The following is a 288358-nucleotide window of genomic DNA, read 5'->3' on the forward strand; positions in this document are numbered from 1 at the left end:
ATCGTCAAAATAATAAAAAAGAAGCCATGCTGTCAGATCTCAAATAATGCAAAGAAAACAAGATCATATTCATTAAGAAACAACAATACTAATGTTTTAACTCCGGAAGAGTTCAGAAATCAATATTTGGTGGAATAACGATGACTTTTAATCCCAGCTTTCATGCGTCTTGGCATGCTTTCCACTAGTCTTTTACACTGCTTTTGGGTGACCTTATGCTACTCCTAGCACAAAAATGTAAGCAGTTCTCCTTTGTTTGATGGCTTGTGGCTATCCATCTTCCTCTTGATTACATTTCTGAGGTTTTCAATGGGGTTCAGGTCTGGAGATTTTGGCTGGCCATGACAGGGTCTTGATGTGCTGCTCCTTCATCCACATATTGATTGACATAGCTGGGTGGCATGGCGCATTGTCCTGCTGGAAAAAACTGTCCTCAGTGTTGAGGAACATTGCCTGAAGATAGTCAAGTCATATAGATAGCTGCCTAGTACATTTAGTCTGATGGACATTTTCATCGTTCTTCTCTGTTTCTACCATCTGATTAAAATTAGTTCTATGGCAAATAAAAGAATATTTTTGCCTTCAATTATGTCTGAATAACCCCTACAGATATCAAACAGTTCATAAGGATTTCATCTCCTTCCCACACTGTAAACTAAAACTATGCCTTCAACAGATCTAGATGATTTTGTACAGAAAATAACAATTGTAGGATTTATTTGCATGCTTCATGTAGTCTATAGAAAGTAGTAAAGCTGCTACAACATTATGTGGGTTGTCTGAACAAAATATTTACTGTTAATATGTCCTACTAGCCTCTGCCCCGACTTCGTCTGCGTGTTGTTGGTGTCGATGATCCGCCTATATTCAGCAAATTGCTACCATCGCTGGTTTGTCTGCTCCAGCGTTTCAGCAGCTCTCAAGCTGTCCTGCTGTTTGACTTGTTCCTCACGTCGTGCCTATGATATCTCAGCAGCTGGCTGGAACTCCATATAATGAGCACATTGTTGGCATTGATGATCCACATGCTCCGGCATTTCTGCAGTTCTCAAGCTGGCCTGCCGCTGAACTTGTTCCTCACACCGTGCCTGTGATTGTTCTGGCATCTCAGCAGCTGGCTGGAATGCCATATAAGGGTGCATTCACTCTACGGAACGCCAGCGTGTATCACAGCCGTACACGCCGGCGTTACAGCAGGGCTGCCGGACACTTCCCTTTCATTTCTATGGGAGCCGGCATGCGAGCGCTCCCCATAGAAATGAATGGACTGCTTTTTTCCATTCATTTCTATGGGGAGCGCTCGCATGCCGGCTCCCATAGAAATGAATGGGAAGTGTCCGGCAGCCCTGCTGTAACGCCGGCGTGTACGGCTGTGATACACGCTGGCGTTCCGTAGTGTGAATGCACCCTAATGATCGAAATGTGGCTTTGATGATCCGCCTGCTCCGGTGTTTCAGCAGCTGTCAAGTTGACCTGCCACTGAACTCGTTCCTCGTGCTGTTCCTATGATTGTTCCGGCATCTCAGCAGCTCGCTGAGAAGCCATATAAAGAGTGTGTTGTTGGCTTCGATGATCCACATGCTCCGGCGTTTTGGCAGCTCTCAAGCTGGCCTGTCGCTGAACTTGTTCCTCACACCATGCCTGTGATTGTTCCAGCATCTCAGCAGCTCGCTGAGATGCCATATAATGAGTGTGTTGTTGGCGTCGATGATTCCCCCCCCCCCCCACTCAGCTCCGCTTGAGGAGAAGTCTGTTGATGTCTGGCTACCTTCATAGCTCTCGTTGTTTTAGAATTTTGTGACAAATTAGATTGTCTCTGTCTCTTTTCTGGCATGTTTAAAATTGGCAAACTGCCAATTAGGATTAAAGGTGTTTTCCCATCCAGTGTGTCAGCACACTGCATGGTGCATATTTAATAATATGCAAATGCATGTACACAATGATCTCAGGGTTAGCTGTGTGTTTACATAAAGAGATAACGACCAGGCTTTATCAGTAATCTCAGATAAGCTGCTGTCGAGCAGTTTAATATGGTATATGAACATAAATTCATAACAGTCATGAAGCCATGTCATATACCAGGATAAAAAGTATCCTATGTGTTAATCGAGGTTACAAATTATCTATGTGCCAAATTTCATCCAAATCCATTCAACCGTTTTTGCGTGATCGAGGAACAAACATCCAAACACACAAAAATCCAAACATTCAAACTTACAAACGTTTATAACATTAGTAGGATTATGGGATGCCATGTAGAGGCCATTGAAGGATTCTACCATTGGGAAGCTATTCTAATAGCTAGAGATCTGAAAAATGCACAGTCCTGTCACATTAATGTGACCACCTGTCAAAATCCAGAATAACCACCTTTCGCAGAGCGGACCGCTGTGAGACGTGCAGGAAGAGAGGGGATGTTGTGATGATGTTGAGCCATGCCGACTTCAGTGCCGTGGCCAGCTGTGCTGTGCTAGGTTACGCGGTTGAGCATCCATGGTGCGAACAACCCGATCGAGGTGGTCCCACAGATTCTCGATTGAGTTCAAGTCTGGGGAATTTGCTGGCCAAGGGAGTACGGTAAACTCATCCTGGTGCTCCTCAACTCACACACGTACACGTTCATGGTTGTCAACATTGGTACAGGTTCCAAATAAAGTGAAGTCACAAGCTAAGGCCCTTGCAGATGACCATGAGCGAGCTCCATATGCTATCAGTGTTTTTCACTGATAGCACACTGATCCATTCTTTTGCATGTGCACATGCACACGACCATGTTTTTCACAGATCAGTGTGCAGGCTGAGAGTCCGTGCCGCATAATATAGAACAAGTCCTATTCTGTTCAGTTTTTGTGGAAGGGACTCGCCCATAGAAACCTAGGACTGCACACTGATGTAGTCAATGTGTCATCAGTGTGCCATCTGTTTTCACAGACAAGCTAGGGATATCATTAAATGTCTTCTGTGGGGAGTTTTTTATGGTGGATCCACAAACTAGGATCACACACTGATGGCACGCTGAAGACACTGTCCGTTTTTGTGGACCTACTTCACTGATGCTGCAGAAACACTGAAAGCACACTGAACACAAACTTAAGACACTCTGTCTACAAAAACTGAAGACTAGGTACTAGTTTGCGGACCTCAAAATAACCACGGTTATTTGAATCTAGCTAGCCTAAGTTTCAGTTCACATCTGCGCTTGTCACTCGGAGATTCTGTTCCCCTCTCCCCTTTTCAGATGGAAACTACATAGATCCCATTAAAGTCTATGGGAACCATGGGTTTCCTAAGGTAACAACTTTTTTATGCAGATTAGATTTCCATTTGGGGAGTCGCCAAGCGGACCCCTGAATGGAAACCCATGTGCAGATGTGAACCAAGCCTAAAGTGAAGGAAAAGGAAAGAATATCAGCAGAGGTCCTCAGTACCAACACAATGCTGTTCAGTTCAAGAGATATGTCTACACTCCCAAGTCCTTAATATACGCGCCTAAAGCAAAAGACTCCAATGCTTAATTATTACTTAAAATGACTTTATATATTTCAGTGAAATGATTAATAAAGTGGATCTATTAGTTTATGAGCATGTCTCTTTGTAACTTTCTTGTGGCCTTCCAAGGCTTTAAAAACATTCCAGAGAACTTAATTCAGCAGATTGTTAACTTTTTATGTGTAACACTTCATAGCTTCACTGACTGGTTAATCTAATATAAGTAAGTATTCACATCTGACCAGCATCTGTTAGAAAGCGTTGGATCATCTTCTGGATTTCATTTCTACTTGCATACTGAACATGTCTTAACATCATGGACTCTTCAACTGATGATTTATTCAATGCTTTCATTTCATGGTGTTTTAATCGCAATGATGGGTCTTCTTTCTAGCTTTGAGATTCGAAAGCTCATTCCATTTCTGAAAAATATCTTTTAATTTCATTTTTCAACATTTTATTTTTATGCCAGGTATATTGGAAACAAAACCAAATAGAACAATACAGAAAGTTTTATATGTTTACATAGGGAAAAATGGGAAATATACAGGGATTTCTTATACTTCTCCCTTCTGTTCATTCCTGGCGTTGGCTCAAAAAAACACAATCGGCACAAACTGCAGCAAAACAAAGCAGCTTTTCTACAATATGAGGCCTTAGCCTGAATATCCTTAATATCACAGAGCAGTAGACTATATTTCCCAGTAGCACCACATACCTTAATGTAGTTCAAAATACATTCCTAGAATTATCAAAAACCACAATCCTGCAGAAAATACCCTTCCAGCATCGTCACACAAATACCTCAGTGCAGTACAAAATACCAATGATACACAGAAACCACAGTGCTGCAAAAAAAACTTCCCCAGAAGTGTCACACATATCACAATACTGCACAAAATACCTCCCCAGAAGCATTACACATATTGTTAGTGGTGTTTCTGCCAGCATTTTTTATTTTATCGTTTTGGTGTTTACTATTTTTTACATCCTATAGAGAAGGCTTTAGGGAAAACAATGCAATAATCCCAATATCCAGAGCAAGTTGAATTTAAAAAAAAAAAAAAAAAAAGCCACTGTCAAAAAACTCTCCAATCTATAATAGTTTGCGTATAGTGCATTTTGGGTGCTTGGCATTATTGCCCACAGCATATATACACAGCACGTGATCCTTAATAGGTTAAAGTAACTGGTTATAGGATGCCAAATGTCTTCCAAAAATGCTATGTGTCAAGCCAACTCTGAGATGGTTACAACTTTTTGAATAATGGGGCACGTTTATCAAGAATGACTATCGTTTTGTATTGCAGTCTTAATAAAGGCCTCAATCGAAGTAAGGCACAACAGGATTACCAAGATCTCTGCACCAGAATGGAAGTCTGTTCCACTCAGGACCTGGCATAGAATTTCTATATAATTGACGTGAGTTCTACTCCGTTTCACAAAAGTGGTGAGTGAGGCTCGCGGATATGTGCGATAACTTAGCTTCCATTTTATGCATGGCTCTTTAGTGCACAAATGATGCAATAAATCCCCCTTTCTGAGGGCGGGTTCACATCTACGCCGCTCTCCGGTTCAGCTGATCCGGCCAGTTTCCGTCTTTTGCCCCGCAAAACTGGACAGGAGATGGAAACCTTTCAAACACATTTACTTGAATGGGTTTGCAGAGGTGACCGCCCCTGTGTGTCTTCTTCCTGTCAGTGAGGAAACCGTTTTTTTTAGCCAGACACAAAGTCCTGCATGTCTGACTTTGTGTCTGGCTAAAAAAAAACAGTTTCCCCGCTGAAAGGCAGAAGACGCACATGGGCGGTCACCTCTGCAAACCCATTCAAGTGAATGGGTTTGAAAGCTGACTGCTGGGTTTTCGTCTCCTGTCCAGTTTCGCAGGGCAGAAGACGGAAACCGGCCAGATTGGCTAAACCGGAGACCAGGCGCAGATGTGAACTCGCCCTCAGAAAGGGGGATTTATTGCATCATTGGTGCACTAAAGAGCCATGCTGCAATTGGAGGCTACATTATCGCACATGTACAACAGAAAACTGCCGTAGATGCATTGGTAAATTTCCCCCATTATCTTATTTCAACCACTTGAACAAATTGTAATAACTATTGTTCAACAGTTCCTCTACATATTCATTGTGCGAGTATTACATATTATCACCCAACCCACAGACAAAAAAAGGATATTTAATTTCAACTGTATGCGTGACATTTCTATAAGTATTAGCTTATTGTGCCGAGATATAGAATATGTTGACTCATATTTGTAGGCTTACATAAAATGGGACGGAGTTTATGTAACTGGTTACAGGATTCGAAACCTGCTCCAAAATGCTTTGTGTCAAACCAACCCTAAGATGGTTACAACTTGTCTAATTTCTACCGCTTGAACAAACAAATTCTGTGTGCAAGTTTTACATATTACATATTGTCACCTAACCTGCTGACAAAAATAGAACCTTATATTTCAACTGAATGGTAGAACTTTCTATAAATTGTAGAATATTAGTCATTGAATATGATTCAAGTTAAATATTTGCAGGATTTTATAAAATGGGACTGAATTGCTTCAAGGCGTTTGATACTTCCCTTGATAAGTGTGAAAGTTGAAGGGTGAACTTGATATATTGCTGTTTATTCTAGGTAGGCGCTTTGTTAGCTTTTGTCTCCTTATAGTAAAAACACACAAACAATTTTTTAAAATCAAAAACAGGAATGGTTTGAAAAGATGGGGACAAGTATAATCTCTCTTTGAAGGTTCTTACCTTTTATGATCCACACATGGTTCTTAATACTAATGCAGGAGGGATAACAATTTTTTTCTGGCTTAAACACCCCAATTCCAATCTCTTCCATAATTTTTCAGCTTAAACTAGGGCGAGTTCAAATACAAGGCTAGTTATACACATGAGCTTTTGGACAGCCGTGATGTGGCCATCCATCAATTCAATGATGGGGTCATTCGTATGAATGGTCTCACCATCAACATTAAGGGCTTAATCACAATAGTTAAAAACGTCCATCGAATGGTCATTTTAGCATTCATTTCACATATACTAATGTCAATGTATCTATTCACATGTCCATTTTTTGACTGACCACTCTAACAGCCATCAAAAACCCTGACATGCTTTATCCTTGTCCGTTTTCACAGATACACATGCCCAATAGATATCAATGGATCCATTTGACAATTTACATCCATTTTATGGCTATTAAAAGCTGATCAAGAGGGTTGGGTAAAAAAAAAAATTAGAAATGCCAATAAAATTAATCTTTTATTTTTTTACTCAGTTAAGAGCTAATGTAAAACAGATGACACTTGGGAAAAAACAGATCAGAACGGATACAAAATGGCTTTTAAAAACAGATCTGTCAAAAATGTCACTGTCATGTGGATAAGGGACTAACAATTGAACAAAATCACAATGAATTGAGTGTGAGCAAGTTGTCTGGTGATTGTTTCTAAGTAGCTAATTGTGTCATTAATGATATTTTCAGGTGACCACTGGCAAAAAATATCCACAGCAGTCTATCATCTTCTGTTGGCCAAAGCAACATATGCCATTTTTATGTACAATCCTAGGCTGAAATGAAAGCCATTTTGGCCACCAAAAATCTAATAAGTATGGCCAGCTTTAGGTTGCATCTAAAGTTGAGTCATTTACGAGAAGTTCTGGATCTATAGTGACCACTAGGTGAAAGGAACAACTCGTTTGTGTTAGGACGGTCCGGGGCCTCCGCTGTGCTGCGCGGTGGTGCCTAACCCAGTCCCTGTCCAGCGCCAGAGTGTTGGCCTGTTCCAGCGCTGGGGTAGGCCGGAAGCCTCCGCTTGAGTGTGTGCGGAGGTTCTGTTTTCCCCCTAATGCTGGAAGCAGCACTTCCAGGGTCAGGAAGATCAGCAGCGGGCCTGAGGCTATTTAGGCCTCATTTTGGTTTCGCCCCGTCACTGGTTATTCGTTTTCCCCGCGGTATCCACTCCCTAGCAACAAGCCTCTCTTGCTACCCTGTCACCTGTTTCCTGCCTCCTGTCCCTGCTTTTGGATTCCTGGTTTGTTTGACCTGGCTTACTTTACAGACCTCTTCTCCATGATCCTGAATTGGCACCTTCCTGACCTCCTGTGTATGACCTTTGGCTTCCACCTGACCTCTCTTTTGGATCCTGATTTGGCTACTCCATTGACCTCCTGTGTATCACTCGGCTTTCCTGACTTCGCTTCTGCCTCTGACTACTGCTACCACATAACCTCCAGTTATCGACCTGGCTTGCTTGACCACCGATTTGCTCCTCGGGTATCTGCGTGTATTCCCTGGATTTCCCTCGTGCTCATCTACTACTCCCTGCCTTCTTGGACTTCACTCTAAAGTTAGTGTCTGGGTCCTTCTGGGTCCTCTTACTTGGGGTTCGCTGGGTGTGCGTCACTTTCTGGGCAGTTGCAGATCTGGGCCTCGGACTATTACCAAGTCCAAATCCACCATCAGGAGCTCTGATGAAGAACTCCGGGGCCTGGTTCCGCTCCGGTTAGGAGAGCAAAGCACACCCAGGACTGTTTTTACCTCAGCGCTTGGGGATTCTAGTTGCCCAGATCTTATTGAGTTATCTGTTGCATCAGGTTCCTAACAGTATGTCTCTGCCCATTATCCCAGATTCATTTCCATGCTCTGTAATGTAAATAAGCCAAGAAATGCCTTTGTCTTTTTTTGTTGTAAAGTTTCTCTGTAAAATTATGTTTTGACCTTATGTCCCTCCTGGTTTGAGAATTTTAATCCCTCTAAGTATTAGTCTTTTGAGTCATTACTCCCAAACTGGATATCTGAGGATTATTTGGAAATTGAAAAATTCAAGTGAAGACATGGTCTGCAACACTCCAGGGTCTTTTAAAACTTCAAACTTTTTATTCCATCGTAGTTAAAAAGATAGCGACAATACAGAAAACAACAGTGGCAGTAGGAAAAAACATATAGGTGCAATAAAAACACACTCTAACGCATTTCGGGGTAGAAGTTCCCCTTAATCATAGCTGCCAGATTTGGAGTCGGGAAGGAATTTTTTCCCCTGAAATAGCGCAATTGGCATGAGCCTCATGGGGTTTTTTGCCTTCCCCTGGATCAACACTGTAGGGATTGTAGGGTTATAGGTTGGACTTGATGGACTAATGTCTTTATCCAACCTCATCTACTATGTAACTATAATAATTGACTTAATTTCTTCCTTTCCCAAATTTCAAACTTACTCTAATGCCCTGGGAAACAGATTGTCACCAAACTTCATCAACATTGTTTGTATGTGAGGTCTCATTTCTTTTGGTAGGTAGGTCACATTGCCCAGGTCAAATGAAATTCAGGTTATCACATTTACACATGACGGTTGGATTTTGATATAGGTTTTTTTGTGTTTTTTTTCTCCAATGCCTAAAGTGGATCCTAAAGGATGGGAAAGTATGAAGGAAAGATATTTTCTCTTCTTGTAGCCACTCCAAAGAAGACTTCAATAAAAGGAAACATACGTTGTATTCATAACGGTTCTAATAGTATCTCATGAGAAACAAACTGAGCAACAAGGAGGATATGTTTTTACTATTTACAGCCTGTATTTTGATGTACTGCCCATAATACATTTCACATGTAAGAATTTTCAATCAGACTTTGAAGCCTTTAACCAATAAATACTTAAAATGTTTTCAGCATCTGTTAAGTTATTGTATTGGCCTAAGGCTAAATATTAAATCTAAACTCCATATTCCGATAGTGGAATAACTTCTATCCATCCTTCCATTAATTAATGTATTAGCCACGTACTATAAGTATTATTATTAGCTCCATATTAATGTTCTTTTTTTTATAAAGGGGTAGCCCAGTCTTTTTTTTTTTTTTTTTCCAGCAAAATCATTGTATAATGAAAAGAAATGCTTCCGTGTTTCTCAATGGTTTTCAACACACAACCTTCTTTTTACTATATTCTGTCCTGTAATTGTGTAACTAGGCCCAATGTCTTTAATTTCACAGAAGTCTCCCTTCTTACATAGCCATTTTCTAAGGCTGAGTTCAGATGGAGTTTTTTGGTCAGGATTTTGACGAGGAATCCTGGGCCTAATCCAGAGCGGAGTGCCGCGACTGGATGCCAAAAAAAACCCCTATTTTTGTAAGTTTTTCTAATATTTCCTAGACCTCTTAAGATAATTTTTAAACATAAATGTACTATAACTACATCCATACATAATTATATGTGAGGGCACACCTAAGGAACAGGAAACAGGAACTTCACTTAATTGCAGAGCAAAATGGGAAAAACACCCAGGATCAGAAATTTCTTCAATTCCAGCCATTAGAGCTTATATACATCTAAATCTGAACATGGGAAAGACCCTTCCACAACATACCTGTACACTATGCTGTTAGAAGGGGTTAAGATGTTGCACAATATTAGAAAAAAAATTGTTGGTCTCTTCCAAAAACTGCACCACGCCTGTCCACGGGTTGTGTGTTATTAAAGCCCAGCTCTGTTCAGACCAGACAGACAGGTGAACAGTCTTTGGTTCTAGAAGGTATTCCAGGTGGTATAAAGAAAATACACAATGTCTCTGCCTGGCAAATAATTGTATTTCGTCACACTTCACTATGGTTTATGAGCACCATCTTATCTCTATTAGTTCACTACTGTCATTACAGTATTATCCATGACCTGATCTTACTCACAAAGTTGTAATGTATCATCATTAGAGATGAGTGAGTAGTACTTGATTGAGTAGGTATTCGATCGAATACTACGGTATTCGAAATACTCGTACTCGATCGAGTACCACTCGCTGTTCGAATGTAAAAGTTCGATGCAGAACAAGCATTGATTGGCCGAATGCTATACAGTCGGCCAATCAACGCTGGTTCTTCTCCTACCTTTAGAAGTCTTCTCCGTGCAGCTTCCCCGCGGCATCTTCCGGCTCTTCATTCACTCTGCCAGGCATCGGGCCTGGGCAGAGCCGACTGCGCATGTCCACTTGTAGTGCGGGCATGCGCAGTCAGCTCTGCCCAGGCCCGATGCTGGAAGACGCTGCGGGGACGCTACAAGGAGAAGACTGCTCGGAGGATCCAGCCTGACCCTCACTCGTGGACTTGGTAAGTATAATTTGATCGAACGTTGCCTACCCCTAAAACGAGCATTTTCCCCCCATAGACTATAATAGGGTTCGATATTCGATTCGAGTAGTCGAATATTGAGCGGCTACTCGAAACGAATATCGAACCTCGAACATTTTACTGTTCGCTCATCTCTAATCATCCTGTATCTAGAACTAGCAATCAGGAGCAAAATTGTGATCTTTTTGTTATGCTCATGTATTTAGTGTACAATGGCTTCCTTATGGTTTATTCATATATTAAGGGAATGATGTATTTTCTGTGACTTTTCAAAAATGTTATTCAAAATTACTGCAAAAAATGTAGCATGACTATAACGCTTACATTTACATTGCACAGATACATTGTTGAAAATATAAACCACAAACCCACAAATAATCAGTTTTCCAGCAGATGTCCTTAAATCATGAGGAATATATACTGTATATTAGAAAATGACATAAGGCTGGATAACCACTTTTAATTTAACACAAGGCTCCTCCATCCTCATGTGTTTCTCTCACTGGGGATTTAGTATCTTGAAGTTTATAATCCCAGTTTCTTGCAGCTCAGACTACTGTACCATGCAGATAATATGCAGTCAGTGATCAGGAATATACCTTTACATATTGTATAGGCACCTGGGACATAGTGCATGAAGGGATTACCATCACATAGAGAATAATAGTTTTCTCATCCATAATTAACCTGTTCTATGCCATCACTACATTAATCATGCTGTATGTTATACAATTATAGAATATAAAAATTATAAATATTAGTTTTTTTCATGTACCTTATGTTTTCCAGTTTTATGTATTATCCTGATCTATTTATTATTGACATAAATGTGTGTATTATTATTTCCATATTTCCGTGATGTTATACTGTGCTATAACCCCTTCCCGACATTCGCCGTAATAGTACGGCGCTGCTGGGAAGGGCTTCCCGCAAACCGCCATACTATTACTGCGGATGCATGGTGCGCACACAGAAACTGTGTGCGCACCATGCACAGCGGGTGTCAGCCGTAATACACGGCTGACAATGCCCCGTAACACCCGCGGTCGGAACCGGGTCCGATCGCGGGTGTTAACCCCTGAGATGCCGGTGATCAACATGACCGCCGGCACCTCCGGGGTTACAGTGTCATATGGTGCCGATCGGCACCCCCCCGCGCCGGTTTCGGGGGGTGCCGGTGTTCGTAGGGGGCAGCCCGGGGTCTGATCAGTGACCCTGGGTCTACCCCTTCACTTACCCCCTCCTCGCGCCTGGCCGATCCTGCCGTAAATGAAGCTGTCAGCCTGTGCGTCTACACAGGCTGACAGCTTCCTATACACTGCAATACACGTGTAACACGTGTATTGCAGCGTATCTCTATTGAAGCAGTGATCAGCCGATCACTGCTTCAATCCCCCATGGGGACATTAAAAAAAAGTTGGACAAAAGTAAAAATAAAAAAGTTTAAATAAGTTTAAAATAAATTATAAATAAATAAAGCCCCAAAAATCCCTTTTTCCCCATATAAAATGTTTTATTATGTAAAATAAAGAAAAATAGAAAAAAACATTACATATTTGGTATCGCCGCGTCCGTAATAACCTGAACAATAAAATTAAAACATTATTTAACCCGAACGGCGAATGTCGTAAAAAAAAAAGAAGTAGAGAACCGCACAAAATAATGATTATTCACCACCTTTCCCTTACAAAATGTTCAATAAAAAGTAATCAAATGGTCAGATGAAAACCAAAATGGTACCAATAAAAAGAAGAGGTCTTCCCGCAAAAAATAAGCCCTCAACCAGCTCTGTCTAGTGAAAAATAAAAACGTTATGCCTTTCAGAAGATGGCGATGCAAAAACAATAGATTTTTTTCCCTGAATTGAATTCTATTATGCACAAATAGCAACGCATTAAAAAATCATATAAATGAGGTATCGCCGTAAGCGTACCGACCCGCAGAATAAAGGTAACATGTTACTTATGCTGTACGCTGCACGGGAAAAAAAAAATGCTAAAAAGCAATGCCAGAATTGATGTTTCCTTTTACATCCCACCCAGAAAGTGTTAATAAAATGTAGTCAATAAGTTACAGGCCCCAAAATGGTGGCATTGAAGAGTACATCTAATACCGCAAACACCAAGCCCTCATATGGCCACATTGCCAGAAAATAAAAATAAAAATCTACCTTGTACAATGTGAAGACAAAAACCCCAAAAGTCGCCAAATCATTAGGACATAAGTGGCTGCGACTAGAAGGAAATGTGTAAGCGGTGCGAGCGTTTTCAGGGGACCCCCCATATTTAGAGCTTATGAGAGATAATACACCAGCGCTGATCCCCCAGAATGCCCCTCTTCCCCGTCCGTGTCATAGGAGCTCGTGGGAAAATAGAATGGGATTTGGTGTGCCCAATTTACTCCGCACAGCTTACACATTCACTTCGGGGTTACTAATGCTCACTACATCACTTGATAAATTCTTTGAGGGGTGCGGTTTTCAAAATGGGATCACTTTCTAGAGGTTTCCACTGTTTTGACTCCTCAAGGGCTTTGTAAATGCGACATGGTTCCTGAAACTGATCACAGCCAGATCTGCCCTCTAAAAGCTCTTTGGCACACCTTCCCTTCTGCGTCTCGCTGTGCGTCCATATATTAGTTTACACCCACAAGTGGGGTACTATGGTAGTCGGGAGAACTTGCCTAACAAATTGTGGGATGCGTTTTCTCCTTTAACCCCTTGTGAATGTGCAAATTCTAGGGCTAAACGAAAATATTAGTAAAATAAATTCAAATTTGAAAATTTCACCTCCATTTTGTATTAATTCCTGTTAAGCACTTATAGGGTTAAATTACTAGGTATATGTTGTTTTGGCTTATTTAAGGGGTGCAGTTTTGAAAATGGGGTGATTTATGGGGGGCTTTAATACAAGGGTCTTTCAAAACGCTTTCATAACTGGATTAGGCCCTTTAAAAAATGGGTTTTGGAAATTTCTTGAAAATTTTGAATATTGTTGTTTCACTTGTAAATCTTATAATGTCCGTAAAAATTAAAAGGGCACCTAAAGTTTGATGCCGACATAAAGCAGAGATCTGGGACATGAGATTTATGATATAATTTTGGCGGTCTGACTATCTGTATGTAATGCACATCATTTCAAACTTTATAAAATGCATATTTTTCAAAATTTCCACCAAATTTCCAATTTTTTCATAATTAAACACAAAACATATCAACCAAAATTTACCACTAACATGAAGTACAATGTGTTACGAAAAAACAATCTTAAAATCACTTTGGTAAGTTAAAGCGTTCCAAAGTTATTGCCACATAAAGTGACACATGTCAGTTTTGAAAAATCGAGCTTGGTCAGGAAGTCAAAAAGTGCCATCGGCGGGAAGGGGATAATGTGCGCTGTCGCATCACTCTTCATTATAACGCATTACCCTAGTATTGCGAGTCCCTGTGACTATGAGTATTGTACCGTAACATCACTTCATACAATGCCCCTATTCTAGGATTTCATAGTGTTTATTATCCATATTCTTTGATCACGATTACTGTGACGTCATTTTGCACTCTGTGATGAACATGGATGCCCAAGTTGGCCTTAAAGGGAATCTCTCACCATTTTACCATTTTTAAATTTATAGTGAAACTAGCTGGTACCCGCGACTTCGTCTGCGGTGATTGTAGAAGTGGGTATATACAGGTGCGGGTAAGGTTTTCTTACTGTGTATAAGGTATGGGATATAAAATGTAACTGTGTATCTTGTTTTTGCTGTAATTCTGAGAGCACGAGACTTTTGTGTTGAATGTAATTTGTATTTCAGCCGCTATACGGTGTTGGTATAAACTGTACATAGTGTCTTTGGGACAGAGGTATTTCAGGTTAATATACTTCGAAAATACGACATTGTATGAGTTGTTATTTTGCGCCAGTACATGTAAGTTTTGGGCACAGGATACTCTTGAGCAAGCAACATAAAGTCTGGCCCTGTCCATGACAGTTTAGTAACTCCATGCGCCTCTTAGTAATAGCAATTAACCCCATCATGTCCCTCACATTAACCCCTGTGTAAGAGTTACTGATAGAGATGAGCGAGTACTGTTGGGATCAGCCGATCCGAACAGCACGCTCGCATAGAAATGAATGGACGTAGCCGGCACGCGGGGGGTTAAGCGCGCTGGCTACGTCCAAGCGGAAGTACCAGGTGCATCCATTCATTTCTATGGAGCGTGCTGTTCGGATCGGCTGATCCCCACAGTACTCGCTCATCTCTAGTTACTGATATCTGAGAGACTTGGAGGTAATAATTAAGTATCTTCATTACTGAGGTCTTTTATTAGTCCCTCCATATGTCTGACATATTAGTAACCTTTATATGAGGCACACAGGGGTTAATATGAGGGACATGATGGGGTTTATTCCTATTAATGTGAGGCACACGGAGTTACTAACACTAAACTAATAACCCCATGCCTGACATTAATGAGAATAGGAAGTAAAGGAAGGGAGCTGTGTGTTTCTTCCTTTCAGTTTGCTAGCAGCTTCGGCAGGAGCTATCACTATAGCAGGCAGAGACTTGAGCGATTAAGCTCCACCCCCTGGGTTTCCTGCACATCTCGCAAAGGGGAGTGTCCTTATGCCTCAGCTCTAGCAGAGACTTCATTTAACTCTTGCAGGTCCTGTGCTGCTGGCGTGCCAGTGAAATATGGCAGGAGTGCCACCCTTGGCACGTGTGCCAGGGGTTGCTGACCTCTGCTGTAGAGGGTAATATGAATTTTGTGGCTTGTTATGGTCCAAAGTGTGTGAGATTGCAGAGATAGTGATGTGAGTTTGGGTTTTGTGGGGGTCCTGGGAAAAACGTATGTACGCTATTGTGACAAAAAGTAGCCTATTGCGCAATTGAGTGTAGTGACTATGTTTGTGGAAAATTTCAGCCAAATCGGTGGAGCGGTTTTTGCATGATTGACCGCCAAACATCCGAACATCCAAAGTCACAAACCCACAAACTCACAAACATTTCACATTTATAATATTAATAGGATATAAGGCTGCATTCACACAACAGGGAATAATGGTCATGTTCTGTTCTTTTGTTTTTTTTAAAAAAAAAAAATATATATTAATTTCAATGTAAGTGAATGGAGGCTATTCAAATGACCGTTATTTTGATATTGGTTTATTGATTTATTGATTTGGTATTTTTGGCCATTTTCACGGATCCTTCCATATACTGAAATGTGTGGGGGATCTGGAAAAATGGGAGCCCTTGGGGTAAGACAGCTGTGAAATATCGATGTTTTCCAAAGCCATTTTGCACTTCTTTCATGTAAATCTATCCTGACTTTTTGTCTGATGTCTTCAATTTATGATTGTAGATTTTCTTTATTCTATTTTCTGTACATGATTATAGGGGCTGCCATGTTGTCGCTGCTTCTCCTCTGTTCTGTTAGTAGCAATTTAGTTGTATATTTTACAGCAGTCTAAGGCCATAGGCAGCAGTAGACTGGATGCATCTCATTGATGCCAATGGGAGAGTTTTCTAGACTTACTCTTTGCAATGAGAGGGAGTAGATAAGCTGTGATATCATGTACTGTCAATGATGACTGCAAAAATGGGTCAGTAATGTTATCTATAGAAGTGTAATATTTTATTGTAATCATGTCTGCCTTGTCTGTGATGTAAAAGAGGTGACTGCTGCAAAGAAAATCGCAAGTGCCTGTCTATTATTAGGCTTAGTAGATACAGTGAAAATTGCACGATTTAGTGCTTTCTTCAAATATAGATAGTGGCTTGGAAAATTTTAAAAAATTATCATAAAATTTTTAAAATATGTTTATAAAATAGATCTGGTGACACGTTACTTTTAACATTCCTCTGACCTATAAGATGATACCAATACTGTAAATTACATGTGGAGTTGGGAGACAACATAACAACTTTTTAATTGGAACTTTATGAAAATAAATGTCAGAATTCGCCATTGGGTAATGGAAAATGCAGTCCAATCTTCTAGCAGATTCCAAAAACTCTGGGGCACTGTGTAAAATGTAAAGAAAATAAGAATGCAATGATTTGTAAATCTCATATGGCCATATTTTATTCACAATAGAACATAGATTACATATCAGTAGTTGAAAGACATTTTTCCATTTCATTTGAAAAAATTAAGCCATTCAGAAATTGATGATGGCAACATATCTCAAAGAAGCTCGGGCAGAGCCATGTCTACCATTATAACGCTTCTTCTTTCTACAACAGTGTGTAAACATCTATGAAATGAGGAGACCAACGGCTGGCGATTTGGGAGAGGAATGTTGTCCCATTCTTATGAGATGTAGGATTCGAGCTGCTCAGCAGTCCTGGGTCGTCTTTGCTGGATTTTTCATTTCATAATGAGCCAAATATTTGCTATTGGTGAAAGGTCTGGACTGCAGACAATCCATTTCAGCATCTGGACTTTTCTTCTGCGAAGCCATGCTGTCGGGATGAATGCACTATGTGGTTTAGCATTGTCTTGCTGAAATATGCAAGTTCCTTGAAAGAAATTTTGTCTGAATGGGAGTATATGTTTTTTCTAAAACCTATACTGTTCAGCATTGATGTTGCCTTTTAAGATGTGTAAGCAGCCCATGCTATAGACACTAATGCAACCCCATACTGTCAGATACAACATTTTAAACTGTGCGCTGATAACAAGCTGTAAGGTTCATTTCTCCTGTCTACAGGACACAGCATCTGTGGTTTCTGTAAAGAATTGCAAATTTGAATTCATCTGAGCACATAATAGTTTTTCATTTGCCTCAGTCTATTGTAAATGAGTTTTGGTCCAGAAAAGACGGTGTTTCTTTATTTTATTTTGTGGCTTCTTTTTTTATCTGATACAGCTTTAACTTGCAGTTGTGGATTGCATAGTGAAAAGTGTTCATAGAAAATAAATTCTGGAAGTATTCCTGAGCCCATGCTCTCATTTGTATTAGTGTTTCCTAACTGTTTTTAATGAATTGCCACCTCAGGGCTCATAGAACATGAATATATACTATTGGCTTTCACCCGTTACTTGGGCATGTGGCTTTCTCCATATTTTGATTGCATTTCCTACATCTACAGTACAAAATATAAAGTCTCTGTTTTTCTGAAAATGTTCTAATCCTTTTAGATGCAGATTTTCACAGTTTGGAGAACCCCGACTATCATTGCGTCTAAGAGACTATGCTTCCCTAGCATGCTCTTTCATATTTAGTCATGTGACTTAGTTCAAAGCTGATCCACCAACAGTTTTTTTTTTTTATCACAACCACTTTACTTTCTGAGCCTTTTGTTAAATCTAGCCAACTTTTTTTTTAGATGTGTTGCTGCCATCGATTTCTAAATTAGTTATTTAAAAAAAAAATTAAAAAAATGAAATGGAAAAATGTGTAACGTTCTGATATGCGTTCTGTATAAAATTGTGAATAAAATATTTGTATAAAATATTAGATATCCAAATCATTGCATTTCTGTTTTTTTTTTGTTTTGTTTTTACATATCATATAGCTCCCAACTTATTATTTATCCGTTTATCTGAAATCCAACCCCCTAGGGTTCAAGACCCCTAGGGGGTCTAATACATAAAATATAAAAACAAGCAAAAACAAATATATATAAAAAAAATTAAAATTAAAATCACCATATACTTAAATAATGTGAAACACATACACATTAGGTATATCTGTGTCTGAAAATTACTGGTCTATAAAAATATTTTTCTGCTACGTTGAACTGGGAAAAAAAAAATTTTGGTCTCTGGTTAAAATTTTAATTGAAAGTGATCAAGGCAATAGACATTCCCCTAAAAAGACCCTACACCTTGCTCCTCAAAAAAGTACATCCCTGTACACAGAAATATAAAAAAAAAAATTGCAACTTTTAATTTATTTATTTTATTTTTTTTTTTGCAAAGTTTTGAATTTTTGTTAAGGTGTTAAAATGTAAATAAAACTATATAGATTTGGTATCCACAGAATTATAGCGAAACATAGAATACAGGTGATATGTCATTTTGGCTGCACAGTGAATACTGTAAATAAGAACCCCATAGAAATTCCCCTTCTCTCCAATTCCATTCTGAAAATTTTCCAGTTTCCCAGTACATTGTGCAGAATAATAAATGGTCCCATTATGAAAACCAATTTGTCCTGCAGACATTAAGCCCTCATATGGCTCTGTGAAAATAAAAAATAAAAAAAAGTTATGGCGTATGGATGGTGGTGAGTCAAAAACAAAAATCGAAATCACTGATAGGAGCACCTTCTTGACTTTTAGCAGAGAAAGAGCAGAGATTTTAATAAACGACAATTTCTAATGAATCCTTTCCCCAATTAAACAATATACTGATCTCCTCAGCTGATCCGGCTTTATAGCATGCTGCCAGCAGACAAGTGACAAGTTCCCTTTAAATACTGTTGTTTAGATCTCCTCTGGGACTCTGCTTTAATCTGTGGCCGCTCTATATGATCTAAGAGAACATGAATGACTTGTACTGTATGGCACAGCTGGATAGCTCACTAGGCTGTGGTGTTTGCAGAATAACACAATAGTTATATACACCAACAGATTTGCTTCTGTTTGTCACGAAGACTGTGAATAAATAATGTGTTGCATTTAAGATTGATGAAGCCCTAGGCAATGTAACTTAAACTGCATTAGAAAGTGTAAATGCTGCTTCTATACTACACAAGAACAGCCATTTTTCATTTTCGTGTTTGTTTTTTTAACTCCATGCCTTCCAAAAGTCATAACTTTGTCGTTTTCTCCGTTTACATAGTCATATGAGATCTTTTTTCCTGCGTGACAATTTATTTAGTAAATCCCTGGTATCTGCAGTTTCACTTAACTGCAGTTAGGCGCAGGGGGTTATGCAAGACTTTATACAAATAACCTACCCATTCGATAAGTCATTAATATAAAATCGTTGGGTGTCCCTGAACTGATCAACTGTTCTCTGAGCAGTGTACAGAGCCAGAAGCAGGTGACTGTACATTGTGCAGTGACTGGGCATGTAAGAGCATGGCACGGTCACTACATACTACACTGAGTCATCTGCTTTTGGCTCTGTACATTATGCAGAATAGCATTTGCTGCTATCTGTGGCTTCCAGTATCCACGGTAGGCTTGGAACCTATTCCCTGTGGGTATCCTGGGTCTTACTTTAATTGAAAATGGTAATTTTTATTTATTTTTTTTATGTAGATTGTGAGCCCAATATAAGGCTCTCAAAGTACATTTTTTCCCTATCAGTATGTCTTTGGAGTATGGGAGGAAATCCACACAAACAAGGGGAGAACATACAAACTCCTTGCAGATATTGTCCTTGGCAGGATTCAAACCCAGTACTTCAGTGCTGCAAAGCAGCAGTGCTTACCACTGACCCACCATATTGCCCCTATTTTTAAATGTTCTTTAAAGGGGCTCTCTCACTGGGAAAAGTCATTTTTAACTAAGCACATACCTGCATATCCTTTAGAAAGGCTATTCCACACATACCTTTTCTATGTAAATCACCTCGGTAGTTTTTGACTGAGACCGTTTTTAGTGATATATTCTCTGCTATGTGTGTGCCAGCAGGGAGATGAGTCAGAAGCAGCAGCCTGTGCTGTACACACACACAAAGGATGTACACACAGCAGAGGATGCTCACAGACACTTCTGGGGTGCACGCTGGAGACTAATTAGCATGTGAGTAAAATGGGCTCATTCAAAAACTACTGAAAAAAAGCGAAACAAAACATCTTACATTCCCCAAAATGGTGAAAGCTGTAAACACAAAAGCTGTAAGGAAATGGCTATACAGCTTTTTTTTTTATTTGTTAACTTCTACCCCATTCTGAATGTTATACAGCTACTCAGTACATTTTAAAGGGGCTCTACCATTGGGAAAAGTCATTTTTGATTAAGCACATACTTGTATAGCCTTTAGAAAGGCTATTCCACACATACCTTTTGTATGTAAATTGCCTCAGTGGTTTCTGAATAAGTCCGTTTTTATTTATATGCTATTTAGCCTCCACTTTACACTCCGGAAGTGTCTGTGAGCACCCTCTGCTATTCTCTATGTGTGTGAGAGCAGATAGGATGCTGTGCTGATGACTCATCTCTCTGCTCTCATACACATAGAGCAGTCTGTGCTCACAGACACTTCTGGTGCACAGAGGAGGCAATTAGCATATGAATAAAAAAACCTGACTCCTTCAAAAACTACTGAGGTGACTTACATACAAAAGGTATGTGTGAAATAGCCTTTCTAAAGGCTATGCAAGTATGTGCTTAGTTAAAAAGGACACATTCGAATAATAGAGCCCCTTTAAATTGGGGCCAAAATTAACCCGTCATTCTACAGAATGAATTATGTTACCAATTCAGGTAGGGTTCACACTACTGCGGGATTCCATTATGAAGGTGTCGTTTAAGAAACAAAAAACGGACACCTATCATAACAGACATTAACTGACACTAACTGATGCTAAGGGCTCGTTCACATCTGCGCGCTGGTCTCTGTTTTGCAGGTTTCCGTTTCATGCCCAGATCTGGACGGAAACTTGCAGTCAGTTTTCAAACCCATTCATTTGAATGGATTTGGAAAGTGTCCGGCCGTGAGAGCCTGTGAGCGTTTTGTGGTCTCTGTGGTGACACTGTTTTTTTTTAACCGGACACAAAGTAGAACATGCAGGACTTTGTGTCTGGTTAAAAAAAAACGGTTTCGCCACGGATAGTACAAAACGCTCACAGGTGCTCACGGCTGGATGCAATCTGCTAAAAAAAACGGACACATTAATATCAGTTATCATCAGTTAGTGTGTAACGTCTCTGCCGGTTCGGGTCACTGTGCCACCCTCTGCTCACATGTTGCGGTGCAGGAGGCATGTGCAGTTTCATTCCTTGCTTTGAGTTTTGGTTGATAGCTATTATAGATGAGCGAGTAGTACTCGATCGAGTAGGTATTCGATCGAATACTACGGTATTCGAAATACTCATACTCGATCGAGTACTACTAGCTGTTTGAAGTTAAGATTCGATGCAGAACCAGCGTTGATTGGTAGAATGCTATACATTGCCAATCAGCGCTGGTTCTTCTCTTACCTTTAGAAGTCGTCTCCCTGCACAGCGTCCCGCGTCCTCTTCCGGCTCTGAATTCACTCTGCCAGGCATCGGGCCTGGGCAGAGCCGACTGCGCATGTCCGCTTGTAGTGCGGGCATGCACAGTCGGCTCTGCCCAGGCCCGATGCCTAGCAGAGTGAATTCAAGGCCGGAAGAGGACGCGGGGACGCTGCGCAGGGAGAAGAATCCAGCCCAACCCTCACTCATGGACTTGGTAAGTAGAATTTGATTGAATGTTGCGTACCCCTGAAACGAGCATTTCCCCCTCATAGACTATAATGGGGTTCGAAACCCGTTTGAACAGTCGAACAGTGTGCGGCTGTTCGAATCGGATTTCGAACCCCGAACATTTTAGTGTTCGCTCATCTCTAATAGCTATCAGTTACTGTCTGTTAGAAGTTCATTGCCCATAGACTTCAATGTTAAAAAAAAATAACAGACACTAGCTGTCTGTTTTTTCAAACGGACAGAAAAGTCCTGCATGTAGGATTTTTTTTGCCCACTCGAAAAAACTGACATTGGTTTAAATGGACACAAGAAAAAATTCCATGGAAATTTCAAACGGACCAGCTAGTGTCCATTGCTAAAATCTTGTAACAGACAATAGCCACAGACACTGCTGACGGAATCCAACAGTAGTGTGAACGTCCCCTTAACTCCTCACCGCTATTATTATGTACAAGCCCCTTTCAATGAATGATTCATTTACGCAAAATAAGTGGCATCCATGTCCATAATGTTGGCTCTGTCTTTTTGTTATGTTATGTCACTCTGCCAAATCAGTATCCCTACGCTATGCTGAGGATGGCCCAATAGGCCGAAACAGCGCTGTCCATAGCTGGGAATCTGTTCCTTTTGGGACAGAAATACTGATTTGGCAATTAAATCCACATTATGATTAAAAGACTTTATAACTGAGTCGTTCATGACGTTAAGGATGCCGCCCTCTATAGGGTGGTGTACAGAGTGCACTGTTCTCCTAATTCCATCCTGGAGAATAGATTTGCATATTTTTGTTATGTAGAAATATCATTTCTACCAAAAATATTGGTTTCAGGTTAATGATGTTGGACTGTTTATTTATTTATTTATTTTTTTAACACTACTCTACATCTAAAAGAAGGAATGTTTCTTCGTCACCATACAAGAGTGTTCTTTACTGTTACAGTAGTGAGGCTGTTAACAGGATGGATATATATTATTTTTTAACATGTATCATAATGTCTATAAACTGTAATATAATAACTTCACAAGTATATTTTATTTACATGTTTTTTTCATTTCTGGAAATTCCTGGATGCTGAGCCAGTTTTTTAATAAGTGGAGCAATACACATGGGTGTGTTCTTCCTGTGTATATTGCAAATATGCAGCATGTCCTACTTTTGGCTGCATAGAGCCTTTGTTCTTCCAACCTTTGTATATGGAATATGATAAGATTTGTGTTAATTGGTGCATATGTCCATATCTGCAGCTGTGTTATTTGCTTATGTAACCGCCAAATAATTTAACACATATTATATTGCCAGCCTAGATTGTATTGTCTATCAAAGACAATGTTGTCTGAAATAAAGAGATTCAATTGATACAATATTGGTGCATACTTTAAGTGTTCACAATCATTCAAGATGGTAAATTTTCATTGTAAGTGAAAAATAAAGGGGAAACATAATGGCCCAGATGTAGTCATAGAGAATTACACCTTGCACATATCTAAAAGTATGCGCCAAATTGGTACATTTAAGGTATGATTTGAACAACAAATCTACACTAGCAAATGACCTCTGGAGATGTGCAAGCATTATTAAGAGGCAGATAATACTTCTAAAGCATCTTGTGAACTACCAGACTGGTGTAGTCTTAATTGCCTTCCTTACTTCATACCGCCGTTGCATTGCAGAGATATTCAGAGCTCTATAGATATAGATCTATACATAAATATATGTATATGAACTGAAAAGGCTTTAGGGGGTATGTAATCTGCAGTTTGTGCACTTCGGTCAGCACTGCAGACTACCTCCCCTAATTTCCTCCAAGGTACATCCACTGCTGACTTTCCAACAGTGTCCATCAAGTGCAGTATGTTTCAGGGTATATTCTGGTGCTATCAGGGATGCACAGTACTGTGCTTGCCGAAGACTTTCGGAAAGCCAAGAGAGCTGTCCTTCATTCAGGGTTGGATGGACCTTGGAGGGAATTAGGGCCAGTGACCAAAGCCAAAACTGCAAACTACACACTCCTAAAGCACTTAAAGAATAACTGGACCATTATACCAAATAAGCCCTTTTACCATTTATATCATCCCTATTTTCTCATAGATTGTAAGCTCTTATTCATTGTTACACCGTAACGTCTGTTATTGTAACTTTCATTTGTAAAGTTCTGCTGAATATGATGCAGTTATATTAATATAAATTATTATTATTTTACAGAGTCTCTAGTTTGACAAACAGACAACTCACATGGTTCTCTACTAACAACATTACTATATAGTACCTCTAAAGCACCACTCATCTTTAAAAGGATTCTACCACTAAAACACATTTTTTTCTAGTTAACACGTCGGAATAGCCTTTAAAAAGGCTATTCGTCTCCTACCTTTGGAAGTGCTCTCCGCCGCGCCGTTCGTTCAAAATACCGGTTTGTACTGGTATGTTAATTAGATCTCTCGCAGCGATGGGGGCGTCCCCATTGCAGCTCGAAAACAGACCGCAGCGCCGCCTCTATGGTCTTTGGTATCCTCCCCTTCCTTCTTCAGCGTCCTGTCGGACACCTGCGCAGTACGCTCTGTTCGGCGAAGATTGCCGAACGCACTGCGCATGTGCGAAATTGCGGTGCCCGCACTATGGTTGGGACCGCAATTTCGCGCATGCGCAGTACGTTCGGCAATCTTCGCCGAACAGAGCGTACTGCGCAGGCGTCTGACAGGACGCTGAAGAAGGAAGGGGAGGATACCAAAGACCATAGAGGCGGCGCTGCGGTCTGTTTTCAAGCTGCAATGGGGACGCCCCCATCGCTGCGAGAGATCTAATTAGCATACCAGTACAAACCGGTTCGATCGAATACGACTATTCGATCGAACACTCGTATCGGTCAAATACCACGTGGAAAAATTCCAGAACTTGGAAGATCCAAGGTGTCGAACTTTGGTTTCCATGGAAACTGGAACAACATTCCCGTTTTTCCCATAGACTATAATAGGATTCGATATTCGAACGAATACTACTCGCTCATCTCTACTAAAGATGTAACCAATTTTGTATTTGAAGCATCGTTCAAGGAAAAAGCTTATAATATTACTTCACACTCATAGCAGAATTCTACTGAATTTCTAATTTAAACAACAGAAACAACTTTTAATAAATATATGGAACAAAGGACAACTGTAAACTCCAAGTATTAGATTAACAGTGTGTTAATCTCTTCTTTACAGATATGATATACAATGTATACAATCTAACATTCTGGAAATGTAAGAACCAACGTTTATTACTTAAATTATTTGTGCAATTTCTTTGCTATTTCAATAGATGATAATGGAATATAGAAAGTAGAAAAATCACTGAAGGCATCACATATTCTTTAAAGTTAAGTCTCACTTCACATGCATCTGGATTCTTATAAACTATGAGATAATCGTGAAATGTATCTGTTAAAGGAACTAGCCAGAGCATCAGTAACCAAGAAATGTTCTTTGAATAATGTAGGAAAAGTCTATGCCAAACATGTGAGCAGTCTGCTAACATTATCATGGGTAAACTAAAGCCATCTGCATATACTCTTATCTTTCTAACTGTATTGTATTATATGACAGCGTTATAAATAGTTTGTTATATAAGGTCAAAATTCCTTGCCTTGGCACATACCCAATAAAAGCAGAAATGTATTAATTTTAGTTTATAAAACAACAGTTTAATATTTTATGTAATCAGATTCCAATAAATAAGGGCATCCATTGACCAAGCCTGAAAAGAATATCCAAATTATTTACTAAATGAATCCAAAAGACAGTCATCTGATCCCTCTGAGCCAATAAGCTAACCTTTCGCGTTCTCATACATGTGCAGTATTACATACTACTAGAAAGCGGACAGTGTGATGAATTCCCAGTATGTGGCCCTTTGCTGGAGATATCAGTGCTATTAAATTTGGCACCAATGTCTCCCCACTGTCAGAAAGACGGGCCTTACAACTCAGCCTCATTGTACTCTTCCACAAACTTCTACTGTCAGGGAGGAGAATTCCTCACAGCCCAGTGATGATACTAGGCTTTTTGACAGTAGGGAGATATCGGTAATGAAATTAATGGCACCAATATCTTTAACACTGGGGTGCATTCTGGCAAAGCCTTTCTAGCGGTATATACCTCCACACATGTATAATGACATGAAAGGTTTCGCTAAGTTTTGAATGTAGTGCTCAATCTCAGACAGTCCCCCAGGTTGGGTACAGCTCAAGGTCAAGAGTTTTAAACAATTCAAAGTTGAATTCGCCTCAAAATCCTGACCAAATAGACGGCTTCGATTGAAATCAATGGGAGCCGGTCAGTTCTTTTTTCTGGGAGCCGTTTGTTTCGGCTCCCGGAAAAAAGAAGTGACATGCTCATTCTTCATGCGGATTCGCCTCATGAAGACACTGCCTCCTCCCGTCTAGGCCCATTCTTTGGGCCTAATCCGGAGCGGAGTGCGCGACTGGATGTTGGTGCACTGCACCGGTATTCAGAAGTGGCTACCCATATTTTGGACCGGAAACTGAGGCGGCTTCAGTTTCTGGACCAAAAGACCCCATGTGAACTCAGCCTTAATGGGTTTGATTCCCACAAAATACGGTAGGGGTATAGGTTGGACTTGATGGATGATGTTTTTTTCCAATCTTATAAACTATGTTGGCCTAAATTGTGTTGTTTTTGCAGTGAGTACCAGGATTTCTACAATCTCCATTCAGATACATGAGACTGCCACAATTTCTGCAACATATCTATTTTCCCTTAAAGGTAAGTTTGCCATCAAGTGATATTTTTACAGGGTCTGTATTGAAAGATAATCACTGGTCAACAAATTTTCAAAAGTTGTTTGTTTCTGAAATGAAATGAGTAATTCCCTAATGATTTTTATGTGCTGAATTCAAATATCACAAGGAAAACTGTCAATTGGCTCTAGTTTCTATGATATCAAAGAGTTCTCATTTTACTGTTTTGTGAATTGTATAGAATGTGATACATATTTATTACTTCTGCAATAATAGAGGTGCAAGTTTACTGTTCTTAAAATTTTGGAAATATGTTCTTAGGAAACTTAGTTATATCTAAAATCAACTAATTTATAGTCATATCTAAGAATTTTTTACAAATGAAGTATGTTTATTGAACTTTGGAACGTAGATCCTTATTGAATTGCTATTCGGCTCCTTTACTCACGTCTCTTGTATTCAGACATGGGATTGTCTCTGATAATTGTCCAGCAGTAGTCTGCAAGCATTGATGGGTTCCATTTACCCTGATATCTCTTTTCCATAGTCGCAATTTCCTAATGAAATCGTTCACCATGTTCATCGCTCACCGCTCCACAGTTTGGTGCAAAGAAGTCTAGATGAGAGTGTAAGAAATGAATCTTTAAAGACATGTTACATCCCAGGGTTTTATATGCCTTCAGGAGATTTTCAACCAACTCTTCATAATTATCTGCTTTGGTGTTTCTCAGGAAATTAGTCACGACTAACTTGAATGCTTCCCATGCAGTCTTTTCTTTGCCACGCAGCAAATGGTAAAACTCGTCATCTTGAAGAAGCTTACGAATCTGAGGACCAATAAAGACTCCTGCTTTTATCTTCGCCTCACTCAACCTTGGAAACTTACAGAGGAGATATTTGAATGCCTCTTCATTTCTATCCATTGCCTTTACAAAATTCTTCATAAGACCAAGCTTGATATGTAAAGGAGGTAACAGAATCTTTCCTGCTTGAACAAGTGCTGGATGCATAACATTTTTAGTCCCTGGCTGCAGTGACTTTCTGAGTGGCCAGTCTCTTTTCTTGTAGTGTTCTGATCTTGCACGACTGTCCCACTCACATAGGAAGCAGCAGTACTTGGTGTATCCTCCACTGTAGACCAAGCACTAGCGCTACCACCTTCAAGTCACCACAGAGGCACCACAGATATTGATCATAGTTTATGCATCTCAAGAGCGCTTTCATGTTGTTATAGGTTTCCTTCATGTGAACAGCATAACCAATTGGAACTGATGGTAGTGCATTGCCATTGTGAAGTAAGACAGCTTTAAGACTTAGCTTTGATTAATCGATAAATAGCCTCCACTCATCGGGGTTATAGCTGATTTTGAGAGCATCCATTAAACCACAAACGTTATTGCATACAACAAGATCACCCTCCATGAAGAAGAATTGGACAAGAGACTGTTGACAGTTCCTAAAGAAAGAAATTCGAACATCATCTGCCAACAGATTCCACTGTTGAAGTCTGGAACCTAAGAGCTCGGCCTTACTCTTGGGCAGGTCTAGATCTCTAACTAGATCGTTAAGTTCACTTTGCGATATAAGGTGCGGTTCAGTGGAGAGTGATGCAGGAAAGTCTGGATCTAACGAGGTAGATGGTTCATGACAAACTCCTTCTTCTTCCTTGTCAGTGGAATCAAGCGAGAATGATTCTGGAGCATTTGGAACTGGCAATTCTTCAGAATGAGCTACTGGGCGGCGTATCGCAGATGGAATATTCGGATACTGTAAAGTCCACTTCTTTCTTTTTGAAATTCCTTTCCCAATTGGAGGCACCTTGCAGAAGTAGCAATTGTCACTATGGTCAGATGGCTCTCTCTAGACCATTGGCACTGCAAACGGCATAGACTATCTCTTCCCGTTCAACCACTGTCTGAGATTTGAAGAACATGTATTACAGCATATGTGTGGAGCCCAACTCTTGTCCTGGTCGCCTATTTTGCAGCCAAAATACAGGTGGTAGGCTTTCTTAACCATAGGAGTCAGACTTCGCTTCTGTGACGCAAACGTCACTTCGCCACATATATAGCAGAAATTATCTGCTTTGTTACGGCAAGTCCGAGGCATCGCTGAACATCTATAGACTGAACGATAGGCCTATAAGCCGAACTAAGATGTATAAGATGTCTCCTCCCAGTCTCTTTCACTAGCAGCCTAACTTTATCAACAATAACAACCTCACTAGACAAATGCTTATACATGCAATCACAGCAGTAGTTGTCGCATACAATAACTATATTCCAACAAATATGCCAGTGGATGATGCAATACTGATGATGCCAACTTTTCTCAGTATTGTATTACAGGCTGTCAGAAATATAAAATGCACGTCTATATCATGAAAAGTAAAGCCAATTTTTAAATTTTAGCATCAATTTCAATCTCAGCACCCCAAAATTAGTTAAGAACAACTGGTTTGATGCCCGAAACATTTTGGCTGTAGACCAGTGTAATAGAATTACAGTGCTAGAACAAAGATCATAGCTATGAATTAGCTACAAGGGTTAATAATGAGATAAAGTCAGTGGTAACTGAAGGCTTTTTTTTTTTTTTTTTTTGCGAAGTGGGTTAAGTTCAGAGGCTGCTGCATATATGCAATCTGACCGAATAGGTACATTAACAAGCCACAACCGGTATACTGCCAAAGCCTATGTTAATCGGTGCATTTTGTGTTTTTAGATATAATTCATTTCCAGATGTTTCCCTCTGAAACAAGGACACGGCGGATTATTTATTTTACATGTTTTGTTGTAACAGCTGAACAAAAAACGGTCTCTATGTGTTACTGAGTGATAGAGCAGAATATAACTGGCTCTCAACATCAGCAGATGCAGCTTTTTATCAGCACTCATTTATCCACCTAAGATCTCTTTCCAAGTAACTTATTCTATATCCAAAAACCTCTCAAGAAAGAAAAAGCAATGACAGGTAATTTGCAACCAAATCTTTAACTTTTAAATAGGACGTAAGTCGAGACAAAAGAAAAAGTTTCCTGAATTTTAGTAACATTACCTTAAGGCTATGGCCCCACGTTGCGGAAACACAGATTTTGTTGTATTTTTTTGACCAAAGCCAAGAATGGCAACAAAAGGAATAGAAAATATATAGGAAGTTCTTACCTTCTGCTCAATCCACACCTGGCTTTGGCTCAAAAAACCACAACAAAATCTGCAACAAAAAAAGCTGCATTTCCGCAACATGGGGCCTCAGCCTAAAGCAAGGATAAAAGATTTTTCTGCAAATATTCAGCACCTGACAGTTTATGAAATGGACCCTCTGACTAGAGAGATACTTTCATTTTTTTTTCCTTTTTGTCCAGTTAGTTTCATGAGTGGTGCTGGTATCCATAGACAGGAAAACCCACATTACCCATAATAAAAAAAATAAATTAATTAATAACAGATATACTAAAGCAAACCCATGTCTAAAATAAATGTGCAGGTAGACACAAACAGAGGGATGGAGACAAAGGAACCATAATAGACATGGCAGAGGTATAGTTAGGAGAGGGGTGTTTGGACCATGTGTTCCTGGTTCTGCGGGTGTATAGGTTACCGACAAGACCCTCCAAACATTCTAATGGAGTTCTGCCTTGTTCATTTCTACTCCACATTGTATAAAGGAAGTGGTCACATCACTCCACACCATAACACAATAATAAACATATTATGTCATTAACAGCCACTTCTAAACCATTTCAAGGTGTTGGAATGAATCCTAATAGAAACAATAGTCATTCTTGTAATCCCTGCTTTATTTCAGACTGAAAACAGAATGCTAACTCAGTACATTCCTTGGCGTATTGCTCAGTCAAATATGAGAAGAAACTGTATACCAACATAAGAGTTTATTGATGGTTCTAAAATGTATAGAAATTCCATCTAAAATGTTGGCCAAAAGTATTGGCACCCCTGCAATTCTGTCAGATAATACTCATTTTCTTCCAGAAAATGATTGCAATCACAAATTCTTTGGTATTGTTATCTTCATTTAATTTGTCTTCAATGGAAAACCACAAAAAGAATTATCAAAAAGCCAAATTGGATATAATTCCACACCAAACATAAAAAGGGGTGGATAAAAGTATTGGCACTGTTTGAAAAATCATGTGATGCTTCTCTAATTTGTGTAATTAACAGCACCTGTTACTTACCTGAGGTACCTAACAGGTGGTGGCAATCAGCGCCGCACCTCCCATGAGGCGACCTGAAGCGACCGCTTCAGGCGGCGCTATGCCGGGGCCCCGGGAGGGCGGCATTTTTACTGACCTAAGCCAGTCCAGGACAAGCTGTCCTGGACTGGCTTAGTGTCACCGAGCGGTGGATTGGGGCGGCCCTGCTGAACGCAGCGCTGCTCCAGCGGCCGCCCCTCACGCTCAGGCAGAGAGCAGGTCCTCTCCCTGCCTGCTCAATGCCTGCTAAGGGCCCCTTCACACGATGTAAGTGCTCGGCTCATTCTGAGCCGTACACGCCAGTGCTTCTAAACGGTTCCCATTCACTTCAATGGGAACGCGCGTGAAGCTCCCATTGAAGTGAATGGGAACTGTTTAGAAGCACTGGCGTGTACGGCCCAGAATGCGCCGAGCGCTTACATCGTGTGAAGGGGCCCGCCGCTCGCTCCGCTCGTCCCTGCTCCCTCCACTCGTCCCCGCCCCTTTCCGATCGCCCCCCCCCCCTGCTCCGCCCCCTCCGCTCCGCTTTCTGGGGGCTTTCTGATGGCCGCCTCAGGCGGCACAAAGCCTACCTTCACCCCTGGTGGCAATAAGTAAATCGCACTTGCAGCCAATTGAAATGGATTAAAGTTGACTCAACCTGTGTCCTTGTGTGTACCACATTGAGCATGGAGAAAAGAAAGAAGACCAAAGAACTGTCTGAAGACTTGAGAAGCAAAATTGTGAGGAAACATGAGCAATCTAAAGGCTACAAGTCCATTTCCAAAAACCTGAATATTCCTGTGTCTACCGTGCGCAGTGTCATCAAGAAGTTTAAAGCCCCTGGCACTGTGGCTAACCTCCCTAGATGTGGACGGAAAAGAAAAATTGACGAGAGATTTCAACGCAAGATTGTGCGGATGGTGGATAAAGAACCTCGACTAACATCCAAATAAGTTCAAGCTGCCCTGCAGTCCGAGGGTACAACAGTGTCAACCCGTACTGTCCGTCGGCATCTGAATGAAAAGGGACTGTATGGTAGGATACCCAGGAAGACCCCACTTCTTACCCAGAGACATAAAAAAGCTAGGCTGGAGTTTGCCAAAACTTACCTGAGAAAGCCAAAAACATTTTAGAAGAATGTTCTCTGGTCAGATGAGACAAAAGTAGAGCTTTTTGGGAAAAGGCATCAACATAGAGTTTACAGGAAAAAAAAAGAGGCCTTCAAAGAAAAGAACACGGTCCCTACAGTCAAACATGGCGGAGGTTCCCTGATGTTTTGGGGTTGCTTTGCTGCCTCTGGCACTGGACTGCTTGACCGTGTGCATGGCATTATGAAGTCTGAAGACTACCAACACATTTTGCAGCATAATGTAGGGCCCAGTGTGAGAAAGCTGGGTCTCCCTCAGAGGTCATGGGTCTTCCAGCAGGACAATGACCCAAAACACACTTCAAAAAGCACTAGAAAATGGTTTGAGAGAAAGCACTGGAGACTTCTAAAGTGGCCAGCAATGAGTCCAGACCTGAATCCCATAGAACACTGTGGAGAGATCTCAAAATGGCAGTTTGGAGAAGGCACCCTTCGAATCTCAGGGACCTGGGGCAGTTTGCCAAAGAAGAATGGTCTAAAATTCCAGCAGAGCATTGTAAGAAACTCATTGATGGTTACCGGAAGCGGTTGTTCGCAGTTATTATGTCTAAAGGTTGTGCTACCAACTATTAGGCTGAGGGTGCCAATACTTTTGTCTGGACCATTTTTGGAGTTTTGTGTAAAATGATCAATGATTTTTTTTTTTCATTCTCTTTTGTGTTTTTTCATTGCAAGCAAAATAAATGAAGATATTAATACCAAAGAGTTTGTGCTTGCAATCATTTTCTGAAAGAAACCGAGTATTATCTGACAGAATTGTAGGGGGGCCAATACTTTTGGCCAACACTGTAGAATCCTAAACTTATGATATTTTCCTATTGGCTTCAGTATACAGTAATATTCCATAGTCAGGTCTATCAGGCGATTTTCTTTCTGAAGAAGAAGGTAAATGGAAGCAAAAAGAAAACCAGTCTTGATTCTGACATTACTTCATATAATGCCCAACAAATCCATGGCCTTATGGATGCAACATGCTTTATTTTAACTCCAGTTGTAACAACTAATGTGTGTCTGGACCACAGCACTGGAAAGTACTTTCTTTATATATTTTATTTGAATGATCTACTCCCAAAGATGATGATTTATGATAGTCTACTGTAATAAGAAAATTAAAGGAGGTGTCCATGATTTGAAAAATAAGGCTGCTTTCTTATAAAATGTCACCACATGTTCACAGATTGTGTGTGGTATTGCAGCTCAGTTCTAGTCATATAAATCAAGTGATGCTGCAATATCATGCACACATATGTGGATATATGTGGATGGGGTTGGTTTTGGAAGAAAATTATTTTTTTTGAAATCCTGGAAAATAGCTTTAGACCCGGGCCTTACAGGGCATAAACGTCACGATTTTGCACGCGGTGGAAACGCCACAGGAAAAATCATGCCATTTTACAGACAGGGCAAAGTGGATGGGATTCTAGCGAATCCCATTCCCATTATGTGGTAAAAACCACGGTGCGGACACACCGCGATTTCCAAAAACGGTGCAGTTTTGGAAATTGAAGCATGTCAATTATACCTACGGAAACGCCGATGGTTTCCCCATAGGTATAATTGAAACAGAAAGTTTCTGTCTATAAAGCGCTGCGGGAAGAAGAGCGATGCGTTGCCACTGTGGTTTTTCGCGCAAAGTGGGACCTTAGCCTTAGGCTAACACCCTATGTAGCAGGCCACAGCAAAAAAGTGCTGAAAGTCCGCAGAGGTTAGTAGTGCATGTTTAGTTTTTACCATTACATCCACCATTGTATTTAATGCATTATCTTGGTATCTTTGTGGTTTTTCACCCATCCATTGTGTATACAATTATTTTATACAGTATTTATGTCCCAACATATATTTTTAACATGGTTGTGTATTTTTTTTGTATAATATACTGGGTAAGTTAGGCAAAGCACAGAGAAACTAAAATGGCCATTTTCTGAAAATTGATCTGAATATGCCATAGACAACAGCAGCACTACAGGTTACAGCCTATATATAGTGTCTTCAGCACCGATGTCCTGCAGTCCTCCTTTGCTAAGTGCCATCCCCTGTTATGTGTACAGCCTCCTGTTCTTTTTTTTTTTTTTTTTTTTTAAATGTAGATTGTGAGCCCCACATAGGGCTCACAATGTACATTTTTTCCCCCTATCAGTATGTCTTTTTGGAATATGGGATGGAAATCCATGCAAACACAGGGAGAACATACAAACTCCTTGCAGATGGTTTTTTGCCCTTGGCGGGATTTGAACACCAGGACCCAGCGCTGCAAGGCTGCAGTGCTAACCACTGAGCCACCATGTGGCCCCATACAGCCTCCTGTTCTGACTATGACTATGCTTAACCCTTAAAGGGGTTGGCCACTTTCAGACCAATATTGACAAACAAATGTACAATAGAAAGATATACAATTTTCCAATATACTTTCTGTATCAATTCCTCTCGGTTTTCTAGATCTCTGCTTGCTGTCATTCATTCTGTTACTTCTAGAGGCTAAAACTCTGACCATGGTCATGTGATTTACGGTCCATGGTCATGTGATTTACGGTCCATGGTCATGTGATGAGTACACAGGTGCCACTCGTTACAGTGACAGCACAGTATTCAGACATCTGCCTGGTAATCAGCTGTGCACCTGTGTGCTCATCACATGACCATGGACCGTAAATCACATGACCATGGTCAGAGTTTTATCCTCTAGAAGTAACAGAATGAATGACAACAAGCAGAGATCTAGAAAATCGTGAGGAATTGATAAAGAAAGTATATTGGAAAATTGTATATCTTTCTATTGTACATTTGTTTGTCAATATTGGTCTGAAAGTGGCCAACCCCTTTAAGTACTATCATGGTGTCTATCATACACCTTCCAATCTTTGTTCTCCCACAATTCCGCATTCCAGTATCTGATCAGAAGCTCCACCCACATACCTTTCAACCAATAGAAACAGAGCGTGTGGTGTTGATTTGGTGATTTGTTCAGTGCTTTGTTAGTTATGATGACATGAAGACCTGCCGGTGCCTCAGAGAAACACGATAGTAAGTATGTAACTTTTTTTTTTTTTTAATCATTATGGACATGCTGCATAACTAATTAACTCATCTAATCAATTATTGTGTTTCTACTTCTACATTAGAAACTGTTGAATTCTGCACCATAATGAATATACAACCTAAACAAGCCAGAAATGACTTTTGTACAAAATTTTTGCTTTTTATAATGAAAAGCCAAAGCAAATTATATTGTAAAGTTTCTATATGAATGTAGGACGTCTAAGAGCAAAATAGAGAATTTTTTTAAAACTCGAAAAAGGGGGTCAGTAGAGGAATCCCACAGACACCTTGATAGTACTTATGTGAGAAATCCTGACAATAGTATCTAAGGGTTAGGTTCTATCATGTCCCCTTATGGTGGATCATGTGACCAGCCCATCAGTCAGTGGCCACTATTGATTTACCCTGCACATGGCAATGCACAGTAGCTAGATTATTTTGCCTGTGCAATGTAAATCAAAAAGAGGCCAGTGATGGACAAGCTGGTCACATGAACCTCCATCAGAGGCCATGATCGAACCAAAGCATAGTACAGTTAGAACAGTGCGTGGTATTCAGCAAAGGAGGACAGCGGGACATAGCAGCTGTACACACTATATTGTACTGTAAACTGTGCTGTAGTGCTATTTACAGCACATTTCGATAAATCTCCAGAAATAGTCAACCCCATTAAATAAAAAGAATCATATCCCACTATATCACCATTTAGAATAAGACACTGAAAGACTGCTCAGCACCTGTGCAAACAAGAGATCCTCTTTTCAGAGCAGAATAACACAGCTGAGGCATGCTAGAGATCAAATCCAAGACAACTTTAGAATGAAATAAGGAAATATTCTCTCCACTACAAGTACAGACAATGGTATAACAAAATTCCAACCGTCAAGTGATTTCCTTATCCAACATAAAAATAAATGTCATATTTCTCGCTCTTAGACTTATGTCTTCACTTCTGATTTACTAACTTTCCAAACTGTAGTTCAAAAGATGGATTCTTGTTATTTATAACATTAAATCCCTATTCCAGAGTGTTGCAACAATCTCTAGCCCTGTACTAATGTGAAGTGAATGGTGCAGGCACCCACTGGGTGCATTATTCAGGTTATAACTTAGTACAGTACCCAGCTCGTCACATGATGTGCGAATCTGCAGATCAGTCTGCCCATCATCGGGGGGAGGTCACTTTTTCTTTTAGGCCTAAGAAGCCTGCATGTTACACTCCCATAGACTGAAAAATAAAATAAATACAGAGACTTCCAGCTGGTATATGAATTGGCAGGGCAGTCTGCTGAACACATGACCAGCCAGGAACTTGTGAAGGTGTATAAAGTGTACAATGCCCCCAGTGCGTGTCCGCTTCATTCACTGAACGTATTTCCAGTGCAACATGTTCTTATTTATATTTAAGCCCCCCTTTCCTTACACCACCATGCACACATTTCTGGATGGTTCCTGCTTGGGGTTTGAGGAAAGTGCATTACAGTTTACCCTGAGCAGGATATGTTAAGGGAGACTGCAGAGAAGGCATTGATTCTGATACATAAAATCATGTCAGAATCAGCGCTGCAAAACAGAATCCTATTGACCTCAATGGGTTCCGTTTAGCGCGCGTAACACATTGAAATCAATGGGAGGCTTTTTAACCCATTGATTTCAATGTGTTACGCTTGCTAAATGGAACCCATTGAAGTCAATGGGATTGTTTTGCAGTGCTGATTCTGACACAAGTTTACGTGTCAGAATCAACGCCGTGTTACATCGTGTGAATGCACCCTAAATGATTCTAACTCTTGCTCATACACACGTGGGCAAAATTGTTGGTATGGTTTAACCCTTTCCCGACATCCGCCATAATAGTACGGCGCATGCAAGGTGTGTAACTATGGCGGCCGCTCGCAGTAGACAACTGGCGCTAATGTCTCCGATCGGTCCCCGGACCAATTGGAGGCATTAACTCCATCGGCGGCGCGGTGAAAGGCGCCGGAGGCGCCATTTTCCCGGCGGTGCATGGGCGCCGCCATTTTGCCAGTGATCGCTGGCGCCTGGAGCAAGCTCCAGGTTCAACGTTATGTTTCCATGACAGTCGGGAGCCTTGTAAAATCTCCCCGGCCGGTCTGCATTCACTTTCTTTTGCAGGCTGGTATATGCAGCCTGCATAAGAAATGATGTTTTTTTGCAATTTTTTTTTGTTTTCGAGGTGTGAAATGTTCACTAAACCTCAATTCTGGGATCTGAATTTTAATGTTTTTGTAGAATAAATAATTCATTAATTTTAATTTTAGAGGTTGTAATGGATGTGGGGATATCAATTATGTGTTTATTTTTTTCATTACCAAGGGGGAAAATTACCTAGACTTGTTGAATGTGCTGAAGATATTAGGGAAGTTATTTCTGCAGCTCCCTCAGTAACCTTTAGACAGGGTAGGAATATTGGTGACAGGATTACACACAGTCACCTGGAGCCAATAGCAAATGAGAATTGGCTTAGCTCTGGACGCCCGAAAGGGACCTTTAAATGTGGGTCATGCCGTGCCTGTGGGTATATTAAGAGGGGACAGGAGGTGATGACCTTTGCGGTAAATAAAAAGTTCATGATACACGATTTCGTGAATTGCCGGACGGAAGGGGTTATTTATGTTATCTCATGCCCGTGTAATATGAACTATGTTGGCAAAACTAAACGCCAATTCAGGAGACGCATCCTCGAACATGTGGGGGATGTGGAAAGAGGGACAGAGACACCGGTGGCATCGCATATTAGAGAGGCACACGGAGGTGATGTTTTTTGTTTAAGGTTCCAGGCTATTGAACGTGTCAAAAAATCCACCAGGAGAGGGGATTGGGAGAACCTCATACTGCGGAGAGAAACGCAGTGGATTTTTAGATTTAACAGCATGAGTCCTTATGGACTCAATGAGGCTCTCACGTTTACTCCCTTCATCTAGTACGATACAGACTAACTGTTTCATAGGGATTAGTATATAATCTGGCGTTGCAATACTTGTTGTTAACACTGTAACTCAATAGCAGTGACGAGATACACAGAAATTTCGTTTTTAATCATATTTATTAAAAGCTACGTTTTATTTTCACTTGAGTATACCCCTGTGCTGAAAAACTATTGATTTTGGATATACTAGCCCTTGGATACAATGTGCTGAAGGTTAACCATACAATGTGTCGGCTACAAAGACCCTTTGTCAAGCTGCTGCTCAAGCAAAGGCACAGAGGTGTGATTTATTATTACTGTCCTAAATAGTACTTGTACATATACTACAAATAATAATTGACCATCTAGTAGATTACCGTACTTATAAATAAATGGGCTTTGTCAGAAATGGACGATGATTGAAAAATGGCGCCACCAGCCAGGGCCGGCGTCAGCGCACGGCATAGTCGGGCAAGTGCCGGGGCCCACAGAGCCTCTGGGGGCCCCCCGGCACTTGCCTGTCACAATTTCAGCTCATCGGCGTCCGTCCGCCGATGAGCTGAAATACATACGCGATGCAGGAGCTGTGAGATCAGCTCCTGCTTTAAAGCTCCGGCCCCGGCTTGCGTGTGTAGGCGCGATGACGTCATCACGCTTACACACGCAAGCCGGGCCGGAGCTAAACAGGAGCTGATCTCACAGCTCCTGCATCGCGTATGTGATTGGAGGGAGAGAGAGAGGAGCGTCGGGGGAACGAGGGAAGGTGAGTGATGTAAGTGTTTGTTTTGTATTACATTACATATTAAGGTGAAACATAATGAAGGGCCCCATGAAACTGGGGGGCAAATGAAGGGGAGGGGGGGAACGGCATGACACTGGGGAAGATGAATGGGGTGGGGAGAGAACGGCATGAAACTGGGGACAGAGATGGAGGGGGCCCAAAGAAACTGGGGGGCAAATGAAGGGGAGGGGGGAACAGCATGACACTGGGGCAGATGGAGGGGGGGGAGAACAGCATGACACTGGGGCAGATGGAGGGGGGGAGAACAGCATGACACTGGGGCAGATGGAGGGGGGGAGAACAGCATGACACTGGGGCAGATGGAGGGGGTGGGGAGAGAACGGCATGGAACTGGGGACAGAGATGGAGGGGGCCCAATGAAACTGAAGGGGCAAATGAAGGGGAGGGGGGGAACGGCATGACACTGGGGAAGGGGGTGGGGAGAGAACGGCATGAAACTGGGGACAGAGATGGAGGGGGCCCAATGAAACTGAAGGGGCAAATGAAGGGGAGGGGGGGGGAACGGCATGACACTGGGGCAGAGACGGGGGACATTAAACTGTGGGCAGATGAAGGGGGAGAACGTGATGAAACTGGGGACAGAGATGGAGGGGGGACATGAAACTGGGGACAGAGGAAGGGTGTATATGAAACTGGGGGAGAGATGGAGGGGGCATATAATTTACGGGTGACTGTAGGAGGATTATACTGTGTGGGAGCACATAATAAATGAATGAGAATGGGTGGAATCAACATAAAAGTGGGTGGAACTAAATTTGCCGCGGCGCGCAGAGCGCGCCGCACATTTTGCCCCTCTTTCTACTCTTTAAAAGATTGGGAGGTATGGCGTTGGTGACGCCACACTCCTGCATGACGTCACTCGCTTCATCTGCAACGCACAGTGTCTCGACTCCCCCACCTCCTTTACAAGGGGGCCCACTGAGGCTCTGTCGCCCAAGGGCCCATAAAAACCTGGAGCCGGCCCTGCCACCAGCACAATGTATCTGCTTTAGCTATCCCTGAACGGTTGAGTTTGCATGGATGGATCCCACAGAATGACTCTCTCTTGTGCATCTGGAATGTACTTCTTTTGATAACAATATTAAGTAGCAGATCAAAACCATTTAAGCTTTCGATCTGTGTAGCAAGTTTTCAGCTCATTGAAAGGTCAACCTCATCTTCCAAATTAAAAAAAGGCTTGTTCACTTTAGTCTTGGAAAAATAAATTGGACCAATTTCTCATATTCCCAATGCACTTTTTTCCTTATAAACATTCAGTGGGCAGATAAAATGCTTGTATTGTTCCATGAGAAGTCATTGGAACAGTGTTTATATTAAAAACAAAAGATGGGTCTCTCTCTCCAACCTCTTTTACTCATTCTGAAAGTATTTATAACAGTTGCTTCCTCTTTTGTACTTTTCCCTCATTGTAAGCCATTTATTTATTGGAAGAGGTTTGTGAAATTATCAAGATGCTGTAATGAAACCGTCTTTAGATTTAGAGTGGAAAATGTCAAGAAAGTGTTAGGATCCAATGAAACTTTCTATGTGTGAATGTAATAACAATGATATAAGTGATTATATAATATTAGAGCAAAAGGATATGTCTATTGAAAGAAGGCTCTAGTACTCTGTTGTGCCATCTCTACTCTGGATACTAGATGAAATACAATTGGGCATGGAGACATACAAGTTCCATATATTATCCTGTAAACCAAAAGAAAAAGACAGCACCGTGAAGGCACCTAGTGCATTACCATAGATATGCACTTAGCAAACAACAAAATAGTGCTCACCTTAGGGGATTGTGATTGTCACAACTCCCTTAAAACCGTATATACCAGTATGTGTCAACCTACTATATCAGGCATTCGCTGGATTTTTTGAATACGCAAGTACAAAATCCGGTGCTTACCAGAGGTATTGATATGAACAGTCCTTTAGTATGACTGCTTCCTACAATAATAATAATAATTAATAATACATTTTATTTATATAGCGCCAACATATTCCGCAGCGCTGTACAATTAGTAGGTTTCAAATACAGACAGAAAGATACATTACAAGAAAAGTCGTTTCACACAATGGGACTGAGGGCTCTGCTCGCAAGAGCTTACAATCTATGAGGTAGAGGGGGTGACACAAGAGGTAGCAGGGGCGGCATTGCTTATACAGTGGTCAGACAATTTTGTAATAGAGGTGATTGTCATTACACAAACATAAAACTTTGAGCCGTCACCAGTCGTGTCCTTTAACATGTGGATGTTGCCTGGACATATAGAGTTAGCCTGAAATGGCATCATATGATGTGGGGTAATGTGGGAGCTGGAATAGAGGAGGGTTAAATTTTGGGGATTCTAATGATGGTACGGAAGGGTTTACATTAAGAATTGTGATAGGCCTGTCTGAAAAGATGTGTCTTTAATTTGCGATTGAAGATGTAGAAATTGGGAGTTAATCTGATTGTCCGGGGTAGAGCATTCCAGAGAAGTGGTGCAGCTCGGGAGAAGTCTTGTATACGCGCGTGGGAGGTTCTGATAATAGAGGATGTAAGTGTTAGGTCATTGAGTGAACGGATTGGGCGGTAGACAGAGAAGAGGGAGGATATGTATGGAGGTGCAGCATTATGGAGAGTCTTGTGGATGAGGGTGATAACTTTATATTTTATTCTATATTGAATAGGCAGCCAATGTAGCAACTGGCACAGACCAGAGGCATCGCTGTAGCGTCTAGACTGATAGATGAGCCTGGCCGCTGCATTCAGAATAGATTGTAGAGGGGATAGTTTAGTAAGGGGAAGACCGATTAGTAAGGAGTTACAGTAGTCAAGGTGAGAATGAATCAGAGAGACAATAAGTGTCTTTAATGTATCTCTGGTAAGGAAAGGGTGTATTCTGGAGATGTTTTTGAGGTGGAGGTGATATGAGCGTGCAAGTGCTTCAATATGGGGAGTGAAGGAAAAGTCTGCGTCAAACATGACCCCGAGGCAGCGGGCATACTGCCTAGGAGTTATAGTAAGACCTGAGACCGCAATGGATATATCAGGGACAGATCTGTTAGATGGTGGAAACAGTAGTAGTTCAGTCTTAGAGAGATTTAGTTTCAGATAGAGCGAGGACATGATATTTGAGACAGCAGAAAGACAGTTGCTGGTGTTCTGTATTAGTGCAGGGGTGATGTCACGGGAAGATGTGTATAATTGGGTGTCATCAGCATAAAGATGGTACCGGAAGCGAAATCTGGTGATGGTTTGTCCAATGGGGGCTGTGTAGAGAGAGAAAAGCAGGGGGCCTAGGCCCGAGCCCTGAGGAACCCCAACAGCAAGGAAAGGAGGGGAAGAAACAGAGCCTGCAAATGATACACTAAAGTGCGGTCTGAGAGATAAGAGGAGAACCAGGAGAGCGCAGTGTCCTTGAGGCCGACTGAGCAGGGCATAGTGAGGAGGAGTTAATGGTTAACAGTATCAAAAGCTGCAGAGAGGTCCCGAAGAATAAGAAGAAAGAAGTCACCACTAGATTTAGCCATTAGGAGATCATTGGAGACTTTTGTGAGGGCTGTTTCAGTAGAGTGCAGAGCATGGAAACCATATTTTAAGGGGTCAAGCAGAGAGTTAGCAGAGAGGATTAAACGAGAATAGACCAGGCGTTCCAAGATTTTAGAGATGAAGGGGAGGTTAGAGACGGGTCGATAGTTAGAAGCACAGGACGGGTCCAGGGAGGGTTTTTTCAACAGCAGGGTTATAACAGCATGCTTGAAGGAGGATGGGAAGATTCCAGAAGAGAGAGAGAGGTTAAATATTTTAGTAAGGTAAATCGTGACAGCAGGCGACAGAGATTGGAGAAGGTGTGAGGGGAAGGGGTCACTACTAGAGATGAGCGAACAGCGTTCGATCGAGTACATGTTTGATCAGATATCAGGCTGTTCGAGATGTTCGATTCGAGTCGAACACCAGGTGGCAAACTCAATAAAAATTTAATTCCCCTCCCACCTTCCCTGGCGCTTTTTTTGCATCAATAACTGCGCAGGGGAGGTGGGACAGGAACTACGACAAAGGAGGCATCGAAAAAAAATCGGAAAAAGTAATTGGCTGGCTAATTCAAGTGACCTCCAATTTATACAAACAGTGGATTTAATATCCGGTTCATATGAGACTGTGAACTATGCGACTGTGAGACAGGGATAGATGTACAGGCAGGGTTAGCTAGGGATTACCTTTATTTAGGTGGGAATGTCATTCACACAGCTCTTTGGGGCTCTATCTGGTCAGGATCCCTGTCAGCTTGCGATATGCGCGAGCTGACTTTTTCCCATAGGAATGCATTGACCAGCGTTGATTGGCCAAATGCCATACAGAGTACAGCATTCAGCCAATCAACACTGGTTCTGCCGGAGGCTCGTCTGTGAGGAGGCAGAGTCTAAGATCGGACCAGAATGGAAACCGCTGTGGACCGATCTTAGACTCCGCCTCTTCCAGCAGAACCAGCGTTGATTGGCTGAATGCTGTACTCTGTATGGTATTCGGCCAATCAATGCTGACCAATGCATTCCTATGCCGAGATGTAGCAGTGATGGCCGTGCACTCAACACTGCTACACTGGAGATGAAGCAGAGCTGAGTGTGCGCTGAACCCTGCTGCACACTCAGCTCTGCTGAGATGCAGCAGAGCTGAGTGTGCAGTAGGGTTCAGCGCACACTCAGCTCTGCTACATCTCTGATGCAGCATAGCTGAGTGTGCAGCAGGGTTCAACGCATCTCTGATGCAGCAGAGCTGAGTGTGCAGCAAGGTTCAGCGGTTCTCCGGTGCTGTCAAGGTCTCATACATGGGGTGGGATTTATTCTCCCACATGAAGCTCACCATGGACAGTATCCTTCTGTCACCCACCACCTGTACTGGGTCCAGGGGGCTCCCCAGGACAGAGTCAGCCTGTGTAGTCTATTTCTGACTTGTGATGTATACAGCTAGCTGTCAGGATTTGAGTTGTTTATAAAATGGTTGTGTGTTTTTGAGCGGTGTTCGTCTGGGGATTTGAGCCAGTGTCCTGTGGTTCTCTGGTCGATTCTCTTGGCCACTGAGCTGTTGGGATAGTGGTTGGGTATCTGCCACAGTGTCTACTTGAGCTTGCTTTGTGTCTCGGTGGATGCGAGCTTCAGGTGTGTGTAATTGTCGTCAACCTATCAGGTCTTTCCGTGGTCTGTATTAGGGTGACAGCTGGCTTTAGTTTTCGCTGTTTTTCATGGTTACCAACTAGGATTTTTGGCCCAGTCTAGAAGGAGAGTTTAGTTGGAGTTGTACTGTTTCTGGAGCTGAATTGAAAGTGGTGCGAGTTTTGTTCTGTGTGAGAGTCTGCTTTGCCCTCATACATTCCTACTCAACCCCTGTCCTGCATTTCTTGCTGCTTGTCACTGTTTGGTATTAGTGAGTTTCTGTTTTGGGTTTCAGGTTTGCCTCTGTCCTGTGATACCCTTTCCTCACTACTCCATTCTTCCTCTCCTCAATTCCTCTCCTGTGTTTAGTGGTTGTGCTGCACCTGTTAGTTCTCCAGTACGTTCCACCCTAGCTTGTACTGTTTGCAGCTGCACTTATACTTTCACTTGGAGGTGACCGTCTCTAGTTTCCCAGTCCCTAGCCTCTTTCAGCTCTCATCCTACCTGGCTGTTAGTTCTTTGTGTTTAGAGAGCCAGTAGTTGTTGGGGCTGAGCTTAGCTCAGGAACAGCTGAACAACACCCTCAGACAGGGCCTAGTCAGTCGTTGTAGCGCTAGGGACAGCTGTCCTACCCAGTTTCCCTAGTAGTGCTAGCACCATTCAGTACCATGGTTGTCGGGCATTGACACAACTGTGATAGTAGCACAATAACATGTGCCTTGGTAGGTAATAAGGTCTCATGCTCACAGCTAATAGTTCAATATCCATGGCTGCCTGGGCACAACATTGTGTGACTAAAGGTATCAGAAGAATACTTCATAAGATTAATTCTTTAATGTAAAAAAAATAATCATAAGGACTAAATAAGCATACACAATCACTCCTTACATCCATAACGAAAAAGGATAATTTCTTTATCACCTTGTTATTAAATACTTGGGAAGAAAAACACAAAGAAAGAGTTTGTTAAAGTATTGCAGAGGATTGTCAGTAAAAGCCTCAATAACAAAGTAATAAGTGTGGCACTGTGTACTTTCCCTCCAGCACACGGCTATGAAATCTGCGTCATAGTTTCTGCTGCCGACAGTAGAAATCCCACCCACATTCAGGTAAATGTTACAGACCGCACAACACTAAGAAGTACAAAAGAAAGGACGACTTCAGCTGCCAAGTTATTGTTTTCTGTTCACACTCAAATCTAATGAATCACTTCTTACCAGATCTATCAGCTTTCTGTTGGAGTTTTCAGTATATCTACTGGCAAAAACAAGTATGTCCTTTTTCTTTTATGCAAAAACATGGTAACCCTTGATGGAAAAATAAGAATATTGGTAGTAAAAGAGGATTATAGTACACCATGATACATTAGACATGTTATAATCCGTGTGTACAACTTTAATGAAATCCAATTTACATAAACCTATACTGCCCATTTATTGTAGTAGTCCAAGTCTCATTTACTATACATTACCTGTACGTGAACCTATAGACTTTCTTTGATTCTATCATCAGTTAGGTATTCAGTGACAGGTTCAGATAGTTTACGAAGGTTGCATCTACATAATGTCTTTTGAGAAATAATCTATTTAACTCCTATTGGCACTGGTATGTGGCTGGAACATCTGACACTTAGACATCTTCTAAAGTCATTCCAGCACTTGTACTAATCCCAACCAGGCTTGAGTTTTACTAAGTGTGTCTGTATGTAGAGACAGCTTTGATGTTCATGTGTTACTTTTACAGCAAGGTTAAACTGCTCTCTATGAAACGGTCTCTAGAGGGTGTTGGGGGTGAGCACCAGGGTGATGGCCACCGATTCTCCACTGTCACAGGAAATACCAAGCTGTGCTTTGAATACTGTGGAGACAAAAAGTGCAATATATGAAGTCAAAGTTCAGCTATCAGAAACGCCAAAAAATTTCTTTGTAAGGCCTTTTCCTAAAAATTAAAGTATAAATGTGGGCAAGATGTGGTCCTTGAAAAAACAGCACTGGCAGCACAAAGATATTATCAGAGTCCCTTCAGTGATCTCCATGGACCCATGCATACCTGATGGATTCAAAATATTGGGTTAAAGTGGCATTCACACTATGTGCAGACTATGATCCTTTGATTCAGAGGGTCCAAGTTTCCATGTATAAATAGAGCAGGATAATAATAGAACTGCCTAAGATAGAGTACACTGCTTGACTATACCTGGCAGTCCTACTCTACTGATGGGGGGTTACGGCGCATGCGCAGTAGCATGCTGCTTCTACTACGGCTACTGCGCAGGCGCCCAGGCCATTTTTTTTTTTATCAATGTCAGTTCGCAAGCGCCGGAGGAAGACGGGACCCAAGGACATTGGAGGAAGAGGAGGCGTGGATGAAGAAGATGACACACCCTGAATGCCTGCCCATCGTGCACGATGCGTAAGTAGATCACATTCTTTTTTAGGGTATTATTTTAAAACTGGGGGGTAGTTTAATATAACTTTAGCGGTGCCTGAATAGCCTTTTTAAAGGCTATTCACGCATATGTGGGGCTCTATCAGTATGATTTTGCTGATAGAGCCCCTTTAACCAGCACAGAGCACTGAAAGTTCAATGAGCACAGTCTGCTGTGTGTAAACAGGGGGAGGCTGCTGCTTATGGTGACTCATCAGCCTTCCCTGGCTCTCACCTCTCCCCTGTTTACACACAGCAGGCAGTGCTCAGTGAACTTCCGGTGCTCTATGCTGGTTAATTAGCATATCAATTCAAAAATGGCTGAGAGGATTAACAAACAAAAGGTATGTCTGGAGTAGCCTTTCTAAAGGCTATGCATGTATATGCTCAGATAAAAATCACTAGAGCCAATGATAGAATCCATTTAATGATGTGCCTCAGGATTCTATGGTATCCATTTAAAACAATCAGGCATACTGTATCAGTCATGGCTCCATTACAAATGAAAGCCTTGCGTCTACTGTGAGCAAAGACTTATTTGTATCATTGCATTCGGGTGTATTACACAGGTAGGACCTATAGGGGTTTAAATGTAGCATTTGTTATATATGTGAGGAATATAATAACTCTGAAATGGCTAAAAAATAATCTATAAATGGGATACGTCACACAAAAAAGGGAATTTAGAGATTATTGGGTCCAGGTTGATCTGTTTTATTTTAAGCAGAAAAGCTTAAAACGTTGCAAAACAAAACAGATTTTCCAAACAAAAATAGACATTACCATATTAAACATATTATAAAACACATATAAAAATAAACAAAAAATCATTGAGGAAATAAAATCTACCCATTGTGCAGTCATTGCTGAAGTCCAGATTTATGAAGAGCGGTTAAAAAGCTGCTTGATAATGTTCCAAGTTAGTCCACAAAAGAAGCTTTTTTAGTTCAACTTCAAGGACATTTCCAAAACAAAAAGGGAATATTTACTCATTATCACTATGACTATATGTTATTTAATTGCATGTACCTTGCGGTTTTTACTAAATCACCTTTAAGCTATTAAGTGTAATTAACTTAATAAAAAGACATTAAATGTTGTACCTGCTGTTCTTCACAGCAGAAACGCGTCAGGCTGGGCGGTGGACTAATAGTGTGTGTGACATTATAGTTGGCACTATGCGTGCATGTTGGAGATATTAGACATTAGTTATGGGGGTGTAATGTAGGTCCTCAAGGTACTGGCTAGCTAGGGATCCAGGTGGGTCTTTTACTGGCCTATAAGCTAGTGTTGTGCATGTGTGTAGTCTATACTTGATTTTTGAGTGTGTACTCAAATGTGTGTTGAGCCTTGAGCTAAATACTAAAATACTTGCCAAGTGACAATACTCCTGGAGCTGAGAAGAGGTAGCCATGTTATAATCACCAACCCTGTGTGCCACGTTTTGAGCAAGATAGGATATATCGTCACTGCGGCTCAAGGAGCAACAATACATCTGGGGTTGAGAGGGTTCAGTCAGTAAGGGTGGGTTCACATCTGCGTCCGGTCTTCGTTTGCAGGTTTCCGTCTTGTGCCCGAGAAACTGGACAGGAGATGGAAGCTGGCAGTCAGTTTCAAACCACCCGCCCGTGAGCGTCTTCTGCCTCTCCGCGGTGAAACCATTTTTTTTTTTAACCGGACACAAAGTGAGACATGCTGGACTTTGTATCCGGTTAAAAAAAAAAAATGATTTCGCTGCGGAGACCAGAAGGCACTCACAGGCGGACACTGGCTGCCGGGTTTCCATCTCCTGTCCAGTTTCTCGGGCAGAAGACGGAAACCCACAAAGCGGAGACCGGGTGCAGATGTGAACCTGCCCTTATTAATCACCAGATTATACACCCCCCCCTGCCCATTGTCTAATTCTCTAGATGGCCTCCATCAGATACAAAGCGCTCATATGATTTTAGAATAGCTTTTTAGGAAATTTAGATGTGGAGATAACGAAAATGAATGATTTCACACATCGAATATTTGTGAAGTGAAATTTAGCAATGAACAGTCATTGTAGCCCACCAAGGACACACAGTCATTGCCCAGTTGACCATGTATGAAATTTTTGTTTGATAAACGGCGGATCTTTCATTGTGATGAACGATCTTTCTATAAAAAAGGCTTCCATAAAGTCCATTCGCCCTTCACCTGGTTTAACTTAAAACGTTTGGCTAGACTAACAACTATAATGGCCTAAAATCTGTATGGTTGTGCAGAGTAAATGACTGTTCACCATCAACCTACTTCTGTCTAAGACTATGTTCACATCTGTTTTAAAGTCTCCAAGGAGAATGCATCTAGGCGAGTCTAAAATCGCCAGACAATATAAGCCTGGAAGTCCGACTTTTTTTGAGCGCCGTTTTTCAGTTTTAACCCTTTAACGGCACAAGGTAATTTGTATGGTAATCCAGACTTTTATTTTTTCATATTTCCTTCCCTGACTTCCAAAATTGTAACTTTTTTTTATTTTTTGTCGATATACGTAAGTGAGGGTTTATTCTTTGTGTGATGAGTTGTACTTTCACTTGGCACATTTTGGGGTACATACGATGTTTTGATTAACCTTTGTAAGAGGTTTTTTTTTGTTTTGTTTTTTTTGGGGGGGGGGCTATATTTAACCCACAATTACATAATTTTTTGCATTTTGTTTTTACGGCATTCTCCCTGCATTAAAAATGACATGACAGCTTTGTCTAGTGGGTCATTACTATTATGGGGATACCATATTTATTGCTTATGTTTTACCGCTTCGTTCTTTTTTTTAAAAAAAAACGTCACTTTTTGAAAATGAATTATTTTCCTAGGGTCACTGTATTCTGATGCCTATAACTTTTTTTTTTACTACAGTTTTGTTGATTGAGATATAGGTCAAGTCTCTTTATTTGCAGGACAAGTTGTACTTTTTATTGGTACTAATATTTGATATGTGACTTTGATCACTTTTAAATGCTGTTTTGGGGAAAGTGAAGTAACACAGCCGAGTGCTAGAGGTAATGCCGCAGATATAGCTCCTGTGTTTGTGGCAATATGGAAGTGTACTATGATGTCAACTATACACTCAGTGTGACATAATATTACACAGAGCAAGATGGGGTTAAAGGGCGGACACCTAATGAATCCCATGATAGTGGGGCTTTGTACGTCACCACTGTTGTAGCAATCCACCTATCTGTTGTTTTGGTACTCTGTGAACTTAGCTTCATCTGTCTGACCTCCTCAAGGCCAGGTTCACACGGGGTTTTTTGGCCTGGAACGAGTCCAGTCGCGCACTCTACTTCGAATTAGGCCCAAATGAATGGGCCTAGTCTGGAGGAGAGAGTGTCTTCAGGTGGATTCACAAGGCGACTCCGCTTGAAGAATGAGCATGTCTGTTCTTTTTTCCGGGAGCCGGAGCAAACCACTCCCACAAAAAAGAACTGACCGGCTGAGCTGTCTTTTTGGTCAGGATTTTGAGGATGATACGGCCTCAAAATTCTAACCAAAATACCCAGTGTGAACTCAGCCTTAGACTGAGGCTTATGGAATGTGAGTGCTTTCTGCTGCAGATTTTGCTGTGCTTTTTATCTTTTTAGCCAAAGCTAGGAGTCGATTTAGCAGAAGAAAGAAGTATAAGTGGACAGCGTTACATCATAAACAATTGGAAAAGCAAGAGAACAAAGACATGAAGTATTTATTTCTGGGGATGAGCTTTATAAAATCACAGAAAAAAAATCCATATCACACTCAGTCAGTCTTGACACAAACTTCCGAATTTCCAAATGTTTATTTATGAATAAATACTGTGTAGAATTACCTTTATATCATACACAAGAAAAAAAAACCAAAACTTAAAAATAGAAATCAGCTCTCCAGACATGTTTAGCATTTGTTTGTCCCCAAAAATACAATTTTGAAGAACCTTTTTTATTCCTAAAAATTTAGGAGTTAATTGACAATTAGGCCCCTTGTCCAAGGGGGTGTATTTATACTCGATTAGTACTTAGAGGGCTAGACTCTGTAGGGGGACACGCCTCCTTGACAAGGGGAATGTTAACACCCAGCTGTCAATTTATTCATAAACAGTCAAGAGAAATAACAGAGAACCAGCACTGCACGAAGGTATAAGAAACAATGGCCCCAGAAATGTAAATTTATAGGGAATACAAGTATTTGCTAAAACAGACATGTCAGGACAGGTGATAGACCCTGTTTAGGTAATGGTAAGAAAATGGCTATGCCCTGCTTCACTGATCAATAAAAGGGTCTGAGGAGAACTTGTAAGTCAGGCGTTAATATTGCTTGCCTGGAAAGGTAGACACTAAACAAAACCGAAAAACTGACCTGTCAGACTACTTAGTGATCAAACTTTAATTCACGCGGCATCCAGCCACAACAGGTCCTGTCACTAGAGGTGGCCATGAGTCATCTTCATTTTTACTCATTTGGATGGGGGGCATCCTGCTTGTATTTAGGCATCTGTAGTTCAGGTGTAACTCCTGATCCAAACCTACAGTACCACAGATAAGTACAGTGTTTTCAAGGGTAAGATAGGTTCAGCGGGAAGTAGAAAGAGCAATAGAAATATAAATGGTAAGGTCCAGGGGTCACACATACTTGCAGCGAGATGGTAGTTAACTCGCTGTGGGGTACAGCAGCAGCATAGTCTATGAGATTTTACCAAATCTCACTCATGTGCTATGAGAAAACATCTCAGAAAAAACTGGTTTTCTGATGCATTTATTAACAGCACCCAAAACGTCTGAATACATCCTTAATGATCGGAACAACAAGTAGGAACATCAAATGTCATTTGTAGTAAGAGATGTTTTCACCCTCTGACAATAATGGTTTAATCCTTAAAAAAACAAGAGCTGCCTAGAATTGTGCTTTAACAAGAACCTGGCTAGACTGTGCCTCTCACTATGTACTCTGACTATCTGTGATCTGGTTAAGCTCTATCAGCAAAATCATGCTAATAGAGCCCAACATATGTGTGAATAGCCTTTAAAAAGGCTATTCAGGCACCGTAAATGTTATAAAAAACCCCAGTCCCATTTTTAAATAAAAGCATTAAAACATATATGCTAATCGTACCTGAACGCGCACCATGGGCGGGGATGCACGGTGCGACGTCAGCTTTGGGCACGCCTGCCTCTTCTGTCTTCTTGTAGTGATGCCCTCTGGTTCCCTGTATTCAAATCCCGCGCCTGCGTAGTAGCACTTCCCTCCGCACTACTGCGCAGGCTCACTTGCCAGTCCCCGTAGAACTACATGAGCGTACTGCACGCTCGCGAACTTCCATTAAGTAAAATGGCGAGTGAGCCTGCGCAGTAGTGCTCCGGAGAGAAGCGCTACTACGCAGGCGAGGGATTTGAAGACCTCAAGCTGGAAGAAGACCAATAGGAAGCCGGCAGAAGAGACGGGACCAGAGGGCGTCACTCCAAGAAGAAAGAAGAGGTAGGCGTGCCCGAAGATGATGCGGCATCGTGCATCACCGCCCCGATGCACGTTCGGTAAGATTTGCATATATGTTTTTATGCTTTTATTTTAAAACTGGACGGGGGATTAAAATTACATTTACGGTGCCTGAATAGCCTTTTTAAAGGCTATTCACGCATATGTGGGCTCTATTAGCATAATTTTGCTGATAGAGCCCCTTTAAAGGGGTTGTCCCATCTCAAGGAGCCTATATCTACTGCTAGCTTATGTGGATTCAAGACTTCCTAAATACATTGCTTCAGCAAAACTGCTTTGTTTGGTCGCTATCTGAAATTATTCACTTTATTGTTTACACTGAGTTTCCATAACCACGGACCTGGGGATGGTCTTATCTCTCCGCCCAGGACAAGTGACGTAGCTCCCTGCTCTCAGGAGGGAGGGGGAGCCGAGTGCTCAGAGCAGCTTGTATTTCAGGAGCTCTTTATCTCCAGCTCTTCCAGTTATCAGATCTGCTAATTGAATTTTGTTGAGATATGGAGTCCGTTACCTCTGTATGTAAATACAGACCTAAAACAGAGTTTATTGCAAGCGGACTCTTGGTCCTGTAGCATGTAAGTTTAGGATTCTCATCACCTATCAAATCCAGCTCTGCTACATCAGCTTCATATTGTGCATCTTCTACTGATACTGTGCTAATTTATTTACAACAGTCCCTCATTACTGACTGTAAACATGTACTGCCATGAAGAGAGAGCAGAGTAAGTGAAACCCCGCCCACCAACGCACAGAGAACCAGGAAGTGAACAGAGCTTACACCCAGCAGGTTGGTGAACAGGCGAGTTGGGAATACCCCTTTAAAGCTTCATTTACATGACAAGGGTTTTTTTTAATGAAAAACCATGAGAAAAAAAATGTGTGTTTTTTCCAATGAGTTTTTCAACTGTGTTACAAAAATGCATTGTGTGTATGGAGTCTAAGGTCAGATAACGTCACTGCTGACCGCAATAACAGCTTTAAACACAAATACTCAATACGTAATCGTCATCCCAGACAAGCAATAAAGAATGAACATAATAAAATGAATTGATTCTGTTAAAACACACCTTAAAACAAAACATATCAATAGCCTTGAAGCCTGTGGTTCATAGATCAGTGCGACAGCCCTGCTGTAAAGCCCCGTTGCGTAGTCGTACACATTTCATGTGTACATTTATATTAGTAAACTGATGATATTAATGAGAAAAAGTATAGAAAAACAAAACAATTTTTTTTATCAAATACAAAAAGTATACCGTGCTTCCATAATGTATAATATAAAAGTGAATTTGGAGTAGAGCAGGTATCCTGCAGTGTCGTTCAGTAGTGTTGAATACCTACACAGTTATTTGCTTAATTTGCTTTCATGTTCACCCAGATGTGCTCACGGCTCTGCAGTGTATAATACATGAAAAATAAAGTTTTCGCACACGCCCTATTTCAGTCTGACAGATGTTTTTCAGCTTGTTCTCCACTTAGCATACGCTCTATCTCATCTAAGTGCTTCAAAGCAGCCACTCTTTTATTTTCAATGTCTTTGATTTCTTTTGTGGATTTTTGCTTTACTTTGTCACCATTTTTCTCTTGTTGACTTTTAGTCTTTACTTGTTCTTTGTTTTTTCTTTTTGTGGCTGTATTCGTTTTTGGTATATCTTTTTCTTCTTTCAATTTTTCAAACGGAGTTTTTTTTTTGCCTTTCATGTCATTCTCCTGTCCTTCGGGCAATGACTGGCCACCTGCTGGTGGAATAGTACGCCCAGCAGCATTGAGTGCCAGAATTTTACTGCGCACTATGCTGAGATGTCGCTGAATATACTCCTCGTGAGGGGCTAAGGCCAGCGTTTCTACAAGGCACCTCTCGGCTCTCAAAAGATCTCGCTCTTCAAAATAAACCACACAAAGGTTATGTTTTCCCTGTACGTTATTGGGATCCATTTCTAGAATTTTTTCAAAACATTTCTTGGCTCCTTGAGTGTCTTTCTTCTGATTCATAAGGATGTCTCCTTTCAGAATAAGGCCTTTAATATGGTCGGGGTAATACCTTAGAAGCTCCTCCAAAACTGGTAAAGCATCTAATTCCCTAGCTGTTTGGGAGTAGAGAAGGGCCAGATTAAAAAGGGCACTTCGGAAACCATGCTGTAACTGTATTGCTTTTTTCATCCACTTTTCAGCTTCTAAATCCTTCTTCTCATCCATGGCCAACATCCCCAAATTAAAATACCCATTTGCGTCATGTGGCTCTTCCTCAATGTAAGTTAAAAGCCTTTTTTTAGCTTCTGGTCGTAGTCTAGGATTGCCTTTAAGAAAAAAAAAAAGCAATGAACAATATGGCATAAATGTGAGGTCAAGGGAGGTACGGTTGAACTCTCATAGAGTGTAACCCAAAAATCAGCCAATGGCGCTCACAACATCTTCAGACCACACTCAGGTAGATATACCATGCAATGTTTATTGATAACACGTATCGAGGTTTTAGTGCACAAAGACAACACCTCTTCATCAGATCAGGTTAGCAGTTTGTCTCCACTTTTGGCCTCCACACAGTCAGTGTTTGTAGCTCAGGTTCCACCATCAGAGGCCAGGCTTCTGCTGGTGGAACCTGAGCTACAAACACTGACTGTGTGGAGGCCAAAAGTGGAGACAAACTGCTAACCTGATCTGATGAAGAGGTGGTGTCTTTGTGCACTAAAACCTCGATACGTGTTCTCAATAAACATTGCATGGTATATCTACCTGAGTGTGGTCTGAAGACGTTGTGAGCGCCATCGGCTGATTTTTGGGTTACACCCCATCAGGGTTCAACTGTACCTCCCTTGTCTTCATAAACAGCCATTTCCTCCTGGAAAGCTGTTCACATCCAAAGGTGGTGACCCATCATCCGGACCAAAGTCACTCCCTCACAAATTTCCATTTACAAGAACTACTATTTCAGGGAAGCCATTGGGACTTATGAGGACAAGTCACCAGACCCTTCCTGCAAAAAAATCTCAATCTCCAGGAGGCGCAACTGCGCTTCTTTTTTTTTTCCATTCCTCTAAGACCACAATAAACGTGATGTAGAATTTGATCATGAGCAGAGGATATCTGTGGTCCACATTACACTGTATAACAATTTTACAGTTGATTTATAATATACTACTAAACAAATGGTAGCTGAAAGAGGTATTCTTATGTCAGGCTTTCATGAGGTGGCCAGAAGTATGGAAACAGTCATGGGGTCTGTTTTACACTGTTTTTGTAACTTGTATTCCATTATGTGAACGGTCTCCTTGACCGTTTCCACTTTGGCCATCTTAGGCAGAGAGGTATTCCAATTTCAACAATGAAAAGGTTGAGATAGGGAACACCCCTTTAAAAATCAGAGTCTGAGAAATGAAGTAGATTATTGGATGTCTTTTGTATGTTAGAATAACTGAAGAAAAAAATAACTGGTCTCAGCTGTCTACTAACTTATGCTGTAAGTGGCTTCATTTGGGAACTATACGGCTGATGGTACACACACCAGTTTGGACTACAAGAGGCTCTTTGCTTTCTTTTCCTTCAGCTTTCCACACTAGTGTCGAGTATGTGAAGTCATTAAAGGGATCCTATCATCAAAATGACATTTTTTCTGACAAACGCATAGGAATACCCTTAAAAAAAAAAAAAAAGGCTATTTGCCTTCCTTTGGATGTCTTCTCCGTGCTGCCGTTCGGTAGAAATCCAGGTTTTCTTCGGTATGCAAATTAGTTCTCTCACACTGGTGGTCACAGCGCTCATTTTTTTGGGCTACGAGCATAAGTGGCCACAAAAAAATGACCGTGGGAATGTGCAGTTGGCTCTACCCGAGGCCTGATGGCAGAGCCGATTGCACATGCATAGGAGTTTGAACCCAGTGTCTGAAGAAGATGCGGAGAGAGGCCGTTCCAGACAAAGATGCAGGCAGCGCTGGAGATTTCTCTTGCAGCATTGGGGACTCCCCCAATGCTGTTTGAGCACTAGGGAACTGCCCCCAGTGCTGCGAGAGAACTCATTTTCATACTGAAGAAAACCGGGATTTCTACCAAACGGCGGCGCGGAGAAGACATCTAAAGGTAGGAGAAGACTAGCCTATCTTAAGGCTATTCCTACGTGTTAGTCAGAAAAAAAAGGGTATCCAATGATAGGATCCCTTTAAGTAAATAAAATCTGGCTGCTACCTTTATGAAGGTAGCTTTATGAAGGTAGCAGCCGCAACGCTTTTCTTTTGAGAACTACAGTCAGAGGAGAAACCTACCTGATTCTTGCATGAGTAGAGCAGAATTAAACAGTGCGAGCTTATGCCGACGATTCAGCTCAAGTGCCTGATTAAAGTTCCTCAAGGCTTCATTTGGATCCTTCAGTTCAATGTAAACGATTGCAAGATTGTACCACAAGTCCGCATTCATCCCATCAAGTTCCAAAGCTCTAAGATATGCTTCTTTAGCTTCTAAAGGTTTATTCATTTTCAAAAGCAATTCTCCCCTATATAAAATAAAAATCAAAGGCCAACTTTCGTAAACTGTTTCAAAAACAGAAAATACACAAATCTCGGTATAAAATGCCATTGGCATGCATAGTGATGGTAATATTACCTAGTACACGTGTCCCAAAAATAAATTGCAAGCCCACAATATCCTTGCTGCCACTTTACTACTATATGATCCACTACTACCCCCACCTCCTACGGCCTCCTTTCCACTACACTTGAAGATTGCACCAATGCAGCAGATAGATTCCTCAATTCACGTAGAGAGTCGATGTATCTTTACATGTTCACTGTATTGCAGACATAAATAGCAAAAAACTGTACAACACCTAAAAATAGAGTCCCGCAATATTAAGGATCGATTAGTTTATATCTGTTATGAAGCTGTATGCAAGTGTCAGAAGTAAAGATTAAAGCAAACACCCCAATACCTGCTAATGTATGCTTGCTTGAAGTCTGGTCTCATACTTATGGCTTGTCTGTATAACTGATCAGCCTCTTCAAGTCGTGACTCATTTGCCCGGATCAAGTTTGCAAGATTTATGTAAACATTTAGATGATTCGGTGCAACACGAGCAGCGTATCTCTTTCCAGGAATAACCTTATAAAGAGGAAGAGAAACAAAGTCGCTACTGGCAATTCTTACTAAATGAAAAGGACAGCTGCAAAAAGTTCTGTAGTTCTACAAACAGAAAGTACATGCAAAGAAATAAGATTCTTTAGAGAGGACCTTCATGGTTTGGGCACAGGCAGTTCTATATACTGCTGGAAAGCCAACAGTGCGCTGAATTCATCGCACTGTCGGCTTTCCCGATCTGTGCCCCGGGTAAAGAGCTATCGGTCCCGGTACCGTAGCTCTTCACAGTCAGAAGGGCATTTCTGACACTCTGTCAGGAACGTCCTTCTGTACAAGCAGCGCCAATAGCGCTGTGCTCTGAGACCGGGGAGGAACGCCCCCTCCCCTCATGTTAATACTCGTCTATGGACAAGTACTGTGAGCAGAGGGAGGGGGCGTTCCTCCCCACTCACACTGTACAGCAGAAGGACGTTGCTGACAGAGTGTCAGAAATGCCCTTCTGACTGTAAAGTGCTACGGTACCAGGACTGATAGCTCTTCATCCGGGGCACAGATAGGGAAAGCTGACTGCGTTGAATTCAGCGCACTGTCAGCTTTCCAGCAGTATATAGAACTGCCTGTGCCCCAAACCATGAAAGGTCCTCTTTAACCCTTTTCAGCCGTAGCCATTTTTGCTTTTCTTTTTTACTCCACTCCTTCAAAATGCAATATATTTTTTTCATTTCTCCATTCACAGAGCTGTATATAAGTGTATTTTTTTGCAGGAAAAATTGTTCTAATAATGGATCCATTTAATAATCTGTATGTGCTGAAAGTGGAAATAAAATTCAGAATGGGGCAGATTTGCACCTTTTCCAATGGGTTTTGGTTTCACAGTGTTCATAATGCAGCCTAAACTACATGCTACCAAACCTGTTCCTCCAAAAATTCGCTCTACCCTAAAAATAAGCCTAAGCTTGATTTTGCAAGGTTTTTGGAGTAGGCTTAAAATATAAGACCCACCCCAAATCGCTTCCAGTGATACATAATGTGACATGATGTCACCTAGATGGAGAATAGGCATGCTGTAGCTCCCAACTGTCCTGGACAGGTGCCCTGCTACTTCCTGCCACAGCAGGGCAAAATCCATTCACCCACTCCAAAATCCCGAGTCTGCCTTACCATGCTGTAGGCTCAGCTACCTACATGACCAGACCCCAGGTGCCAATCCTGCTCACTCCCAAAGACGCAGCCTCCCACTTAGCATAAAGGAGAGGCGATAGAGGGGCCACACAAAGTGTATAGAGAGAAGTGTATGTACAGTAGTCTGAGAAGCTGAGTGGAGGACACCAGGTATTTTATCTACACATTCATTGGGAAATTTTTATTGTGAACAAATTCAAGGATATTTTAATGGCATGTGGTTATCTGGCTTACACTGGACAGCCAGTTTACAATTTAAATTCAGTAATACATTTGCTTAGGGCAGACTATAGATAAGCTTTCAAAACTGCACTTTTTTTTTATAACTCTTCTACATTTATTTTGTCAGCCACAGACAACTGACAGAGGTGGTGAGTTATTTAGAAAGATACAGAAAAAAGGCCATTTTGTGGAAAATAAAGGGCAAAGTTTCACTTTGATTGAAGTATCCTGTTTTGAGGCTTCTGCTACACTGAATCCACAGGGAACACAGTATTCGAACACATACAAACCAGACATTCATAAAAACACATAATTGCATAATAACTAGAGTTTGCCAAGTCATTGTGTTAGAACGGAGACTTCATATTGCACTGAGCAGTTACTGGTAAATGCTCCAGCCTCCAGGCCGTTCATAGACATATAAGCTGGTGAAGACTATATACCTCGATGCTATAGCTGTACATGCATGTCAGAGGGAGGAATCAGGCTGTCTGCCAGTGAAAGGCTTATGGAAAGTGCCATTATCCAGGTTAATAAATAGTCTTAAAGTTCGTCCTGCATATTTAACCCAGTTAAAACAGTTGTAACGGAATAGAAAATATAGTGTACAGTATGAAAGTGTATATCCTTTGATTCTATAATAAATGTATCGCCTATGTAGATGTTTACATGGATTAAAGGGGTTTTCCGGACAAAATTTTTTATGTTTTTTTTTTTTTAAAGTGTCTTAGTGCTATTAATGGGTTAATAAATGTAACCATATACTTTTTAGCATGTTTGAAGTGATTTCTGGGTGTCTCTGGGAGCTCCTGGTGACTCCTGCTTTTGTTTACATCCTTCAGCTTCCTGCAATGCAACTTCCTTACTAACCCCTCATCTTTCCCCCCTCCCATACACCCATTCCCTGTCTCTTTAGCTATCCTGTCCTTCCCTACCTACTCAGCCCAACCCCACGACCCATATAACATTGAGGCAGCTCCCCCTCCTGTACTGTGTCAGCTCTTCTCCTCCAGTGATGAGTCACATCTTCTGTACATAGGTGGACGAGTAGTAGAGGAGATCTACTGGCAGCAGTGCGCGTACACTGCTTGGAGAAGAGCACAGACCCTGTCAGTACAGAGGGAGAAGCTGTCTTGCCGGAAGAAGCCATGGATGATAAGTATGAGTGGATTGGGGGGAGTAGTAGTGACTATCCATTTCCGGAAATGGGGAAACAGATCTTCACAGGATAATCAGAAAATGCCCCTGGTGCAGCCACACGACTGTCCCAGGGATATGGGTAAATATTAGAGATGAGCGAACAGTGTTCTATCGAACTCATGTTCGATCGGATATTAGGCTGTTCGGCATGTTCGAATCGAATCGAACACCGCGTGGTAAAGTGCGCCATTACTCGATTCCCCTCCCACATTCCCTGGCGCCTTTTTTGCTCCAATAACAGCGCAGGGTAGGTGGGACAGGAACTACGACACCGGTGACGTTGAAAAAAGTAGGCAAAACCCATTGGCTGCCGAAAACATGTGACCTCTAATTTAAAAGAACAGCGCCGCCCAGCTTCGCGTCATTCTGAGCTTGCAATTCACCGAGGACGGAGGTTTCCGTCCAGTTAGCTAGGGGTTAGATTCTGGGTAGGCAGGGACAGGCTAGGATAGGAAGGAGAAGACAACCAACAGCTCTTATAAGAGCTAAATTCCAGGGAGAAGCTTGTCAGTGTAACGTGGCACTGACGGGCTCAATCGCCGCAACCCAGCTTTCCCAGGATCCTGAATGGAATACACTGTCAGTGTATTCCCGTATACCCGATATATACCCCCGATACCCGTTCCAACGGTGTGCCCCCCCACCTTCACCCCAGAAATACCCTGCAAGTCCCCTAGCAATAGGATTGGGGCTATATACACCCACTATTTTTGCTACTGCCATATAGTGCCATTGTCTCACTGGGAATTCAAAGAATATATTGGGCTTATATATAACTTCAATTCCAGGGAGAAGCTTGTCAGTGTAACGTGGCACTGACGGGCTCAATCGCCGCAACCCAGCTTTCCCAGGATCCTGAATGGAACACACTGACAGTGTATTCCCGTATACCCCATATATACACCCCAAATCCCCGTTCCAACGGTGTGCCCCCCCACCTTCACCTCAGAAATACCCTGCAAGTCCCCTAGCAATAGAATTGGGGCTATATACACCCACAATTTTTGCTACTGGTATATAGTGCCATTGTCTGACTGGGAATTCAAAGAATATATTGGGGTTATGTGCACCCACAATTTTTAATACTGGTATACAGTGCCATTGTCTGACTGGGAATTCAAAGAATATATGGGGGTTACGTGCACCCACAATTTTTGCTACTGCTATACAGTTCCATTGTCTCACTGGGAATTCAAAGAATATATGGGGGTTATGTGCACCCACAATTTTTAATACTGGTATACAGTGCCATTGTCTGACTGGGAATTCAAAGAATATATGGGGGTTACGTGCACCCACAATTTTTAATACTGCTATACAGTTCCATTGTCTCACTGGGAATTCAAAGAATATATGGGGGTTATGTGCACCCACAATTTTTAATACTGGTATACAGTGCCATTGTCTGACTGGGAATTCAAAGAATATATGGGGGTTATGTGCACCCACAATTTTTAATACTGGTATACAGTGCCATTGTCTCACTGGGAATTCAAAGAATATATTGGGGTTATGTGCACCCACAATTTTTACTACTGGTATATAGTGCCATTGTCTGACTGGGAATTCAAAGAATATATGGGGGTTATGTGCACCCACAATTTTTAATACTGGTATACAGTGCCATTGTCTGACTGGGAATTCAAAGAATATATGGGGGTTACGTGCACCCACAATTTTTGCTACTGCTATACAGTTCCATTGTCTCACTGGGAATTCAAAGAATATATGGGGGTTATGTGCACCCACAATTTTTAATACTGGTATACAGTGCCATTGTCTGACTGGGAATTCAAAGAATATATGGGGGTTATGTGCACCCACAATTTTTACTACTGGTATACAGTGCCATTGTCTGACTGGGAATTCAAAGAATATATTGGGGTGACGTGCACCCACAATTTTTGCTACTGCTATACAGTACCATTGTCTCACTGGGAATTCAAAGAATATATGGGGGTTATGTGCACCCACAATTTTTAATACTGGTATACAGTGCCATTGTCTGACTGGGAATTCAAAGAATATATTGGGGTTATGTGCACCCACAATTTTTAATACTGGTATATAGTGCCATTGTCTGACTGGGAATTCAAAGAATATATGGGGGTTATGTGCACCCACAATTTTTAATACTGGTATACAGTGCCATTGTCTGACTGGGAATTCAAAGAATATATTGGGGTTATGTGCACCCACAATTTTTACTACTGGTATACAGTGCCATTGTCTCACTGGGAATTCAAAGAATATATTGGGGTTATGTGCACCCACAATTTTTACTACTGGTATATAGTGCCATTGTCTGACTGGGAATTCAAAGAATATATGGGGGCTACGTGCACCCACAATTTTTGCTACTGCTATACAGTTCCATTGTCTCACTGGGAATTCAAAGAATATATGGGGGTTATGTGCACCCACAATTTTTAATACTGGTATATAGTGCCATTGTCTGACTGGGAATTCAAAGAATATATGGGGGTTACGTGCACCCACAATTTTTGCTACTGCTATACAGTTCCATTGTCTCACTGGGAATTCAAAGAATATATGGGGGTTATGTGCACCCACAATTTTTAATACTGGTATACAGTGCCATTGTCTGACTGGGAATTCAAAGAATATATGGGGGTTATGTGCACCCACAATTTTTACTACTGGTATACAGTGCCATTGTCTGACTGGGAATTCAAAGAATATATTGGGGTGACGTGCACCCACAATTTTTGCTACTGCTATACAGTGCCATTGTCTCACTGGGAATTCAAAGAATATATGGGGGTTATGTGCACCCACAATTTTTAATACTGGTATACAGTGCCATTGTCTGACTGGGAATTCAAAGAATATATGGGGGTTATGTGCACCCACAATTTTTAATACTGGTATACAGTGCCATTGTCTGACTGGGAATTCAAAGAATATATGGGGGTTACGTGCACCCACAATTTTTGCTACTGCTATACAGTTCCATTGTCTCACTGGGAATTCAAAGAATATATGGGGGTTATGTGCACCCACAATTTTTAATACTGGTATACAGTGCCATTGTCTGACTGGGAATTCAAAGAATATATTGGGGTTATGTGCACCCACAATTTTTACTACTGGTATACAGTGCCATTGTCTCACTGGGAATTCAAAGAATATATTGGGGTTATGTGCACCCACAATTTTTACTACTGGTATATAGTGCCATTGTCTGACTGGGAATTCAAAGAATATATGGGGGTTACGTGCACCCACAATTTTTGCTACTGCTATACAGTTCCATTGTCTCACTGGGAATTCAAAGAATATATGGGGGTTATGTGCACCCACAATTTTTAATACTGGTATACAGTGCCATTGTCTGACTGGGAATTCAAAGAATATATGGGGGTTATGTGCACCCACAATTTTTAATACTGGTATATAGTGCCATTGTCTGACTGGGAATTCAAAGAATATATGGGGGTTATGTGCACCCACAATTTTTAATACTGGTATACAGTGCCATTGTCTGACTGGGAATTCAAAGAATATATGGGGGTTATGTGCACCCACAATTTTTACTACTGGTATACAGTGCCATTGTCTGACTGGGAATTCAAAGAATATATTGGGGTTATGTGCACCCACAATTTTTAATACTGGTATACAGTGCCATTGTCTGACTGGGAATTCAAAGAATATATTGGGGTTATGTGCACCCACAATTTTTAATACTGGTATATAGTGCCATTGTCTGACTGGGAATTCAAAGAATATATGGGGGTTATGTGCACCCACAATTTTTAATACTGGTATACAGTGCCATTGTCTGACTGGGAATTCAAAGAATATATGGGGGTTACGTGCACCCACAATTTTTGCTACTGCTATACAGTTCCATTGTCTCACTGGGAATTCAAAGAATATATGGGGGTTATGTGCACCCACAATTTTTAATACTGGTATACAGTGCCATTGTCTCACTGGGAATTCCACAAATAATTTGGGGATTCATTCACCCTACATCTCAGGCTCTTGCCATATTCACCCAGGTTGTCAGTGCTGCACCAGCTCGTTCCCAGACAGCTCGGCCCGAAAAACACGTTACCTATATAGAGGATTTGGACAATGAAGACAACATGTTCTAAATCTAATGTCTGCACCTTCTCCAGAATTAAAATAAAGGCAGCGTTTAACTTTCAAATAGCACTGCACAAAGGAAGAGCTTATCAGCTTGTCTCATGACATGCTACTGAAAAGTTTCATTTGTGTATCTTAATGTAAATATAGTTGTATAAGCTTTTTGGGTTTTAGGCACTGCCAAGTTATTTATTACCACCCGCTCCCTTATAATGATGATGACGCCAAAGTCACTGTGGGTGTTCAGAGCTCACAGCTTTGGGTGACATTTGTCTTGCTCTCTGTCGGTACCAGCTGTCTTTTTGGATACCGTAAAGTTATGTTGACTTTATTAACAGCTATAGAAGCTTTAGCCAGGTTGTGACGGTGTGTAACCCTAACAACACTAAGTGGGATACACATTAATAGTCAGTCTATGTACGCTAAACGTATCACTGAAGTAATTTTTTTTCCCTCTCCCCTAATATAAGAAAGGAACAGACATTAGACCTAGACCGGGGTTCGAGGCTTGAAAAAATCCAGTATTATTTGTTCTTCATGATGTGAAATATGTGTTGAAAAGCAACCCAAGATGAAGTCAGCCATGTGTGCCAGTGTGTTACTTGGCATGCCTTTGCTGGCCCCAACTGTAAGGGTCACTCTCCATTTCCTCCATTTTCCACTCCCCTTCACACCATTTGTGGTGAAGCAATGGGATGCACTGAAGTGCACCCTCTAGCCTCGTGTGGGATAGGGACATCAGATGCCACTCCAACCCCCTCGTCTTCCTCCGCCAGCCAACGGTGCGAAGATGAGAGGAGTGTGCTCTGAATGTTTTCTGCCTAGCAGAGGCTAGTTCTCACTTACGAAAATGGTCCCACTTTGACCTGTATATCAGGCACAATGGTGTAGGTTTCAAAGAAACATGGCACCAACAAGTTGGAAAACGTGGGCCATGCGTGGACCGTGTTTGAGTCTGGCAAGCTCCAGATCTGCTACCAGGTTCCAGCCATTATCACAGGCGCAAAAATGCCAGGCCCCAGGTGTAGCAGGGAAAAAAAAATGCCATCTCAGCCAGGATGGCATCCCTGACCTCGGAGGCACTGTGCTGTCTGTCCCCCAAGCTGATCAGTTTCAGCACGGCCTGCTGACATCTCCCCATGCCAGTGTTACAGTGTTTTCCGCTAGTAGCTGGGGTGGAGGTTGCAGCTTCGTAGGGTTTCAGTCTACTCCTGCCATGAATTTTGGCCTGGGAGAGGAGATAGGCCACCCCAGTTTGCACCCGGGGAACAGACTCCACCACATTCACCCTGCCTGTCATTAAAGATAAGCACTGCAGCATCCCTGACCACAGGCGCTTGTCCATGTGTCGGTGGTCAAGTGGACCTTGCAGCAAAGCGCAGAGCTCTGGGCCCGACTGATGTTATGGGACACATGCAGGCGCAAGGCAGAGACAGCACACCAAGAGAAGTAGTAACGGCTAGGCCCAGCATAGGGAGGTGCCCCAGCTGCCATCTGCTGACGGAAGGCCTGGGTCTCCAGAAGCATAAACAAACACCAACATCTCCAGGGCCAGCAGTTTATCGATGAGGCTGTTAAAGGCTTGGGCATGGGGGTGGGTTGTGTTGTACTTCTGCCTGCAATGAAAAGCTTGGGAAATGTGGAGTGGCTGGGAAGAGGCGCATGATGGTGCAGGCCAAAAGGGCGCATGAGGGTGAACTCCCCAATGTGTCAGAGATAGGTGTGTAGGTGTCCTTGCATCATATACTTGCACCATATTTGGCTTTGGAAGTTAATTTTGTGCCAAAAAGTGGTTAAGACAGTGATCCCTCAGCTACTCCCGTTACACTGTCTATTGAAGTTACCATCTGTGGAAGTGGACCACCATTTCTAAGATCCCAAAGGAAGCAGGCAAGAGATGTGCAGTTCAGAAAAAAAGATGAGAAAATAAGTGTAGGCTGTAGAGCACAGAGGGATCGGAGAGGACAGAGCTGGTGTCGGCCAGGTATTCCCACAACATGCGCCTATACTTGTCCCTCCTGGTGACACTAGGCCCCTGAGTGGCAGTAATTTGTCCAGGGGGGCCATTAACGTGTTCCAGACCTAGGAATAAGTCTTCCAACAGGGTAGAGTTTTGCATGCCTTTGCTTCTACCCACTGTTTTTGCTGCTTAGCTTCCCTCCACATCTACACTGCTTTCACCCCTAAACATCACCCCAGTTTATGCCTTTGCTTCTACCCTTTTTTTTTGTTGAATTAGCTTCCCTCCACATCTACACTGCTTTAGCCCCTAAACATCACCCCAGTTTATGCCTTTGCTTCTACCCTTTTTTTTCTGTTGAATTAGCTTCCCTCCACATCTACACTGCTTTAGCCCCTAAACATCACCCCAGTTTATGCCTTTGCTTCTACCCAGGATTTTTGTTGATTTAGCTTCCCTCTACATCTACACTGCTTTAGCCCCTAGACATCACCCCTGTCCATGTGGGGTCGGTGGCCTCGTCATCCACCAACTCCTCTTCCAATTGCGCACTGCCCCCTTACTGCAAACCGCACATGACCACAGCTTGCCTTGATGGCAACTGTGTCTCATGATCCCCACTTAGGTCCAGACAAGTCGGTGGCGGGTCCAAAACCCCAAAATTGGAAGGAAATGGCAGATGCTGCAGTATTTCTAACACCTGTTCCTGGTGCTCGGGCCTGGTCTGTGTTGTACCCTGCACCCTGCTTAACGCATCTGCCATATCCGAAGTTGTGCTGAGCGCATGCTAATGTTTCGTGTCCAGTGCAATGGATGGGATGGGATTTCACATAAGTCTGCCACCCATGGCCACTCATGGTTGAGCAACTGAGGGAGTTGACTTTGACGAACCCGAGGGTTTTGGAGTTGGAACTACATCAAAGGTCTGTGCTGCTCACACACTCTGCTCAACACATGATATGTTTAGTGCCAGCAGTGTGGAGACGTCGCACAACAGCCGTTGTTCCAGCAGGTACAGGCGTTGTAGGAGTGCATAGAGGCTAGCAGCGGCAACTATACACTTTAAAAACTATCCGCACAAGCGCCACACTTTCACCAGTAGCTCAGGAACATTGGGGTACCTTTTTCAAAAGATTAGCAGCAATGAGTTAAAAACGTGGCCCAGGCATGGAATATGTTGCAGGCTGCCAAGCTACAGAGCCAATCCCAGGTTACGGCCATTATCACACATGACAACATGCCTGGGCCCAGGTGCAGTGGCAAAAACCACATTGCCGTCTCATCGAGGATGGCATGACTCACTTTGTAGGCAGTGTGCTGTCTGGCCCCCAAGCTGATGAGCTTCAGCACGGCCCGCTGACGTCTCCCCACACCAGTGTTGCAGCGTTTCCAGCTCGTAGCTGGGGTCAATTTAACAGCGGAGGAGGGTGGTGTTTCAGCCCTCCTCCCAGGAATGTTGTGTGGGGAGACAAGTCAGGCCACCACATTTTGCGACCCGGTCCACGCCTCAACTACATTCAACCACTGTGCCCAAATTGAAAGGTAGCATCCCTGTCCGCATGCACTTGTCCATTCGTAACTGGTCACATGGAACTTTAGGGCTAAGCGCTGAATTTAGGGACCGCCTCATGTTTGGGGGAAAGTGCTGGTGTGGACGGCACAGTGCGGTGGCGCAGTAGACACTCTGCCCAAAAAGGGCAGAGTGTCCCCCAGCCGGGATTCCAACATCTCCTGGGCCAGATTTCTTGAGATGAGGCCGTTGAAGCCTTGGGCATGTGGGTGGGTTGCGCTGTACTTTAGCATGAAATGAAAGGCTTGGGAGATGGGGAGTTGCTGGGAAGAGGCGCATGATGGCGCGGGCAAAAGGAGAAATGGCAGGAAAAGGTGAGGATAAGGGTGAACTCCCCAAAGTGTCAGAGGCAGATGTGGAGGTGTCCTGGCTCCTGGTCTGGACTGCAGCGCCAGCCCTGTCAACAGTGGAAGAGGCAGTGGCCGCCAGGCCAAACGACGATTATCCTGCGCTTGCTCTCACCCACTGAGCCCAGGGCTTGCCTTCCAAATGATGGCACCCGCAAGAGGTGGTGAGATTCCTCTCCGCAGATCTCCAAACCATCTTGGACTTGCAAATTGCACTAAATTTGTCATGTAACTGACATGTATATGATGAGTCTATCCATTGTCTGTTCATTTTGGTGAAAGTCAGCCTGTCAGCTGACAGACAGCTGTGCTTGTCAGTGATGATGTCACCGGCTGCTTGTACCCCCAGTTTTTGCTGCTTAGCTTGCCTCCACATCCACACTGCTTTTGCCCCTACACATCACCCCTATCCATGCCTGTGCCTCTAGCCATAAGTCTGCCACCCATGGAAACTCATGGTGCAGAAAGTGAGGGAGCTGACTCTGAGGAACCCTTGGGTTTTGTAGCTGGTACTCCATCAAAGGTCTCTGCTGCTCACACACCCTGCTGAACATACGGTATCTAGGGTTAGAGCGTGTGGTGACCTCGCACAACAGTAGGTGCTTCAGGCAGATGTAGGCCTTGCTGGAGTGTATTGCGGCTAGCTCCAGGTACTGTAGACTTGGGAAAGTGGGTGTCCAAGTGCCGCACTTTCACCCTTAGCTCAGCTAATTTGGGGTATGTTTTTAAAAATCATTGCACCACTACATTGAACATGTGGGCCAGGCATGGAACGTGTTGGAGGCTGGCAAGCTCCAGAGCCCTCCAACAAGCTAAAAAACCTGGCCCCAGGGGCAGCGGGGATAAACAAATTGCCATCTCATCCAGGATGGCATCCCTGACCTCAGAGGCAGTGTGCTGTCCGTCTCCCAAGCTGATGAGCTTCAGCCCAGCCTGCTGACGTCTCCCCACACCAGTGTTGCAGCGTTTTCAGCTCGTAGCTGGGGTAAATCTAACAGCGGAGGAGGAGGAGGGTGGTGTTTCAGCCCTCCTCCCAGGAATGTTTTGTGGGGAAACAAGTCAGGAAAATTCTTGAAACGGGAGAGTTTTGCATCTTTGCCCTTGCTGCCTATGGACATCCCTTTGCCTCTAGCCACCATTTTCCCTGCTTTGCTTGCCTCCACATCCACACTGCTTTTGCCCCTAGACATCACCCCAGTCCATGCCTTAGCTTGTACCCCCAGTTTTTCCTGCTTAGCTTGCCTCCACATCCACACTGCTTTTGCCCCTAGACATCACCCCAGTCCATGCCTTAGCTTGTACCCCCAGTTTTTCCTGCTTAGCTTGCCTCCACATCCACACTGCTTTTGCCCCTAGACATCACCCCAGTCCATGCCTTAGCTTGTACCCCCAGTTTTTCCTGCTTAGCTTGCCTCCACATCCACACTGCTTTTGCCCCTAGACATCACCCCAGTCCATGCCTTAGCTTGTACCCCCAGTTTTTCCTGCTTAGCTTGCCTCCACATCCACACTGCTTTTGCCCCTAGACATCACCCCAGTCCATGCCTTAGCTTGTACCCCCAGTTTTTCCTGCTTAGCTTGCCTCCACATCCACACTGCTTTTGCCCCTAGACATCACCCCAGTCCATGCCTTAGCTTGTACCCCCAGTTTTTCCTGCTTAGCTTGCCTCCACATCCACACTGCTTTTGCCCCTAGACATCATCCCTATCCATGCCTCTTCCCCTAGCCATAACTCTGCCACCCCTGGAAACTCATGGTGCAGAAACTTTGGTTGCTGACTTTGAGGAACCCTTGGGTTTTGTAGATGGAACTCCATCAAAGGTCTGTGCAGCTCACACACCCTGCTCAAGATATGGTATTGTAGGGTTTCAGCGTGTGTGAATGACGGACAACAGCCTGTGTTTGGACAGATGTAGGCCTTGCTAGAGTGTTTTTAGGCTAGCAGCGACTCCTGTGCACTTGCAAAAGTGGGCGCACAAGCGCCGCATTTTCAACAGTAGCTTCGGTACATTTGGGTATGTTTTTAAAAAACTTTGCACCACTAGGTTAGACGTGGGCCAAACATGGAACGTGTTGGAGGCTGGCAAGCTCCAGAGCCGCTACCAGGTTCCAGCCATTATCACAGGCGTAAAAATGCCAGGCCCCAGGTGTAGCAGGGAAAAAAAAATGCCATCTCAGCCAGGATGGCATCCCTGACCTCGGAGGCACTGTGCTGTCTGTCCCCCAAGCTGATGAGCTTCAGCACCGCCTGCTGACGTCTCCCCACACCAGTGTTTTAGCGTTTGCCGCTAGTAGCTGTGGTGGAGGTTGCAGCGTCGTAGGGTTTCAGTCTACTCCTGCCATGAATTTTGGCCTGGGAGAGGAGATAGGCCACCCCAGTTTGCACCCGGGGAACAGACTCCACCACATTCACCCTGCCTGTCATTAAAGATAAGCACTGCAGCATCCCTGACCACAGGCGCTTGTCCAAGTGTCGGTGGTCAAGTGGACCTTGCAGCAAAGCGCGGAACTAAGGGCCCACCTGATGTTGAGTGACACGTGCTGGTGCAAGGCGGGGACGCCACACCGGGAGAAGTTGAGACGGCTAGGGACGGCATAGTGAGGTGCCACAGTTGCCATCAGGTCCGGGAAGGCGGGAGTTTCAACAAGCCGGAACGACAACCTCTCCTGGGCCAGCAGTTTAGCGATGTTGGCGTTCTAGGCTTGCGTGGGTGGGTGGTTAGCGGTGTATTTCTGCCGGCGCTCCAATGTCTGAGAGATGGTGGGTTGTTGTAAAGAAGCGCCTGATGGTGCCTTTGATGGTGCAGGAGAAGGAGATAAGACAGAAACAGGGGAGGATGAGGGAGAAGTCAACAAAGTGGCGGAGGCAGATGAAGTGATGTCCTGGCTCGTCCTCTGGAGTGCATCGCCAGCACTGTGAGCAGAGGCAGTGGCATGAACGGCGGGCGACGTTTGTCCTGCCGTTGCTGCCTGCCACTGATTCCATTGCTTGGATTCCAAATGACGGTGCATTGAAGTGGTGGACAGGTTGCTCTTCTCAGGGCCCCTACTCGATTTCGAGAGGCAAATTGTGTAGACGACACTATATCTGTCCTCGGCGCATTCCTTGAAAAAACTCTACACCTTCAAGAAACGTGCCCTCGATGGGGGAGTTTTTCTGGGCTGGGTACAAAAGGGAACATCTTCGGACATTCCGGGTCTGGCCTGGCTTCGGCAAAGCAGCTGACCTCTGCCTCTGGACATGTCTCTGCCTCTAGCTACCCTTTTTGGTGCTGCACCTGCCTCAACATCCACACTACTTTCCCAGCTTGACATCTGCCTTGTCCAGGTGGGGTCGGTGTCCTCGTCGTCCACCACCTCCTCTTCCAACTCCTGTCTCGCCTCCTCCTCCTGCACAATGCGCATGTCAACTGGCTGCCCTGACAGCAACTGCGTCTCATCGTCGTCGATGAGGGTGGGTTGCTGGTCATCCGCCACCAAATCGACCGGAGATGGAATGGAGGAGACTCTAGTGTTTGAGCATCTGGACACAGATACTCGTCTGTTAGGTCCGTGGAATCGCGAAATGGAGGGGCAGGTTGCGGTACAGTCAAAGGAAGGGAGAACAGCTCTGGGGAGCAGGGACAGTTGGGGTTATTGTTCTGGGAAGATTGGGAATTTTGGGTGGAAGGAGGACAAGACTGTTGGGTAAGAGGAGGTAGAGGCTGACTGGCTGGTGGACAATGTGCTTTAAGCGTTATCCGACAGCCATTGCAAGACCTGTTCCTGGTTCTCGGGCCTACTAATCTTTGTACCATTCAGCCTAGTTAATGTGGAACTTTTGTGCAAAGCGCAGAACTTAGGGCCCGCCTGATGTTAAGGGACACACGCTGGTACAAGGCTCAACTCACCCTAAGTGCCAAAAACACTGCTGGTGCAAGGCTCTACTCATGCCAAGGGCCTCAATCTCTGCTGGTAGCTCAGCTTAAGGTCATGTAACTTTGTTTGGAAGGGCTCATGTTAAGGGCTAGAAAAGTGAATTTTGGAAGGTCTTACCACATCACACACACACACACACACACACACACACACACACACACACACACACAAAATGACAGTTAAGGGTGAGGGCTTTTGGAATTCCCATTGCATATTCCATTTGTGGTTGTCATGGGGAACGTGATTTAAAGGGGTGGTTGTTACTGTTTGTTGAGCTTAAATTGGGGTTTGTGTCCATCCATTTGGGGAGTAAAGAAGGTTTCCAGGTATTTTCCCACTTTGATAGAGGTTTTTTTGAATGTGGAAAGTGTGTAGTTGTTAGGCTGTGATGTTGGGGTAATAGAGGGTCTTTGGTGTGTTAGATGCCCCCAGACATGCTTCCCCTGCTGTCCCAGTGTCATTCCAGAGGTGTTGGCATCATTTCCTGGGGTGTCATAGTGGACTTGGTGACCCTCCAGACACGGATTTGGGTTTCCCCCTTAACGAGTATCTGTTCCCCATAGACTATAATGGGGTTCGAAACCCGTTCGAACACACGAACATTGAGCGGCTGTTCAAATCGAATTTCGAACCTCGAACATTTTAGTGTTCGCTCATCTCTAGTAAATATATATATATTTTTTTTATTACTAACGTTATTTAGAAAGTAGGAGTGTGTTAGTGTAGGCTTTTCAAATTATCCCGGACAACCCCTTTAATCCCATCTGCCAAACACGCTAAAACGCACTGGTGATCACAGTCACACACGCTCAACCAACACTGCCAGACACACCTTTTCAGCATAAATTGGCTTCCAGCTAATGTGTATGGGATTATCTGGTGGTACTTCAGACCTTCTTAGGCCACTATGACTGTTTAATGTCTTTGGCTATCATCCGTCAAAAGATGAGAGCAAGAGATATTAAAATGACAGATGCAGACTGAACCCCTTATGGTACGTCAATATTAAAAAAAACAAAAAAACAATAGAAGCTTTCTTTCATCATGTTTTTTACTTTACTGATAGAAGAAAAAGTTGTGTATGCAGGACTTTTTCTTCTGTTACAAAAGTATACAAATATGACAGAAAACAGCATCAGGGCCAGATCACACTAGAGTTTGGGGACTCTGTAAGTAGAACTTTTCTCTACACTGATTTCAGATGGAAAGCGGGTGGACCTTATTACAGTCTAAAGGGTCTGCAGATAACTGCTTTCTCAGCAGATAGGGTTTCCGTTTTTCGGGTCCCCAGGCAGACCCAAAGAACGTAAACCCAAACACTGGTGTAGACCTAGTACAAGATCCTTGGCTTAAATCAGAGTCAATGGGAACATCAGTGTCTATTACTCTGCTACTCTGTTGCTGTCATTCGACAGCAATGGACATTAACAGACATTAATAACAGTAGTGTTATTGTAGTGGCTGCTGGTAATATCTGTAAATAATGAAAATGTACATAGTGTATCTACCTGTGGCATAAGGGATTTTGCAATTAAATACGATTCCTCAGCTTCTTTGCTTCTGTTGAGATTCTTGTATGTTCTTCCAACATTCATATGAGCACCAATGTCATCTGAAAGACAAAACATATGTCTTTGCAGCTATACGTCTGTCTGGAAATAAAAAGATCCTGTATTACGAGGAGGTGACAGCTATATATATATATATATATATATATATATATATATATATATATATATATATATATATAGTTAAAGTTTCTGCAGGCTGCAATATTTGAGACACACATCCTGAGTTGTGAAGTCAGAGCAGTGAGGTGTGTACGCTTTGTGGCTGCTATAAGGATTGGAGCTGTTTAGAACTTGCTGTGGGTTGTAGTTTCACATCACTTGAGAACAGTGCATGCTGGGAAGTTTAGTTTTACAACAGCTGAAGTGCCATAGGTTTCTGATTCCTGGAATATAGACACCTTTAAGGGTCAGTTCACACAGCAGAAAATGAAGAGGAAATTACTTTTTATATTCCGCCTGCAGCTTTTTTTGTGCAGCTATCTGCGACAGGATGCCAATGCAGTGCATCATCATTCAGTCGTGGCATCCCGAACGTGATTAGGCCCGGATGAATGGGCCTAATCAAGAGGGAGTCATGATTTGCGGACGTCACGGAATCTGCCTGAAGATACGTCATGTTGCTTTTTTTCCCCCCCACCAGCTGAAAAAAAAAAAAAAAAAAAACGCTAACGGGAAAAAAAAAAAACTGGTAGTGACTCCCATTGAAGTGCATTAGAGGTGGCTTTTTAGGCGGATTCCGCCTGCAATAAAAACTCCATGTGAACTGATGCTTAAAGGTATGTTCACACAGACTTTTTTGAAGGCTCAAAATAAGCCTCCCACTCATTTCAATGGGAGTCAGTGGCAGATTTTTTCCTCTAGCTGATTTTTTCAGCTAGAATAAAAATAAATTAAAAACAACATGGCCTATCTTTAGGCAGATTGCGTGTCGCAAAAAAGGGGACATGCAAAAAGGGCATCAAAAACTTCGAGTTTTTTTTTCTAAAGTGAACTTGCCAAGTCCATATGTTGTGCTGCAGCAAAAAACACAACAAAAAAAAAAAATACGTAAAAAACCCCTACTGCATTGTGTGAAAAAAAGGCTTCCTAATTTTTGAAGCAGATTTTTTTTCAGCCTGCAAAAAACCCTGCGTGAACACATCCTAACCGAGTGACAGAACCTTGTGTACACTACATAACACTATCTTGCCTTATGTCGGTCTATTCTTGGTTAGTACTTACAGCTCTGCTGCAGAAATTGCTGCTCTGTAAATGGAAACACTGTGCAGTCTAAAGTTGCACAATCAGCATGTAGCGTTTTGACCCAATTAATTACACTTAATCTAATATTTAAATATGAGTTTAGAACACGGCTTTGATATGTAGACAGTGAGACAGTAACCTATGCTATAGTCTATAGTTCAAACACTACTTTATATATGTTCCAAAGAACCCCAACTGAGGCCAAAAACAACACCTCAATCCCATAAATTGTAACTGACTAAACATAAAGAACAAAGTATTTTCAGCAAGTCAGCACTCTCCGATAAGAGCTAGATATTTTTTGTAGCATTACAGTTAAAACATCAACATGCCCTTAGTTCAGCGCATCTGTCATTTGAGGGTCTTTAGTTCACAACCAACAGCCACAATTTATACAAAACCACAAGCTTGGAAATACTGCTGCTCCCTGTGTGTTTGCTTTGGGCACCCAGAATACATCTAGCGGTTTTATTTATTGGTCAACAGTTACAGGCTAAACTGAAGTCAGTCTAACACAGGACATCAAAGCCTCAAGACACTAACGGTTATTACTTCTAATCCAGTGGTTCTTAACCAGGGTTTGATTGAACCCTAGGCCCTATGCACGGTTCATTTTGTGTACCAGCAATAAAACATATACTTATGTCTTGAATTTGGAAAAAAATCATATTTGATTTATCACTAAAGAAGGATTCGGTGAGTGTGCATATGAAACTGGTGGGTTTGGTACCTCAAACAAGGTTAAGAACCACTGATCTAATGCAAATAATTTTTTAAATTTCTAGCTAAAATCTTATTTCTAAATCTGAACAGATTCAGCTAAACAGCAATAAGCAGATTACCAAATATACCGCCAGAATTTTTAGATTATGTAGTATTTTGTAACAGGTAGGGATATGAAATTAATGAAACTGATCTGAATTAATCATTTAAAAAAAAACTGGAATTCTGATGTTCACTAGAGATGAGTGAGTAGTATTCGATCGAATACCTCGCTCCCATAGGAATGCGTGTAAAAGTGGCTGAACACCAAGGGGTTAAAGCGCTTGTCTCTAATGTTCACCAGACTCATGAAATTGCACTTAGACCTGCCATAGAGTCTGATATATTCCGTGCAGGCTCTGCCCTCTCTGCTGAAAACTATGATCAACACTTTCTTCACGACAGCAAGCAGATAGGTGGTAGGGGAAAACTGTATTAAATATATCTAGTGACTCCCTGTGTCAGCTCACATAAAAGTTTTTTTTTAAATTTCTTCAAGCAAGAGTATAAGAATCGAGCCTAAAATAGAGAATCACTTATAACCTTGGAAAAAAGATAAGTCAGGGCAAATTCACACCTGCGCCAGGTCTCCGCTTTCAGGTTTCCGTCTCCTGTCCAGTTTCTCGGGCAGACGGAGACGGAAACTGGCAGTCAGTTTTCAAACCCATTCACTTGAAAGGGTTTGCAAAGTGAGCGTCCGTGAGCGTCTTCTGCCTCTTTGCAGCAAAACCGTTTTTTTTTTTGTTTTTTTTAATCGGACACAAAGTCGGACATGCAGGACTTTGTGTCTGGTTAAAAAAAAAAAAAAACAGTTTCACCATGGAGACCAGAAGACGCTCATGGGCGGAAACTGACTGCCGTGTTTCCGTCGTCTGTCCAGTTTCTCAGGCAGAAGACGGAAACCCACAAAGGGGAGATTGGGCGCAGGTGTGAACTGGCCCTTTACCAGGCCATTTGTTTCCAGTGCCCAAAGCTCTGATCTTCTGATTGGATGCCCCACGACTGATGTCAATTGTGGACCTCCTTAGATATATGGTGACCTGGTCACTGCTGAGGCCAGCCAGTCATGAGCCATTTATGAAGAGGTCACAGAATTGGCCTATGATTGGCTAGAGCGCTGACCTGATACAACAGCTGCCATCCTTCACGGGGCTTGTAAACAAAAGAATAGAGCTTCCGACACCGAAAACCGAAAGGGATAATATTTCTTATTATGTTACTTTCCCTTTGTTCAGCTTAAATAAATTCTTTTTACAGAAAAAAAACCCTTTAAATTTAAATATTAATAAAATAAAGACCATGTTCACACATGAATGTTATTTAGGCTCGTTTATATCCTGTTTAGGATTTTGTCATCCGTCTACATATCATCTGCCAAGTAATACACATTCTTAGTACTGAGGGATGATAATGAACGCGGGATCTCACTTCCACAAACAGCACCACACCGTCTCAAAGCAGCCATTTTTATTCTTACTTTGGCACACTGGTGTGACCATGTATTCCATGGTTGGCCACTCTTTTTATAGAGCACTGAGTCACCTTACAGCTCTTTACTGGTGACTTTATAAAGATGGACCTGAAACACTCAGGAGGAATAAAAATGAATTTTCTCTTCATACCCTGATCTCATAAGTTCCTTTTCTACAGGATTTATGGCCTTAAAAAATGATCCATTAGAACATGTTTTTCAACAGTTCCAGATGGATGTCAGTGACTTTTTTTTAGGTTGACATCATATATTAGCCCGGTGGACTACAGTGAGGAAGGGAATCATGACACAAGTGTGCCAGAGTAATAGTGGCAGTGTTGCCGCAATCTCTATCTGGATAGACTGTGGTGCTCTGTGGGATAGTTCTACAATCTGTGAAACAATGTAAGGAAACCTCGGCACACACTTTCAAATCAGTTGCAAGATCAAGGATGAATTTTTATTAAGTGAATGAACAGTAGACGTCCATGTGTGAACATCCACCAAGAGCTCTCCCTGCAACACAAGCTCCTCTTTCCCTCTGGCCAAATTATGCATGATGGTGGTCCGCCAGACAAACGTTGCAGCAACTTTTGCCCACTTTTTTGTGTTACTTTACACATGGCCTTTTTTTGTTTGTTCATTTAATAAAAACATACTTTTTACCTTGCAACTCAATTGAAGGTCTGGGTTGTGGTTTCATTACACAAGTGTGACAGAGGCTGTCCCAAGTATTTTTCAGTATCCTGGTAAAAACTCCAAAATGTGAGCACAGCTTAAAGACATTAGCATAGTAACCTATAATGATTCATAGAGGGGTACGATGCAAAAAAACAAAACACAAAAAATAGATTACCTGGCTGTACATGTGTAGCTTGCTTAAAGAACCTCAAGGCTTTTGCGTAATTCTTTTCATTCTCTAGAGCATGGCCAACATTATTCCAAAGTTTAGCATTGTTTTTATTCACCTGTTAAAAAAAATTAAAAAAGGCTTTTTAACATATTCTCTGTTGAGAAACAATATGTTTACTTACGTTGCAGACAGATATGTTCACACTAGGTGTTTCAGTGGGTTTTAGGGCTATTTCACATGTGAAAACCGCGTGTCGGTCAGACCTGTCAGACCGGGTCCGGCCGTGAGCGCCAGGGAGCGTTTTGGGCGCTCTGCGGCGAAACCGTTTTTATTTTTTTAACCGGACACAAAGTCCTGCATGTCCGACATTGTGTCTGGTAAAAAACCCCCCAAAAAACGGTTTCACCGCGGAGAGCCCAAAATGCTCACAGGTGCTCACGGCCGGACACTTTCAAACACATTCATTTGAATAGGTTTGAAAAATACCTGCAGGTTTCGGTCTCATGCCCAGTTTCAGGCAGGAAACGGGAACCTGAGAGCGGAGACCCCGGGCGCAGATGTGAACGAGCCCTTAGGAGTACAAAGAGGCAGCATGTTATTATTATGACTGCTGGGGCACGAATAAGGAGCACAAATAAGCAATCAATATTTTCAGCATGGAGAGGGGGGAGCAGTAGGATAAAGACTTGATGTGCAGAACCAAATCATGGCTGCAGGAAGTCTTACGAGAAGTCTTGACCTGCGACAGCAATATGTATATAGTGAGTGTGAGTGCCTTGTGTCCTACATCTTCAAGGCTCTGGTTTTCCTCTCTGTTTGTACCAGTCAAGATAGATATACAGATGAAGCAGAGTTAACCCAAACTGCAATTGGTAATATCTTATCACATAAAACAACATCTGTACTTGATAGAGGTTTTGTGTGAACTGAATTGTTGAATTTGGGTTAATAAAAGTCCATTACTTCACCATTTTTGTGTTCTGCCCTTGTTTCTATTTGTTATATTGCTGGTTGGTCGCTGTCTAACTTAAGGGAGCTGCACCCAGATTTTTCCATTTTGGCCATTTGTGCTGCTGTTTTCTCTCGTGTGTGTGTGTGTGCGTATATATATATATATATATATATATATATATATATATATATATATATATATATATATATAATGACATTATTCTGCACAAAACGTTATTCAATTTATCTGTTTGCTTAAGCCAAAACAGACATTTGGACACTAGTAAAGAATCTAACAGTAACCATTACCAGCCATTAGCGTCTGCTGGGTGTTGCTAGTAAAATCAGTTTCTAGGAAATGTGAGCGGATGAACTATATGAATTACTAAAATTACCATGGGGCCAGCTATTTTTGTCCTTGGTGCAACAACATACTTCAGAATAGCCAGAATAATACACTACCTTCAAAGCAGACATAAACAAAGTATATTCAGATTCCCAGTCCCAGTTCCTGTTGAAGGTTTTTACGGCATGAGTGAAGAGCACTAAAGCTAAAAATATCCAGGATAGCTTTCTTAATCCGCTGCTACAATTAACAAAGGCAGAAAAGACAAAGAAATGTTAAACATTCAATACTTCTATAACATGCAAATCTTTACTTTTTTTGTGCTGTGACGTTGAAACCATCACACAAACACGAAATAAAGAAGAAAGATGCATCTATTTCACAGTCGTGTGAATGAAAGAAATCTATGGGAATGAAGCAATCCGGAACACAATCCAGTCATTAACATTAGTAAATGGAGTCTTCTCAGTTCCAGCTTCTAGAGAACAGTCCAAGTGTCTGCAAGTCACAATCAATCTTCAATCTTGACGGAGATAGAAATATGAAAGAATAGCTGGTATTCATATTACAAATAACAATACCAATATATCAACCACCCTGGGTAGAAAGGCATGCACATTGCATTCCTCCATCACCACATAGTTTACCAGAGGCCCAACAGCAAGAACAACATGCCACAAAACCTATGGCCCAACTAGTGTGAAAGCCAATAATTTTATGCAATTATAATCATGTTGGTTCAAAACATAGTTACTGTATTTGTGAAACTTTCTCCTTCAAGAAGGTGAATAAACCCTTATCTATGAAAAGAGATTGCCGGGCTTAAAGGAGAACGTCTACCATCTAGTATATATGGGAAGTCCCTTCCCCGACCAGGCTTCTGGATTGCAGCATTCCCTACCCTTTTCCTATTAGGTGGAATAAAACCACACCAGGGTTATCTGACAGCAGCTTAGTATTCTGAGCAGTCTCTTCTACTGGTTTCAAAGCTCAAATTTCCCGGCATTCCTTGCTGGCACTCTATCTGCACAGATGATGTCTTATAGGCTGAATATTGCAGCATTTATAGCAAATCATGTACAGCAAATGTGGTGTAAGAAAATTACTTAAGTTTATTAGTGGTAATTGTACTTTTGGTGGCGCTCAACTCCTCACCCATAAAGGCCAATGGTCGCACAATGGTACAGGTGATACCTTGTTCTATTGACCTCAATGGGATATTGGAAATCTCAAGACTGTGTAGTTACCGTGGTGGTTTTGAGAACAAGTAATGCAGCTCTGGAGTATAACAGAGGCGGCAAATTAGGTTAAGCACAGGGCAGTGCGTTGTACATACAAAGTAGGGGGGGGGGGGTCACTGAATGGCTGGATTGTCATTGGTTTCTATGGGCAACTAAGAGTTTTTCATAGACTGTATAATAAATATGCCCTACTCAGAAGCCCTAGGACATAAATATTAGATTGGTGGGGAGGTCGATCAGACAATTTATATCCCAGGGCTTCTTCATTGCGCTGTACATTCAGATGGAGATGGATGGATTGACGTAAACAATGAAGAGGTCCATTGCTAACAGGAGCACGTAGTCCCTTTAAACAGCTAAATGGTGGGGTTGCCCAAAACTGGACCTCACTGATCTAATATATTTACATACGCCATGAATTTTAATGGGGTTTTCCAGGACTAGGATATTACTTACCTGAATAGCAACTCGGCCACATTCATTTGAATGGGACGGAGCTGCAGCATGGTCACGTGACCAATTGAAGTGATGTCAAAGGCTTGAGAAGTGGCCGTGGAGCTCATGCAAGCACTGAAGGCAGGATTCCAGGGTGTTGGACATTTGGTGCATAAGTCAATATTGACTACAGCTGGCTCCATGAAACATTTCATTTTCATGAAGAAATGCTCAGAAGTTCATCTGCAGATAGTTGGGTACACTTCAAGATCACTATGTAGTAACACATAGATGATAATGGTCTATAGCCACAAAGCTTATACATGAACCAGTAAAGCATTTTGATAGTAAAGGTGAGGTTATATACACCGAGAAGTCATTAAGTGTTTGGAAATTACAGAAAAACAACAAGCAGATTCTCTTTCCCAGTTTCCAAACTTTTTGCATAAGAGACATTGTTAAAAGCAATGGGATCATTATTAGAAGAAAACGTTTAATGGAAAGCATTACCAAAATGTCCTGCATGTCTAAACAGCGGTTGCCACGAGAAAGGATGAATGTACAGGAAAGGAAACTGGGATAAAATCACATTGATGCGGATGGTAAAGCATAACCTTAGCGCAGATAATGCAGGCGCTGCTTACGCTACTCTTCTCCTCTCAGCCAAATTAATTTTTAATCAAAAAAGGAAATGAGTTTATGCTCTCCATATAGTTATGATACAAAACAGACAGGATGCAATAGCGTTCAGAGCAAATTACATCCACATAACTGATTTATATTAATTAACATTAGAAACTTCTATGGACAAAACTCGACAAATTGAATTTGGAGCTCCTTGTAAGACAGCTGGCCTGGACAAGACAGAACTTCCCTGATATAATGAAGACATTTTAGCCTCTTCACCCAATGACCGGTCATTTCTCAACATAAATCTTTATCATTTATTCGCTAAGTAACCACAGTCATGCAACTGGTCGCTGACTCATGCCTCCTTACATTGTGACATGGAAACCATAGTGCATATACATCTAATGAATTCAGGACATCAGGGCCTCATGTAGGAAAACCACAGCAGGAAAAAGTGGAGCAAGTGTCCTAAAAATCTAATTCCAAATTTATATTTTTAAAGGCGTTTTTCCACAAAGAATATGTATCCCTTATATACAGAGTAGAAGATAACTATTTGGTCACTCGAAATCCAACCTCTGCAACCCCCACCAGGTAAGAAAACGAGGGTCTCCATGCTTTCAGAGTGAAGGGAGTGCTGATGCATATGCCCCATTCACTTCTTTAGGACTGCCAGAGTTATCCATTATCAGTATAGTGGGATAAATGTCATCAATACGCTAGGGCTACACAGTGACTTTGGCAGCACCTCCCATCGTGCGACCTAATATCACTGTGTTGCCCTGCGGCTCCTCAGAAAGGTTTCCTGGGCTAAAAATATTAAAATGAGGAAAGGTCAACAAAATCAAATAGGAAAGAACATAATTCTGTTCTCTGTGCAGTGACTAAAACTAGTCAATGGTATCTGCAGTAACTAGGTTTGGCCACTACACAGAGATCAGAGCCATCTGCTTCCTGCTCCATTTTCTGTATACCATCTGATGGGTGGGGGTAGGGAGGTCCCTGGTGTCGATCTGATATTGATGACCTATTCGTAGGACAGATCATTGATATTTTTAGCCCAGAAAGCCCCTTTAACTGAGAATGCTGCAAATACAACTTCTAGCCGCGAAAATTGGAGCACTGTTGCACTCACCCCACTACCAGGGGTTGCAACGAGACTCCATTCACTTACACTGGTAAAGGAGTCCCAGGGCAACACAATCTTTGGTCATGCAACAGAAATTACTGTGCCCACAGTATTAAAGAAAGTCTATCACCAGAACCTAGCATATCAAACCAGCACTGCAGGTAGACTGCTTGAGGTGTTTCCCCCTTGTGAATACGTGCCTCCAGTGCAGAGATATTGCTGAGGCCCAGTTCACATCTGCGCACGGGTTTCTGTTTGGGAAGTCCACAATTCGCATAAAAAAGCGGTTACCTTAGGAAACCCGTGGACTCCATAGACTATAACTGTTTTCCACTCGGGTGCTACACGAAAAACGCGGAGACAAAAGTGCTGTTATATAGGTAGGGTCACTTAAATCATACAATGTTATGTTTTCTATCAGCTGGGCTGGGTTGACATGCTGGGCTATGATGACACAATCCCTTTAATGGAGGCAACACTGGAGTATTACAGTGAAACATTCAGAAAATTCCTACCTTTTACTTGATAATTTCTTCCAGCCATGGGCTACAAGGATGCAGAATCCCATACTTGGTACATATAGCACTCTCTCTGCGACTACAAATCCAACAGGGAAGAATAGGTTTGAGGCAGGTATGAAAGGCAGCACCATTAGGCACAGTCCCTGAGAGAAATGGAGCAAGGACATAAAACTGTAAATTCTTACTTATGTTAAAAGCAGACATTATAGATATTACATGAACCACAGAACAAACTGGCATGTAAAATAATTTACCAGACTCTAAACCTTTGAACTGCCTAACAAGGCAAATAAAACTGCTTAGTTAGCAAGTTACAAAATCAAGTGCTGCTTGAAAACTCTCCAGCGACTGCCGGTCTTCTTCTCCACCTCTTCTCTCGCGCTCCTCTTCTCTTCTTCAAAAAGCACCGACTGGGCATGTCTGTTGGCCATTTCTCTTGTGGCCTCTCCCGTTCGGCGGGAAGAGAAGAGGCGGAGAAGAAGACAGGCAGTCGCTGGAGAGTTTTCAAGCAGCACTGGGAACGCCCCCAGTACTGTGAGAGAACTCATTTGCATAAGGAAGAAAGAAGATATTTCTAAGGAATGGTGGTGCGGATCAGAATAATAAAGGTAAGAGAAGAATAGCCTTTCTTAAGGCTATTCCTATGTGTATTTAGTTTAAAAAGGGATTCTAGTGATAGAATCCCTTTAATCTCTTGCACACAATGTGGAAACATAGCAGAATGGTGAGCATTTTCAGTATATAATTCATAGGGAAGGAATAAACGCAGTCAAAACTCAATAAATCACACTATGCATTTTTTAGCTGTGTTTTGCTACGTGGGGCCTTAACCTTAGATTCATTTATCTGAAGCTAAAGAAGGTGTACTCTAATAAATTAGGCACATTTCCTGCCAAACACTCTTCACACTTGTGCAAGGTTATTAATAAATGAGGACCATTGGGGCACATTTATTAAGACTGGCAAACCAGTCTCCAACTGAAAACTACTGCAATGAATTGTGCATAATTTATAAAGAAGCCCACGCTTCTGGTGCTGTCCTTAAGAGTGCTCACAAAAGGCATTGTTTTTTGCACCATTTTTTTGTACTGAAATATTGCTCCAAAGTGCTGGCCAGTAAGTGACTTCCTTCCATCTCAACTTGTTATCCACTGTCTGCTGTGACATGAAGTCTGTCTCTAGCAGCATAGACACAAAGACAGATTACAGGAAGTGGTGGTAATGGCAGGACTTTGCTTGTATAGTCACAAGAACTGCGCTCTGTTTGTGTAAGCTGTCCTTTCTCTTCAGGTTGCATAGTATTGCCTGGAATAGTAATGCTTTGCTGCCCCCCCTCCCCCCAGCTACACTATGCTGGCTTTATATGGAGCCACAACTGTATTGTGACTATACAACAATGCAGCAAAGCTATGCACAAGAGCTGTGGCTGCATTGTCTAACAGTCTCCACACATGAAATACTATATACAGTATAATATAAATATCAATATTTGTACGGTATACAGCATTACATATGTGGGGACCATGAGACAATGCAGCCAACGCTCTGTGTATAGCTTTGCTGCATTGTCTTATAGTTCCCACACAAGTGATGCTATAGACAGTAGTGATTGTAATCTCAGTACAATGTACAAGGATTGACTTGACACTTGGTCTTTCAGGCTGAACATCTGGGACATACAGGACAGTTTTGGCTACAGTTAGAGCCAACATAATGTAGTTGGTTAAGAAGGAATGAGAGGGAGCAGAAATCACAAGACTGGGACTATAACGTAAATATAGTGTGTTTCATATAGCTTAGAGCCGTGATGGCAAACCTATGGCACGTGTGCCAGAGGTGGCACTCAGAGCCCTCTCTGTGGAACAGATTATACTGTGTGGAGCATATTGTACTGTGTTGGCCCATTGTGGAGCAGATTGGACTGTGTCAGGGCCAATTCCCTATTTATATCACACAGTATCTGTTTTATAGCAGGGTGATATTATTACAGGTCATAATAACATTGCACGGTCACTATAAAACAGATCTGTGTGATGTAAATAGTGAACAATAAATGTTCAAAATTATACCAAATGTAGTACAAAGTTGTTTGTATCATTAAAATATGTGTAACACCCCAGTCACTCTACCGTATTTTGCTGTTCCAATACTGCCCACAATTGTGGACCACACAGTATTAAGGTTATTACTTTGTGATAGATTAGTGGGTTTCGGGTTGCAGTTTGGGCCCTCTATCTCTAAAAGGTTCTCCATCACTGGCTTAGAGCAACAGTCCTGTAAACATGGAACGATACATTCAATTCATATTACTCAGTAAAACATGCTTACCATGAGCACAGTTTTGGATGAATCACCTGAATATCGTATGCTGTAGACCACCAAGTTTCCCAGAAAACAAAAGAATAACACTGTTGCCAAATTCCTCACATCCAAGAAACTTTCAACCAGAGGAATTGTTCCCATTGTCCAGTCGCAGCAGAGTTCAGATGGATTTAACAGGAGCCAGGCATTTACAGGCAGGAGGTAATTGAATGTCAGCTGCCTTGCAGGTGTTGTGCTGACAGCAGCAGGGTTATCAAACCTGGCAAGGAGAAAAAACTAATAAGAATTTTCAGATTTCTAAGTGTAAGTCATAATGGATGCTTTCATTTGTCTTTATTACACTCATCGGGAAGGCAAACACAATTAAGACTCATTTATGTATTGGTAAACGGCATTGCTTTATGCACGCTTTTCTTAAATGATAGAAAACGGAAAACAACAGATCAATAAATCGTTTGAGGCAGGAACAATTACCTTTCTGCATGATTGGGGTAGATTTACTAACACTGTCTAAAAGTAAGACATTGCAAAATTAGACAGTCGTAAACTGCACCAGATTTATTACAGTGTCTAAGACTGGATGATATATCGGTCACATTATTAGACTGTCTAGTCTAACTTTCAACCTCCTATTGGCTGGATTAGTTTATGCCAGAAAAATTTGGTACAGGCCAGAATAGCCTAAAACGCGTTATAGGTGTGGGAGAAGGCATATTAGGTTTCTGGCTCAAATTACACCAAAACTCTAGTGCGTTTTGCTTAGTAAATGTCCAACACTATGTTTTTAACCTAGAGTGTTATTCTCATAAACAGTCCGCTGAATTCAGCGCCCTATCGGCTTTCCCGTTCCTCACTGCTCAGTGTTATCACTGTACGATAAGGAATGCCCCCTCTGACAGTACAGTGCTATGGACTCTACTGTGAAGTGAAGAGCTACAGTAACAGCACCAACAGCTCTTCACCAGGGGCACATAACAAGAAAGTCGATAGTGCGTACTGACAGCTTTCTAGCGGTATATAAAACTGCATGTGCCTGAGGACCTCAAAGGTCCTCTTTAATATGCTTCATTAACTTTAGGGTACTTATCCCTAAAGCTCAGGCACTCATATATATGAACATTTCTACAAATTTGTAAGAGTAAGAACAGGCAATGCAATGAGAGCGATGTCTGAGGCCCTGCCCACCCGCAGTTTCACCCACAACATAGTTTGGTGACTGGCCATTGCTTTGAATGAGACAGTGAATGTCATGTACTTTGCTACCATCCTCTTACACAGGGGTGCCCAATACGTCGATCGCGATCTAACGGTCGATCGCAATGGACGTATGGGTCGATCGCGGGATGCAGCCAGGGATCCCCGGTGTCTGCTTGTTCACAGTAGACTCTCAGCCTGCACTGTTAACAAACACTCCGGACACTTGCAGGCCAGGCAGCAGCAGCTCCGTGGGATGACGCGCTCCCTGCTCTTAGGGCTGGAGGGGGCCGGGGTGCTGCTTGTTCACAGCACAGGTTGAGAGTCATCTACGGACACTGGCAGGCGGGGCTGCCGCAGCCCCAGCCTGCCAGTGTCCAGAGATAACTCTCAGCCTGCGCTGTGAACAAGGAGACACCGGGGATCCCTGGACAGCCACAGAACGCCGCTGTCTCCTGCTCTCACGCTCCGTGATGGCTCCGCCCACAGTCCCACCCTGGTCCCGCCCACAAGAAGTGGGTAGTAGATCTTTAAACTTGGGCATGTTACAAAGTAGCTCACATGCTGACAAAGTGTGAGCACCCCTGCTCTTACATGTTCGGGTGTTAGTTTGAAGGGGTGTATGGACAGTTTAGTAACAGTATATCAAGAAAGACAGACTTGAAGATGCAACCAGGATTGCAGTTATGTCTGTATTACAGACTGAAACATTATAGCCAACTATATTTACTAAAATAAATGTATTTTACTCCCTGCATTACAAATTAATAAAGGTGTATAAAATGCCAGTCTGACATATTTTCTCCCATGTGTTGGAGTGAAACCGACAACCAAATAGATGCTTCTCTCACCTGGTGAAGACTGGTAGCTGTGACTGGATGACTTGTACACGAATTACAACAAGCAAGAAGGTGCTGAACATCAACACGACAAGTTTTAGCAATGTCTGAAGCAAGGAGTATGGTATGTTGCCTTTACCCAACAGTATCTGAACACCTGTGTCCCATAACACTGGTAGGGTATACTGAAATTGAAAAAAAAAACAAAAACATTAAAACGTGTATAGTGCAAAGAATGTATTTAGTTCAACAGAACAGTAACAAATGTTTTTAAAAAAACACAGTAAATAGGTGATAGAAATGTGACGGTTTGGACCACAGGAGTGGCCAGTTTAGGTGCCCCATGTTATTTCTTTGTTATAACAATTCCCCAGTAACAAATAATTAAGGGAGTTTTCCTCTGAAAATCTACTGTAACTGGCAGTGTCTATCTGACCTGCAGCACCACCACTGGGCAGTACAGCATAACAAGGTACCATATGAGCTTATGGGCTGCTCATCTAATGTACAAATCTATCGTGACCTCCAGAAATAGGTGCTCTGTAAGGCTACGATCACACCATTGTTATTTAATGTCCATTGTGCTTATTTGTCACAAGATGAGAACAATGGGCTTTAAAGGACAGATGCAGACGGACCCTCTCCATCAGACGTACGTCTGCATTCACCCCCATGTAAATGGAAGATTTCTTCAGTCATATTTTTCGTCCATTAAAAAAGTAAACAAACACGACATAAAAAACTCGCAATAACCACTGAGTGAACATGCCCTGACTGCTCTGATGGTCATGAAAGGATTTGAAAACCAACGGAGAATATGGAAACGTGCAGTGCAGACATTTCCCAAAGACTTTACTAAGGAATGACTATGCGCTTCACAGGGAGAAGTTGAACAACCACTGCTGGAAATGCCATAGAGGTCTGTTAAGAGGAACTCTCTTTCAGCCTATGTAAAACAAGTAACGTTGCGAAGACACTTGACTTATCTTGTACTAATTTGGAGTTACAAACCATATCATGGCCCAGAGCATTAACACCGACTGTAGATGTCCCTGCACATTAGATGAATGTGGCCTGAACCTTCAATTTTAGTATCTTTAGCCAATCTGGATGGTAGTATCTTGACTCTTGCCTAATGACATAAGTCATGGGACAAAGGAGCGGGCTGTTTGATTTCAACATGCCCCATCCTTTGTTCTTACAGAAGATAAGCCACCATTGGTGGTGTTTGGCAGCAGTTTATTTCTCTCTATCTTATCCTAGGCGTATGACCACTATAAACTTTAATACACACAGTATAAGTCAGTATAAGTAATAAAAACAATGATGATGACATACCTATGTGTGATAGCGATATAATGTTAACCAAAATTAAACATAGAATTTTAGCACTTGCTGGTACATGGTGTAAGTTCTAATACAGCATACTGTGCGGCTATTCAGAACAATACTGCACTAACAGAGAAGGAGGAGGAGGACTCTCACCATGGTTCTGATCTCCGTAAACATCTCCCAGTGAGAACTTTTGTTACACACACACATTTGTATAAGATTTCACATTTCTTGCCATTTATAAATAAATAAAATCAATCCTTCTTACCCCTTGAGCAATAAAGACTTCATAGACACAACAAATACCAACAACAGTAATCCCTTGCTCTTTGCACAGAGTTGCAACCGCAACGAGGAACACAGCAGCAGCAATAGGAGTCCACACTAAGAAAACAGAAGGAATGATAAAGTTTCACGATCCATGCCAGGCTAAAGAAAGAATATGCTGCGTAAACATAGGCATAAATCCCAATTACGGATACTGTCCATGAACTTCCTCTAAAGCAAAAAATGACTTTGATCTCAAAATGGGACAATCTGAACATGTATTAAAAATCTTACAATTATGTTCATTAAAATGTGTACAAAATGTTTCAGTCTCAACACGTTTTTCAGCAAAGACAAGTGTACACAACAGTCTGGAAAAATTTAATTAAACGGGCTCTATCATTGGAAAAAGTCATTTTTAACTAAGCACATCCTTGCATAGCCTTTAGAAAGGCTATTCCACACCTACCTTTTGTATGTAAATTACTACCTCAGTGGCTTTTGAATGAGCCCATTTTTATTCGTATCTAATTAGCTAATCAATGGGTCTCCTTTTAACAAACGTAAAAACGGATTGATGTCCTGGTTACGTCTGTTCAAAATGGATCAGTGGGTTGGCTCAAAACCCCCCCAAAACAAATGAAAATCATTAAAAACTAATGCAAAGCAGCCATCAAAAGAAGACGCTTCCCTCTGCACAGTGTTCAGACCGTTATATCCAGGATTCACATGGACCAGGTTTCATGGGTGAATCTAGACTAATGCATCTACAATGAAATAGAAAGCATCTCTGCAAACACGCGCCATAAACAGCTGCTATAGTTTTAGGTTTATAGCTGCTATACAGACCTGTATATCTCCATGATAACAGACAAACCTCATATAACCAGGTCCTACAATCATATTCCCTTCTGTTCACTACTTCTGCCTAATATGTATGTTAAGGAAAAAGTGCGGCACACGTGGAAGGGAAAAAGGCTGAAAGCTACAGTGATGCTTTGAGGTCTATTACCATGGAAATGGATAGGTTTGCATAGTGGCTGCACTTTCAAAAAAAAAAAGAAATTTGTGATGAAAACATTTGCAAAATGACTTTTCTAATCTTAAAACAAAATGACTTTTGTCAAACTGCTGTGTGAACTCAGAGGTGAATGTAAAATGTGGACAAGACCAAAAGCACTGCAAATGTTTTCAGAAAACTAATAAAATAAGTGGATTTAAACAATAGGTTAGTTTCCGACAATAGACCCTCTATAAATATCCTATAATTAAACTGGGATTTTCCCGACACTTAGCATTCCTCAGCCCACGAGCCGAATAATACTACATAATGCATGCCATTATGGGGTCAAGATCATACGGTCTGTGGTGTCTAAATGACAGTACGCACCCCTGGGGGACTTATAAGTTTACAACTGTGGCTCTGGGCAGTAGGGACTCCTCTGTGGACGAAGATATTGTCAGATCGGGCGGGGGGGATGGTGCGGTGAAGCATACAGACTAGATGTTGTTGAATGTGACAGAAACATTTTTGTTTCAATTTTATAGGCTTTCCAAATAGATCCTAATACTGTAATACAGCGTAACATTTTATTGGATGGAAACGCTCTTAAAAATGATTGTGCCATGCCAAAAAACACATCCGTTCATCAAGCTCAGAACATTCTGTATATTCCTTTCTGCCGCATGAGCCGTTCATTATGACGTCTCTTGTCTCTTCTATTCTACACTACACCGTGGATTCAAGATCTTAAGAGTGAATCAGCCAGGCAACATGATTCTGCATTTAAAAAAAAGAAAATGCAGGAAAAATATAAAATCCAGGAAAACAGACTGCCAAAATACAAATGCCAAGTGCGTATTAACAGACATATTACTATAACATTTGGTGTGATACTTCTGGCTATGTATGGTGCCAGTTATTCAGACTAAACGTCACATCACATAAAAACAAAACAAATACATTTTTTACCTATAGAATTGTCTGGACCCTTGGATTTGGTATAGGATAAAAAAGCAGCCAGCAAGAAAATAGAGGATAGAAGTTCTGCTCTGCCAACAACGCCTGTAACCTGTAGAGATATAACATGATAACCTTAGCAATTTTACAAGGGTAAAATCTATTTTGAAGCTGAAGTCGGTGACATTTACCAGGATTTAACTCCTGTATCTAGAGCAGGTTTCACACTGAAAACCAAAGCAGAATCTGCAGAAATAATTCACATACTAAGGATGTGAAATCCACAGGGCAGATTTCTTTCCAGTGTGTGCATAGGACTTGTTTATATTCCACACACTTCATTGATACTTTAAAGAGGATGTCTGGGAAGTTAAAATTACTTTAATTCATCCAGTGCACTCTTGATGATAGACTCGGGGGTTTCGATCTGGTTCCGATCCCCAGGTCACATGATCAAAACCAGCTCCTGACCCGCTCTACCCCCTCTCTACTGATTTCCCAGGTAATTATATGTAATCAATGTAAATTAAGGTAATTTTTAACTCCTCAGACAACCCAAAGCTGATTAACTTCCAGTGGTGAATTTGCAACATGCAGCGCAGCCCTAAAGGGGTATTCCAACTAATAACACTGCTCTACTCACTTCTATGGCACCAGTCCTGACAACCAAATCTAGGGATTGGAGATCGATTTAAAAAAAAAAAAAAAAGAAGAAAAAAAAAAAAAAGAAAAGTGTATGTGCTCAGTTCACACTACCGTCAGTGTCCGACAGCTAGTGTCCACTCCTAGAGTCCGTTCAAAATCTCGCACGGACATTAGGAGCTGTGTCCGTGACACTTTTCATTCATTTAAATGGCGATCGGGTGCGTTCTTTTGCACTTCGTGCCTGTCCTTAGCTGTCCGTTTGTAAAGATGTCTGACTTTTCAAGCAGACAGAAAAAAACCTACATGTCGGGTTTTTCTGTCCGCTTGAAAAGTCGGACATCTTTACAAACGGACAGCTAAGGACAGGCACGAAGTGCAAAAGAACGCACCCGATCACCATTTAAATTAATGAAAAGTGTCACGGACACAGCTAGTGTCCGCTCCTAATGTCCGTGCTAGATTTTGAACAGACACTAGGAGCGGACACTACCTGTCGGACACTGACGGTAGTGTGAACGCTCCCTAAGTGGTGCTCAGTAAGTACCAAACGTACAGAGTTTCTAAGTAGTTGTACTATACAATAGTAATACAATGCTGTAAACACAATCTTCTTAGTATATAGACTATAAGGAATAGTCCAAATGATATATCTATGATGAGTAAAATCCTGACTTGCCTATAAACATAGCCCGAGTGTGCATGTACAGGAAACTAGATATGAGCTGCTACTAGATTGCTCTTGCAGCACTTACCAGGAAGGGGAGCAAACAATTAGCATGCTAAAAGTCATCATACGGGATCCTTCTTTACACATTACACTGTTGGTCAGTGCAGATGAAATTGTGAAATACTGTATATGGTTAGGTTTGCATGTATCACTGGATAGTTATGCATTGTAGTTGCTGATGGTCAGGGATAAAATCACTTTGCTACTGGGACTGTGCACAGGAAACATTTAACATAATTGATAAAGTAAGGTATTTCGTGAACCCTTGTCAGCTCAAACTGGGCAAATCCAGATTTTAATTGAAGGAAGATGCAGTTACACAAGCAGTGCCAGAACCACATGCTGAACAGATGAAGTGATGTAGAGATTATATCTGTGTCTGAGCAACCAGAGTATTGTCACCACTCATATAACATAGTAAGAAATATGCTGCAGACATCACCTATATCAATGAACAACTTCATGTAGCACCAGAGCCTTGTCCTAGGACAAAGCGGAGGCCTCTCTCACAGTTTTAGGATCTGTTAGGGGATCTGACTTAATTGTTAATGAGAGTTCACACTGGTCACTTTAAGCAGGTCTATCGGCTCCCTCTGCTGGTGAATTTAGTGACTGAACAAGCATTTGGAGTAAATACAGTAACTGCCTGTTCTATGTCATTTCACTGTAAAAGGCTCTCAGAAAAACTACTTGTAGGCTGCAAACCGTGTGCAAGCAGCATTGTGTAGTCTTAGCAAAGTGGATGAGATTATTCTAACTCTCATCCCCATGTTTATGAACAATTCCACCACGGAAAATGCAGCATATAACACTTGTATGCTTGTGAAGAGGCTGCGTATCTGCTGAGGTTTTTCCCCATACAGTAAGGCTCTGTTCACATCTGCATTTGGGCCATTACGTTCACCTCTTCACATGCAAAATGTGCAGAGAAAAGTCCTGTAAGCAGCACTTTTCTCTCCGCATTATTAGTGCGGAAACCACATGGACCACGTTATAATCTATGGGGTCTGTGGGTTTCCTGAGGTAACCACTTTTTTATGCGGATAATGTTTTCGTTTGGAGAGGTCCCCAAGCCGACTCTCCGAACAGAAACCGAACACAGATGTGAACCAGGCCTAACATGGGAAGCAAGAATACCTTAAAAAACACTGGTAGTCATTTATATTGCATTCATTGGAGAAACCATGTCAATTCCACATTGAACACGTCAGTATATTTTATTCTGTGTTACTGCAGTGTCCCAGTCCATTGTATCCTTACCATTACAATAGGGGAAACACATTTTGCAAGACTAACTTTTTTTTTTTGCAAACATTATAGATAAAGAATAGAGTTCTGTCAGAAAAGTAACACATGTAGCGTGGAGACGCCAATAACCAGCTGCAGAGAAACTCTGCCTCAGGGTAGGGAGATTAGAACAGCATATTTGACTCGGAAATCCAATATGATCGGAGAAGAAATCCAGGACAGCATACATATAAAAAAACCAGAAGATTACTGTTAATGCAATAAGATCGCATACAGCAGAACTGCTACAAGAGTGAACGAACGAACGCACAAGCACTTATTCTGGATACGGTTTTATCGTGGTAACAAAAACATCTGGCTTAAAGAGGACCTTTCACCACTTTTGGGCACATGCAGTGTTATATACTGCTGGAAAGCTGACAGTGCGCTGAATTCAGCGCACTGTCGGCTTTCCCGATCCGTGCCCGGTGTAAAGAGCTTACGGTGCCGGTACCGTAGTGCTCTATGGTCAGAAGGGCGTTTCTGACCATTAGCCAGGAACGTCCTTCTGCCTCGCGGCGCCAATCGCGCCGTGCTGTGGAGCGGGGAGGAACGCCCCCTCCCTCTGCTCACACAGCTCGTCCATAGACGAGCATTATCAGGAGAGGGAGGGGGCGTTCCTCCCCGCTCCACAGTACAGCGCGATAGGCGCCGCGAGGCAGAAGGACGTTCCTGGCTAATGGTCAGAAACGCCCTTCTGACCATAGGGCACTACGGTACCGGCACCGTAAGCTCTTTACACCGGGCACGGATCGGGAAAGCTGACAGTGCGCTGAATTCAGCGCACTGTCAGCTTTCCAGCAGTATATAACACTGCATGTGCCCAAAAGTGGTGAAAGGTCCTCTTTAATGGACATATGCTGCACTAGATTCAGCCTTTGATGTTTTACTCTGTCAACAACCCTCCGAGAGAAATAGAGGCATAGACAAAAAAAGATGTTCAGGTTGTGAAGAATACATACATACCAAATATGAACACCATCCTATTAGAATGTGTACAAAAAGCAGCCAAAACCTCAGGAATGCAAACAGTCTTGTAAAAAAAGCGCAGTCTATAAGAGGACCTTTCACCATATCTGGGCACAGGCAGTGTTATATACTGCCAGAAAGCTGACAGTGCGCTGAATTCAGCGCACTGTCGGCTTTCCCGATCCGTGCCCGGTGTAAAGCGCTATCGGTCCCGGTACCGTAGCGCTTTACAGTCAGAAGGGCGTTTCTGACCGTTAGCCAGGAACGTCCTTCTGCCTCGCGGCGCCAATCGCGCTGTGCTGTGGAGCCGGGAGGAACTCCCCCTCCCTCTCCTGATAATGCTAGTCTACGGACAAGCTGTGTGAGCAGAGGGAGGGGGCGTTCCTCCCCGCTCCACAGCACAGTGCGATTGGCGCCGCGAGGCAGAAGGACGTTCCTGGCTAATGGTCAGAAACGCCCTTCTGACCATAGAAGAGCTACGGTACCGGACCGTAAGCTCTTCACACCGGGCACAGATCGGGAAAGCCGACAGTGCGCTGAATTCAGCGCACTGTCAGCTTTCTGGCAGTATATAGAACTGCCTGTGCCCAAAAGTGGTGAAAGGTCCTCTTTAAGGTGATCGTGCCCCTTCAATAGCTAGCTACTGAATTCTTGTTCAGCCAACAGCTGTTCCCTCCATACACATGTATGCACGGGTCGGCAGATCAACTACACTGAAAAGACCAATGTTTAAATCCAATTTCCCAGTCGTCCTTTACCCCTCCACCCCAACATGTGCTGTTTAGGTAGAGTCAGGACACTCTTTATACTCATAGAATTATAGAGTAGTACCATTTTGGGGCTAAAACAACAAAAACCTGAAGAACGCAAATTCTACCCAACCAACAAACTACTGACAAGAACATGTCCATCTCATGTATTCCTCATACTTACGGCCTCAGTATGTATTGGATGCACAGCATAAAGCAAGGCAGCAACCATGCTGGTTCGGTTGTCCAGGAAAAGTTTACAAACTTTCAGGAAAATCACACACACCACAGCATGGAGGATAAGATTAAGAAGATGGTAAGAAACTGCGTTGAGTTCACTGAACAGATAGTTTAATCGAAACGTCAAGACTGTAAGAGGTCGATAGGATTTATGACTCCTCTCCTAAAAAAACAGAAAGGAAGACATCATTATATGGTTCAAAGCTATATAGACTTAGTAAAATCAGCACATACTACAGACAGATACATATACCTGAGGCTAAGGCCCCGCGTTCCGGAAATACAGCTTTTTTTGTTGTTGCAGATTTTGCGGTGTTTTTCTGAGGCAACGCCAAGAATGGCTACAAAAGGTATGAGGAATATATAGGAAGTTCTTATACTTCTCTCTTCTGCTCAAACCACTCCTGGCTTTGACTCAAAAAACTGCAGCAAAATCTGCAAAAAAAAAAAAAAAAAAAAAAAGCTGCGTTTTCGCAATGCAGAGCCTCAGCCTTATGCTGTATTCACATGTCCTCATTGTATGCATGTATGAAGCCTACAATAATCATGGGCAGCCCTCCACCTTACTTTTTTGTGGTAAGTGTGCTGTCCTTGGTTTATCAGTTTTTCACCTGCATGAGGAACAGAACTTTTTTTTTTTCTTTTTCTCCATTTACATATACTTTCAATGTCTCTGGGCTGATGAGAAATGAATGACACAGTGATACCATCTGTTTATTTCAATGAATACATTGAAACAAATGGATTCATACGCCGTCTGTATCACACACCCACAGACATGTAATTATTATCATATAAGACGCAACTGAAATGGGGAGTAGCCAAACTGTAAATGACAATGACATTTCTATATGTAAGAAACAGTTTCAAGGCAAAATGTTACAAGGAGTAAATCACCACACTAGACAATTCTCAAATATCTTTTCTTATGTGCTGTTCTACTCTTAGCCTATATTCATATGACAGTGATAATCACCTGTGTGATGGCATTTTTTATTTTGATCTTTTATGACTGTCACACAGCTGCATTAAATTCTCTGAATGTGAATGGGGTCTATTCATATGACAAATTTGAAGGTCCGTTTTAGCATCAAGATACGCTCAGGACAACATGTCTATAGCAAGCTGTGCCTAGGGTCTAAGAATATGTGATTAGGTTTGAGGGCACTAAACCACTAGCAATACGTGGCTTTCTTAAAGAGGACCTTTCACCTCCAGAGGCACGAGGTGTAATACACCCCTAGAAAGCCGACAGTGCGCTGAATTCAGTGCACTAACGGCTTTCTCGTTCTGTGCCCCCAGTGAAGAGCTATCAGTGCCGGTACCGTAGCTCTTCACTGTCAGAAGGGTGTTTCAGACAGTCAGTCACGAACGCCCTTCTTCACAGCAGCGTCTGTTGCGCTGTACTGTGAGAGGGGATGTTGCTTACCGCCCAACGATGACGTTGAGTGGTGAAGAACGTCCCCCAGTACTCGTCTATGGATGAGCACTGTCAGGAGGGGAAGAGGCGTTCCTCATCGCTCTCACAGTACAGCGCTATAGGCGCTACCGTGAAGAAGGGCATTCCTGACTGACTGTCAGAAACCCCTTTCTGACATTGAAGAGCTACGGTACCAACATCTATAGCTCTTCACCAGGGCCACAGAACTTGAAAGTCAATAGTGAGCTGACAGCGCACTGTCAGCTTTCTAGCGGCATATAAAACCGCATGTGTCCCAGGAGGTGAAAGGTCCTCTTTAAGATGCCCTCGTCAAAAGAATTTGTTTCAATAACGTAGTGAAAGGTGGGGTGAGTATACAATACTGTATTGTAAACGGATGATCATACGCTGGCATATGTTTTTTTACACCTGTTATACAGATCTACTAAACAAATGTAAAAAACACGATCAAAAGATTAGCAGCAGATAGCTCCCTCTCCATAGCCTCATGTAAGTAACAGCAAGTAAAGAGGAAAACAGTCTGATAAATGAAAAATAAAATTAGAATTGGAGGTAGACTTTAATGCACTTTTAGCATGTTTAACTCTTTTACATAAACTAGTTTATGTAATATTGAATGCTCTCACAATGCATAAGCATACTCCTCTCCAAAAACACAAAGGGTATTAAAAGACTATCGGACTCAGCATTTGTTAGAAACCAGATATGTTTAGCCAAATGAACAATCCCCACATTAACATCTGAAGTTGCTTTGTAAAGATCAGAGGTTATGAGAACGAGGTCCTGCCTAATTCCTTCATGAAACTTCTGGCTGGAAATGGCTGCCAATGTGAGCTTACAACTTGGAGGTCTATTACGTGTACACCCTAATGGAATATAGTGGTGATCTCTCTCATTTACATTTCAGAAACAATGAAAGCCATTAAATCGTTGGATAATTTCCATTATGATGATAATTTGTGGCAAAAACACAGGAAAATGTTTTATTCATTCTTCAGTAGAACTCCCAGTTCCATTTAGGATTTAGATGTGTCTATTGTGCAGGAAGGGTGTTAGGTTTACTTCTAACTGACTAGGTCATGTAAGGCCTTATTCACACATCAGTGTTTGTAAGTATCTGTGAAAACAGAACAAGTGCAAAACTTAACCATCACACTCTGCAGCCTCCAGTCCTGGCTTCTAAAGCACTGAAATATAAAGAAGACCTAATAGACAGTAAGAATTGTTCCAACATCTTTCACTACATATGATGAAATGACCGCCAGAGGAAGGCATCTGTCATGTTTTTATTTCACAACCATTTTCTATGGATTTTCAGAGTTGCGTTTGTATCAAAAATCAAATTTATTGCTTGTGGTCAACAAAATCCCAAGCAGGGGGACCTGCATGTGTATGTCTTCAAATTCATACAAAAATATCTGTACAAACTTTCCCCAAAAATGTCAAAAATATTAAAGGCAACATGCTCTGTCCAATACCATACTACAGAGCAAGGATACTCAGCTACTCAGAGGAACATTAGTGCTCTCCACATAGTATAATACCCCATGAGTTACCACCACATGTTATAATTTACTATTGGTGCTCCCTCTACGTGGTACAATTCTCCATTACTGCCCCTCACCACACTGTTAGGCACTTTTTAACAGTTTGTGTGCCTCAAACAATGCGTGGGTAGGCTTGCAGAAAAGGGGGCTTAATATGATAAGTCATGAGCCAGAAATCGCAGCAAAGTGTTAAAAGTTGTGTTAAAGTTACAGTCATTGTACCAAATTTTTGTCCGAAACTAAGCCAGACAAACACCTTGAAAAATCTGGTGCAATTGAGGAATGTCCTGCCTAACCTTGTAAGTCCAAAAGTTAGACAGTTTTAGTTTATAAGCCCCAGTATGTTCACTGTACTCCAAACTATCTCCTACAATAGCGGCAACAGGGACTGGAAAATGTTACTGATGTCTGCTGCTGCTATTATAGTTTATCAGGACTTAGGATAGATAGGGAACCTTCGGCTCTCCAGCTGTTCAAAAACTACAACTCCCAGCATGCATACTTGCTCTGCTGTTCTTGGAACTCCCATGGAAGTGAATGGAGCATGTTGGGAGTTGTAGGTTCACAGCAGCTGGAGAGACGAAGGTTCCCTACCCCTGGCTTAGGAGATATCGGTCAGGAGATTCACTCGCTGTCATAACAAGGCCAGAAGGCAGCAGTTTGGATTCTGACTGCAATCCACCTGTAGAGCATCGCTGCTATAAAGGAACTCTCCCCTAGAAAAATATAGCAGGGAATTTTAATACATGCGAGGTGACACACAGCACCTTGGCCGAACAGCGGCCGTGAATTAAAAACATGGGTGGTACACAGAGGACACGCGGATGTCACCCGTGTGCTGCCCGTGCTTTCGCGGCCCCTTTCATTAAATGAATAGGAGCCACAAAGGCAGGGCTACAAAATCAGAAAGGAATAGGACATGTTCCACATTTTGCAGCCTGCATACGTGAATGTGTGATACAAGGTCATGTATATGGGTCGATAGTAATGAATGGGTCAGTGTGCTATCCGGGAAAAACACGGATAGCACACTGATCTCGGCCACGTTCGTCTGCTAGGCGTCTCTGCCTCCCAAGAAACTCTAATGTGAATGAGATGTAAAGGTCTAAATATGGTGAAAACCATGAGGTTGCCATCCACAATTCCCTTCAAACTAGGAATTTTATTACTAACCTCAGACATTGGCGTCCCCCAGAAGTCATTTTGGAAGAGCTTCTTTATGGGTGTTGAAGGATGTAAATCTTTATTATCCAGAATTGCAGACACATCATCAAAGACAAATCCACAGAAGACACTGTTCCAATAGCATAATACAACAATACATGACAAGATTCCAACTTCTTTTACAGTAACGTCAGCCATTTTCTTGAAGTCTTTTTTTTGAGACCTAAGTCACTAAAATAAAAGTAGATTAATGTCACCTATTAACATTTTCAGTTCAATATTCTAGGAAATTATTGAAAATAATTCAAGGTTGGGTTTTAGGTTGGGGACACCAGAGATAAAAAAAAAGACTGGTCCTCACCATAATATCATAAGATTACAGTATTAGAAAAACATATTTTTAGTAGAGGACACAGTATACTAGAAACTTGCAGAAATTTACAGACTTAGCAGACCTCTGTGTTGGTAAAGCAGCATGAAGGGCGTTTAAAAAGTCACTGTTAAGGGGGCGTTCACACTACTGTCGGTGTCTGACAGGTAGTGTCCGCTCAAAATCTGGCGCAGACACTAGCTGTGTCCGTGATACCTGTCATTCATTTAAATGGGAATCGGGTGCGTGCCTGTCCTTCCCTGTCCGCAAGTGAAGATGTCCGACTTCTCAAGTGGACAGAAGAACCCTACATGTCGGGTTTTTCTGTCCACTTGAGAAGTCGGACATCTTCACTTGCGGACAGGGAAGGAAAGGCGCGGAGTGCAAAAGAACGCACCCGATGCCCATTCAAGTGAATGACAGGTGTCACGGACACAGCTAGTGTCCGCGCCTAATTTTGAGCGGACACTACCTGTCGGACACCGACGGTAGTGTGAACTCTCCCTAAGCCGGGGCCCCATGTAGCATTTCAGCCGTGGTATTTTAGTCACTGCAAAGGGGATGGGATTCTGGCACGTTGGAGAAAACCATCTGTAAGCGGAACGCTTGTACTTTTGAAAATTGTTAATGAAAGCAGAAAGTCCACAGAGGAAAATTCCTCCTCCTCACGGTAGCATCTATTGCGCTGTACTGTGAGAGGGGGGCGTTCCTTATTGCCCAGCAATGACACTGAACTGTGAGGAACACCCCCCCTCCTACTCCTGACAGTATTCGTCCATAGACAAGTATTAGGTGGCGTTCCTCACCGCTCAGCGTCATTGCATTGACTGAACATATTGACAAGCAGTAAGCTTATGAAAACACACGGACCCCATAGACTATAATGGGGTCCAAGACCTTGGAATATGCAGAGAAAAATACTTCATGAACTACTTATATCTCCGCATGACTCGTGCAGACACCGTCTATGGACAAGCACTGTGAGCAGAAGGAAGGGGTGTTCCTCCCCGCGCACTGTACAGCACTATTGGCGCTGCTGTATAGAAGGACGTTCCTGAATGACTGTCAGGAACGCCCTTCTGACTGTAAAGTGCTACGGTACCGGGACCGATAGCGCTTTACCTGGAGCACAGGATTTCCAGCAGTATATAGAACTGCCTGTGCCCAATCTGATGAATGGTCCTCTTTAATGAACCTATTCACACTATCATTGTTTTAATGGGCTATGTGAACAATTGGAGAAAAAAAAATAGAAGTGGCTATTTCTCGGGCCGAGCTGACAGGCCCAGTGCAGGGTTCTATCATGTGAATGCAGCCCTACAGAAAGGGGTCAGTGGGGGTGAGTAAATAGCAGCCATGATCTGATATTTTTAGGGATTCTGCTCCTGTTTCTTACCGTATCTCTTCCTTACACTAGGTTCACACTAGCGTTCGGCCTTCAGCTCTTAGAGTCCGCTTGGGGAACCCGAAAAATGTAAACCACTTAAAAAGCAGTTACCTGTGGAAACCTGCAGAGCCCATACACTATAATGGGGTCCACTGGGTTTCTGCCCAGAAGTTTCTACTTGCAGGACTTTTCTCAGCATTTCTCAAGCGTATTCGGGGATGGAAACCCTGAGTGGAGTTTAAATGCTGGTGTGAATGCAGGCTTACAGATCCAGGCCATGGTTTTCCTCAGTATGGATAGGGATAGCTTCACTAGTAACTTAAGTTATTTTCTGTCTAACAGGGAACTTGTCCTAAACTTCAGAGACAAGGAATGAGCCCACTGCCATCCTGCACAGCTGCCCATATGCCCCAGGTGCTGCCCAGGTCAGGCGGCATAGGGATAACATGCACGTATCACTTACTAGCTTCTCACTGGGGTATGCCTGCGCTATATGAAGCCTCGTCCTGTAGATGGCCGCTCTTCACACTGCTCACTTCTCTCATACACCAGGGCTTCAATGGGCTTGCCTCCGAGCACTGCGAGCCGCCATGACAGAGAAGTAAGGCAGCTCCACCTCCAGGCTTCAAACTCCCGGATATTACTTCATGGAGCTGGATGGGAAGTGGCGGGCACAGGGGGCATCTCTACTGCCCGAACGTACTATTAGCGCCACGACTTGCTAAACCTCACCTTGTATGGGTGTAGCACAAACATATAGAAATATACAATAGAAATAACATATCAGTCACTTCCAGGGGGAATGGCTATGCAATCCATAACGAGGCGTGACACGCAGGTCGTCACCGTTAGCACGTAGCGGAGGGATCCACTCTGGACAGTGCGCTGTTTAATGCCGTATCCTAGCAACGAGCCTTAGGCTTCAGCTTTCCCGGCTTCCTCTTCGGTGACGCGCCAGGGCTGTATTGATAACATTGGAAGGCTCCGTGCCCAATGCGTATTGGGGGAGTTATGTGAATTATCCGAGCAGAGCCCCTGAACTATGGCAGCCAGCACTCACTGTCTAGGTGGTCACCTGTAACATCATGGAGGACTAACGTGGCACAGCGCGCGATATATACAGCTCTTCTTCACTGCATATAGCGGGCTGTATTGGTGAGTTCGTGGGCCGGGGATTAGGATTATTACACTGCAGATGCCAGGGAGATGGGGGGGGGGGGGGCTTTGTCTTTATGGGATCTTCAATGGGGTTTGTAAAAAGACATTACCTGTGTGGCTGGGCATTGCTAGGTGGCAGCCATAGCTCAGTGACTGCTGTACCTGGCATTGTATGGCATCTCATGCCATAGACCGCCTGTAAGGGGAATGATGTGTGACTGGGCATTACTAGGTGGCATCCATAGCTCAGTGACTGCTGTACCTGACATTGTATGGCATCTCCTCATGTCATAGACCGCCTGTAAGGGGAGTGATGTGTGACTGGGCATTGCTAGGTGGCAGCCATAGCTCAGTGACTGCTGTACCTGGCATTGTATGGCATCTCATGCCATAGACCGCCTGTAAGGGGAGTGATGTGTGACTGGGCATTGCTAGGTGGCATCCATAGCTCAGTGACTGCTGTACCTGGCATTGTATGGCATCTCATGCCATAGACCGCCTGTAAGGGGAGTGATGTGTGACTGGGCATTACTAGGTGGCATCCATAGCTCAGTGACTGCTGTACCTGGCATTGTATGGCATCTCCTCATGTCATAGACAGCCTGTAAGGGGAGTGATGTGTGACTGGGCATTACTAGGTGGCATCCATAGCTCAGTGACTGCTGTACCTGACATTGTATGGCATCTCCTCATGTCATAGACCGCCTGTAAGGGGAGTGATGTGTGACTGGGCATTGCTAGGTGGCAGCCATAGCTCAGTGACTGCTGTACCTGGCATTGTATGGCATCTCCTCATGTCATAGACAGCCTGTAAGGGGAGTGATGTGTGACTGGGCATTACTAGGTGGCATCCATAGCTCAGTGACTGCTGTACCTGACATTGTATGGCATCTCCTCATGTCATAGACCGCCTGTAAGGGGAGTGATGTGTGACTGGGCATTGCTAGGTGGCAGCCATAGCTCAGTGACTGCTGTACCTGGCATTGTATGGCATCTCATGCCATAGACCGCCTGTAAGGGGAGTGATGTGTGACTGGGCATTGCTAGGTGGCATCCATAGCTCAGTGACTGCTGTACCTGGCATTGTATGGCATCTCATGCCATAGACCGCCTGTAAGGGGAGTGATGTGTGACTGGGCATTACTAGGTGGCATCCATAGCTCAGTGACTGCTGTACCTGGCATTGTATGGCATCTCCTCATGTCATAGACAGCCTGTAAGGGGAGTGATGTGTGACTGGGCATTACTAGGTGGCATCCATAGCTCAGTGACTGCTGTACCTGACATTGTATGGCATCTCCTCATGTCATAGACCGCCTGTAAGGGGAGTGATGTGTGACTGGGCATTGCTAGGTGGCAGCCATAGCTCAGTGACTGCTGTACCTGGCATTGTATGGCATCTCCTCATGTCATAGACAGCCTGTAAGGGGAGTGATGTGTGACTGGGCATTACTAGGTGGCATCCATAGCTCAGTGACTGCTGTACCTGACATTGTATGGCATCTCCTCATGTCATAGACCGCCTGTAAGGGGAGTGATGTGTGACTGGGCATTGCTAGGTGGCAGCCATAGCTCAGTGACTGCTGTACCTGGCATTGTATGGCATCTCCTCATGTCATAGACAGCCTGTAAGGGGAGTGATGTGTGACTGGGCATTACTAGGTGGCATCCATAGCTCAGTGACTGCTGTACCTGACATTGTATGGCATCTCATGCCATAGACCGCCTGTAAGGGGAGTGATGTGTGACTGGGCATTACTAGGTGGCATCCATAGCTCAGTGACTGCTGTACCTGACATTGTATGGCATCTCATGCCATAGACCGCCTGTAAGGGGAGTGATGTGTGACTGGGCATTACTAGGTGGCAGCCATAGCTCAGTGACTGCTGTACCTGACATTGTATGGCATCTCATGCCATAGACCGCCTGTAAGGGGAGTGATGTGTGACTGGGCATTACTAGGTGGCAGCCATAGCTCAGTGACTGCTGTACCTGGCATTGTATGGCATCTCCTCATGTCATAGACCGCCTGTAAGGGGAGTGATGTGTGACTGGGCATTACTAGGTGGCATCCATAGCTCAGTGACTGCTGTACCTGACATTGTATGGCATCTCCTCATGTCATAGACCGCCTGTAAGGGGAGTGATGTGTGACTGGGCATTACTAGGTGGCATCCATAGCTCAGTGACTGCTGTACCTGGCATTGTATGGCATCTCCTCATGTCATAGACAGCCTGTAAGGGGAATGATGTGTGACTGGGCATTACTAGGTGGCATCCATAGCTCAGTGACTGCTGTACCTGGCATTGAATGGCATCTCCTCATGTCATAGACAGCCTGTAAGGGGAATGATGTGTGACTGGGCATTACTAGGTGGCATCCATAGCTCAGTGACTGCTGTACCTGGCATTGAATGGCATCTCCTCATGTCATAGACAGCCTGTAAGGGGAGTGATGTGTGACTGGGCATTACTAGGTGGCATCCATAGCTCAGTGACTGCTGTACCTGGCATTGTATGGCATCTCCTCATGTCATAGACAGCCTGTAAGGGGAATGATGTGTGACTGGGCATTACTAGGTGGCATCCATAGCTCAGTGACTGCTGTACCTGGCATTGAATGGCATCTCCTCATGTCATAGACAGCCTGTAAGGGGAATGATGTGTGACTGGGCATTACTAGGTGGCATCCATAGCTCAGTGACTGCTGTACCTGGCATTGAATGGCATCTCCTCATGTCATAGACAGCCTGTAAGGGGAGTGATGTGTGACTGGGCATTACTAGGTGGCATCCATAGCTCAGTGGCACTGCTGTACCTGACATTGTATGGCATCTCATGCCATAGACCGCCTGTAAGGGGAGTGATGTGTGACTGGGCATTACTAGGTGGCATCCATAGCTCAGTGACTGCTGTACCTGGCATTGTATGGCATCTCCTCATGTCATAGACCGCCTGTAAGGGGAGTGATGTGTGACTGGGCATTGCTAGGTGGCAGCCATAGCTCAGTGACTGCTCTACCTGGCATTGTATGGCATCTCCTCATGTCATAGACAGCCTGTAAGGGGAATGATGTGTGACTGGGCATTACTAGGTGGCATCCATAGCTCAGTGACTGCTGTACCTGGCATTGTATGGCATCTCCTCATGTCATAGACAGCCTGTAAGGGGAATGATGTGTGACTGGGCATTACTAGGTGGCATCCATAGCTCAGTGACTGCTGTACCTGGCATTGTATGGCATCTCCTCATGTCATAGACAGCCTGTAAGGGGAGTGATGTGTGACTGGGCATTGCTAGGTGGCAGCCATAGCTCAGTGACTGCTGTACCTGGCATTGAATGGCATCTCCTCATGCCATAGACCGCCTGTAAGGGGAGTGATGTGTGATTGGGCATTGCTAGGTGGCAGCCATAGCTCAGTGACTGCTCTACCTGGCATTGAATGGCATCTCCTCATGTCATAGACAGCCTGTAAGGGGAATGATGTGTGACTGGGCATTACTAGGTGGCATCCATAGCTCAGTGGCACTGCTGTACCTGACATTGTATGGCATCTCATGCCATAGACCGCCTGTAAGGGGAGTGATGTGTGACTGGGCATTACTAGGTGGCATCCATAGCTCAGTGGCACTGCTGTACCTGACATTGTATGGCATCTCATGCCATAGACCGCCTGTAAGGGGAGTGATGTGTGACTGGGCATTACTAGGTGGCATCCATAGCTCAGTGACTGCTGTACCTGGCATTGTATGGCATCTCATGCCATAGACCGCCTGTAAGGGGAGTGATGTGTGACTGGGCATTACTAGGTGGCATCCATAGCTCAGTGACTGCTGTACCTGGCATTGTATGGCATCTCCTCATGTCATAGACAGCCTGTAAGGGGAATGATGTGTGACTGGGCATTACTAGGTGGCATCCATAGCTCAGTGGCACTGCTGTACCTGACATTGTATGGCATCTCATGCCATAGACCGCCTGTAAGGGGAGTGATGTGTGACTGGGCATTACTAGGTGGCATCTATAGCTCAGTGGCACTGCTGTACCTGACATTGTATGGCATCTCATGCCATAGATCGCCTGTAAGGGGAGTGATGTGTGACTGGGCATTACTAGGTGGCATCCATAGCTCAGTGACTGCTGTACCTGGCATTGTATGGCATCTCCTCATGTCATAGACAGCCTGTAAGGGGAGTGATGTGTGACTGGGCATTGCTAGGTGGCAGCCATAGCTCAGTGACTTCTGTACCTGGCATTGAATGGCATCTCCTCATGCCATAGACCGCCTGTAAGGGGAGTGATGTGTGACTGGGCATTGCTAGGTGGCAGCCATAGCTCAGTGACTGCTCTACCTGGCATTGAATGGCATCTCCTCATGTCATAGACAGCCTGTAAGGGGAATGATGTGTGACTGGGCATTACTAGGTGGCATCCATAGCTCAGTGGCACTGCTGTACCTGACATTGTATGGCATCTCATGCCATAGACCGCCTGTAAGGGGAGTGATGTGTGACTGGGCATTACTAGGTGGCATCCATAGCTCAGTGGCACTGCTGTACCTGACATTGTATGGCATCTCATGCCATAGACCGCCTGTAAGGGGAGTGATGTGTGACTGGGCATTACTAGGTGGCATCCATAGCTCAGTGACTGCTGTACCTGGCATTGTATGGCATCTCATGCCATAGACCACCTGTAAGGGGAGTGATGTGTGACTGGGCATTACTAGGTGGCATCCATAGCTCAGTGACTGCTGTACCTGGCATTGTATGGCATCTCCTCATGTCATAGACAGCCTGTAAGGGGAATGATGTGTGACTGGGCATTACTAGGTGGCATCCATAGCTCAGTGGCACTGCTGTACCTGACATTGTATGGCATCTCATGCCATAGACCGCCTGTAAGGGGAGTGATGTGTGACTGGGCATTACTAGGTGGCATCCATAGCTCAGTGACTGCTCTACCTGGCATTGAATGGCATCTCCTCATGTCATAGACAGCCAGTGCCCAAGTACCTATAAGGGGAGTGATGTGTGACTGGGCATTACTAGGTGGCATCCATAGCTCAGTGACACTGCTGTACCTGACATTGTATGGCATCTCTTCATGCCATAGACAGCCAGCGTACACCTACCTCCCCTTCCCCGATTTCTTGGATGATGGTTAGATAAGAGTGTCATTCTGTTCCCTGTACAGTGTACTGAGATGCTGGAAAAGAATAATGATGAAACAACAATGCTGCATCGCCATTTTCTTATTGGGTTTGTTTTTACGACTTCCATTGAGCAGTAAACATGACATGTAAGCTTGGTGTTATCACAGTTACACCAGCTTTAGTTTCATGTTTTAATACCTTTACCGAATCTTAGAAATTCTGTCACCCATAACTATTTGTATTTCAGTGTACACAGCTGTTTTTTTTTGTTTTTTTTTTATTTTGATTTTCTTAAAAAAAAAACCAACCAAGTTTTTAATTTTTTTTTTAAAGCAAATCCCCTTAGGGAGCCTTCACACGGAGTAAATGTGCGTGTATTTTTGCAAAATACACATGTAAAAATAAGACTCCCATTGACTTCAATGACATTTTACAGGCGTATTTGTACAGGCGTATTTTTACACATGTAAAAAATATCATTGAAGTCAATGGGAGTCTTATTTTTACACATGTATTTTGCAAAAATACACATGTGTTTACTCCGTGTGAAGGCTCCCTAAGGCTGCAATACTACTGTGTTGCAGTTTCTGACAAATTCCCTATGTAACTACTGAAGCCTGGTACAGGCAGGCTTCAATAGCTACTTTACTATGGCAGGCCTGGGATCCTTCAGAAGGCCTCCAGCTGCCATTGTAACAGGATGATTCTTGCATTTGTGCCACGGGAGGTGGCTAATGGACATGAAAGTGAACCCACTGCTACCCATGGTCTCTGATTCCCTTCTTCCTCCTTCCCTTCTTGTATCTTCCTTTCTTTGTATCTTGTCAATTTTTCTTCTTTGCATTGGTTGTTCTTGCAGCTTTGTATTGCAACTTTGTTTTTATTGCTCTAATATGTGTTTTACCCGCCATCTCCAGCTCTGGCAGTAATCTTTACCCTGGTTTGTTTGTTTACTGTTTATTTGAAAATTTCAATAAAAATCACAATTTAAAAAAAAAAAAAAAAAAAGTGTACCCACTTGGCCATGGTATTTGTGATTAAATCTCATGATAACCGTCAACTGTGATCATGGACACTGGTGCCAGATGCCTGCTTTGTGAAACAGTAGAGACCTGGTGGATACTGCACTCTTTCTGTTTCTAAGCAGGTGCCATATTCGTATCTCTTGTGGTGATATGCCATCTTCTGTCTTTCTAACCGTTACAATTGATGATGTTCTGAAAGTGGACGCAAGGTTGGAATGAAAGGACTGCAGCACTTTACAGTGTTCTGAAGCTCCCTTATACGCGTACTATTCTGCAGCTATGGAGCTTTATTTTATTCTACAGTGGGTACAGAAAGTATTCAGACCGCTTTAAATGTTTCACTCTTTGCTTCATTGCAGCCATTTGCTAAAAGCAAAAAAGTTCATTTTATTTCTCATTAATGTACCCCATATTTTGAAAATTTATTAAAAAAGAAAAACTGCAATATCACATGATCATAAGAATTCAGACCCTTTGCTCAGTATTGAGTATTTGCCCCCTTTTGAGCTAGTACAGCCACGGGTCTTCTTGGGAATGATGCAACAAATTTTTCATATCTGGATTTGGGGATCCTTTGCCATTTTTCTTTGCAGATCCTCTCCAGTTCCATCAGGTTGGATGGTTAATGTTGGTGGACAGCCATTTTCTGGTCTCTCCAGAGATGCTCAATTGGGTTTAGATCAGGGCTCTGGCTAGGTGAGTTAAGAATGGTCACAGAATTGTTCCGAAGCCACTCCTTTGTTATTTTAGCTGTGCGCTTAGTATGATTGTCTTGTTGGAAAGTGAACCTTTGGCCCAGTCTGAGGTCCAGAGCACTCTGGAAGAGGTTTTCTTCCAGGATATCTCTGTACCGGTACTCGGCCACATTCATCTTTCCTTCAATTGCAACCAATCATCCTGTCCCTGCATCTGAAAAACACGCCCATAGCATGATGCTGCCACCACCATGTTTCACTGTTGGGATTGTATTGGGCAGGTGATGAGCAGTGCCTGGTATTCTCCACACATTCTGCTTAGAATTAACTCCAAAAAGTTCAATCTTCATCTTATCAGACCAGAGAATCTTATTCCTCATAGTCTGGGAGTCCTTCTTGTGTTTTTTGGCAAACTCTATGCGGGCTTTCATATGTCTTGCACTGAGGAGATGCTTCCTTCGGGCCACTCTGCAATAAAACCCCGGCTGGTGGAGGGCTGCAGTGATAGTTGACTGTGTGGAACAATGAAACAAAGAGTGAAAAATTTAAAGGAGTCTGAATACTTTCTGTACCCACTGTATATATAAATGTGAGATAATGACATTTTTCAGCGTTCTTTTGCTAAAATGCTCATGGTTACAGTGCCGTTAAAATATAAAAAATCCCAATTACTTGTCATAGATACTAGCCTTTCAAGATGGCTCCAGCTTTAGATTGGGGAAAGCTGATGAAGGTCAATCCGGATGTGCTTCCCACTCAAGAAAAGTTAGCAGAGAAAATGTTGAAGACCTTGTCACAGGTAAGTGCTTTCTTTTCTACCCAATATTTTAAATGTCTTATCAAGATTCTCTGTAGAGGTAATAAGTTACATGACCACCCACAGTGGGGATATCCTGTGACCATTGACCATTGACTGTTGGGGTTGGACAGGGTTTTAGGCGCATGTTGTTAGTCACCCTGCATCCTCTATGTGTGCATCTATTCTAAATGTTGGGCATTTCATTTATTTTGTGTTCTCACAGGTGAACAGCAGTGATTTAAATGGCGAAAGCAATGAAAATTTGGTCCAGCTTTTCCGAATCACACAGTCTCTAATGAAGGTTTGAAGAAACTGTTATCACAAGTGATTGTATTAAAATATACCGTTACTGTTTCATGTCAGGCCTCTTATTGCCTTTAACTGTGTTGTCAGGAAATTAACATCTACCAAATGGAAGTAAAATTCAATAAAAGATTTGTAGAAATCTCATCCCCATTTCTACTACTGTACAGCACACAAGATTAGTCGCCAGTGTGATAGTTAACCTACTAAGAGCACTGTCCATGTGTCCGCAGCCTTAAAGTGTTTTTAGCTTCAGGTTAAAGAGAACCTTTCACATCCTCGGGCACATGCGGTTTTATATACAGCTAGAAAGCCGACAGTGTGTTGAATTCAGTGCACGGTCGGCTTTCCCGTTGTGTGCCCCGGGGCTGGAGATATTGGCCACCAATGTCTGTCCACTGTCAAAGGGGCGTTCCTGACAGTGTATCTGGACCGTGAGGAAGGCCCTTCCTGACTGTATTACTCGTAAATAGCCTTGTACTGACAGAGAGGTTGTTCCTTACTTCCCAGCTATGACGCTAAGCTGTGAGGAATGTTCACCCTGTCTGTACTCGTCCATAGACTAGTACTGGGAGGCGATCTTCACAACATAGTGTCATCGCTGGGTGGTAAGGAAAGACCCCTCTGACCGTACAGGGCTATGGACGAGTACTTTCAGGAGGGAGGTTCTTCACAGCCCAGCTAGACTGTCAGGAACGTCATTCTGACAGTGAGCAGATATCTGTAACGCCACCGATATCTGAAGCCCCGGGGTACATAACGGAAAAACTGACATTCGGCTTTCTAGCAGTGTATAAAACCGCATGTGCCTGAGGACATGAAAAATCCTCTTTAAAAGAACTCAATCACTGTATACATGATAAATTTGTTTAAACGTTCTAATAGTCAGCAGAATAAGTACAATCTCTTTTTCTATGGTTTTAAGTGTCAACCTTTAGGTTTCTAGAGTTTCAGCTTTAATATGCCACCAGGATCACAGTTCCACCTCCAACCTCAGCTTCCACTTGTATGCCGCATGAGTCAATGCAATACAGAAGCCGTTCATTATATGCTGTCAACTTAAATTATTTCAGTTCTGGATTTCTCAGAAAGCAGTCCAAATTTGTAGTAAAGTATGTTACAAAATGTATGGTTTAAACATGCTTAAACAGGTCTTAGTATGCGGCTAAGATGTAAGCCAAGCCAGACACTCGTCTGCAGACAGCTCTTTCAGAGTAATTGCCCTTTATCAGTGGAGAGAAGAGCAGTGGTTTGGCTGGATGAGAGGTCTTTGTTTCTTTTTACAGAGAGTGCTTTTGAGGGCATACAGAGTCTTTAACACCTTCCAACTCACTAGCATACTATTATGGCCCACTGAACATATAGTTAACACTCAGTGCCGTAATAACACAATGCTGTTCTACAGCAGGCACAGGAGCTCTACATTCTACATGGCTTTCAGGAACCTAGGACTAACTGACAAAGGTGAAAAACGCTCAGACCCTGGAAGTTTAACCCCTTCAGATACAATAGATCAATAGTGTTCACAGTATCTGGGTGGTCAGAGGGAGTTTCTATCCTTTTTGCGTTTTTTTGTAGGACACAAAAAGATAGTATACCATACTTTTGTGTCAATACAAAAAAGTGATAGAAACGGATCCGTTTTTTTTTTTTTTTTTTAACTTTGATGTTTATGTAAACAGATCCATCCATCCATTTGCTTCCTGTTTTTGCATCCATTAAACGGATGTCAAAAAGGTGGCCTGAATAGAGCCTAAGTCTGTACTATGCAAAAAATGTTATTTATCCCATATGGTGAACGTTGTATTAAAAAAAAAAATACTGCAGTGCACATATTAATATTTTTTGGTCACCTTGCCTCCCTCAAGCCATAAAAAGTGGTCAAAAAGCTATACATACTAGAAAATGGTGCTAGTCAAAACTCCAACTTGACATGTTACAAAAGAGGCCTTATGTAGTTCTGTCAACAAATTTTTTTTTTATCAAAGTCAGAATATGGTGACCCCCTAGCAAATAGATTAATTTCACAAAATAGTGTTTTATTGGTTAGTAGTGGTCCAACTTAATAAAAGCTATATAAAAATGGTATTGCTGTAATCGTAATGACCTACTGGGCTACACAAAAAATTTCGACATTGTAGGTTTGTTTACAGGTTACCCACCTGAAAATATTAATAAAATCTAATCAAACATTGTATGTACCCCAAAGCCCATATATGGCCATATCGACAGAAAAATAAAGAATTAGTGAATTTTTGAAGGCAGTGATGAAAAATATAAAAAAGTCACTGATCCAAACTACATCCAAGCTACCCTGTTAATAGCACTTTTCTTAAGGCCGACCTATACTCTCTTGCAAATGGTGAAGAATTGAAACTTTTATAAAATACCTATGCAAAAGTTGTGTATTCTAATTTTATATGAGTTTTGAGCTTGCCTCTAATATGCATAATTAGTTACGAGGTTTGTAGTTTTATTATAACAAGGTATCAGACTTTTTATTTCTTAATCTTTCCTTTTCTTGTAGATAAAATCTCAGGAGGTTGAGTTTGTGTTAGAAGAAGCTGGGAAAGCAGCAGAAGAACAAGTGAAGAGCGGTAAATAGCCATGAAACCTGTTTGTGGTTTATAATAGCTAAAGGCAAAAAAGTTATTGTGCACAACCAATCCATTTACGAAAATGTTCACTTCTTCTGACCATATGGTAGTTACAGTATTTGCTTCTCATTTAATGTCTTTACTGTATTCTTTCATTTTTTATTAAAATAATTCCGTTTGTATTAAAGGATTGGGACAGACTATAGTTGTAGCAGACCCTCATTTTTGAGAAAGATTCAGGTTTCCAGTTCCTATCAGAAGTTGGCCTTGCTTGTATGATAATGGTACAAAGTAAGTGTTGCAAAGACGCAAGCTTAACAACGTTGATCACTCTTGTGCCTTTGCGTCACAACGGTATGTACCGCTTAGGGGTCGTTCACACGGGGCAAGAGGTGGTGGATTCTGACGTTGAATCTACCTCAGAATCAGCCCCCTCACAATAGAGGTCTATGTAGACAGCTAGGTTACTTTTTTCCGTGAGCGATATGTTCCGGCTCACGGTAAAAAAAAAGCGAGCTGCCATTTCTTCAGGTGGATTTTGCGGCTGAGTCAGCCCCGGCGTCCGCCTCGCAATAGCACCCTCTGGACTAGCCACATTCATTTGGGCCTACTCTGGAGCAGGAAGCCGCAACTGCTTTAGCAGTCCCAGATTTTATTCAGGAGCCTGGAAAATGAACAAGACTATTTGAAGAGACCCCAGAGTATAATAGCAGTTCTGGTTTGGACATGTTTGCTGTGTCTGTATTTAATCCTATTATGTTTTACTTTTTTTTAAATAGAAAACCAGTTAAGAAATAAAATAAAGCAACTGGAAAATGAAATTGAGGTAAGCTTTGCAGTTCATGCAATAATGTTGCATATTGTTTGTTTTTCTCTTTTTATTGTTTCTTATTTTACATACTAGCCAAGACATGACCTAGTTAAAGGGCTTTTCCATGGCTATAGTATTGATGACTAGAGATGAGCGAACACTGTTCGGGTCCGCCGATCCGAACAGCACGCTCCCATAGAAATGAATGGAAGCACCTGGCACGCAGACTTTGCCGGCGGCCGGCCGCTTAACCCCCCGCGTGCCGGTCGCTTCCATTCATTTCTATGGGAGCGTGCTGTTCGGATCGGCGGACCCGAACAGTGTTCGCTCATCTCTATTGATGACTTCCTTAGGATAGACTATGAGTATTTGATTGGTGAAGTCAGCTTGCAGTGCGCTTCCTGCTTGCAGGCCAGTGACCACCATTCTTCACTAATCTAATCAGTATGACCTATCCTAAGGACAGTTTATCAGTACCATAGTCCTGGAGATATTAAGAAAGCATATCCATTACATTTTTTACGGTTGAAGGATATTAGTTTTATAAATGTGTTATAAATTAATGGGAGCTGATACATTATTTATGTAATACATTGTGCTAGAAAAGTTGATTAAAGGATTTGTCTGGGCACTTTGTGTGGTAATATTTTTATGAAAATTGACAGACAGTCTGAGTTTTCATGAAAAATTGAAATATGTACAGGGGCTTCCTAGGCACTCTGTTCTAATACTGTATAAGCTTTCTTACATAGTGTCTTATTGTTTTTTTTTCTGCGGCTAGTAATCACATTATAACTGATACACAGTTTACATTCCTGTCTGAGGCTGTTGGCATGTACAATAAAGATCAGACTGCTCCTTTCCCTATCCATTACTGATACTGATCTACCATACTGCCAGGATTAACTATACCATTTCGAGAAAAGTCCAGGTGACCATTATATAGGAGATCCAGGAACACTGGACTGCAGATGCATGCAACCAGCAGCTAAAACACAAAAAATCCCAATCTATGCGCACAGTCGGTAAAGCTGCTGTATGTGAATAATATCCCATTTGTAACCACATAAGCAGCCAGAAATAGATGCAAGAACAGAGAAGACTTTTTTTTTTTTTTTTTACAATATAAGCTGTGAGATTTGCAGGATCCTCAGTCTTTTGCACCCAGTAACAGTTTGCAGACATGTTTGTGAGCACAATCGCCCTCTCCTCCTGCAGAGAAAAAGACTGATCTCTACACTGACTGAGATAAGCAAGATGGAATGGAATGTATCTAGGGACAGGCATTCTTAGTAACAAAAGAGTGAACAGTAAAATAGCTAGAAGTGAGACATCTAGTGACAGGAACGTTAGAGATTTTTTAGGGGGCAGAAAGCAGCCACATTTTTCACTAAAGTACATTACGTTTTTGTCCAGAATCGCATGTTCTATGAAAAGAGACTAAGCTAAAAGTAAAAGTAAAAAGTTTAGTGATCTTTTAAAACATAAGAAAGTCTTCCTGCTTCATATATATTAACAGATGCAAAATACCTAAATTCCTTCAGGCGGGTGAAGGGAGTACAGCAAAGGGCCTGACGCTATGCAGTGACAACTCCCCCCCCGTAACGATACGTACTAAGACAGCTGTCAGTCACTGATAGGACCACCTCCTTGACTTTATAACAAAGAGCAGAGATTATGTTGAATAAAATGTAAATTGCACTAAGTCTTTCCCTAAGAGCCTATTCATCAATCTTCTCTGCATCTTTTGCTCTGTAACATGATTCCTGCAGTTTTGTCATGTTGTTTATATTCGTGTCAGTGGAAACTGACACCGAATCAGTCTGTGACCATTCTCTGTGACAGCCAATGTCCGTTGCAGTCATCCTATGATGAAACACAGCAACTGACTTTAGTAACGATAGTGTGACCTCCCCCTTAGCAACCCTCTAGTTGAGTTGGTTCCAGAGAAAATCCAAACACAAATACAAAATGTTCACCACACATCCCCAACACAATAGCAATAAATAAATAAATAAAATAGGAGTTACACGTCAAGAAATTCTACCTACCTTGTTTGGGTGACCTCATTGACTGTATTGTGATCCGTTGAGTTTCTTTTATAGTAGCTGGCATTTTGTTAGACAATATAATACATGCATTCTGCACTATTTTGGTTCTGATTTTTAATGTAATCTGGCACAGAAATGTACTCTATGTACTGTGCTCTTTAGCCAGATATTGTGACATTATTTGTCTTTTAGACTCTGAACATCATTAATGTTTCTCCCTACACCACAGTCCTGCATGCAGGGTTCTTCTGTCCACTTGAGAAGTCGGACATCTTCACTTGCAGACAGGGAAGGACGGGCACGGAGTGCAAAAGAACGCACCCGATGCCCATTGAAATGAATGACAGGTGTCACGTACACAGCTAGTGTCCGCTCCTAATGTCCGTGACAGATTTTGAGCGGACACTACATGTCGGACACCGACGGTAGTGTGAACGCTCCCTAGTACTGTAATTAAATCCATAAATATAAAATTCTACAAAAGTGTCTGGATAAATGTTTATTCTTTTTCCAAACATAGGGCTGCTCTTTTTTTCTTTACACATTTTTACTTCTGGTTTCCACATTTCCCATATGCTAATGTACGCCCCCCATGGCTTTTTATTTAATGCAGATGGCACAGCTGTCCACGGGTTCCAGAGACTCACGCTTTTTACGAGAAGAAATTCGTCAACTAGAGGAACAGATTGGTCAGAGAGAACGTGAACTGAAAGACACAAGAAAAGAGCTGGAAAAGGAGAAAGACGTGAATGAACGTGTGAGTGTCATGTTTAGCACTGAGCCAGCAATTGCCCAATGTGCCTTTGGACACTGTAACTCCCCCATTTTAGAATGGCAGAACTAATTAATTTTATATAAATCATCATCTTGTCACTTTTTCAAAAATGGTTACCACATCAAAAAAAAAAAAAAAAAAAAGTCAGTTTCTCTATAAGGATCTTTTCACACTACATCTGCCTCCATCTGGCTGGTATATTGTACATCAAGCTTATGTGTGCCTTTCAGTTGCATGTGTTTTTCTTAGTGGAAATCTAAAGCTACATTTACACGACCATGATAATTGGCCATTTGACGGCTGTTTATTCAATGACTGAAACCGTTGAATTAAATTCACTACATGTGAGTGTGGGCAATTTTTTTTTTTTTTTTTTTAAGCTGTCCCTAAACACTGATTTTAATGATTGCTGAGCTGCAGTAATGGCACCTGGCCTCTAAACAGAGAAGCGGCTCCACGCAGCTAATTGGTCGGGGTGGGGCGGATGTTGAAAACCCACTGATATGGTATTAATGGCCTAGTCTGAGCATAGGCCATAAAAAGCTTAAAGGGGCTCTATCATTGGGAAAAGTCATTTTTCACTAAGCACATATTTGCATAGCTTTTAGAAAGGCTATTCCACACATACATTTTGTATTTAAATCCCCTCAGTAGTTTTGGAATGAGCCCATTTTTATTCATGTGCTAATTAGCTTCCAGTGCACTCAGGAAGTTTCATTGACCACCCTCTCTGCTGTGTGTGAGCGCATGGAGGAGGAGTCAGCAGCAGCCTGTGCTGTACGCATAGCAGACAGTGCTAGCTGAGAACTTCCTGTGCACACTGGAAGCTAATTAGCATATGAATAAAAACAGGCTCATTCAAAAACTATTGAGGTGATTTACATACAAAAGATACAAAAGGTAGGTGTGGAATAGCCTTTCTAAAGGCTATGCGAGGATGTGCTTAGTTAAAAATGACTTTGCGCAATCATAGAGCCCCTTTAATCCCTTAGACAACCCCTTTAAGTGTGTTTTAACCCCTGAACTACACAGGTGTCCAAGTTGATAAACTTCAGCAAATCTATTTCTATGCAGCTGCCAATCACTCTCAGGATGAAGGGGGAGACTTTAAGCTTTACGTCTGTCCCCTGCTGTTTGAACAGCTATCTTGAAACAGACTATACAAGTGGTCCAGTTTCAGGAGATACTGTACCTTTGAGAGATTTCATTATATCATCTTATTATCGATTTATTCAGGACTTAAAGGACAAATGAAATTTTTTTTTCAAATCTTTATTTCTGACTTTAAAGGTGTTATCTGGTTTCTACTATTGATGTTCTATGCTTAGGGTAAGTCATAGTTACATAGTTAGTATGGTGACCAGGGGATGGGAAAGGGCATCACTATTAGATATTTTAGGGTCCAACTCCTGGCACCCCTGTAGATCAGGTGTTCCTGGAAAGTGCTGCTCCTGGTAATATTTACATTCTGTGAGCCGCACTGCTCAGTTGCCGTACAAACCGTAGTGACAAGTTTTGATAAAGTAGTGCTTTCCTTCAAAGGGGGGAGCGCTTCAGTACCAAAACCTACAGTACTACAGTTTACTTGACGAGTAAGCAGTGTGGCTCCTGAATGTACACCTTCCTGGGATCCGTGCTGTCCTGGTACAGCTGATCTGCAGTGGTTTTCACATCCTGGACCATGCAGGTTTAATATTGATGGCCTATCCTAAGGATAGTTCATCAATAGTAGAAACCGGTTAACATCTCTAAATGGTGTATGTTCTTGAACCTTTATTTAAAGGTTGTGGTGCTTTCAGGCTACTAGTATTGCATATATTTTCTTACTGTATGTACTGAATGATGTCAAGGTGTCTCATGGTGTTAAATCGACAACAGTATGCCGTGTTGATATTGTTTTTGTTCTTGTTTAATGACAATGATAGTAAAAAAATGCATACTGATATGATAACCAATGTAGTTATCAATTTCCTATCACTACTGTCATGTAAAGTTATATATACTCATGTACCTGTATTTATATATTTTAGCTTGCACTCCGAAATGAAGAAACTGATAATGAAAACAGTAAACTACGACGGGAGGTATATCCATCCATTTATCTATCAATAGTTATAACCTGTATATAGACAGTGATTAATAATTCATGTTTTTTTCTTATAATACTCTGTTTCGCTTTCCTCTGTTATTCTTCCTGGGCATCTACCGTATAATAAATTGACAACTTGGTGTTACCATTTTCCCTGCATATTCTTATTCTGTTATCAAAGATTGGTCAGTGTCAAGAACACCCCTCCCCTTCAAACTTATGACAATTTTTTCACCAATTTTTAGGAAGCATAACAGAGGAATGGCACAACACAAAATTATGAAAAACAATGCACCAAAATGTTGACAATTTTTAGCATTACAGTAGGTGACATCAGTAGTGTAACCTTCTTTATCTGTAGGTTTTCTAGTCAGTTGTGTCTAGTGTATAATAGATATGCCTTATATTAAATGCATATAAGTCTCTCACATTCTCTATAATCTCCATATGTAAAATTATCTGCATTTCACTACATTTATATTACATTTACATACTGTGGAGTATATGAAATATATTTTAGTTTTGTTTTCACCGTTATGTATCATTGCTCTACTGCCTTCCTTATTCCTCTCTATCATTTCTGTCTTGTTTTTTATGTCTAATATTTTGCGTTACTTTTCCTTTTTACTATTTCTTAATTTTGGAGAATAAAACACTTAAGAAAAAGGTGAGGTGTGTTGCTCTTTTTAGACCCAGTGTTACCAAATGTGTTCATAAAGTAGATTAGAAACTGTTTTTATTTTTGGGAACTAATGTCCTGTTTCTGCTGGGAAACAGAATGAACAACTGCGACAAGATGTAATAGACTACCAAAGGCAGATTGACTCCCAGAGAGAATCTCTGATCTCACGAGGAGAGGGGCAGGACTACAAGACTGTCATTTCAAAAAAGAACATGGAGCTTGTACAATATCTGGATGAAATTCAGGTAATGTAAACCTTGTATTCTAGAGTTATTCTTGTGTATATACATATTTTTTAATAATAAACAAGAAAAAAAAGTTAAACAAATCTTCAAAAAAACAACAACAAATAAAATCAGTCCTGACGCAGCAGGATCCCTTGGGTATATTTTCATCCATTTATTAGAGGTGACCCAGACTTCATCCTGTGTAGAAATTTAACCTTCAGAACTTAATTTTTATCTGGCGGTTTGATTGCTTTTTAAGTTTAATAAGCCTGTCATGTCATGGCCTCCCTGCAAATATTCTCAACCCCCTCCTGTCCACCTTAAACTGTGCTGCTCGCTTAATACACCTCGCCCCCCGTTCTTCATCGGTCGTCCCACTTTGCCAATCCTTTCACTGGTTACCCGTTGCCGAGTGAATAGAGTTAAAGGGGTATTCCCATCTGCATAATTATTTTTAAATTTGTAGATAATTAAAAGTTAAACATTTTTGCAAATATAAGTAATTAAAAATTCTGCAGAGTTTTAAAGATTTTCTCTAACTTTCTTAGTGGTGACAGTCTGTTGTCTTGATCGGTTGCCAATGGTTACGACCACCAATGCAGAAACTTTCTAAGGTCAGAAAATCAGCCATGATGTCCTTATAGTGGCCAGGATATTTTCTGATACATGTAGTGTCCCTGCCTGATAAACCAGCTACAATAAGAAAATCATAGCTGGGTTCCTGACAAGTCCCAGACCATAGAAAGTTTCTGCATTAGTGGTCGTATCTATTGGCAACCGATCAAGATAAAAGACTGTCACCACTAAGATGGTTGGAGAAAATCTTTAAAACGTTGCAGAATTTTTAATTACTTACCGTATTTTTCGGACTATAAGACGCACTGGACTATAAGATGCACCCAGGTTTTAGAGGAGAAAAATAGGGAAAAAAAATTTTCAGGCAAAAAATGGTAAAATATTTAATATATGGGAGTTGTAGTTTTGGAACAGCTGCAAGGCCACATTGACAGGTGACCCTGCAGCTGTACGGGGATGTATAGGGCGTTTTTTTTGTGGGGCCAGGTGTAGACCGGGCATTTTCAGACACAGGGATACCTAATGTATATGTTTCACAGTAATGTTATACTTTTATATGTATTCTAGGGAAAGGAGGTGAACTTTTATTTATTTTATTTTTTATTATATTTTTTTTAAGTGTTTTTTTTTTTTTTTTTTTTTACTATTTTATTATCCCCCGCCTAGGGGGCTTGAACCTGCAATCATTTGATTGCAAGTCCCATAGACGGCAATACAAGTGTATTGCCGTCTATGGGAGATTCTATACATTACTATCGCGGAGGGTCATAGACCAGCCGCGATAGTAATATATATCTATGACAAGCCTCGGAGCCTTCATTAGGCTCCCGGCTGTCATCGGAACAGGTCGGCTCCTGCGGCCTCGCCGTGCAGGAGCCGGCCTGCATCACTAAAGGTATGGGGCCGGGGGGGGGGGGGGGGGCTAACTAACTGTCGGGACCTGCGGAGGAGCAGTGGGTTTGCAGCATGGCCATGCTACTGCCACCGCTGGTTTTCTTCAGCGGCAGTAGCGCGGCAATCTGCAGGCCCCGGCAACTAAGACAGTCCCCGGCATCTGCTGTAATAGACCGGCGGATGCCGGGGAGTGTCTTAGCTGCCGGGCCTGCAGATTGTCACACTCCTGCCGCTGAAGAAAACCAGCGGTGGCAGTAGCGCGGCAATCTGCAGGCCCCGGCAGCTAAGACACTCCCCGGCATCCGCCGGTCTATTACAGCAGATGCCGGGGACTGTCTTAGCTGCCGGGGCCTGCGGATTGCCGCGCTACTGCCGCTGAAGAAAACCAGCGGTGGCAGTAGCGCGGCCATGCTGCAAACCCACATTCAGACTATAAGACGCACCCTCATTTTCCTTCGAAATTTGGGGGGAAAAAGTGCGTCTTATAGTCCGAAAAATATGGTATATTTGCAAAAATGTTTAACTTTTAATTATCTACAAATATAGATCTGATTATGTACATGGTAATACCCCTTTAAATATACTAACACTAACATACAAAGCCATCCACAACTTGTTCCCTCCATATATCTCAGACCTAATCTTCCGCTACCTGCCCACACGTAACCTCAGATCCTCCAATGACTTCCTACTCTGCTCTACTCTCATCCGCTCTTCACACAATCGTCTCCAGGATTTCTCCCGTGCATCCCCCATACTCTGGAACTCCTTACCAAGACACATAAGACTGACCCCCATAATCACAGGCTTCAAGAAGGCCCTGAAGACTCCCCTATTCAGGAAGGCCTACAACCTTCAATAACGCTACTGTCATCACACCACCATCTGAACAGTCTCTGCCCTCACCTTCTTTCTCTATCCCTCTTCCCTCATGGACTGTAAGCCCATGCGGGCAGGGCCCTCTATCCCACTGTGCCAGTCGGTCACTGTTAGAATTATATTTGCTTTGTATATTTTATGTACCGTATGTAAACCCTCAAATGTAAAGCACCATGGAATTAATGGTGCTATATAAATAATATTAAAGAGGACCTTTCATCAGATTGGGCACAGGCAGTTCTATATACTGCTGGAAAGCTGACAGTGCAGCTTTCCCGATCTGTGCCCTAGGTAAAGCTCTATCAGTCCCGGTACCGTAGCGCTTTACAGTCAGAAGGGCGTTTCTGACACTTAGCCAGGGACGCCCTTCTGCCCAGCAGTGCCTATCGCGCTGTACTGTGGAGCGGGGAGGAACTCCCCCCTCCCTCTCCTGATAATACTCGTCTATGGACGAGCTGTGTGAGCAGAGGGAGGGAGCGTTCCTCCCCGTTCACACTGTACAGCGTGATAGGCGCTGCTGGGCAGATGGGCGTCCCTGGCTAACTGTCAGAAATGCCCTTCTGACTATAAAGCGCTATGGAACAGGGACCGATAGCACTTTACACCAGGCACAGATCGGGAAAGCTGACAGTGCGCTGAATTCAGCGCACTGTTAGCTTTCCAGCAGTATATAGAACTGCCTTTGCCCAATCTGATGAAAGGTCCTCTTTAAATAAATAGTGCCTTCCTAGTGATATTGTAATGGACTTGTGCCTAAGGATAGCAGCCAGTCTAAGCACAACGATGTTACGCATGAGCTGTAGTTTGAACCAGTGACATGAAGTGTGCTTTAAAGTACTTCAGACTTGCATTGCGGCTTAGAATACCAAACCGCTAAGGGTGGGTTCGCATCTGCGCCCCGGTCTCCGTTTTGTAGGTTTCCATTTCCTGCCCGAAACTGGAGAGGAGACAGAAAACTGCAGTCATTTTTCAAACCCATTCATTTGAATGGGTTTGGAAAGTGTCCGGCTGTGAGCGCCTGTGAGCGTTTTGTGCTCTCCGTGGCGAAACCATTTTTTTAACCGGACACAAAGTGGGACATGCAGGACTTTGTGTCTGGTTAGAAAAAAACGGTTTCACTGCGGAGAACACAAAACGCTCACAGGCACTCACAGCCGGACACGGTCTGCCAGGTTTCCGTCTTCTGTCGGCAGAAGATGGAAACCTAAAAACGGAGATTGGGCACAGGTGTGGACCCGTCCTAACTGTAGTTGCTGATCCTAACTGGGCCCTAATAGAGCATATTGTAGCTAAGAAGTTGGCAGAGAATTAATAGCCAGTAACAATTGTGGCCTTAAATATATATTTTTTAGAACTCGACTGAAATTTCATATAGGAACATATAGTTATACCATATATACATTTGTGATCATACAGAGCTTGAGTGAAGCTAATGAGAGATTGGAAGCCCAGAATCAGGAAATGACAAAGAATCTAGAAGAATCTGTCCAGGAAATGGAGAAAATGACTGATGAGTACAGCAAAATGAAGCTTATGGTACAGCATAGTGACAGTGCCATGGACCAACTAAGGAAGGAGAAAGAGCACTATAGACTTCAGGTATGTCATTCACGTCTTGGAGGATGTAATTTTTCTGTATGTTACTTTACTTTTGCACATGTTATGTTACTTTTGCACATTGGAGGATTCATAGTTTTTAGACACTGTATACTTTACAAATTAAGGAAAAAAGAAAGGTTGTAATAAAACATGAGTTATTGTATTTAATTTTAAAGAGGCCCTTTTATGTTCTCTAGCACAGGACGTGGTCCTTACCATTAGAAAGCTGTCTGTGGGCTGAATTGAGTTCACTTTCAGTCTTGTTCATAGGTGCCCCTGTTGCAAAGCTATAGGTGCCATTAGTTTAGGTGCCCAATCTCATTGCTGAATGGTGGAGCATGGCTCCCTGACAGTACACTTGGTCTATTCTTGTACTGTGAAGGGGTATTTTCAACCATACAGTACTGACGCTGAACTGTAAGGCTGGCCCCCTTGATAGTACAGGGATATTGGTAGCCAAACCTAACGGCACCACTATCTTTGCAACAGTGAAGAATACCAGCAAAACTGAAAGTATGCTGTATTCAGTGCAAGAACAGCTTTCTAGTGGTATATACACTGTTTTACTGTCTTAGAGGACATGTTCTATAAATTCGCTAGTGATAGGTTAAAAGGGTTTTTAAGCCCCAAATAGAATTTTAATACTGATAAACTAACCTGTGGGTAGGTCATCAGTATGTGATCAGATTCCAACATCCAGATCACACACAGATTCTCTGTCTTAGAAGCCTCCCAGTGCTGGAAGCTGCTAGAAAATGTTGGTGTGGGAAGCGCTGCAGTTACCTGGAACCAACGCTATCTATTCCATGGTCTAGGCTGCTGTTCCGCTCCTGTTACTTGAATAGCAGAGGCCCTGAATATGCCACCCATCCATTCGCAGCTTCTAGTACCCTGAAGCTTCTAAAACAGATGATCTGTGTGGAGTCTAGGTGTCAGACCCCGACACATCACATACTGATGATCTAATTGTTAATATAAAAATTTGATTTGGGGCTTTACAACCCCTTTAACATCCTGTATATTTATCCTTTGTGAAATATGCTCATTAAAAGAAAATCTCCATATTGAAAATGTAACCCAGTTGGTAGCAGGTTATAGAGCAAAATTAGCTTAGCAGGTTCATATATCGTTTTGTAGAAATAAGTAAAATAGTAAAACTAGTAATTAATTTAATTCTGTGGTTTTGTCAATGATTGTAAGCCATGTTTATACATACAGTCATACAAAAGAAGGATGGCAGTCATTAAAAAGGACCATTCACTGGACTCCTAAGCCCAAAATGAGCTCCGACTAAAGGCTTATTCACACAAATAACACATGAAAAATTGCTCTGTTATGCTAGTTTTTAAAACAATGATGGGTGTATTCAAACTTCACTTCATTCAATGGATCATGAATATGGGCCTTCAAAAATAGGACAGGTTCTATCTCTGGCTATTTTTCACATATAGATGCAAGGCATTGACGCTTGCGTGAATAAGCCCTTAAAGGGGTTGTCCCATCTCAAGGATCCTATCTATACTGGTAGCTTATGTAAATTGAAGACTTTTCCTAAATATATTGCTTTAGAAATTCTGCTTTGTTTGCCTGCTATATGAGCTTATTTCTTCCATTGTTTACACAACGTTGCTATAACCACGGACCTGGGAGATAGGACAAGTGAGGTCACTTAGTACAATCCGTGGACAATCCGTGCAGCTAATTGCAGTTTGCTGATAAAGCACAGTCTGTTAACTCTCTATGTAAACACACAGATAACACTCTGTCTGTTATGTACAAGAATCTGCATATTATCTCATCTGTATAAGGGTTCATTCACACAGAGTTTTTTGGTGAGGATTTTGGGACTGAAGCCATGACAGAATCCACGTGGAAAAAATGTCTCCCCATAAAGTTCTATGGCTTCTGCTAGCAGAAAAAAAGCTTCCTTCAGGCGGATTCCGCCTGCAAAAACCAACTCAGTCAACAAGAAGCGGAAAATCAACGTTGCGGATTTGGGCGTGGAATTTGCAAAAACCACGTGGAAAAACTGCTAGCGGTTTTTTCAACGTCCATACACTGTGCTGGAGGAAAAAAACATTTCCTAATTCCTGAACCAGATTTTTTCTTCACCAAAATCCTTGCCAAAAAACTCAGTGTGAATGGACCCTAAGAGTTGTGAGACTACTCCTGCCCTTTTAGCAACAGGGAGGGGAGGGAGGAGAATACTGGAAGTATTGCACGCAGCCTGGAGAAAGACTGAGATGGGAGAACCCCTTTAAATAAGCACTGGCCCCATTAGAAAGGTAAGAGCAGTGCCGCACCTCCCATAAGGCGACCTGAAGCGACCGCTTCAGGCGGCGCTATGCCAGGCCCCCGGGGAGGGCGATATTTTTGCTGACCTAAGCCAGTCCAGGACAAGCTGTGCTGGACTGGCTTAGCATCACCGTCTCGGCAGCCCGGCATGGGAAGCGAGTGGTGGATTGGGGAGGCCCTGTGGACACAGCGCTGCTCCACTGGCCTCCCCTCACGCTCAGGCAGAGAACAGGTCCTCTCCCTGCCTGCTCTCTGCCTGCTAACGCCGTCTCGTCCACTCTGCCCCGCCCCCTCTGCTCCGCCCCCTCCTCCTGGGGGGAAGGGGGGCAGCTTTCTGTCGTCCGCCGCAGGCGGCATAAAAGCTAGGTTCACCCCTGGGTAAGAGTATGTAAATTGTAGTGCAGGTAATCTTCTTATCAGTGGTTATAATTGTGAGTTTTCTGATTCATTATGGTCCTAGGCCGAGTCACACAACCAGCAAACAGACTTAACAATTGATGCAACATCTCAGTTTCTGCAATCATTAGAGAAACTGACATCTTGTTCACACATAAAATGCTGGATAATCGTAATGTTGGTCACATGACACAGCTGAGGACCAGAAGGGAGTGGAAAATCCACAAGTTCACTTCCTAGTAATAAGATTACCTTCAATGCAATTTACATCATGTTTCTTTCTAATGGGTCAGAGGATATAAAAAATTGTGGAAACACTTGAAATTTAATATATGATGGGTTATCCTAAATCTTTTCTCACAAGTCTTTCTCATTGGACTGCATTATCAACTTCAGGCTTCTGGTCAAGTTGTACTTTTAGCATGACTGAGCATACGAAAACTCGCTTATCTCCAGATCTGAGAACCTTTAAGAAATCTATAACCTATATTTTATCAACCAAACTTGGCTGCTCAGAGTAGTCAATAGATAGTTAGTTGCCTGTTCATCCTTATGTTTATTTGTATCTGATACATTGCATTTTGTTACCTCTTATTTAGGTTACAGAGCTGACCGAACAGTTAAAAGCAAAGAACGAAGAAGATGATCCAGTTATGGTAGCCGTAAATATGAAAGTAGAGGAATGGAAGGTACGGACAGATACTGTTTTCAGTGATTACAAGACCCGTACTTTTTCTGTTTGTATACTGACTACTTTACTCATAGGAGATTTTGGCATCCAAAGATGAAGAGATAATGGAGTATCAACAAATGGTGCACAACCTAAGAGAAAAATTGAAAATTGCTGAGTTGGATGCAGATAAGAGCAGCGTGTTAGCTCTGCAGCAGGTGAGGCCCCCCAGGAACGAATCATTCTCATTTTGTTTTACTGTATTTTTAATAGTGGATTTCAACTTATTTTTTGTATGGAAGGGTTTGCAAGAGAGGGATAACCATATCAAGATGTTGACTGAACAATTGGAACAGCACACTAAAGACATGGAATCGCATATGCTTCATATTGCAGACCTAAAACAGCAATTGCAGACAGAAAAAGGTATATTTATAGAAACATATCCTTTGTTCTCATGGGGGATAACCCTCTGCCACAGGGGTCAAGCAGCACCTTATTCTCCTCTTACCAAAACTGATGATATAACCAGCGTGAGTTACATTGGTACAATGGCTTGGAATGTAAATGCATGTTGAAAATCATATTTAAAGAATTCATTGCAATATAAAATGATTAAACTATGAAGATAACAGCAAGTGGCAAGTAATAATTCTCATCTACATTTCTTCTAACCTGTTTACTTTAGGTGACTTAAGTCACACACAGCGTAATCGGGCTGAAAGGCTTGAAGCAGTGGTGCAGCTCACAGAGCAAAGGCTCAGGGAAGCCGAGCGTGTTGCAGAATTGGCTGAGAATGATGCACGGCAGAAAGATAAAGACCTGATTGATGCTCTTAAAAGAATGAAAGAGTATGAAATGGTAAGTAGAGGTTCTGTGTGATATAAAATAAGCAATACTTTCTCCTTTTTCTCCTGGCGATCCTGCTTCAGCACTCCCGCTACTGACTACTGACATGACCGTCCTGAGATGGTTACTATGAGACTGATGTGTCCAGTGTCTGACAATGGGAGTGCCAGTGCTGTATCGCTGGGAGAAAGAAGTAGTAGATGGTCCCTTTAAAGTGTACGCTCTCCTTTTTAATAGAATTGTATAAATTACATTAAGAATAAATCTACACACAAAATTCAGAAACAAAAAGTTAGATATGTATATACTTTCACAATATAATAAGTCTTCATTCTTTACAGGGAGTTTATGGTCTGGAGGATGCAGTTGCTGAAATTAAAGAACTCAAGACACATCTAAAAATAAGGGATCGTGAAATTCAGACATTTACTACAGATATTAATAAACTAGAACTGAAAATAAATGATATTCTTGATGAAAATGAAGATCTTCGGGAACGTCTAGGTAATTTTTTTTTACTTCTTTCATATCATAGAGCTTACAAGATTAAACATCTAGTAAGAGTTGGTGGGGAGAATTCTGTTTTAGCAGGTGATCGTATGATGTTGTTTCAGAATACAGTCAAGCCTATTATATGTTTATCTGGTTTGGTAAACCCTTTTTCAAATACCTGACTGTTGAATTCTGAGCCACTAGGGGTCCCACATCATAGGCCTTAGGCCATAAGCCTGAGCAGAGTGACTAGAAAGTCTTATTCTTTTATGGAAGATCCAACAAATTTACAGGAGTGCAACAAACACGGCTTGTTTCTTCTGATTTTTTTTTTTTTGGATGAAAACAGACATGATTTTCTTATAGTGAACAACCCTTTTAAAGTTCACATACAGACAGTGCTGCTTCCCTTTAAAGCATCAATCCTATTTTATATCTTGCATAATAGGACTTGATCCCAAAACTGTGATTGATCTTACTGAATTTAAAAATGTGAAGGCCCTCAAACAGCAGCAATACAGATCCGAAAACCAAGTTCTTCTAAAAGAGGTAAGATTTATCCTTATACTTCACTTATGTTGTCAGTCTTTACTGATTTTGCATGCTTGGACAAAATTGGGATGTTATCATTTATTTATAGTTTTGGATGGGGAGTATATTTTATTATCTACCTCTAGTCTATAATCATTGGACTACTGGAGAGTATGTCATGTCAAGTAAAAGGGAATATATTGCATAACAGTCAAAAAGGTCAGTACTATAGTACTAAAAAGGTCTCTTGTATACAGTAATGTTCAGACTATAAAACACACCTGACTGTAGAACACACAATCAGATTTCAACAGAAAATCGCAAAATAAAAAATAATAATAATAATACTAATTAAAGCTAATTAATGATAGTCTAAGGAAGTTTAGTGGTTAACTGTTAAGTTCATAGTTGTGTCCAGGGAATTGACTGAAAGGGAGTCTGTCAGTAATAGTTAATTATAAACCTAATCCCAGTACCTTGTGTGTGCTTGGGGGCGGGTGCAGGGCTGCTGTAACCATAGGGCCAACGGTCCACTTACACCAGTCCCTATGGTAGCGGATGCCCCGTTGGCACAGGATAGGTCATCAGTATGTGATATTTGAGGGTTCACCACTCGAATACTGCACAGTTATGGAGTCTGTCTGTATACCTTGATGTTGAATACGATTATCTCTAGTGTGAATCATACAATTGACATCATTTCCATGTCTGGTCTAGATAGATATAAATTTATGGACTGTGCTAGTAAAGTTTATATTGTAACAAAATAGATTGAGCAACTAGAAGAAGAAAGAATTGAACTGAAAAAACAAGTTCGCAAGTTGGCTCATGAGAAAGGAAAAGAATCTGCAACTCTTGGTAAGATTAAACATTTTATGTATCAGTGTGTTAGCTTTATTCTTGTGTGTCTTTTTTTATCTACGGTACTTTTATTTTAAATGTAATATGGCTTGCGTTAGGTTCACACTAGCCTTCGGGTTTCCGTTCCCGAGTGGATCCAAAAGACGAAAACCCTATTTGCTTAAGAGGTTACTTGCGAACCATCAGGTTTTCATCCGGTTTCCGCCCAAAATTGAGAGAAAAGGCCTGTTTGCATATTTTAAGGGGAAAGGAGTGTCTAAATAGTCACCCAACGCAGATGTGAACGTAGCCTTAAAGAGGACCTTTCACCACTTTTGGGCATAGGCAGTGTTATATACTGCTGGAAAGCTGACAGTGCGCTGAATTCAGCGCACTGTCGGCTTTCCCGATCCGTGCCCGGTGTAAAGAGCTTACGGTGCCGGTACCGTAGTGCTCTATGGTCAGAAGGGCGTTTCTGACCATTAGCCAGGAACGTCCTTCTGCCTCGCGGCGCCTATCGCGCTGTGCTGTGGAGCGGGGAGGAACGCCCCCTCCCTCTGCTCACACAGCTTGTCCATAGACGAGCATTATCAGGAGAGGGAGGAGGCGTTCCTCCCCGCTCCACAGTACAGCGCGATAGGCGCCGCGAGGCAGAAGGACGTTCCTGGCTAATGGTCAGAAACGCCCTTCAGACTGTAAAGAGCTATGGTACCGGCACCGTAAGCTCTTTACACCGGGCACGGATTGGGAAAGCCGACAGTGCGCTGAATTCAGCGCACCGTCGGCTTTCTGGCAGTATATAACACTGCATGTGCCCAAAAGTGGTGAAAGGTCCTCTTTAAAGAGGACCTTTCATCAGATTGGGCACAGGCAGTTCTATATACTGCTGGAAAGCTGACAGTGCACTGAATTCAGCGCACTGTCGGCTTTCCCAATCTGTGCCCGGGTAAAGCGCTATCGGTGCAGGTACCATAGCTCTTTACAGTCTGAAGGGCGTTTCTGACACTTAGCCAGGGATGCCCTTCTGCCCAGCATCGCCTATCGCGCTGTACTGTGGAGCGGGGAGGAACTCCCCCCTCCCTGTCCTGATAATACTCGTCTATGGACGAGCTGTGTGAGCAGAGGGAGGGAGCGTTCCTCCCCGTTCACACTGTACAGCGCGATAGGCACTGCTGGGCAGAATGGCGTCCCTGGCTAAGTGTCAGAAACGCCCTTCTGACTGTAAAGCACTACGGTACCGGGACCGATAGCGCTTTACCCGGGGCACAGATCGGGAAAGCCGACAGTGCGCTGAATTCAGCGCACTTTCAGCTTTCTAGCAGTATATAGAACTGTCTGTGCCCAATCTGATGAAAGGTCCTCTTTAATCATATATTTTGTATTCTGTGAATTTCCAGCATCAACTTTGTGTCTAGAATAGTTACCCAAATTTTCAGTGTGTGTATTCTGGATTATACTGTGACCCACTATTGTGGTTATGAGTAGACAATGGTGTAAACATGGCACATCTTTGGAACAGTGTGGTGAATCTAGTTTGGCATAAAATTTTTCAACTTGACTGTGGATTTTATGAAAAAGGGGGCATGGTTTAAATGCACCAAAATTGTGTCATAAAATTCTGGCTCAGAACAAACCACCTAAAGGGTAGTGTAAATGTAGACTCAACGGTCTATAGATAAACCAGATTTCTCATCCAGCATCAGTTACTGTGGTGAATTTAGTGTATTTTAAGACTGCATGTCTAAGATTGTACTGTTTAACTATTAGAAAATCTGTGTTTGTATGTATAGCAGAGATGTATGCAAATATGTGTCATATCTACTTGGCATACAGTTTTGCAGGATGCCCTTTGTCAGGGATAGGCGTCACACCCACAGATATTTCCACTTACTGTATACCACTTCTGGGGATATCCGTTCACTGTACACACACACACACACACACACACACACACACTCACACTAGACCCAGATGCAATCATAAAAAGGAATCCTGTTTCCACACTCCTTTCCAGCTCGCCCGTCAACACTAGGCAACACAGGAATTAAGCACCCATTTACACTCATAGGTCCACACAAAGCTGACATGAGGGAGAACCCAGGATAGCACATAGAAATGGCCCACATTCATGTGCGAGGCCTTAAACAGGCTGCACTGATACATTGGAGTGAACGCCTCTTCGACATTGACCACATCAGTTAAAACAAATAGTTTCCATCCATACAGTACAAATTATTTCATCACACCTTTTATATTGAAAATGTAATTGTAGATACCATTGAAAAGCATGCCTACAGACGCCTACATTATCAGCACACATTCTAAAGTCCCAAAAAAATCATTAAGCATATCTATTCTGCATTTATTATTATGGTTAAACATCGCATCATAATGGACAGGATCTGGTTGTCATGATAATGCCACACTTGTTTTGGGGTGATTTTCAGAAGTTATCCATTATGGCACTGTTGCATTGATTAATTTGATCAACTGCTTTAAGAAGACACATATAGTTTAGAATTAGATAAATTAAATAACTGGATATGTATTTTGTAAATGACGTTGTCTTTGGCTTCCAGGGTTAACAGCAGATGACTTGTTCTTGAATCGGGGTGCTCTCACAGAAATAACACCAAAACAGAAAAGTTCCAGTTTGATGTTGGTGGAAGGTACAGAAAAAATTAGGGGAAAGGTAAGTAGAATGGGTACGTGTTTGTTTGACTGTTGGTAAAATAATCGCAAATATGACTAAAGATTTTCAGTGGCATGTAGAATTTTGACTGTGTCTATAGTAACTGCTTGTTATCTATTTATTTCGCCTGCACTGAGCCATCCGAGTGATTTCAGTCGTCTTCTGAGGCACACCGATGCATCCCAATACAGTATTAAGTATACAGGCATAAACAGTATACATTGTTTTCTCATTTGTAACACTACATCTCTCTGGAACCACTTTTACTGACAGCATTGACTATGATTGGTACCTCAAAAATACAATGACTGTTTTTATGGTCTACCCCATCCACATCCCTATTACAGGGATGCAAGGAAGGTGAAACTTTAATTATAAATAAATAAATCATACAGTCCTGTCCCTGGCTCTCCGGTGTTCACCTCTGTCCATTCGGACGCATTAATATTTATTAGTTTTTAGTGAAATAATAAGTATAAATTCATTAAACTACCCGTATATACTTGAGTATAAGCTGACCCAAATATAAGCCTAGGCCCCTAATTTTACCACAAAAAAACTGGGAAAACCTATTGACTCGAGTATAAGCCTAGTCATAAGTTGCAGCTCTTCAATTTGGCCCAGACACACGGCCGCAAAAGCAACAGCATCTATGTGTACGCTCCCATTGAAATGTAATAGTCCATAATTTTATCCACCATTACAGATAAAAAGTCTGGTCATGTGCATTACAGTTTATTAACTCCATATGCCTCATAGTAATAGTAGTTAACCCCGTCATGTCCCTCACATTAACGCCCTGTGTGCCTCACATTAGGGTTACTGATATGTGAGAAACATGGAGGTAATAATTATTACATTAAACATTATTAAGGCACTTTATTATTACCTCCATATGTCTCACATATTAGTAACCCTTATATGGGGCACACAGGGGTTAATGTGAGGGACATGATGGGTTTAACTGCTATTAATATGAGGCACATGGAGTTACTAAAACTAAATAATAACCCCAAATACCTGACATTAATAGGCAGAGTAACCCCAGCAGGTACCTGTGTGTTTTACCTTTACTTTGTTCACTTGAGCCTCCTCTCCTCTGCAGGATGCAGGCACAGCAATAGGAGCCTCCCGGGCTTTCATCTCTCTGGCTAGAGAATGGGGGAGTGTCTTATATCATTACTGTAGCACTAAAGGACACTCCCCCTTCGTTTAATTTATGCAGGTCCTTGAAGGTTCTGTGCTCCGTACCTCATTTTGCCAATTGGTTAAGGAACCGATCGGGGCCCCTGACCAATGCATTTGTATTAACAAAATGAGGATTAATAGTTGTGGCTCGGGACCCTGCCTCGAGTATACGCGAGGGGGGCTTTTTCAGCATAAAAACTGTGCTGAAGAAGTCGGCTTATACTGAAGTATATACGGTAATTTTCCTGAGACGTTTAAATTGTGAAGAGAACAAGAATCCAATGATTTGGAAATCTCATATAACCATATTTTATTCTCAATACAACATAGAAGACATATCAGAAGTTGATAGTTAGACTTTTGTCCATTTTATTTGAAAAAAAAAAATAGAAACTGATGGCAGCAACACATCTCAAAAACGTTGGGGCAGGGTTAACAGCTGGAAAAGTAAGTGGTAGTAGATAATTAAATTTTAAATAAAAGCAAAATTTATAGAAAATTGCCACATTTGTATTTCATATTACAATGTAATAAATGTATTATTATTTTTTTAATGTTTCTCGACAGAAAAAAACCTCATGTTTCAAGGGCTCTTCACATAATGTAGAAGCTTCAAATGTATCTGAGGTCTGTCTAGATGTATTTCAGAATAGAAAAGCCTTAGGATCCTTAGCAACAGAAATTTCAGAGATGATTGACTGTTGCTTAAATGACGTACATACAAATGAAAATTTCCATTCTACAAGGCATGATATGAGGCATTCAGTTTCATCAAAGAATGAAGAGACCAGGCCTAGACTCTACAATAGGGACTCTGTAAAGAAGAGTGTGTTCTGCACTGGTAGGCTTGTGGCAGACAGACATGGAAGTGTTTTACCACCTGTTGGTGTGATGTCAAGTGAGAATAGACAGATAGAAAAATCTAAGGAAGTTACAGATGGATCAGCTGTAGACAGAAGGCAGTCATCCTCTAGCCAGAAACGAGAAAGAGAGAGTGTTGATATCTATAATGTGCACAGTCCAACTTTTCAAGCAAAACAGGAAAAAAATCAGTGCAGTTCAAGATATCGACTATATAGGGAAAATTCGGAGGTGAAAATTAATGAACTTCCAAGTACTCTGATCCAAAAAAACTCTACAGAGTTGTTGAACACTCCTGACTTTGCAAACCAGAACTGTGCTGCCTATTTCCATCAGCCAGTCAGTTATGAAGAACAAGGGGAAGTCATTTACATGGCAGATTCATGGCACGATGACTTTAAGCCAAGTCTTTTAGATCCTGTCAAGTCTCATTTAGAAGAGTTAAGCACTGAACTTGCCAATTTGAGGAATAAGCTCATTAAAGCTCAACTTTGTTAGCTGCACTTCTGTTCTCTGAGTTTTTTTTATTTTACAAAGTACATTTATTAACCACTTCAGTGCCGGGCCAATTTCTGGTCCAGGACCAGACACATTTTCGGTTTATTTTGTATGTGCAGTTTTGAGGGCTGTAACATTTGTCTCATACGTCTCATTCAACTTTATTTTTGTTTTTATTTGTGCATTTGTTTTAAAAAAAATTTTTTATATCCAGGAAAATATAAACAAAATAAAAGGGAAATTATGTCTGGTTTTCACTTTTCTTTTTTTTTTTTTTTTTTTCATTTAATAACACAAAGTGCTACTGAAAAACTTTATGAAATAGTTTTTCCACTCCATTACGGTAATTTTTATTTTGTATGGTGTCGTCGGGAGTGGGGCCTTTAATAACAGCGTTTTATTGGCGTATTATTTTATTTACATTTTTTTAAAACTTTTTTATTCATTTTTTTTATATTTTTTTTTTTCAGATTGTGTCCCCATAAGTTCATAAGAGATCTTTGGGGACATCTGATCACTTTTTTCTTTGTTAGGGAGGCTGATTTCCCCTATAACTGGGAATGGTACATTTAGCCCTAGTTGCAGCAGGAATACAGCCTCCTGCATGCTACTATACACCTTACTAGAGCTTATCTGGGTCTTGTAGGACCCATCAGCTCTTGCAAGACACTATGCCTGGTGGTTCACATGACCGCCGGGTCAGAGGGTGGCTGTATCATGGCAGCACGCATAGCTGTGTATACAGCGCTCATTGAGCACTGTATACACAGTGATTGAGAAGGCAGGGGAGGTAATAAACCATCCCTGCCTTCTGTCTGGGAGCTCCGGCTGAAGTTACAGCCGGCTCCCAGTATCAGCAGCTGCACGATCTCATGCAGCTGCCGTGTTCTGCTTGGATGTACCGGTACGTCCTGTCAGAACACGGCAACTACCTTCCAGATGTTTATACTCTGTGGGCGGCCCGGAAGTGGTTAAAGGGAACCTACCACCATGATAATATATATAATATATTTTAATTTATTTTATTTATATTATATATTTATATTTATAGTTACTTATTTATATATTTGCACTTAGCTCAGTTTGCAGTTATAGAAGGCAGGTTTCCAGTTAGTGACAGGACTGCCTATCTTATCAGACTCAGATACTGGTTCTGATAATAGACAAAGCAGATCAATTGATAAATGTAAGTTGTACTGAATCTTTTCTTACAAAACTAAGTATCAATCTGCTTGGCTCCTCCAGCTCTATAGCTGAAAAATGTATACCTATTTTTACATTGTAGAAATTTGTGGCAGTTAGCCTAGGCTGTGGACTGACCAACCGCAATTGATATGGAGTGCAAAAGGAAAAAATGGGGGGCACTCACTCAAATGTGGACTGACCGACCGCAATGTTTAGCATAAATTATTGGTCAGCCCACTATTTTAGGGCTTCTCAATATATATATTATATTTTTTTTTTTTCTTTTTAAACTCTGGACTCACCAGTCTCTCTGTTGTGATGCTGGGGTCTAACCGGCAAATACGTACTACCACGTAGTGCCAACACCTAATACCCTCACCAGTGCAACCAAATATCACAGTACAGCACACATACTATGCATAGCTATGCCAAATACTTCCCCAGTAGCACCACATACCAGCGTCTATGGAGAAAATCTCTCCCTAAAAGTGTAATATATCCCACTAATTTATTGCAAAGTGCCAACATGACAAGTTAACCTTTTACTACTGAGGTTTTATTTTTAGTAAAAACAACTCGTACTTTAACATCTTTTGTTTTCTAAGAAAAACACAATAAGGCCCCATTCACACCACTGTAGCCATGTTTGCAGGCCGCATTTGGTCCGAAACATGAAATATTCAATATTTTTGCAGTGTGAAATACCAGAACAAAAGTGACATGTGCACAGCTCCATTGAAATAAATGCGTCCATTACTGCAGTCAGTTATAGACCTGTAAAATACGGTTGTGTGAATGGGGTGTCACAGAGCTTCCAGTGATTCAAACCACAGGCCCCTCACACACTACAATATGTTCCATAGTGTCCCCCACACAGTACAATCTTTTCTAGAATGGCCCCCTCACAGTACAATATGTTCCACAGTGGCCCTCACACAATAAAATCTGTTCTACAATGGCCCTAAAACAGTACAAGCTGTTCTACAGTAGCCCCCTACACAGAATATGCCCAACAGTGACCCTTACACAGTACAATATGCCATACAGTGGCCCCCAAACAGTACAGTCTATTCCACAGTGGCCCCCACACAGTACAATCTGTTTCACAGTGGGCACACACAGAGTATAATATGCTCCACACTGGTCCCCAAAAAGTATAAAATGCTCCCAAGAAGCCCTCCTTGAGCCATTTCATGTGAACCCCATGAAATTCATTTCACCATCCAAGTAGAGGTGAGTAAAAGTAACACCAAACGTGTGCTATAGCTTTGCCACCACACCTCGAAACTGTGATTACTCTAGACTGAATTTGTGAATTGATTTTTTTTGGCCCCTTCTCACACAACATTGCATATGTATGCGTTGACATAAGCATCAAAATGAATGCTTGTGGAGACTCCTAGAAATGCATACAAATGTTGCTGTGCTAAGTGGCAGAGTAGCCTGCATGCTAGGATCCTGTGACATGTTTTGTACATCATCTATATGCTACATAGTTACTTTCGCACCATGATTTAGATTATTCTGTGGTTCCTATCACTCCATTATGAGGTGAGCGCTATTGTTTATGTCGGTGTTTAGATACTTTTCACAGTGTGCCTTGCAAATGATATTTTGAAGGAAAGTAAAAACAGTTAGTGGCCCAATGTCAGACTCAAAAGTCTATTTTGTCCTTTATGGTAAGGATTAACTGTATCTATATTACTTACATGATGACTTTTTGTGGACGTTAGTATTACTTACTAGTTTTCCATAGCATTATGGTCTCCATTTACATTGGTTTCATTTGACAATGCTTGTCTCAGTACCAATTAATATGGTATCTTGAGGGACCGCTGTATATAAAACAGAGGTTCAGTGGAAAATCATTATGTAGAAATGTATTTGCAGTTACAGCAAGGCTACAGCAAGCATAAACTACAAACAGGTGATCAACTATTGAACTAAAAGCTATCAGGTAAATTGTACAAGCCTTTGAGGACAAGGAGACACGGTGCACGGTGATGCTTCTAGCCATACACTGTTGAGCCACAGCTTTAAAGGGGTTGTCATACAAAGACATAGTCTGTTGATATTTCTTATACGGGTATAAAAAAAAAACATTGTACAGGGTTGTCATCCATTTACGACACCATGCTATGAATCAGAACGGAGAGGCATTCTCTGTAAGTAACTCCAGTAGTGTCTGACTTTGGCTTTCCTCATCCTACTAATAATATACTCATACTACTAATATTATAAGTGTGAAAGTTTGTGTGTTTGGATGTTTGTGAGTTTGGATGTTTGTTCCTCAATCACGCTAAAACGCCTGGACGGATTTGCGTGCAATTTTCCACAAACATAGTTTTCCCTTAGGATTGAGTCACAGGCTACTTTTGGTGCCACTAAACAACATGGCTTCCTAGCAGGAGACTCACAAAAGCAGGACTCCTAGCCCCAGATATAGACTCACACACACTGCCTGGCATTTCCTGCCTCAACCTGCCTGCACACTCCTTACTGTCACCTCAGGAGTAGCCCTCACTCTACTCACTCACATTTACATATAGCTTTCCACTATATAACACATCACATTGTCTGACACAATACAACACATCACATTGTCTGTATCACGACATACACAATACAACACATCACATTGTCTGACACAATACAACACATCACATTGTCTGTATCACGACATACACAATACAACACATCACATTGTCTGTATCACGACATACTCAGTATAACACATCACATCACATTTGCTAGCCCACCAAACTTTTTAAAGCACTTTTACAGTTTCACACGTCTGTGTCCGCCCAATTCTCAAATCACCGCAGACGAAGTCGCGGGTAAAAGCTAGTATTACATAAATGGTTATTCTTCAACCACTGATGGCGAAGTACTTTACTAGCTGTGCTGTGCTAGAGGTGCATAGAAATATTTGCTGATTTCCCCTGCACCTGCATTTTTAATGGGGTTGTATCTGATGAGACACCACTTTATCCACTTAACTTAAGCGTCCAAAACTACATTGATCAATAAGTAATGGTAATTGATATGCCGTCGCATACTTTAGGTGGAAAGTGAATTACTCTAGTTATTAGGTGGCTGCTTCTTAAACCCATGTACATATGTTTTGCTTGTATGGGAGACAGATCCACACCTTACAGTTTTCTAAAACTATGCTTTATTTTAAGAATGAACATTTGTCAAGGCAATTGAATGACAAGGACAGAGAGCTGGAGCGAAGTAGAACCGTTGTGGCTGAATTAAAGTCTAAATGTAAGTAATCTTGTAGTTCTCCAATAATGCGCAGTGTGATTACTGTAGGAGCAAACATTTTGTGAAAACAATGTTATGGATTTATATATCTTCATGTGTACTATACCATCAGACAGAATACATTTAATATGCCACCTATGCCTGTCCTCAAAATTATATAGGGGCAGATTGATTATGCTTTGTATGCCAGTTTTTTGGCGTACAAGGTATAAAAAGTTGCAATTTTTTTTGCTCAAAATGTGGTTTTGCACAAAGAAATTATGTCTTTTTAAAATCTACGTGGTCTTTGCCGCTGTTCTGAAAAGGTGGAGTGGGGAAAGTATGCAGGGAATGAGGCCATTGGCTCCATTAATGTTCCTCATTAGAACCAGAAATCTGGTATAAGTGATGGGGGAAAATTGTATACCAGCTCTTGTACGTTTCCACTGAGGCGCATAGTCCGGTGGAGAGTGCACCCAGTTATATATGAGGTGCACCATCCACCGGTTCTGGGGCTATGAAGACTGAAATCAGAAGCATCAGTCATCATACTCTTCTCCATACTACCAAAGAGTGCCTTCTACTCTAATGGATTTGTACAGGCGAAAACTTTATTTTGTAATTAGGCTGGGTGAAAAAAAATAAATACTCTCCTGTCCCAGTGCTCTGGTGTCTCCCAGCACAGTCTGGTTCTGCAACTCGTTGCCTGGACAACCTCTTTAAAGAGATTCCATCATTGAAATCACATTTTTTCTCGGATTACGCACACAGGAATAGCCTTAAGAAAGATTATTCTTCTCCTACGTTTAGATGTCTTCGCCGCACCGCCATTCGTTAGAAATCCCAGTTTTCGTCTGTATGTGAATGAGTTCTCCAATGTTGTGAGAGAACTCTCCAGCGCCACCTCCATCTTCTTCAGGAACGGTCTCTCTGCGCGTCTTCTTCCGGAGCTGGGTTCAAACTTCTAGGCCTCGGGCAGAGCCGACTGCGCATGCCCGTGGCCACAAGAAAATGGCAACTTACTGTGTAAGTGACCATTTTTCTTGTACAGTCTGCTCTGCCCGAGGCCTTGAAGTTTTGGCCTTTCCCCATCCACCAATCTGCAATAGAAGATATTATGACAGTGCTTGTGAAGTTTATATGATCACTTCTCTCGAAATTGATTTATTCACAGTAAAAGACCTCTCTGAAGAAAATAAGCAATTACAGCAAGGAATGGGAGAAATCTTACAAGCCATTAAGGATTCGCAAAAAGACTCCAGTTTTAGAGCGAATGAAGCAACTCTAGCCATCCCTAGCCTGGAGAGACTGGTTCATGTGAGTTAATATGACAAATTACAAGCTATAAGTATAGTGCTTTGTCTACATCTGAACGTTATACTTTGAGAGACTGAAGAAACTGAAAGATTGATGATTTGCTGAAGACATCTTAAGGTTGTCATAGACAACATGATTAAGTTTTTCATAACTGACATTTTGTGAAGTTGGTTACCTATAATTTCTAGGTTTAATCCACAGTTTAAAGGTTTTGTCTAGCAGAAAGAATACTTGAGAATGGTGCGTAAGAGCAAAATAATGAGGTACCTTGCCAATCCTCTGTTGCTCCACTGACCCCATTAATCTCTGTTTCTCTGTTCCTTCTCAGTACACCGGGAATGTCATCCAGCCAGTCACTGGCCACATCGGTGGTCACCTCAACCAGTGATTGACGAAATTTCATTTCTTGTGTGTCAAAGGAGAAGGGAGTAGAGTCCAATAGAGAATGTATGGAGCGTTGGAATCCGGGGGGGGGGGGGGTGTATCACTTATTATTTCCCACCATTCTCAGTCTGTTTTCAGATATTTTAATAAGCCAGATAAACCCTTTTAATGATATAAGTACTTCGGCTATCTAAACTTTTACATAGATAGAATGCAGATTATTGAATGTGTAATCAATCTTTCTAGGCCTTTGAGACCAAGAATGCTAGCGGCATATTTGATGTCAGCGTTCATCTTAAAGCCCAAGTTGATCAACTCACTGGTAGAAATGAGGAGTTAAGACAAGAGCTGAAAGGATCAAGGAAAGAAGCAGCAAATCTTTCAAGTCTATTGGCTACAGCTAATGAGAAGGTATGTGCTGATGTGTACCAAGGGATGTGTAACTAAAGTAGTTGGAATGATTTAACACTCTAGTGACTGCTGATACGCTTTTTTACAGTGGTCAATAAGGAGCTTTTTTTCTGATGTATATTCCTATTTTACAGCATATGTATCAGAGCTCTTAAAGCAAGGGCTGAGTATTTATAGCTTGACACTTCACTTGGTGCAGATTCTGAGCATTTAATCTCTTATATTCCACACTCCATAGTGACTGCAGCATTTAAATGGTTTTGGAGGGATTTGGCTCTCTGTCAGGTATCCAGCAACCCTGAAAATGTCATCACAGGGTGCCGATGCCATTAATTGACATCCACGTGAACTAGTGAAGACCCCGCAGGCCTGCCTAGACCAGTGATGGCAAACGTTTTTGAGACTGAGTGCCCAAACTGCAACCCAACACAGCAATATAACCTTAAAACTCTGTGAATCCACAATTGCGGACCCACAAATTACACTAGTATGAATGGAGCTTTACAGAGCTTGTACTGAAAGGTAAAGGTCTCTGCATTTGGTACTTTTGAACAGTTAATGTTCATTATTTACATCACTCAGGATCTGTTTTATAGTGATCGTAAAATGATATTACAGCCTGTACTAATATCACATCTGCTATAAAACAGATACTGTGTGATATAAATAGGGAGGGGACTCCACACATTACAATCTGCCCCACAGTGGCCCCCACACAGTACAATCTGCCCTACAGTGGCCCCCACACAGTACACTCTGCTCTGCAGTGGCCCAAAAGGATTATATACTCCAGAGTTTCCCCCCTCCCCACACAGTATTAAATTCTCCACAGTAACCCCCCTCCCCACACAGTATTAAATGCTCCACAGTAGCCCCCCCTCCCCACACAGTATTAAATGCTCCACAGTAGTCCCCCTTCCCACACAGTATCAAATGTTCCATAGTAGTCCCCTTACCACACAGGATGAAATGGTCCACAGTAGTCCCCCTCCCACACAGTACACACACAAATATACTTACCTGAAGAGCCGCCAGGTGTCCTTCTCCTGTTGACTGCGAGCGCTGATGACTTACATCATCACTCCTGCGCCGGCGCAGAGATCTCACACTGCAGTCACAAGAGAAATTTTGTTTTCTAAAAAGTTGTATGCTATATGGTTGTAATTTCTCATATTCTTTCTTAGATTTCACGCCTTGAAAATGAAGTCACACTTCTTCGTCAGTCTGAAGGGGCAAACATTGTGTTCAAAGCTGTAAACCTACCTGAAGGAATGTCTCTGTCCAGCACCAACCTCATAAATTCTATAAATGAGTATCTCTTGCATCTTCTACAGGTACAATATTCTGGAACTGTCATTTAGCATGCTTTGCTTTATCATTAAAGGGAATCTGTCACCAGTAATAATCAAAATAGGATATTCCCTCCTAAAAGTGCATTAGGGATGTGCAGAAAACAAGCAACCCTAAAAAAATATAAAATATTACCATGAGATCCAAGGGGTTATGTATGCTCGAGAGACCTGGCCTTACATCCAACCATTAAACCTATTTTATATGGGTTTTGAGATCACTTTTGGTCATTTTTCGTGGAACTCCTATTTATGTTTGTTTTTTTTACCTTCTTTTTAATTATCATTAATTAAAAATAGACTTTTAACGTCCCTATAATTTAGAAGTGACTATCCTATTTTGATTATTATTTGTGCTCTGGGCACGCATATTTAGCAACAGTTCTTACTTTTTTGTTGAGTCTGTCACCAGAACCCAGCATATCAATGCAGATATATAGGTTAGTCACCTAAATCAAACTTGTGAGTCCTTGCCCCTGTTACCGAAATATCATTTTGGCAACATGCAAATTCACTTTTTGAAGCCACAACAAAAAGCCATTGTTGCTCCAAATAGCTCATTTGCATATTGGCAAGTTTAAAAACTGCAGTATCTCAATAACGAAGGCTCCAATTTACAAGGGGTAAACACAGTTTGATTTGGGTAACCCTAACCTATCTATTTGTAGGACTGGGTTACTATGCTGTGATTTGGTAGACTTTCTATAAAGGGGTTGTCCAAGCAAAAATGGACAACCACTTTAACTTTTAATTCAGCTGGGCACATTGAAAAAAAAAAAAAATCATACTCTCCTGTCCCCGATGCTCTGGTGTCCTCCTGGTGCGTTTTGGTCCTTCTGCTGAACGGGTCTCTTCCGGAGTTCCTCTGAAGCTGATGATTGGCCTCAGCGGTCGCTTGATGTATGTTTCAGGTCACTTTATCCTTTTAAGGGAAAAATCCAGTCAAAATTGTGCTGCTGTATTGTCTTGGGTATGTGTTGGTGAAATTTTGAAAGGAGTTATCTCACGATGGCTCTTCATCTTAACCACTTCAGTACCGGGCCAATTTGTGGTCCAGGACCAGACACATTTTAGGTTTATTATGTATGTGCGGTTTTGAGGTCTGTAAAATTTTTCTCGTATGTCTTAGTCAACTAATTTTTGCGTCTTTTTTCGGGGACACATAGGGCTTTATTTTTATGTTATTTTTATTTTCAAATGTGTTTTAAATTTTTTTTATATCCAGGAAAATATAAACAAAATAGGAGGGAAATTGTGTCTGGTTTTCGATTTATAATTTTTTTTTTTTATTTAATAACACAAAGTGTCACTGAAAAACTTTATAGTTTTTCCTCTTTGTTACGGTAATTTTTATTTTGTATGGTGTCGTCGGGGGTGGGGCTATAACCTTTAATAACGGCGTTTTATTAGCGTATTATTTATTTATTTTTTATTATTATTTTATTTACATTTTTTAAAAACTTTATTATATTTTTATTTTATTTTTTTCCCAGATTGTGTCCCCATAATGTGATAAGAGACCTTTGGGGACATCTGATCACTTTTTTTTTTTGTACTTCAGGCTGAGTTCTCCTATAACTGGGGCTGCTACATTTAACCTCAGTTACAGGAGAAATACAGACTCCTGCACACTGTATACACAGTATACAGAGCTGATCTGGGGTCCTGTAGGACCCAGCAGCTCTGGCAGGACACTGCTCCCAGCGAATCACGTGTCTGCCGGGTCAGAGGGCAGCTGAATTATGGCTGCGTCCATAGCTGTGTATACAGTGCTCATTGAGCGCTGTATACACAGCGATCGAGATAGTAGAGGAGGTAATAAATCTGCCCTGCTATCTCACTGGGAGCTCCGGCTGAAGTTACAGCCGGCTCCTAGTGAAAGCAGCTACATCTCCGTGCAGTAAAAAAAAACAAACAAACAAAAAAAACACACTGTATCATAGTGCAGGGCAGTAGTAAGAGCAGGACAAAAAGCAGTCAACATCCTGACAGGGCTCAGATTATATTGGAGTTCTTCCTGTCAGATTGGACAAATAGGAAAGGACGGGGAGCAACACACATTGAAGACAGAAGAGAGTGATCTGAGCATACATGTTCACCTTGCAAATCTATATAGTTTGTGGATCTACCTAGGAGAACCAATTCAGAGTGAGTGCACCATTAGTTATGAATTGGCAGAGAACTTGCTATCTATGCATTTGGCACAGTTGGAATCTTTCCTGTAGCATCTATCGTCCCTGAGTAATCAATGTTTTGATGCCTGATATGCCATCTAGGCTCTGTACTGTCAGGAGGTTGGTGTCAGGCAGGAGCAGACAAGGGGAGTCTGAGCTCTGACACTGGCTGCCTCACACTGGAGATCTGAACCACACCGCAAAGCTTAAATAGCACTAAAACGAACTGTGCTTGTTACTGAGGAAAGGTGGGAACTAGAGACAAAATTCCAGCTGTGCTGGAATCAGTGGAGCATCACCTATTAATAGTTGCTAAGAACTTTAATTGATGGAGGTGGCGAAAGTTCTTCTTTAAGTTCACTTTGATCATTGCAATAATTTAATACTGTGATACTCTGCATTTTTATCCCTTTATTTCAGGAAGTAGAGTCTAAAGAAAAGTCACTTGTGAAATCGGAAGAAGCACTAGAAGAATACAAGAGAAAATTTGCAGTGATGCGTCACCAGCAGGGGCTAATCTATACAGAATATCAGAGGTAGCGTGAATATACAACAGATTAAAGGGATTGTCCATGATAACCCATTTTTGGTAAGAAGGCCGGGGAAAGTGAAAAAAACAAACAAACAAAAAAAAACAACATACTCCTTGGTGCTCCAGTGTCTCACACCGCTATCCAGTCCTTCTTCTCTGGCGCCTTCTTTTGGTGGAAGTCCCCACCACGTATGAGGCCAAACGGTGGCCTAAGGAAAGGACATAGGACTTCACAGGTGCCATATGTGAGTGATGTTCCAGTATGTGATCAGTGATAGTCACATATGGCAGGACTTCTGCTAAAACAAGACTCTGAATAGGCAGGACCAGACCTCTGTGAGAGACGCTGGAGAATCGGGGACAGGTGAGTGTTTTTGGTTTTTTTTACCTTCCACGGGCTCGTTACCAATAACGGTGTAATCCTGGACAAACCTTTTAAGTCTTTTTTAGTATTATATGTTCATACATCCTATCACTGCAGCATTTAAAGTCATGTTGTAGGTTTTGTGTTTGAGAACCCCGCAAACGGAAACCTATACACATTAAAAAGCGGTTACCTAAAGGAAACCCACAGACTCCATAGACTATAATGGGGCCCGTGTGGTTTCCACACCGTTTACGCAAAAAGCATGTGGAGAGAAAAGTGCTGCTTGCAGGACTTTTCTCTTCATATGTTTTGTGTGGAAACCACACGGACATCATTATAGTCTATGGGGTCCGTGGGTTTCCTTTAGATAACCGCTTTTTAATACGTATATGTTTCCTTTCAGGGAAGGGGGGGTTCCCAAGTGGACTCCCCGAACGGAAACCCGAACACAGATGTGAATCGGGCCTGAGTTTTGAGATACATGAAATACAGACATGGTACTATATGTTTTAAGCATGTTTGTTTTCATATATGTACAGTGAAAGAGAATCTTGGCAGGTGGAGATAAAAAGACTGAAGGAAGAAATTTCAAAACTGGAATGTGAAAAAGAACAAGACACCGTACAAGTAAAGGAATACGCTGTAAGTCCTACCCCTTGCTACTAATGTGGTTTGTGAAAAAAGAGAAAGTATCACTTTTTCTTTTTAGGAATGTGCAAAAAATCCTGTACATTGTCCCACTGTGTGTGGGAAAATCCTCTGTTTATTTTATTAGTCAAATCAAATGATTGTAGAAATTATGTATTTTTTGTTTGTTAGATTTGTAGTATGAGGCCTACATTCAATAATACTGTGTTGATTCTTTTTTTCAATTTTAATATGGGTGTTGGGGGTATAAAAAAATATGACAAATTATTAAATTACATAAATCTCCACAATGCGCAGTAAAAAGTACTGAAAGTAGATGTAATGCAATTCCCTCTATTATGCACTGCAGAATTTGCTAGAAGCACTCAAGATGGAACCAGATGAAATTAAAAAACTGCTGGCAGAAAACTCCAGAAAAATGACTGTTCTGCGGGTAAATGAGAAGTCACTGACCAGGAGGTACACCACATTATTAGAAATGGAACAACATTTACGGAAAGAGAATGACAAACTGAAGAGCGAAATATCTGATATGGAGGCTGCAGTGAGGGAAAGAATTGACTATCTCCACAGATATAAGGTAGTGGAGCGAATTACATTCATTTTACTAGTTCCTATTCAGATCTCTTTTTATTTGTATGATTTTCTCTCTTGCATTTTAACCAGTTTACTGACCTGTACACAAACCTTCGTACGACGTTTAGTATATGGATATATCTCTCTATCTTATAAAAATGAATTTTTGTCTGTCTGTCTGTCTTTCTGTCTGTCTGTCTGTCCGTCTGTCTGTCTGTCTGTACTCTAATGCGAACCAAACGACTGGACCGATCTTCACCAAATTTGGTACAGACATACTTCTGATATCAGGGAAGGTTTAAGACGAGACTCCAACTCGCTCGGACATACCGTTGCTGAGATACAGCATTCCAAACACAGTGCCCCCCCTTAGCCAATACAAACCTGCAAGTCTTTCACTCATATTCCAACTGCAATACACACGGTCACTCCACATGCACAATACAACACTGATATCCAAACTGAGATACACACATCAGAGGATTAGATACACGGGTCTGCACACAGTCCCACACACCAGAGGATTAAATATGTATTTCTGCACACAGTTCCACACACTGAAGGATTTGATACGTGCATTTGCACACGGTTTCACATGCCGAAGGATTAGATACAGGCGTCTACACACAGTTCCACACTCCAGAGGATTAGATACGTGCGTCTGCACACATTTGTACACGCCATAGGATTAGATACACGCGTCTGCACACAGTTCCACATTCCAGAGGATTAGATATGCGCGTCTGCACACAGTTCCACATTCCAGAGGATTAGATACCCGCATCTGCACACAGTTGTACATGCCATAGGATTAGATACACGCGTCTGCACACAGTACCACATGCAGTAGGATTAGATACGTGCGTCTACACATAGTTCCACACGCCAAAGGATTAGATATGCACGTCTGCACACAGTACCACACGGGGGAGGATTAGATACGCGCGTCTACACACAGTACCACATGCCATAGGATTAGATACGCGCATCTGCACACAGTACCACATGCCGGGGGATTGGATACACGCGTCTACACACAGTTCCACACGCCGTAGGATTAGATACGTGCCTCTTCACACAATACCACACAGGGGAGGATTAGATACATGAGTCTTCACACAGTTGTACACGCCATAGGATTAGATACGCGCATCTACACACAGTACCACATGCCACAGAATTAGATACACGCGTCTACACACAGTTCCACACTCCAGAAGATTAGATACGTGCGTCTGCACATAGTTGTACACGCCATAGGATTAGATACACGCGTCTGCACACAGTACCACATACAGTAGGATTAGATACGTGCGTCTACACAAAGTTCCTCACGCCGAAGGATTAGATACACGCCTCTTCACACAATACCACACAGGGGAGGATTAGATACGTGTGTGTGCACACAGTACCACACTTTGGAGGATTAGATACATGCCTCTGCACACAGTACCACAAGCCAGAGAATTAGATACGCGTCTCAGCACACAGTATCACACGGGGGAGGATTAGATATGCGCATCTGCACACAGTACCACACGGGGGAGGATTAGATACGCGCGTCTACACACAGTACCACATGCCATAGGATTAGATACGCGCATCTGCACACAGTACCACATGCCGGGGGATTGGATACGCGCATCTACACACAGTTCCACACGCCGTAGGATTAGATACGCACTTCTTCACACAATACCATACAGGGGAGGATTAGATACACGTGTCTTCACACAGTTGTACACGCCATAGGATTAGATACACGGGTCTGCACACAGTTCCACACACCAGAGGATTAAATATGCACTTCTGCACACAGTACCACATGCCATAGGATTAGATACGTGCGCCTGCACACGGTTCCACATGCCGAAGCATTAGATACAGGCATCTACACACAGTTCCACACTCCAGAGCATTAGATACACAGATCAGCACACAGTATCACACGCCAGAGGATTAGATACACGGGTCTCCACACAGTCCCACACACCAGAGGATTAAATACGCATTTCTGCACACAGTTCCACACACTGAAGGATTTGATACACGCGTCTGCACACGGTTCCACATGCCGAAGGATTAGATACAGGCGTCTACACACAGTTCCACACTCCAGAGCATTAGATACGTGCGTCTGCACACATTTGTACATGCCATAGGATTAGATACACGCGTCTGCACAGAGTACCACATGCCGTAGGATTAGATACACGCGTCTACACATAGTTCCACACACACCAAAGGATTAGATACGCGCCTCTTCACACAATACCACACAGGGGAGGATTAGATACGTGTGTGCACACAGTACCACACTTTGGAGGATTAGATACATGTCTCTGCACACAGTACCACAAGCCAGAGAATTAGATACGCGTCTCAGCACACAGTATCACACAGGGGAGGATTAGATACGCGTGTTTACACACAGTACCACACGGGGGAGGATTAGATACGCGCGTCTACACACAGTACCACATGCCATAGGATTAGATATGCGCATCTGCACACAGTACCACATGCCGGGGGATTGGATACACGCCTCTACACACAGTTCCACACGCCGTAGGATTAAATACGCGCCTCTTCACACAATACCACACAGGGGAGGATTAGATACATGTGTCTTCACACAGTTGTACACGCCATAGGATTAGATACACGCGTCTGCACACAGTACCACATGCCGTAGGATTAGATACGTGCGTCTACACACAGTACCACATGCCTTAGGATTAGATACACGCGTCTGCACACAGTACCACATGCCGTAGGATAAGATACGCGCGTCTACACACAGTTCCACACACCGTAGGATTAGATACGCGCCTCTTCACACAATACCATACAGGGGAGGATTAAATACGTGCGTCTGCACACAGTACCACACGCCAGAGGATAAGATAAGCGCGTCTGCACACAGTACCAAATTCCGTAGGATTAGATACGCACGTCTGCACACAGTACCACATGCCGTAGGATTAGATACCCACGTCTACACACAGTTCCACATGCCGTAGGATTAGATACGTGCCTCTTCACACAATACCACACAGGGGAGGATTAGATACACGTGTCTTCACACAGTTGTACACGCCATAGGATTAGATACACGCATCTGCACACAGTACCGCACGCCAGAGTCATTAGATATGCGCGTCTGCACACAGTTTCACTTACTGGAGGATTAGATACGTGCCTCTTCACACAATACCACATGGGGAGGATTAGATATGTGCATCTGCACACAGTACCACACCAACAAGGATTGGATACTTGCATCTAAACACAGTACTACACGGGGAAGGATTAGATACAGCTTTACTCCAGGTATCCATAAACTGATCACAGGTTTTTCACTGACATCCAAAATGAGATACACATAATCACATGACGCTTATGGACATACACACAAACCACATACAAAATACACCAGTGCAAAATTGGACAATTCTTATGGGGCCACTACACAAACATAAAATGTAATATACCCGTGCAAAGCCGGGTCCTCCCTCTAGTTTAATATATTTCTTGTGTACATTGTGAATGACTTGATAGGTCCTGTGGATTTATTGATGGTGGAGCTAATATGTATGATTCCATATACATTGTGTGATGTACAGTGAATACCATTTTTTTATTCAGGGTGGTATATATAAGAAATTACTTCACCATAGAGAGGAATAAGCTGAGATATACCTTTCTGTATGTTTGTCAGTTTTTAAAAAAAAATAAAAAATTCATACGGAAAGGCAAAATAGTTATTGCAAAACCTTTGAAAATGACTGCAGAAAATTTCCACCCACAATGTAAAAAATGCCTTAATAAAAATGATCAAATATTAGAACCAAAGGCTGGAATCTATTATTTTACATGAAGGAGAATTCCCATCTCAGCCTTATCCTGGATGAGATTGAAATTCTTATCTCTATGGCTACATGTGGTGACTGAGATTATAGAAACAACTGAGTGGACTGCTTGGCTATTTCTGTACTCTCTTGGTGGATGCAGAGATGGCTAGTCTTATCTCGCCCTTAAAAGATTGAACCAGGAATATCCCTTTAAGGAAAACAGTAGTTTTTAGCTGCTGTTAAATCATACAATCTGTTTGGCTGTTTCCGTAGTCCCGAGGGTAATTTGTTTTTATAGATCCCAAATAGACTTAAGTTTATAGATCCGTGAAAAGGGCCCGTTATATGACAGGTTCTATTTTTTTTTCCCAGGTCCCTCTCAGGGGCCATTAAAACAATGATCATGTGAATAGATCCATTTATCTCTATGGGGTCATGTGCTGGCCATTAATACAACAGCTAGCACATGTCTGGAGAGTCCTGTCATGTGAATAAGCACTTAGAGGGTTGAAGGAGTAATACAGGTCCTATAATTAAAGGGCTTTTCCCATGTCACTGTTTCATCAGTCTGGCTGCAGTCTCCTCTTCTCACTTCCTGTATTCCAACCCCCTCCCCTCTCTCTTCCTGAATGGGACACTGATACTTATACAGATCAGATAATATGAAGATGCTGGTACAGAATGGACTCCGTGTTATCTATGTGTTTACATAGAGAGATAACAGACTCCGCTATATCAAGAGACTGCAATTAACTGAATGGATTGTCCTGCTGGCACTGGCACTAAGTGATGTCTCTTATCCTATCTCACAGGTCCGTGGTTATAGCACACTATGTAAACAATGTGAGGATTAAGTTCTCATAGCAGGCAAACAAAGCAGGATTTCTAAAGCAATATATTTAGGAAAAGTCTTCAATTTACATAAGCTACCAGTATAGATAGGATCCTTGAGATGGGACAACCCCTTTAATGACCTATCCTTAAGATACTTTCACACGACCGTGTTTCGGTCATATCTTGGTCGTGATAGACTCCAAGCATTATCGTTACCTATGATGCCAGGAGTCCTTGTGAAATACTGTCACATTCTATAATCATTATGGGACACTATTTCATGGGGAGAAAGGGACTTCCAGCATTGTATATGTATATATGAATGTTTAATTTAGGCCTTTCATGGGGAGTTATTATCTTTTCTCTTTTTTTTTTTTGTTACATAGGATATTGCTGCTTTTAAAGTGACATCTCTACAAAAAGCTTTGGATGACTCTGTTCCTTTATCAGAGCTAGAAATTGCCAACAAGCAATATAATGATCTTACTGCCAAGTACAGGGACATGCTGCAGAAGGATAATTTGCTTGTACAGAGGACCGCTAACTTAGAGCACTTAGAGGTATATCATATGAATGTGCTGTGAAAAAGTAAAAGAATGCTGTTGATTTCTGTAATAACCTTGACTGTATAGTGATTTTGCTCAAAACACTTGAAATTTAAAAAACGTTACATAAGCTACATAAGCTAGCTAAGAGTTTTTCCCCTACAGAATAGTTTGCTGCCATATTTTGTACTTAAAAAGGGAAAAAAAACACAACTGCCAAATACTAGTCAATATATAACTGCCCCCCCCCCATGTATTGCAGATCTACAATGTAGGTTTCCATTGAAATCAGTGAGAGGTGGATTTAAATGCAGAATATGGCTGAATCCGTATGCAAAAATACTCTGTATCATCGTACCCATGAAGTCCTACTTATTTCCCCTATAAAATCTAAATATTATGTATTTCACTGTGTGGCGTCCAACTTGTTCTAAAACTGCTATGGTATAAAAAATTCAGTGTAGTTCTCTAAATACCCATGACTTCCAGCAAGCAGTGGGTTAAAGTTGAATAAATAAGTGTACTTTTTGAACAAGTTTGTTTTTCTTATGTAAATAATACTAGAAAATGTTCTCTATTATCTGTTCTGCTTGTAAACAGCATGAAAATGCTTCACTGAAATCACAGATCACTTCTTATATGAAAGAACTAGAAATTGCGAAAGAAAAACTCTATACCCTCGAGCAAGCCTGGGAACACATTGGTGCATTAGGTATGTACTGTTTATATTGAGGTTGTCATTATTACATCATTATTTATTTTCTTTATATTTTCTTTGTGTTCCTGATGTACAAAGTCTTGGTTTTCTTACGGTGCATTTACATATTCAGTTTTGATGCCAAAACCAGGTACAGACCATAGTGGGACCAAAAGTATAAATACTGCCCTATTGTTATAGTCCTACTGCTGCATGTGTTTTTTTTTTTTCTTCTTTCAAATCCACTCCCGGTTTTTGTTCAAAGAAGACCTTTCACCATCTCCACCAATTTAAGGTCTTAGCATCTGTTTGTAGGCACATCTCCACTTATTCCACTGCTCCTGAGCAACACCGCCATCCTGACAGTACCAAGTCTAAATAGGATATCAGGCACCAAAACTAACAGCATTGATTGCTCTGGAATGGTGGGGGCTAGAGAAAAAATTGCACCTGTGCCAAAATCCAGTGTATCAGCTCCTATTAAATGATGTAAACAGCTGTACTTGTTTGCACGTGGTGAACGGTCCACTGCATCATTAATGTGTAAATGAACCCTGAACTCTCACAGTTCTTGCAGTGCTTTAAAAAAAAAATAAAAATCAAACAATCTCCTTCCAGATGTTCTTCAGGATCAGATATGTTGGACATAATGACCAGTGTCATATGTAATAAATCATGGGGGCACAAGTGCAACGTGCAGCAATTTCCGCCACACTTACAGTCATGCCCCCTACTCTACCTCACAGTCCTGTGATAGGCTGTAAGACAGTTGCCACAAGCAGGAACTCCCCCTCCCCTCTCTGTAATACAAAAAGATAATTTAAAAAAATGTATTGCCAATTTTTCTTTATTTATTAAACCCAGAAGGTGAACCATGTCCGTTTTTTGTTATCTGTTTTTATTTTCTGATTCTATATTCTTTTATTTCTGTTTCTGTACGTGGTTTGGGGGTTTTCTATCTCACCAGAGCTTCAACTCTACTCTGTTAATAATATTAAGTGATTGTTTTACAGCAGTTTCATCATGGCCATCAGTAGCAATAGACCGGAGCCAATTCACTAAGTTATATGGGAGAGTTTTGTAGACATGCTTCGCATGGAAAGTGGTGGTGGGCGGGGAAGGGGGGAGGTAGATAATGGTATATATCTTACTGTCCGTAGTGACCATCGATATTAGATATAAGATAAGATAATTCTTTAATAGTCCCACAATGGGGAAATTTCAGTGATACAGTTTCATAGATGGTACAGTAGTATATAACAAGCGAGAAACACATACAAGCTCATGGCAGATAGAGAAATCCTAGCAATCATAGCAACTAAAAAGGAAAGAAACAGACACACTGCAGGATCATTTAGTTCTCTGTGCGGTTTGATGTTAATAATACAGCCGAATGTGGTTGGAGGACACGAGGAGGGGGGTCACAGCATGTAGATATAACAAGCAGAAAACATTTTTGCAGAGGTGGGGGACATATGCAGCTATCATGATAACATGTGGCAGTTCCTTTTGGTAGGTGGTGAGATCTCCTGCTCACAGCTGATAGTTTGGTATCTTGCATCAACACTATTGTTCATTAACCACAAAAAATGCCCCAAATGTCCTTCATCACAAGCCCTCCTCCTCCTCCTCCTCCTTTCTTCTTACCACTGTGTTCTACTGCCCAGAGAGGTCTGAAGCCATCCAGGTAGACTGGGTGCTGCTCTCTTGCCAAGCTTCCGTAACTCATGGGGTAGGTGGGTGATGGTAGGTTCCCAGGTTGTAACAGAGTCCCACGTGTCCACAGTAATAGAAAGAAATACCAGTCAGCTGTAGGCATCTTCACACATCAGCAATAGACGCCAAAAATCATCTCCTTGAAAGAAGAAGTCCGCATTTCCATGTAGGTTTCTCCTCCATGCCGCATGCTGTCCTTAGCTCCTGGGGGGATGGTAACAGGCACATGTGTACACACAGGAAACCAGCTGAACCAGGTCTTGAGTCATTGTCCATGCTTTACAATAGAAACAAAATACTCCACAGGGTCTTCCATTAGATTTATAGTTGCTAATTCATAGTGCTAGTTTGCTTGGTTACAGTATTCTTGAAGATACAGAGAAAAAGAGTGAGAAAGGAAAGATAAAGGTTGCTCCCAGCTTGGAGCCCTGTATCGAGGCAGCCACTAAGGGCGCCGGAGGACCAACATCCAGGACCCCCACAGATCACCTGTATCAAGACAGCTTGGCTTTCACTAATGTTTACATATTACTGGCTATTCAATCTGTAGAGGTGAGTGTATTTACTGCAGAGCTATCCCATTGAAGTGTATGGTGCAGTGCTGCAGTACCTACACTCACCACTACAGTTTGTATGCCAAGTGAGAAGCGCAGCTTTGCTGTTATTAAAGGGGCTCTATCATTGGGAAAAGTCATTTTTAACTAAGCACATCCTTGCATAACCTTTAGAAAGGCTATTCCACACCTACCTTTAGTATGTAAATAGCCTCAGTGGTTTTTGAATAAGCCTGTTTTTATTGATATGCTAATTAGCCTCTCGGTGCATCCTCTGCCTATTCTTTCCTATGTATGTGTATAGCACAGGCTGCTGCTGATGATGACTTCCTGCTTCCTGTTTACGCACACAGATAGGAAAGAATAGTAGAGAGACAGTGCTGCTGGGAACTTCCTGTGCTGGCTGGAAGCTAATTAGCATATCAATAAAAAAGGGCTCATTCAAAAACTGCTGAGGCAATTTACATACAAAAGGTAGGTGTGGAATAGCATTTCTAAAGGCTATGCAAGTATGTGCTTAGTTAAAAATGACTTTTCCCAATGATAGAGCCCCCTTAATCACTTTTTGGTTTAGTGTCAAACTTTTTAAGCTCTCTTGCCCATTCCACTTTCCATTTTCCAATGTATTAATGATCATGTTTATGCATTCCAAGATATTGATATAGGTGTTGATAGATGTTCTTTGCTACTCTAGGAGGTAACTCTGCCATGGACAAAGCCACCAAAGCCATAACAAATAATGAAATAGTTTCCATTTCAAAAAAGATAACAATGCTGGAAATGAAAGAGCTAAATGAGAGGCAAAGAGCGGAGCATTCCCAGAACATGTATGAACATTTACGAATCACATTGAAACAAGTAGAGGAACGAAATTTTGAACTTGAGTCTAAGTTTGCTGAGGCAAGTATGAAAGCTATACTACTTGTATATGCGGTGTGGCACTTCCAGTCAGTCTTTTTCACTGTGATTTTTATTGACTTTGCATTGTGTTTAGTACAGTATGTGTTTTTCTGTATCTAAAGCTGGCCATACATATTATATGATTGTCATCTGAACTCGCCGATTATGGCAGGACCAGCTGACCATCAGATATGTAGGGGGAGTTTCAATACTTCTGACAGCAGAGTGCTCGAAATATGGATTTCAACTGTTGTCAGAGCTCTCTGGCAGCGACTTCCTCTTCTCTCCTATTATTCAGAGTTCATGGACGCTCAGCCGAGTGGAGAAAACATTTGTTTAGGGGAATCTAGTTAGAAAGCTCTAGGCTGAACGAATGTTAAGATGACCGCTATCTTATGTGTGTGATCACCATTTACAACTTTTCGTTGTCAGGATTGGGGATATAAACAATGTAAGCCACCGTTGATCCATGCCAACCTGTGCAAATACCACCAACTTTCAAAAGACTGAAAGAAAGTGTGGTGCGCTATGCAAATTTGGCTCCACCCACCTCCACTTTGACTTCATCCATTTCCCTTAGTGCTCCCACAATTGTAGCACCACTACAGTGGCTCTGATGCTGTATGCCCCACATTATAATGTCCCCTTCCAGCTCTGTCCACAGTATAAAGTTCTCCTCCAGGTGCTCCCACTGTATAATGTATCAAGAAAAAAAAGGTACAGTCACCTTATCCAGTTCCCCTGATGTTCTCTGCTGTCTCTGGTTCGAGAGGCTTCTCGGAGAAGCAGGTGCAATGTAAGTGACATCACCAAATCATCCCTACTGCTTCCAAGACAGAGAGCACAAATAAAGAAGCAGGAAGTGTATGGATCCCTGTTTCACCACTGTACTCAACTCATCTGTGTCCTCCAGGCGCAGATGAGTTGACGCCAGTGCATATTTCTTGCTGACTGGGATTGTGGGACAGCACCTAGAATCTAGGACTGTCCTGCTGAATCTGCGGCCGTTGGAGGCATGTGCGTGGGCTTGTAAGTCTCTTTCAGAATCACAATGCTCAGTCTGATTATTTATTTGTATGGACAGTGCAGATGGATTCAAACAATAAGTTTTCTTCTTTCGTTTGGCCTTGGATTTTATTCAAAACTCTATTTGTTCTTTGTCATATTGGTTAAGTGTTTTGTTTTTTTCTTTTTTAGCTTACTAGAATCAACTTAGAAGCACAGAAGGTAGAACAAACATTAAGAGACGAGCTCGCAAATAGTGTAAGCAAAGAAGTGTCTGATGCCGATCGGAGAAAAATAATGGAACTGGAAAAAAGTGAAGCCGAACTCACGGTAGAAGTGTCAAAGTAAGTGCGAGTCAAGCTGTAGCAAGATAAACCACTTATCCTTACGTTTAGAAGTAGTCCGTATTGTAATGCTATGTGTTATGCATTTGTCTTGTTGTTCTGCTTTCAGCACTGGGGGAAAACATTTTCTTGTTGAAAGACATTAACATAATACAGTACAGCCAGTGCAGTACTGAAAGACAATTATAACTTATAGGAATGTTAAAGGGGTGACCCAGATTTATTTATTTTTTACAATAAACAAGATACAGTGCTGTGGAGGATTAATAACAGTCAGATTAGAATAGTATATACAGGACAGAGCAGGGGAACAATAATAACAATCATAAAGCAGCATACAAAGTATACAATGGAAAATCAAAAATAGTGCATTAAAAAATAACTTTTATTAATTTAGTTTAAAAGCTAAAGGTAACCAAAATATTAAAACTGGTCAAGTTTTTTTTAGGGCTATTCAAGAGAATGTGTGTGTGTGTGTGAACACTTGCAGATCCCAATTTAGGTTAATCTACACCTGTTGTTTGAACCTAGTCCTAACATAATACTGAGCTCCCAATCCCACCAGCACTGTCCCTGAGACAATCCTTAGAACAGGTCATTGAAGGGACTCTATAACTTTTGGGGGTAACTCAGATAGTGTTGAAGTTCACACAAGGGTATATATGAGTAGATGCCTATAAAGCTGGATCAGTATTTGTCAGATCCAGTCCTTATGCGCAATGACAGGGTAGTTCAATCAATAATGCTCACCCCACACACACTCTAGCATCATTCAGATTTGTCCTAAAGCTATGCTGACGCATTTCACCGGATCTTGCCGGTTCTTCAGAGGCTATCTATTCTAAAGACTTAACCGGTGGCAACCCACTAGAGGGTTAAACACTGTAGCGCAGGTACGCTCTTAACGCTGTGAGCACCCGGCCGGCTGTGATGTGTAGCCGCGAAGCGCCGGCGCTCACTCCCCTGTAATATAGAGAGAAGTCCGCCCCTTAGCCGCGTCATCGGTAGGCGCGTCCCAAAATCCTAGACACCACCACATGACGCGCACCACTAGCAGCGCTCCCCGAACAGCGAGCCCACTAAGGGCTCCGCCCCCTCAGCTCCACTAGCTGCCGTGGCTAATGTGACAGGGAGCAATAGCAAGGTTCCCTGCTAGTACAGTAATCATATGCCTACTGCACTTACGCAATATAGGGATTTCGATCGTGGATTAAACCCCTAACTGGGGGTCAATATGCTCCATGACACAGCTCCGAGTGACACTAGGGGAGCCCATTCAGAGGACATAAGACGGCCAATATTGACCAGGGAGGATCTAATCGGGTCCTTAATTTAATGGCACACACTTAATACATAATGGACATAAGGGACAAAAGATTATTCGAAGGGACATATATCCCCTGCTAAAGAGTATTTAAGGGAGTAGTGGAAGATCCCACATAATCATATCCCCCAGTATAAACAATATAATCCTCGGAATAAATAAGAGCCCGAAATAACCCATGTACACTGCCCATTAGACTTACAATGTGGTCTCAGGCATCTCTAACCAACGCAACCCAATCATTCCAGATTTCTAAGGACACTTACTATTCCTATAAGAATTTTTCTATTTGAAAAGTGGCCAGTATGTTGTAAAATTATAAAGAATTCTTACGTACAGATTCTTCTGCTCTCATTTGTTGGTCAGAATTTACAGTATTTACCCACTATAGAATTGCATGTTTTTATTTTAAAGAGGACCTTTCACCTCCTCTACCAATTTAAGTTCTTGGCATCTATTAATAGATGCCTGGTCCACTGATTACAGTGCAGTTACAGTTTCTACTCTAATCTTCACCATTCCTGAGTAACAAGTGCAGGTAGTTTTGGTTCCTGATGTGCTATTTAAGCAATGCAATGTCAGAAGGACAGTGTCAGACAAGGGGTAGGATTCAGAGCTCCAGTCAGAGTCAGCCAGTGTCAGAGCTCAGAATCACACCCCTTGTCTGCTTCTGCCTGACACCGCCCCCCTGTCACCGAGCCTAAATAGCATATCGGGCACCAAAACTAAAAACATTGATTACTCAGGAATGCTGGGGACTAAAGAAAAATTCCGTCTGTGCCAGAATCAGGGCAGCAGCAGCTGTTAATTGAGCTGGCCTTTTTTAGGTGGTGAAAGGTCCTCTTTAAAGCGAGTCTGTCAGTAGTAAAATCTGTATCAAACTAATGACAGCACCTTGTAGGATGACTTTTACACTTTTCAAAGCTGCCTTTCTTATTTTGCATTGCAGGTTAAATTTTCATGAATATCAGCATTTTTTTTTTCAGCGTTTTTCTCCCGCTAGGGCCTCAGTCTCTCTGCGTTAGCTACCTACAGATAAAGTGTGGCAAAGTGGGAGATTTCACTCAAGCAAAGGAGTTTGAGCTGGCTGGCAGGTAGAGGTGATTATCTAGAACAGAGAACAAATCTTCAGCAGGAAAAGAAAATTCCCCTAAAGCCCTTTCCAGATAATTTGTATAAGAGTAAAATACTGATTTCCATGGAAATGGAGCTGCCATGCATATTAAGAAAGGCATCTTTGGGAAGTGTAGAAGCAGACCTACAAAGTACTTCCATTAGTTTGATATTGATTACCTGCTGACGGTCTCTCTATAAGCAGGCACACTGTCACGTGACTGCTGTAGCCATACAAGTGGCCGGTGAGTAGCTGTAGTGAAACAACTGTATGGAAACTGGTAGGTTAGTGATTATAGTCTTTTATTTTACAATTCAGCCCGGACAAATCCTTTAAGCAGCCAATACAAAGATGTATATTGGCCAGACCCAAAAAGTTTAATGAATTTTGTTGGAGTGTAGGTGTTCACCTGACACTCCACTGATGGAAAATAAGGCTTGATTGAATTTCGATTGAGTTCACTGTGACATAAGTGTTTGCCAGACACATGTGATGCTCTCTGTTAAAGACGTTGTCCAGGCTAAAAAATTATTTTCCTACTTTTTAGGTCATTCCTAATAAAATCTGTGTCTAATAAATATTTCTAATCTTCTTTGACTTTGTATCAGATTACGCAGTCTTTCTGATATAGCCAAAGCTCAAGTTTCAACATTAGTTTGTAGACAGCAGTCAAGAGAAAAGGAAGTTGAGTCCCTCCGGAAACAAGTTTTGGATTTCCAGGTATGTGTGCAACACATCCTTAAAGCAGCCTGAATGTGTTGAAGTTTTTGGATTATTTCCAGAACTATTTGATTTATTTAACTATGCTTCACTTTGTGTTCATTTAAGCAGATGTCTAATATTGGGATGTTTTATAACAGAATTTATGTTTTATAAAATGTGTGAAGTGTATTCTCGCTTAACTCAATACGGTTCGTATAGTTCTAAGGAGCACTAATCATACTGAGCATGCTCCTTAGAACTATACGAGCCGTTTTGCGCCTGCGCAGTACACTCGTTCATGAAGAAAGCGTAGCAAAGAGGATTCATTTTCAAAGAAAAGGGCATACCTGAGATTATGAGGAGGCGGAACACAGGCCATGACAATGCAGTGCTCGGAGCACAAGGGTAGTGCCTCCTGTGCTCTGTGAGTTGAATTTGCATATCAGTAAAAACATTTTATTCACTAATGGCAGACAGGAACAGAAGAAGGAAGGTAGGACTAGAAGGAATAGCCTTTCTAAATGCTATTCTAACATGTGCTATTGAAAAATGCATAGCTCTAATGATAGATTCCCTTTAATGAATTAGGTGTATAGTTTGTTGCCTATTTACTTTTACATGAAGTCAGTCACTAGCTATAAGGCATTATGGATGTGAGTTTATGATGCCTCTCGTCCATAGAGATTGAGGTGCGCACATCAATTGCATACAGCTTGTACTGGTCATACAATTCCTAATATAATATACTCTGAATTAAAAGAACAGACGTTTATGTCAGATTCCTCTTTACACACAAACCAAGATTTCCTGAATGATTTATGTTGGTTTCTGGTGCACTTGAAGAATAGGTGTTTTAAGATTTTTGTGTGTCTTTTTCTTTGTAATATTATACAGTGCTTTTATATTATGTTTGTGAATCATATTAACTAGCATATTATTTTCTACGTTTTGCGTCTCTCCATTGTGTGAATCCTTTTTACGCCATTACTTTTGCTTGTTTGCTTTGTAGGATCAGACTGATGAGAAGGCATTGATTGCTAAATTACACCAGCAGATTGTGGCTCTCCAAATCAGTGAGTCAACAGCCGTAGCAAAGTTAGAAGCCATCACATCCAAACTACAGAAAACAGAGGCCTACAGCTTACGCTTGGAACAGAAGCTAGATGACAAAGAGCAGGCCCTGTATTATGCCCGGCTAGAAGGAAGGAACCGGGCTAAACACCTCCGTCATACCATTCAGACCTTGAGGCGACAGTTTAGTGGGGCTCTTCCATTACCCCAGCAGGAAAAATTTTCAAAGACATTGATGGAACTTCAGACTGACAAGCTAAAGACAGGTCAGGAAATGCAACAGGTTCAACAACAACGCAGAGATGCAGAAACCCATGCCCTCGAACTACAGCTGAAACTGAAGGGATTAGAGGAACTCATCAGTACTCTTAAAGATGCTAGAGGAGCTCAGAAGGTTGGTCAGATTTTATTCACTATAAGGGTATTATTTTTAAGCACTATAGTAATAGAGTTTTTGGAGATGATTTTGGAGCAGTTTCTGTCTCAAAGTCGGCTTCAAAAAACGCCTAAAATCTTCCTCCAGTTCAGACAGTGAAAGATTTTTTTTTTTTCAGAAAAAAATAAGCATTCTGCCCTGTCTTCAGGTGGATTTCATACAAATGAGTGGGGGGCATAAAAAAACTCTCAAGAGGTTTTTAGGCAGTTTGAGGCAGATGTTGCAAAAAGCACTTAAAAAAAAAAAAACCTCTAGAGGGTTCAGGAAACAGAACCCTGTGCAAGGCAAAAAATTCTTCCAAAAATTGCTTTATAAGATTCTTTAAAATCTGCTACAAAAGCCTGAAACACGATTTTTTTTTTTCCTGACAAAAAATGTGCACATATTGTAAGGGTATGTTCACACAGAGGAATTTGATGCGGATTTGGGGGCATATTTCGGCCCCAAACCTGGAGCAAATTGCTCCTGGGATCCACCTCCCATTGTTTTCAATGGGAGGCAGAGATCGCAGCAGGATGTGGAAAAAAGGATCGTCTTGCTCGATCTTGCTGCAGATTCCACGACTGATTCAGCCACGGAGTCCACAGCTCAAGACTCCCTGCTGATTGGACTCATTCATCTAGGGTTATCACTGGTTGAAGTAGATCTGCATATACTCATAGCTCTCATCTCAACCAGCGTGAAGTGAACACATCGGCAATGATTTCTTATTCTCTTCTCCCTGTAACTTAAGATAACCCCCTGAGTTTATATCCCCCACACCAGCCATTATCAGTTAGAGAGCATACTTGCCATATAACTCCTTAGTTGCTGCAGGCTTTACAGAAAATAATGGTTTTACAAAAAAAAAAAAAAAAAGAAGCAAATATATATACTTTTTTTTTTTTTTTTTTTTTTTTTTAGATTGTCAGTGAAAAAAATAAACACATAATTGGTATTGTTATATCCGTCACAACCCATAAAATTAAATTAGTAAGTTATTTATTCTACATGAAAAACACCATAAAGCTTAAAATTCTGATTTGATATTTTCTGCTAAAATCTGGTTGAAAAGACTTACCCCTATACTGTACCAATAAGAACTAAAAAATACATGCTGCTAAAACAAGCCCTTACACAGCCATGTTGATGGAACAAATTGGATTTTTGTGCAAAAGTATCATAATAAAAAAACTATACAAATTTGGTATATTCATAATTATAGTTTCCATAAAATATCATTACCATAGTAGCACATCATTAAAGGATCTTACTATATTTAGAGCTTGTGTTAACACAAAACACTAGGAAATATTTAACTAACAATTTTTGCAAAGTGGCGTAATTTTATTTTTATTCTAGATGCACTGGAGAAACAAAAATAGCAGTGAATGACATGTTTACTAGAGTTTTCCATGTCCCCTAAATGTGATTCTTTAGAATAATGGTGGTGATCAGTTCTAGGTATGACCCGTATGTTCTTGTTGCAGTACACCAAAGTCTTATGTGGGTAATGCTGGACAATTGTAAAAAGAATATTTCTTATGGGTTATGATAGAATTTTAGAATTATGTGGAGTGTAGACATTGGTAGGATGGTGTATCCATAAATTCTGCAGTATCAAAGTAAAGTATTTCTCCTTACAGTAAGACTTAAGATGCGTACCACATGTACCTCCAGTCATAGCACTTTACCAAAGCTACAAATTCTGTGCGATAAAACCTTAATAGAAAGCAGGTGTAATTCCAAGAAGAGCACGTCATGTTAAGGATCACCTTGTTCCTAGTAAATTGAAACCTGATAACGTATAGTTCACATAGTGTATATTTCATTAACTCTTTACAGATTGTGCTGTTCATTTGTGTTCACAGCGTACTAATGTTTTTTTCCCCTGTAACACTCATGTATAGTAAAAAATACCTCAACTAGCTTGGACAATTTGCAACGTTGAAGGTGGCTAAATGTTAAGAATCAGAATCTGTTTTTAGGCTGAAGCCCCACGTAGCGTGCCGTAGTAAAAAAGGGCTACGAAAAAAAAAACGGTTTCCTCTGCAGATTTTCTGCTTTAACCAGTAACGACGGGGTCTAAAAATGTCTTCTGGACCAGGCCTCATTTTTCAAAACTGACATATGGCAATAACTTTATATGGCAATAATTTTGAGACTCTATAACCTACACAAGTGATTTTGAGATTTTTTTTTTCATGACATTGTACTTCATGTTAGTGGTAAACACTGATCAATATTTTTGTATTTATTTATAAAAAAATTAGAAAATTTAATGGAAATTTGGGAGAAAATAAATAGCAATTTTCAAATTCTGAAATGCTCTGCTTTTCAGACAGTCCTACCACCCAAATATACTAAGAATTATTATCCACCATATCTCTGCTTTATAATGGCATCATCTTTTAATTGTCCTTTAACATATTTTGGATATTATAAAGTATAACAGCGATTTTCCAGATTTACCAGAAAATTTCTCAAACACATTTTTGTTAGGGACCTCTTCAGTTCTGAAGAGGATTGTAAAGGTCTACATATTAGAAACCTCCATAAATCATCCTATTTTTAAAACTGCACCCCTCAAAAAATTCTAAACCGCGTTTGGGAAGTGTTTTAAACCTTTTACATGGATTCTATCATTAAAATGCTATTTTTTGTCCCTAACACTTAGGAATAGCCTTAAGAAAGGCTATTCTTCTCCTAACTTTAGATGTCTTCTCCGCACTGCTGTTCAGTAGAAATCCCGGTTTTCTTACGTACGCAAATGAGTTCTCTCACAGCACTGGGGGCGGTCCCCAGCACTCAAACAGCACTAGGGGGCGTCCCCAATACTGTGAGAGAAATTTCCAGTGGCGCGTCCATCTTTGTCTGGAATGGCCTCTCTCCACGTCTTCTTCAGGCGCTGGGGTAAAACTTCTACACATGCGCAGTCGGCTCTGCCATCGAGCCTCAGGCAGAGCCGACTGCACATGCCCGCGGCCATTTTTTTTGAGTCCACGAGCGTAAGCCCATGTGCATCTTCTGCCTGTCCACGGCGAAACAGTTTTTTATAGATATAGATAGATATATAATACAGTTGGGGGAATTAATGGAATTGATGTGGCAAAATAAAAGCCGTGCCGTGAATGGTTCCTATGAGCAACAAAAGACATTCCCTCTTTAAGACCATTCGTATAAATTTGCAGAAGTTACTAAAGCAAAACTGTTAATAAACTTATCTTGTGAATGCCACATGTTCAGCCGGCTAGACCTGAAATATCATTAGTCTGTCCCTGAACCTCAGTCATTATAATGGTATAGCCGTATATATTACTTTTCAAGTTTTGCTAAGAACTTTGACTTTTTCTAGTTTTATTAAGTATTCTGTTCTTTCATAATAGGGGAAAAATCCAGTATTGCCTTCAGTGTATGTCTTTATTCCCCACAAGAGCTCACAGCAAAATTGTCACGCCAAGATGTTTTCATTTATCAATATGTACTGTCACTTTGATTTATGAGTTGTGCTACTTTTATGCTACAACTTGCTTAGTTCATCTCAAAATGTATCCTTTAGGATCCAAGAAAATGTAATAAAACTATCTAAATGAACTATTTGTAGGTAACAGAATGGCACCAGAAAATGGAAGAAACGCGTCTCCAGGACATGAAATTGACCCGTGAGTTAAACCAGAAGAAGGAAGAGATTAAGTATTTGAGTAACATCATTTCTGAACAGGAACGCACAGTCAATAATCTGGAAGAAGAACTTGTACAGCAATGCAAAGTTAGTATTACAGGGTTCTTTGACCTAGGAGTGTGATGATGGGCAGGTTTTAACTGGATTATGGGGATAACGTCCATCCTTAGGGAGAGACCACCTTTTCAGGTGTATGGAGACTTATACAGCCATAGTTGCTCCACTGCAAGGGAACATGAGAGGAATATGCAAATCTGTCTCCCAAGATGTAAACAGGGAGACAGTGCCTCTGTTATGCCGCCCTCTATGGGAAGCACCCTGAACATCATGTCCGACTTTCCCAGAAGTCTTTACAGCATAATGCGGGGTTATAACCAAATCAATTTCTCAGCTACGGATGGCACCGTTTCTGTCTGGTTGGACTTCGTCAGCGCAGCCTAGAGGGAATTGATTTGGTAGAAGTGAGAGGCTGTGAGACAAGATTATGGGGATAACGTCCATCTTTAGGGAGAGACCGCCTCAAAACTGGTGAGACAAAAAATGTCCACAATCCACTGCCAATAAACATTAAAATCACAGTGGACAAATTGTCTGATCTGTAAACCACAAAAAAGACCCCTTAAATGTCTATGATGGTCGGACAGATCATAATTTCTCTCAATGGATAGTATGGGTGGTAACATGAAGAATGGTTTTTGTATCCCCAGCGGAGATTGCTGGAGGCTAAGCAAAGGGAGAAATAATAGTAATAAGCTGTGCTCTTTCTTCCTGATGTCACTTGCAGTTTCACAGCCTTCCAACACTCTCCCCTACTCACATACATACAAAAGTAAAAACTTTTTGTCTTGCTTCTCTAGTATTGCTTTAAGAGTTTCAACCCTGGAACCATTTGAAAGCTAAAATTCAGAGTTTTATCATGATACCAAGATGCCATGATATTACACAGTCCATTTAACCTGTTAATGATCATGCTTCATACATACAGCACGAGCTCCTGGTTTTAAACCTGGGACATTGAAAACGTTCAAAGTCTCTGCAAAATGGTTTGCCTGGATATCAAGCCAAGCACCCTAGAGCTTTTTTTATTACTTGTTTTTTTTTTGTTCTTGTGTGCACAGTGTTCAGTAACTGCTGTATAGAATAGAAGTAACGATAGCATTGTCTTACTTCATGAACCACAGGGTCTCCTCTTCATGTAGCTTATTAGGTGCATCCAGGATATTGGGGATTATGAACGTTTGTTCCTTTTTGCTCAGTATTTTTTCCTCTCTTGCAGAATCTTAGATGTTATAGGTGATCTTTACAATATGTGTATTGTATTATACCTTAATAATCAGTGCAAGTGTAATGACAGACATTTTTATAATTGTAGCCTGGATTTATCTATAAATAATATTCTTTATGGGACACTCTCTTAAGTAGTGGATCCACAGTTGATATGATAGCCAAGCAGAGCTATACTGGTGACACACTAAGCCCATTCAAAGTGGCAAACAGCGGTGTATAAATTGTAAATGTACATTTCTTAGGTTAACAAGAGCTTGGCTGCCTTGGCATGTGATTTCTTTCAACTCAAGACTTGGAGAGTGAATTAAAGCTTGTAGTAATTTGATGACTTGATAATGATCTGTTGTAAGTCATAAATCACGCCTTTCACATGTTTCTTTTATAGTTTCATGAGGAACGTCAAATGTCCTGGGATCAGAGAGAAGTAGAACTGGAACGCCAGCTAGATATATATGAGCAGCAGCAACATGACGTCCTCAGCACTGCTCGGAAGGTAAATGCATTGACTTGTGATGGGTTATTATGTAATGTTTAGCAACATAAATACAGTATTATCAAAATCTTTCTATCCTAGTTTGAAGAGGCCACAGGTGATGTTCCAGATTCCAGTCTACCACTACCTCAGCAACTTGACCAAGCACTGCGCAAAATAAAAGAGAATGTGAAGACCATTTTGGAAACCAAAGCTATTTGCAGGACAGTGGAAGAGGTCAGTGTACGCGTTCATAGTTTACATCTCAATACCTTTAAGGACTAGTTCACACGGGGGCAAGGAGGCGGATTTTGACAGCGGATTTCGCCTCCAAATCCGCCTCCATACAATGGTGGTCTATGGAGACCAGTAGTGTTCTTTTTTCCGTTAGTCGAATATTTAGAAGAGGACCGGAATACAGATAGGATCACCGCGCTCAGTAGATGAGTTAAAAGTGCTTTATTTCGATAGAAGAAACACAACGCGTTTCGGGCATCTGTGCCCTTTCTCAAGTGTATATACTTCTACTGATCCTCCTGAGCTACATCCTGTATTTCTTTTTCGCTTATCTTTGGCTCCAACACTGTGCAGCAGTCTGGCCTTTGAAGTGGGTAAAGCCACTTCCATATTCCACTTCCATATTCCACTTCCACTACACAATATGGAAGTGGCTTTACCCACTTCAAAGGCCAGACTGCTGCACAGTGTTGGAGCCAAAGATAAGCGAAAAAGAAATACAGGATGTAGCTCAGGAGGATCAGTAGAAGTATATACACTTGAGAAAGGGCACAGATGCCCGAAACGCGTTGTGTTTCTTCTATCGAAATAAAGCACTTTTAACTCATCTACTGAGCGTGGTGATCCTATCTGTATTCCGGTCCTCTTCTAAATATTCGACTGACACCAAGGGTGGTACAGGATCCTGCAGTCTCATTACCCCGGGCGAGAACCCCCCTCATTAAGTGGTTCAAAAGCCTATAAATGCGGTTGTGGTCACAACCATCCAAGGTGAGAAGTTATCTTACCAGCTCTTTTCGAATTACTATACAGTACTTCACTATATGCAGCTCGGCGCTGTTTTTTGTTTTTGTCTCATATATACTTTTTCCGTTAGTGGCATGTTGCCGCTAGCAGAAAAAATAAGCATGCTACCCTTTTTTGAGGCGGACTCCGTGTGAACGAGCCCTTAGTTTTTAAAGAAAAGAATTTACAGGTTGCTGCTATAATGTATGTTTTTATTTTCCATAGAAACTTAAAGAGAAGGAATCTCTGCTGTGGACAGCCGAGCAAAATGTTTTGAGCAGAGATAAAGTAATAAATGAATTGAGAATTCGCCTTCCCGCGGTTGTAGACAGGGAAAAGCTAATGTCGGAGTTTAACCAAAAAGAAGAAGATTCAGAGTTGCGACAAGCTTTAAAAGTTGCTTATCAGACAATTGAGAATATGCAAGCTCGACTTACTCAAAAAGAAGAAGTTCTGAAAAAATACCAGAATCGCTTGGCTAAGGCAAGAGAGGTATGATAAAGATAACCAGGGTCTTCAATTTGTGTGACCTGGAATTATATTGAATACTGTAGTGCATGAGTAGTTGCTCTCCTCTTGCATCACTTGTGTATACATAATAGAGACATGCATTTGTAGTGAGTCTTATATTCACGAAAGGAAATTATTTGGCTTTTGCTATCTAGAACTGTGATAAGCAGTGGTTTCATGAGTGTGGATCCAACCTAGCAGCCTTCAGATGCACAGCATATTGATAAAATAGGACAGACATTGTGTAGAGTGTGTCCAAGATATATGTTAAAGAGGACCTCATGCACTTTTGGTTTTATATAACGCTCAAAAGCAGACGCTGCACCCCAGGGCTGGATATATCAGTGCGGTTAGTTTCAGCACCGATCTCTGTCCGCCGTCAGAAGGGCATTCCTGACAGTATAGCTTGGCTGTGAGGAGCGACCCCCTAACTGTACTCATCCACAGCCCTGTACTGTCAGAGAGTGTGTTCCTTACCACCCAGCGATGACGCTGAGCTGTGAGGAAGGCCTTCCCTCCCAGTACAAGTCTATGGACCAGTACTGTTGGGGAGGGGGCGTTCCTTACAGCTCGGCTAGATTGTCAGGAATGCCCTTCTGACAGTGGGCAGAGATCGGTGCTGAAACTAAGGGCACCAATATCTCCAGCCCTGGGGCACATAACAGGAAAATCGACAGTATGCTGAATTCAGCGCACTGTCTGCTTTCTAGCGGTGTATAAAACCACATGTGCAGGAGGATGTGAAAGGTCCTCTGTAAACAGATTCCCAAAGGAGTCCATAGATGCTTTTGTTAAAAAAACCAAAACATGAAATCTACTTTAATTTCCCCCCAGTGCACTGGAAGCTTCTGTAGAAAGTAGTGCAGTCTCTTGTGCAACTCCATGCAGTTCCAAAAAAAAAAAGGCTTGTATGACCTCCGTTATTAGCCTATTGGTCCATTTATTGTATATGCCAGATGCTTTCCTGTTGTATAAATTAAATGCATACAGTAGACGCTCATTTGTATGGTAATAGAAATTGAAGCTGAATTTAAAAAAAAAAAAAAAATTCTAGAAAATATTATTTTGCTAACATTTTAGTTGTGCTGGCCAATTAATCATAAAGTAACCAAAATCAAAAGTCAGATGAATTAATCAATGTGAAGATGGTATTATCAATTCTTTTGCATCCATGCTATTCAGTCTTACCTTTTCTATGGCTAAAGATGTCACTAACTGGATGCCATCCACGCTTTCCAATCAGGTTTGCTGGTATATAAAATTCGGTGACCTGGTATATAAATAGGGCGTGTAGTATATAAAAAGGGGAATGTCCTAAAAAAAAAAAAAAGGTTCATTAATTGTAATTGAAATAAAATGGTCAATTAGTTGTGATTTTGATATAGATCTTAATTTCCCCGACCCTAAGTTTTAGGATGTTTCTTTAAAACATATAAAGTACAAGTTGTATTTTTTTTTTAATAATCTCTGTCTCTAGAGAAAGCATATGATAGCTCATCTATTATACATTAAAGCAGAACGCCAAATATATTGGAAAGTATCCAGAAAAATACAGGATACAAGCTGGCTCAATATACTGTGAAAATTGCAGCTGCTCTACATACACTATTAACTAGTGCGGCTTGGTCTAAGCAGCTGTCACACACTTTAAATATTCACTGTGATAAATGTATTAATAAGCTGGGCTGATCACTTGGGACTCCAGTAATACAGCATTGTGACACTTTAGTAAAGAGAAGGCCTTATCTGTTACTGGCGTAGTTTGAAAGTCAATTTCCATGCCATTGTAAAGCTCTTTGGATGAGAGATTGACAAGCCCTTGTTCCTTGGAGACGTCTTACAGGAAGAAGTGCAGCCACAACAGGAAACATTTTCACGTATACAATTTACTGAGCCTCACTTCTACCTAAGCAGCAAAATCTAAATGTATATTAATTCATTAATAATATTTCTTGTAAGGCACCATTTATTACAGAGTGTTATACGTATAAACTATGATAAACAACAGTCTTCGGTACATAACGTGAGAAAAAAGTGCAATAAACATGAGCGCAATGAAAGACAAAATAGTACAGAAATAGAGAGGTGACCCTGTCCGTGAGGGTTTACAAGATTATGTATGGAATACGATATGCTTCATAATTAAAAGTCAGTTTCTAGCCCTCTAGGACTAAATATTGTAGGTCTCACTGGAGAGTCGGATTAGTAACCACATCCAAGTGTCCTTGTGAGAGCCACATTTACCAGACATTTATGGCATACAGTGTGCAGCTTACTGTTCCTGTAATGTCTATTCACTTCTGTGGAAGTTATAAAAACCATACAGTTCTACTATCTTTGACCGACAGTACAACCAGGGTGACGTAGGTTGGAGTTTGGAGATGCAGGTACCAACGGTCATACAGCATCTATCAACATTTGTGGTATGTTCTAAAGATGTCTATCATAGTATAACCCATCTGCTAACAGTAAATTGAAAAGCTCAAATGAAGAGACTTAAGGAGGGGGGGTTATACCATCTCAAGGATCCTATCTATACTGGTAGCTTAGGTAAATTGAAGCCTTTTTCTAAATATATTGCTTTAGAAATTCTGCTTTGTTTGCCTGCTATGTGACCTTATTCCTTCCATTGTTTACACAGTGTTGCTATAACCACAGACCTGGGACATAGGACAAGTGACCTTACTTACTCAGTGTCAGCAGGGCAATCTGTTCAGATAATTGCGCTTTGCTGATAAAGCCGAGTATCTTATTTCTCTATGTAAACACACAGAATCTGCAGATTATCTGAGCTGCAGACGTGTTTCTCTCGTTCAGCAGGAGGGAGGGAGAGAAATACAGGAAGTAAGAAGCAGACATTGTATACAGCCTGGCTGAAAGTCTAAGATGGGAGAACCCCTTTAAAACCTGTTAACAACTAAGTCTATGTTCACACAGTCTTCTTTTCCGATTTTTGGTCGGATTCATCATAGAATCCGAAAAGGATCCGAAATTGTTTTAAGCAAAAGACATAAAGACAGCAGTGTGATCTTTAGTCTAAGTCTTCTCACAGCTGAGAGTTGCTACAATTGCATCTAATCTAGACAATGCTCTGTGAACTGAACAATTGAGATTTCTGGCTGATACATTTTACCTATTTGATGCATAGGGAGGAACTGAGCTGGTTTTATTGCAGTCCGTGAAAAGGATGAAACCTCTCCTCCACCATTTGACTCCTTTTACAGGTGTCTCAGCCAGTCAGGATATACAGTAACTTAGAGAACCTAGAGCGGTTTTCAAGGTTATTTCCACTGTGTGCTATAGCAGATGTTCAGCCATTTCCTGTATAGCAGATTTATAGATTCTCCCACTTTAAGGGGTATCTTGATAAACGATACCCTTTTAGGTGTCAGTAGGGGTCACTAGATAAAATTGGAAGAATCTCCACTGTTTCAGGTATTAGACTTGTTTTGTAAGAACGTTTCATGATATAATGATTTGTAAAATCAGAAACTAGAAGTTATTTTACTGCTAATTATGTCTATTTCCTATCTGCAGAATAGGAGTTTAAATGCCTGGGGAATATTTACTAAGAAAAAAATATACACACAAAAATATATATAAAACTAACCAATTTTATTAATGCAAAAATAAAATCACAACACAAATGACATAACATAATACACATATAACAGGGCGGGCATAATAACCAAATACCAGAAAATACCTGACCTCAGGTGGTTAGGGATACGATACTGAGGGGGTGGAAAAGTATAATGCAATGGTGATGAATTGCAATACACAATAGAGGCAGTATAGTACAATGATGGTAAGTTGTAATACACAATAGGGGTAATTAAATATCCATATAAAGGCATGAAAGGAAATATAATAAATAATGTTGCTAGACAAACAAATAGGTGTAAAATCCTTCAAAACCGTGCCATGTAACCAAACCCTAATGTGATTAAATCACATGAACAAATCCCCCTTCAGTAGTATACCATACCGCCTGTGGTGTGAAACGCCCGATGCGCGTTTCTTCCAAACAGATGGACTTTGTCAAGGGACTTGTGGACTTGACAAAGTCCATCTGTTTGGACGAAACGCGCGTTGGGCGTTTCACACCACAGGCGGTATGGTATACTACTGAAGGAAGATTTGTTTATGTGATTTAATTACATTGGGGTTTGGTTACATGGCACGGTTTTTAAGGATTTTTACACTTATTTGTTTGTTTAGAAACATTATTTGGTATATTTCCTTTCATGCCTTCATATGGATATTTAATTACCCCTATTGTGTATTACAACTTACCATCATTGTTCTATACTGCCTCTATTGTGTATTGCAATTCATCACCATTGCATTATACTTCTCCACCCCTCAGTATTGTATCCCTAACCACCTGAGGTCAGATATTTTCTGGTATTTGGTTATTATGCCGCACCCCTCCCCCCTGTTATATGTGTATTATGTTATGTCATTTGTGTTGTGATTTTGATTTTATTTTTGCATTTATAAAATTGGTTAGTTTTATATATATATATATATATATATATATATATATATATATATATATATATTGTGTGTATATTTTTTCTTAGTATATTTATTATTCAATTACACACAATAGCATGTTATTTTGCTTTTTTAGTTTATTGCCTGGGGAATATGCAAATCTGTTTCCCAGGATGTAATTGGGAAAACAGTGCCTCTGTACGCTGCCTCTTAGGACAGCCCGCTTTAACTTCATGTATGGCTTTCTCAATAAGCCTAATAACATGATGCGGGTTTATTGTCAAACCAGTATATCCATTCCAAAAGGAACAGAATCCCAGCTGTGGACAGCGCTGTTTTGATCTGGTTGGATCTCATCAGCACAGCGTAGCGAAACTGGTTTGGCTGGGTGAGAGACTTTAGACCAGGGTCAGGGGATAATAACACTCCTTGAGGAGTGGGCACCTTTGCAGGCATATGGAGACTTACAAAGCCATTTTCACTCCACTGGGGAATTATGGGGAATATGCAAATCTGTTTCCAAGGATGTAATTAGGAAAACAGTGCCTCTGTACGCTGCCTCTTAGGACAGTCCCCTTAACATCATGCATGACTTTCAATAAGCCAAATAACATGATGCGGGGATTATTGTCAAATCAGTATATCCATTCCAAAAGGAAGAGAATGTCAGCTGTGGACAGCGCTGCCTGGTCATTGGGATTTAACTGCTGGGATGCCATTTACTTTCTGGGACTAATGGAGATAGCCCAGTACAGCACCCGCGCCCATTCACATATCGATTTTGGGGACTGGTCTCTTGATCGATAGGGAGCTAGCACCCATCATAGACCTCTACATCACACTTCACTTCCAAATCTTTATCCGTTTCGAGTTCTTTCAGGATTTATTGGCATAGTCCTTACTTTTGTCATGTGACTTATGGTTGATAGTACTAGGAGCTGTACTATTACACTGTTATTTTATGACTCTTTTATGCTGATGAAAGTCTCTTTATTTTCTTTGGATAATATTGTGTTTTTCTGACGTCTTCACAATCACCTGCTGTCATATGAATAGGAAATGTTCTGAGATCTATATAAAGACGATAAATAAACCCTGACTGCGAATTACAAGTAACCATAGAGACACAGCGAGTAAACACTTAAGTGTGAAGAGCGGTTCATCAGTTACAGTCTCATTAGTTTGGCAGTGCAGGGATCTCACACTTCTAGCAGGGCCATGTAAGCTTCCGCAGTACACAACCTCTAGATTTCCCTGATTGTCTTATTTTTAGCATCTTTTATGGATTATTTCGTGTAATTTCTGCTTATTATCTCTCATAAGCTCAGCTGAGCAGTTCAGTCACTCGGAAGTAAGAAGTATTGTATTTCTTAATGTCTTTAAAGTGTTTTAGTGTCTGACACGCAATAGACCAATATATGCGTCTTTGTTCCAGGAGCAGCAAGAGAGCTCAAGAAAGCATGCCGAGAACCTCAGAGTGCTCCATCAGAAGCTGGATCTACATTCAGATGCCTCAATTACAAAATTTAAGGAAGCCGCTCTGGTTCGTGATCTTATTAAAAACTGACGTTCTTGTGCTAATTGATCATACAGTACTGTGCAAAAGTTTTAGGCAAGTGCAGCAAAGTAAGATCCTTTCAGCAAGGTAATTGTTAATTGCAAAATTGAGTGAAGGGACAAACACGAAATCTAAATCACATCAATATTTGGGGTGACCACCCCTTTGCCTTTAAAACAACATCAACTCTACTAGGTACACTTTCGCACAGATTTTGAAAGATCTCAGAAGGGAAGTTGTTCTAGACATCTTTGAGAATTAACCATAGATCTCCTGTGGATATAGGTTTTCTCAAATCTTTCTGTCTCGAAGTAATCTTAGACAGTCTCAATCATGTTGAGATCAGGGCTCTCTGGGGGCCATGTTATCACTTCCAGGACACCTCTGTTTTTATGCTGAAGAAGGTTTTTAAAGACATTGGTTCTTACACCTTTTTTCCACATCTGCCTAAAACATTTGTGTAGTACTGTGTCTGAATTAGTTACCCCCCTGTACTATTCTTATTGTTATACAGCTAAATGAAAGTCTAGTGCCTCCTTTACCTTTAAAAATGTATATATAGTTGGGGCAACACAGTGGTGCAGTGGTTAGCACGGCAGCCTTGCAGCGCTGGAGCTCAAATCCCGCCAGGAACAACATCTGCATGGAGTTTATATGTTCTCCCCGTGTTTGCATGGATTTCCTCCCTTTCTACAAAAAAACCCATACTGATAGGAAAAAAAAAGTACATTGTGATGGGGCTCACAATCTACATAAAAAAAAGAAATGTATATATAGTTAAGCTCAATGACACAGTTTTATTGTTCGCTTGCAGTTAATGTCAATTACTAATCTTTTCTTCGAATAACTAACATTCCTTCGAGTATGTTCACACTGAGTTTTTTTGCAGGCTGATTTTGAGGCAGAATTTGCCTAAAAAAAACACCTCCCATTCATTTCAATGGGAGTCAGTAGCAGTTTTGTCATCTAGCTGATTTTTTTCAGGTATAGGGAAAAAAATAGCAACATGAACTATCGTCAGGGAAATTCCACTTTGAAAGACCCATTGAAATCAATGGGAAGAGGAAACACTGAGACCTGTTTTTTTACGTGTTTTTTTAATGCATTTTTTTACACAGTTTTAGCAAAAACCACAACAAAAACCAAATGGTTTTTTAGGCTAAAGCCCCATGTAGCATCCTGTGGCAAAAAAGCACTGCGGGAAAAAACATGGCGGCAACGCATTTGCGAGTTTCTGCTTCCATTTCTGTAGGTATAATTGACATGCTGCGATTTCCAAAACTGCATTGTTTTTGGAAATCGCAGTGTGTTCGCAGTGCATATTTTCCTGTATTTTACAGTGACTGTTTACGCCACATGGGGCCCTGGCCTCAAAGGGAAGTTTTCAGGTCCATACGGTGTGCTGGACCAAAAATAGTGACAAAAACGCATCATATTAAAAAAAAAAAGTGTCAAAAAATGTTTCCTGATTCCTAAGGCTCTATTCACACAGGCCGTCTTTTCCTATAGAACTCTATGTAAACGTTTTATGACGGCCGTAAAAGACACACAAATTACACACAAATGACGCCTGGCGTTACTCTGTGTGAATGGAGCCTAAAACAGATTTTTTCAGCTTGCACAAAACTCTGTGGGTATATACCCTTAGGCCCGTTTCACATCAGCATTTGGGTTCCCGTTCAGGGAGTCTGCTTGGGGACCCCTAGAATGGAAACCTCTAGACATTAAAAAGGGCTTAGTTTAGAAACCACACGGACCCCATAGACTATAATGAGGTCCATGTGGTTTACGCTTGGTTTACGCACGATACATGTGGAGAGAAAAGTGCTGCTTGCAGTGTCCTTCCATCGACTGCTAGCCGCTTTGTTTGCAGTAGTGAATGAGAAACTTGGACTGCTACAAACTGGGGACTTCATCTTTACTGATGAATCCAGATTTTGTTTGGTATCTGAAGACAGTCAGGTTTGCATCTTGCAGTTATTCTATTATTCCTACAAGAAATTTCGAAACAAATTGACAAATATTTGTTACCAGTTGTGGTTGTGACCCTACTCACTCTGACATTGTCCCATCATTGCTGGCAGGGTCAGAGTGTATAGTGACATGGCTCTTTCACAAAGGACATGGACAATTTATTAATACATTTCTAGGAGGAATAACTGAAAAACAACACAACCCAGTGTTAGAAAAAGACATTGCTCTACAATGGTGACTTCATGGGTTATATACTAAAACCAATAAGTCAGGAAAGATGGTGGGTCCTTCTTAATATAGTAACATGTCACTACTAGCAGAAGGCCATCGGTATATATAAATATATCAGAGCTAAATGACTGTAAACTGACCATCCCTGTGCAACCTTATAGGAGTTGATGAAGAAACCCACTCTGGAAGTCCCATCAAGTTCACATTTAATGCGTTTGGCGGAGATGGAGCAGACAGTAGCTGAACAAGACAATTCATTGTCTGCTCTTTCCAACAAACTGAAGAACGTCACAGCGGAACTGGAGAGGCAGAAGCAAAGTCACCTGGCCAAAATGAGTGAGCTGGAAAACAGCAAAGCCAGGTAGATTTCATTTTCATCTTCTAGTCACTGTTTTATTAGATAATTGAGTTTATATCATCTTTATATCAGATCAGATTATTCATTAATAAATGTCACCCACTGTAGGGTAATTGCCCATATTAATCTCCCTTCTGCTAAAGAGCTTATATTGTCATTGCTGTAGTCGTCGCTCCTTTCATAAGGTTGAGGGGTCCTGATTAGAGATGAGCGAGTAGTATTCAATCGAATATTGAATACCATTATAGTCTATGGGAGAAAACGGGAATGTTGTTCCGGTTTCCATGGAAATCAACGTTCGAACACATTGGATCCTCCAAGTTCAGGAAGTAGCAGGACGAGGAGCACGAGGAGGTTTTTGAAATGAATTCAATGGAATTTTCCTGCGCGGTATTCGACCGATACGAGTATTTGATTGAATAGTATTATTCGACTGAATACTATTCGCTCATCTCTAGACCTGATATCGCCACTTCTTCGGTCTTTGCATGTAGCTAAAAAAAAAGAAAGCCCTATTTTTGAACTCTGCATGACTCGCCAGTTCCATTGACTTGTATTGACATGAGCTACATAGAAGTCTATTGAGAAGTCCAAAATGCTCAGTAGAGGATAGATAGGAAAGTGCAGGAAAATGATTTTTAAAACAAAAACTAAGCGATTAACTATCTTTTTGTGATGACGCTGAGCAGTGAGGAACACCTCCCCTACTCCTGACAGTACTTGTCCATAGACGAGGACTGGGGGGGTGTTCCTCACCTCTCAGCGTCATGGCTGGGTGGTATAGAGCGCCACCTCTCACAGTACAGCGCTATAGACGCTACTGTGAGGAGGGGCATTCCTGACTGACTGTATTACAACACATGTGCCCCGAGGACGTGAAAGGTCCTCTTTAAAGGGTTTTCCGAAATTTGATGTTAAAGGCCTGTCCTTAGGATACAGCCATTCATACTAAATCGTGTGACTTGTGACACCATCGCTTCATCTGTCTCATTATTTAGTAGACACAGCGCTGTACATTTTATAGCAGATATGCCTGGTACTGCAGCGATTAAAGTAAATGAGTCTGCGGTATCAGGGAAAGGCTCTGCATGTAGTATATAAGAAACAATAAAGGAGATTCTGTAGTGACCTGAGCATAGGCTGACAGTAGTGGTCCTGGGCGTCAAGCCCAACCAGGCTGATATTGATGGCTTATCAAGACCATCAGTGTAAAAGAGCCAAAAACATCTCTTCATTTGTCATACTTTTACAATTTGTTCTTTTCTTTTATCAAATATAGCATATATGCCTATGCAAAGCTGAGGCAAAACATGTTGCTAGTGTTTCTTAAAGAACAAGGATTACATGAACTGTTTGTACATTTTATTATACTGAGCAGGAATTGCATGTAGTGTTTCTGTCTTTCCATGTGTACTTTGATAATGGAATGAATAACTGTCTGGTTAGGACGTAAGCGGTCATTCCTGTACTCTTCAGTACACACTTGCGGTAATGAGGTGTTTGGTGAATACTTTAGTAATCCCCTGGTATACGTAATTTGCTGGAGTTTATTTCTTTCTGGCTAGTATAACACTTTGTTAGGACCATTTCCAAGAAACCATTTTTCTATTGTGTGATTAAACTGCTAGGGACACGAGAATTCATCATGCGAATAAGCCCAGAGAGAGTAAAGCAAGGTAAATTAGCTGAAGAGTGCCACGCAGAGCCCATGACCCCACTTTATTCGGCTTTCTTTGCTGATAGCTTAAACGTGACTGGAACTCTTGGGGCTGCTTCTGCATGTTACAAATGAGGAAACCATTGCTTTCATTTTATCTTCTCCTAGACCACCTAATGCTCTGCGGGATATCATTAATAACTTTCCAGCTTTACTCGCTCTGGACATCTTTTTTGTTCATTCATGTATTATGTCTTCTTATCTAAAATAAAGTAAAAGGGAAATAATAAATGAGTGTCCCGGGATGGATCCATAATAACATTTATATGTTCCTGTTAAGTACAGTGAAGTTCATGAATAGGAATTGCTCTTGTTATGAGGGCGAGCTATTGTTAGTGTGGTACAGAAGCCATGGGGAACCAAATTGCTCAGTAACTTCCCAATTAGCTTGACTACAGATACAGGTTACTGCATATACCTTCTAAAGGCTCCTCTTAACCCTATAAGAACAGTCCTAGATTGATATATAAAACGCACTAACCTTCACTAACCTAATACATCATCAATAGAGTGTACGTACATGAAAAGTAACACTATATCCAGACCTTAAATAATGCTTATTTTGCAATTTTTAAGTTTTCTCCTTTGCTCGCTTTATCTGTACAACAAAAGCCTATTCACGTTAGTGTTGTAAAATACTTTAAGGACAGAGCTGCAGAGATCCAATATGTTCCTGCTACAGCAGGGGTGCCCAATACATCGATCGCGATCTACCGGTCAATCGCGAAGGACGTATGTGTCGATCGCGGGATGCAGCCAGGGATCCCCGGTGTCTGCTTGTTCACAGCGCAGGCTGAGAATCATCTCTAGACACTGGCAGGCCGGGGGCTTGCACTCGTTCGCAGTCAGGGCTGCGGCGGCCCCTCCTGCAAGTGTCCGGAGATGACTCTCAGCCTGCGCTGTGAACAAGCACTTTGGACACTTGCAGGTCGGGCAGCAGCAGCTCCAGGGGATGACTCGCTCCCCGCTCTTAGGGATGAAGGGAGCCGGGGTGCTGGTTGTTCACAGCACAGGCTGAGAGTCATCTCCAGACACTTGCAGGCGGGGCCGCCGCAGCCCTGACTGCGAACGAGTGCAAGGTTTCGGCCTGCCAGTGTCCAGAGATGATTCTCGGCCTGCGCTGTGAACAAGCAGACACTGGAGAGCTGTCTCCTGCTTTCACGCTCCGCCCCGCCCACAAGAAGTGGGTAGTAGATCTTATCCCTTGGTCAGTTTATAAAGTAGCTCACATGCTGAAAAAGTGTGAGCACCCCTATGCTACAGAGTAGAAGAAATACAAAATAATACTAAGGGGGAGTTTACACGGAGTAACGTGCCGCGTGATGTGGCACGTATACGACGTGTGAGACTTTGAGCTCCATATACGCTCCCATTGATTTCAATGGGAGCCGGGATTGTATACGCCGCGTTAAAAAAGCGCTGCAGGAAAAATCACGGTGGCAACGCATCACCGGTTTTCCTGCAGCGCTTTTCACAGAAAGTTTGCAAAGGTTTCCTCTGCAAATTTTCTGCTTCAATTTTACCTATATGGAAGCCGCTGGCATTTGTATTCAGTGTATCCGCTGTGTGTATTTTACCACACCATGGGGATGGGATTTGCTAGAATTCTGTCCACTACACAGTGACTGTAAAACACTAATTTTTTTTCTACGGTGTTTCCACTGCAGGCAAACCGTGGAGTTTACATCACGCGTGGCCCTGGCCTAAAAGTGATAAAGAACTTGACTCCTAAATGCATATGGCCTGGAGAACACAAAGTACCTCCGTACAAACTATCTGCACCACCATTGGAATAAATATACTTTCGATGTATACCAGTGGGCTATTGTATCAAGAACTGGAAATATGAGCTAAGATAGAATAGAAGCATAACGCTAATCTGAATGGTGAGGTCAGTGTGATATCCTGCCTGATGCACACATTTGTTCTATTTACTTTTTTCAGCCCTCTTCTTTCAAAAGTTGTGTCCTCAAATAGTCATTATTTCAGAGATCGGATACGGGAAGAGAGCTGGTTCTCTTGACATGCATAGGAAGCGCATCATGACTTTTTTGGCCTCTCTAGGTTACCATAGTTTATGCAGTCCATGATCTTGTATGATACATAGAGTGGAGCACTAAATCACGAAATCAGCCACCATCTGGGGCGACAACTCCACAGTTTAATCTTGCAGCTTGTGGATTGAACTTTCCCAGGACTCTGAAATCTAATGACAATTTGAGGACACAACTTTTCAAAGAAGGGGACTGAAAACTAAGTGAGACTGATGTGCACATCAGGCGGGATATAATACTGACATCACCATTCAGGATAGTGTTATGCCTATGCTCCATCTTGGCTGATTTTACCAGTCCTTGATTCAGTAATGGGACATATACTCATTCCAATGGGGGTGCAGTTAGTTTGTGCAGGGGTACCTGCTGTTTTCTTCAGGTAATGTGCATTTAAGAGCTGAAGTGCAAGTTTTTTTTAATCACTTTTAGTAATTTGCATTTCTTCCTGAGCTGGTTGGAAGAGACTATCTGTGAACTAGCGGAGACTAGTGAATAGTTAACATAACCTTTGCATAACAGGGTAGTTATGGGCAAGTGTGTATGTTGCCTGTTGACTCTTGAGAATAAGCTGAGGTATGTGTGTGTGTGTATAAGAGGGATAATATTATATCTGGAGTTTAATACTTGCAATCTAAATTTACCAGTTTTCCTGCTCAGCAGGATCCACCTTTATCAGTTTTTCCTGAGCTAGCGGGTACAGACTGTCTTCTATGATGCCTCCTATACACTGCACAGTGAAGACAATGTTCTGTTCCTTTTAACTTTCTATCAGGTACACACACAGAAGCAACATCAGCATGGATGACTTAATTCAGGATTACTAAGTAGTCTAGATGTGAATCCAGCACAGTGGTGAGATGTGACATTCTCAGTCTGCATTTGCTTTCGCCTTGCCCCCTTTTTAATAGACTTCTATGAGCTTGTCTTATATTCACTTATACAATTGATATATGTGAAACTGGTTGAAATGACGGTGCCTGTTTACATTTCCTATAGATACCTTGCTATATTACTGGACCAGTTTCTTTTGAAGGTGTATATTTGGGCTTATATAGTGTTAGCATATACTGCAGCTTAAAATGGATGTACCGTATATACTCAAGTATAAGCCGAGTTGTAAGTCAAGTTGTTTGTTTCCCTTGTGAGCAGCATTGCATGAAACAAGATTGGTTTTATTCACTGCCAGCAAACAGTGATCTTGATAATCATAAGGGAAAATATATATTGGAAATTGGAAGTCTATTTCTTCCTTCAATGACTAAGTCTTTTCTATAAACCAAAAACTCCTGTGTGTATTTCTGTGCATGAATACATTTACATTTACACACTATGAACATTGGTTAAATGTGCAAATATTATATGGTGAGTTACAGATGTGCCTCAGTAAATTTGCATTATGAAATATTTTCAGGAGAGAATTGGCATGTGCTGGTGGCTGGTGTATCCAAGGCATGAATAAAGACCTCCAGCACTTTACATTCATTTATTTTTATTTGTCCTAGGCTTGAAGAAAATTATATTTTAGAAGTGAAGAAACAGAAGAGTGAAGCAGAAGAGCTGAGAGTTCGCCTCTCGGAGATGGAAAAGGAAATTAATTATCTTAATACTGAACTTGAGGTGCAGAAAGAAGCAAACACCAGAGCTCCTACAGCAACTATGAAGAATCTAGTGGAACGTCTGAAAAGCCAAGTAGCTCACAAGGAAAAGCAGCAAAAGGTATTATCTAACACATGAAAAAATTGGTCTGTGTATTAGTAAGATAAATTCCTGAAATAATCTACATAAAAGATGAGACTTGGGGCCACTTTGTTTTTATTTTTGGAAACTAAAATGTAACTGTAAAATATACCGCCTTGTTATACTGTAGGAGTATGTACCTCCGATTTCTGTACAGTGCTCTCTTGGAGGCTGTCATATACAGTATTGTTCACACATGTACAGACATAGCATGCAATGTTAAAGTAATAGGAGAACAAAACAGTTAACCCTTCTCAAATGTTAAGAATTTGGAAAATTAAAGCCAAATTCACGGAGGGGTTTTTAGGACTCCTCAGAATCCAGTCCAAAAAAAACAACTAGTCGCGACTGGATGCCGGTGCAGTGCATACAGTGCACCGGCATCCAGTCGTGGCATTCCGCTCCAGATTAAGCCCAAATGAATGGCCCTAGTTGGGAGGGAATGTCGCGCCGTGGATGCCGCCTCAAGAAAGGACATGTTGCGTCTTTTTTCCATGAGCGAACAAACCGCTTGCGGAAAAAAGGAATCCATTGAATTCAATGGGAGGTGGTTTTTTGAGCCGGATTCTGACGCTGATTCCGTGTCAGAATCCGGCCCAAAAAACCCAATGTGAACCCGGCTTAAAACCTCTTCTCTACATTTTATGGATAACCCAACTTGAGTTGGCTTGAAGGAGGAGTTGGAGGTCAAGGTTTCTGTAGATTCTGACTGCTTTTTGAGACTTTGTGCTCCTACAGCTGTGTGCATTGGAGATTTGCTTCTGCCTGTTCCAAAAATGCCAACCTTATTCTGCATTACAGCTCCATTTTCATGAAAATCAGCATTTTATTCTTATACAAATTAGCTGAAAGGGCTTTGGGGCTTTTCTTCTCCTTCTGGGGCTTCATTCTGTGTTCTAGACAATCGTTCCTTAATGCCACCTAGCAGTTAGATAGGGCCCTTATCTAGAGTGGAGAGCAAAGCCCCAGCAGGCGGAAAAAAGCCCCTAAAGCCCTTTTCAGCTAATTTGTATAAGAGTAAAATATTTAATTTTTGTGAAATTGAAGCTGCCGTGCACAATAACAAAGGCATGATTAGCCGCCCCTTAAGGTGGTCTCATTACAGTCTTTGGTTTTTACAAAGTTTGTGTTTTTAAACTTTGGTGTTTTTAAATCTTATAGTCAGATGTTTCTATGGTTACCAATGTACAATTAAAAGCATTTCATAAGTTTTTGAGTTTGTTTTTTTTTTACACTTTTATTGACAAATATATCAAGTTTCTGGAAAGACTCTATAGTTAGTGTTGACCCTTATTTTGCAATCCACCCTGACATACCAAATATCAGCTTCCGGGCTGAATTCTGGCTGATGGAAACCTATTCTTACTCAATTAGGGCTTGGAATTTATCACAATTTCTGTCTTTCTCTTTGTCCACCCACTTTCTGAGGATTGACCACAGGTTCTCAACGGAAGATCTGGGAAATTTCCTGGCCATTGACCAATGACTGTTCATTCAAATAGCATTGTTCCTCACTAAATTGCGTCTGGACAATAGGGAGAACTACTGAAAGTTGTTTAGGTACTATTCTTTATCCACAGCGTTGTTCTTAGTCAATTGAGAACATACTCCCTTGGATGAAAAGCATGCATGAATCATTTCGGGATACTTTACTGTTGGCATGACACAGGACTCGTGGTAGCAGTCACCTTTTCTTCTCCAAATAGTGTGAAGGGAGCTTTATCAGAGAAACTACCTGCCATCCAACCCCTGTACTTCCTGCAGAATGTCAGTCTCTCTTTGATTCTTTTTTTATGGAGAGAAGTGGCTTCTGGAAGAATGATTGTCCATAAAGGAAAAGGTGAGCTCTACCATGAATCCTATATAATGCTAACAGTATAGCAACTCAAGACCATTCAGTCATGGGATTACTTTTCATGCCACTCACAATTTTGTCTAAGAACACTGCAATGAATAAGGAATGGTATGTATGGCTTGATCGGGCACCAAAAGTAACAAGTAAGTACCTGCAAGGAAATCCCAGATCCCCAGATTTCAATCCCATTGAGAACCTGTGGCCAATACTCAACAAGTAAGTGAATAAACAAACAACTTATGATAAATTCCAAGCAGCGTTTATGTTTATGCCATCAGTCAGGATTTGGCCCAAAAGCTGATATCTAGCAAGCCAGGGTGAGATGCAGAAGACTTCAAAAATAAGTGTCAACACAGAAAATATTGAGTCTTTGCATAAATCTGATGTATTTGTCAATAAAAGTGTAAAAGAAATATATAAAATGCTTATAATTGTACATTATTATACTATCAAAACATCTGACTAAAGATCTAAAACCCTGAAGCAGCTAACTTTGTGAAAACCAATTATAGTGAATCCCATCCACACATTGCGGAAAAATACGTGCAGCAGACACGCTCAGGTTTCCAAAACCGTCACAGTTTTGGAAATCACAGCATGACAATTAAACACTGGTGGTCTCCCTATAGGTATAATGGAAGCAGAGTCCACAGAGGTTTTCTGTGTGCAGAGGATTTAGTTTCTGTGAAATTTGCTGTGGGAAAAAACGCAGATTGTTGCGGCCTCGTTTTTTTTCCCAGTGCTTTTGTGCTGTGGCCCATTACGTGAATCCCTATTAAAAAAACAAACAAAAACAAAACCTTACAGAGAACACTTTTTGCCTAGTTCTGCTGCCTTATTGCTAACAGATTCAGCTATAGCATGGACTATGCAGCCTAGATAGAATGTGGACAATGATGTAGATGCTGATTTTTGTGCACGCAGTGGATGTGATTTTGCAAGACTGGCATTTCCTTCTTCATTCTTGACCCCCCCCCCCCCCCTCCCCCTGCACTGGAATGAGACGTGCCTAATTTCTTAAGAGACATAGCCTTCTAATTTAATGAGGTGCATCTTCTGCCCTCTGTCCATCAGAGGGCAGAAGATGGGCTAGGCGCTTCAATTTACAATAGTTTATTTCTGGAAACGTGGCAAAAAGTCACAAATGTTCACACAAAATAATTGCATTGTATCAAAGATTGCAACTATTTGACAATTCCGTATGCCATTTTCGGGCATACACATGATAATAAATCCCATCATTATCAGTATGTCAGCCTGGCACATACAAAGGATTGTCAAGGTCACACTAGAGCAGAACCGACTTGTGATCTGTAACTTCAAGCAGCGATGACATCTATCTTAACATTTCCCATGTATTCTAAATATCCTCTATATATTACTTCTGGTAGCCCTCCTAGCTTGATTGGGGTCTAGTGTTAAGTGTTCTCTATGACCTGTTCTTAAGATTGCTCCTTTTATTGCAGCAATTCTTTGTATGGTAATGATGACACATCTCCAGAACCAGAAAACCATTTTGCTGAATGTACCTTATTGTTCTTTCCAGGCTTTAAGTAAAGCTCTGCTCGCTCTCAGGTCAGAAATGACCGCTCATGCTGAACAGCAGATTATTTCTGCCGCCGCACAAAAGGAAGAAAACTTCAACATTCAGCAGATTGTTGATAGACAGACCAAGGATCTAAAGGTGAGAATGTGACATTCAACTTCACAATTTTTTTTCTATGTACTTGGTGGCCTTAGGATATAGTTATCTCACAGATTCTGCCATATGTACAGATATATATATATATAACTAGAGGGAGGACCCGGCTTCGCACGGGTATATTACATTTTATGTTTGTGTAGTGGCCCCATAAGAAATGTCCAATTTTGCACTGGTGTATTTTGTATGTGGTTTGTGTGTATGTCCATAAGCGTCAGGTGATTGTGTGTATCTCATTTTGGATATCAGTGAAAAACCTGTGATCATTTGTTATGGATACCTGGAGTAAAGCTGTATCTAATCTTTCCCCGTGTAGTACTGTGTTTAGACGCAAGTATCTAATCCTTGTTGGTGTGGTACTGTGTGCAGATGCACATATCTAATCCTCCGGCGTGTGGTACTGTGTGCAGATGTGTGTATCTAATCCTCCCCCGTGTGGCATTGTGTGAAGATACACGTATCTAATCCTCCGGTTAATGAAACTGTGTGCAGACGTGCATATCTAATCTTACGGCATGTGGTATTATGTGCAGATGCGCGTATCTAATCCTCTGGCATGTGGTACTGTGTGCAGACAGGTGTATCTAATCCTCTGGCGTGAGGTACTGTGTGCAGATGCACGTATCTAATCCTCCCCCGAGTGGTACTGTGTGCTGAGACGCGTATCTAATTATCTGGCATGTGGTACTGTGTGCAGAAGCATGTATCTAATCCTCCAAAGTGTGGTACTGTGTTCAGACGCACGTATCTAATCCTCCCCTGTGTGGTATTGTGTGAAGAGGTGCGTATCTAATCCTACGGCATGTGGAACTGTGTGTAGACGCGCGTATCTAATCCTACGGCATGTGGTACTGTGTGAAGACGCGTGTATCTAATCCTCCCTGTGTGGTACTGTGTGCTGAGACGTGTATGTAATTCTCTGGCTTGTGGTACTGTGTGCAGAGGCATGTATCTAATCCTCCAAAGTGTGGTACTGTGTGCAGACACACGTATCTAATCCCCCCCTGTGTGGTATTGTGTGAAGAGGCGCGTATCTAATCCTACGACATGTGGAACTGTGTGTAGATGCACGTATCTAATCCTACGTCATGTGGTACTGTGTGCAGATGTGCATATCTTATGCTCTGGTGTGTGGAACTGTGTGCAGATGCGTGTATCCAATCCTTTGGCATGTGGTACTGCGTGCAGACGCATGTATCCAATCCCCCGGCGTGTGGTACTTTGTGCAGATGCGTGTATCTAATCCTATGGCGTGTACAAATGTGTGCAGACGCGCGTATCTAATCCTCTGGAGTGTGGAACTGTGTGTAGACGCCTGTATCTAATCCTTCGGCATGTGGAACCATGTGCAGATGCACGTATCAAATCCTTCAGTGTGTGGAACTGTGTGCAGAAGTGCGTATTTAATTCTCTGGTTTGTGGGACTGTGTGCAGACCCGTGTATCTAATCCTCTGGTGTGTTATACTGTGTGCTGATCTGTGTATCTAATCCTTTGATGCATGTATCTCAGCTTGGATATCAGTGTTGTATTGTGCATGTGGAGTGACCGTGTGTATTGCAGTTGGAATATGAGTGAAAGTCTTGCAGGTTTGTATTGGCTAAGGGGGGGGCACTGTGTTTGAAATGCTGTATCTCAGCAACGGTACGTCCGAGCGAGTTGGAGTCTCGTCTTAAACCTTCCCGGATATCTGAAGTATCTCTGTACCAAATTTGGTGAAGATCGGTCCAGTCGTTTAGTTCGCATTAGAGCACAGACAGACAGACAGACAGAAATTCATTTTATAATATAGGGAGATAATGATTTATATTCCTACTGGCTTATCTGACGCCAATGTGGCTAGATAAATATCAGGGCACTTTCAGGGAAATGTGTCAGACCATAGTGCGTATCGATGTGATTATTCCTATAAGGTGTGAGTTATGATGGAACCACCAATATGAAACTAGTGTTATAGTTCTATACTGTGTTACTCTAAGCCTTAAAATAACATTTAAAATAAAAGTTTGCATATTGTGAGGAGCTCATGTGGGTTTATTGAAATAAAAAAGGGGGCTATTTGTTATATATTCACAGGAGTGAATGTTAAAGGGGTTGTCCGGGATAAAATAACATTTTAATACTAAACTAAACATACACCCCTACTTTATCAATTACTTTCATTACCAAAAATGTATTTACCATTATCGCTGGGGCAGTCACGTGACTGCCCCAGGCACATATTCAGAGTATCCTGTGACGATCCGTTTCGCTGCTACCGGAAATGGAGCGTTACAGACTATATTCCCGTCCCCCTGCCTTCCTGTCCCATCCCCTCCCGTCCCCACCCTTCCCTAGCCCTCCCCTCCCGTTCCCTCACTTCCCCACTGTTCCCCTCTCATTCCCTCACTTCCCCACCGTTCCCCTCCCGTTCCTTCACTTCCCCTCCCGTTCCTTCACTTCCCCTCCCGTTCCCTCACTTCCCCACTGTTCCCCTCTCATTCCCTCACTTTCCCACCGTTCCCTTCCCGTTCCTTCACTTCCCCTCCCGTTCCCTCACTTCCCCACCGTTCCCCTCCCGTTCCCTCACTTCCCCACCGTTCCCCTCCCGTTCCTTCACTTCCCCTCCCGTTCCCTCACTTCCCCACCGTTCCCCTCCCGTTCCCTCACTTCCCCACCGTTCCCCTCCCGTTCCCTCACTTCCCCACCGTTCCCCTCCCGTTCCCTCACTTCCCCACCGTTCCCCTCCCATTCCTTCACTTCCCCTCCCGTTCCCTCACTTCCCCAACGTTCCCTTCCCATTCCTTCACTTCCCCTCCCGTTCCTTCACTTCCCCACCACTCCCCTCTCGTTCCCTCTTCCCATCCCCTTCACTCATTACAACCCTCCTCATCAATACTTACCTTTCTTCTTGCCGGAAACTCCAGGCATTGGCAACAGGTGCACAGTGACTGTGCCACTACGGCATGTGCAATAGAGTTCTCTAACAGTTGAGGATTTGCATATGCCCAAGCTACATGACCATGATTGCCTGTCCGCACATGATAGGCTAGGGGTGCCGTTGGCTTCTAGAGCTACAGGGTCTTTTAGTTTCTTCAAGCATCTAAAGGAAGGTAGGGATCCTTGGGGCATCTAAAAGGGGTTCAGGGGTCTATGGGGTGCTGCTGCTATCTAAGGGGATTAAGGAAACAGGGAGGGGGGAGTGTGTGAGAAAGGGAGTCAGTGAGTGAGAATGGGAGGAGAAGGCATCATAGAACTTGTAGGAAGCAAAGCACAGGAAGTTATGGATGTAAACAAATGCAGAAAATGGCAGGAGCTCACCGAGAGCCCCAAAAATCACTCAAAACACGGCTAAAGGTATTTGGTTGTATTTATTAATCTATTAATAGCACTAACGGACCTTTTTTGAAAAAAAGATTTATTTTTTTTTGCTAGTTTAATGGACTAGTTTTATTTCTTTTAGTCTCTATGATCAGCATCTGAAGTGAGACCCAAAACTATAATCCTGCTTCTTATCATTCGGAACCTCTGTTGCAGATTTTTATCAAAAATTCCATCCAAAATGCCCGGTTACATGAAAGAAACCCAATGGACCCTCTAGACACCGTTTCTTATCTGCCATCATGGTAGCGATCATTATTTTGACAAAACAGCACAAATATGTGATGTGAACAGGGCCCAATATGTTAGTATTTTTTTTTCAGTGCTTTATACACACTGTTAGCCGATGCAGTTTTTTTATGTATATTTTGTTTTATGTACTCTGTCTGTCTGTGTACAGTGCCAATGTCAGCCTGCAGATGGCACTGTTGTAGTTAGTTGCTGCACTTACTGTAAAGACTCGTAGTAAGATAGAATACAGCTAAACAGGGATATCCATGTACTGCAATATCAAGTACAAATTGTCGTATTGCTGTAAAATAGTCATGTTTATAGTGGTGTAACTCAAAGTATATGTATATTTAGAAACATTTGTAAGACAAAAAATCACTAAGTTTCTCCACATCGCTACATACTGTATTTGTACTACTTGTTGGTTCAGTAGTTGGATGACTATGTGGAGTTGCTTCCATGTACTTGGTGTTTTAGGCACAGAATCGGTATATCCACCATGAAATAAATAATTTTGCGCGATTACTCGTAAATTTGCAGTCCAATTGCAGGATTATTACATCTCTATTAACAAATTGTGCATTCATGGCATAAATCCTTTTTGCTATTGACAGCTTTGGCAATTATATAATAATAGTACACTGTATTTTTACATTCTTGTGCTATTTGACATTGCATTGATCGCTGAATCAATAAGATAGAGTGAGGTGAGTTAACACAGAAAACATTTCAGTAACCTCCGTTGTCTGGCTTGTTTTATTGATATTCCTTTCGTGGGTACAAGAGTTAAATAATTCATTTGAAGCAAATTCTCTCATTAAGCGTCTACTTGCAAATGATGTCCCATGGTGCTTGGGTTGGTTGCAAATGAAAATTGTTACATTATCCTTTCTTAACTTAAAAGCTGATTACAGAGTTTTAATCCAGAACCTAATTCCTTAGTGGTATTTTAAGTAGGCAAATTTAATTGTGAAGAAACATGATATTATCGTTACAGGCACGAATCGAAGATTTAGAGGAGCAACTACTAAAGCTTAAAGAGACCCTGAAAAGTAGCAAGGCGAGGGAGAATAACCTCACTCAAGACCTTGAAAACCTAAACCAGGAGATGCGAGGAAAGCAGAAAATCATTAATAAGCTTCACAAGGAAAAAGATGAGCTAGATAAGGAAAACGAGGAGCTGAAAAAAAGGCTGAAGAGACTCATGAGCAGCGCACAGGTAAAGCAATCTATGGCGGCCATATTCCATCATGAGAAATAGAGAATACTGGCCTCATAAGAAGACATTCACTAGGTGTTAGATCTCATTCTCCAGCATTCTGGACTTATGCCAAATTTGACAAATCCTAAGGCTAAAGCCCGTCGTTGCAGAAATGCAGATGTTGCAGATTTTGTTGCGGTTTTTGAGCCAAAGCCACGAAGGGCTACAAAAGGAATGGGAAATATATAGAAAGTTCTTATACTTTTAACTTCTTCTCAATCTAGTCCTGGCTTTGGCTCAAAAAACCGCAACAAAACCTGCAACAAAAAAAAGCTGTGTTTCTGCAATGTGGGGCTCTGGCCTAAAGGAGTTTTCCAAGCTGGACAAAAATTGACCAAAGAGGAGAATAGGGAAGTAATAAAACAATTTAAAAAGAATGACATACCTGTTTATTCACTGATGTTCCAGTGTCACTAGTCTGGTCTTCCCCACCGCTCTCTATTTACTTAACCCACTTGTCTACTGCAGAAATCGCAGGCATCAGTACTATACAGTAGATGGTCATAATGAGGGATTGCCTTCTATTGAGTGTTCGTTCACACTTGCGCTTGGTGTCCGGTGAGTGCACTCTGCTGGGTTTCTGTCTTCAGCCCCGGCGAAACCAGACAGGGGATGGAAACCTGGCAGTCAGCTTTCAAACCCATTCACTTGAATGGGTTTGTAAAAGTGTCCGCCTGCGGCCTGTCCGCGGGGAAACCATTTTTTTTTTAGCTGGACACTAAGTCCTTCATGTCTGACTTTGTGTCCGGCTAAAAAAAATGGTTTCCCCTGGACAGGCCGCAGGTGGACACAGCTGTTACCTATACAAACCCATTCAGGTGAATGGGTTTTAAAGCTGACTGCCAGGTTTCCATCCCCTGTCTAGTTTCGCCAGAGCGGAAGATAGAAACTCGGCGGAATGCACACACCGGACATCGAGTGCAAGTGTGAATGAACCCTTAGCCCATCCGAGAATTGTGACTATTTAAAGATTTGTTTGTAAAATCAGACAAGTCCCTAATTTTACCATAGGCCTTAAAATGAGTCGGAGTGTAGCACCTTGTCCTGACATCTAGTAATGAATACTGCAATATTTAAAATTTTGTTTATTTTTATATCCATATTAAAATACTGTGAAAAAAGGAAAAAAATGGTTTGCACAAAAAAAATTATAACGAATACGTGACTTTCTGACGATCGTGTTTAACACAAATCTACGTTCTCTAAGTGTTATGTGTTTATGTGCTAATCAAATATAAGCAAAGTAAAAAAATGAATGCAAAATAGATAAAATGATAATTTATCACAATTTGCTAGATTTTCCACTTGCTAGCTATATAGTTAGGATTAAAGCTGCTTTTTAAGAGATTTTACAATAGTATGTCAGACAAAAGAAAATACCTAGGAACCATTGGCTCCTTAACTGAACAATTTAGGCGCCAAGACAGATTTTTAGGGCTAGTTCACACGGGGCAAAATGGTCAGGATTTTGACGTGGAATCCGCGTCAAAATCCTACTAAAAAACCCCACCTCCCATTGAAATCAATGAGAGCCGGTCATTTCCTTTTTCCGCTAGCGGTTTGTTCCCACTCACGGAAAAATGAAGCGAGTTGCCCTTTCTTCAGGCGGATTAGTCGGCTGATATATATTTATAATGGAACTCTAGGCATAAACGGGTTAATAGGTGTCTATCAGCACTTAGACCATGCAAAACTGCTGAGCTAGCTAGCAACAGGAAGAATAGGTGAGACACATGTAGGGCAATGCTTTTAATAAAAGCATCCCTGTTAAATTTTACATAGAATCCTTTTGGGCTCAACAGAGGTGGGCCCTCATGTAAAAGTGCTTCGGGCAATAAGCTTTAAGCAATTCCGCAGCCTCTTCCTAAGCTGTAAGTGATCGCCTTAGCAGTGTCCTTGTTGGACGCTTCAGCCGACACGCAGATCAGAGAGCAACTTAATGCACAGTGTCTGGAGCTATTATGCATAAGGGTCTGCTTGTTTTGTTTATTTCCTAATCGCTAGCGGCCAGGCTTAAAGGGGTTAACCACTTTTACAAAAATCAAAGCTTGCCCATAAAATTTTTAAATGCCTGATGATAAGCGGGGACTCCTGGACCTACCTGATGAGGGAGCCACGCACTTCCTCTGACATGCCACAGTAACTACTGACCCAGCATCTGGGGGCTAAAGCTTTGTAACACAGCTGGAATCCAGCGCATATAGAGCAGTGGCTGTGCATGAGCTTATGCCATATTTCTCCTGCATATACCTGCCATAAATGCTTGACTAGAATATCTTGGGCTATAGTTTATTGCGAAATAACATATAAGTGTATATGTAATGGATGCAATACAATATTTTATATTGTGAACATGGGTTACAATATACACTATATCCCCATGATTGAATCTAACACTTTAAAAATGTTGGAATGAGAACACCAGAGTGTATACTGGAATAGAGTATAAGTACAGTATCTGCAAGGCACATTCTGATCTTAGCTGTTGTAAGTTCCTATGAATGGTGGCCTTTTTGCACAGCAAATCTAGATTTCACTCTGTCACTTTCTTTGGAGAGATATTGTTCTGACAGTCTTCTCCTTGCAGTGCAAACCCATACTGATCTGACCTTTAGTGATTGAGTTTCAAAGCACAGGTCCCCTCCCTTTGACCATTATCTAATTACAGAGTTAATGGGTAAAAAAAATACACAATTTTGCCCTTTTAATTCTCCCAAAGACATATTCTTTATAAGAAAATAATAATTACAGGTGACACAAAATGTCAGAAAAATTTATATATATATATATATATATATATATATATATTATAATATAAAATTTTTGTATACATTATTCGAATTTTTTTTAGTTCTCTTCTAGTTGGTATCTTTTAAATATAAATATTGCTTAAAAAGGTTAGCCCACTTATACAATCGTTTTGATCATTGGGAATCCAATTGTTGGGGTCTCTTATCACCAGTGATCCTGAGAACAGAGATTCATAAGTGCTCCCAATTGTCTTATATAAATGGAGTGGTAGTGTGCAAGTAACTGAAGGGGTGATTGCAGAAGTGTACAACTGCTATATTCACTTGGGCCCCTTGGGGGCACTTGAAAACACTTGTATTCGTGATCAGTGGGAGTCCCAGTGGTCGGATGTCCAGTAATTCAACACTTATTCCCCATACTCTGGATAGAGGATAAAAGTTGAGTGACATGACCCGTTTAAGCTTATGCTACTTAAGCACATATTATTTGGAACCTGACCATAGGTTCCCCAAAATATTGCAGCAGCCAGTAATACCTGGATGATGCCTGGAAGACCTGCCAGTAATACAGGATGATCCAGAGTCTTCTTACACAAAGGTACAAATAGGGAATTCACTATCAGCACTACATTACAGATGAGCGAGTAATATTTGATGCGCTTAACCCCTTGGTGTTCGGCCGCATTCCTATGGCGGTGAGGTATTTGATCGAATACTACTCGCTCATCTCTACATTACACCCTTTACTGGTTTTCCTTGCAAGACAGACTACGGTAGTTCTTTTTAAGAAAATGTGGCCATGCATTGCAGGCTAGCTCAGAAAACTACAGTGTAGAACAATTTAGAAGGGGAAACAGCATTACACCAGCACTGAGTGTGCTTCATTCACGGTATCGGTGCATGTCCTAGAGGTCAGAACCCTACTGATCTTAAAGTGGGGGCACATCATAGCAATTGAAGTAGCACTCCAACAGATTTATGTCTTGGTCTGTTGGAAAGGTACATGATGTATATTATAGTGAAGGTAGCTGAATTTGCAAGTTATCCAGTTAGTACTGTGTGAAAGTCAGGAATGAAAATGTAGAGTCTCACTGCTGATCATGTGACACAGCTGAGGACCAGGAGGGAATGGATAACCCACAAGTACAGCCAGTACTAAGGAGATTACATCCACTACAATTTACATCATGCACCTAACAGGCAAATATAAGAGAATAAAATATTTTAGTGGAAGCTCTACTTTAACATCATGTTATCGCTTGGGAATAACCCTTTAAGCAAATAACAGCAAGTGCTGGTGCCTGCTGTAATGGGAGTAATTATTCTGAAACATAATGTAGGCTCATAATATGGTCTCTGACTGTTTCTGAATCCTTTCCTACTTATTGCTAAAATGACTGACTGCTAATACCTTCTTATTCTTTTATTCACTTGCATAAAGAGCCCCTTTCGTACATGAAGCCCCTGTTCCAGCCTTTGCCGTGTTTTATGTACAGTCTTTCTCAAGGAGACATCAAACAAGTCGATTTAGTTTTTCGGTCTCTTTCATTATGTAAATATTAAAGATGGATTTTGAATATCTATATTTCAGAGCAAGTCAGATCTGGAAAGTAAACAGAGCCTGATAGATGAACTTCAGAAGAAAGTTAAAAGACTAGAAGTGGAGCTGGAGAAGAAAACTGAGGAAGCTGAACGCAAACCTGCACACGAAGATAAGGTTTGTTCACAGACTCTTTACCCTTCATTTAGCAACATCTGTATGTTGTAGGACTGAACCGGCCTGTAAACACATCATTTATAAAGTCAAGCGCTAGATTTGCATTGTATTTTTAAAGGATACAAACCCTATTTATGAATTATATCCAACTTTGGGGCAATTTTGACAATGGTGCATGGGGTAGGATAGTACATTATACCTATACATGTCTGAATGAAGGATGCTTTCTTTGTAATGTGGCCATTGCTAAAGGGGGTATTGCTGTTTTTGCAGGGGTATCAGTTTGCAATCCTTGTTTACTTCCTTGCAAGAAACATCTGCCCTGGCTTTGTGACACTTAGGTGCATGTGTCATTACAAGACACACCTCTGATAACTGTAAGGAAACTAATAAGCTGTTCACCTGTGTGTCCATCTTATGAGAAGGACAGATTGTATAGTGTTCTGTTTCTTTGTGGATGTACATAAGTAAATCATCACTGTCCTCCTGCAGCAAAGGTCCACAAAAACGGGGATTGGGACTCGAGGTTATAGTATTGTGAAGTTTATAATCATGTATTGTATGAAAAAACATTGTTATCCTTAAAAGTTGAATGCTAGATATAGTTGCTTATGCTTGAAACTGGTATAATGTTATATGATAAGATGGCACCTGTATCTAGCATGGGTGCAAGAAAAACAAATGCTTGGCTTGCTGCCACAAGACAGCTCTCCAAGGTTACCACGCAGAACCGAGAGTAGCTGGCTATATATGGAACTGCTTGAACTTTTTCTGTTTGATTGAGATGCACCATACCAAACAGGAATGAATATGAATATTCACACTGTTGTTATCTCACTTCCTTTCTCTGCTACTATTTAACCCCCATGTTTTAATAAAATGTGCATAAGCATACATTCTTTAGCTGAGAGAAGAATGAATACCAACACAGAGTGGTGTGACTTCTTTACCGCCTGGCACTCAGCCTATTAGATTAGGACGATGACGGTTACCCGGGATTATTGGTCAATTAGTCATAAACGCGACTCTGACCTTATCAGTATTACCTGTCCTTAGCTATATGAACATTCTTTATATAACCATACAGAATTCCTTAGATAACTGTAACTAAGGTCTAATATCTTCTTTCTTCTGTAGAGCTCAAAAGAAGAGATTATAAGGTGGGAAGAAGGCAAAAAATGGCAAAGTAAATTAGAAGGCATGCGCAGCAAGCTAAGAGAGAAAGAGAAGGAATCTGAGACTCTGACAAAACAGTTGACAACACTCAAAGACCTCTACTCCAAGTGAGTTCTGTGGACAGGGTTGTTGTATGGTATTTAATGTGAATGTGCTACCCTAACTGTGGATATGATAGAGGAAGAGAAGCTAAGCTTTGTGATATGTAGGTTTATATGAATTGGAGAAGTAATTCTGAGGAAGGGCCCTTCACATGATGGAATCTGGTGCTGATTTTCATTGCTACTGATCCATTCTAACATCAGTGGCAGATTCTGGCCTGATTCTGCCTCTCATTGAGGCAGAGATCAGAGTCTGAAGCGTTCTGCTTAATGTTGCTGGAGATTCTGGGCCTGATTCAGCCGCAGTCCACAGTACAAGATATCCCGCTGATTAGGCCCGTCAGTATTCTTTCAAGTGTCAAGGGGTGGAAAGTAAAGTGGAATGTGAGTCAGATGTCCACCTCAAATTCTTCGTCATATGCCACCATCTGAATGTAGCTTAGAAAGCAGAGTAAATCCTGACTGGACTCCTAACAGAGACTGTAAGAGTCCTTTTTATCCCTCCCACATACAGTGATTGACAGCCTTCTGTCAATCACTGTATGTGGCTGTGGTAGCAAACCTATATATCAGCGAGATCATATCATACTCTCAGATAGGGCAACAGAAATCACCTGATAGGTTTGCTTTTCTTTCATGTCCCCTTCAACAAAAATCAAAATGGAACAGAATCTGTGTATTGGACTTACAGTATGTTAAAGAAAGCCAAGATTCACAGTTGTTTACAGGGTACGATTATAACTACCACAAACAAAAATGTAGTTAGTTGTGGGGGTATTCTTATAAAGCACATAGTAGAAGTTCTTGCTAAAAGATTGCATTTCTTATTTTTCCCATCACCCTTAAAGTCATGTGCACCTCTGCAACCAGTTTTGTCTCTTTCTCCAGTTTAATCAAGGAAATAAGTCTGGATTGGAAAAAATCCTGTTTGTTTGTATAGCTCCTACTGCAAGCTCTATGCACCAGGGTAATGCTATGGCTGCACTATGGTAACCTATGTACAAACACACCTTATGTTTAGCCTGATTCTTCATTCATGATGAGGCATCTGTGGTCTGAGTAGGTCAGTATTATTCAGAGAGTGTAGTATATCACTGTAAAGAAGAAGCTGCATTTTGTCACACAAGACAGTTTGCAGAGCCATATGGCAGATAGACTAGATCACAGAGAAAAGTGAATGGAAGAGCGACATCACTACAAGGGAGAATCCCTCTGAGCTCTGAACTTGCATGTTCACAAACAGCTGTCAGAGAAAGTAGGTTTAAAAAATAAGCAATACAGAGAATATGTCCATCTTGAATTTTTTCCAGGTGCAGGCACATACCTTTTTAATGCCCATAGTGGCCACAATAGGTATACCTTTATACGTATTTTGTCATTTTATTTACTATTTGTAATATTATTTACTGTAACTGATTTTTGTTTTCCCGGTGACTGTATTCTTGATCGTTCTTATAAGTGTATGCATTCTATTTTAGAGCTGACCAAGAGAAAATAGTGTTACAGAAAAGACTGAAATCTCGTGGTGTAACTGCAGATCAAGTAGTTGGAGTAAGAGCTCTGGAGTCTGAAAGAGAAATTGAAGAACTCCGGAAAAAGAATAATGAATTGGAAAATGAAATTTCACATATGAAGTATGAGTTGTTTCTATTACTTCTGATTAAGTAGAACAAGGTTTTATATTGAATAGAGTTAGGTTATTTTATTGTTTTTGATCTTCAGATTTGCATCATACTAATATAAAATAATTTCTGAATTGTCCATGCAGCTCTTGCTGAGTATATCGAATATGTATATACTGTTTCATACCTATGCTCATTTCCACCAATATGCCATCATTGTTAAAGGGATCCTATCATTGGATACCCTTTTTTCTGACTGACTGACTTCTCCTACGTTTAGATGTCTTCTCTGCACCGCCGTTCGGTAGAAATCCGTGTTTTCTTCGGTATGCAAATGAGTTCTCTCGCAGCACTGGGGACCCAATGCTGCGAGAGAAATTTCCAGTGCTGCCTCCATCTTCTTCTGGAACGGCCTCTCACTGAGTCTTCTTCCATTCTGGGTTTCAATCTTCTAGGCATGCGCATTCGGCTCTGCCATCAGGCCTCAGGCAGAGCTGATTGCGCACACATGCGGCCACAAGAAAATATCCGCTTACACCGTAAACTGTGTAATTGGCCATTTTCATCTGGCTGCTTACACAGTAAGCTAGGCCGTGGGCATGGGCAGTCAGCTCTGCCGATGGCAGAGCTGACTACACATGCCTAGAAGATTGAAACCCAGGACGGAAGAAGACACAGGGAGAGGGCGTTCCAGAAGAAGATGGAGGCGTCGCTTGAAATTTCTCTCGCAGCATTGGGGATGCCCCCAGTGCTGCAAGAGAACTAATTTGCATACCGAAAAAAAAACCAGGTTTCTATCGAATGGAGGCGCAGAGAAGATATCTAAAGGTAGGAGAATAGCCTTTCTTAAGGCTATTCCTATGTGTTAGTCAGAAAAAAAGGGTATCCAATGATATGACCCTTTTAGGTCCAACACTCTGCCCTCTGTTTACCCAGCAACATAATAAAGAATGGCATACATCAGGTGCGCATGGTGCAATAACAAGTAGCACCCCTGAAAATAGTTTTACTTGAATGTGAAGTGCAAAATGAAGGGAGCTCTGACTCCATCAGTCTGCATCCTATTTCCTATATTAGAATAATCCAAATTTGAAGCAGCATACAGATTTCCCCACATGTTTATTCCTTATGCAAGACATACACAGCAATGCTGTTTTTACAGAATGAAAACCGCTAACGACATACTGTCTTTTAAAAGAAAAAAAAAAAATGCCTATGATTCTTGCACTGGTGACATGTAGTCCTTAGTCACAACACATCTGGTGGTCTTCTGTTGAAGTTGAGACCAGTAACCTCACCTACCGTACCAATATCTCTAGCACAGCGATAGTATAGTCCTAGAATCATCAGATGATGCTGTCACCACCAGATGTAGCATCCGGACGTTGCATCCCCGTGACTACACATTTCCAACGGGCTGTGTCTAAAACCTTTACAGAAAGCCTACCACAAGAACGTTTTAATAGCATACGTTTAGTATACGCCGTAATATTCCCTAATCTAGCATGCCTATTTTCAATTATCCAAAACTGACATAAAGGTCATTGAATGAAATGAGATACTTTGTGACCCTCCCATAAAGTCACTGCACATATTATACTGTATTATATTGTAAAAAAAAAAAAAAAATCTGCCTTTCTCCTTGTAATTGGTTTAAGAATAACAGCTTAAATGCATCAGTGGAATTAATTTGCCAGGTTAATGTCTGAAGAATAGCGGCTAGCGGAGACTCTCGGCATAATTAGAGGCATTACACATGGGTGCACAATGTAATCATTTGGTTGGGAAGGCCTAACCTCTACACACTACAAGGGAAATATATTATTGTTAACCTTGTAGCTAAGGATGAGGAAAGATACTGCACTCCATTTGGAAGTCAAGCAGGATTGGAACTTTTCTCAGACGCATGTTTTTTAGACTATAACATCAATTTCCTAAGTGGTTCATCTCCAGCAAAGTCTAAAACAAATACTAAGAACAAGAACAAAAATATGCACAAAACAAAGAACAAAGCAAAGACAAAAAAACATGATTAACTGTTTGGATATATTTTGGGGCAAAAATTGCTGATTGGTTCGCCGTTACCTGTGAGCAACCAATCAGATCTTTAGTTTACAAAGAGAAAAGCTGCAAAATCTGATCAAATCGACATTTTCATTTTCTTTGCCTTTTACATACATTCATTCTAAAACATACGTGCACATATACAATTTCTGTAGCTTTTACTTTGTTCATTCTTTTCATAGAACAAAGCAGGCTCTACCTCGAGATTCTGTAGTGGATGAACTGCACTTAAAAAATCAATATCTGCAAGAGAAGCTTCAGGTACTGGAACGCCAGCTTTCAAGGGACAACCTATCAAGGCCCTCTGTAAGTACTGTGATACATATCACTTGCTGGAATGATTCAGATGCTGTTTTTGCAGTGTTTTGTTAACTGTTTTCTGCCTGGCTTTGTCCCAGCGTGGGGCCATACTCAGCCATCAGTAAATATATATGTGGCGATTTATCAAACCTAGGTCAAAGCAGATAAATTACCTGTAACTGTTTACATACATTTTGTTTATGTACTAAGGGGATACACAGGAGCTTTATTCTTAAATTGTGCACAGTATCAAAAATAAAGAATATTTTGTTTTGTTTTTTTGAGGGGAAAGCTAACTAAAATGTTTTTAGACAAAGATGTATTTAGAAATCAAAATAAAATGCAGACTATAGCCATGTATATAGTAGCATGTGCCATCCTACAATATAGGCAATCTGAACTATTCTTAACAGATATCAATGTTACATAAATATTGTATCATTGCAAACTACACAACATTTTATAAGGTCCTTCTCCCTTGTGGAAAAAGGAAAACGTGCTCTAGTGCCCACTTTTGGAAAGTAGCTTGCTATAGCTCAATGCCTGGCTTTCCAGAAAGCTAGTAGCATAATCTGGAATTAAAGCAAAGTAGAATATCTCCTCCAAAAGGAAGAGATGGGTCTTTCTTCCATTTGGCTTAGCTTTAATCCAAGATCATGCAGCATGCTTTTTTGGAAAGTCAGGTATTGATTTTTAGGCAGCTACCTTCCAAAAGGTGGCACTAGAGCAAGGTTTTCTTACTCCACCAAGCAGAACTTATTTGCTTATTATTTTTCCAAAATTTTAGACACAACCACCAACACAGCATAAGCCCACACATCATATTCATCTGACAATAATCCTGACAAATTGAAGACCGTGTCCTGTATATGTTTCTTAATTTCTCTTTTCTTTTGTATACAATATAAATACATGTCACACCTCAGAATACAGAGGAAGATACAGAAAAAACAGCTTTTCTTCCCTGTGACAGCAAAACTTGTGAACCCCAAAAGACAGTGACTCCTAACACAAAGAGGAGCCTCTTCAAAAGAACAAAGGAAAAGAAAACCATTGTGTTGGAAGACGACTTTGATGAACATATGAAAGTATTGTCTTCCTGCACAATGCAGAATGTTGAAGAACATGTGGATGTCTCCAATCACTGCCTAGCTGTACATTACCCAGATAATGTCTCCGCTACAGCAGGAAGTGAAACCGCTTCAGATCTGGGTGATGAATTATGTGTTTGTGGTAGACCAGAGCATGCAACAAGTTCTAAAACTCCAGATACAACCTCACCAACCAGCACCACACCTTCACCGAGATCATGTGATGCATCCGTGTCCGTCAGCGGGGCCCACTCTTCCAAACCCGGTGATACGTCACTTCCTGTTAGTACAACAGCAACACCAGGCCTGGGTGACGCATCAGGAATTGGAAGCACACAAGCAATTTATGAGCAAGAGTCCAATGGTGACCTTGACCGCCAAAATACTTTTGACACATTATCCACTAAGCCTAGCAGGACAAACACAATTCAAGAAGCTGATGAAAGCCACCATTTTACGGATGGACGGATGAGCACAAATGAAGTGGTTAAGAAGGAAGAAGAGCTGATAGAGTCAAATTCTGTACACCACAATGAAAATACAGTGCCTCCTAATGGCAAATGTTTTAGTACTTCGGATGATCGTCAGCAGCATGCCTTGTCCAAAGAAAATGAGTCCCATATGGGTGGAAAGCACACATCTAAGACAGACTCCGCTAATAATCTGGATGTAGGTTTAGGTCTCAGTGCTCTTCTGCAGGTGTGAGAGTCTTCCATAACAAACCTTCCCTACATTATCCTTTAATGCAGTAGTAGGTGGCTTACTTAGTTTTTCCTTTTAGCAGTAGGTAGGTCTTAGCACTGGTTATCTAGCTGTGTCCTGAATATACCTCAAATCCAATGTATTCTGGAGATGACTTATAGTAAAGTAAGTCAAGCATTTCATTATAATTGGTTTATTTTTGGTAGACATCTGGTATAGGATCAGAGGATCCATCGAGCAGAGAGATGGAATTACAGAAGGAGAATTTGAGACTGTCTGCCGAAAACATTGAGCTGCAGTTTCAGTTGGAGCAAGCCAATAGAGACTTGCCACGTTTAAAGGTACGACTGGAATTATCAGAGCTCTGAATGAATTGTATGTATTCTCAAGATTGCATGATCCAAGTATTCCAGTGTGAAGACTGTATCGCCTACCCACTGGAGAGTTAATAGATGCGATATTGGAGAGATCCCCATTCTCCCAGCTACAAGATCATGACTAGGAGGTGTTAAACAGTGCGGTGGTCAAGTGCCCCGCCACTCCGGTGGTTAGGTGATAAAGTCTACAGACTGGCTTCTTTATGCTTTCATTTGCGAGCTTGATTTAGAGCACTTGTATCTATTAATCACACTTGACTTCTGTTTTGCTTTCTAGAATTTGTTTTATATCAACCCCAGTGTTTTATTAAAAAAAATAAAACTTTTAACCTTTTTGTGTGTAGTACCATACTGAATCAACATATGTTCATATATCACTGTTTAGGATCAAATAGCTAATCTGAAAGAAATGTGTGAACATCTCAAAAAAGATAAACTGGAAGCAGAACGTAAACTTGGAAATGTTAGAGGGGTGAGTACTAATGCTTTCTAAAATTCTGCGATTAAAAAAATAAATTATTAAAAGTAATTTCATATTTGTTCAAATTCTTTGTGATGGTTTAGGGTATGTTTACTTGGCTGGATTTGAGGCAGATTCAACGTAAGCTGTGAGAAACGCCCTCCCCTCCCGACTGTACTCGGCCATAGATTAGTACTGGGGGTGTTCTTCACAGCTTACGCTAGGTTCACACCTGCGTTCAGCTGTCCGTTCTGTGGTTTCCGTCTTCTGCATGCCATATGCCAGTTTTGCAGCGGAGAGCATAAAACGCTCACGGCCGGACAGCTTTCTCACCCATTCAAATGAATGGGTGAGAGACTCCTGCAGGTTTCCGTCTCCTGCTCTGTTTTATGCAGGAAACGGAAACCTGAAGTACGGAGTGCCGGGCGCAGATGTGAACGAGCCCTTAGCGTCATTCCTGGGTGGTAAGGAACGCTCCCTCTGACAATACAGGGCTATGGACAAGTACTCTCAAGATGGACGTTCCTCACAGCCCAGCTAGACTGTCAGGAACGCCCTCTGTCAGAAGGTATTCACCATATAGGATGAATACTTTTATATTTTAATACTTTTTATGGACTCAGCACTAGCTAATATGTTTAATGAACTTAGAGCCTTTAATAGGCTTCCGGCTATTATAACAACTGAACACCACATTTGTTTGACGTCTTAAAGAGGACCTTTCATTACTTGGGGCACATGCGCTTTTATATACCGCTAGAAAGCTGATTTCAGCGCACTGTTGGCTTTCACGATCTGTGCTCCAGGTGAAGAGCTATTGGGGCCGGTACCGTAGCTCTTCAACGTCAGAAGGGCATTACTGACAGTCAGTCAGGAACGCCCTTCCTCATAGCAGCACCTATAGCGCTGTACTGTGAGAGCGCCCCCTCCCCTCCTGATAGTACTCGTCCATAGAAGAGTACTGGGGGGGGGGGGGAAGGTGTTCCTCACCGCTCTCACAGTACGGTGCTATAGGTGCTGCTGTGAGGAAGGGCGTTCCTGACTGACTGTCAGTAATGCCCTTCTGACGTTGAAGAGCTATGGTACCGGCATCTATAGCTCTTCACCTGGAGCACAGATCGTGAAAGCCGAATTTAGCGCACTGTCGGCTTTCTAGTGGTATATAACACCGCATGTGCCCCGAGTGATGAAAGGTCCTCTTTAAAGCGTGGGAATCATTATTCCCTGCTTGAGATTATGACATGTATATGCCAAATTTCAGAAAAGTGTTAACTATACATGATGCAATTATTGTGAAGTTTTTATTGTAAACTGGAAAATCTCTTGAAATTTAACCCTGGTGACAAGACACACAACATTTATCTTTTTCACAATTGTAAAGCAATATAAGTATAGTGACATTATCGATTATCATATGTGTATCACATGGTACACCGATATTTTGTGGTTTGTTTGTAGATTTACCACCATAAACCACATTTGTAAAGTTATGCATTAATCTATTGCTACTTTAATCTATCCAAACGTTGGCTCATATTGTACAAATCCTCCAAGAATAGTGAATGATTGACAATAACAAGTTCAATAATTTCTGAACATTACTTCTATAGCTGTTATATTGATGCTTCTGCCACCCACCTACAAGCTTGTTCTCACTTGTTATATCAATACATTTATTACCAGTGTAAGAATTAATGGAAATTTCAGATAAGAGCTCTCTTGTTTTGCTGCCGCAGATAGCCATTGTATTTTATCACGTGTGTTACATGAAGTATGGTTATAGAATATTCTACTCCCCTACAGGATGATAGATCTCCTTCAGGAACGAAGCATGTCTTTCTGAAGGAGAAACACAGACCTACAACATTGTGAAGGCGCAGGAAACAAGGCTGCAATATTCCTAAGCCTTCCCCAACCTGTCAGCCTCTTGGTTAGACTCACTTCCTTCCCTCTGTAGAGTGATCATACTGTGTTAAGAGTAACTTTTTGCACTCATACAACTCTGGTGCAAAGTAAGCAATCCCACAGGTGCTATAAACTTACATTTTGTGGCCCCCTACAACAGCATACAAATGGTTTTGGTGATGGTAATCTCCCTTTAAAGTTGCGGTGGCTCTCAAAAGCAAAATCAAGAAAGTCTTTTGGTACTTTCTTTTTCCGTAGTCATCACTGGAGATGCCACTTGTCTTGCGAAGTTTGCAGGACGTTTTAATGTCATACCACAGACTATAAGTTTCTGATTTCTCTTTCTGTTGGGCTTCTAAGGTAGAAATGTATTCAATAACATTTGTAATGTACACACGTAATAATAGTTTAATGGTAATGTATATGGAATGTCTCGGTCTGCATAGTACGTAAAATAATCTGTGCGTGGAGTCATTGGATAAATTGTAGATGCTGATGAAGAATTGTCTATTTATCGTCATGAATATGTAAATAGTCCGGAAGAAGTGGAAAGACCATTCCAGAACTGGAGAAGACTATAGGCTTGATGAAACGAGTAGTAGAAAGAGTTCAGAGGGAGAATGAGGAACTTAAGAAGGCTCCTGGAGTCCTATCGAGTGAAAAGCTATCTAACCTGGAACTGGAAAATGAAAAACTTAAGGTATATCTTTTCCCTTGTATTATTGGTGTCAGTGGTTTTGAGATAAAGACATTCCTGGATAGCGTTTAAAAAGGCTATTCTATTACTACCTTCTTTTTTTCAATTCTCCTCGTCGTTCTGTTGTAATCCTAGTTAGAGATGAGCGAACAGTGTTCGGATCAGCCGATCTGAACAGCACGCTCCCATAGAAATGAATGGAAGCACCTGTGACGCTGACTTTGCCGGCGGCCGGCGTCACAGGTGCTTCCATTCATTTCTATGGGTGCGTGCTGTTCGGATCGGTTGATCCGAACAGTGTTCGCTCATCTCTAATCCTGGTTAATCCTTTATGTAAATGACCCCACCAAGCACCCTCCCCCCACCGCGTCATACCGTTATTCACGCCCCTCCATTGCTTGTGCTCTGTCTACCCTCCTTCTCCCTGGATGTTCTTCCTGCCAGATCGCACTGCTGCTTTTGAAATCTCGGTCATGCGCTGTTCCGCTCCGGTAGCGGTACTGCGCATGTCCGAGCGCCATTTTTATATACTTGCTATAGAACTAAGCTTACTGCTAATGGACAATAATGCTTTAGTATATTAATGGTGAATGGTACAAAACTTAAAAGTGTAACTAAACTTTTATTTTTTTCATAGTTCAGGTGAAGATAAAAAAAAGTTTGCGATAAAATTTCTAAAGGACAAGTGCCTGTTTCTTCGCTTATTTGCTTTGTTCTTTCACTGATCATACTGTGTTGCTGGTTTAATATGCTTCACTCTGGTGACAGATTCCCTTCAAGGTATTTAGAGTAGGACTCCTATGGAAAAAAAAAATCATTTTTGGCCCTTTAGAAAGGCACATACTGTAAACTGTAGTAAAGGCACTCTTACTGATGGCTGCATATGTGATTTATCCCTTCTTTTCTGGTCCTCAGTGGTGTCATGTGACCAGCAATAAGATTCCATAACTGATGCAGCTTCTTATCTGTGGACAAAGGCTCTCATAGGAATGAATGGACTTCCTGTCCGCACAGAAGAAGCTGGAGAGTCTTTGACTTAGAGGCAAAAATTGTCTGTTCCTAAAAGGGTTAACTATTTTCCTTTGTGATAACCTCTTTATCATTTTATGTAAGGAACATTCATTGTGAAGAAAAACTATAGCTTATCCTTGTGTAGCTTATGTTCTAGCTCCATTAATACAAGCCTGTGTGTTGTATGAGATCAGTTCTTCATAATCATTTTTCTTTATTGCCCACCTAGTCAGAACTTGAAAAGCTGCAGCTGCATGTGGGTGGACAGCTAAGTATGAGATATGAAGCAAAGACAAAAGGCATGGAGAAAGTAATTGCTGAAAATGAAAGACTTCGCAAAGAACTCAAAACGGTAAGAAAAGAATATCCATGATCTGCGCCTTTATAAACCGTAGCCATCATATATGATTAAAGCATTCAGACAATCGTCAGAGTAAACATTGTTTTACCAGCTCACATGTCACCTCGCTGTGCAGGTGCTGATTGGATGGAATTACCGCATTATTATATCCTTCCAGATTTACTACTGCAGCAGGAAAAGGCCTTCACCTGCCTCTAAGGAGCCAGAAAATCCTTCCCTTCTCAGGAGAGATGGGAACGTGATGGCCCTTAAAGTCCAGGATAAACTAAAAACCCCAAAACAAAACCCTCTCACCCCACCTAACTTCTAATTTACTTCAATTAAAAAAAAATCTATAATTACCCATATCCCTGGAGCAGTCATGTGATAATCCAGTGATCTTCTGTTTCACCACTTCCGAAACGGAATGTTACCATTACTCTTCCCCTCCCCTATCCCCATCAATACTTACCATGCCTTCCTGTGTCTAGGACGGCTCTTTCTGTCTTCTAGTAGTGGGTGGAATAAGTCACCTAGGGGGACGAGGGGGAGAGTCAGAGACAGAAGCATGTGGGAGTGGCTAATAATGGGCGGGATCGCCAGCCTAGAGAGGGACAGGGGAAGGTAGGAGGGGCTAGCAATGGGTGGGATCACTAGGATTATAGAGACGGGAGGGTGTGAGGGGCTAGTAATGGGCGGGATCACTAGGCTTAGGGCCCCTTCACACGGAGTAAACGCGCCGCGCATTGTGGCGCGTTTACGGCGCGTGTACGCCGCGTTTTTTTACGGTGCGTGATTACGCCGCGTTAACGCGACGTAAACGCGGCATAATCGCGCACTGTAAAAAAACGCGGCGTACACGCGCCGTAAACGCGCCACAATGCGCGGCGCGTTTACTCCGTGTGAAGGGGCCCTTAGAGAGACAGCAGATGGTGGGAGGGGATAGTAATAGGCAGGATTGCTAGCCTAGAGAGAGTCAGGGGAGGGTGGAAGGGGCTAGTAATAAGCTAAGCTAAGCTAGGCTTAGAGATATAGGGAGGGTTTTGTGATGGAGTGAGAGAGTAAGGGGGGCTGAGTGAGAGGGAACTAGTGTTGCAGCTACACAGCAGGAAGCTAACACCTAGTAAACAAAGGCAGAGAATGCCAGATACACTCAGAAATCATTCAAAACACTGCTTAAGGTACATAGGTGTACTTATTAACCCATTACTAGCACCAACACACCTTTATAAAAAAAATTCTGCTTAGAAAACTCCTTTAAGCCCCCTTCCTACCATCATTCTCATTCAGATGGTAGTAATCTGGTCAGTATTTTACATCATTATTTGTAAGCCAAATTCAGGACTGAAATCTGAACATGGAAAAAGTTCTTTTAGGCCGAGGCCCCACGGGCCGGAAATGCCGCGATTTACAGTACTTGCAAAGTGGATGGAATTCATGCGAATTCCATGCCCACTTTGCGGAAAAAAATCGCAGTGCGGACATGCTGATATTTCCAAAACCATCATGGTTTTTAAAATCGCAGCATGTCAATTATATCTACGGAAACGCCGGCAGCTTTCCCGTAAATATAATTATAACAGAAAGTCTGCAGAGGAAAACTCCATGAACTTTCTGCTCAAAGCGCTGCGGGAAGAACCACAATGCGTTCACGCCACGGTTGTTCCTGAAGCGCTTTAGCCAATTTCCTTAATACCAGCGCAAAATACACCAGAAATTTGCTTCTGTAAGACTTGTTGCTGATCTTTGATATTTGATCTTTAGGAAACTGAAACTTCAGAAAAATTAAGAATTGCAAAGAGGAATTTGGAAGTGGTCAATGAAAAACTGTCAGCAAACTTAGAAGACACTAGAAGTAAACTGAGCCTCGCTGAAAGTAGAGGACCACAACTGGAAGGAGCAGACCGCAAAGCCTGGAAGTCTGTCGTTGTGAGCAAGTATGGGATGCTGTCTTAACTTCTCTGTACATATTCCCTGTAATATTGGGGTGGTTTCACACAGCCGAATTTCCTGAACCTCACTTAGAGATAAGGGCATATGTTTAGATTTTGTTGATGCCGTTCTTGAAGGCAAAACCAAAAAAGAGGACATAGAGGAAAGATTGCTTCTGTTCAAGTCAAAATAAACCCTCTTATGGGGCAACAAGGTGGCTCAGTGGTTAGCATTGTATCCTTGCAGCGCTGAAGTCTTGGGTTCGAATCCCGCCAGGAATAACATCTGCAAGGAGTTTGTATGTTCTCCCCGTGTTTGCGTGGATTTCCTCCCATTCTACAAAGACATACTGATAGGAAAAAAAATGTACATTGTGAATCCTATATGGGGCTCACAACCTACATTTAAAAAAAAAAAAAAAAAAAACCTCTTAAATAACTGTTCTGTTGTAGTCACTATGACAATAGTTCACATTTTTCTGAATAAGGCGAGTGCATACAATAGATAATGCATTCACCCTTTAATATTTGTGTGAACCAAACACCCAGAGAAAATGTAAACCTTTAGGAACATAGGCCCATATTACATTGAAAAATTGTAGAAGTAATCTGAAGGTGGCATAATGTCTTCTATAGGAATATCTTGTATAGCCATACCCCGCAGTGAATTCCTCCCAATACAATTAATAACCCTTGAAGATCAGGGACTTTACAAAAGCTTCAGTTGTTATGCTTTGTGAGGAACAGAGATGAGTCTCCGATGACGCTCACTACATAATGGCGATATTTCCATACATTCTTTACTGGAGATTAAATGCTCCTTAGTACCGTCGCAGAGTTTGAATAAAACTTGCATATTCCATGCACCCTTCTTTTTTTCATCAGTTTGATGTTATGCATTTTCTTACTTCATGTCACTGACACTTTTTTTTCAACAAAATAACCAGATAAAGGGGTCCTTTTTACCTTGTCAGGATGTATGAAACAAAGATGAAGGAGATGGAAGCAGAGCTTATAAAGAGAAACGACAGCATTGTTGATCTGAAAAGGCTATTGAAAGAAGCAACCGAGCGTGAACGGAAAACCGAACAAACAATTCAGCACCTAAAAGATGAAGTAAGTAACGGAAGATCCTGATGAAATAAAGGAAACCATCTTAGTGCAGCATTTTACACCTCACGAGAATTGGGATCAGATATTGGAAACATATACAGTGTTGACCAAAAGTATTGGCACCCCTGCAATTCTGTCAGATAATACTCATTTTCTTCCAGAAAATGATTGCAATCACAAATTTTTTGGTATTATTATCTTCATTTAATTTGTCTTCAATGGAAAACCACAAAAAGAATTGTCAAAAAGCCAAATTGGATATAATTTCACACCAAACATAAAAAGGGGGTGGACAAAAGTATTGGCACTGTTTGAAAAATCATGTGATGCTTCTCTAATTTGTGTAATTAACAGCACCTGTTACTTATCTGAGGCACCTAACAGGTGGTGGCAATAACTAAATCATACTTGCAGCCAGTTGAAATGGATTAAAGTTGACTCAACCTCTGTCCTGTGTCCTTGTGTGTACCACATTGAGCATGGAGAAAAGAAAGAAGACCAAAGAACTGTCTGAGGACTCCAAAGACCTGAATGTTCCTCTGTCTACCGTGCGCAGTGTCATCAAGAAGTCTAAAGCCCCTGGCACTCTGGCTAACCTCCTTAGATGTGGATGGAAAAGAAAAATTGACGAGAGATTTCAACGGAAGATTGTGCGGATGGTGGATAAAGAACCTTGACAACATCCAAACAAGTTCAAGCTGCCCTGCAGTCCGAGGGTACAACAGTGTCAACCTGTACTATCTGTCGGCGTCTGAATGAAAAAGGACTGTATGGTAAGATACCCAGGAAGATCCCACTTCTTACCCAGAGACATAAAAAAGCCAGGCTGGAGTTTGCCAAAACTTACCTGAGAAAGCCAAAAACGTTTTGGAAGAATGTTCTCTGGTCAGATGAGACAAAAGTAGAGCTTTTTGGGAAAAGGCATCAACATAGAGTTTACATTAAAAAAAAAAAAAAAAAAGAGGCCTTCAAAGAAAAGAACACGGTCCCTACAGTCAAACATGGCGGAGGTTCCCTGATGTTTTGGGGTTGCTTTGCTGCCTCAGGCACTGGACTGCTTGACCGTGTGCATGGCATTATGAAGTCTGAAGACTACCAACAAATTTTGCAGCATAATGTAGGGCCCAGTGTGAGAAAGCTGGGTCTCCCTGAAAGGTCATGGGTCTTCCAGCAGGACAATGACCCAAAACACACTTCAAAAAGCACTAGAAAATGGTTTGAGAGAAAGCACTGGAGACTTCTAAAGTGGCCAGCAATGAGTCCAGACCTGAACCCCATAGAACACCTGTGGAGAGATCTCTTGATGGCAGTTTGGAGAAGGCACCCTTCACATCTCAGGGACCTGGAGCAGTTTGCCAAAGAAGAATGGTCTAAAATTCCAGCAGAGCCTCGTAAGAAACTCATTGATGGTTACCGGAAGCGGTTGTTCGCAGTTATTTTGTCTAAAGGTTGTGCTACCCAGTATTAGGCTGAGGGTGCCAATACTTTTGTCCGGCCCGTTTTTGGAGTTTTGTGTAAAATGATCAATGATTTGACTTTTTTTTTTTTCGTTCTCTTTGGTATTAAGATCTTCATTTATTTTGCTTGCAATGAAAAAACACAAAAGAGTTTGTGCTTGCAATCATTTTCTGGAAGAAAATGAGTATTATCTGACAGAATTGCAGGGGTGTCAATACTTTTGGCCAACACTGTAGGTATAAAATATTCCTGAAGGGGAGTGCTTGTTCATTCTCTGATCAGATCTCTTAGAGCAGTGATGGCGAACCTTTTAGAGACCGAGTGCCCAAACTGCAACCCAAAACCCACAAAATTTTCGCGGAGTGCCAACACGACAATATAGACTTAATACTATGCGGATCCACAATTGCGGACAGTTACTGACCAAAAATTACAGTCATGTGGGGCTTTACAGAGCTTTCAATAATACAAACAACGTTGTACTGAAATGTAAAGGTCTCGGCATTTGGTACTTTGAACAATTAATTTTCACTATTTACATCGCACAGGATCTGTTTTATAGTTACCGTGTAATATTCTTACATCCTGTACTAATATCACGTCTGCTATAAAACAGATACTGTGTGATATAAATAGTGAGGGGACCCCAGACAGTATTATATGCTCTGCAGTGGGCCCACCACACAATATTATATTCTCCACAGTAGCCCCCCAGTGTTATATGCTCCGCAGTAGGTGTCCCCCCCCCCACAGGATTATATGCTCCACAGTGGCATCCACACACAGTATTGTGTGCTTATAAATAGGCCCCCCCCAGTATTATATGCTCTTTAGTACACCCCCCAGTATTATAAGCCACCCCAGTATTATAAGCCCCCCCAGTATTATACACTCCCCCCAGTATTATAAGCCCCCTCAGTATTATAAGCCCCCTCAGTATTATACACTCCCCCCAGTATTATACACTCCCCCCAGTATTATACACCCCACCCAGTATTATACACCCCACCCAGTATTATAAGCCCCCCCAGTATTATAAGCACCCTCAGTATTATACACTCCCCCCAGTATTATACACTCCCCCCAGTATTATACACCCCACCCAGTATTATAAGCCCCCCCAGTATTATACACTCCCCCCCAGTATCATACACCCCACCAAGTATTATAAGCGCTCCCCCCAACATCATATACACAGTGAGCCACTCTCATACTCACTCCTGAAGAGCCGCCGGCATCCACCTTCTTGTCACTGGCGGCGCTGATGACGTCATCGCGCCCACGTCGGGGCAGAGGTCAAACTCTGCAGCCAGTGTAGGCCGCGGTCGCGCGATCCGCGGCCTACCCTGACAGCTTTCAGCTGTATGTGCATTTGCACATACAACTGAAGGCAGTGATCGCTCATCAACAGGGAATCCTGTACCGGATTCCCTGTTGGTGAGCGATCCGGGCGACCGCACGCGTGCCAGCATGGAGGGCTCTGCGTGCCCTCTCTGGTTCGCCATCACTGTCTTAGAGCATGTTCACACCACAGAAACCTTTTCCTTGCACCTAGATGCGACAGGATGCCGAAGCAGGGCACCAGCATCCGGTCGCGGCATCTCGCTCCTGATTAGGCTTGAATGAATGGGCCTAACTGAGAGCGAGTCTCGTGCCGCGGACACCGCAGCTGTCTCAGCTGCAAAGTTCCCAGTAAGATTGGGCATGTTGCTTCTTTTTCCCACTAGCTGAAAAAAATTGCTAGCGGAAAAAAAAGCAAGCAGCTCCCATTGAAATGAACGAGAGCCTTTTTTGCAGGAGAATTCCACATCAAAATCTGCCTGCAAAAAACTCAGTTTGAACCTGCCCTTAATGTTTCTTCTGGTTTTGTAAGAGAAGATAAATTTCATTATGTATAATGTGTCAAAATCAACTGAACAAACCAATGGAGATTTGTGGGATAGCTATTCTTTCCCTGCAGGCTTATTATTGTATGCAGTGACTTTTACACTTATAACATTGCGCCAAATCTATTTTTACGGTAGGCGCACAGTGTGTATAAGAACTGCAGATTTTGTACCTTGGGTCTACAGTAGCAGTAAAGTTAAAGGGATTGGCCACTTTTATATTGAGAAATTGACAAATTTTATTGTTTGTACAATAAAAAGATATACAATTTCCCAATATACTTTCTGTATCAATTCCTCACGGTTTTCTAGATCTCTGCTTGCTGTCATTCATTCTGTCACTCCCAGTGGATAAAACTCTGACCATGGTCATGTGATTTACCGTCCATGGTCATGTGATTTACCGTCCATGGTCATGTGATTAGTACACAGGTGCCGCTCGTTATAATCACAGCACAGTAATCAGACATCTGCCTGGTAATCAGCTGTGCACCTGTGTGCTCATCACATGACCATGGACCGTAAATCACATGACCATGGTCAGAGTTTTATCCTTTAGAAGTAACAGAATGAATGACAACAAGCAGAGATCTAGAAAACTGTGAGGAATTGATACAGAAAGTATATTGGAAAATATTTTTCTTTTTATTGTACAAACAATAACATTTGACTCTTAATATTGGTCTGAAGCTGGAAACCCCTTTAAAGGGTTATTCCCATCCCGGCAAATTGCTGCCAAGATGGGAATGACTAACTGCAAGTCCCAATCACCAGGGATACTGGTTTTATAACTCCTATAGAGGTGAATGGAGCATAAAGTAATGGTGCTTACCCTGGCGGTCAGGACTTTCAGCAGCCATTTGCCGTAATTGTGAATAAAAATTTAATGAGATTTAAACAAACCTCATGCACGACTTATCAAACAATCTGTAGCCAAAGCGACTTGGCTATCTTTATGGTAAATATTGTTAAGTTTTTGTTTTTTTTTTCTTTACCAAGATTGACCTTCTAAAGCATTTTCCTGAAGACGCCAAGACAGACACAGGACTTTCCAGAGAATTTCAGATACTCCGGTAATTTATATAAAAACATGGTGGATTTAAAGTTGTCTGTCAATATAGGTCATCCCTTTATAGAGCATCTGCCACCGCTTGGTAGAATGATGGCTATCTATATAACAAATGTAATGTAATTCTAAGCCCTTATAATATTTTTAAATGGTTCTTTTCATGAGTGCTATCTAGTGAAAAGCACCTACCCTTTTCTCCTACATATTGATCGATACTTTGTTTCACATTCAATATTGATTTACTTTTAACTTGAACCAGCTTTACTTACTGAAAAAAAATCTATATGTTATGTGTTTCAGGTTGACCAATAATCGCTTAGAGAATGAAAAGGCGGAGTTGGTCCACCAGCTAGAAATATATAAACAATCATCTACTCCACTTGGTATGTATTATTAGACCTTTCAAAATAGGCAATTTCTCCATATGTAATCTGCTTGATGTAATAAAATTGAACTGTTTCTAAAGCTAAGGCCCCCCATAGCATCCTGCAGGAAAAAAGCACTGCAGCAACACATCATGGTTTTTCCCACAGTGCTTTTTACAGAAAATTTGCAGAGGTTTCCACTGTGGACTTTCTGCATCAATTATACCTATAGGGAAATCACTGGCTTTTCTATAGGTATAATTTATTTTTTTTATGTACATTGTGAGCTTTATATAGGGATCACAATGTACTTTTTTTTCCCCTCCTATCAGTATGTATAATAGTTGTAGAATGGGAGGAAATCCACACAAACACGGAGAGAACATACAAACTCCTTGCAGATGTTGTTCCTGGCGGGATTCGAACCCAGGACTCCAGCGCTGCAAGGCATCAGTGCTAACCTCTGAGCCACCATGTTGCCCCTTCTATAGGTGTAATTGACATGCTGTGATTTCCAAAACCACAATAGTTTTGGAAATTGCAGCATGTCCACTGCACATATATTACTGCACTGTGAGGGTTGGATTCTGTAGAATCCACTTCACATTGACTGTAATACGGCACGTTTGTTTCTGCCACGGGCCAGCCGCAGTGTTTACGCACATGGGGCCCTAGACTAAAGCTTGAAAAAGTCATTATATGGGTTTATTAGCATGATCCTGCTACTTTATTTTCTTTAACTGGGGTCTCTACAAAAAAAAAAAAAAAAAAAAAGCCCCACTGGAGCTTTAAATAGGACCTTTCACCGTCACCAGCAGGTCCAGCTCTTTACATTAATTAATAGCTGCTGCTCCCACTGATTCCGGCAAAGTTGGCATTTTTTCTCTAGCCCCCACCATTCCTGAGCAATCAATGCAGTTAGTACAGAGGCTAAATGGCATATCAGGCTCCGAAACTATCAGGAGGGCGGTGACAGGCAGACAAGGGGTGTGATTCTGAGCTCTGACCCTGGATGCTTCTGATTGGAGGTCTGAATCACAGAAAGCCCCCCTCCCACCCGCCAATGCCCTTCTGACATTACAGAACATAAATGGCACATCAGGCAGCAAAACTTACTATGCTTGTTAATGGTGAAGCTTACAGAAAAAAAAAAATACACTGGAATCAGTGGAGCAATGCCTATTAACAGATGCTAAAAACTGGGGAAGAATAGGTGGAGGTACTGAAACGTCCCCTTTAAATACGGTTACGTAAGTGACATGACTAAATGTGAAACATTACAATAAGAATGGAGTCGTGACTTATTTTACATTGCCTTTTAGGGTCTGATGAAGTTCTCGATAAAGACAGAAAACACAAGCTGATGGAAGAAGTAGTGGACCTTCAAACACATATTAAAACCTCTGATCTGGAGAAACAACATTTGAAGGTAATGCTTTTGTATAATTTTCCTTTAAAGATTACCTGTTTGGGAAATATTTACTGACCAGTCATTCAGCAACAGCAGGTTTTGATTGGTGGTAGTCTGGGTTCTGTATAAATGGTATGGTAACTGAAAATGACATTCTGCTATCCCTCAGCATATACATTTCTGTATAGTAATTGATGTATAGGACACCTGAAATTACTTTGTAATTCAGCTCAGCTGCAAAGTTTTGTGCAACATCAGATTACCAAACACATAGATAGATAGATAGATAGATAGATAGATAGATAGATAGATAGATAGATAGATAGATAGATAGATAGATAGATAGGAGACATAACTTAATGGGAGCCTGCACACAGAGTTTACGCTTGCTCATTATGAATGTAAAACTCGTTCAGAGTGAGCGGCATAAAAAAAAAAAGATCCCATTGACTTGAATGGGTGCCGGCATACGCGCGCTCCCCATTGAAATCAATGGGAGGCTTTTTTTTACCTATTGCTTTCAATGTGATATGCGCGTATGCCGGCTCCCATTGAAGTCAATGGGATCTGTTTTTTACGCTGCTCACTTTGAACGAGTTTTACGTTCAGAATAAGCAAGTGTAAACTCCGTATGCAGGCTCCCAATGTGTGCGTTTTATGTTTTGTTTTTTTAGGAAGAAATAAGACGACTGAAAAAGGAACTTGAAAATTTTGATCCTACATTTTTTGAAGAAATTGAAGATCTTAAGTATAACTACAATGAAGAAGTTAAAAAGAATATACTCCTTGAAGAAAAGCTGAAAGCCCTATCTCAGCAATTTGGGGTCCATATAGATATGTCAACGCCTTGAATTAGTTTGTTCTATCCATCAGAACACATTTGAGGGGACAGTTCATTATTTCATCTCCAAATATGTTCGGCAGCACATCTGGATCCCTACACTCCTGGATGAAACAACTGAAGCATCCATATATACTGCTGAACTTATGTAGGTCCATAGCTTTTCAACAATATAAGCTCTTACTATATAAGAAATAGACTTTATGTTCTAGTGAAAGGAGTATGCACCATGACTATATAGAAGGAATGATTGCACTTACATTTTTTGTTTATTGAAGGAGTAACCTAGATTAAAATAACTTATTCTTTGCCAAATGACATACGGAGATGAATGCTTTTATATTTGATGAAATGATTGTTTATTACGCCTGTATATACAGAATGTAAACATGTTTCCCTTTTCAGGTATAGAGTTATATGTTTTGTAGAAATTGTGAATTCTTATTTTTATTTTTAAATAAACCGATCACATTTTACAACTATGCTGCAGCTGATGCATTCAGATCTATGTATTTAATGAGGATTTTTCCGCTTTCCCCAGCATGTCTGTTTTAGTAAATACCTCCATTCCCCATAAAGTTACTTTTATTTGTTTAGAGTTTTGCATTGTGCCATTCTTCAGTTATAGCTCCTGGAATATATATAATTGACAACTGGATATTATCACTGCACGTGTCAATAGTTTGCCTCCAATCATAGAGGAATACCATATTAAGTGGCAGCACCCAGTTGTCAATTTATTCATATATTTTCAGGAGAAAATAATGAGGATGACACATTGCAAAATTGTAAGAGCGCTCTAAAATATTATTGCTACTGAAAAGACATGCAAATCTGCAAAGTGCGTACAGCTAATGTGATAATATATTCTCAGCTCCCAGAAAGGAAGCATGGAACAATATAAACATTGCCAGCCTTTTTCTGCTAACAAAAACATACATCATGCTTGTGTAAGGTTTGCAAATAAGACTTTGCGCCAGGCAGACATCTGTTCTGTTGACCAGGAAATGTGCGCCATATGTGTAAAAAGTAAAAGTTCCATAATATTCACCATCCGGCTCGGTGAGCTGTCAGCACTTCAGTTTATTCTTCAGGAGGTGCTGTTTTCAGTCTAACAAAATATCTTGTAATCTGTCATAACACACGGTGTCTTTTTTTGATAGCTGACCTAATAACGTACTTGAATCCACTTCATAATCAAATTTACATAAATCCATTTTAATGGTAACTGGTCTGGAATTTAGGTGCGTGTCATTGAGCGGCCAATGTAATCCAAGGTGATGGCGATGAAGCTAGGGGAGAAAAAAAGAAATACTGTAATAGCCGTGCAACTTAAAGACTTCTCAAAGTTATGTGCTTACACGGTAGTAGTGCTGTTCTTAGAACTGTTGTCTCATCAAGAAAGCCCATGTATTTCCAGTGCAAATGAATGTCAAAGATAGGACTGGACTAGACTTTCCCTTTTTTTGTCTGGATGCTGTTATGTGCATCATAGTTATGTAAATGTTACATACATAAAGTTTCGCCATCTTCAAGATCTCCCAGTAAATGGGAACAGTCTAAAAACCAGAACAATCCTAATATTTCCTCCACTTACAGTACTAGTACATGAACTAAATAACACAATTTCTCTGATTATGATTATTTGGTACAATGTGTCAGGGTAAGTAAGAAATCATTTTAGTCACTTTGTATAAAAAGCATACTGTGATACCTCCCTGCTACCATGCAGTGTATGGACCGGTCTGCTTCCAGCTCCTTGACCTGTATGGTAGAGCAACTGGATTGCAGCCCTGAACTTCTGATCCATGGGGGGGAACTGGGTTTCAGGCCCTTAATCTCATCAGAGCAACCTAAAACTCACAGGAACTATGTTGCCTGGATAGCCGCTATGTGAGGCCTGGGTCACATCAGTGTTTGGGTTTCCGTTCGGGGAGTCTGCTTGGGGACCCCCCTGAACGGAAACATATACGTATTAAAAAGCGGTTAGCTAAGAAACCACATGGACCCCATAGACTATAATTGGCTCTGTGTGGTTTCCACACAAATCATGCAGAGAGAAAAGTGCTACTTGCAGTACTTTTCTCTCCGCATGTTTCATGTGGGAACCGAACTGAAACCACACGGACCCCATTGTAAGTCTATGGGGCCCGTGTTTTTTCAGATAACCGCTTTTTAATGCATATAGGTTTCTGTTCGGGGGATCCCCAAGCGGACTCCCCGAACGGAAACCCAAACTCTGATGTGAACCAGGTCTAAGAGAAACACCTCGAATGACTGATCTGGTATGTGCTACATTACATGGTCAGCCATTTATCAGGGTTAGAACAATGAACCTGTGGTGATCAGTTGATCAACAGGCAGTCTTCTATTTAAAATTGGAGATATGTTGGATACACATTTCTTGAACCTTTATTTAAAACATAAGTCCACTTAAAACTGTTGATTGTGTCCCATAACTTACCGTATTTTTCGGACTATAAGACGCACTTTTTTTCCCCAAAATTTTTGGGGAAAAGAAGGGTGCCTCTTATAGTCTGAAGGTGGCGCCTGGCATCCGCTGTAATAGAGAGGCGGAAGCCGGCAAGTGATAGACGCCGGGGCCTGAGACATCGCTGCGCTCCCCTGTCCTGCATGAAGCCAGCAGCGGGAGGAGTGATGCTATTCCGCTCCTCCGTCCCCCCGCCGCTGGCTTCAGGCAGGGCAGAGGATCGTAGCGATGTCTCAGGCCCCGGCGTCTATCCCTCCCCGGCATCCGCCTCTCTAGTACAGCGGATGCCGGGTCAGTATCCGTTGCCCCTTCTCCCCCAGGGCCGGTCCCCACCGGCCCCATACCTGTGACGTTGCAGGCCGGCTCCTGCGCGGCGATATCGCAGGAGCCGACCTGTTCGGGTGACAGCCGGGAGCCTAATGAGGCTCCCGGGCCTGTCACTGCTATATATTAGTATTGCGGCTGGTCTCTATGACCAGCCGCCGTAATACTAATATACAGAATGTCCCATAGACGGCAATACAGTTGTATTGCCGTCTATGGGACTTGCGATCAAGTGACCGCAGGTTCAAGCCCCCGGGGGGGAATAAAATAGTAAAAAAAAAAAAAAAAAAAAAAAAAAAGCTTTAAAAATATGAAATAAATAAAAGTTCTAAATCACCTCCTGTTTTTTTTTTTCAATACAAGGTGATCTAAGCAATAGATATCCCCCAAAATGGTATAACTAAAAAGTACAGCTGGCCCCGCAAAAAAAACACTCTATGCATCCCCGTACAGCTGCAGGGTCACCTGACAATGTGGCCTTGCAGCTGTTGCAAAACTACAACTCCCATATATTAAATATTTTACCAGTTTTTGCTTCAAAATTTTTTTTCCCTATTTTCCTCCTCTAAAACCTAGGTGCGTCTTATAGTCCGAAAAATATGGTAAATCACCTACTCGGTTTACCTTAAATAAAGATCCATCTTTGCAGTGCCACACTATGCCTTCTACTTTCCCCTCTTGACAATGTTCAAACCAAGACACTACACTGTTATGATCCAACGCTGCTAGTTCCTTTATGACAAAAGTCCCATGAGGAACAAGGAGGTGAATTGGATTCTTCTTATTGCCAATGCCTAAAAAACAAAGTTATGTGATATTTGCAAAAATCACAGCAAATAAGTGACTTTGCCACACTGTGTACATAAGTGCTCATATAAACATTATCTATTGTAATTGGATGAAGTTTTTTTACAATATACAAAAATGGTCTCTACACAATACACTTACCATATGGGTTTCCATTAATATTGGTTCCAATGAGTTCCAATGTTTGTTCTAGAAGATCTGAGAGATGCACCAAAGAAATTTCCAGAGATCCAGGATCTTCTGTTCTGGGTTTTAATATTATGGCTACTCCTAATGCATAATTTACAGCACACGAATGCCAGCAATACTGCTTATTGCCATATTCCACAGGAACCCAACCTGAAATGGTAAAAAAAAAATCAAAAATACTTTAGAGACCCAAATTGTGTTCTAAGGACAAAGAATTGTCTTGTAAAAGTTGGGAAAACTGATACAAACAAGCCTTGCACATAAGTATCACCTCTCTTTCCCTACAGTCTCATAATGACCGCTTTTATAAAAGAACAGAGGTCAGATGCTATGAGAACTATGATAAGTTAGGATGATGGTACACTGGAGACATTATTTTCCTGGAATCTTGATATGACAAACTAGGCGTAGAATAATCGGACGATTACGGTATATACGGGTAGCTTTATATTAGGCAAACAGGAATTGAAAGATTGAAGATTGTAAAGAAATGATTGTAGAGACCAGGATGTCTTCACAATAATCCAAATCTCAATGAGTTATGCTGTGGAGTTAAAGTTCCTTTAATTCTTTAAATTTATTTTTATTATTTATTTACCGCCATCATATTCTGAAGCACTTTTACAGACATTGTCAGTCACGGGGGAAACCGGAGTGCCTGCAGGTACCCCACGCAAACACAGGGAGAACATACAAACTCCTTGCAGATGTTGTCCTTGGCAGGATTTGAACTCAGGACTCCAGTGCTGCAAAGCTGCAGTGCTAACCAAGGAGCCACCATGCTGCCCAAATTGAATTCTATTGAAAGTACATTTGTGACAAACTATTCATCCATTATAAAATGTTAACAATTGTATAATAAAATTCAAAAACTAGAAACTTTATTCAACTGCACCTCCACAGCCCTAGATGCGGAAACCAGAACTACATTACAGCTGAACTGTTTGAGAGGTGAACAGTAATTGTTATCAGCAGCTTTGTAAGATGTTCCGTGACCCCTCAATGTATGAGATTTTCTCTAGATACCTGGTATGTGGCCATTTTCATCAGGGTAGGGTTTGCCATTAGAAAGTTTCACTCCCTTTGCTGGGATCCAAAAATCGGGGACAACTTTAAAATCCTCATCAACATTCCAAAAAAAGTCTAAAAGAAAAAAAGAAAACCCGAATTACTAGTGCTGAGCTGCCGGGTGTCACCCATATGATGCTATTTTAGAATACTAGCTAAGCATTTCAAGAGTACAATGTAAAATATTAGAATTTTACTAGAATACTTTGCTGTACATTAAGTCAGATTTGTCTTCTTAATATGTTGTATTATATAAGGACAGCGTCTCGTAGATCAGTACTTCTTCTAATCTGATACAAAGCCTATAACAGTCCTGGAAATGTAAAGAGTCTGGAAGAATAGCTGCACAAACCTTTGGAACTTCCCTTTGTATAAAGATATTTTTTAAACCTTTTTTCTGCCTGTTTCGTTGGCTTTCTATCATATCGGGCCCACAGGTAAGGGAGACCTGTAAGAGAGTAAACATTGTGGAAGAGACATAAGATACAAGGATTTCACATGAACACGAAGCACATAGCGCCATACTACAAAGGCTCGCGGTTTTGATCTGTCCTCTCTGAAGCTCCTAAGAATAGAAGGGGCTTTATAATACAAAAGAAGGGTCTCACAAATCATTTAAAAACAGAACAAAATCTGCACCTACTCCTTTATTCTCCAGCCATTCTATACATTACCATTTACCTTTGTACTTGTAAACTTGTATTGAAAATAATCTCAAATTCAATAGGTTTGGCGTTGAGCATTTGCAGCAGTCATAACACTAAAGAAGCATTATGGGTAAAATACGTTTTCTGTCCCTGCACCCTCACCCTGTCGCCCTTCTTTCATGTATACTGTCCTCATATCTGTACAATCCAGCTTCTCTTCACTTCTGATCAGACGCCATCTTGACTCTTATATTTCTCTGCTGTGCCATCAATCCCATGATGCCTCTGCACAGCATCTTATGGGCAGCTGGAGGACTGTACTACTACTACTACAGGGAGGGGGATGTCAAATATCAACTCTCCTTTACATATTCTCCCATATAATTGTAGAGGCCAAAAATATATAGTAGGCTGCACTGTGATCGCCTCCATTATAGGTGTGCGACAAAAGTAGGCCTATAGTAACAGTAGATAGTCAGAGCAGATTTTGTCGCCCCACGGACAGCCTGTGTGGTACAATCCATGCTGCTTGAATCGTATATATTAGTCTGTTACCCGAGATGGTAACCATATTATACTCAGGGGGTCACCCTGAGATCACATGACCCAAATGGGGAGAAGACGACCGTATAATATAATATAATACAATACATGTGGAGCTTGGTTATTCATGGCCCCACAGTTCTCACAGATAAATGGCAGCATGGAAATGTGCAGCCATTAACAATCTGCAAACGATTTTATAACTATCAACGTTTCAAGGCTTTCGTTAGCATGTCGGGATATTGTGCTGAATGGGATTCATGAGAAACTGGAGATCAGTTCAGCGTGAACACATTTATACATGGCATTAGCAAATGGTAGAGGGTATGCCTTATCATCGACTGCAGAGATATAGATAGACATATAAAACAAAGAAAAAACTAACCTACCTTCTAAAGGTTCTTCTATTCCAGCGCTATATGCACCCAAAGCAATGACACCCCATCATTCACATGACCCTCAGCCAATCACTGGATGATCACAGATGCAGTAACAGCATGTAACACCGAGATCAGTCATTGGCTGAATGTCCACAAGTACAATGGCTGGTGAACCTCTTTAACACGCACAAAACCTAGCAGTGTAAAAAGACCCTTATGGTATGATCAAGTTGCAGAATTACTTGCCAAATTACAGATGGATTCTACATCAAAATCGGCACCAAGTTCCACCCCTAATTATTAGGGATTATTCCTAATCCCTAATTCCTAATCCCAGACTGAAGCAGAATGCTGAAAAAAAATAAACATCCTGCTCGTTCTTGTCCACGATTCCAATATGCAATATACTGATATGATCTAATACTTTTCTTTAGAAAAATAAAGATGTAGTTTTAACAAATAGTTTTGGACTTTACCAGAATTTATTGGGATTTCACAATTCATTTACACTATTTTATTTTAACATGACATACAGCGCTGTGCAAAAGTTTTAGGTAGATGTGACAAAATGCTGTACAGCAAGAATGCTTTTAACATACAAGTGTTATTGGTTTACTTTTTTTTTTTTTTTTTTTTTTTTAAATCAATGAACAAAAAAGAACTCTAAAGCAAATCAATAGTAGAAGACAATGTAACACTCCTGCGGGTTGTAGAAAAAAATGACAGCCATATTCCAGCCACGTGTGGACACGTATCTGAGAAGTCCTCAGCAGTTATTGGAAGAAAACCACTGACGTTAAAGAGACACTTATATACGTAGAGTTCATAAAGTAAGCAGACGCCTTACCTTTGTGAGTAGTAACATAGCAGCAGGTACCATCTACCTTCTCTGTAGCCAGTGCACTGTCTATAGCAGCACTCAGTGCCAAGGGGTTTAGTGTTTCCGTAGCCAGCACTTTGAACATCTACAAAAATAATAATAATGATATTCATGCAATAACAAGCATCACTAAGTTATATCCCCAATGTATTCAGCTCTATTACACCTGTAATTTACCTCTATATCTTTTAGCTTTCACAAATGTGGTCATCCAGTATTATTATATATTTATTTGGGGAATGATTATTGGTTTTGCTTATAATATATTTAGCTTTTATATACAAAAGGAAGATTTCTGTGAAATATATATATATTTTTTCCTAAAGCACCAACACTAGTTAATCTGCCTAGTGAATATATAACAAGTGGGGCTGCCAGGCTGACGACAATGAGGCCCCTCCATGGAATAAACAAAGTATGTCCTCTAACTAGATAGATAGATAGATAGATAGATAGATAGAGACAGACAGACAGACAGACAGACAGACAGACAGACAGACAGATAGATAGATAGATACAACTTCTGATTTTTGGCAGCATTTGCCACGTTTATAAATATTAAACGGACTTATATTAACGGATTATGCCGCCTCTCTGAAATCCTGCATTGAAATCCACTTCTGTTTCTAAGGGTGCATTCACACTACTGATACGCTGCCTGATTCTGAACATTAAAACACGTTCAGAATCAGTGCGTATAAAGCAGAGCCCATTCATTTCTATGGGAGCCGGCATACGAGTGCTCCCCAATTGAAATGAATGGGCTGCTTTTTTCACTACGAGCACTCCCATTGAAGTGAATGGAAAGTGCCTGCGTGTACGGCTAGCTCTGCTCAGTCCGAGCCATACACGTGAGCGCTTCCCATTCACTTCAATGGGAGCGCTCGTAGTGAAAAAAGCAGCCCATTCATTTCAATGGGGAGCGCTCGTATGCCGGCTCCCATAGAAATGAATGGGCTCTGCTTTATACGCACTGATTCTGAACGTGTTTTAATGTTCAGAATCAGGCAGCGTATCAGTAGTGTGAATTCACCCTTAGGCTGAGTTTAGGTAGAGTTTTTTGGTTCGGAAATATGACACGGAGGCCGCCTCAGATTCCAGTCCAAAAAAAAGCTGTTACAGTGCACCGGCATCCAGTTGCGGGACTCCGCTCTGGATTAGGCCCAAATGAATGGGTCTAGTCAGGAGGGAGAGTCTTCAGGCGGATGTCCGAGGCTGAACCGGCCACAGAATCTGCCTGAAGAAAGGACATGTCGTTTCTTTTTTCTGCGAGCGGGAACAAACCGCTCACGGAAAAAAGAAATGACCGGCACCCATTGATTTCAATGGGAGACGTTTTTTGGTCAGGATTTTCCACATCAAAATCCTGACCAAAAAACCCAGTGTGAACTCAGCCTCACAGATTTTTCACCTTGTGACTCTCACTGGCTTTTCAATGCAGTACAGGTTCTAATAATGCAGCCATGTAAAGTAGAACTTCAGAACTCCAACAAGATGAAGATCAAGAAAACTTTATTCCAATGTAGAATTAAAACACTTGTTCACACAGCATGTTGCAAACATAAGTTCTCTATAATACTACCCGAACGTTTCAGTCCACCATGGACCTTCATCTGCGGGACTTCTGCAGGTGTACTAGACACAGACGTGTAGGACAGCTGAGTGTCAGGCTTTGGGTCTCACAACTCGGTGATATCTAGTAGACGTATTTATAGTGACTTAGCCTAATATATAAGCGTTACGTTGCCTATGTATGACCTTCCACTGCTTAATTTGATTTAGATTTCATTTGACTTGTTCCTTTTTATTGATATGTAAATGATATCTAATTTATTACATAAGTTCCGCAGTCGGGTGCTATTATAGAGGAGGTATCTTGTCAACCTACTGTGTGAACAAGTGTTTTCATTTTATATTGGAATAAAGTTTCTTGATCTTCAACCTGTCGGATTGCTGAAGTACTTACTTTATATATTGTGACCGGTTTTCCGATATCTTCTGGCACCACCTAGCCAATCAGCTGACTTTCTAGAATAATAATGCATATCTTTTATTTTTGGTCTAATAATGCAGTAAACTGAGTCAAGGAGGGTGGGGGGTAAGTTTAACTCCTTGTCAACATCTACAATAATAACATGGTGGTGTTGCTACTTAAAATATGGCGCCTACTTAGAAGCGGTGGAGACCCAGAGTTAATGCCTGTGATCAGCGTCTTCTCTGATCTAAGAAACCCTTCCCGATATTTGCCATACTATTACAGTGGATGCCAGGTTTTTAACGAGGATGGTGACCACCATTGCTACTAGGTCTCCACTGTAATACACAGCAGAGACCCGGAGCTGATGTCCATGATTAGAGACCACTCACCCCCACATTTCATCTCTGATACCCCCAATGTGAATTTCATTTTATAGCTGGACAATAAGTAGTTCTACCACATTAAGGGGCAGTGCCAGACCTTACATGAACATTAAACAGGGGTACTCCATGCTCAGGACTCCCCATGTCTTCTGCAGTCATTAATTCAGTTAGGGATTGTGTATTACTACATTGCTCATGCTCACAAGTTCAGGTTTTAGGACAGACCCACAACGATCAGCTGATCATCAGTAGGTCGTCATAGGTTGCTGATCAGGTGATCTCCATAGTATGTCAACTAAAGCCCATCGAGCAGAGACCACCGGTAATCCCATAGGCAGGGCACAAGACAGGTTCTGCGCATCACATGAGTCTATAGACAGGGAGCCAACATATGGATGAAGGGAGGCGGCGGCTGGCACTGGCATCACCTGGTGCTCCCGCTTGGAGGACGGCTCATCCTTCACCCGGGTGACGAAGACACATGGGATCTTCTGCTGCACTGCCCCCCGCTGCATCCTGATGTGCCGCTCATCCACACTGCACTACGTGCACGGCACTCCACAACACTTCCGCCCTCTGCGCAGATAGCCAATCAACGCCAGACTTCACAGTCACGCGGCTACTAAACGGAGCAGTGGATGACGGGAAATGTAGTTCCGCGTGCAGGAGCAGGGTCTGACGGATCAAAGATTCAGTTCAGAATCGCGAAGTGATATGGATAGTGCATGAAGTATGTTCCTTTAAACTTCAATAAGCAAACAGCGATTTTCATTTAATTTGAGAGTACAAGAGTGCTGTGTTATAACCTACATTATGAAAGAAAAAAAAATCCATCAGCTTTTCCTGGTTTGGTGTATATTATAAACTGTAGTAGTCAACCAATCACATACACCTTAGGGTAAGTTCACACAGAGTCTTTTGCAGGGGGATTTTGACGCGGAATCTGCTTCAAAATCCACCTGCAAAAACACCTCTCTTTCTTTCCAATGGAACTCACTCGCTGTTTTTTTCCGCTAGCGATTTTTTTCAGTTAGCGGAAAAAATGTGTGACTTGACCTATCTTCACATGGATTCCACGGCTGAGTCAGCTGCGACGTCCACGGCTCAAGACTCTCTCCTGATTACGCCCATTCATCTGAGCCTAATCATGAGCAGGATCCCATGATGGAACGCTGATTCACTGCATTGGCATCCTGTCGTGGATAGCCGCACGAAAAAAACAGTGGCGGAAAGTGATCCTCTTCACTTTCTGCCTTGTGAGCTTACCCTTACGCGGTTCACACCAGCGTTCGGCACTCCGTTCTCAGGTTTCCGTCTTCTTCATGCAGAAGACGGAAATCTGTCATGCCTAGTCCGGCCGTATGCGCCGGTGAGCATTTTATGCTCTCTGCAGTGAAACCAGTTTTTTTAAACCAGACACGGAATACTGCATGTCCGACTCTATGTCCAGTTTTTAAAAAAATGGTTTCGCCGCAGAGAGCATAAAACACTCACCGCTGCTCACGGCCAGACACTTTTCAAACCCATTCAAATGAATGGTTTTGAAAGATGCTGGCAGGTTTCCGTCTCCTGCCCAGTTTTGTGCAGGAAACGGAAACCTGCAGAATGGACTCCCGGGCGCATATGTGAATGAGCCCTTAAGCATATTTTGGTCCTGATTTTGACGCGGGAAGCCGCGTCAGAGTAGGGTCAAAATGTGTCTGCCATGACTGTCACGGGTTCCGACAGTCACAGCTTCCCGCTCCGGAGTAAACCCAAATACATGGGCCTAGCCTGGAGGGTGCTGTGGCGAGGAAGAGGCCGGGGCTGAATCAGCCGCGGAATCCATCTGAAGAAAGGGCAGCTCGCTTCTTTTTTCGGTGAGCTGGAACATACCGCTCACATAAAAAAGTAAGCTAGCGGTCTGGATTTAGTGCCAAAATCTGCCCTCCCTCTTGTCCCGAGGGAACGAGCCCTAACCGTGCCCGTGTTAACTAACCCTAAGGAACCTGTCTGATAGTTTTACCTCCCCATACTGGTCCCTGCAGTTAGCATCAAGTAATGACCTTTTCAATGTAGCCCCTCACTAAGCTTTGTTACCGAAAACATTTTACTAATCATACTCATTTAGCACTAGAGATGAGCGAGTACTATTCAAAACAGTAGTTTCGAATAGCACGCTCCCATAGGAATGAATGGACGCAGCCGGGGCCGGCGTCCTGCTACTTAACCCCCTGCGCGCTGGCCTCTCCCATTCATTCCTATGGGAGCATGCTATTCGAAACTACCGTTTCTAATAGTACTCGCTCATCTCTATTTGGCAATGTTCACACTAGCATTTTTCTCTAAATTTTTAAAACTGACATCACTTTGTTTTATTTGTTTGACAAACATCTGGTTTTGGTGTTCTGGCAGGGTCTCGGGCGCTGCTGCATACAGCATCCTGCCAGCCATTATGTATAGTACAATATAACAGTGGGGACATAACAAATGGAACAACAGTAAACCTAAAGGACAACACAAACATACTTTTAAGTGGTGGAAATATCAAGGCTGCCCACCTTTAACTAGGAGCTTCTATAAACATATGAGAAAACAGTATTACAATCCATTATTACGTTTTTAGCCCCAAAGCAATTTAACATTATTTATAAATAATGCTGGGAATAATAGTGGTATTTATCATGACATTAATTCTGATATTAATTCTTATTTTTCAGATGGTATCCAGGTCGATTCTAAGAGCCTGGCCCCTATTTTATGCATCAGAGTCATCTGTATATCTCCATGATTTCCATGCGGTGCAGCAGACACAACCCAGACATAACATTCAGTTAGCACTGCTTTCTTATGGGAGTTACAGACTGAATAATAAATAATGTGCATTTTCTACAGACAGAATTGAATCTTATTTATTATACATTCATCTAACATGTTTTTCTGCTGCAAGACAGATATTATGAGCAATAGACATCTGCTCATTATAACTTGCCTCGAGACTGCCAAGTATTTTTCTTTTGCCTCCTAACTTGTCTACAGAAACTTTGTGCACATGGTTCCTAGAGGTCAGAATAAGCTCATATACTGCCTTACATTCAGCTGCAGGCCACATCATGTCTCTGTGTCTCCATCCCACTCTGATGATGTCACGAAGTGGCAACTATAAAGGGAATCTACTGCCTCTCCGAGGATATTCAACTGCCATCATTATGTTACAGAGCGCATTACAGTTCTGAACATCCCTCTCTATTCTACCTTTGTCTTGCTCCTTCAGATGTGTCTCCTAAATTTGTAATTCAACCTCCAAGTTTTCAACCCTGACCTGTCCCCACATTCATTGGCTGCTTGCATACTGCCTGTATTTCCAAGAATGACTCCTGGCTTTGTTCATGAATTTGCATCTGCCTGTGTTCCAGATGTTCATTGCAGTCTATCACCCTTTGCCAATCAATAACTAACCTGAGATCTGTATACCTGGTAAAGTTTATACCTCTTATGGGGTTGGGGGGGGGGGGAGGTTAGCTCAGTAGCAGCAATGGTGCTGACCCAACCATTCAGAGAAAGGATCACAAAATCTGTAGCAAACCGGTTTATTTAGAAAAAAAAACAAAAAAAACCCAGCAACATAAATAAATATTCACTTCATGCACAAAAGGGTCAAAATAAAATACAGCCTTAACTTAGCGCAAAAGCCAAAACAAAACTCCTGCTCGTCTGAGCACTAACTAAATAATTAGTACTAACTGTACAGGTGGCTTACTACCAGCCACACGAATAAACAAAAAGAGCGCTTTACAGTCTTACCAGACTCACAGTGTCAGGACAGACCCAAGCGCCTCCTCTCGCTCCCAGTATCTGCCCTGAAGTGCAGGCTCTGCAGTTTTTTATGGCCCAGTAACGAACCTATGACCCACACCTGAGCTGAGGTCTACTCAAGACCCACCCTGGACCACACATACCTGGGGGAGATATACTGTGACTCCAGCACTCTGCCTGTCACCTTCTCACAAGGGATAATGGTGAAAAATAGGGAGATTCCTTAGTGTACTTATCTCAGTTTAGCCAAAGTCAATCTTATTGTGGCTCAAGCAGGATAATAGATGAAACCTATAGCATTATGCTCTATAACCTACCTGCTCAGCTATTCTCTGAAGTCCTATAGAATGAATAGAGAGAGCTGTGCATGTGTGGTGGGTCTCCACTCGCTGTCTGCAGCCCAGGACAGGCCCTCTGTTCTCAGGGTAGATGTGGGTTTCAAAAGCCTGCGTCTGTCAGATGTTTATGGCAAATCCTGTCCCAAAAATGTCCTAGATAGGAAAAGTCCTTTAAATACAATAACATTGGTGAACATGCTATGTTCTATCTATTTATCTATCTACCTAGCTGTCACTTCATTTGTTATCAGAGCTTTATACATCACCATGTCACTTAACATCAAGCTAGTAAATGCTCAATAGTGGCATCCCCGTTGGCCATGACTTTATTATAGAAACTTATTTGCAGCTTTTAGAAGACGGAGCACACAGCGTGCTATTTCTAAGGTACAAGAGTGTTATGTGATTTTTTTTTAGAAACAGTGACCATGGCTGGACTGCAGCGTTACTGTATCTATAACATAACTGAATAAACTAGTAGTTTAGGTAGGAGAAAAGAAAAGCGTAAATGGCTCATCAGTTCCTTTTATTCAATGAACCGTTCACACGGACTAAACGCATGTGTATTTTGGCAAAATACACGTGTAAAAATAAGACTCCCATTGACTTCAATGACTTTTTTTACATGTGTAAAAAAACACGTCAAAATACACATCAAAATACACGTCAAAATACATGTGCAAAATGTCATTGGAGTCGATGGGAGTCTTATTTTCACGTGTATTTTTTACATGTGTATTTTGCCACAATACTCCCGTGTTTACTCCGTGTGAACGAGCAAAGGAAAGGTGAAAATCTGTAAAGCTATGAATACCACTACCATTATCGTGTAGATGGAAAGATCATCCAACATCGGTGCCCTTATAATTGTATGCATGTTAATGTAGCAATGAACAATATACTGTATTAAATATGAACCAGTATAGAAAGTAATTTATGATTATACCGATATACAATGCAAGTCATGTAAAATAACACTTAATTGGGGTTCACCCATTAACATCATTTATCCCAATCTTTAGACTATGGGATAATGTCTGATTAGTAGGGATCTGAGCATGCAACCCCAAGAGATCACAAAAAGGGTTGTTCCCAAGTCACCTGTATAAACAGACTGGTGGATGATCACTGCTTCAATAACTTCTATGAGACTGACTGAAAATGCCAATTACAGCACTCCATCATAGAGAGTAATAGAGTGGTGGTCTCTCCATTCACACAGGGGACTTGGGACCTTCAGTCTCATGATTACTTGGGGGGGCCTAGTGATTACACCCCCAACAATCAGACATTTATCCCCTACCTTGTGAATAGGGGCTAAGTGTTTTGTTTTATGTAGATTGTGAGCCCACATAGAGATCACAATGCACATTTTTCCCTATCAGTATGTCTTTGGAATATGGGATGGAAATCCATGCAAACACGTGGAGAACATACAAACTCCTTGCAGATGTTTTTTTGCCCTTGGTGGGATTTGAACACCAGGACTTCAGTGCTGCAAGGCTGCAGTGCTAGCCACTGGGCCACCGTGTGGCCCCCAATAGGGGCTAAGTGCTTTCAGTGGGATAACCCCATTAACAAGATTGTAATGATCTGCCTGATATATTTTATGTCATACTAAGATTAAATACTATATATCATTTTAATTTCTTAAAATTAGTTTAAAAATGGTTTTTGCTACATTACGTTAAATCCATTACTTCTCCATTACTTGGATGACAGCCAAGACAATACTTAGATCTCATCTGCAAGCTATAGTTTGTATGAAAATACTTTGTCAGTTCTTATCATAAAATGATCACAGAAGATGTGTGAAGGGCCTTTGAGATTCCCTAAGGTGCCCCATATGAGAGGAAGTTGATGCTGCTATAAACATTGCTGTTGGGTATTCTGAAAGAAACTGGCATAACGTTTCTCCTTAGGTAGAATAATATTATTTCCTTTTATGCAAATCTTACTATGTAGAATGACAAAATTCACATTTAAAGACACGATTATGCATTAGATGCAATAATTTCAGAAAACTAATGAGTTTTTAATAAGAATTTTGCCAAAGGATGATGTAGTTTAGTGTGATTCATGTTTCTTTTACTTTTTCACTTTAATTTCTGTTTACTAAACATCAACATTTCTCAGGGTCTGATTTTGTAGGAAAGAATAGGGAAGATAAAAACATGATCTGTCCTGGTCCCTTTCTGCAGAGCAGTTACTGGCTCGTAACCTAATTTTTATATTTCAGACACGCGTAGATTAAATTTGTATCACCAAACCCACCAATTTCAATAGGAGCAGTCGACCATGCAACGTATGTGTAGGATTTTCCCTGCCTGATCCTTTTGTTTTAAGGGTGATACATGTGTGATGCTGCTGGATGTACAATGGCGGCCCAAAAAAATGCACCACCAATGGATTTTGTCATATGTATGTGATGCATATAAATTGAGTCCCTGCAGATGATATGTATACCTCCTATTATGAAATCGACTGAAAAATGTCACGTGACATCTTGTACAAAATTGCTGAATACTCGTCATCCAGGAGAGAAGAGGATAGAAATAAAAAAGACAAGAAATCATTTTCGCTCCAATCATTACATTTTGTCAAATGGTGCAGTTTTATTGGCCGCCACTGTATCTGGCAATGGCAGGGTCTCGTCCACCAGTTCAGTAAGAGTGCACTGCTAGCGCTGCTCCAAGTCAAGCGAGAATGTGTATCGAGGAATCATGCAATATATTGATCTAAAGTATTAAGGAATCGTGCAATATAGTGATCTAGAGCAGGGGTCTCAAACTCACGGCCCGCGGGCCGCATGCGGCCCCCCGAACAATTTTGTGCGGCCCGCACAAGCCTAGGGACGCCGGATCCAAGTTGAATCCGGACGTTTCACCATTTTGCCCACAGGCAGTTTTATATACTGCCGGAAAGCTGACAGTGCGCTGAGTTCAGCACACTGTCGGCTTTCCCGATCTGGGCCCAGTGTGAAGAGCTTACGGTCCGGTACCGTAGCTCTTCTATGGTCAGAAGAGCGTCTCTGCCACTCAGTCAGAGACGTCCTTCTTCACAGCACAACTAATCGCGCTGTGCTGTGAGAGCCGGGAGGAACGCCCCCTCCCTCTGCTCGCAGTACTCGTCCATAGACGAGCATTATCAGGGAGGGAGGGGGCGTTCCTCCCGGCTCTCACAGCACAGCGCGATTGGCTGTGCTGTGAAGAAGGACATCTCTGACTGAGTGTCAGAGATGCTCTTCTGACCATAGAAGAGCTACGGTACTGGACCGTAAGCTCTTCACACTGGGCCCACATCGGGAAAGCCGACAGTGTGCTGAACTCAGCGCACTGTCAGCTTTCCGGCAGTATATAGAACTGCCTGTGGGCAAAATGGTGAAAGGTCCTCTTTAAACATTGAGGTGGAATGAAGGGGCTCATGACACTGGGGGCAGACGAAGGGAGGGGGGAGAACGGCATGACACTGGGGCAGAAATGGAGGGACATGAATCTGGGGGCAGAGATGGGGGGGGACATGAAACTGGGGGCAGAAATGGAGGGACATGAATCTGGGGCAGAGATGGGGGGACATGAATCTGGGGCAGAGATGGGGGGACATGAATCTGGGGGCAGAGATGGGGGGACATGAATCTGGGGGCAGAGATGGGGGGACATGAATCTGGGGGCAGAGATGGGGGGACATGAATCTGAGGGCAGAGATGGGGGGACATGAATCTGGGGGCAGATGAAGGGTGTATATGTAACTGGGGGAAAGATGGAGGGGGGACATATAGTTTACGGGTGACTGTAGGAGGATTATACAGTGTGGGGGCACATGGAAAATGAATGGGCGGAGTCAACATAAAAGTGGGTGGAGCTAAATTTGCCGCGGTGCGACCCACCGACTGGCTGGGATCTTGCTCTGCGGCCCACATGCTGAGTTGAGTTTGAGACCCCCTGATCTAGAGGATACAGTTCCACGTGGTAGAAAAAAATGCAGAGTTTTATAGACACAGCAAAGCAAATCCCATCTCCATTTTGTGGTTTTGGAAATCACAGCATGCCAATTATACCGACAGAAACGTCAGTGGTTTCCCTATAGGTATAATTGAAGCAGAAAGGCCACATAGGAAACCTCTGCGGGGCACTACGTGTGGCCTTAGCCTTACTGAGAACCTGCCACCATTCCTGACATGGTTGAGACTAGAATAGAGATTAAATCAGGACATTAAGACATTAGACCTTAAGGGAGTACCCAGCCTCACCCCCAATGCAGTGGCACTGCTTACACATATACTCCCATTTAATTCTTGGTCGGAGTTTCCTAGTATTCACTTATTGTGATTTACTTCCTCTTACTGAATAAAGGGGATGGTCAGTACTATAAGGCTCCAGAGTCCATTCTATAATAGGACACTTTTTACCTTAAATATCTCTGTGAAATGATAAAAAATGGTTGTATGTACATCTAATTGATTCAATTGCCTATATAAGTATATATGTCCCTCATTCTGATGGTTCATTATCTGTTGTATGTCTCGTCCCCCTTTCTGTCTTTATTATATCTTTATGATTAATAAAAGTTATATTTTACATTTTCCCTGAGATATCTATGATACCCTATCCTTTGATTGAACTATTTATGACCTGATAGTGGTGACCTCAGGTTTGACCTCCCTTTAATAAATAAAGCGGGTCTTGTTTAAGTGTCGTGGATCCAGTAGTGGTTCTGCTTCAGCTCCACCTTTCAGTCTGTCACAGCTAATGCGTCCATAATCTCGACATTTTTGTGTTGCATTGTCGAAGTAGAGGTTACCTATACAACCCTTACCTACTTTGTTTACCCACTCCATTCTAGCGTCTACCCTCCTGACATGTCTGTTTTACTGGATAATTTTATTGTTTTTAATATTAAAATTGTGAAGCTTCTATTATTAGGAATCTATGTTGTGCCATTCCTCTGCTGTTCCTACTGTTGTCCCTACACACCCTGACATTGTCTAATCAGTGCTGACAGTGCCAGGCTGTGTAGTGACAAAGGGGGCAGGGGAACAGTAATACCCAGCTGGCAATGTATTCATAAAGTTCTAGGACAGATTACAAAGAAACAACACATAGAACTGGGATTTCAAAACTGGGATTTCATGGAAAATGCTAGTGATAATAGAAGACGTGGCAGATCCTCTTTAAGGTCAATTTCATAGATAACCAGTCAAACATAACAGTATGCTTATGGAGTGTGGGAGAAAACAGAAGAACCCTGAGGGAATAGGAACAAATATGTGGAAAACATGCAAACTCATCCTCTTCCATCTTAAATCTGTCAATGCTACCAGAAGGATATTAAAGTATACCTCCAATTATAAGCAACTTCATAAATGAATAGTATAGGTTAATATAAGAAATCTTCTAATATACCTTACTAAGGAGATGTGTTTCCCTCACCACTTTTTAAGCTATTCTCCTGCTCCTTATCTTCAATCCGACTGCTTCTTTAGATTTGTCTCCATATCCTACTTACACATAGAGCTCTATGGAGAAAGGAGGGGTGGAGTAGGAGACTGCTTCTGGCTAGTTAATTTATTTATTGCCTCATTCTGTGCACTGTTGTCTCTGATCTACAACATAGCAGTGTTAAAGTGCAGAGAATATAAAAGCGTAGCAGCAGAAATTATATTAGAATCTTTTCCATCAGTATCTTCTTTCCCCAACCCTCTTCATAGACTAATATATAGAAAGTATCTCAGTCGGAAAAATGGAGAACATAATTCTTTCATAAGATATATCAAAAACTTTATTACGTTCACCTGTAGTATTAATTTATGCCACATTGCACCATAGAAAGCTGGGAGTTACAGCTTACCACATTAATGTGCTTTGAAGATCCCATTCATGTGGTTAGTTTCCATGTCAGCAATGCAGACAAGAACTGCTGAAGGAAGGCTGGTGATGTCTATGGCCGGGCTCCTGTTAATCGAAGGTGATGAGCAGGGATCTTCATGGTTAATTTGTATTCCAAGGACTCTGCAGTACCTGTTTTACGTTGGGAGGATCCAAGTAGCTTCAGGGTATGCACAGTTCACAGAACTGCAATGAGGGACAGCTGGTGAGTTATTTATTTAGGGTAGTAAAAGTTGCTTACAAGAAATCATTTAATTCATTCAGCACAAATCAAATATGTTACAACTTTCCCAAAACTTTCAGGCACACAATCTGACACACAAATGGCTTAAAAGAGGTCAGACATAACCTTGACCATTAGTGCAGTGGACTTCTTGCAGACATCCCTATGTCTAGCACAAACAATCATGAAGCACTATAGGTGTGAGTCCATGTGGAATCATAATCACTAAGGGTAAGTTCACACAGGGTTTTTTGGACCGGGACCTGACCGGAACAGACAGAAAAGTCCTGCATGTAGGATTTTTTTTTTTGTCCCCTTGAAAAACGTACATGGTTGTAAATGGACACTAAAGGACACAAGATAAAATCCCATTGAATTGAATGGAAATTGCAAACGGACCAGCTAGTGTCCATTGCTAAAATCTTGTACGGACAATAGCCACGGACGCTGCTGAGCGGACACCAACGGTACTGTGAACGCCCCCTATGAGAATATGTTCATACCAGTTTAACAGCTTAATTCTTATGAAACATTGCTCCATCTTTAAAGAGGACCTTTCACCATATCCGGGCACAGGCAGTGTTATATACTGTCGGAAAGCTGACAGTGCGCTGAATTCAGCGCACTGTCGGCTTTCCCGATCTGTGCCCGGTGTGAAGAGCTTACGGTCCGGTACCGTAGCTCTTCTATGGTCAGAAGGGCGTTTCTGACTGTTAGCCAGAGACATCCTTCTGCCTCACGGCGCCAATCGCGCTGTGCAGTGGAGCCGGGAGGAACGCCCCCTCCCTCTGCTCACAGCGCTCGTCCATAGACGAGCATTATCAGGAGAGGCAGATATGGTGAAAGGTCCTCTTTAAGTAGGGCCGCATGCAATATCCAAAGAGCAAAGGCCAATACACCCTGTAGGGTCTGATCTGCTTGTAAGTACTCTATAGAAAGTGTTCTATTCACAGAGAAAATGCATTGTGTAATATAACATACGCTGACCTCGGTGATCTACAATAAAGTCTGCTAGGTATACAAGTCTTAAAGATATCTAGGAGGGATCTTGCATTGTATGTGTCATCATACTGTGATAATGTGCTGTGTTTTTATCACACAGTGCTTCTAATGTGTCTTTAGCCTCCAGATAAAATAAGCACACAATCTACATCATTGGTATTACATTACATGAATGTCTGCAGGCATCCATGTATCGGGATTGTACAGAGCAACAGCAATCTCAAATCTAACTATAATATCTTATACATCACAAAAACCTGTTATCTCTACAAGACACATACTAACTGGGGTGTCAACCATACCACTAGACACTAACTTCACAAAAGCTATAGCAAGTGGACTGCCGTGTTCAGCTATGTGTGCTGCAATCCAGTAAATACCTGTAGGCCACAGATGATAAGTGATGTTTTCATGGATTTATTTATAGGGCTATAGGAGTTTTATTCTCAGCACACAATATTTCTGTTGCTGCTTACTTGCTCTTGGCAGTTCATGTCACTTATGGTCAAAATTCTAATTTCTAAAAGTATACAGGCTTTTTAGATTTAGTGCAATGTTGCATAATAAAGGGGAGGGGGCCCTTGTACACAGTTGTAAAATCTTTCCTATACGCTATTATAGATTGTAACTGTTGAGGCGAGCCAAGGTCCTCATGAAGACATTTAGACGTTTTAGTTCTATAGTCTAAAAGCCGGGCTGGTTTTAAACCCCTGTAGTGCAATGGCTGAAAACTCTGGTGAGAACTAGCAAGAACAAGAATGATTCGTTTGGGCAATGCGCGGCAAGCACACGAACCCCATTATAGTCTATGGGGTCCGTGCGCTTTGAAAGCACAATGCTTGCAATTGCGATTGTATTCCGTCTGTGGGGTCTCCATGCGGATTCTCCCCAGACGGAATACTTACGCTAGCGTGAACCGACCCTGAGGCTGGCACTTAGGTAAGGCATTAAGCTGAGGTCTGACAGTGAGGGACATGTCAGATACACTGCACAAGGTGTGATTCAGAACATTGACTGCATGACTAGATAAAGCGGCTCCCTGCCCCTGTGACTAATTAAGGGGAATTTCCATATAATGATCTAAGGTTTTAAAACCTTATAACTTGACTTCATGGCAACAGAAAATGAGGGGCACCACAGGAAAGGTCACTACTTGATGCTTCTGGAACCAGTGTAGGGTGGAAAAAAAACAAAAAACACTTGACAGGTCCCCTTTAAATCCCATCTACTACATTGCTATTGTATATCGCAGTGGGTTTGGCCTGGTTCACACCTGCGTTCAGTATTCCGTTCGGGGAGTCTGCTCACTGACAAGCGGTGAGCACTGAAAGCACATGGACCCCACAGACTGTAATGGGGTCTGTGTGTTTTCCGTGCGATGTCCCCACGAGTCATGCAGAGAGTAAAGTAGCTCATGAATTCCTTTTCTCTACGCACGTTCCGGGCAGACACTGTGCAGGAAAACGCACAATCTATGGGGTCTATGTGCTTTCTTAAGCTCACTGCTTGTCATTGTGTTCACTATTCTGTTCGGGGGGACCCCATGAACCAGGCCTTAGCTGCCGATGATTCCATCAAGTTGTGGCCTCCGGCCTAAAGTGAAATAGAGGTCCTTCAGTATGGGCTTGTGCTGTGCCAGAAGATTTTTGTGCTTCCACGTAATACAGAACTTACGTTTTATTACTGGGACATGGCTTGTATTTTGGATTTCATTTTGTTATGTATAAAACTTTAAAACCATTTCACAAAGCAGTAAGATTATAATGAATAGAATAGACAGCAGTCTTCCTAGAGAATGAAATGGCAGCCGTATACTCTTGTTCCTAATCCAATACAGGGCTTTTCATGTGGTAAGCAGATAAGGGAATACAACTAGATTCAGGCAATGGTAATGAGGGCTGGAATGATTCAGATTCACTACCTGAGATGTACGCCTGCTTTATCTTATTCCCCATGACACACTATTTTACATCTTTAAGTTAATCTGTGCTTCTTCCCTTGTTATTACAGTTGGTCTCAGTTTTAGCTTTGAAATAGATCCTGCCATTATATGTATTATGTGTATCCATGTTGCTGTCTACACGTCACTGTAGATAGAAAATAATGACCTGGGATGTAAGATGATAGGGTAGGCTATACTTATTAGCTTTGTTACCAAAACACTGATACATCTAATATACAATATATATATATATATATATATATATATATATATATATATATATATATATATATATATATGGAACATCTCCATAGTTACAATTCATGATGATGATAGCTATTATTATTATTATTATTATTTATTGTTTATTTATATAGCACCATTAATTCCATGGTGCTATACATTTGGGGGTTACATACAGTACACAGAATATACAGGTAGATACAGGGGCGTAACTACCGTGGTAGCAGCAGTAGCAGCTGCCACAGGGCCCGGACCATTAGGGGGCCCGGTGACAGCCGCTACCGCTGCGGGTTTTTTTAAATAGGCTGTTACGGGCCCTATTCACTTGCCGATCCTGGCTGGGCCGGGATCGGCAAGTGACACCGCGGGCCCCACAGGGGCTATCATTATACTCGGGGGTCTTTGCAGACCCCCGAGTATAATGATCGGCGGACCGGAGAGGTAAGGGAACATAAAAAAACTGTTACTTACCTCTCCGCGATCCTGCCAGGCCTCCGTCCTACTGTTGTCTGACGTCTCTGACGTCACATGAACCCGGCATGCTTCCCGGGTCATGTGACGTCCGACGTCATTAACGAAGGACGCAAGAGGAGGACAGGTAAGAAGCAACAGTGTTTTTTTTTTTTTTATGTTTTTATTCCCCGGGTCTCCGATTATTATACTCTGGGGTCTGAAAAGACCCCAGAGTATAATAATTGTTTATGGGTGTCCACAGAGGGACACTATTGGGGTTAATACTGTGTGCAGGGGACACTATTGGGGTTAATAGTGTGTGCAGGGGCCACTATTGGGGTTAATACTGTGTGCAGGGGCCACTATTGGGGTATAATACTGTGTGCAGGGGACACTATTGGGGTTAATACTGTGTGCAGGGGCCATTATTGGGGTTAATACTGTGTGCAGGGGCCACTATTGGGGTTAATAGTGTGTGCAGGGGACACTATTGGGGTTAATAGTGTGTGCAGGGGACACTATTGGGGTTAATAGTGTGTGCAGGGGACACTATTGGGGTTAATAGTGTGTGCAGGGGACACTATTGGGGTTAATAGTGTGTGCAGGGGCCACTATTGGGGTTAATACTGTGTGCAGGAGACACTATTGGGGTTAATACTGTGTGCAGGGGCCATTATTGGGGTTAATACTGTGTGCAGGGGCCACTATTGGGGTTAATACTGTGTGCAGGGGACACTATTGGGGTTAATACTGTGTGCAGGGGACACTATTGGGGTTAATAGTGTGTGCAGGGGACACTATTGGGGTTAATAGTGTGTGCAGGGGCCACTATTGGGGTTAATACTGTGTGCAGGAGACACTATTGGGGATAATACTGTGTGCAGGGGCCATTATTGGGGTTAATACTGTGTGCAGGGGCCAGTAAGGGACATAATAGAGTGCGGAGGAGGGGGTCGGTCGAGGTCTTCGGCGTCAGTTGGGATGGGGGGGGGGGGCCATGTCAAAAGTTCTCCACGGGGCCCCGCCATTCCTAGTTACGCCACTGGGTAGATATAATACTAACAGTGACTGACTGGCACGGTGGGCTAAAGGGCCCTGCCCGCGAGGGCTTACAATCTATGGGGGAAGGGGGTAGAGACAGAAGGAGAGGGGGAGACAGTTCAGATGCTGGTGTGGTGATAGTGTTATTGGAGATTGTAGGCCTTCCTGAATAGATGAGTCTTCAGGGCCTTCTTGAAGCCTGTGATTGTGGGTGTCAGTCTTATGTGTCTTGGTAAGGAGTTCCAGAGTATGGGGAATGCATGGGAGAAATCTTGGAGACGGTTGTGTGAGGAGTGGATGAGAGCAGAGCGGAGTAGGAGGTCATTGGAGGATCTGAGGTTACGTGTGGGCAGGTAGTGGGAGATTAGTTCAGAGATATATGGAGGGGCCAGGTTGTGGATCGCTTTGAATGTTAACGTTAATAGCTTGAACTCAATTCGCTGGGCTATAGGTAACCAGTGGAGGGACTGGCAGAGGGGAGCAGCTGATGAAGATGGGGGGGGGTGAGGTGAATTAAGCGGGCAGTGCAGTTTAAGGTGGACTGGAGGGGGGTGAGGGTGTTTGCTGGGAGTCCATGGAGAAGGGTGTTGCAGTAGTCTAAGCGGGAGATTATGAGGGCCGAGACGAGCATCTTGGTAGTTTCAGGGGTGAGGAAGGAGCGGATTCGATGGATGTTCTTGAGCTGGAGGCGGCAGGAGGTGTTGAGGGTTTGAACGTGTGACTTGAAGGATAGGTCAGAGTCCAGGGTTACCCCAAGTCACCAGCATGACTATAATACCCTTTAGACGATAATGGGGTCCGTGTGTTTTCTGCGTAGTGTCTGCACGAGTCATGTGGAGAGGAAAGTAGTTCATGAAGTACTTTTCTCTCCGTATGACTCATGCGGACACCGCACGGAAAACATACGGACCCCATTATAGTCTATGGGGTCCGGGTGCTTTCACTGCTTACTCCTTTTTAATGCGTTTGCTATTTCGTTTGGAGGGACCCCAAGTGGACTCCCTGAATACTGAAAGCAGATGTGAACCAGGCCTTAATTGTGTTTCTTTATTACTATTACTATTTGTCATAGACTATTCATATATTTTCCCTTGCACATTATGTGATATAAATACAGTGAAACTCCCCTAAAAGACCATCTCTTTAAAGGCATTCTACCATTAAAATTGAATTTTTTCTCGTTGACATGTAGGAATAGCCTTAAGAAAGTCTATTCTTCTCCCACCTTTAGATGTCTTCTACGCTCCACCGTTTGGTATAAATCCCGGTTTTCGTCGGTATACAAATGAGTTCTCTCGCAGCACTGGTGGCATGCCCCAGCTCTCAAACAGCACTGAATGCGTCCCCAATGCTGCCAGAGAACTCTCCAGCGACGCCTCCATCTTCTTCAAGAACGACCTCTTCACACGTCTTCTTCTGGCGCAGGCGGTCAAACTTCTAGGCCTCGGGCAGAGTCGACTGCGCATGCCCGTGGCCGCAAGAAAAAAGGGCCACTTACACAATTAGTAAGCAGCCATTGTCTTGTTGCCTGTGAGCATGCACAGTCGCCTGTCTGTGGGCATGTGCCCGAGGTCTAGAAGTTTGGCCGGCTGTGCCAGAAGAAGACGCGTGAAAAGGCCGTTTGTGAAGAAGATGGTGACATCGCTGTAGAGTTCTCCCGCAGCATTGGGGACGTGCCCAATGCTTTTTTGAGCGTTGGGGCACACCTCTAGTTCTGCTAGAGAACTCATTTGCATACTGTCGAAAACTGGGATTTATACTGAACGGCGGCGCGGAGAAGACATCTAAAGGTAGGAGAAGAATAGCTTTTCTTAAGGCTATTCCTACGTGTCAACGAGAAAAAAAATTGATTTTAATGGTGGAATCCCTTTAAGTATATCACCCCTTTATCTAGACCAGATTTCCTGTGACAGATTTTTATCTCCACCATATTTTATGTATACTGGACATCCTCTTTGATAAGACCAATTCCCTAGGTCGCCTTTCAATGCGATTATAGGTTGTTTTCTAAAAAATACTGTAGTGTTGTGTAGGCCTTATATAAGGGATTGCCCTACTTATAAGTGAGATTTATACATTGACAGCATAGACACATAAAGCTAATTTGCAAAAACTGGTGTGTGTTTCTAAGGGAGCACTGCAAAATAACTTATGTTGAATATGTATGAGTTTAACCCTATGAAAAGGCTTAGATAAACTAGACAATAATAAAGAAAGAATACATTGTGGAATTAGTATAGATGTGCTTATATAAGCATATACTGCATTGTAGTTACATGTACAATAATAGCAAAGCTGCCAGCTTCTTTCTCTATAGAAAACAAAACACAAATTAAATTGAAAGACTCGGTGAAGGTCAATGTCAGAAGGGCATAGACATAGCAACCATCATGCAGAAAAATAAGATAAAACTTGTCATATCTACTGGAACAATGAATCTCGAATCAGGTGTATTGATAGTCTGGATTTCTATCACTATAGCATTCTGAACTTTTAATCCAAGGCTGCAGATCATGTAGGAGCTTTGAGGGCGTCTGTCACCCTTGCCCTTAGCAATCTGCATTGAGTCCTTCACCCTCGTGTGCCCTTAGCAATCTGCAATGAGTCCTTCACCCTCACGCGCCCATAGCTATCTGCAATGAGTCCTTCACCCTCACACGCCCATAGCTATCTGCAATGAGTCCTTCACCCTCACGCGCCCATAGCTATCTGCATTGGGTCCTTCACCTCTGCTCTGCATAAAAGCTATAGTGGCTCCCACCTAGGAGAATATCAGCAAGTTTGCATGATCAACATGCTGAGAGATTTACTCATTATTCTCTATTAGAAAAAAGGGCTGTTCTCTTTCCTAATAACGGCTTTTTTCCCCCCAAATCAGTGCCACATCTGTTAACAGGTTGTATATATTATTCCATTTCCTTCACCGAAGCAGCGCTACATCCCTAGACATGTCCCCTAGACAGGTGTGGTATGATTTTTGGAAGACAGCTTTTGCAATCCTACTTTAATTCTTATACCTGATCTGTATATTCATGTCATAGTGCCTTGCGTTTTGGATTTACTATAAAGTCCTATGAAAAAGTTTGGGCACCCCTATTAATCTTAATCATTTTTAGTTCTAAATATTTTGGTGTTTATAACAGCCATTTCAGTTTGATATATCTAATAACTGATGGACACAGTAATATTTCAGGATTGAAATGAGGTTTATTGTACTAACAGAAAATGTGCAATATGCATTAAACCAAAATTTGACCAGTGCAAAAGTATGGGCACCTCAACAGAAAAGTGACATTAATGTTTAGTAGATCCTCCTTTTGCAAAGATAACAGCCTCTAGTCGCTTCCTGTAGCTTTTAATCAGTTCCTGGATCCTGGATAAAGGTATTTTGGACAAACAATTCAAGTTCAGTTAAGTTAGATGGTCGCCGAGCATGGACAGCCCGCTTCAAATCATCCCACAGATGTTCAATGATATTCAGGTCTGGGGACTGGGATGGCCATTCCAGAACATTGTAATTGTTCCTCTGCATGAATGCCTGAGGATTTGGAGCGGTGTTTTGGATCATTGTCTTGCTGAAATATCCATCCCCGGCGTAACTTCAACTTCGTCACTGATTCTTGAACATTATTCTCAAGAATCTGCTGATACTGAGTGGAATCCATGCGACTCTCAACTTTAACAAGATTCCCGATGCCGGCATTGGCCACACAGCCCCAAAGCATGATGGAACCTCCACCAAATTTTACAGTGGGTAGCATGTGTTTTTCTTGGAATGCTGTTTCTTTTTGGACGCCATGCATAACACCTTTTTTTATAACCAAACAACTCAATTTTTGTTTCCAAAATGAAGCTGCCTTGTCCAAATGTGCTTTTTCATACCTCAGGCAACTCTATTTGTGGCGTACGTGCAGAAACGGCTTCTTTCTCATCACTCTCCCATACAGCTTCTATTTGTGCAAAGTGCGCTGTATAGTTGACCGATGCACAGTGACACCATCTGCAGCAAGATGATGCTGCAGCTCTTTGGAGGTGGTCTGTGGATTGTCCTTGACTGTTCTCACCATTCTTCTTCTCTGCCTTTCTGATATTTTTCTTGGCCTGCCACTTCTGGGCTTAACAAGAACTGTCCCTGTGGTCTTCCATTTCCTTACTATGTTCCTCACAGTGGAAACTGACAGGTTAAATCTCTGAGACAACTTTTTGTATCCTTCCCCTGAACAACTATGTTGAACAATCTTTGTTTTCAGATCATTTGAGAGTTGTTTTGAGTAGCCCATGATGCCACTCTTCAGAGGAGATTCAAATAGGAGATCAACTTGCAATTGGCCACCTTAAATACCTTTTCTTATGATTGGATACATCTGGCTATGAAGTTCAAAGCTCACTGAGGTTACAAAACCAATTTTGTGCTTCAGTAAGTCAGTAAAAAGTAGTTAGGGGAATTCAAATCAATAAAATGATAAGGGTGCCCATACTTTTGCACCGGTCAAATTTTGGTTTAATGCATATTGCACATTTTCTGTTAGTACAATAAACCTCATTTCAATCCTGAAATATTACTGTGTCCATCAGTTATTAGATATATCAAACTGAAATGGCTGTTGCAAACACCAAAATATTTAGAACAAAAAATGATTAAGATTAATAGGGGTGCCCAAACTTTTTCATAGGACTGTATGTGATAAATGATGTATATACGGTATTGTAATGTGGGTGGTTATGCATTTTGTTCATTGTAGTGGTTATGTCTTGGTGCATTTCTAATGTGTATTGTAATTCCAATGCCATTCCATATCCTAAGTTGCAAATGCCAAGGGTGATAATTAAATATAACTAATTTACAGGTCAATGTACTGTAAAGAGATCAGGGTACTTTTTTGTATATATTAAAGCTTAATTCCCCCTTTACAGTCACATCCATGTGGTGAATGGATTTTCAGATCCTTAACACTTTATGACACTGATTTATGATATCAGTTTTAATTCCTTCATGTTTTATTATCCTTAAACGAGTTATCCACTTTTTAAAAATTGATGGTCTATTCTTCCGATAGGTCATGAATTTTAGTTTGGTGGGGTCTGAACTATGCCAAGCTGCTGTTTGCATATTTGTTACATGTGCTTGAAGGGTATACTGCTGCAATTGCCATAAGAGTGCAAATAAAAGGTGATGAGCGCGATGTGGTGGGCCTGTGAAAATAACTGATCAGTGGTGGTCCTAACAGTGAGACCTCCACTGATACAAACCTGATGGTAGGCCATCATTTGAAAACATCATTGTGACTTTTTATGCCTTGTATGGCAGTAAACTGGAATAGAAGGCAAAATAAATCTGCCCCTGATGTGTCCACAAGTTTTACAGCATATAACAACACGCTGTCATATAAGGTAGCTTACTAGTGATGGAATATACATAATGTATACTGTATATAAAAAGACACACACAGACACACAAACAAACACAAAAACTGTTCCTTTACCTTATAGGAATAAGAATGACATGAAGTAAGAAGCTCTTAGTAATTGATTGTTTTTCTTCTACCCTTTCCACCTCTCTATCCAGCCATAATTCTCTAGTCCATCTGGAAGACAACTGCTATCTGTTATGTTTTATTAACCCCCCTAACAGTCACATTAAAATTTATGGCTCAAATAAATATTACTGACACATAACTGTGGTGTCTTATGTGCATTTTAACCCTTTTATATTTTATTTCAGTGTAGCTTTACAAGTCCTTGTATTTTGTGGGTACATAAGACTTTTTGATCAGTTTTTATTACTTTTTGTTTTTTTAGAGGTGAGATCAGAAAACGTTAATTCTGGCATCTGAATTTTAATATTTATGGCATTTATCGTGTAGAATAAGTAACGTACTAATTTTATTTTAGTGGTTGTTACTGATGTGGTGATACCAATTGTCTGTTTTTTATTTTTTTTCCTTAACAAGGGGGAAAAATTATGTTTTTCCTTTTTTTCTGGAAAATGACTTACACTAGGTTCACACTAGTATTCAAGCACTCCATTGCTTAATCCGCACAAAATCTGTTTTCCTTTTAAAATCCACTTAAACCCCAGAGACCCCAATATAGTCTATGGGGTCTGCGGGATTCTGCATGTAACCACTTTTTAAGCAGACAGGGTTTCTGTCTTTTTCGGTCCTCATGTGGACCCAGAGGATGGAAACCTGAATGCTAGTGTGAACCTAGCGTTAGGTGCTGCAGTCAGCATTGAGCACATATAAGGGGTTAAATATCAAGTATGCATCTCATTGATTTTGGAGGGGGGTAATATTATGAACAAAACTCCATATATAGAAAGCGCTGATCTTCTAACTTGTGCTCAATCTAGTCCTGGCTTTGGCTCAAAAAAACTAACAAAATTTACAACAAAAAAGCTGTGTTTCCACAATGTGGGGCCTCAGGCTAACGCACTTTGCTCAAACCCCTTGTCCTGCTAGTTTAGAACTGTTGGGAAGGGGGGGGGGGGGGGGGTTTAAGGTATTCCTCTATTATGAAGACACAAATACTGCTTACTAAGGCCACATTCACATCTGTATTGGAGCCTCCGGACACACCATTGTAGAGTGTATTGAAAATTGCTACAAGTCCAATTTTTTCACCCAGCAGTTTCAGTTTAAAAGAACATCTAACAGATCCCATTATAATTAATAGGGTCCATTGCTCACCATTGGTGTCTGCTATATTAGTCCCCTGTGTCTGTATTTTACCCATAATCCGTTATATATGGTCTTTTATTACTTATTGGGCACATGGTTTAAACTAAGTTACAATTTTTTTCAGGAATTTTGAGGTCTATTTCTACCTGTACTTATAATAGCACTGCTCATATTACTTGATATGATATGCTTTTTGTGACATTTTATACAACCATTGGTCTTAAATTTTGCAACACCCAATCCACTTGGTGATTTTTGTGGACCCTATTCCGTTACTCTTTAGGGGGAGAGAGTTAGGTATCATAGACAATGTGTCTTTCAGCATATTTGTCTGTAAGCTCTCACTGTAATTATATCTGTATGTAATATTCATCTTAAATACATGTATCTTGCATTATTAAAATTATTAAAGTACATTTGCTACGTGGGATGTCTCCACAATTTCTCTTGGATATGTATATTTTTGGTTTATAGGACTCCAATTTATCTATTGATATACAAGGCTGGACTGGTCCACGTTCAACCAAAGACTGATGGGTTTATATAGCAGAGTTAATCAATAATAGCCAAAGCTAGAGATGTTAGGAGTCCAGCACAAAAGTGGTTAATGACTGTTTCGCTGCTTCAGGATGTCGTTGTCTAATGTACCAGACTATAGCTTAGGCAAAAAAGTAATGTAGCAGAACTGACTTTGTAATGAAGACTTAAAACCATAATGGTCAAAAACCAGCAGGGAGGAGGTGAGCAAAAACGCAGTTTGTGAAACATTGTAGTTTATTTCTGTTTATCTCTACATTTTTTTCTCCTTTTTCCCGTGGTGTAAGCGCTTTGGTAGTTATATACTGAATGTACTGAAAATACTTCAACTTTTACGGATTTATTCCCAGGCTGCATAAGCAACTATTGACCTGCATATTTCTTTTGAAGTACTCTTATGTAGTAGAAGTTTTAAGGCACCTAAATGGTCTGTCCAAGATTTTACAAAGAAATCTGCTTTTTCCCAAAACACTGACTCCACAGAAGACTCTGAAGACATTTTACAGGCAAAAATGCCTTAGGATTGAACTCTCAGCCTTCACAATACCATTGACAGATGCTTTGCAACCTTCATTTAATCTGTTTATAGCTTTGACTTGTACCATCTCTTGGTGTTGAGCAAAAATCCAAGTCTACTAAAAATAATTCAACTGTGAAAATCTCTCAGTGATACTTGTTATTGTTATTTCAGTGAGTGGGAGATAAAGTTCCTTTAGAGCATCTGCTCCACAGTTTCAATGACTTCATCAAGATGTTCACTATCAATTTCTTTTTCAGTTTAGAAATACTAGATGTTTTTTTTTTTGTTTGTCCTTTTTCAGTCTTCCAGGATGCAAAAAGTGTGTTGTATATGTACACTGCGTATTTCCTTTTCTAGTCCCAATGGTGTTCCATACAAAAAAGCACCTGAAAAATTATTGCCGAACAAATTATCAAATTATGCAATAGAAAATTCTTCAGTGCAACTTGCTAAATACTAATAAGCTTTGTGAAAGGTCTATGAGACTTAGAAAACCTATTTTCAAATACCTTTTAAGGAATAAGGTGTCAGGAGCCAAGCCGGAACCTCCGTGGTGATGCACAGTGGTTGCCGGCCCTCTCCTCTTGTGGTTCCTGGCTCGTTACTTCCAGGTTCTTCAGGCAGAGGACCGAAACCTCAGCAGTAGCTTGCGGGAGTTGCCAGCCTCCTCCACTTTACAGGACCGCGGACTTCTGGGGCAGGGGGTCGTACGGCGGGTGGAGTCTATTTAACTTAAGCTCTGGCTCTGGCTTGATGCTGGCTATTCAGTTTGTCCTGTTTGTCAGTTCCTTCCTGTGCTCTCCTGGTGTCCTGCTATTTGAACTACTTGTTACTTTCCTGGCTACGATTCCTGTCTGCTATTTTTGTACTTCAGTATCTGCCTCCTTCTGTGGCCCTGTTTGCCTCCTCGACCACTTCACCTTGACCTGCATTTCTGTACTGTGTGACCTCCAGTCATTGACCTGGCTTGCCTGACTATCCTTTCATCTCATCCTTCTGTACTATGTGAACTCCATTGATTGACCCGGCTTGTATGACTACGCTTACGCCTCATCCTTTAGTACTGTGTGACCTCCTGGTGCCAACCTGGCTAGTATGGCCATTCTATTGTGCTTCTGCTATCTTCTGGGGTACTCCTGCAACTGCATTAATCTCTGATGCCAGTTCCATCTTCTTCGACACCTGCTGGGGTGAGTGGTTTTCGGGTTTCTGGGTCCTGCTGTGACTTGTGGTGCACTGTGCGTTTGGCGCTCTTTGGTCGGCAGTGGTTCTGGGCCTCAGAGTCAACCAAGTCCATTTCCAGCATCAGGAGCTCTGGTGAAGACCTCTGGGGCTTAGGTCTGCTTCAGTTTGGAGGGCATTGGACGCTCAGCACTGTTTTACCGTGGTATACAGGGGAGTCCGGTTTCCTGGAACTAACTTTCTGTCTTGTACTTCATTTGGTTCATAACATAAGGAGTTAATATGTTAAGGTTTTGCTACTCATGACCCACATCTCTTTCCAATAGTATTCCAGGCAATAAGGTACCTGAAAAATTCTTGCTAAAACAAATTATGCAAAACAAAATTCTTCATTCATTTCCCGTCAATAAAACATGCTAAATAGTATCAAATCTTTTTTAGAAGATTTGTCTGATTCAGAGCAGAGTGAAAAGCATCTGCAATACTGGATGAGAACTGTGTGACGTGTCATTTTCCAGGCTGCGGCACTACAGGACAAATTATTGCTGCCATGTTTCTATAATGAATACAGATGACCACTTGGAATCCCAACAATGGTGTACCCTGTGATCAGCCTATTGCCATAAAAGAAAATTTCACGGAGATCAGATCTGGACACTCGCTGTGCTGGTTATTGTACACGAGGAGAAAGACCGCCATGACCAGATACTGTGCTGGATTTTATATACAAGCTCAGCCATTAGTCATGGTCAGATGTTGTGCTGGATAAGGGAGATAAGAAGAGCAATGACAAAAGAGTTAGATTACTGGCAAGCCTCAGGAAGTACAACGCAATAGGTTCAACTATCTAATGTCATGAAGCAGACACAGCCCATTATATATATATGGCTCAGAAAACCCATGGCTATGTAACACTAGCAGAATCTGTGAAAAACAAACTCCTATATATTAAAATAGCATTAGTCAATTAAAAAAAAAAATCACAGAATAATCGAAGCTCATTTTAAGACTGTATGGTGACACCTAAAGTCCAATGCAGTTCTGTACAATGTGCCGTACAATACCGCTGTTGGGAGCTGTATATACAAAGGTATAAAAGCTATGTAATGCATCATGTAATTGACCCTCCATAGAAAAGAACAGGTATTACATGAAAATAGTACCTTTATAATTATAAGTTGTTGCTATGCTATGAATAGTATGATAGCTTTCCATGCTATTGTATATAAGGAATGTGAAGGTTCTGATAAGGTTACAGTAACTATTTCATCTTATATTTTACCACTCTTAAAGTTTATGGTGTGTATTTGTTACTGTACTGTATGCTTTGTGTCTCTCCTTCAGCACAGAGATTTATTTTTCTTAAGAATTTTGTCTTAAATAATAAAGTGATGTATATTTTATTCAGATACTCCTTCAGATTCAGATACTTCTTCTTTTAGGAAACGTCTTCGGGTTTTTTTCTTTATAAGTTTGTATTGAACATTTTATAACAAAAAAAAAAAAAAGAAAATAATAGGGGTAGTGAGTTATGTGGCATAAGACTCGAGTATAAGCAGAATTTTTCAGCACAGTTTTTGCACTGAAAAAGCCCCCCTCGGCTTATACTTATTCTGCTTATTCGGCTTATTCTGAAATTTCCCCAAGGTGGGACTATTAAAGGATTATCTTATCTTATCTTATCTTATACTTGAGTCAGCAAAAAAAAAAAAAAGTAAAGAAAAAATATTTTTTTTATTTTAAGGACCAGCCGCAATATCAATGTATAGAATCTCCCATAAAATAGTGGGGAAAAAAAGAAGCTTTAAAAAAAATAAAAAAATAAGTTCTAAATCACTCATTTCCCTAGAATACATATAAGAGTAGAAAATTACTGTGAAACATATACACATTAGCTATCCCTGTGTCTGAAAGTGCCTGGTCTACTGAATATAGGGTATCTGCAGTGCTCCTATTCCATCGGGAAGGGGTTAATAGGAGCACTGCAGATACCCTATTGTTATGGTCAGCAGGATTTATTAAAAAAACTAAAACTGAAAAACCCTGCAGAGCCCTCTGGGCTACTGGCTGCTAAAAACCTAGTGTGAACAGTGTCTGACAGTTGATGTCACTGCCGACTAAATTAACCCCTTCCCGACATGGGCCGTAATAGTACGGCGCATGTCGGGTCTGTAACTATGGCGACCGCCCGGGAGCCGGGCGGCCGCCATAGCCGCCGGGTGTTTACTGCTTTAAGCAGTAGACAACCGGCTCTAATGCCTCCGATCGGTCCCCAGACCGATCGGAGGCATTAACCCCTCCGGCGCTGCAGTCAAAGGCGCCGGAGGCGCCATTTTCCCGGTGGCGCATGGGCGCCGCCATTTTGCCCGGGAACGCCGACTCCTGGAGCATGCTCCAGGGTCGACGTCATGTTGCCATGACAGCCGGGAGCCTGTACAAGGCTCCCAGGCTTGTCTGCAAATTGTCTCTTTTGCAGGCTGGTCTATGCAGCCTGCAAAAGAGAGGATGATTTTTTGCAATGCATTGCAATGCATTAGCATTGTAATGCATTGCATTAGTGATCAGACCCCCTGGGGTTCAACACAAAAAAGACGCCCTATGCATCCCCGTAGACTTACGTATAAAAAAGTTACGGCCGTCGGAATATGGCGACTTTTAGAAAAAAAATCTTTTAACACAGTTTTGGATTTTTTTTAAGGGGTCAAAATGTAAATAAAACCATATAAATTTGGTATCCCTGGAACCGTACCGAAACACAGAATATAGGGGACATGTCATTTTGGCTGCACAGTGAACGCCGTAAAACCAAAGCCCGTAAGAAAGTTGCAGAAATGCATTTTTTCTTCAAATCCACCCCATTCTGAATTTTTTTCCTGCTTCCCAGTACATTATATAGAATAATTAATGGTGGCAGCATGAAGAAAAATTTGTCCCGCAAAAATTAAGACCTCATATGGCTCTGGGAGCGGAGAAATAAAAAAGTTATGGGGTTTAGAAGGAGGGGAGTCAAAAACGAAAAACGAAAATCAAAAAATGCCATCGGCGGGAAGGGGTTAAACAACCAGGTTTGCTCTGTTACCAATCACAGAGTCCTGTGCAGTCAGAGCAGCTGCACAAATAAACAAACTGGCTAGCCTGAACTCCAGGACAAGCCAGAGACCAAGTAAACCCTGTGTGTAGTTGTTCCACCCAACCAACTACTGCCAAGCCCACTCCCAGTCACCCTGTCTGGGAAGTATTGCTAGCTGACCCTACTGAGTTTTACCACACACATACAATGCAGCATGCTACCTGACTAACAGTGGCATTGCTACCTCAGGGGAAATTTACTAGCTAGGGCCAATAATGTTCACAGGCTGGAACCCATACAAACACACACACACATCGTTTCAGAATGTGATCATAGAGCGCCGGGCGTCCAGACCAGCCCCCTTATATAGGCAAGGGGCGGTCACCAGCAAATAGCCCAGCTGCCCAATCCGAGCGTCCATTGGTCGACATACATGTCAAAGACTCGACCACACCCGGCTGTTGCAAGGCAGGTTAACCCTTGCAACCCTGGATTGTGCAGAGGAAGACAGCGACGCCCAAATCATGGCCACAGCTTCTGCACAATCCTAACACCTATATTCAGCCAGACTGAATTCCAAGTGCGGGAAAAAAAAAAAAACAGTCCTCAAGCTCAGGGAAGGGGCAGACAGACAACCAAAACACCCCCTCCCCTTCCCCAGCATCTACTGCACCCAAAATCTCTGACCATTTTAATTTTTGAAATTTTCCAGTAGCTGCTGCATTTCTTCCCCTCGGCTTATACTCGAGTCAATAAGTTTTCCCAGTTTTTTTGTGGTAAAATTAGGGGCCTTGGCTTATAGTCGGATCGGCTTATACTCGAGTATATACGGTACTTAGGTATAAAAGAAAAAAAGAAAAGGAATGGCAAAGGTTGTGAATGGTGAATCCCCAAAATTTCAGGTTTGACCTGAATTTTGTGAAAAATTTGTAACAGACACTGTAGGAGCCATTATAGACATTGTATTGTGTGAAGGGGTCATTATATTGTATAGAGGCCATTATATGACATTATGCTGTGTGGAGGGGCCACTGTGGGACATTATAATTGGTGAAGGAGCCACTGTGGGACATTTTACTGTGTGTAATTGGGACATTACACTGAGTGTGTGTGTGTGTGCTCAGTAAGGGGAGCCTTTTACTGCACGGGTTTAAGGAAAGGAGCACTATACTGTGTGCAGTGCCCAAGTCAAAATTTGGCCAATCTTTGCTAATTTTACCCCTGATGGTGACCTTTACAGTAGAGTATATTTAGGTGTTACTTGGTTATGAAGCTATACTAGATTATTACTAGCATATATTATTTATTCTTTGTCTTTTTTCAATAAGAGATGGGGTTTTATTTTCCTCATGTTATGCTATGTTACTTTTTGCTACTATGAACATTTGATTCATATATTCATATATCTTATACTGTATTTATGTGTGAGCAGCTCGTAAACAATTGATAGTAGTGCTTATTAAGTGAGAATGAGCACCACATGGTAACCACATATGTGTTACAGTAGTCTACCAGTTAGGTGAAGTATTAAATTACAGGCCCATTATAAGTGTTTCAATAGACATACTGAATTTTTTAGTTAAAGATATAGGTGTTAGGTAAAAGCTTTGAAATATTTTTCTTGCGTTTTCTAAGTGATTTGATCATTTGGAATATGAAGAAACCAAGAAGAAAATTGACATTTAATCTTCTGAAATAGATATGTTGAAATGTTTTCCCATTTCGACTGGCATGTATTTTACGGTGAAGAAACAGTACCAATTGGTGAGAAGAACGTAGATTTGATATACACTGGAGAGTTATGAAAATGACTGAAAGTAGAACTGTCTTCATTGCCCAAAGCAACCAATCGCAGCACGTTTCTCAATTCTTACAACGCTTTGAAAAATGAAAGCTGCCATCTATATATTACATCTGGGTAGGAGTCTAAAATGATTTGTTAACTGTTTAAAGTTCCCTTAGAAAGAGTACAGAAATGGTCACTAACTTTTCAGACAACTTAGTCTATAGAGCTTGAGATTATGGCACAAAATGTAATTAAAAATGGTGCCGTTTTCTGCCTGAAATCCTCTCTATAGTTCCTGCCACCAGCTATCTCCCTGCTAGCTAATTTTTCCAATATAAAAAAACAAAAACAAGTAAATAAAATAATTAAAAAAAATAATAATAAAAAAGTACATCAATAGCTCGCCCTTATTACAGGCTCTAGCCCCACCCCCGACAACACCATAAAAATAAAAATTACCTTAACGGAGAAAAAAAACTATTTTATAAAGTTTTTTTTAGTAGCACTGTGTGCTATTAAATAAAAAAAAAAGAAAAAAGAAATGTTTTCTCTCCTCTTTTGTTTGTTTATTTTGTTTATAGTTTTATGGATATAAAAAAAATTAAAACACATGCAAAAATAAGAACAACATAAAAATAAAGCCCTATGTTTCATCAATAAAAGAGATAAGGGTGGGTTCACACCTGCGCCCGTTCTCCGCTTTGCAGGTTTCCATTTCCTGCCCGAGAAACTGGACAGGAGATGGAAACCAGCAGGCAGTTTTCAATCCCATTCATTTGAATGGGTTTGTAAAGTGTTCTTCCATGAGCGTCTTCTGCCTTTCCACAGCTAAACAGTTTTTTTGTTAACCGGACACAAAGTCTTGCATGTCCGGGTTTCTGTCTCCTTTCGGCAGAAGATGGGAATCCACAAAGCAGAGACTGGGCGCAGTTGTGAACCCGCCCTAAGAGATAAGATGTGACTCTTCTGGTATAATACTCCAGTTTTGCAGTGTATTATTGCCTGTTAGTATTCTATTGACAAGCAAGCTTGAAGCATCTACTTTGGGGTAATACACAAATCATAAACAGGTACCCTTGAACCTTATTCCTTTGTTAAACTTTTCAGATACAGTAAATCATGGAATTTAAGGGTTCAACTGTCAGCATCAAAGTTTCTCTGATCCTGGCAGTTGCAGTAGGTGCATATTACAGCGGACCCCTGCTGTGGATGTCATGGGCACATCTCCTGAATATGTTTAATTTTGAGTAAAGTAGTACCCATGCTTAGAAATGTTTGGAATAAAAATCCCAGTTTATTAATCTACTAAGAGTCAGCCAAGACTAATGGTGTCAAATGTAGTCTGTCCCCGTTTGGATTTTACTTTGTGGATAATGTTGTAAATGTCTAAAGGTGGCCATCTACATAAGAGAAATTTTATCTGATCTATGTAGTATGTAAAGGCGATCTCTCAACCTTCTCTATTGGCAGATGTTGGGTAAAAAAGAAATCAAGCAAGTCATTATTTCAGGGTAAGAAAAATTATCGTATTGAAAATCAGCTCATCGTTCAACAGGTCAAGGTGCACGATCCAATGCTTCCTGGGCTATAGAAGACTATTCCTCTTCACATGATTGCGATTATTTCAGGGTGCCTAATCTTCCGTTCCTGGGGAAGATAAACCACTGTTAGACCAGATGGGCACAATCTGCTCTTCTTGTTGAAAAAACGTACACACTTGACTGAGCTGCGCATGCATGCTTATGGAATGAAGGAATAGCTGTTGGTCGAAACAGTAGTCAACTGACAAGTGCCTTAAATCTATGGCCATCTCTAGATGTTATGCCAGGATTAGACTCATTGAAAAGCTGACAAGTGATGATATTATCATAGCTACTGTACTCGATGTGAAATAACATCTGTGAGTTCTGAAGTCCACAAGAGGCAGATGAGAGGAACTGAAAGACCAGCAAGGCCCCATAATGTCTAACTTGGTCTTGTATTTGTCTTTGTATTTCGCATTTCTGCTTTTTGGCCTTGCCTTTCACTCTTAAGTTTTTGGATTTTAAAAGTAGTTGGTGATTCCGTTTGACCAAAAGAAGTTATCAAGAACACAATTCATTTTAGTCTCTTGGTTCTATTGTCTTGGCATACAACTATAGTGGTATCTGGCTCCGCTTCCTTCGCTGCTCCTAGGCCTCAGACAGCACTGTAATCATAGATCTGATTTTCCCAGTGGTCGCTTTTGCTTAACCTGTCATTTCGATATTTGAGACTGACAGAAAACTGCTTAATGAACATTCTTCCTGACCTGAGATTGCTTGTTGAGGCTTACTGAAGAAAGATGTCACATAAAGCATTCACTCAATTGCTTAGCTTTTCCTTCTTCCTTTTTTTATCACCAGTGGGATATGAGCGTTTTATCCTCATAAAAGTAGTTGAATGGCTATAAAGTAATGGCACTGCTGAGTTGTCAATATGTGCAGAATAAAATGAATCCTGAAAAATGAATCGATGTTCGGAAAAGAGAAGTGACGGTATTTATTTAGAGTAGAATCAATTACTGGATAGAACTGTGTAAATAACATGGCAAACAATGTATTTCCTTCTAATACATAATCAAGCTACATAATAAAAGATGAATTGTACCCAATGTAACAAAAAGTTATTCCATACAAACTGCGTATACATGCAATATAGGATGCTAAGAATTCTAAGATAACTTTCTTACTTTTGGATATTCCTTTGTCTAGTATACGTCACAATTGAAAGTAGAATGGCAAAGAGAAACATCTATCTTTATTGTCTCAACCCTCAGATAACAATTCCAATAAATTTTTGAAGAATCTTACAGAAGACAGTAGAGATGAGAATGCACTGGAGGTTGGGAGGCAGAAATACTTGTATGTCTGCTTACAGTGCAGCCACAGTAAAAAGAGCGAAGTGTAAGCGGCCACAGTAAAATAACGGAACATACATGTGCACTCGGCTCTGCCTGAAGCCCGATGGCAGAGCGAACTGAGCATGAGCTCACAGGCCCGAACGGTAGATGACATTGAAGAAAACATGGCAGAGAAGCGCAGCTGAAGAAGATAGAGGCGTCACTGGAGAGTCTTCAGGCAGCACAGGGGACACCCCCTGTGCTGTCTGGAGACTCATTTGCATACTGGAAAAACTGGAATATCAACAGAATTGTGACACGGAGCAGAGTTATAAAGCAAGGGGATGAACAGCCTTCCTTAAGCCTTTTCCCACTTGGCATTACCTTAAAAAGGGATTCTAATGATAGAATCCCTTTAAGCAAGGGAACAAATGTTTCATCTTCTTCTCTAATGCCTGAACAAAACAATAACAAACGATCAATAAAACACTTCTAGAATATAATATTAGGGGCAACGGGGGATCTGAAAAAGCAGTACAAAACAATGCTGCATTTTACAGAACCAGCAAATTGAGAGTGAGGCCCTGCGTTACGGAAATGCAGCGTTTTTTGTTGCAGATTTTGCTGTTTTTTTTTTTTAGTCAAAGGGTGCATTCATACGGAGTAACGTGCCGCGTGACTTGGCACATATAAGCCGTGTGAGATTTTGAGTGCCGTATGTGCTACCATTGATTTCAATGGGAACTGGGATCGTATACGCGGCGTTATTTTGCGGCCGCAAAATCATGGCCGCAAAATAACGCCGTGTATACAATCCCGGCGCTCAAAATCTCACACCGTGTATACGTGCCAGGTCACGCAGCACGTTACTCCGTGTGAATGCACCCAAAATCGGTAGTGTCTTGAAAAGGAATGGAAAATATATAGGAAACACTTAGACGTTTCCCGTCTGTTAAATCCGCCCCTGACTTTGACTAAAAAAAACGCAGCAAAATCAGCAACAAAAAATGTTCCTTTAGGCATGGGCCTCACGTAGCATGAACGCCGCCGGTTCACCTGCGGCGGAAACGTGTCAGAAAAAAAGTCATAATTTTACAGTCACAGCAAAGTGGATGTGATTTTAGTGATTCCCACTTCCACTTTACAGTAAAATACATGGTACGGACCTCAGCCTTAATTTGAAAGTGATTTTGGTTAATCTCATCCACAAAAGAGCTGTGGAAAAGTTCCTTTATCAAAAAAAGTTTTGGAAAAATGCAACGTTACAACATTAATTTTAGATGCAAGTTAAGGCCAGGTTGAAGATGACTATGTGCTTAATGTTGGTTGTGAAATTAAGGCACAGGTGGGGACATGTGACCAGTGGGCCACCCATGCACTGACCAAGCTTCCTTGCCCTCTTTCATTAAATGAATAGGAACTGCAGAAGCAAGGCCACAATAAAGAACAGGAATAGGACCTGTTCTATGTTTTGCCGCCCGGACTGTTGACCCGCACACATGACCGTATAATTCACAGTCATGTGTACTGTACCCATAGAAATGAATGGGTCAGTGTACAATCCGGGTAAAACCAAGATGGCACACTGACCTAGCATATGGTCATCTGCAAGAAGCCTAAATCCCCTGTATGCAAATATATACTTATGTTGGCTCTTATGGCATATATGGTAAGCCTAACCAAAGTCACATGAATCACTTCAATTTCACTTACCATGAATAGATCTCCAGTCAGTTTTTTCTTGTCAGAGACTGAATCAGAGCTAAGTATTTTACAACAGACAGAATGAATCCTATTTATTATACATCCATTTAACATGTTTTTCTGCTACGGGAAGGGTATTTATTATGAGGAATAGACATCTGCTCATTAAAACTAGCCTGCAGACTGCCAAATATGTTTTGTTACCTACTAAATAGGCTTCAAAAAGGTTTGTGCACATGGTCTGGAAGGCACTGTTTATTATAATGCAATACTGTGACAAGACAAAAAGTATAAAGAATAGCAATTAAAGTAATGTTATGCCTGCAGATAACTAGATCACTTGATATTCCAAGCTGCTGACAAAAACACATACAGTATAACCGATAAGGAAATGGGGGTATTTACAGAAAAATCACATTATCAGAACACATTTTAGCCGCTGAATGCAAAATATTAAAACTTGACATTTGCTTACCGTATGTGGCGAAACTTGTACAACATTTTTCATTATACAGTGATTATAATTTCTGTAAAGTGTAGGATCCCCTTCAAACATGAGTGTAGAGTTCACATCCAGATAGTATGTGCAGGGTGTTACTTTATCCTCCACATTTACGTTGCTCAAACACATTTTGCAATTTCAGAATGTTTTTATCAAAGTTTTATGTGACACCGCGAAAAATGATCATGTGACGTATGTTTTTGTTATGCCCATTTTGACATTACATTAAGTTCAATGTTTATATTCACGTGGCTTTTTTGATGGACCATTTTTCACGGATGTAAAATAAACTGACTCATGCTATCTTTGTCTGTGAAAATGGACATAGTTAGTGGCATGTGAATAAAGGTCATGTGATGGCCTTTTCAGAAACGGCGCACATAGCCATTATTTACTGTCATGTGAGTAATGGTGTGCACTTATTATATTTGTGAAAAATGTCACAACAGTGTGCATAAGGTCTTACAAGTTGGTATCAAACATATAAACTTTATTGTTGAAAAATAGCTAAGTAAATAGTGTGTCAGCGTCTAGGGTTGCTCGGTGGGGTGGCATAGACACACAAGTCTAGTTTCTTTTAGTCCAAAACAAAGGTAGAGTTTATTTTCACTCAAAAATATAGTGCAGCAACAAAAGGAAACAATACAAAAATAAATACCTGCCCAGCTAGGCTCTAACTAAACATGGAGTAGGTTACCTCACCTAGAATAACAGAAATCCAAAAAACAGTAGAATCATTCAGGACACAGCTCCAAAAATATGACCTCTTTGTCAGCTCTCCAGCCAAACTCTGCCAAAGTGTTGCTGCTGGAGCTGGCTTCTTAAGCCTCCTTGACGAGGAGACTCTCTGCAGCTGAGTCGCTGCCGCAACATCCCCAAAGTGTGGACTGGAGGGGGGGTGGAATGACAGGTCCCACTACCAATCCTACCTGTCATTCCTAAAAATCCAGCCCATTTACCAAAATGCTCAGCAGACGAAAGTTGTCTTCTGAGAACAAAGATTCCTGGAGTTTTCTCATCTCACCCACCTGAGTAGTCTGGGTGAGATGTACACCCCCTCCATTACCTGACCAGGCATCAGCTTACAAGTGGTACAAGCATTCACTTATCTATTGCACAAGACAATGCTAGAGGTTGGTAGCTTATTAGATAGATATTCATTGCTGTTTAATACAATGGGATCTCAAAACATGATATAATACCCAAATATAATAACCAGATGAATGGGAGGGGAACATCCATGGCTGCCATAAATGTTCATTCATATCCATACTTATGGAATTTAGCTGTTTAAAGCTGGGGTCCCAATGCATTTGTTATACAAATTATACTTGAAGGGATTCTACCATTAAAATCTAATTTTTCTCACTAACAAGTAGGAATAGTCTTAAGAAAGGCTATTCTTCTCCTACCTTTAGATGTATTTTCTGCGCCGCCATTCGGTAGAAAGGCCGTTTTTCATCGGTATGCAAATGAGTTCTCTGGTAGCACTGAGGGCGGTCCTCAGCGCTCAAACAGCACTGGGGGCGTCCCCAATGCTGCGAGAGAAATCTCCAGCGCCACCTCCATCTTCTTCAGGAACGGCCTCTTCACGCGTCCTCTTTCGGCGCAGGGGATCAAACTTCTAGGGCAGAGCCAACTGCGCATGCCCAGAGCCACAAGAAAAGTGGCCACTTACATAGCAAAAAAAAAAAAAAAAAAAGCATAATTTTTTCATAAAAATGCATGCAAAGTTTGTTGCATCCAAGAAAAAAAAATCTGCCTGCAACAAAAACTGTGGTGTAAAGTAGCCTTTGAAATCTATAAATATAAAGTAGACCTAGACTCATGGCTGCTTGTTGTTGTTCAGACTTTAAAGAGACTCCCATCACCTTGTAGAGATAATTCTATAGTTTCCACAGAGGTTTCCGCTGCAGACTTTCTGCCTCTATTATACCTATAAGGAAAACACCGTAATTTCCGTAGGCAATTTTTTTTGCAATGTGTGGATGGGATTATCCAAAATTTTTGCAGGCAAGGTAAAATGTTTTGTATTTGCAATGTGGGGCCCCAGCCTAAATGCTGAATTTTCTATTGACTTGGCATCTATCAGGGTTAAACGCATGGAATCAGTGGCACGTGGCATGGGCATCTGCTTCATACAGTGAAGACCCTGCAACATTCAGAAGCAATGTAGAAGTCAATTGCATTGGAATAAGGCCTATTAGTGACTGATGTAGAAAATATATGTATCGCCCACTAAAAGGTTAATGATTCTAGATCGGAATTTATCAAACCCTGAACTTCAAAATTCTGGCGTAAGACTGAGGCCGCACATTGTGAAAACGCAGCGTTTTTTGTTGCTGCGTTTTTGGGGAATGTGAAATATTTGGGCTTTTATTCTTCTCCCTCAATCTACTCCTGGCTTTAACAACAACTTTAACAACAAAAAAACAACAAGAAAAAAAGCTGCGACTCCGCTACTTGGGGCTTCAGCCTAAAAAAATTTCACAGATTTTGTGCAACATTTGACGAGTTTGGTGTAAATTACACCAACACAGACTTGTGAAAAACTAACTTTAAGAATCTCCTAATGATAAATTTCCACCAATGTGTTTCAAAATTAATATTTTATAGGGAATACAATTATTTGCTAAAGCAGACCTGTCAGGAGCCAACAGGTCCTCTAAGGGAGGGCCGCAAAATCACAGCCGCAAAATAGCGTGGCGCATACGATCACCGCTCCCATTGAAATCAATGGGAGCATGAACGGCCCGCAAAAGCTCACGCGGCGTCTACGTGCCACATCACGCGGCACGTTACACCGTGTGAACCCTCCCTAAGGCTGTGGCCCCAGGTTGTAAAACGCTGCATATTACAGTAACTGCAAAGTGGATGGGATTCTGGGTAATCCCATCCAAACATCGCAGAATTTCCGCTGCAGATTTTTTTCTGCAATTTCATAAACTGTTACGATTTTGTAAATCGCAGCAAGTCAGCTATACCTACGGAAACTCTGGTGTTTTCCGTATAATAGAAGAAGACCCTGTGGACTTTTTGTGAAAGATGCTGCAGAAAAGTCAGCGGCGGAAACACATTACGTTTTTTGTTAGCGATTCGCTGTGTGTGCCTTAGCCTTAAAGAGAGAGTCTCCATTTCATCCTCTATGCTCTTTTTATTATGTAGATTGCTATTATATTTTCTTCGATTAAATTCAAGTACAAGATAATAATTTCCTACACATGTTCAGAAAGCTGTCTTGTCAAAGGATCCTTTCATATACTTATCCTCAGCCGTTGACTGATATTTATAGCATTTATTTTTATATTTATAATTATTATTCTTTTATTCTCACTCTGAAAAAATGAATTTAAGCACTCTTACCTTGAAATGTGTAATGCAAATAATGGCACATTAAGTGTAAGAATAATGCCTAAGGACAGACACTTTGTTTCACAATAGAAAGTGAGTAAAGTAGAATTGTACAGTAAGTGGTTATCAGAGCACATACCAGGTTAAATAATACGCTGAACGAGTTTCTATATGCATTGCTTATTATGTGCCTATTATATGAATGGATTAGATTATATTCTTACATCTGCATTTTCCCCTGCTGCAGCTCTCTAATGCTGAGTTCACACTGAGTTTTTTGGATAGGATTTTGATGCGGAAGCTGCCTCAGAATCCTCCTCCAAAAATTGCCTCCCGCGGCTAGCCACGATTGGATGCCGGTGCAGTGCACCGACATCCAGTCGCAGCATTCCACTCCGGATTAGGCCCAAATGAATGGGTTTAGTTGGGAAGGAATCTCACGCCACGGACACCGTGGCTGATTGAGCCACGGAGTCCGCGGCAAGATAGGGCAGCGAGCTTCTTTTTTCTGTGAGCAGGAAAAAAACGCTAGCGTAAAAAAGAAGTGAACGCCTTCCATTGAAGTCAATGGGAGGCATTTTTTGGAGGTGGATTCTGAGGCGGAATCCAAAAAACTCTGTGTGAACTCAGCATATGTCTTCTCTTTCCTGCACAAACTCTCACTAATAGTAACTATCACTAATAGTAACTATAAATAGTAACTATTAGAGATGAGCGAGTAGTATTCGATCGAGTCGGTATTCGATTGAATACTACGGTATTCGGAATACTCGTACTCGATCGAATACTACTAGCTGTTCGAAGTTAAGATTCGATGCAGAACCAGCGTTGATTGGCAGAATGCTATACATTGCCAATCAACGCTGGTTCTTCTCTTACCTTTAGAAGTCTTCTCCCTGCACAGCGTTCCCCCGTCCTCTTCCGGCTCTGCATTCACTCTGCTTAGGCATCGGGCCTGGGCAGAGCCGACTGCGCATGTCCACGCTACCAGAAAATGGCAGTTTACACTGTAAGCGGCCATTTTCCTGTAGCGTGGGCATGCGCTGTCGGCTCTGCCTAGGCCCAATGCCTAGCAGAGTGAATTCAAGGCCGGGAGAGGACACGGGGACTCTGCGCAGGGAGAAGAATCCAGCCCGACCCTCACTCATGGACTTGGTAAGTAGAATTTGATCGAACGTTGCGTACCCCTGAAACGAGCATTTCCCCCCATAGACTATAATGGGGTTCGAAACCTGTTCGAACAGTCGAACAGTGTGTGGCTGTTCGAATCGGATTTCGAACCTCGAACATTTTAGTGTTCGCTCATCTCTAGTAACTATCATTAATAGTAACTATCACTACATGCAATTACAGTATGTTAAAGGTTAATTAGTTATAAGAACCTGGAGAGGCTACACGAAAGAAGGAGGCGCCTTTTAATCTGCAATGTCAGTTTGTATGGGGTGGTGCAGGAAATATAGCTGGAGAGTAACCTAAACCTACTACTGCAAAAGCTAACAATACGAGTAAAATGTAGAAGCATGTAAAGTATGTTGGATATAGAGACGCTACCTTGGCGTATGTTGGAGAGATTGATGACACTGTGGCTGTTCTCCCTGTGGCATTTGCAGAATACTGGTAGTACTTAAAGGCAGCCAGTTCTCTGAATTAAGAGGTTGGAAGGCTGTCATAATAGCTGTCAATTTTGGGAGAAAACAGAAAAAAACAGCGCTAAGAGCTAACAGTGTACTACTGCTGTATGGCAAATAGGGTATTATACAGTACACGGATGGAAATAGGCTCACTTTTTTGGGATGTGACAGATAGTTCACAACCACCATGTAGGTATGTAGAAATAAATCCTGTATGAGATGACAGACTTTATTCAGCAGCAGTTAAAACGTCAGGAACATCCAGTGTAGAAAAGAGGCGGTAGACGCGCTGATCAAAACGTAAAAAGACTTTATTTTCACACAATGCGTTTCCAGAATAGCTGTCAATACATTGCTCCTGTTCTTTGCTCTATGGCAAGCTTTGTATTCTGCTGATGTAGCTCGTGGATTTCATTAGTAGAGATGAGCGAACAGTGTTCTATCGAACACATGTTCGATCGGATATCAGGGTGTTCGCCATGTTCGAATCGAATCGAACACCGCGTGGTAAAGTGTGCCAAAATTCGATTCCCCTCCCACCTTCCCTGGCGCCTTTTTTGCACCAATAACAGCGCAGGGGAGGTGGGACAGGAACTACGACACCGGGGGCATTGAAAAAAATTGGAAAAAGTCATTGGCTGCCGAAATCAGGTGACCTCCATTTTAGACGAATAGTGGATTTCAAATCCGGGTCATATGAGAATGTGAACTTTGTGACTATGAGACAGGGATAGCTGTACAGGCAGGGATAGCTAGGGATAACCTTTATTTAGGGGGGAATGTTATTAAAAATAACTTTTTGGGGCTCTATCGGGTGTGTAATTGTGATTTTTGTGAGATAAACTTTTTCCCATAGGGATGCATTGGCCAGCGCTGATTGGCCGAATTCCGTACTCTGGCCAATCAGTGCTGGCCAATGCATTCTATTGGCGTGATGAAGCAGTGCTGAATGTGTGTGTTTAGCTCAACTACACCGGTGGAGTAGTTGAGCTAAGCACACAGATTCAGCTCTGCTTCAATCAGCGCTGGCCAATGCATTCTATTAGCTTGATGAAGCAGAGTGTGCACAAGGGTTCAAGCGCACCCTCGGCTCTGATGTAGCAGGGCCGAGGCTGCACAAGGGTTCAAGCGCACCCTCGGATGTTACATCAGAGCCGAGGGTGCGCTTGAACCCTTGTGCAGCCTCGGCTCTGCTACATCAGAGCCGAGGGTGCGCTTGAACCCTTGTGCACACTCTGCTTCATCAAGCTAATAGAATGCATTGGCCAGCGCTGATTGAAGTAGAGCTGAATCTGTGTGCTTGTTCAACTACTCCACCGGTGTAGTTGAGCTAAACACACACATTCAGCACTGCTTCATCACGCCAATAGAATGCATTGGCCAGCACTGATTGGCCAGAGTACGGAATTCGGCCAATCAGCGCTGGCTCTGCTGGAGGAGGCGGAGTCTAAGGTCGGGCCTGAATGGAGACTGGTGTGGAGCGATCTTAGACTCCGCCTCCTCCAGCAGAGCCAGCGCTGATTGGTCGAGTTCCGTACTCTGGCCAATCAGCACTGGCCAATGCATTTCTATGGGGAAAAGTTAGCTTGCGAAAATCGCAAACTGACAGGGATTTCCATGAAATAAAGTGACTTTTATGCCCCCAGACATGCTTCCCCTGCTGTCCCAGTGTCATTCCAGAGGTGTTGGCATCATTTCCTGGGGTGTCATAGTGGACTTGGTGACCCTCCAGACACGAATTTGGGGTTCCCCCTTAACGAGTATATGTTCCCCATAGACTATAATGGGGTTCGAAACCCATTCGAACACTCGAACAGTGAGCGGCTGTTCGAATCGAATTTCGAACCTCGAACATTTTAGTGTTCGCTCATCTCTATTCATTAGATTTCCCAATAGCTACCAATATCATCTTATCCCTCTAAAGCACTCTGAAGTTGGAGCGTCACTTTAAGACCAGAACTACGCTGTGATGTTTTGTAGCACCACCAATTAATTTTATCTGTTGAGTGACTGCTGCAGTCCACAACATTGCACACAAGGCAATGCATTCACTGTAGTGGTGGCTCAATAGTTAAAATCAATTAGTATCACTACAAAGTCGCAGTGGAGCCTAAATGTCAGTCTGACAGTGTTCTCAGTTAGGAAATGTTCAGGACGTGGTTGACACCTCTTTTTAGCTGTCTGATGGAACAATTAATGTTCTGTACATTTAACTTCAGCAGGAGATTAATATCCTGTGACCATAAGAGGTCAGCACATTCCCAAAAATAGAAACAATATGGAGAAAGAACAAGTATCTGTGATAAAAGTTTTTGTATTGGTCACTACTTAGAAATCAGGATATTAGTGACTGATAACAAGATTAAATGTATATTGGGAATTATAAGTGATCGTGCAAATTAAAACAAACCAGATGGAATGCGGCTACTTTGGCATATGGCAAAATCCTTGATGCATAAATGACAGCCCTGAGTAAATGCTTCCTTACTTTTATATGAAATGAAGTGTGTGAGCCGGGGTGCCGTCCCTCAATCCACTTGAAAAATGCAAAGAGAAAGCTCCTGCAAGCAGGACTTTTCTCTCTGCATTTTTCTGGTGGAATCCTTGCGGTAATTCAGTGTACCTCATTATAGTCTGTGGGGTCCGCAAGTAAACGCGTTTTAAGCAGAATGAATTTCTGAATTTCATGGCTGAAACATGGTATTATGAATGTGATCTAAGGCCCCACTGAGCAGTTAAAAAATATGCAGCAATAACCCATTGTTTTTTTTCCCTGCAGCGTTTTTCATTTGGTTTTTGCTGTGTTTTCCTCTTCTTTTTTCCTTCCCCTATCAAATATATAGGAAAAATGTTCTAGATTCCGCATAGTATAATACTCCTTAGTGCCCCTCACACAGTATTATGCCTCCTTATTGGCCTCATATAATCTAATGGCCCATTACACAATCAAATGTCCCTGCTGTAGCAGAGACATCACATATTCACCAGTGTTCTTCAGTGGACCCTCAGATATTAACCTGTCCTATCCCAGTGGAACCTCAGACATTATATAATAGTGTCCCTCCCCAGGTGTCCTCACAGTATACAGTATTGTTCCTCTCCTGGTGTTCCCACAGTGTAATGTCCACCTCCAGTTTCTTCAGACCCCAGAGAATAATAAATGGAGGTCAGGGGAGGTGAGTGAAAACAACTGCTATTTCTCACCTCTTTTGGATGTCCAGTGGAGACTTGGTGCAAGGGAACTGCTGAACAAATGAATACATGAAAGAGCAGTCTAATGAGCTTTTCTATACAGTTAAAAAAAGGTATGGATGCCAAAACGTCACTCTTTTTGTATCGATCAAGTAAATATGAATAGTTTTGATGTGTTTGCCCCCCCCAAAAAAAAAAAAAAAAAAAAAAAAAAATCTGTGCGTTGCCGCTTTTTTTTTTTTTTGCTGGGACCTTCTACTTGGCACCTTAGGGCAGGTTCACACCTGCGCCCAGTCTCCGCTTTCGGTTTCCGTCTTCTGCCGAGAGAAAATGGGCAGGTGACGGAAACCTGGCAGTCAGTTTTCAAACCCGTTCACTTGAATGGGTTTACAAAGTGACTGCGCGCGAGCATCTTCTGTGTCTCCGCAGTGAAACCGTTTTGTTTTTTTAACGAGACACAAAGTCCTACATGTCCATCTTTGTGTCTGGTTAAAAAAAACGGTTTCGCTGCGGAGAGGCAGAAGACACTCACAGGTGGTCACTTTGCAAACCCATTCAAGTGAATGGTTTTGAAAAATCACCGCCGAGTTTCCGTCTCCTGTCCAGTTTCTCGAGGCAGATGACGGAAACCCGAAAGGGAGACCGCGCGCGGGTGTGAACTCGCCCTTAGCTTAAAGTGAACTATTTATAACTGATTTTTCAACTAAAGTTAATACAAGTATAAATACAAAGAGACTATATTTTGGTAACTGCATGGACAATATTAATCAAAGAAGACAATTGACAGTAATTTATTGAGCTTCACAACTGGCAATTTAATGGCCATCCAATGATTTACATGTCTGTTCACACACACTATCAGTGCACAAATGGCTGCATTTTGTTCAATATGTAATTAAAATATGATCTAAGTTCAGACAATTAAACCAAATTAGTGAAGAAAAACCAAGAGGGAATGTAAATAGCATTATTGTGTTGTCATCAGGTGAATAAACACAATTGTAATTGCCTGTAATGTGTGCATGTGCAAACATCTCCACAATAACCATCGAGCAGTTAATTAGCAGCACAAATGATTTCCAGCAATTGGACGGATTCCATTCCTCTGCTCACTGCATTATGGCTAGAATTAAAAATAAATGTATTTAGACTTTGAAGTAACACTGCTAATTGTATAATTCCTTCAGTGTTTTGCTCCCGAGATGGAAACATGGCACGTGTTCATGTAACATTCATATTAACTTGCTAAAGAGCAAAACAGGGAAATGATAAGTGAAGAAATTCTACATCTCACTACTAAGTGGAATACCCAAAGCATCCATGTAGCACCCGATGGGCAAAAGTAATTATTTACAATAGAAAAGAATATACATAAAATTTGTGCTAATTTAATGTTTGAGTTAAAGTTATTGATTTATGAGCATGCTCAATGTCACCGTTTCCCAATGTGGAGTGCGGACAGGACTGCAGACTGCCAGAAATACTAACTCTTAGTCTAATATTTTCCACAACTGGAGTCCAATTTCTTCATATACAACTGACAGCCATGGTCAGACAGAAGCAGCAAAAATCATGTGTGTGCTGACCCTCTACAATTGCTCCTCATCATCATCCTTCTGCACCATCAGTGTTGCACAATTCTGCTCCTACTAGGCTCAATCCACCCTGATTCCCCCAAACTTTGCTGGTTAGAGGCTCAACTCACTCCAAGGGCCAAAAACACTGTTGGTGCAAGGCTCTACTCACTGTAAGGGCCTAAAACTCTGCTGGTAAGAGGCTGAAGTCACCTAAAGGGCCTCAGTCTCTGCTTGTAGCTCAGCTTAAGGGCCTCTAACTTAATTTGGAAGGGCTCACGTGAAGGGCCAGAAAAGTGAATTTTGGAAGGCCTTACCACATCACACACACATACACACACACACACACACACACACATACACACATCCACAATGACAGTTCAGGGTGGATACTGTTGGATTTCCCATTGCCTATTCCATCTGTGGTTGTCATGGGCAACGTGATTTAAAGGGGTGCTTGTTAAGGTTTCATTAGAGTAAAATTTGGGTTTCTGTTCATACAATTGGGGAGGAAAGAAGGTTTCCAGGTATTTTCCCACTTTGATAGAGGTTTTTTTGAGTGTGGAAAGTGTGTAGTTGATAGACTGTGATGGTGGGGTAAAACTGTGACTTGGGCTTGTTAGATGCCCCCAGACATGCTTCCCCTGCTGTCCCAGTTGCATTTTAGAGGTGTTGTCATCATTTGCTGAGTTGTCGTAGTGGACTTGGTGACTCTCCTGAGTCGAATGCTGGTTTCCCCTGAAACAAAGCATTTTTCCCCATAGACTATAATGGGGTTCGATATTCGATCGAATAGTCAAATATTGAGCGGCTATTTGAAACGAATAACGAATATCGAATATTTTACTGTTTGCTCAGCTCTACTAGTAATATCATGCATGCTATTACTAATAAGACAAAACAACATTTGCATTTAGGGTGATTGCAATGAAAACTGCCTTTCAGTTCAGGAAGATTTAACAAGGGAAAGGGGCTAGGATTGGTTTTCTTGTCCCTTTGCCTACTTGGAACCACAGTGTTCTTGAGTGTTTTAGTCCTTTTGAATGTGATACTAGTGTAATCGGGTGTTAATGTCTTCAGGTAACGGTCATTCAGAAGGAGATCAACAAATAACATGATAAAATGGCTCTTACAGTACTTTGTGCAGAGTTGTAAGTTATAATACCTGTAAAGTTATAGCTAAAACTCATAGCCACTTTCACAGAACTGAATTCAATCTCCAATGGGTGATTGGATAATTATGTTAGGATAGTGTTTTTAGCTAAAACGTCCCACCATAATTTTACTCTGTTGAAGGAAATCACAATCTTTTGTGCAATTCCCCCTAATTCTATGTAACTGCCCATATGGCACAGGCTTTCCATTTTTTTTAAAATGCAGACTATTATAATTCAGCAGGCTATTGCAATCAACTTTTTCGAAAAATGTTCTTTTGCAATATGATCCCACTGTATCATAAGAACAAAATCCAGGTATTCTATCTCCCTATCAGTAGATGTTCCCAATAGAGTAATTCTCCAGTCATTGGCATTGAGAAAGTCCACAAACAATTCATGTGGACCAAATGAATAGTAAATCATCAATGTAACCTTTATAGTAAATAATGCAGCGGGACCAGTTATGGGACAAATAGGTAATAATCTTCAAAATCACCCATGAAAAGATTAGCAAAATGGGCTGAATCATGTCCCCATAATGGTCATACTTGTATGAAGATAAATATCAGGAAATGAAATAAAATACATAGTTCCATGATGATGTTCTATACATTTATTTATCTATTTAATATCTCTTTGAGGGTATGAATTTATGAGTGTTTGGTATAACCTTTTTATTTACTTGTGTGCATGAGCTTGTGGTAGTTGGGTTAATATGTTTTCTTTAAAAGTTACAGTCCATCTTTCATCACACTAGCACCACATTGTGCTTTTTGCTATTAATCACTTGATAAGTTGCCTGAAAGCAAATTGTGCGTGCACAGGAAAATTGCCCTTATATTTTCTCTTGCCACTTGGAGAGCCCACTGGACATCTGCGGTTGTTCATGTTGACACATATATGGTGGTACTCGTCTTCTGAGTACCGTATATACTCAAATATAAACCCAGTTTTTCAGCAAAGTTTTGTGTTGAAAAAGTCCCGCTCGGCTTATACTCGAGTCAGAGAGCAGGGGGGAGTCATGGAGTCAGGGAGAGATGACTTGGGGCGGCCCTGGAGACAGCGCTGCTTCACTACTAACCTACTGGCAGCAGTGCTGCTCCAGCGGCCGCCTCCACCATACACTGAAGCGCCATCCCACTTATCTAACCCCTGGTTCAGATTAGCTTATGTATTCCATCAGTTCACTTAAAGCACATGTGCAGTTGTTCAATTAAACAGTGCTTGCAGTTGCAGCACATGGACCCCATACACTGTAATGGGGTCCGTGTTCTTGCTGCGCACTGCCTGCACGAAGCGTGGTGATGCTGCGGGCCCCGACCCCAAAACCCTCCACAGCATCCGCCGTTCTATTACAGCGGATGCTGGGTCTGTAAGTATAATGGCGGCCGTTCTGCTGCAGAGCGGTCGTCATAGCAAACGGGTCTCCGCTGTATCTCTTACAGCGGAGATGCCGGAGCTAATGCCTGGCATCAAAGATGTCCCCCCCCCCCAAAAAAAAAAAAGTTTAAAATTAGCCCTGAAGCCCCATACCTTTAGAGTTGAAGCCCGGCTCCTGCGCAGCGAGGTCACAGGAGCCAACCTGTTTTGGTGACAGCCCAGAGCCTAATGAAGGCTCCCAGGCCTGTCATAGCAATATCACTATTGCGGCTGGTTTATGACCAGCCGCCATATTAATGTATAGAATCTCCCATAGACGGCAATACACTTGCAATCAAATGATTGCAGGTTCTAGTCCCCTGGAGGGGGGCTAATAAAATAGTGAAGAAAAAAAAAGCTTTAAAAAATATAATAAAAAAATAAAATAAATAAAAGTTCTAAATAACTCCTTTCCCTAGAATATATATACAGTAAAAGTAGAACACTACTGTGAAACACATACACATTAGGTATCCTTATGTCTGAAAGTGCCCGGTCTACTGAATATAGGGTATCTGCAGTGATCCTATTCCGTTGGGAAGGGGTTAATAGGAGCACTGCAGATACCCTGTATTCAGCCAGGCTGAGTTTCGAGTAGGGGGGAAAACCCTCAGTCCTCAAGCTCAGGGAAGGGGCAGACAGACAACCAAAACACCCCCTCCCCTTCCTCAGCATCCAGCATCTACTGCACCCAAAAATTCCGGCTATTTTAATTTTTGAAATTTTCCAGTAGCTGCTGCATTTGCAGGGGCCACTATGGACATAATACTGTGTACAGGGGCCACTATAGGGCATAGTAGTGCCTTCAGGAATGTGGTGGGAGGGAGGGGTCAGTTGGTCTGGGTCTTGGGAAGGGGGCCATTCAAAAGTTTGCCCTGCCATTCCTAGTTATGCCATTTTGCATTCATAAAGATGTAAGCTGGGCTCAGTTACTTGCTAATGCTTTGGGAGTCACATGACCAACATCAACAATAAGTATTAGAAATGCAAATGTAACTTTTCAACCAAAAATAACTTCAAATATTCAAATCTAAACTAGAAATATATTTTTGTTTTATTTTCTAACTTGTTTTGTAGCTATATATGTTTTGTTGTCTCTATCAAATCAACACAATCTCATTCTTTCAGTTCTAGGACTTTGCGCTTGTTCTCATTAGCAAAGTAATTTTAATAATACTTTGATGCTTTTAAAGACTGAGAAATAGTAATTAATTTTTAATTCCCATCTACATTCCATCCTTTAAATATGCTAAATTATTTAAAATAACTTTCTTTAAAAAATGTTCTAGGATTGAAGAATTTTCTTTTGCAACATTTTATTCTGCATTGAATTAGCATATTTCAAGTTAAGAGAAGGTCGTGTTGTAATTAACATACTTTTATTTTTTTTTTGTCTTTATCTACAAAGAAAGTGTTCCTTAGTAGATTTAAAGTGAATATTTATAGTTGAAATATATCATTGTCTTATGAAGATTTGTTGTTCTACTATTTTCTAAAACTTATTTTAAGAAATACGATGGCAATAAACTATTGAAAATTAATGAATGTAGCATATTTACACATAAGGTAATTAGTAGAGCAAGTATTATATCAAAACAACATAATTAACCAGACAAAATATCATCTTTATCCTTGTCAAGGTCTATTCTTTATATACAGACAGTCATATTGGGGTGGATAGAAGAATAGAATCATTGCTTTTTGGTAATATAATTGTCACACATCTTAATTACATGCAGCAAATGTGACTTTTGGAGATTTACACAGGGATCTGTCTAAAGGTCGGAGTAATTACTAGTTATCTAGTCTGAGTTATATTATTACCCTAAGAAACATTGCCTTGTAAGCAAGTTATCCGAAACATGTCTTTAATTAAGGAAATTATATCTCCATTTTATTTTATTTTGTGTTTATCTATTCATCTAATTATCTGAGTTATAGTTTTTAGCATTAAAAAAATGTCATAAATTAAATTAAGATATAAAAAAAATCTACAGGTTGGTGTACTGTCTTCATCAAGAAAGCACAAGCCCTGTTGATGTGATATGATAGGTGACATAACTGAATACTATATTTACCCCAAGAAATCTACTTCCTTGCACACAGGTTTCTAGATTTTGACTTTCAACGTTCTAGGAAAGTTGGATAGAATACTAGGTAATGCAGTAATAAAGACTGAGCAATAATAAGGAATACCGAATATTGTATTTATCTAAATAAATACCACTTTGCAAAGACTTCTAGGTAAAATTTAGCTCAACTTGATAAGTGGAGAAGGAAACATATTTCTTTAGCAAGAAGTACTGGTCCTGTAAGCGGCCACAATAAAATGGCCGAACAGACATGTGCAGTCATCTTTGCCCAAAGCTCAATGGCAGAGCTGACTTAGCATGCATGACATTTCCATCCCGAATGCAGGCTCCGCCCAGTGATGACGACGCGGTGGACATGGCGGAGAAGAGAGGCTGAAGAAGGTGGAAGCGTCGCTGGAGAGTCTTTAGGCAGCACAGGGGACGCCCCTTGTGCTGTCTAGAGACTCATTTATAGAGATGAGCGAACACTGTTCGGATCAGCCAATCCGAACAGCATGCACCCATAGAAATGAATGGAAGCACCTGTGACGCTGACTTTGCCGGCAGCCGGCCGGCGTCACAGGTGCTTCCATTCATTTCTATGGGAGCGTGCTGTTCGGATCGGCTGATCCAAACAGTGTTCGCTCATCTCTACTCATTTACAAATAGAAATAATAATAAATCATGTGCCAAAATAGAAATTTCAGTAGTTAGGAACTGGCATAGATTTCTTTTCTAACTCTGGAATAAGTTATAATAAATATGACGGCTGAGACATCCGAGGAAAGTGGAAAGAATTGGGGAGGGGACACATCTTTGGTTCCACAATATCACTCGTGATAAATCTATGTGCACAGAATAGAACAGAATGTATGACATTTATGTACAGAGAGGACGTATTCATGAGTTGATACTCCAATATCTGATATAAGATGTATACCTCCCTAAACATTGAAAACAATCTAAACCTTGCTGAATATTAAAGTGATTTCAAATCTAAATTTCTCCTATTCTCATAATAGCATTTTGCAGTTGTACCAACATTTGAGATAAAAATATATTACAACCCCCTGTTCTCATATGCCCTTAAATTATCCAGAAATCAATTTTTCTGTTATATTGATAGCTATAGGCTGGTGTTAAGTCTCATGTAAAGAGCTTTTATAATAGGTCGGAGTTTATAATTTAAGCAGTGTAGACAGTTCATACATCTGTCAGAAAATAAAGCCTATGTTCTTCCATTATGGGCTCAATTGTAGTGGTAGAACATTTGTTTTGTTCGGTGGATTTTTATTTAAGTTTGCTTTATTTCATTTGCTTTGTCTCCAGAGCTTTTTGACAAACTGCTGAGCTACTGAATTTTTCAGGATACGTCAAGGCAGTTTTCAAGCAACTCATCTCTTATTTACGAAATATATCCTATGTTTAATGGCTTCAGTATATGAAAACCCTGGAATCAAATTTGGTGAAGTCACTGCTCAGGTTTCATTTAATTTGGAATTGTGAAGAAAACAAGCGGGGAATAAGGAAGTGGTTTACATGCTTCTTCTTGCCTGCATTAAAGACGCAGCATGAATAAATCATGCTTGGATAAGGTGATTGTTTTTCTTCTGATCCATGTACTTTCTTTAACTCATTCACTCCTTGTTGTCTGGTAGAAATCAGTCTCTTTTTAATAATAAGAGATGGTGTCTGCTAAATTTCATTACACTTTTTTACATTACTTTCCTTTATTAAAACGTTAGTTACATTAATTATTAATATTAGCCAACAGTATCGAAATAGGAAAATAAGAGGAAAGGCAAAAGCAGAGTTGTCATCGGTCTGTAGAATACGGTCTCTGCCACATGGCTGTACTGTGACTATATACAATTTTTGTTGTAGGGAGCTCTTATGGCGCTAAAAAACTTCTGTGAAGTCACTTATAATACCAAATGCCTCTGATTTCACACGTAAGCAGTCAGATGTTTTTTAATGGCAGATTCCTTATTCCTAAATCGTGTCATACTTAAAGAGGACCTTTCACCATATCCGGGCACATGCAGTGTTATATACTGCTGGAAAGCTGACAGTGCGCTGAATTCAGCGCACTGTCGGCTTTCCCAATCTGTGCCCGGTGTGAAGAGCTTACGGCCCGGTACCGTAGCTCTTCTATGGTCAGAAGGGCGTTTCTGACCATTAGCCAGAGACGTCCTTCTGCCTCGCGGCGCCTATCGCGCTGTGCTGTGGAGCGGGGAGGAACGCCCCCTCCCTCTGCTTGCACAGCTTGTCCGTAGACGAGCATTATCAGGAGAGGGAGGGGGCGTTCCTCCCCGCTCCACAGCACAGCGCGATAGGCGCCGCGAGGCAGAAGGACGTTCCTGGCTAATGGTCAAAAACGCCCTTCTGACTGTAAAGCGCTACGGTACCGGGACCGATAGCGCTTTACACCGGGCACAGATCGGGAAAGCCGACAGTGCGCTCAATTCAGCGCACTGTCAGCTTTCTGGCGGTATATAACACTGCCTGTGCCCAGATATGGTGAAAGGTCCTCTTTAAGTAGATACCGTATTATAGAGTTATTTTGCCAAGAAGAATTGCATCTCGAAAAACACCATAGATTACATCGTTCCATAAAATGCACCACAGATTACACCTGGCAAATTATTGTAAAAATTCATACAAATAAATCTGCACCTAAATGTAAAGTACTGCTATCTGTCTGCCTAACTATGACAGGGTTGGTTCACATCTGTGTTTGTATTCCGTCTGGGGGAGTCCGCATGGAGACCCCCCCCAAATGGGAATACCAAACGAAGTTGCAAGTGCTGTGCAGTAAAAGCACACGGATCCCCATAGACTATAATGGGGTCCGTGTGCTTGCCTCCAGATCTCTGCACAGAACATGCGGACAGGAAAGTAGTTCCCAACCTACTTTCCTGTCCACATGACACGGATCCCAGCTGTGGACAGCGCTGTTTGGTTGGATCTCCTCAACACAGTGTAGGGAAAACTGATTTGGCAGAGATGAGCACTGTCCAAAGCTGGGATACCGATTTGGCTAACCCCGGATCATAGTAATAAAGGTTTGTTGAAAAAGTCGGGCATGATGTTTAAGGGGGCTACTCCTAGAGGGCAGCAAGCAGAGGCACTATTTTCCTATTTACATCTTGGAAAACAGATTAGCATATTTTTCCTATAATCCCCCCCCCCAGTAGAGCGAAAAAGGCTTTTGTAAGACTCCATACATCTGAGAAGGTGCTCTCTCCTTAGGGAGTGATAGTATCCCCAAATACCCAAGGAAATTCAAAGTGGTTGGCAAATGTCTTATGACATATGCACCAAAAGACCTTTTTTTTGTGGATAAATGATGTTCAGAACACAATAGGTCAAGGTTGAGTGTGTTAGTATAGTCTGCTGATATAGGCTTTACACTGGTAGGAGAAGAGTTACATGCCTAGCATAGTTGCCAGCTCTGCTACACCACTGGCAGTACGTGCCATCTCCTACACTGCATTCATTAGCAGTGTTTAATGGCAATGCTGAGAGATTTGTAGAATTTGCCTGAATTACAACACTTGTATAGATCTTGGTGTCAGTCCAGATAGAAATTTCAATCTATTGTGAAAGTGGGGAACAAATCAATTAAAGGGAGGTGAATGAAGCCTTCCAAATTATTAAGCTGAATGTTTTCAGAAATATTGAAATGTTCCCAACGCTTCAAAATAAAATATGTCTTCAACAGCTTAGCCCAGATTTTCACAAATCACTTCCAGAAGTTGACTAATCTCTTTAAGGTGAGATGCAGAGTAATTTCTAGATGTGTTTCTAGCTTTGGTGATAAATCCTGCTCTTTTCTTCATTGACTTCCACAGTATGTAAAGCTATTTGTCCTGGACTTTCACACTGATACAACAGACATGAAATGCTTGAAGGGCTTTTCCTATAAGAGACATTACCTATTCACAGGATATATGATAAATGTCAGAACTCTGGGGTGTTCAGTCCTAGGATCCTCACAACTGCGAGATCAATGAAGGAGTTTTAATTAGAGATGAGCGAACACTAAAATGTTCGAGGTTCGAAATTCGATTCGAACAGCCGCTCAATGTTCGTGTGTTCGAACGGGTTTCGAACCCCATTATAGTCTATGGGGAACAGATACTCGTTAAGGGGGAAACCCAAATCCGTGTCTGGAGGGTCACCAAGTCCACTATGACACCCCAGGAAATGATGCCAACACCTCTGGAATGACACTGGGACAGCAGGGGAAGCATGTCTGGGGGCATCTAACACACCAAAGACCCTCTATTACCCCAACATCACAGCCTAACAACTACACACTTTACACACTCAATACCACCTCTCTGACAGTAGGAAAACACCTTGAAACATGTGTATTTGGCACTTGCAGTGAGGAGAGCTTGTCACCAGCAGTGAATTTGGCTCTTGTAGTAAGTTGAGGTTGGCACCAACATTTGTTTTGAAAATCAGGGTGGATTGAGCCTCTAACCAGCAGAGTTTGGGCAAATTCATGGTGGAGGGAGCCTCTAAAAACCCCAGTTTGGACCAATTCATGGTGGAGGGAGCCTCTAACCAGCCCAGTTTGGGCAAATTCATGGTGGAGGGAGCCTCTAAAAAACCCAGTTTGGACCAATTCATGGTGGAGGGAGCCTCTAACCAGCCCAGTTTGGGCAAATTCATGGTGGAGGGAGCCTCTAACCAGCCCAGTTTGGACCAATTAATGGTGGAGGGAGCCTCTAACCAGCCCAGTTTGGACCAATTAATGGTGGAGGGAGCCTCTAACCACCCCAGTTTGGACCAATTCATGGTGGAGGGAGCCTCTAACCAGCCCAGTTTGGACCAATTCATGGTGGAGGGAGCCTCTAAAAAACCCAGTTTGGACCAATTCATGGTGGAGGGAGCCTCTAAACAGCCCAGTTTGGGCAAATTCATGGTGGAGGGAGCCTCTAAAAAACCCAGTTTGGACCAATTCATGGTGGAGGGAGCCTCTAACCAGCCCAGTTTGGACCAATTAATGGTGGAGGGAGCCTCTAAACAGCCAAGTTTGGACCAATTCATGGTGGAGGGAGCCTCTAAAAAACCCAGTTTGGACCAATTCATGGTGGAGGGAGCCTCTAAACAGCCCAGTTTGGGCAAATTCATGGTGGAGGGAGCCTCTAAAAAACCCAGTTTGGACCAATTCATGGTGGAGGGAGCCTCTAACCAGCCCAGTTTGGACCAATTAATGGTGGAGGGAGCCTCTAAACAGCCAAGTTTGGACCAATTCATGGTGGAGGGAGCCTCTAAAAACCCCAGTTTGGACCAATTCATGGTGGAGGGAGCCTCTAACCAGCCCAGTTTGGACCAATTAATGGTGGAGGGAGCCTCTAACCACCCCAGTTTGGACCAATTCATGGTGGAGGGAGCCTCTAAAAACCCCAGTTTGGACCAATTCATGGTGGAGGGAGCCTCTAACCAGCCCAGTTTGGGCAAATTCATGGTGGAGGGAGCCTCTAAACAGCCCAGTTTGGGCAAATTCATGGTGGAGGGAGCCTCTAACCAGCCCAGTTTGGACCAATTAATGGTGGAGGGAGCCTCTAACCAGCCCAGTTTGGACCAATTAATGATGGAGGGAGCCTCTAACCACCCCAGTTTGGACCAATTCATGGTGGAGGGAGCCTCTAAAAACCCCAGTTTGGACCAATTCATGGTGGAGGGAGCCTCTAAAAACCCCAGTTTGGACCAATTCATGGTGGAGGGAGCCTCTAACCAGCCCAGTTTGGGCAAATTCATGGTGGAGGGAGCCTCTAAACAGCCCAGTTTGGGCAAATTCATGGTGGAGGGAGCCTCTAAGCAGCCCAGTTTGGACCAATTAATGGTGGAGGGAGCCTCTAACCACCCCAGTTTGGACCAATTCATGGTGGAGGGAGCCTCTAACCACCCCAGTTTGGACCAATTCATGGTGGAGGGAGCCTCTAACCAGCCCAGTTTGGGCAAATTCATGGTGGAGGGAGCCTCTAAACAGCCCAGTTTGGGCAAATTCATGGTGGAGGGAGCCTCTAACCAGCCCAGTTTGGACCAATTAATGGTGGAGGGAGCCTCTAACCAGCCCAGTTTGGACCAATTAATGGTGGAGGGAGCCTCTAACCAGCCCAGTTTGGACCAATTAATGGTGGAGGGAGCCTCTAACCACCCCAGTTTGGACCAATTCATGGTGGAGGGAGCCTCTAACCAGCCCAGTTTGGGCAAATTCATGGTGGAGGGAGCCTCTAACCAGCCCAGTTTGGACCAATTAATGGTGGAGGGAGCCTCTAACCAGCCCAGTTTGGACCAATTAATGGTGGAGGGAGCCTCTAACCACCCCAGTTTGGACCAATTCATGGTGGAGGGAGCCTCTAACCAGCCCAGTTTGGACCAATTCATGGTGGAGGGAGCCTCTAAAAAACCCAGTTTGGACCAATTCATGGTGGAGGGAGCCTCTAAACAGCCCAGTTTGGGCAAATTCATGGTGGAGGGAGCCTCTAAAAAACCCAGTTTGGACCAATTCATGGTGGAGGGAGCCTCTAACCAGCCCAGTTTGGACCAATTAATGGTGGAGGGAGCCTCTAAACAGCCAAGTTTGGACCAATTCATGGTGGAGGGAGCCTCTAAAAACCCCAGTTTGGACCAATTCATGGTGGAGGGAGCCTCTAACCAGCCCAGTTTGGACCAATTAATGGTGGAGGGAGCCTCTAACCACCCCAGTTTGGACCAATTCATGGTGGAGGGAGCCTCTAAAAACCCCAGTTTGGACCAATTCATGGTGGAGGGAGCCTCTAACCAGCCCAGTTTGGGCAAATTCATGGTGGAGGGAGCCTCTAAACAGCCCAGTTTGGGCAAATTCATGGTGGAGGGAGCCTCTAACCAGCCCAGTTTGGACCAATTAATGGTGGAGGGAGCCTCTAACCACCCCAGTTTGGACCAATTAATGGTGGAGGGAGCCTCTAACCACCCCAGTTTGGACCAATTCATGGTGGAGGGAGCCTCTAAAAACCCCAGTTTGGACCAATTCATGGTGGAGGGAGCCTCTAAAAACCCCAGTTTGGACCAATTCATGGTGGAGGGAGCCTCTAAAAACCCCAGTTTGGACCAATTCATGGTGGAGGGAGCCTCTAACCAGCCAAGTTTGGGCAAATTCATGGTGGAGGGAGCCTCTAAACAGCCCAGTTTGGGCAAATTCATGGTGGAGGGAGCCTCTAACCAGCCCAGTTTGGACCAATTAATGGTGGAGGGAGCCTCTAACCAGCCCAGTTTGGACCAATTAATGGTGGAGGGAGCCTCTAACCACCCCAGTTTGGACCAATTCATGGTGGAGGGAGCCTCTAACCAGCCCAGTTTGGGCAAATTCATGGTGGAGGGAGCCTCTAAACAGCCCAGTTTGGGCAAATTCATGGTGGAGGGAGCCTCTAACCAGCCCAGTTTGGACCAATTAATGGTGGAGGGAGCCTCTAACCAGCCCAGTTTGGACCAATTAATGGTGGAGGGAGCCTCTAACCAGCCCAGTTTGGACCAATTAATGGTGGAGGGAGCCTCTAACCACCCCAGTTTGGACCAATTCATGGTGGAGGGAGCCTCTAACCAGCCCAGTTTGGGCAAATTCATGGTGGAGGGAGCCTCTAACCAGCCCAGTTTGGACCAATTAATGGTGGAGGGAGCCTCTAACCAGCCCAGTTTGGACCAATTAATGGTGGAGGGAGCCTCTAACCACCCCAGTTTGGACCAATTCATGGTGGAGGGAGCCTCTAACCAGCCCAGTTTGGACCAATTCATGGTGGAGGGAGCCTCTAAAAAACCCAGTTTGGACCAATTCATGGTGGAGGGAGCCTCTAAACAGCCCAGTTTGGGCAAATTCATGGTGGAGGGAGCCTCTAAAAAACCCAGTTTGGACCAATTCATGGTGGAGGGAGCCTCTAACCACCCCAGTTTGGACCAATTCATGGTGGAGGGAGCCTCTAAACAGCCCAGTTTGGGCAAATTCATGGTGGAGGGAGCCTCTAACCAGCAGAGTTGGGGGAAATCAGGGTGGAGGGAGCCTAGTATTAGCAGAATTGTGCAACGCTTATGGTGGATGAGTATGAGGATGCGGAGGAATTGGAGAGGTTGAGTACAGACATGGAGTTTCATGTTGGGGTGCTTTACACAGGTGGGCACAAAAATGACGGCTCTACCCAGTGGTGGTTCATTTTTATCAAAGTGAGCCGGTCGGCACTCTCAGCTGACAGACGGGTGCGCTTGTCAGTGATGATGCCACCGGCTGCACTGAACACCCTCTCAGATAGGACGCTGGCGGCAGGACAGGACAGCACCTCCAAGGCATATAGGGCAAGTTCAAGCCACAGGTCCAACTTCGACACCCAATACGTGTAGGGCGCAGAGGGGTCGGAGAGGACAGGGCTGTGGTCGGAAAGGTATTCCCGCAACATGCGCCTATACTTCTCACGCCTGGTGACACTAGGACCCTCCGTGGCGGCACTTTGGCGAGGGGGTGCCATCAAGGTGTCCCAGACCTTAGACAGTGTGCCCCTCGTTTGTGTGGACCGGTGAGAACTTGGTTGCCTACTGGAGGAACTGCCCTCCCTGCCGCCAACGTCACATGCTGGAAACATCTCCATCATATTCTGCACCAATTGCCTGTGGCAAGCATTGATGCGATTGGCCCTCCCCTCTACCGGAATAAAAGACGAGATGTTGTTTTTATACCGGGGGTCAAGGATAGCAAAGATCCAGTACTGGTTGTCCTCCATGATTTTGACAATACGCTTGTCGGTTGTAAAGCACCCCAACATGAACTCAGCCATGTCTGCCACAGTGTTAGTTGGCATGACTCCTCTGGCCCCACCGGAAAGTTCAATCTCCATTTCCTCCTCATCCTCCATGTCTACCCATCCGCGCTGCAACAATGGGACGATTCGAAGTTGCCCGGAAGCCTCCTGTATCACCATCACATCATCGGACAACTCTTCTTCCTCCTCCTCCTCCTCCTCCTCCTCCATTAAACGCAGTGAAGCGGACAGATGTGTGGACCTACTCTCCAGCTGTGACGGATCGGATGCTATCCCTAACTCCTCTGTGTGATCTGAGTTATCCCTGATGTCAATCAGGGATTCTCTCAGAACACACAAGAGCGGGATTGTAAGGCTCACCATCGCATCCTCAGAGCTCACCCTCCTTGTGGACTCCTCAAAGACCCGTAGGATGTCACAAAGGTCTCTCATCCATGGCCACTCATGGATGTGAAACTGAGGCAGCTGACTTTGTGGCACCCTAGGGTTTTGTAGCTGGTATTCCATCAAAGGTCTCTGCTGCTCAACCACTCTATTCAACATCTGAAACGTTGAGTTCCAGCGTGTGGGGACGTCGCACAAAAGCCGGTGTTGTGGCACATGCAGGCGTTGCTGGAGAGATTTTAAGCTAGCAGCGGCTACTGTCGACTTGCGAAAGTGGGCGCACATGCGCCGCACTTTCACCAGTAGCTCTGGAACATTGGGGTAGCTCTTTAGGAAACGTTGCACCACTAGGTTGAAGACGTGGGCCAGGCATGGAACATGTTGGAGTCCGGCAAGCTCCAGAGCTGCTACCAGGTTCCGGCCGTTATCACAAACGACCATGCCTGGGCCCAGGTGCAGCGGCTCAAACCATATTGCCGTCTCATCGAGGAGGGCATCCCTCACCTCGGAGGCAGTGTGCTGTCTGTCCCCCAAGCTGATCAGCTTCAGCACAGCCTGCTGACGTCTACCAACGCCAGTGCTGCAACGTTTCCAACTCGTAGCTGGGGTCAATCTAACAGCGGAGGAGGAGGCGGTGGCGGAGGAGGAGGCGGTGGCGGAGGAGGAGGCGGTAGAGGAGGAGGAGGAGGGGGGTGTTCTTCTCGTGTCCCTGCCAGGAATGTTAGGCGGGGAGACGAGGTACACCGGGCCAGTTTGGGAAGCAGTCCCAGCCTCAACTACATTCACCCAGTGTGCCGTCAGTGAAATGTAGCGTCCCTGTCCGCATGCACTTGTCCACGCGTCGGTGGTCAAGTGGACCTTTGTGCAAAGCGCGGAACTAAGGGCCCGCCTGATGTTGAGTGACACGTGCTGGTGCAAGGCGGGGACGGCACACCGGGAGAAGTAGTGACGGCTAGGGACGGCATAGCGAGGTGCCGCAGTTGCCATCAGGTCCAGGAAGGCGGGAGTTTCAACAAGCCGGAACGCCAACATCTCCTGGGCCAGCAGTTTAGCGATGTTGGCGTTCAAGGCTTGCGCGTGTGGGTGGTTAGCAGTGTATTTCTGCCGCCGCTCCAATGTCTGAGAGATGGTGGGTTGTTGTAAAGAAACGCCTGATGGTGCCTTTGATGGTGCAGGAGAAGGAGATAAGACAGGACCAGGGGAGGATGAGGTAGAAGTCAACAAAGTGGCGGAGGCAGATGAAGTGGTGTCCTGGCTCGTCCTCTGGAGTGCATCGCCAGCACAGTCAGCAGTGGCAGTGGCAGAGGCAGAGGCAGAGGCAGTGGCAGTGGCGTGAACGGCAGTCGGCCTTTGTCCTGCCGTTGCTGCCTGCCACTGATTCCAGTGCTTGGATTCCAAATGACGGCGCATTGAAGTGGTGGACAGGTTGCTCTTCTCAGAGCCCCTAATCAATTTCGAGAGGCAAATTGTGCAGACAACACTATATCTGTCCTCGGCGCATTCCTTGAAAAAACTCCACACCTTCGAGAAACGTGCCCTCGAGGTGGGAGTTTTTCGGGGCTGGGTACGAACTGGAACATCTTGGGAGATTCCGGGTGTGGCCTGGCTTCGCCTAAGCTGCTGACCTCTGCCTCTGCCTCTAGCTACCCTTTTTGGTGCTGCACCTGCCTCAACATCCACACTACTTTCCCCGCTTGACATCCCCCCTGTCCAGGTCGGGTCAGTGTCCTCATCATCCACCACTTCCTCTTCCAACTCCTGTCTCATCTCCTCCTCCCGCACAATGCGCCGGTCAACTGGATGCCCTGACGGCAACTGCGTCACATCATCGTCGATGAGGGTGGGTTGCTGGTCATCCACCACCAAATCGAACGGAGATGGAGGAGACTCTAGTGTTTGAGCATCTGGATACAGATGCTCCTCTGTTAGGTTCGTGGAATCGTGACGTGGAGAGGCAGGTTGAGGGACAATGAAAGGAGCGGAGAACAGCTCTGGGGAGCAGGGACAGTTTGGGTTATTGTTCTGTAAAGCTTCGGAATTTTGGGAGGAAGGAAGACAAGACTGTTGGGTAATAGGAGGAGAGGAGGCAGAGTCTGACTGGCTGCTGGACAATGTGCTGTAAGCGTTCTCTGACAGCCATTGCAAGACCTGTTCCTGGTTCTCGGGCCTACTAAGGTTTGTACCCTGCAGTTTAGTTAATGTGGCAAGCAACCCTGGCACTGTGGAGTGGCGCAATGCTTGCTGCCCCACAGGAGTAGGCACGGGACGCCCTGTGGCTTCACTGCTATCTTGCTCCCCAGAACCATTCCCCCGACCTCGCCCACGGCCTCGTCCACGTCCCTTTCCGGGAGCCTTGCGCATTTTGAATTCCTAGTTAGAAATTGGCACTGTATACCAGTAGTAAAAATTGTGGGTGCACGTAACCCCAATATATTCTTTGAATTCCCAGTCAGAAACTGGCACTATATGGCAGTAGCAAGAAATGAGGGTATTTGTATTCCCAATATACTCTTTGAATTCCCAGTCAGACAATGGCACTGTATACCAGTAGTAAAAATTGTGGGTGCACGTAACCCCAATATATTCTTTGAATTACCAGTCAGAAACTGGCACTATATGGCAGTAGCAAGAAATGAGGGTATTTATAACCCCAATATATTCTTTGAATTCCCAGTCAGACAATGGCACTGTATACCAGTAGTAAAAATTGTGGGTGCACGTAACCCCAATATATTCTTTGAATTCCCAGTCAGAAACTGGCACTATATGGCAGTAGCAAGAAATGAGGGTATTTGTATTCCCAATATACTCTTTGAATTCCCAGTCAGACAATGGCACTGTATACCAGTAGTAAAAATTGTGGGTGCACGTAACCCCAATATATTCTTTGAATTCCCAGTCAGACACTGGCACTATATGGCAGTAGCAAGAAATGAGGGTATTTGTATTCCCAATATACTCTTTGAATTCCCAGTCAGACAATGGCACTGTATACCAGTAGTAAAAATTGTGGGTGCACGTAACCCCAATATATTCTTTGAATTACCAGTCAGAAACTGGCACTATATGGCAGTAGCAAGAAATGAGGGTATTTATAACCCCAATATATTCTTTGAATTCCCAGTCAGACAATGGCACTGTATACCAGTAGTAAAAATTGTGGGTGCACGTAACCCCAATATATTCTTTGAATTCCCAGTCAGAAACTGGCACTATATGGCAGTAGCAAGAAATGAGGGTATTTATAACCCCAATATATTCTTTGAATTCCCAGTCAGACAATGGCACTGTATACCAGTAGTAAAAATTGTGGGTGCACGTAACCCCAATATATTCTTTGAATTCCCAGTCAGAAACTGGCACTATATGGCAGTAGCAAGAAATGAGGGTATTTGTATTCCCAATATACTCTTTGAATTCCCAGTCAGACAATGGCACTGTATACCAGTAGTAAAAATTGTGGGTGCACGTAACCCCAATATATTCTTTGAATTCC

General features: G+C 41.9%; 3 protein-coding genes across 3 annotated transcripts; 1 reads left to right on the forward strand and 2 right to left on the reverse strand.

Annotated features, from left to right (window-relative positions):
* Nucleotides 1-50233: 50233 nt before the first annotated feature.
* Nucleotides 50234-101640, reverse strand: TMTC3 (transmembrane O-mannosyltransferase targeting cadherins 3). Its single transcript, XM_075274501.1, has 14 exons — nucleotides 101496-101640; nucleotides 99285-99506; nucleotides 95068-95286; nucleotides 90519-90618; nucleotides 88548-88663; nucleotides 86960-87132; nucleotides 84921-85173; nucleotides 82587-82735; nucleotides 78753-78876; nucleotides 77343-77454; nucleotides 72949-73052; nucleotides 56779-56948; nucleotides 56117-56343; nucleotides 50234-54158 (listed from the first exon to the last, which is right to left on the reverse strand). Exons 2-14 carry the CDS (start codon nucleotides 99471-99473, stop codon nucleotides 53302-53304), a joined length of 2793 nt encoding a protein of 930 aa, XP_075130602.1. The 5' UTR covers nucleotides 99474-99506; nucleotides 101496-101640; the 3' UTR covers nucleotides 50234-53301.
* A 69-nt stretch (nucleotides 101641-101709) lies between these two features.
* On the forward strand, nucleotides 101710-218307 carry CEP290 (centrosomal protein 290). The gene is made up of 54 exons (XM_075274540.1): nucleotides 101710-102187; nucleotides 109748-109865; nucleotides 110089-110166; nucleotides 112696-112765; nucleotides 113545-113591; nucleotides 116241-116384; nucleotides 118433-118486; nucleotides 119138-119158; nucleotides 119269-119418; nucleotides 123166-123348; nucleotides 126639-126728; nucleotides 126805-126927; nucleotides 127012-127135; nucleotides 127398-127570; nucleotides 127900-128062; nucleotides 128499-128599; nucleotides 129352-129439; nucleotides 132001-132113; nucleotides 139031-139115; nucleotides 140269-140411; nucleotides 141042-141206; nucleotides 142391-142540; nucleotides 145150-145265; nucleotides 146168-146270; nucleotides 146626-146856; nucleotides 151927-152100; nucleotides 152686-152797; nucleotides 155747-155952; nucleotides 157150-157301; nucleotides 160348-160459; nucleotides 161451-161906; nucleotides 165532-165696; nucleotides 167282-167389; nucleotides 167471-167605; nucleotides 168617-168883; nucleotides 174837-174944; nucleotides 177326-177525; nucleotides 182796-183009; nucleotides 186432-186569; nucleotides 191175-191396; nucleotides 195780-195905; nucleotides 197043-197188; nucleotides 198661-198816; nucleotides 201051-201174; nucleotides 203168-203302; nucleotides 203724-203810; nucleotides 206239-206403; nucleotides 207641-207763; nucleotides 209516-209688; nucleotides 210657-210798; nucleotides 215139-215212; nucleotides 215509-215591; nucleotides 216896-217002; nucleotides 217659-218307. The coding sequence occupies exons 2-54, from the start codon at nucleotides 109764-109766 to the stop codon at nucleotides 217833-217835; spliced, it is 7404 nt and encodes a 2467-aa protein (XP_075130641.1). The 5' UTR covers nucleotides 101710-102187; nucleotides 109748-109763; the 3' UTR covers nucleotides 217836-218307.
* On the reverse strand, nucleotides 218179-228079 carry RLIG1 (RNA 5'-phosphate and 3'-OH ligase 1). Its single transcript, XM_075274534.1, has 7 exons — nucleotides 227944-228079; nucleotides 225122-225239; nucleotides 223057-223152; nucleotides 222663-222779; nucleotides 221589-221786; nucleotides 221265-221434; nucleotides 218179-219117 (listed from the first exon to the last, which is right to left on the reverse strand). The coding sequence occupies exons 1-7, from the start codon at nucleotides 228028-228030 to the stop codon at nucleotides 218932-218934; spliced, it is 972 nt and encodes a 323-aa protein (XP_075130635.1). The 5' UTR covers nucleotides 228031-228079; the 3' UTR covers nucleotides 218179-218931.
* Between the last annotated feature and the right edge of the window lie 60279 nt (nucleotides 228080-288358).

Source organism: Leptodactylus fuscus, chromosome 5 (genome assembly GCF_031893055.1).
Source record: "Leptodactylus fuscus isolate aLepFus1 chromosome 5, aLepFus1.hap2, whole genome shotgun sequence".
Lineage (NCBI taxonomy): Eukaryota > Metazoa > Chordata > Amphibia > Anura > Leptodactylidae > Leptodactylus > Leptodactylus fuscus.

What these genes read in the sequence shown, in the direction of transcription:
- CEP290 (XM_075274540.1), top strand. Translation starts at nt 109,764, where the DNA reads ATGGCTCCAGCTTTAGATTGGGGAAAGCTGATGAAGGTCAATCCGGAT. An exon ending in AGATCTTCGGGAACGTCTAG is followed by an intron (nt 128,063 to 128,498) that starts GTAATTTTTTTT and finishes CTTGCATAATAG; the next exon opens with GACTTGATCCCAAAACTGTG. An exon ending in CTAACTTAGAGCACTTAGAG is followed by an intron (nt 152,101 to 152,685) that starts GTATATCATATG and finishes GCTTGTAAACAG; the next exon opens with CATGAAAATGCTTCACTGAA.
- RLIG1 (XM_075274534.1), bottom strand. Translation starts at nt 228,030, where the DNA reads ATGCAGCGGGGGGCAGTGCAGCAGAAGATCCCATGTGTCTTCGTCACC. An exon ending in CTATGTTACTACTCACAAAG is followed by an intron (nt 223,153 to 225,121) that starts GTAAGGCGTCTG and finishes ACTCTCTTACAG; the next exon opens with GTCTCCCTTACCTGTGGGCC. An exon ending in TACAAAGGGAAGTTCCAAAG is followed by an intron (nt 222,780 to 223,056) that starts GTTTGTGCAGCT and finishes TTTTTCTTTTAG; the next exon opens with ACTTTTTTTGGAATGTTGAT.
- TMTC3 (XM_075274501.1), bottom strand. Translation starts at nt 99,473, where the DNA reads ATGGCTGACGTTACTGTAAAAGAAGTTGGAATCTTGTCATGTATTGTT. An exon ending in GGGGGACGCCAATGTCTGAG is followed by an intron (nt 95,287 to 99,284) that starts GTTAGTAATAAA and finishes CTGTTTTTTTAG; the next exon opens with GAGAGGAGTCATAAATCCTA. An exon ending in TGTTTATGTCTGCTTTGAAG is followed by an intron (nt 77,455 to 78,752) that starts GTAGTGTATTAT and finishes TTTTTTTAACAG; the next exon opens with GTGAATAAAAACAATGCTAA.